The 285,846-nt window shown below is 45.6% G+C and overlaps 5 protein-coding genes, 1 long non-coding RNA gene and 1 pseudogene across 17 annotated transcripts; 4 read left to right on the top strand and 3 right to left on the bottom strand.

Annotated features, from left to right (window-relative positions):
• Window positions 1-4,806: 4,806 nt before the first annotated feature.
• Window positions 4,807-36,427, top strand: DCTN1 (dynactin subunit 1). Of its 7 annotated transcripts, XM_010379232.2 has the most exons (31): window positions 5,023-5,094; window positions 13,614-13,690; window positions 19,317-19,562; window positions 19,836-19,914; window positions 20,097-20,131; window positions 23,215-23,232; window positions 24,632-24,652; window positions 25,854-26,045; window positions 26,406-26,603; window positions 26,761-26,965; window positions 27,042-27,120; window positions 27,241-27,400; window positions 27,517-27,621; window positions 28,108-28,299; window positions 28,385-28,501; window positions 28,719-28,871; window positions 29,464-29,624; window positions 29,732-29,900; window positions 30,181-30,249; window positions 30,493-30,555; window positions 30,668-30,817; window positions 30,979-31,140; window positions 31,224-31,355; window positions 31,580-31,705; window positions 31,942-32,084; window positions 32,358-32,524; window positions 34,159-34,292; window positions 34,409-34,592; window positions 34,857-34,936; window positions 35,439-35,528; window positions 35,944-36,427. In XM_010379232.2, the coding sequence occupies exons 2-31, from the start codon at window positions 13,664-13,666 to the stop codon at window positions 36,079-36,081; spliced, it is 3,795 nt and encodes a 1,264-aa protein (XP_010377534.1). In that variant the 5' UTR covers window positions 5,023-5,094; window positions 13,614-13,663; the 3' UTR covers window positions 36,082-36,427. The 7 variants fall into 7 exon arrangements, with proteins under 7 accessions (XP_010377538.1, XP_010377539.1, XP_010377540.1 ...); XM_010379236.2 differs by lacking the exon at window positions 13,614-13,690 and having other exon boundaries at window positions 4,807-5,094; XM_010379233.2 differs by lacking the exon at window positions 23,215-23,232.
• A 7,810-nt stretch (window positions 36,428-44,237) lies between these two features.
• Window positions 44,238-183,656, top strand: SLC4A5 (solute carrier family 4 member 5). 3 transcript variants are annotated; one of them, XM_030921053.1, is made up of 31 exons: window positions 44,238-44,448; window positions 55,381-55,457; window positions 59,310-59,358; window positions 64,385-64,535; window positions 70,847-70,913; window positions 84,905-84,982; window positions 95,133-95,324; window positions 114,149-114,278; window positions 134,849-135,009; window positions 135,833-135,976; window positions 137,911-138,006; window positions 140,497-140,552; window positions 144,215-144,372; window positions 145,441-145,528; window positions 147,004-147,158; window positions 147,743-147,955; window positions 149,594-149,768; window positions 151,627-151,760; window positions 153,102-153,373; window positions 158,994-159,052; window positions 161,707-161,907; window positions 166,024-166,137; window positions 167,727-167,888; window positions 168,643-168,821; window positions 169,955-170,027; window positions 173,382-173,450; window positions 174,128-174,301; window positions 176,376-176,531; window positions 178,719-178,803; window positions 180,176-180,243; window positions 182,861-182,995. In XM_030921053.1, the coding sequence occupies exons 6-30, from the start codon at window positions 84,907-84,909 to the stop codon at window positions 180,208-180,210; spliced, it is 3,357 nt and encodes a 1,118-aa protein (XP_030776913.1). In that variant the 5' UTR covers window positions 44,238-44,448; window positions 55,381-55,457; window positions 59,310-59,358; window positions 64,385-64,535; window positions 70,847-70,913; window positions 84,905-84,906; the 3' UTR covers window positions 180,211-180,243; window positions 182,861-182,995. The 3 variants fall into 3 exon arrangements, with proteins under 3 accessions (XP_030776913.1, XP_030776912.1, XP_030776911.1); XM_030921052.1 differs by lacking the exons at window positions 44,238-44,448; window positions 55,381-55,457; window positions 59,310-59,358; ... (2 more) ...; window positions 84,905-84,982; window positions 95,133-95,324 and adding an exon at window positions 109,160-109,400 and having other exon boundaries at window positions 135,823-135,976; XM_030921051.1 differs by lacking the exons at window positions 44,238-44,448; window positions 55,381-55,457; window positions 59,310-59,358; ... (3 more) ...; window positions 95,133-95,324; window positions 178,719-178,803 and adding an exon at window positions 109,160-109,400 and having other exon boundaries at window positions 135,823-135,976; window positions 182,861-183,656.
• A 3,008-nt stretch (window positions 183,657-186,664) lies between these two features.
• On the bottom strand, window positions 186,665-204,238 carry MTHFD2 (methylenetetrahydrofolate dehydrogenase (NADP+ dependent) 2, methenyltetrahydrofolate cyclohydrolase). The gene is made up of 8 exons (XM_010379230.2): window positions 204,065-204,238; window positions 195,823-196,007; window positions 193,917-194,039; window positions 193,001-193,153; window positions 191,985-192,092; window positions 190,759-190,851; window positions 190,183-190,308; window positions 186,665-187,884 (listed from the first exon to the last, which is right to left on the bottom strand). Exons 1-8 carry the CDS (start codon window positions 204,163-204,165, stop codon window positions 187,721-187,723), a joined length of 1,053 nt encoding a protein of 350 aa, XP_010377532.1. The 5' UTR covers window positions 204,166-204,238; the 3' UTR covers window positions 186,665-187,720.
• An 11,286-nt stretch (window positions 204,239-215,524) lies between these two features.
• LOC104674839 lies at window positions 215,525-216,817 on the bottom strand (annotated as a pseudogene). Its single transcript, XR_004054314.1, has one exon. The product of XR_004054314.1 is annotated as a keratin, type I cytoskeletal 18 pseudogene (transcript).
• A 10,242-nt stretch (window positions 216,818-227,059) lies between these two features.
• Window positions 227,060-254,699, top strand: MOB1A (MOB kinase activator 1A). Of its 2 annotated transcripts, none has more exons than XM_010379228.2 (6): window positions 227,060-227,374; window positions 233,132-233,298; window positions 239,335-239,428; window positions 241,660-241,793; window positions 248,655-248,818; window positions 251,604-254,699. In XM_010379228.2, exons 1-6 carry the CDS (start codon window positions 227,361-227,363, stop codon window positions 251,679-251,681), a joined length of 651 nt encoding a protein of 216 aa, XP_010377530.1. In that variant the 5' UTR covers window positions 227,060-227,360; the 3' UTR covers window positions 251,682-254,699. The 2 variants fall into 2 exon arrangements, with proteins under 2 accessions (XP_010377530.1, XP_010377531.1); XM_010379229.2 differs by having other exon boundaries at window positions 227,148-227,374; window positions 233,135-233,298.
• A 5,412-nt stretch (window positions 254,700-260,111) lies between these two features.
• On the bottom strand, window positions 260,112-261,291 carry LOC104674803. Its single transcript, XR_004054405.1, has 2 exons — window positions 260,846-261,291; window positions 260,112-260,626 (listed from the first exon to the last, which is right to left on the bottom strand). It is a non-coding gene; the product is annotated as an uncharacterized LOC104674803 (long non-coding RNA).
• Window positions 261,292-261,372: 81 nt separating this feature from the next.
• On the top strand, window positions 261,373-274,122 carry BOLA3 (bolA family member 3). 2 transcript variants are annotated; one of them, XM_010379225.1, is made up of 4 exons: window positions 261,373-261,546; window positions 264,049-264,163; window positions 267,193-267,281; window positions 273,879-274,122. In XM_010379225.1, the coding sequence occupies exons 1-4, from the start codon at window positions 261,493-261,495 to the stop codon at window positions 273,942-273,944; spliced, it is 324 nt and encodes a 107-aa protein (XP_010377527.1). In that variant the 5' UTR covers window positions 261,373-261,492; the 3' UTR covers window positions 273,945-274,122. The 2 variants fall into 2 exon arrangements, with proteins under 2 accessions (XP_010377527.1, XP_010377528.1); XM_010379226.2 differs by lacking the exon at window positions 267,193-267,281 and having other exon boundaries at window positions 261,436-261,546.
• The last annotated feature ends 11,724 nt before the right edge of the window (window positions 274,123-285,846 follow it).

Below are 285,846 nucleotides of genomic sequence, written 5' to 3'. Positions count from 1 at the left end.
GCTTCAGAGGGTGGAAGCCCCAAGCCTCCGCAGCTTCCATGTGGTATTGAGCCTGCAGGTACACAGAGATCAAGAATTGAGGTTTGGGAACCTCTACCTAGATTTCAGAGGATATGTGGAAATACCTGAATGTTCAGGCAGAAGTTTGCAGCAGGAGTGGGACCCTCATGGAGAACCTCTACTAGGGCAGTGCAGAAGGAAAATATGGAATTGGAGCTCCCACACAGACTCCCCACTGAGGCACTGCCTAGTGGAGGTATGAGAAGAGGGCCACCATCCTCCAGACCCCAGAATCATAGATCCACCAACAGCTTGCATCATGTGTCTGGCAAAGCCACAGACACTCAACACCAGCCTGTGAAAACAGCCGGGAGGGGGCAGTACCCTGCAAAGTCACAGGTGAAGAGCTATCCAAGGTAATGGGTGCCCATCTCTTGCATCAGCATGTCCTGGATGTGAGACATGAAATCAAAGGAGATCATTTCACAGCTTTAAAATTTGACTTCTCCACTGGATTTTGTACTTGCATGGGGCCTGTAGTCCCTTCGTTTTGTCCAATTTCTCCCATTTGGAATGGATGTATTTGTCCAATGCCTGTACCCGCATTGTATCTGGGAAGTAACTAACTTGCTTTTGATTTTACAGGTTCATAGGTGGAAGGAACTTGCCTTGTCTCAGATGAGACTTTGGACTGTGGACTTTTTGAGTTAATGCTGAAATGAGTTAAGACTTTGGGGGGCTGTTGGGAAGGCATGATTGGTTTTGAAATGTGAGAACATGAGATGTGGGAAGGGCCAAGAGTGGAATGGTATGGTTTGGCTGTGTCCCCACCCAAATCTCATCTTGAATTGTAGCTCCCATAATTCCCATGTGTCATGGGAGGGACCCAGTGTGAGGTAATTGAATCATGGGGGCAGGTCTTTTTCATGCTCTTCTCATGATAGTGAATAAGTCTTATGAGATCTGATATTTGTTTTTTGTTTTTTTGAGATGGAGTCTCTCTCTGTTGCCAGGCTGGAGTGCAGTGGCACGATCTTGGCTCACTGCAACCTCCACTTCCCAGGTTCAAGCGATTCTCCTGTCTCAGCCTCCCAAGTAGCTAGGACTACAGGTGCGCACCACCACGCCCAGCTAATTTTTTTTTTTTTTTTTTAAGTAGAGACAGGGTTTTACCATGTTAGCTAGGATGGTATCAATTTCTTGACCTTGTGTCCGCCCGCCTTGGCCTCCCAAAGTGCTGGGATTGCAGGTGTGAGCCACCAGGTACAGCCTGATCTGATGGTTTTATAAAGGGAAGTTCTCCTACACACCCTGTCTTGCCTGCTGCCATCTAAGACATGACTTTGATCTTCCTTCACCTTCCACCACGATCGTGAGGCCTCCCCAGCCATGAGGAAGTGTGAGTCCATTAAACCTCTTTCCTTTATAAATTACCCAGTCTTGGGTATGTCTTTATTAGCAGTGTGAGAACAGACTAATATAATGGGTAATTTATAAAGAAGAGAGGTTTAATTGATTCACAGTTTCACATTGTGGGGGAGGCCTCAGGAAACTTACAATCATGGCAGAAGGCAAAAGAGAAGCAGGTACCTTCTTCACAGGGTGGCAGGATGGAGTGAGTGCAAGCAGGAGAAATGCCAGACACTTATAAAACCATGAGATCTTGTGAAAACTCACTCACTATCACGAGAACAGCATGGGGAAAACTGCTTCCTTGATCCAATTTCTTCCACCTTGTCCCACCCTTCACACGTGGGGGTTATGGGGATTACAATTCAAGGTGAGATTTGGGTGGTGACACAGAGCCAAGCCATATCATTGTCCAATGGGGATAAAAGCAAAATTCAGAACAATGTGTATAGGAAGCTGCAATTTGCATTTAAAATGCTTGTGTTCAGAGCCTAATTCTGAAACAGCACATAAAAAACTGGCATCAAGAGTTGATTTGGGTAGGAATCTTGGGTATGGAATAAGTGAGAAATGTACTTGTTTCTAAAAAATATGTGCACACATATTTGCAATGGCTAAAAGGTGTGTTAAGTAAAATTGATGGGACTCCATTGATTTGGACTGAGCTCCTGCACTAGACTCCAACAGACCAAATGGAAATGGAGTTACTCAACTAAAGTTCCATGTCACCAAACCAAAGTTAAATTGTTTATCTGATTTTCTGAGAAATCACAAGAGAGATGATAGCCAAATCCCCAAATAGGCCAGTTTTCAACCAGGATGATAAGGAAATCCCTTCTGCTTTAACCCTTATAAGGAAAATAACCTGAAGTAGCCTGGTGTTAACCAATCCGATTTTTAAAAAGTTATGCTGGCCAGGTGTGGTGGCTTATGCCTGCAATCCCAGTACTTTGACAGGCTGAGATGGGAAGATCACTTGAGCCCAGGAGTTTGAGAGTAGCCTGAGCAACATGGCAAAACCTTGTCTCTACAAAAAATACAAAATTAGCCAGGCATGGTGTTATGTGCCTATAGTCCTAGCTACTCAGGAGGTTGAGGTGGGAGGACTTATTGAGCCCAGAGGTTGAGACTGCAGTGAGTGGTGATTGCACCACTGTACTCCAGCCTGGGTGACAGAGCGAGACCCTATCTCAATATAAATAAATAAATACAGATAAAAATTAGGCTGTTTCCTTATTTCTACTCAAGTTACTTTATGAAATTCAACTGTCCTGCCATGCCTAATGGTGTTCCTGTCTAAATCTTTAGTTGGGATGCTGCTAAATTCTTGAATTACTAGTGAAAGCCAATGAGATCTTTAAATCCAATTTGTTGAAGTTTTATCTTTTGACTGGCAGAAATAACCCAAATGTCCATTGATGAAAGAATAGATAAAAGAAAATATAGCATATCCATATAATGGAAATATTTTGGCCATGCTACAACATGGATGAACCTTGAAGACATTATGCTAAGTGAAATAAGCCAGACACAAAAGGACACATATTACATGGTTCCACTTGTATGAGGTATCTAGAATAATCAAATTCATGAGACAGAAAGTAGGATAGTGATTACCAGGGGCTGGGGAAAGTGGAGAATGGTGAGCTAGTGTTTAATGGGCACAGAGGGTTTTGTTTGCTTACTTGTTTGTTTTGGGTACGGAAAACTGAAAAAGTTCTGGAGATGGATAGTGGTGATGATTGCACAACAATGTGAATGTTCTGAGTGCCACTGAACTTAAACATGGTTAAAATGGTAAATTTCATGTTATGTATGCTTTACCACAATTAAAATATGTATATGCAGTATCTTTTAAAGTCTTTATATTTACTTTTATATTCATTTTTCTTTAATTGAAGGAAATGGAAGACATTTCTACTAAAATTATAGATGCATTTATTATTTGACCAAGATGTATCCTACAGATATGCCTGCTCACATATGGAATGTCATTATGTTCAAAGTGATTCACTGCAACATTGTAATACTAAAAGACTGGAAATAAGGTATGTAACTAGAAGAAACTGGTTAATAAATTATGTGTATCCATGCAATAGAGTACTAAGCAACTGAAAAACAAATGAGGAAGATCTCTAATTTATTGATTTAGAAAGATTTTCAGGATAGATTAAGTGAAGAGAACTTATGCCAAGTGTATCTAGCATGCTACATTTGGCATAAGAAATGGGAGGAGTAAGACTATATATTCATATGAGCTTATGTTTGCACAAAACACTGAAAAGATAAACAAGAAGACACTAATAACAAGCGTTACCTGTAGCAGGCAAGGGGGATGGAGTCGATGGGAACCAGGGTTGAAGGGAGGTTTCTCTGTTTATATTCTAAAATAGTGTTCTGATTTTTGAACCATGTAAACATAGTATCTAATCAAAATAACAGTTATAAATATTTAGAAGGTGAAATAGGGAAAAGGGGGGAGTAATAAAGGGGATACTCAATTCATCCCTTCTACTGCTTACTGCCCCCCACATCAGCTTTATGAATGTTTTAGTTGGTTTCAAATCTGAGATTAACTGAAATAAATATAACATTACAATAGTTGTATTTCCGGCTCTTCACATGGATTAACTTAATCCTTCTAACAACATAATGAGATAGGTACCACATTAACATTCTCACTTTAACAAATAAGAAAACAGAGGCACAGAGAGGGTAAATAACTAACTCTAGCTCTCACACAGCTAGTAAATTGCTGTTAGAATTTGAGCCCAGGTGGGTGTGGTGGCTCATGTCTGTAATTCCAGCACTTCGGGAGGCTGAAGCGGTTGGATCGCTTGAGCCCAGGGGTTGGAGACCAGCCTGGGCAACATTGTGAAACTCCGTCTTTACAAAAAAAAAAAAAAGAAAAGAAAAGAAAAAAAGAAAGCTAAAAGGGCATGGTGGCGGGCGCCTGTAGACCCAGCTACTAGGGAGGCTGAGGGGGGAGGATCGCCTGAGCCTGAGAAGTCAAGGCTGCAATGAGCCATGATTGTGCGTGCTACCGCACTCCTGTTTAGGCAACAGAGCGAGACCTGTCTTAGAAAAAAAAGAATTTGAACCTATGTCTAAAATTTTAAAATGTCATTATGTAAATTTGTATTTTACATTCCCATCATAAGCGCATGAGAATGCCTGTATCCCCATATGACAGGTGACACTGAGGAGCAGCAAAACTTAATTTTCTCCCACAGGCTAATGGAGGAGATACGGTTTATCGCTATTGTTTCAATTAGCAGTTTAACACTTGGAATTAAGTCCTCCAGACCCTCTGCGCTTTCTCCCCTCCGCCGAGAGGGGGCGCTCGCTACGACACGCCGATTTCTTATGGTCTTAATCGGCTTCCCAGGCACAGTGCGCGTGCGCTTAGCCTGTCCCAGGTGTCCAGCTTTGTGCCTGATTGATGTAATCCCGGCTGTGGTCGGCGCGCAGTTTTCAGTCAGGGCGGGACTGCGGGAAAAGAGCGTTCACTGGATCCAGAACGCCTCTGGGCCTCCAGGCCGAAGGGTTCTGGGCGGTCCTGGAAGGGTCTGGCGGCGAGTCGGGCAGCCCACGAGGGCGGGGAGGGCGGGGCCGGCCCCGCAGGGTCTTGGGCGTCGGTCGTCTGTGGGGCCGGAGCTGGGCGCGGAGCCCCTGACAGTGCAGGTACGGAGGCGCGACCCTGCTAACCGTCTGCTCCGCCGGCCTACTACGTATTCGTGAGGTTGCCGGCGGTGGGCTGGGGATTCGGTGCTGGTCTAGGGCAAGACACCGAGCCCTGTGTGCAGGGCGGGGACTGGCAGGGATGGGCTGAATCAGGGGTGGGCGCTTGCCGGGGTCTGGGGGCTCCGCCTGAGCGTTTGCCCCGAGGCCCGTCTGACCCACCTCAGCTCTTCAGCCTAGCAGTGTTCTCTTGGGATCAGAGTGACTGCGCCTTAGAGTTCCTCCAGAACTGCAAGGGTCTCCCTTCCGTTCCTGCGAGCGTCCGAGGCGCCCCTGAATCCATACTGAGCTACAGGTTTCCTGTGGGCACATGGTTGAGAAATTCGTGTCAAACGGGGAGAAAAATCTTAAAGGACTCACAGCATGGGAGTCTGGATATGTATGGCTTGTGTGTGTGATCCTACTGCTGGGGTCCGCCTTAGCTGGCAAGATGATCCTTGAAGTCATCTTGCGCATCCCTTATCTTTAGACAGAACCACAGCTAAATCACACAGATAAGGATCTCTGCTGTTTTTAGAGGCAGGGGTTTGAAAAGTTACCCTCATTTATTGCAGTGAGGACAGCAGCAAACCCATGTTGATCACTGGCTACTCGGGTATACTTAAGGTACTGAGAGGCGAAAAGCTGGGAGGTAGAGATTGACATCCTTTACTTAATGTACTGCCAAAGCCTAAGTTATGAGATGTTAAAAGAGATAATGATAACTTTATTTTAAAAAGGCATTTTTGTTCTCAAAAGCTGTTGGAAAATTCGTGGTTAAACTTTACTACAGAATATTGCAGAGCCTTTAATATGCTAATAATATTTACCATGAATCTCCAACTGGGGGTATGGTATGCAGAATTTCCCAAATTTTACTAGGATATACTGTTATTCTTGGGTGATGCCCCTGGTTAACATGTGGAACCGTTTGGGAATTGGAGTTCCAGAATTAGAAATTCAGGGTTTAGAAGGGGCAGTAGGGGTCAGTGCGTTTTGAGTTTTAATGGTGTGCACGTGTAATGGGATCTCGTTACAGTACAGGTTATGATTGGTTCTACATTTCTAACAAGTTCCCAGGTGATGCTAATGCTACTGGCCCATGGAACACAATCTGAGTAGCAAAAGTGTAGATCACTGGATTGAAAGTTAGAGACCATGTTTTCCAGAACAGAGTATGCTGCCTTGAGAGATTAACTTTGTCCAGGCCTGTAAGATAGGAGTTTGGACTACAAGATCTCAAATATTTCTTTCAGATTTAAAATTCTGTGAGTCTAGTCTAGTTATCCCCGTAGTGTTGAATTCTATCTAAAATATTCTTGCCAATTTGGTAAATTTTGCAGTTTGGCTTGAACATTTAAAATAATGGGGAATTGTCTACAAATAAGGCATCCCATTTTATTCTTGGAATAGCTCAAGAAGGAAGTTCTTCATGTTCCTGAAATACATCTCTGCAACTTCCATGCTGTTGGTCCTAGATTATCTCTCTCTTTTTTTTTTTTTTTTTTGAGGCGGAGTCTCGCTCTGTCGCCCGGACTGGAGTGCAGTGGCCGGATCTCAGCTCACTGCAAGCTCCGCCTCCCGGGTTCACGCCATTCTCCTGCCTCAGCCTCCTGAGTAGCTGGGACTACAGGCGCCCGCCACCTCGCCCGGCTAGTTTTTGTATTTTTAGTAGAGACGGGGTTTCACCGTGTTAGCCAGGATGGTCTCGATCTCCTGACCTCGTGATCCACCCGTCTCGGCCTCCCAAAGTGCTGGGATTACAGGCTTGAGCCACCGCGCCCGGCCCCTAGATTATCTCTTAATCAAACAGAAAAAAAGTGTCACCCGTCTTCCTAAAAAGTTGACTCCAAGTATTAGATGACAGCTGTGCCTACTATGATTTTTGTAAGTGGAATTGTGTTTAATTCTTCCGTTATGTTTAAGAAATCCCTTTCTTTTTTTTTTGAGACTGAGTCTGGCTCTGTCACCCAGGCTGGAGCTCAGTGGCTGGATCTCAGCTCATTGCAAACTCCGCCTCCCAGGTTCACACCATTCTCCTGCCTCAGCCTCCCGAGTAGCTGGGATTACAGGCGCCCGCCACCTCGCCCGGCTAGTTTTTTGTATTTTTTAGTAGAGATGGGGTTTCACCGTGTTAGCCAGGACGGTCTCGATCTCCTGACCTCATGATCCACCCGTCTCGGCCTCCCAAAGTGCTGGGATTACAGGCTTGAGCCACCGCGCCCGGCCTAGAAATCCCTTTCTTAAATTTGTCTTTGTTATGTGTGGAGTGTAGTGGGGCTTTGGCTGGACTTTGAAGGATGAGTGTGGCTTGCAAGACTAGAAAAGTATCTTAAGCAGCTGACAGTGGTGCAGAGATGGGATTGCATCTGTTGAATCCAGGATTGTTTGATTATAGCAAGAAATGAGATTATCAATGAGAGATGTCGAGCAGATGGATGTAGGGACAAAGCAGTGTTTTAGCAGATGTATTTGCTTTACTGTGACGTATAAGATGGTTGGAACTAGGGAAGGAGGGGGAGAGGGGGAGCTGGATAGGCTTCGCGTAGCAATGTTAGAGAAGTTAGGTTGATGATAATAATAATGCCTTGTATTTATGTATGACACTTTACAGAACTTTTCACAGGCATGATCTCATTTGATCTAATATTCCTATGAGGTAGGCAGAGCAGCTGTTATGCTGTTTTGTAGATGATGCACCAAAGAGGGTAAATGATTTGCCTTGATTTTCAAAGCTATTACATGGCAGCCTGAAGTAATGATAGTGATAGTGGAGGAGAAAGGAAAGATGCAGGAGGGAGTACTAAGGACGAATTGATAAGTGGGGCCTGACTGTGAGGATACAAAGGAGAAGAAATTGTTAGGGAAGAGTCAAAGTAGTTGGGTGAATCATAATGCCATTGACAACTGCCACTCTAGGTTTTACTCTGCAAGCTCTATCATTGCTAGCAGCTGCTTGGAGTTACAGGTTGAGAGGGATTCTAGATGATTCCCAGGTTGCTTGGCCTGTCTACAGCTACTAGGTGATACTGGGTGCGCTTGGACTATCCGTCTCATACCAAGTAAAATAGGAACTTGGTTCTCAGTGTCCCCTGAAGAGGTAAGAGCTGAAATATTGCTGGATTCATGTCTATATTAAGGTCCTTGCCATACTGGAGACTCTTGACTTTGGCTTTGTATCATTTTGCTTTTGAGATTCAGGCTGATATTAGTTGAATGTGGTCAAGGGACAGGTTAGCTGTTTAGTCTGGCCTCCCCAAGGGCTTCACTACAGCAGAGCATGGGCCCTTGCTGCCCCCAAATCCTCCCTAATGCTGTTTCCCAGGAGATCTGCACCTCACCTAGAGCCGTCTCTGTTATTCTTTTACCCTGGAAGTATATGAGATTGAGATTTAGTGTCACTACCAAATTCCATAGAACCTAGGGCTGTTCCTGCACTTTTAGTTTCTTAGGCTCCTATCTGGAATGGAAAGAGCCATGTTTACTGAGGGTTGGGGGAGAGATGTGTGTGTGCATGTGTGTGTGCACTTGAGTATTGATTTCCCCAATGGTGGTGGTCTTCAGGGGTTGATCTACTCTCTGGGAAAACTGTCAGACAATTTATATCCTGAGTGTGATGTTGGTACAGGCATCTATTCAACATTGAATGCCTTCTCTGTGCAAAGCCCTATGTTGAGTGCTTAGATACTGAGATGGATACAATCCTCTGTCCTGGAGGAATTCATAGTAGAGTAAGAGACGATATTTTAAATAGAATGTGGTATTGAAATAGAGATATGTCCCAAGTGCTCTGTGAGGGCAGAGGAGGGAATGATTAGCTTTACATGGAGAAGCCAGAAGAGTCTTTAGGAAAGAGGTGAGAATTGGGCTGAGCCTTGAAGGATGAGGAGGAAGAATGGTCCTGGTGATACTTGTAACATTTGCAGATGCATAAAGGGAAAGGCAGATAGATGCAAGTGGCTGGAATAAAAGAGAACTTTGGTGATTGATGCGACCGGATTCATAATGAAGCCACGTTGTTGTATTTTGTTTTGTTGTTTAGAGATGGGGTATCGATATGCTGCCCAGGCTGGAGTGCAGTGGCTATTCACAAGCAAGATCATCAGGCACTACAGCCTGGAATTCCTGGCCTCAAGTGATCCCCTTCAGCCTCCTGAGTATAGGTGGGTCTGCAGGCTGCTGTGCCAGTTTGAGAATTTGAGGCCAGTGTTTTTTTTTTTTTTTTTTTTTTTGAGATAGAGTCTCACTCTGTCACCCGGACTGGAGTGTGGTGTGGTGGTGCAATTTTGGCTCACTGCAACCTCCTGAGTATTTGGGACTATAGCTACTACAACTAGGACTACTCAGCGTCCTTAGTAACTGGAACTATAGGCATGCATCACCATGCCCAGCTAATTTTTGTATTTTTAGTAGAGACAGGGCTTCACCGTGTTGGCCAGGCTGGTCTCAAACTCCTGGCCTCAAGTGATCTTCCCGCCTTGGCCTCTGAAAGTGCTAGGATTACAGGTGTAGCCACTGTGCTTGGTCAAGACCAGGTTGTTAATGGCCTGTAGTGCAGTGCTAAAAATATTTCATTTTGTGGGCAGAGAAACCACCGGAGGCTTTTAGGCAGGAAGATGATGTGATTGTATTTTGGGAAGCTAAATGTGGAAATAGACTGAAGGGGAAGAACCTGGTTCAGGGACATCGGGAGACTCTTGTAATATCATGGACATGGTTTAGGGCTGATCTAAGGATTAGGTCAGTGGGGACGGAGAGGGCAGGGTGAATCTGAGAGAGACTGGAGAAACAGAATTAACCAGACATAATGACTAAATTGGTTGTTGAGAACAAGAGAGGGAGTTGTTGCAAATGACTCAGTTTTCTATTTTGAGTGGATGGTAGTGCCAATAGCAAAGAGGGAATATAGAAGAGGAGCCTTTTTTTTTCTTTTTTTTTTTTTTTAAAGTGAGGGAGATATCAAGTGTATTTTGGGTCATATTGAACTTGAGGGCTCTGTGGCGGTTAGCAGACAGGGTGAGATATGAGTCTGAAGTTCAGAAGAATTTCTGTCTAGGGGCAGTAAGTATGAGTGGTAGTTGAAGTTGTAGGAATGGATGAGCTCTCCCAGCCATGCTTATAGAAGGCTGAAAATAATGACAGAGGAGATGAGTATGATTGACATGCTAGGGTAACAGAGAGTGTTGTCCAGGAAGCTAGGAACAGAGAAAATTCCTGAAAAGGATTGACAATCTCAGTTGCTACAGGGAGGTCAAGTTAGGATGAGCTTGGGAAACGCACCTTGATGTTGTGTAGAACATTGTGGTCACCAGGGCTCATTTAAATTGTGAGCAGCTTCAGTGAGTGGTAGGGATGGAGCCAGATAGCAGTGGATTGAGAAGTAGATGGGAAGTGGGGATAGAGAACGTGTACTCACTTTGAGTAGTTCAGCAGAGAAAGGAAGAATACAGAATGGTGGCAGCTTGTGGAGGAGGTAGCAGGGACTAGTATTTCCTAGAATGGAAGAGTCTTGTTTATGGCTTTTCTGATGCCATGTAAGATCCAGTAGAGAGGGTGCAATGAAGACACAAGAGAAAGGACGATTGCTAAATCAGGTCCTCAGAGGAGAGGGGAAAGGGTGGGCCTTGAAAAGAAGGGGATACCATTTTCTTTAAAGAGGAATGTGGGAAGAAAGGAAGGAATTTAGGAAGAAAGAGATAATGACATATGCATGTAGATATATCTAAATTTGCAAAGAACTTCTTAACTAATAGGGCCAGTTTTCTTTTTCAGCAAGGTTATCTGCTGAGAGGTGGGGATACTGGTGTTGGCTTGGGTGGGAGTAAGGACTCGAAAATGGTAAAAATGGTGAAGGAAGCTTGAAACAACTGTTAAGAGGAAAGAGGAAGACAGTGGAATTGAAATAAGCTCTAAGAGTATTGAGTACCCTCTGAACGGAAATCCTACGCTATAAGCCCCCACTTCATCTTTCTCATAATAATAATGGCTGACATTTATTGAGTGCTTTATATGAGGCACTGTTCTAAGTGATGTTCAGGCATTCTCATGTGATTTTTACAACAATCCTGTTAGAAAGTTACTGTTATTATCCCTTTCTTCCAGAAGAGGAAATTGAGGCATGGAGGATTAGTAGCACTTGTATTTGATGAATCTCTTACCTCTGCAGAAATGAATTCTTTCTCCTGAGGCATCAGAGAAGGCAGAAATTTAATCCCAACTCCCAGTTTCTGGACCTTGAGAGCCTAGAGTCTAGGGTTGCTAAGGAGGGAATCTTACCATGCCAGTTTGTGGGCATGATGGTGGCATGGAGGGGGCAGGACAGTGGCATGGAGGGGGCAGGACAGTGGAATCAGTGTTACTGTCAGCTTTTGACAACTACATAGGGAAACTTGGATATTCTTGAGTGATTTTCCAGCATCCTGACTAGAAAGACAAGTGACCAATAGTGATTTGTCAGGAATTGTGGGCTGAGATTGTGTCACCTGAGAGGTGAATAAGAAGAGAGACCTTGTCCCTGTTCCTATCGCCTAGAAAAGGATAATTTTTTCTTGGCAGAGAGACTAGGCAGATCTAAAACCTTATATAATAACATAATGATTATTAACTCACCTTATGTGTTTTCTCAGTTTGTGTGACAGATACAGTTTGTAGATAAGCTGTATACCTGACTTGAGTGAAAGGAGAGAGTGATGGGATGGCGTGGATGGAAGAGAAACAGACTTACCTTTTCCTGCTGCAGCCACTGAAGCATCATCTCTGTGTCCTTCCTTTTGAGGTTGCCATGGATACGCCTTTGCATGGTGGTTTGAGGAGATTGATTTCCATTATGATCAGATGATGACGTGGGTTTAAAAAGAGAAAGGATGGAATGCTCTGCTTTTGGGGAGTGGCCGGCGAGCTGCCCAAAAGGCAGAGCCCAGTACAGCCGATGGGGCTGTGGCTTTGTTGGCTGCTTTGGCTTTTGCTGAAGTTGTGAAATGGTGCATCTCTCTCTTTAGAGCGCAGGCTCAGGGTTCCCTGTCTACAGGGTCCTAGTGCCAGGAACTTGCTGGTTGATTCAGGGGGAGGAATCAGCAGGAACTTCAAACAGGCTAAGTCAGACTTCTCATACCACTGAGAGCATTGCAGTTCTTGAGTACAGGACTGAGTGCCTCTTACCTTCCTGCAGAAGTTTCTATATTGAAGATAAGTGAAGCATATAGCATAGCTTTTCTTCTTGACTCTTAGAGGTCTGGGCACTTGGAGGTGGGCCTGGAAGTCACTGGATATTTCTGGGGGAAGGGGACATTTTGAGATGGAGTAGAGCTGCATTCAGAGTGGGAGTGGGTCTGTAGACATTTTTTAGGGTAATGAGGAGCTGGAGAAGGGAAGGAAGTCCATTGAGTGTGTAGGCCCTATCTATGAAATCTGTAAGGCAGATACTGAGTAGGACCTCGGAACAAAAAGCTCTGTACACATTGTCTTCTGGGGTCCTGTGAATATCTGGAATCCAGCTTTCCAAGCTTCCAGTCTCCCAGCCTCCATTTACCACTCAATAAGCAGACCTTTTCCTTTCTGACTCCTGAAGGACTTAGGTCCACACTTATCTCTTCCTTATTAGTGCTTTCAGAGATGTATAGTTTTGCCTTGCTGTCAGACTGCCTGGGTTTCAGACAAGCTCCTCTAGGAGTGGGAAAGCAGGGAAAGCAGACAGTTGGGTTAGCCCAGGATCAAGGTTTGATAAGGTGAGACAAGAGGAGATCAAGGTATCAAAGAATGCTGGGGTGCCAGTAAAAACAAGGTAGAAATGGTTCAGACAGGGGAGAAATGGTAGAGATGGAAAAGAGTCTTTTTCCTCCTCACTTTCTCCTTTTTAATTCTCCAAAATCTTATTTTCCTATAATTTCCTGAAATTTCTCTAAGACTATTGGCAGTTTATTTACTAGACACAGATATTTTTCCCTCCTCTCTTCCCATTTTTCTAGCTATTTTAGTGGTATTTAATATCATTAGGAGAGGAAAATGGACTAGAAATCCAAGAGGTTGTCTGTCTCCTCCCTGGCTGGGGTAACATTAACCCAGGATTGTCCCATGGGATATGGGCCTGGGCCCGGTAATGCTGTGGAAGGAGCACCTACCTGTAGAGATATTCAGATGTGCCCCTCTGCCATTTTTTGGCTATGAGACTTAGGCAAGTCATTTGACTTCTGAGACACAGTTCTATCATCTGTGGAATGGAGAGAATGGAATCTGTTTTGGCTACCATCACAGGTTCATTTTTGAAGGAGATAGTGAAGTACATGTATTCGTGTATACAATTAAGTTTTCCCCAGAGAAGGCCCTAAGAACGGGACGCATTTTCTCTCTCCTAACATGTTGTTTCCCCTCCCATTTCTTCAATTCTGTTAATGTTTCAATTATTACATTTCTCATGCTTGAAAACTTCCTGAGTTTATTCATTTACTTATTCATGCATTCATTGACCCATCCATTTATCCTTGCAGCATTTGAGTTCCTACTGTGTGCAAGTCATCATGGATATTCCCTTAAAATAATGAATGAAGATGTTATCTGCCATTTGGTGAGCATACAGACATTGTGCTAAATGCTTTATTTAAATCTTATTTAATCTTCAGAATGTCCCTGTGAGGTAACATTATTTCTTCCTTTTTGCGGTTGAGGTAACCAGGGCTCAGGAAGTTAAATATCTTGCTCAGAGGAGAACCAAAGGTGTATTCAGGTCTGTCTCCAGAGCCCGTGTAGGCCTGCTGCCTCTTTCCTCATGTTTGATCTATTACAGGGCCTTCTTAGGGCTTTTTTGGTACTGTCTCTGAATTGGCCTCTTTCTTCTCACTCTCCTGATCCTGGTTCAGGCCTTCCTTACCCTATGTTCACTATTGCAGCAGCCTCCTTGCTGTTATTCCTGTCTTTGCCAGGTTGCTCCTGCCTGCACTCCATCCTGCAGGTGTCATCAGTTTGATCTTCCTAAAATAATTTTCACTATGCTGTCTCCTGCTCAGGAACAGGACTGCCTTCCTGTGATTATTGGATCAAGACCATCTGTGTCTGCCTGATGTTAAACTTCTTGCCTACCCACAGTAACCTCCCAGTACATTGCAATGTTAAGATGTTTATTTATTCAATAAATATTTGACCATGAGCTATGTACTGGCTACTGGATCATAAAGAGGAAAAGGTGTGGGCTATGCTTCAAAAACCTTGTAGTTTGATAGAATAACTCATCTAGAATTCATTACTTCAGCTAAGCCAGTATTCTTTACTATTCCCTGGTCAAGCCAAGTTATTTCTGCCTCTATTCATACTGTGTTCACAACTTACAGGGCTTTCTGGGCCTTTCCACATATTTTCTAAAATCCCCATAATTCAAGGCATGCTTAGGTACCCCCTTTCTTTCTAATTTACCTCTCTCTATAATTTCTTATAATATTTATTGTGTAGCTGTATATACCATTATCATGTCAGGTAATTCTTTGCACTTCTATAATTTCTGTACTTTTTACAAGGTACTTTTTTTTTTTTTTTTTTTTTTTTTTTTTTTTTGAGTCTCAGTCTGTCACCCTGGCTGGAGTGCAGTGGTGTGATCTTGGCTCATTGCAACCTTCACCTCCCGGCTTCAAGCCTAAAGTCTCTCAAGTAGCTGAGATTATAGGCATGCGCCACCACACCCAGCCCATTTTTGTATTTTTAGTAGAGATGGGGTTTTTCCATGTCACCCAGGCTGGTCTTGAACTCCTGGTCTCAAGTGAGCCACCTGCCTCAGCCTCCCAAAGTTTTGGGATTACAGGCATGAGCCACCACGCCTGGCCTACAAGGTACTTGTATATGCTTTAGCTTTTTTGAACCTCATAATACTGACATAGATATGGCAGATATTATTTCCATTTCATAGGAAAATAAACAGATTCCAAGAAGTTGGGGGACTGTTGATACCTATGTGGTTAGTGAGTTGTGAGGCTATTTTTAGATCTGAGCTCTTTTGAATTTTTGAAGGCAGTGTGGCCTACAGGAAGAGCAGTGCGTTGGAAGCCTAGAGATGTTTGTGGTAATGGTGAGGGGTAGTAGAAAGCACAGAGGGCTCTGGGTCAGGTCGTTTCCAGTTTTGGCTCTACTACTCACAGCCTGTGTAACTTCAGGGAAGTTGCTCAGTTCTCAAAGCCTCAGTTGTCTTGTCAGCATCATCCCTGGCCAAACTCTCATTGGGGTTATTGTAATGTCCATATATGATGACATTGTTCTTAGCTAACTTTTATTTAGTACTTACAAATACCAGGCAGTGTTCTGGATGCTTTGTATGGATTATCTCAGCTAATCCTCACTGATACCTCTCTGAAATATGTTCTTTGTTACTTCCCCATGGCAGATGAGGGAATTGAGGCATAGAGATGTTAAGTAACTAGACCAAGTTTATGTAGCTACCAAGTGGTAAAGCCAGGAAAGTAGCCTGAGTCTAGAACCAGTACTCAACCATGGTTCTATAAAATGTCTTTTTTTTTTTTTTTTTGAGACGGAGTCTTGCTCTGCCACCCAGGCTGGAGTGCAGTGGCCAGATCTCAGCTCACTGCAAGCTCCGCCTCCCGGGTTTACGCCATTCTCCTGCCTCAGCCTCCCGAGTAGCTGGGACTACAGGCGCCCGCCACCTCGCCCAGCTAGTTTTTTGTATTTTTTTTAAGTAGAGACGGGGTTTCACCGTATTAGCCAGGATGGTCTCGATCTCCTGACCTCGTGATCCGCCCGTCTTGGCCTCCCAAAGTGCTGGGATTACAGGCTTGAGCCACTGCGCCCGGCCCCTAAAATGTCTTTTTTTTAAGGTAGACTGTGAAGTGCGCCGAACATGTGAGGTCCAGGCTGCAAGGACGTGCCTGGCCTTGCCCACCTATGTAATGGTGAATAGGGAAAGGAGGGGGAAACATGGAGATTTTGCAAGGAGGAGAGAGATGATTTCCTAGGGGGTCTGGCCAGGACTGAAGATATGGAATTGTGTTTTGGGGCTATATTTCTGAATGTTGGCTATCATTCTACTGTTGGGCTACCTGGCCTATCTTAGGAGGGTAGAGTTGGGTGAAGTCACTGTTCTGCCAGTGAAGTAAGCCCAGTACAGAAAAGACAGGCATCCCTAGGCCCAAGGGAACTAGATCCATACCATACTCAGTGGAGCCATAGGTCAGACCCCAGGCCAACCTTGTTGGCTGTGTAGGAGCAGGGACCCCGGTCTTTTGGTACCTAGCCCATGATAGATGGGCCAGTGAATGAAAGCAGTATGGTTACATAGTCCCTTGGAGACCTCTTATTAGAATGCATAATCTCATTAAATTAAACAGTTTTAATTATAAAAGTAATACATGGTTATTGAAGAATTTTTGTGAAATACAGAATCGTAGAAAATAAACCATTTCATCGGGTCTGAGATGCTAGGAGGCAAGCCCAAGAGTACAAGGGGCAGATGGCTGAGGTGGACTGGGCATTGTGCTACAAGAAGAAAGAAGGGCTCTCTGCTTTTGACTACTGCCTTTAGTAATGCGGTTGAGTCTGATACTCTTGGGTTTTACAACCTGGCCGCTTATAACAACCATAAAGGGTGAAGAGTGACTATGGCAACCTTTGCCAGCCTTGTGGGAGGGGGCTGGGGTACTTGGCTTGCTTTGCTATGTGTGTGAAGTTGCCTCCATTACTGCCCTTCCCTTGCTGTCTATTGGGCAGGTCCTGCCTCCTGGCTCAGTTTGAGATTGAAATCCAGGCCCTAATTGCATGAATTTGGACCTTGAATCCAGAGTTTAGAGAGGGGAGGGAGAGAGAAGAGCACCAGAAAGGTGAATGAGAGACCCTTATTTTGGCTGTGTGGAGGCCCTAGGCAGCTGATCACTTTGAAGTGTCACTTGATGCTTATGGGCCTGCTAAGGCCTTACATCATGGGGGACAGGGGAACAGTGATGGTGAGTGGGTACAGACTAGGAGGACCTGTCAAGACTGTTCCCAGCCCTAGGACAGTATACTCAAGAGGTGAGTGCTGAGGGTCTGTGGCGCAGGCCCAGCCCTTAGTCCCTGGCCCAGGTGAAGCAGGGGGGCACTAGGACCCAGAGGCTAGCACGGTTCCTGACAAGTCTAGAGCAGCACTAGCGCAGAGTGAGACTCATCAGCTGGCAAGCAGGATTCTGTGTCTCTGGGTTCAGGAATCCTCAGGCAGCAGAGGGGACTTGCTCCTCAGCCCCCATCACTGCCCCCACCCCTACCCGTGTAGGCCACCGAGTGAGGCCCATGGACTGGGGAGGGACTGTGCCTGACGACTCCTGTGTCCCTCTATGAGGGCCCAGCGCCCTGACCCTCCTGCCTAGGTTTCTACCTTTTTCTCTGTCTTTGGCCAGCTGGGGGAGGGGGTAGAGGCCGGGTGAGCAACATGGCACAGAGCAAGAGGCATGTGTACAGCCGGGTAAGTGGCCCTAATCTGGGATGGCCCTGGAGGGCTGCTGGGGAAGGCCTGGGTGCCTGTGGACATCATTGCTGTGGGGGCTGGGGAGATAGGCTGGAGCTCAGCTGGGGGCACTCAGACTGTGTTTTCTAAGGAGCCCTCGAAGCCCTGGTGGTGTAAGGCTGGACAGGCTTCCCTTTACAGAGTTGATCCCTAAATGGGGACTAGCAAGGCCTGACCTCTGACTCTAATTGGCCCTTATACCAGGGGCTCCTGAGGGGGTCCAGACTATCCTGGGGACTCAGAATGGGGATGATGTGTCAGAGAGGTCTTATAGTAAAGCCTTTCTTTAGAGCTGCTTTGTTATTTGTTACTTGCTTTCTTTCTCTTCTGAGATTGAATCTGTAGCTACTGTCGTGGCCCCCTGGTTCTGAGAGGCTTATTGGGGTTGGAAAGTGGGGGAATCTCTGACTTTGGGTTCAGCCTTTTATATCACTGGCAATTCCTTTTATTATCAGGTCCATGAGAGCCATCCTGCTGTTCCAGGTGTGATTTGAGATCCTGGAGCCTCTGGGAACTATATCCTCACCTTCCTGGATGAGCTCTTTGGGGAAGGGAATTAGGCAATGACAGGTTGGGAGGTGTCCTGGCTCTTCCATGGCTCTGCTAGGGCTCCCTTCTGAAGCTATTATGAATGAAAGTATCAGAAGGGACTCCCATAGAGTCTTTAGGATGATGGTATCACTTCATCATGCCTCATTCATCTGTTTGCTGCAAGACCCCTGGTTCATGGAGTTGCTATTGCTAAAAATGACAAGTGTGATTTTCTTCTAAACCATGGGCCTATTTGGGACCTAATTTTCTATTGTGTTCAGTCATCATGGGTGTGCCAGAAGCTGAGAGCTGCCCAAGGACAGTGTCTTCGTCTGTTCTTTTGCCTTGCCCATCTGTGGAGTGATAAACCATTCATTTGGACCACTGAGCAGAGTCTTGGGAACAGAGTGAGGGGTAGATCCACCCAATTTACTTGGCCTGTGTTTTCCTTTTTATAACAAAATAGCATGGAGAAGAATCTCCAGAACTTGGGGATAGAGAGTTGACCAAACAAGACTCAGGCCAGGTAGAAGGGAGTTAAATGGTTGAATGGGCTGTGGTGAAGCATCTGGGGTTTCATGGTGGGTTGTGGATGGGGATGGGAGGAGTCAGATCGGGAAGGAGAGGTGGTGACTTAAGGATCTGGAAGGAGGCACAATTGTGTGCCTCTGAAAGGATGAGGCCTAAGAAAACCATTTGAAACACAGAGGAGACAAGTGACAGTGGAAGGGGAAACAGGATTCTGTAGGTTCACCCACTGAATTGCCTGTCTTCTCAGCTCAGACTCCTGAGTCAGGGCATTGGGTTGTGGGGAGCCTGGTCTAAACTGAGTTATTTGCTTAATTCCCTTCCTGAGAGGAGAATTAAGGAGGCAGTGCTCCTGAGAAAGCAGCCATGTGGTGACATTCACAGACTGATCAATGAATTCCGATTTGTTATAAAAAAATATAAACCCTTAAAAATTGTAGCAGATTCCAGAGGAATTTGGAGAAATCTTAGAAGAGAATATCACTGACATTTTTTCAGAGGGGAATTTGGGGTTCCATCCAATTCTGCAAATGGGGTTTAAGAAAATGATTCTGGTTGTTTTTCAGTCCAGCGTGTTGGCTGAGGCATTTCTTATACATGAGAATGCCACCTTTGATCTGAGGCCTCTAACTGTCTGTGTTTACCTATGTCTTTCTTTCAGACGCCCAGCGGCAGCAGGATGAGTGCAGAGGCAAGCGCCCGGCCTCTGCGGGTGGGCTCCCGTGTAGAAGTGATTGGAAAAGGCCACCGAGGCACTGTGGCCTATGTTGGAGCCACACTCTTTGCCACTGGCAAATGGGTAGGCGTGATTCTGGATGAAGCAAAGGGCAAAAATGATGGAACTGTTCAAGGAAGGAAGTACTTCACATGTGATGAAGGGCATGGCATCTTTGTGCGCCAGTCCCAGGTATTCACGCCCTTCTTCTATGTGTGTGCATGTGTGCACATGTCTGTTGCATGTGCAGCTGATGTGTTGGTACTTCCTTTTCCTGAGCATGGGCATAAGCCTCTGGTTGGGAGAGTGGAAGGTAGTGGGGGAGGGAAGATTGGAGATCCATCCTTAGGGAAGCTGCCCTGTACTCTTGATTTGCTTGGAGCCTGGGGAGGGGCCCATATTACAGCCGTCCTTGATCTGGCTATATTGAATCTATTGATCTGGCTATATTGAATCTGGCCTCAGATCCAGGTATTTGAAGATGGAGCAGATACTACTTCCCCAGAGACACCCGATTCTTCTGCTTCAAAAGTCCTCAAAAGAGGTAACAACCACCCACTTAAAGTTGTCTCCTCATAGTCAGGAGGAGTCCCCAGGGCTTCTCCTCGTAACATGGGGCCACAGTAGATCCTAAGATTTTTTTTCCATCACCACTATATTCCTTTATTATATCTCCCCCTACCTCTCTATACAAGTACACACTTTGTTTCTGTTTGCTTTCTACAGAGGGAACTGATACAACTGCAAAGACTAGCAAACTGGTGAGTGGTTTGGGGGTGGAAATGGGGAGTAATAAAGGGAGGGGAAGGAGAAATATGGGGGATACCCAGTGCTAGGCAGGTAGAAGTAGTAGGTGAGTCTGAGTTGCCTTCAAGTCTCTCCAGCTTCCCTAAGAAGGAGGATTTCTGGGGATTAATTTCTGCATTAGAGTTATAGTAAAGGTGGTAGCAGGGAAAAACTCGTAGGCTCCATAAGTTCAGGGTCAAATGAGATTGAGCTGAGGGTGATAGGAAGGACAGGTCTAACCCTAGTAGTGTAGCCAACTTCCTACCTTTTGGAACCCAAAGATGCCAACATCTAAAGGGTCTGAGGGTAAGGTTAAGGTAGAAGATAGAGGAAGAAGCAATCTCCTATTCTCAAGTGAATGGCAAGGAGTCGGACCCTCTACCTCCTGTTTTAAGCTGGATGCAGAGGGTGCTTCCTAGTTCCTCTCTGCTACTCCGTGCAGGGTGTGTGAGGTGGGGCTGTAGACTCTGCAGCTTCTCTGGGCCAAGGGGTGAACATCATGGAAGCTGATCTTTGAGGGACTACTCATTTCACCCTGACAACCCCTTACCCCAACCTAACCTGTGTATGCATGAGTTGGTCTTAACACCTATGCCCAGGACATCTGTTCTCTAACTCTGCCCTTTCCTACTCCTCATGCAGCGGGGACTGAAGCCTAAGAAGGTGGTGTGTTTACTATTTGTACCTGGGTGGATGGGGACCATGAGCCCCTTCCCCAGCTGTCCTGCATGTCCTTGGGTTGCTGCATGCCTGTGTGTGTATGACCTTGGGCTGGGATGGCCAGAGGAAATGGTGGCCTTGGCTTTCAGAGTTCCTTTGAAGGGTGCAAGAACTTCAGGCTCAGTGTCCACATCCAGGTAGCACTCATTAGGGATGATTCTCTCTGCCCCAGGACTCCAAGTCAAAGATTCCCTAGTCAAAAACTATAAGCATTTGACTGTAAATAGCAGCAGTGTGAAATAGATCATTTACTGGGTTACAGTGGGTTCTCAGCCCGAGCTCGGACAACCGTAGAAGGATAGACTGGGGGAATGGGACTGAGGAAGATACCAAGTGATGGGGTTTTTTGCAAGGAGATGGGAGGTCAGGGAACAGAGCATAGGGTAAGAACAGTCCCAAGCTGGAAAACCTAAGAGCCTTCATGTGCCTGCCTCTGGATGGGCACTGCCATAAATATCCCCACACCCCGCAACTCTGCCCCATCAGTCTGTACCTGCCTCCTTCCTCCTCTGATGGTGTGCCTGAGGCCTACCTCCTACCCCTTGCAGCCTTTCATCAACCATCATTGGAGTGGGGCTCAATCATGTCACCTTCCCTCCCCTCCCCACCACAGACTCTTTAAACTCTTAGATTGCTGCCATGACCACTTCCTCATACCAGCCCTTGCCTTGGGCCTCTGCCCAAGCTCTTTTTGACCTGCATGTGCCTGTCTGGCCTGTATGTACTGTGTTGTATGTACAATTCTATGATTTCCTTATTGTCAGCCTATCTCAGGCCTTTCTGACATTGCATGGAGAGCTGCTGAATTGGGGCTATGGGAGGGGAGAGGAAAACATCGCCTTTTCCAGGAGGAAACCAGCTCCTGGTTGGTGATGGGTCCTCACTTTGAAGTCTTGCCACGGTAGAGACCACATGCCAGTACTTGCTTTGGTTGGAAATGGGGATATAAAGAAAATAGTGCTGTGAAGGATCCTGGGCCCATTTCAGAGTCATAGAAACTTGGCTTTGTCCTTTGATTATTGTCTCCTGGTTGGGGTTTCCATTTCACCTCAGGCCTTGAATAGAGAAGAGCACGAAACTATGGTCTGATATTTATGGAGTTCTTTCCACAGCCTGGTCTGACCAGGGGCTTTGGCAGCTGCCTGGGGAAATGTGGGAAAGCCCAGGCTAGGCCACCCATGCTGCCCTTCTGCACTCATGTTGGAAAGTGTCAATCAGACAGTTGAGTGCCCCCACCTCTGGGCACCCCAGTCTTCTGCTCCAGTAGTTTTTTCAAAGCGGATCACTTAGCCTAGGGCCCCTGCTCTCACCCATGTGGATCAGGGAGCTGGTTCCAGAGCAAAAGAATGTGCTTTGAAGGGGAAGGCAGAAGAAAACTCAGATGTCTCTGCAAAGTGCTTAGTTCTTTTTGGAAACCCTTTAGAGACAAGCTTTAACCTGTCTACAACCAGGGAATGGTTGGAGAGGAGCCCAACAGTCATTAGAGTGCTACTACCCAGATGCATGTTCCCCAGGGTTTCTTAGTCACTGTGTGTGCTCCTCAGAGCTGAGTCCTATTGCTGGAGGGGCATTCTAGATGTGTGTGTGTGCCAGATGAGAGACTGTAAGGATGTTGCCAGGTTGTATAAGAGACAGAAGTGGAGTTAATGGGGCTATGGGTGGGTGGTGGGGGGGAGCAGAGTGTGAGTATGATGAAAGAGACTGCTAGAGCAGAGAGGCCCTGTGTCCCTGCCCAGTGATGCCCTGGCCCCATAGAATGCCATTTCTGGGATAGCCTCTGGCCCAGTTTTTGGGAACACGCTCTTGGGGGTGGACAAGGGAGGGAAGAGAGGAGCCAGAACCTGTTCTTTGGAGAAAGAAGCAGGACAAGCTCTGCGCATGACCATCATGAGGAGGAGGAGGAGCCAGCAAAGCCCTAGACGGTTGCTAGGTGACTGAGGAGCAGTGGCTCCACCCCCATGGAGCAGAGGAGGGTGGGTGCATGACGTCAGGTGGAGCTGGTGCTGCGGCCACTGAGGCTGCCATCAGCCTAAGCTGGTGAACTGGGCCAGGCAGCGCTCCGGTGCCTGCCAGAGCCTGGCGATCTAGCTGCACATCTGCGGGGGCCTCTGTGTCAGAGCGGCGGCCGTTTGCAGGCTGGGAAGCTGCGGCACCGGGAAGCTGAGGCTGCATTGTTGGGATTTGATGCACTAATCTCCTGTCTCCGCCGCCTTTCCCTCTGTTCGGTCTCTTGCCCTCCCTCCCTTCCTCTGTCCTTCCTCTGTGTGTTTGTCTATCCTCCTCTGTCCCTTCTCTTTCCTCTCCTTGCTTTCTTTGGTTTTCTGCAATGATGAGACAGGCACCGACAGCCCGAAAGGTACTCTTGCTTGCTCTGGTCCTGCTGCTGGGTTGCCAGGGCAATGGTGGCAGCAGGCTGCTGGGGTGGGGGTGGGGGCTGATTGACTTCATCTGTCTACCTGGTCAGGGGAGGCGGGTGAGGACGAAGGTGGGTTAGGGAGAGGCGTGTGTCACCACTATGCCCCACACCCTGGGCATTTGCTTACGGCCTTGCCTGCTTTTGGCTCTGCCTGTGTTCCAGGCCTTATACCCAGTGGCCTCACAGGCTTGGGCTTCAGGCAGCCTCTACTGCATACTGGATCTGGGAGGATTTCCTGTGGTAGAACCTAGGGAAGCAGGCCCAGGTATCTCAGTGCCTCTAGCAGGCCTGCCTGCCTCACCCAGCCTTTGCTAGAATACCTCTTAGTTCTCCCCGCATCCCCCAACCCCCAGGGTTTGTATCAGGGCACTTTACCAGGGTGGGATGGGAACCCCAGAATAGTTTTTGACCCACAGCTATGGAAGCTTAACCCAGGGTAGGAGGGGTGGGAATTGGTTTTCTTGGCCTCAGTGTATCCTGGAAATAAGGCCCAAGCCATATCTTACCTTGACTAGAGCAGTGAGATACTGGGTAGCAAGAACACTATTTGGAAATTGGAGTTAATTGTCTGCTTACCATTTTGCAGTAACCTGAAGGGTTTCCAGATTTGATTTAGGGCTGTAGTTTTTCTGTGCTGCTGCCCACCCCCACCTCCTTTCCTACCGCTGGGTGGGGTTACGTTGCTGAGCTCTGGGCTTCTGCTAATGCAATATTCATGGTCCTGACACCTGAGCCCTCTTCCCTAGCGATCAGGACTGCTGCAGGATCTGATTCTGGGGAAGGGGGTTAGGGGGAGGGAGGACAGCAGCATTGCTCTGCCCTAGGGACCTGATTTCCCATTTCTGGGCTTAGATTACTTTTGTCACATGGGGTTTCTAGGGAGTTCTGTATAGAGTCTAGCACTTGAAGGAAGAGGCTGACCTGGGAAAGTCCTTGGGAGTGGTGGCTGGGCGGGGCCTCTGGCTCTGGACTGGAGTGGGAGAGATCCTTTGCAGGAGGACTGATCTCTTGGGACCTTCTCACTAGCTGCTTCCTTGTTCTATGGCTCAGCCTAGAGATGGACTTCTGGGATTTCTGGGGTGTCTGAAGGGGTGAGGCCTGCAAGGATTGGACAAAAGTGGGAGCAGGAACCAAGGGGAATAGGAATTCTGGGTTCCTGAAGTAGGAACACAGTGATTCACTGAAGGGAGAAGGGGATGGGATTGGGGGAGGGTGGCTAACTGTAGCTCCATTCCTGTTACTTCTTCTGCTCTCATTGCTGTCCCTTTTGCTCTCTGTCTTTCTGCCATTGCCCTTTCTTTCCTGACTACTTCTCTTCTGGCTCCTGTTGCCTGTCCAGACCACAACTCGGCGGCCCAAGGTGAGAAAACAGGCCCCTGTGTGAGCCACTGCTGAGTAAACACACACGTTTCAGGCATGTGCATGTATGAGGGCACGTGTATGAGCAAGTGAAAGTTGGTCGTAGTGCATCCTGGGTTCTCTTCAGAGGAAAGGGGGGGATCGCAGTGCTGGCAGGCACCTCTTGGGAAAATGGCTTTTGGCTTTTAGGAGGTTGTCTAAGCCAGTAGCTTCAATGCAAAAGAGAAATGAATGGGGTTGTAGTTAATCAAAGCAGGCTTTCTTGAACAAGGGAATTTTGACCTGTTTTGAGGGGAGGGATTGGAAGAAAGATGAAGAACTTGGCCATGTAAAATGTCAGCGGATAAGGAGGTGAGTGTGTCTGTGACAGGCTTTGGGTGGGGATTTCTGAGGATTGCACATGGTCTCTGAGTGTCAGCCCACTGGGAGACCTTGGGGCTCAGCACTTTGAGTATCTTGGCAGGCCTGTCTGCTCCAGGACTTGAATTTCAGGTCAGCTTCTCTGCCCACCTCCTCCCCTGCTCCACAGGGACCTGGATAGTGTTGCCAGATCAGGGGAGATGACAGAAGGGTTGTTTCAAGGGGGAGTCTAGGGGTACAACTTTCACCTTGGCCCTTTTACCTGCAGGGTCCCCTGAAATAGACTGAGAGAGGGAGATTCAGCTTGACTCCCATAGAGGGTTTAGCAGGGGTAGAGAGCCTGGCGCCCCCACTTTTGGCCCTGCCTTCTCTGGAAATTACATTGTACTTTTTCCCTCTAGGGGTGGAGGGCATAGACCTGGAGCAAGGATGGGACTGAGAGTATTATGAAGTTGCTAGAATGATCACAAGTGGGTCATAGACAGGGGTTCTAGGGAATAGTGGATTCTGCTCTTACAGGTAGTGCCAGAGCTAGGAGGAATGTGGAGTCAGTGTCAAGCAAGGAGCCTTATAATCTTATGATGGCTTTCTCTTATCTTTTCCTCCCTCTCTCTTCTGCCTCCCTCCTCCCCCTGTCCTTTGTCACTATCTCTCTCTGCCTCTCTGTATCGTTTTCCTTGTCCCCTTCATTCTTCTCTGTTCTCACTGTGCTTTGATATTCTCTTTCTGCTTTTTTCCTTCTCTGTCTCCTTCCCTTGCCATATTCTCATATTCTGTTTCTGTTCCTCTTACTACCCCATCCTCTGCTCTCTTTCTGGTCTGCCTCTACCCTCTCTGAATAGCCCACCCGCCCAGCCAGTACTGGGGTGGCTGGGGCCAGTAGCTCCCTGGGCCCCTCTGGCTCAGCATCAGCAGGTGAGCTGAGCAGCAGTGAGCCCAGCACCCCGGCTCAGACTCCGCTGGCAGCACCCATCATCCCCACGCCGGCCCTCACCTCTCCTGGAGCAGTACCCCCGCTTCCTTCCCCCTCCAAGGTAAGGACTGGGGTAGGGATAAAGGAGAATCAAGATACCCAGAGGCTTGTGGCTACCTGCTGTGTCTTGAAAATTTCCTGGGGTTGGCAAAGACCCAGAACTTGGATCAGAAAGGGAGAGGACGTAGCCTATGGATATCTTGCCACTGACTGAGTCACCCTTTCTTTTCTTGCCATTATGCCATACTTTCCCCGTATATACTGTGCCACGGTTTCCTCTCAGATGTTCTTATGCCACTGACTTTTGGCCACCCTGGGGCTGGGTGATGTTTGCACACTTTATTGTGTTCTTTGCACCAGCTCAGTGTTGGTGGAGAGGTGGGGTGGGCTGTGCACAGACCATGAGGCCTCTCCTTTGCAGGAGGAGGAGGTACTAAGGGCTCAGGTGCGGGACCTGGAGGAAAAACTAGAGACCCTGAGACTGAAACGGGCAGAAGACAAAGCAAAGCTAAAAGAGCTGGAGAAACACAAAATCCAACTGGAGCAGGTGCAGGAATGGAAGAGCAAAATGCAGGAGCAGCAGGCCGACCTACAACGGCGCCTCAAGGAGGCGAGAAAGGTTTGACTCTGGATGAAGGTGGTGGCTGGGGTGGCCTGAGACCCAAGGAAACATGCTGGAAACTAGACTGGAACTGGAGCCTGGAACACCCCGTGAGAAAGGGAGGCACGGGGCATCTCTGTGCTTGTACCCCCTCCCACCTCCACCTCTTCCTCAGGAAGCCAAGGAGGCCCTGGAGGCAAAGGAACGTTATATGGAGGAGATGGCTGATACTGCTGATGCCATTGAGATGGCCACTTTGGACAAGGAGATGGCTGAAGAGCGGGCTGAGTCCCTGCAGCAGGAGGTGGAGGCACTGAAGGAGCGAGTGGACGAGCTCACCACTGACTTAGAGATCCTCAAGGCTGAGATTGAAGAGAAGGGTAAGGGGCCCAGAGCTGCTGGGGTCCAAACGGTCGGGTGAGAACCATGTCTGAAAGTGTTAATGGTCTTCTCCAGGCTCAGATGGCGCTGCATCCAGTTATCAGCTCAAGCAGCTTGAGGAGCAGAACGCCCGCCTGAAGGATGCCCTGGTGAGGTAGGGTCTTCAGTGCTTGGCTCTGATGCTCACTCTTCTGTCTCCAAATGCATTAGAGCACCCATCGCCAGAGACTCTGACATGTGCTTTCCTCTTTCTATCTTCCTAATGTCCCTGCAGGATGCGAGATCTTTCTTCCTCAGAGAAGCAGGAGCATGTGAAGCTCCAGAAGCTCATGGAAAAGAAGAACCAAGAACTGGAAGTTGTGAGGCAGCAGCGGGAGCGTCTGCAGGAGGAGCTAAGCCAGGCAGAGAGCACCATTGATGAGCTCAAGGAGCAGGTCTGGGGAGCTTAGCCCCTCACCCAGAATCCCCCACCTGACTCTCCTATCAGTTGGTGCCTCTTCTTTCTAGGTGCCTTCCAGCAGCCCTTCTCCCCATCCTCCCCGTAACACAGGTGGATGCTGCTCTGGGTGCTGAGGAGATGGTGGAGATGCTGACAGATCGGAACCTGAATCTGGAAGAGAAAGTGCGCGAGTTGAGGGAGACTGTGGGAGACTTGGTAAGAGAAGAGCAGACCCCTGACATCTGACCCCAATGGTGGGTATTTGGAAGGGACCTGCTGAGAAAAAGATTGACATGTGACCGCTGGCCTTTTTTGAGCAGGGTGTGCGGTGAGGGACCCAGCCTGGGCTTGCTGCACTGACCCTGCCTTTTTTTTTTCCAAGATGGCATCTCACTCTGTTGCCAGGCTGGAGGGCAGTGGCACAATAATCTTGGCTCACTGCAACCTCCGCCTCCCAGGTTCAAGTGATTTTCCTGCCTCAGCCTCCCGAGTAGCTGGTACTACAGTCACGCACCACCACACCCAGCTAATTTTTGTATTTTTAGTAGAGATGGGGTTTCACCATGTTGGCCAGCATAGTCTTGATCTCGACCTCATGATCAGCCCACTTCGGCCTCCCAAAGTGCTGGGATTACAGGTGTGAGCCACTGCGCCCAGCCAACCCTGTCTTTCTTTTGCCGCAACTGTGGTGTGGTGTCCTAGGAAGCGATGAATGAGATGAACGATGAGCTGCAGGAGAATGCACGTGAGACAGAACTGGAGCTGCGGGAGCAGCTGGACATGGCGGGCGCGCGGGTTCGTGAGGCCCAGAAGCGTGTGGAGGCAGCCCAGGAGACGGTTGCAGACTACCAGCAGACCATTAAGAAGTACCGCCAGCTGACCGCCCATCTTCAGGTGCATGCCTACTGCTTGCTGTCTGCCCACCATCACCCCAGGACTTCCTTATGACCCAGGTATGCTTCATTGTCTCTCCTTCTAGGATGTGAATCGGGAACTGACAAACCAGCAGGAAGCATCTGTAGAGAGGCAACAGCAGCCACCTCCAGAGACCTTTGACTTCAAAATCAAGTTTGCTGAGACTAAGGCCCATGCCAAGGTCAGGAAAGTGGGTGGGTCTGAGGGAGCCCTGCCTGGGTTGAACTGGTATGGGGTTCTAGGCTTCAGATTCCTGGGGGAAGAGGTGCTTTGTGTAGTGGTTTGGAAGACTCTGGCCTGAGCTTGCCCAGAAGCAAGGCATCTCCTGGAGCAAGGCATGGGAATTCTGGGGCTCTTTCAACTCTGGCTAAGAGTCTTCCTCCCTGTTCACCTCACAGGCAATTGAGATGGAATTGAGGCAGATGGAGGTGGCCCAGGCCAACCGACACATGTCCCTGCTGACAGCCTTCATGCCTGACAGCTTCCTTCGGCCAGGTGGGGACCATGACTGCGTTCTGGTGCTGCTACTCATGCCTCGTCTCATTTGCAAGGTACAGCCAATCAATCACATGTTCCACAGAAATCTAATGAACTTGCCATGAACCAGGCATTGAAGATGCTGAGTGAAGACAACAGAGTCTCTGCCCACAGAGAGTTTATGGTGTAGTGGAGGAACACAGCAAAGTCACTGATGAATATATATTACAAATGGTGTGCTTTCAAGAAGAGAGAGGTTCTGCGAGAGAGCACAATTGGAGATTTAGAGGCGAATAGGGTGTGACTGAGGGAATAACATTGTCTGAGGGCCACGAGCTTCCTGGGGGTTAACGTTGGGGGTGATTGGCAGGATAGCATTCTAGGTGGAGAGATAGCAGGAGTGGCAGCTTTAAGTCAGGAAGGATCCTTGGTTCCACCGGTCCCACTACCCTTTCATTTTCATATCCTGACTCCTCACAACCTCCAGTAATCACATCACTACCCTTTCCCCATGCGAGATTCCCCACCCAGGTAAGAGCTATTTCTGCTTTCTCTCCCGTGTGTGTCCATGCTCCCCACATAGTTAAGTTCTGAGTACTGTATTCCTGAGTCTGTGTTCTCCGTCCTCTGCTCTGAGGCCCAGGTTCCTGTTGTTTTTTCCCACAGGCAGAGCTAATCCGGAAGCAGGCCCAGGAGAAGTTTGAACTAAGTGAGAACTGTTCAGAGCGGCCTGGGCTGCGAGGAGCTGCTGGGGAACAACTCAGCTTTGCTGCTGGACTGGTGTACTCGCTCAGCCTGCTGCAGGCCACGCTACACCGCTATGAACAGTAAGTGACTCCTCACTCCCTCACCCCAGGGTCAGGGGTCCAGAATTGGCCGGAACTAAGATTGCCTGTCAGACTCAAGCCTCACAGCGCTCTTCTCTGGTCTCTAGTGCCCTCTCTCAGTGCAGTGTGGATGTGTATAAGAAAGTGGGCAGCCTCTACCCTGAGATGAGTGCCCATGAGCGTTCATTGGATTTCCTCATTGAACTGCTGCACAAGGATCAGCTGGATGAGACTGTCAATGTGGAGCCTCTCACCAAGGCCATCAAGTACTATCAGGTGTGGGGCGAGAATTTGGGCTTGGGGCAGGAGGCAGGGAAGCTTTCACTTGATGAGGGCTCTTACTAATATTATCAAGGTTGTATGTCCCATGCTCGCTGCTTGAGGCCTGGTTTGCTCTTAGATGATCTCTCCATATGATGCAGCTGCTTGAGGGCTTTGGATTCTCTTGTACCTCCAGAGACCCATGATGACCAGGGCTCAAACTACAGTTTGGGAAGAACTCCCCACCCCCTCCAGGGCCTAAAAGTTGTCTGTTTCTTTTGTTATCTCTCTTCAGCATCTGTACAGCATCCACCTTGCCGAACAGCCTGAGGACTGTACTATGCAGCTGGCTGACCACATTAAGGTGAAGTGTCTGGGCCAGTGATTGAACCCCCGTGGAGATCAGCAATGGAGGGCGTCAGGTCAAGAGATCAGGCACCCAAGAAGTATCACATAAGACTAGGGCAGAGTTACCAAAGCCATATCAGGGAAACTAGAGGACTACTTATGTATGGGGGTCAGCAGAGGATGAGGACTTCTTAGAGATGTCGATAAGGCAGAAGGGCTCCTGCTGGGGGCTGATGATTGCATGCATCTGTCCTTACAGTTCACGCAAAGTGCTCTGGACTGCATGAGTGTGGAGGTAGGACGGCTGCGTGCCTTCTTGCAGGTGAGTACACATCTAGATCTCTGTGAGCTCCTCTTCTTTCTTAGTCCTCACTTCCTTACTCCCAGCCTTAATGCTAACTTGGTTCTCCATCCATTTTCTTTTTCCTGAGTAGGGTGGGCAGGAGGCTACAGATATTGCCCTTCTGCTCCGGGATCTGGAAACTTCGTGCAGTGACATCCGCCAGTTCTGCAAGAAGATCCGAAGGCGAATGCCAGGGACAGATGCTCCTGGGATCCCAGCTGCACTGGCCTTTGGACCACAGGTTTAGGGCTGCAAATGGGGAAGGAAGGAAACTGAGTAGAAACAGGAGGGGCATAACACTTGAAGATCTGGATCTGGTTAGGGGACAAAAATGGTTTTGGGGTAGCTGGAAACTGTGGTGCTGAACCCAGGGTTGACTCCTGACTCTGGCCCGTCACACAGGTATCTGACACGCTCCTAGACTGCAGGAAACACTTGACGTGGGTTGTGGCTGTGCTGCAGGAGGTGGCAGCTGCTGCTGCCCAGCTCATTGCCCCACTGGCGGAGAATGAGGGGCTACCTGTGGCTGCCCTGGAGGAACTGGCTTTCAAAGCAAGCGAGCAGGTGGGCCTGAATGGCTGGGCAGAAGGTGTGGGGAGAATCAGTGACCAGTGTGGGGCTTTCACTTCTGCCCTTGGCTCCTGCAGATCTATGGGACCCCTTCCAGCAGCCCCTATGAGTGTCTGCGCCAGTCATGCAACATCCTCATCAGTACCATGAACAAGCTGGCCACAGCCATGCAGGAGGGGGAGTATGATGCAGAGCGGCCCCCCAGCAAGGTGGGTGGAGATTTCCTTGGAGAAGTTGCAGAGGCCTGTAGGAGTAAGACTTGCAGAGCTACTGCTAGTTGTGGGAGGACAGGGAGACAGGAGGAAGGCATCTGGAGAGCACCATCCTGCCTAGAAGGCAGGGTTTCCCTGTAACTGGATCTGTCTGAAAGGAGCACGTTGATGATCTCTTCTCTCCACCCTCACTTTCTCACCCGCCACCGACCATTCCTTAGCCTCCACCAGTTGAGTTGCGGGCTGCCGCCCTTCGTGCAGAGATCACAGATGCTGAAGGCCTGGGTTTGAAGCTCGAAGATCGAGAGACAGTTATTAAGGAGTTGAAGAAGTCACTCAAGATTAAGGTGAGGGTAGTGTAGGCTCAGGATCTGGGGGCCAGGAAGTTGGTAGGACCCTGGCAAGCAGTGAATGTTGGGGATCCGGGACTAAGACGGCTTGGGAGTTAAGGGGAGAAGTGGGGCCTGCAGTCAATGGGAGCTCTAATGAACCCTCAGGGAGCCTCCTATCTCATGGTCTAGCCCCCAGTTTCCAGGGACTGTGGGGAGGATGTCAGGGATCTAGAAGTTCTGTCCTTGTCCAGGGAGAGGAGCTAAGTGAGGCCAATGTGCGGCTGAGCCTCCTGGAGAAGAAGTTGGACAGTGCTGCCAAGGATGCAGATGAGCGTATCGAGAAAGTCCAGACTCGGCTGGAGGAGACCCAGGCACTGCTGCGGAAGAAGGAGAAGTCAGGCACTTTCCCTGGGGCCTTGCTTCCTCTAATCTTCCCCACTGCTGGAGCTCTCTGCCTCCTAACCCATACCCCTACTCAGGTTCTCTTATAGTGAGACTCCCATTTTCTTTACCCACTGCCAACCCCATTGCATCACTCCAGCCTCAGCCTGTGCTGCTCTGCCCTGGCTGCGCACTAGCATGGCTATTCCAAGGACCTCTCAGGACTGAATAGTCAAGGGGTGCTCTGGAGAAGGGACACTGCCAAAGCCCAGATTCTCTTTCACAGAGATTTTGAGGAGACAATGGATGCACTCCAGGCTGACATCGACCAGCTGGAGGCAGAGAAGACAGAACTAAAGCAGCGGCTGAACAGCCAGTCTAAGCGCACGATTGAGGGGCTCCGGAGCCCTCCTCCTTCAGGCATTGCTACTCTGGTCTCTGGCATTGCTGGTGGTGAGTACAGTGGAATAGGCAGCAGTAGCACAGAGGAGATTGTCCTCTCTCCTGTCCTTGGCCTCAGTTTGACCTCTGCCCCCCCCTTTACCCCCAGGATATTCAGCCAGGAATATGCTTGCACAGTTTCACTCCGTGCCAGTTTTCACCAAGTTTTCCCTTTCCCTGAAGATATGTACTGAGTTCCTTTGGGCGAAGGAGGGCTTTACTAAATTGTTAATGAGGCTCAGAATAATGATGACAGTTGGTCTCTAGTAGATGTCCTTTCTGGCTCTGTAATCTGACCTTTCTGCTCAGCCCTGTGTCCCAGAGGGTTGTCAGCCATCAGCAGGCTGGGCTGACTCTCCTAGGGCATCCGGCCCTGCCCGATACCTGCTCTTGATTGCTTCTCTGCGTGGGCACTGTGTTTTCTCACTGAGTTCCTGGGGCTTCATTCTATGATGTGGCCATATCTTCCGCTGCTGAATTCTCCCAGTTTCACTTGGGGCTTGTGTTTTGACCTTTGCCTAGTCACTCAGTATAATCAGGGCTCCTCACCTAGGGTTTTTCTGGTTACCAGTTTCAGCCTCCCCAGTTTCCTGACTCAGGAGGTGGCTGCTGCTGTCTTTGTTCTCCTCTGCCCTATAGTTTTTGTTTGCTCTCCAGTTTCTCACTTACCCTCCAGAAGACAGGCTCTTTGCCCTGGAATTAAACCCTTAGGGCCTCCAGACTTTCCCAGCTCCTCCCATGTCTTGTCAGCTGACCTTACCTACATAGAGTCTTCAACAAAGTCTCTGTCACTGACACCCCTTGATCTTGCGAGGTGACCAAGTACCTTCTTGACTTTAGGCTGTTGTGGTACAGACAGCTCTGTGTTCTTTGGAGAGAGTTTCCAGAATTACTACTTTGTGTTGTTTTTAGTACTCTTGAAACAAACATTAGCACTCTTTAAACAAACTTGGTTCTGAATTTATGAAACTTCCCACTAAAAAAGAAGGTATTTTGCCTCAGAGCAGTGGAGAATCCTGAGAAGCAAGGGAGTGTGTTTGCTTCCCCAACTTAAGCTTTGCTGCTGGTGAGCGCTAAGGGTGCAGACATACTGGGGTCTCTGGAGCATTCTCCATGCCCTTCTTGGAGATGGCGTCTGAGGCAGGGAGGCAGGAACAGCCTCGTGTTCCGAGTGCTTTGTGCAGTGCACACTCCCTTTGCCACTGTTCTTCAGACGTACCCTGTCTTACGGCCTCACTCCTGTTTGGTGTCTTTCTTTCACACAAATCTGCTCGTCCACAAAGATAGGTGGCAGAGGGTCTTGTTAGAGAAAGTATGATGATTAGGAAAAGGGTTTTCCTGCAGGTTGTGTCCAGGATCCTCTGGTGTGTCCCCCTAACCCGCAAATCACCTAACTCCTCTCTCCTCTTTTCCTGCTCCCCCATGGGCTATCCCGAGCACAGAAGAACAACAGCGAGGTAGAGACCCACTCAGGCTGGGGGTTACCAGGGCTGGTGGGAAATGGAGCTAAGGGAGCAGGGTGAGGGGAGAGTCCAGGACTGGAGGTGGGTAATGGGGGGATGCAGAAAGCGGGAAAGAGCAGGAATGGAGCCCAGTATTCAACCCTCTCCACTTGGGGCTGATGACATTTGTTGTGGTCCCCACAGGAGCCGTCCCTGGGCAGGCTCCAGGGTCTGTGCCAGGCCCAGGGCTGGTGAAGGACTCACCACTGCTGCTTCAGCAGATCTCTGCCATGAGGCTGCACATCTCCCAGCTCCAGCATGAGAATAACATTCTCAAGGTGAGGGACCCACAGGGAGGACTGGGATGGGGGATGGAGCATATTCGCCCCATTGATGATAGATAGCAGGGGCCTCCTAGCACCTCTTACCACTACCCTTCTTTTTTCATCCACAGGGAGCCCAGATGAAGGCATCCTTGGCATCCCTGCCCCCTCTGCATGTTGCAAAGCTATCCCATGAGGGCCCTGGCAGTGAGTTACCAGCTGGAGCGCTGTATCGTAAGACCAGCCAGCTGCTGGAGACATTGAATCAGTTGAGCACACACACACACGTAGTAGACATCACTCGCACCAGCCCTGGTATGTACCTGCCAACCCCCAAGATGAATAAAACCACCCCCTCTACTTGGCCCAGGGATTTAGGCCCTGCTCAGGTGGTGCCCCTACCACAGAAGCTCTTCCCAGCAGTGTTCTTTGGCTTCACTGTTCAGTTTTCTTGATTCGCCCACTCTGTCTCAAGTACTTGTTCTGTTAGAGAATCTCATGCCTGTACCCCTAACCCTTAATCCAGTACAACTGCCTGCCTGCGCCTTGGTGGGCCTCACCAGCTTTCTCTCCCCACAGCTACCAAGAGTCCGTCAGCCCAACTTATGGAGCAAGTGGCTCAGCTTAAGTCCCTGAGTGACACCATTGAGAAGCTCAAGGTCAGCTCAGACTTTGCCCTGCAGAGCTCACGTCACAGTGGAGCCAGGCACTTCTGGAGTTCCTTTGAGCCTGGCCCTATGCTAGACAGCAATTGGGGAGGAGGTGGAAGGGAAGGCAGGGTTCTTGCCTTGGAAGCTCACTGTCTCAGTGCAAACAGAAGATAGATTCTCATAACAAAATGGATTAGCTAGGATAATCTTTAGCATGACTGGTTCAGGCTTTAGATTCCATCAGGGCTGAGATCATTGTGGGGTAGAATGGTTGGGCGTGGCTTCCCAAGGGCGGTAGAATGTGAGTTGGACCTTACAGGATGAGGACTTGTAAAGTAAGGAGGAGTGTTGGGGAGGGGGGATGGGGTTGGAGATGAGAGCAAAAGTATGGTGATATAGAGGACTAAGTTCCTGCCCCCTTGGTATTAGTGTCTCTGTGAAACCAGGCGGTCTTGTGCTAGCCTGTGGGGGTCCCCTAAATGAACCCTTGTCTTTCTCACCCCTTCCCTAGGATGAGGTCCTCAAGGAGACAGTATCTCAGCGCCCTGGAGCCACAGTACCCACTGACTTTGCCACCTTCCCTTCATCAGCCTTCCTCAGGGTGAGGGGGAGATGGGGTGGAGGACGGGACAATGTGGAGAAGCTCAGGTGGGCCCCCCTCTCCTCCAGAATTGGAAGAGGCCTTTGGAGTCTCAGGTCTAACAACTGCATACCTTGGGTTATCTGGCCAAATCTTACTTACAAGTAACTCAGAAGTGCTTAGGATGCTTTGAAATTCCAATATTTTAGCACCTAAACACTTTCTGTGACTTTTGACACCAGGAGAGGCTCAAAACTCCCTTGTCAGATTATGTATCCCCATTCTGATTTGAAAAATGTGGTCACCAAAGCCCAGGATCTCAGAAGCCCCAGCCACCTAGGAGCTGCCTTGGTCTCAGTGCTCAGGGACCCCTTCAGTGGCCTACAGCTCAAGTGAGCCACTGACCTGGAGTCTTTTTCTTCTCATCAACCACCAGGCCAAGGAGGAGCAGCAGGATGACACAGTCTACATGGGCAAAGTGACCTTCTCCTGTGCGGCTGGTCTTGGACAGCGACACCGGCTGGTGCTGACCCAAGAGCAATTGCACCAGCTTCACAGTCGCCTCATCTCCTAAGCACTCCTTTCCCCTGCTGTCCCCTTCGACCCTCAGCCCTCTGGTGCCGCTCTGCCAGATGCACAGCCACCTCAGCCAGCCCCCAGGTAGAAACATGTGGGTTAAGCTCTTCCTGCCCCATTCAGCTTCACTCCCACCCTTTCAGCATCCTGCCCCTTCACCTTGACCTGGGTTCCCCCACTCCCATTCCCTGGCCTCTGCCATAATTTGCTGTTCAATTGCTCCCTCCTTCCTGAGGGGCCTCAGGGCATGTGGGGGGTAGGCTGAGACCCCACCACCAAAGGTTGAGTGAGGTCCTCTTGATTGAGGACTTCACCCCTTGATTAAAGCAACTTCTGCTTCAGTGGTTCCTGTGTGGTGTTGAGAATGGGACTTGGGCCATTCAGCTCAGAGCAGGAAGGGAGGAGAAGCGATGCTGAGGAAGCTTTGGCTGTATCAAATTTGAGGGCTCCTCTCGTAGTGACCAGCAGAATGCTGTTTCTTTTTTTTTTTGAGATGGAGTCTCGCTCTGTCGCCCAGGCTGGAGTGCAGTGGCCGGATCTCAGCTCACTGCAAGCTCCGCCTCCCGGGTTTACGCCATTCTCTCGCCTCAGCCTCCCGAGTAGCTGGGACTACAGGCGCCCGCCATCTCGCCCGGCTAATTTTTTGTATTTTTTTAGTAGAGACGGGGTTTCACCGTGTTAGCCAGGATGGTCTCGATCTCCTGACCTCGTGATCCGCCTGTCTCGGCCTCCCAAAGTGCTGGGATTACAGGCTTGAGCCACCGCGCCCAGCCCAGAATGCTGTTTCTAAAATTCATGTGCAGTAAGTTACTCTAAGCAAGGAGGAAAGGGCTAGACTTAGGACTAGGTACCTAAGTTCATTTATGGAGTTAGGAGGGCTGGGAGGGTGTAGCCTCTGCCAACCCTGCCTCTGCTTCGTGTAGCTTCCACTGCTCTTTATTCCAGTTTTTGGAGCCAGAGTAATGATATGATCACCACCCCAGCCAATTTTCTGATGCACTGGCCAGAGTCTTCCCATAAGACCTGGGGCCTCTCAGAGGGAATATTTACTAAATAAGGGGAAACTAAAGTGGCATACTAGTAAAAGATAGAAGGTACAAAAGCTACTCCCAAACCCACTACAAATTAGAATCACCTGCGGAGTTTCTTTTAAAATGTAACAGATTTCTGGTTCTTGACCCAGACCTGCTGAAAACACTTCCAGAGTTGGGATTCATTAGGCTGGTAAACAGCACCCCAGCATTGTAGATATTAGCCCCAGTTTAGATTAGTTGGCTAGCTCCTTTATACTCTCTTTTTTCCCCACTTGGGGAGAGAAGTCCAGTGCAGACTCCTAAAAGGCTCTGATCTAGATGCAGAAAGAGACCCTTGGCCCTGCAGAGTGCCAGGCCTGAATTAGGCCAAGCAGACCCTTTGCTTGTGTGCTTTCTGTCTCGAAGGGAAGGGCAAACAGGAGGGCGGTTACTCCAAGGTGGGCGTCCAGGGGCCGTGTTCTCAACGAATATACTGTCTGGGAGGTCAGCAGGTTATGGTATTTGAATGCCTGCTTTGTACCTTGGCTCTTCTCACCTGGGATTCTGAGAGAAAATGATTTGATCACCTTTCCTCAATACTCTCAATGATGGTACACAACCAGTATCATTCTAGATGCATAGGATATGTTGCATTACATAATGAGGGATTAATTCTCACAGAAGTGGTTGAGAAGGGTTATTGTGTCTTGAACCAGAGAGTCTTTACCTCACGTCTCCAAATTGGGCTCTGCTAGAGCTAAGGAAATCACAGACCACACTGTCCTTTCCTTGGGATTGGATTCTACCCAAGCTGCTGACCTACCTTCTGATTGGTGTGGTTAAGACACTGAGGCCAAGCAACTTCTGGTGGCACTTTGAAAGGAGAACAGGGCTTTTTGTTCCATCCTTTTCCCTTGGTGGTGGTTTCTCACTACTTAAACTACTGCTCTCTTGAATGCCGAATTCATTCACCCAATTATTTGTTGGCTGTCTCCCCGTGAGTGCCCCACAGGTATCTAAGAGTCAGCGTGTCCAAAACTGAAATCATCTCTTCTGGTCCTACATGTGACAAGCCACAAACCTGGATATCCTTGACTCCTTCTTTGATCTCCTTAGCTAATTTAGTTATCCAGTCCTGTTCAGTTTGTCCTTCATTACTATCTCTCAAATTTGTCCACTTTTTTACATCCACGAGCTTTGTCTATAAATAACTTCTTGCCCTGGGCACTTCAGCCGTTTTTAAACTGGTTACCCTACCGCCATTGCCTCTCTTCAACCAGTTCTACACATTGATATGAGGGGACCTTTCCAAAATGCATACTGGGCCAGTTTAAATGTCATTACCCAGTTTAAATCCTGAAATGATTTCTTCAACTAGATTTAAAATTTACATAAGATCTGAAATGTTTCCTCTATGTGTCTAGATTTTAAAATTTAAATTCACTAGAATGGCCCAAGAGACCATCAATGATTTGGGTCCTGTCCACCTCTCCAGCCTCTCCAGCCTCTCCCCACATGCCAGGTGGTTCAGCTTTAGTGAACTCCTGCAGTTTCCTTGCCACCCTGTGCTCTCTCAGGCCTTTTCCCACCACCCAGAATGCCATCTATCTCCTTCCCTCCACTGCACCTTTCTGCCCCCGCCCCATCCCCATTCCTCAGCTGACATCCTGTCAGTTTATTAAGATAGCTCTGGCATTGCCACCTCAGTAAATCTCCAATCCCTGTGACCTGTTAGGTGCTGCTCTTCAGGAGGCAGCAAAAGATAATAGACCTTTTTTTCAGATGTGCTTGGATTTAGTTGCTTTGTGACTTTGGCAAGGTTTCTAATCTCTGATCTGTTTTCTTACCTGCAGAATGGAAAAATTATATCTTACAGAGTTGTTATGAAGGTGAAATGAGATAGTGCATGCAAGCATCAAGCACTGTGCTGGCACACAGTAGGCTTGCTTCTCTTCTCTAGTACGTGCTCCTACTACGCTACTTTATGCCAGTAAGCGTCTGTTTCTATTTTGAGTGTAGTTAACTCCTCTCCCGATTTAGACATGAGTTCCTTTAGGGTGTCTTCCATCTCTGTATCCCACCAAATACAAGTAAAGGGCACGTATTTGAGGAGGAGGAAGATGAGGTGTTTTCTTTTTGTTTTTGTTTTGTTTTGTTTTTGGGACAGAGTCTTACTCTGTTGCCCAGGCTGGAGTGCAGTGGCACGATCTTGGCTCACTGCAATCTCCACCTCCCGGGTTCAAGGGATTCTCCTGCCTCAGTCTCCTGAGTAGTTGGGATTACAGACATCTGCCACCATGCCCAGCTAATGTTTGTATTTTTAGTAGAGAGAGGGTTTCACCATGTTGGCCAGGCTGGTCTCGAACTCCTGACCTCAAGGGATCCACCCACCTCGGCCTCCCAAAGTGCTGTGATTATAGGCATGAGCCACTGTGCCCGGCCAGAAGATGAGTTTTATTTTGGACATGAGTTTGAGGTGCCTGTGAGAATGTACAAGCAGAGATGTCCATTTGGCAGTTGGAACCTGCTGGGTCTGGAGCTCAGCAGAAATGTCCAGATTGAAGATAAAGTCTGGGGAGTGAGTTGGGAGCGTGTCAATGGTGGTCAAAGGCATGGTTTGTGTGAGGTTACTGTCTGTATTCAAGTTACTAAGAAAACCGAATCTTAGGCAAAGCTAGTGGTTAGCACTTCATTGGAGGGTGAAGTCTCAGAGCAGTGAGAGTGAGGGAAAGGAGGAAAAGAAAATCAAAGGTTAGTGTTAGTGAGTTGGTTCCTGCCTCACAAAGACGGCTGGTCACTTTCCCATGTTGGATGTCTCTGGATAGGCTACACAGAAACACCATGACTGGCTGGAACATTGTACTTGGATTGATGGAGGGATGGAGGGGAAATTTACCTGCTCTGCTTCCTGCCCATGCTTTACTGCCCAAAGTTTGCCATGGAGCCAGTGTTAGCTCCCCACTGTCTTGCTGGGATGATATTTCTTGGCCACAGGGAAAGCCAGATCCCATGCCTTGTGGCATGGCATTTAATCTAAGTCCTGCAATGGCAAGGGGAACAGAATGTGGTCACCGGCCTGTGGGAGTTGGTCAGCACACAGCAAGCAGCTGGAGACCTGGGAGTCAGGTGAGGCTGAGAGAATCTGAAGCAGCAAGTTACCTCAAGAGAGTATACAGAGGGAAGGGAAGATAGAGCCCTGGGAAGCCCTGAGAGTTAAAGAGCCTGCAGCCTGAAGGGGCATCCACTGCAAGCAGAGGGCCCCCGTAGAAAGCATTGTCACAGAGCTAAGAGAGGAGAGAGATTGAGCAACTCAGAGGGCAATCAAGTTCTGGGAAGTGGCCATTGTGATTCAGAGATACCTGATGAGCTGGCCAGAGCAGTCTCCATGGAATAGAGGAAACAAACTGGGTTGTGGTGGCTAGAAAGAGGAGACAGCAGCTCATGCTCACTGTGTGCCCTGGGTGGCATCCATTCATGGGGATTGTGGAGAATGGATAGCCAGGCAGATGACCAGGGAATGATTTCTGGAAACTCGGATGTGATGGTAGCGGAGAGGCCTGGCGAGGTGCTCTGTGTACCAAGGATGGAGCATAGCATAGTAACAGCCACCTTTGATTCATCCAAAGCCAGAAATGCCAGTGTGACAGAACCAAGCAGACTGGCTGGCAGTTGGCAGGGACAGGATATGAACATTCTCAACTCTGTTCCCTGGGAGCTTCTCTCTTTTGGTGGGTTTTGGGAAGTTTCCTAGGGTTAATGTTACCTGCCCTAGCATGGAGGCACCTTTGTGAAATAAGAATAGGGCTTACATCCCATCTCTTCCACTATTGAGCTGTCTGAATGTGGGGAAGGTGCTTCACCTTTCAACTTCAGTTTCTCTATTTGTAATAGGCCAATAGCACCTTCCTCAGGTGATATTCTTAGGTAATCTTCAGGGAGACAATTAAATGACATAGCATGCTTGATACAGATGCTTAAAAAAGGATACCTGGGAGAGGCTGATACTAAACAAATGAAAAGGAAACAAAATAGAAGCAGTCACATTCCCAAGACGTACACTTGTGACACACATAACCATCTTTTGAGCCCCAAAGGATAGGTAGCCGTGGCCGAGTGCGGTGGCTCACGCCTGTAATCCCAGCACTTTGGGAGGCCAAGGTGGGCGGATCACGAGGTCAAGAGATCAAGACCATCCTGGCCAACATGGTGAAACTGCGTCTCTACTAAAAATAAAAAAATTAGCTGGGCGTGGTGGCACATGCCTGTAGTCCCAGCTACTTGGGAGGCTGAGGCAGGAGAATCACTTGAACCCCAGGAGGCGGAGGTTGCAGTGAGCCGAGATCGCACCACTGCACTCCAGTCTGGCAACTGAGTGAGACTCTGCCTCAAAAAAAAAAAAAAAAAAAAAAAAAAAAAAAAAAGGAAAAGAAGTATAGGTAGCCCTTTGTGCCCCAGCTTTCAGCTTGTTTCTGTGGGTGGCTACTGTCTTATTTTCTACCATCCAGGCACTGTTTCCTCCTCGTTTTAGCAGGCCAAGGCTGAGAAGGAGAGTCTAAACATGGTGGCACCTCTCTCACTCCACTCCCACAATTTGAATTCACCTGCTTGGTTCACATTTTCAGTGCTCTACCTCAGTGGGGAGCAGGGGTGGGGCAATGCAAAGACCCAAATCTGCTGCTGGGTAATCCTAGGGAATGTACAAGGCCCCAGAGCTGAGTCTACCCTACACAGCCATGAGGCAAAAAGTGAATTAGGAACAGGTATGCTCTATAGCCTCCGTACTGTGGAAGTTTTACAGCACAGGTGACCTTGGACCCTGTCAAGTAGTCCCAGGGCACCTGGAAAACACTTAAGTCTGAGGGTGAGTGGTCCCTCCTGCTTCTCTGTGGTTATTGTTTCATGTAGCCAGGTCTTCTATGTGTATGGGTAGCATGACCATTCACCTAGCCTCCCTCCATCTCTATTATCTGTGCCACCCGAAACAGGTATCGCTACTCCCAGGGACAGAGGTCCTCAGAGGGGCGGCCTGGGGCGTTTGGCCTACATTCCTTTTCCAAAGACTGGGGAGTTTGGATGTGGGAATTGGATTCTTCTTGCTCAAATAACGGGTGCCAGAGTAAATAGATGTCTCTCACCCTGTGTTTTGTTACTTTTTATTATGGAAAATTTTAACATACAAATGAGAGGAGAGTGTCATGACTTACATGTACAATATATGTTCATTTCATGGTTCATCTTGTTTTGTCTATATCCCCTTTCCCATCTACTCCTAGAATGTTTTGAAGCAGATCTCAGACATTACCTTATTATTTCATCCAAAAGTCTTTTCGTATACCTAAAAGACACAGCTCTTCAAAAAAGAAAACTACAATACCGTTATCACACCTGAAAAGTTAATTCATCAGCTATCCAGCATTCAAGTTATCTTGGTTGTCTTATAAACATTTCGTTTTGTTTTACAGTATGTTTATTTGGATGAGATTTAAGACAAAGACAATACACTACACATAGATGTCTTTTGAGTCTGCTTCCCCTTATTTTCTCATTATTGTACTAATACAGTGTTTGCTTTGTATGCATTCTTCTTAAGCTTCATTTTCAATGTGTCAGCAATTCAAATACATAACATTATCACCTTGATAATACAAATAACACAATATGGAGGAAGATTGAGAACATAGGCTCCTAGTACTTAGTCACTGGGATTATAGAGATTTTCCTTTTAGTATTTTCTGTTTAAATTTAAAGGTGTCCTGCCATGGCTGTGCAAGAATAGAGCTGTCTAGAATTGGGAGTGCAATGGAAAAAAAAAATGGACTCAAAATTAGGAAAACATGAAAAGACATAAGTCAAGGAGAGAGAATATATTTTGAAACTAAATAGAATTTCCTGGCTGGGTGTGGTGGCTCATGCCTGTAATCCCAACCCTTTGGAAGGCCGAGGTGGGTGGATCACGAGGTCAGGAGTTCAAGACCAGCCTGACCAACATGGTGAAACCCCATCTCTACTAAAAATACAAAAATTAGCTAGGCACGGTGGTGCACACCTGTAGTCCCAGCTACTCAGGAGGCTGAGGCAGGAGAATCGCTTGAACCCAGAAGGTGGAGGTTGCAGTGAGCCGAGATCGTACCACTGCATTCCAGCCTGGGTGACAGAGCAGACTCCATCTCAAAAACAACAACAACAACAACAACAACAACAACAAACTATTTCCTTTATTCAGAGTGTAAGCATCCAAACAGGTGCTAAGGAGAGAAGTTGTATCTTATTTCTTCCTCAAATTGCCCTTATCAAACCAAATAGGTAATGCCCATTGACCTAGAAAAGGGAGCTCTCTTCAAGCAGTGTATAAGAAAAAGCAGGGCGGAGGGAAAGTAGTGAGAGGGTCACTTGCTTTGAGGTACTCCAGGTCAGGGGTCTCCAGTCCCTGGGCTGTGGACTGATACTGGGTCCATGGCCTGTTAGGAACCTGGCCGCACAGCAGGAGCTGAACAACGGGCAAGGGAGCATTACCGCCTGAGCTCTGCCTCCTGTCAGATCAGCAGCAGCATTAGATTATCATAGGAGTGTGAACCCTATTGTGAACTGCATATGCAGTTCACATCCTGCATAAGGATCCTGCATAAGGATCTTGTGGGCTCCTTATGAGGATCTAACTAATACCTGGTGGTCTGAGGTAGAACAGTTTCATCTCAAAACCATCCTCCCCCTCCTCCCCATTCCATGGAAAAATTGTCTTCCATGATCGGTTCCTGGTGCCAAAAAGGTTGGGGACCACTGCTCTAGGTGATGGATATCAAAGCCTTCACCTTGAGAAACCTGTCAAATGGCTGAAGCTGTGACTCTCCATCATTACAAATGATGAAAGATGTAGCAGATTTTTACTGAGGTGCTAATGGATTGAAAAAAACTGTCTATGAAAGGGGGCCAGATAGATACCCAGGCAGCAAGGCAACATGGGTACTGAGTGAGAGTTAAGTGCTTGGAACCTCTCTGCTCCACAAATCAGGTTAAATTCTAAACTTTTTAATTTTAGATTAAATAATGGGGCAAATACAAAGCAAAGCCTTCCATCAGTTGCAGCAGCTGGATGGAGAAAATAAACACTTCTAGAATATAACTTAGAACATCCCCTTGAACTCCCATCATCTAAACCACACCCACTGGCTGAAGATGTTGCACTTTTTGACCAAAAAATGGAGGTGCTACCAACACAACCTTTGTATCATAGGAAGAGACATGTAAACACACGAGGGCGATGGAGCTGCACTCAGCACTGGATGTGGTGAAGAAGGGTATATAAGAGATCTTTCTCCATACCCATCAAAATTTGGGATCTATAAACACTGGAGGTAAGTCTATCAATTTTCAGAGAATTGGCTTAGTGGAGTGGGAAGTAGCAAGGGTTTTTTTGTTTTGTTTTGTTTTTTTGTATCCTGAAATTGCTAAATAGGACTTCACAAAGGGTACATGAGAACCATGAGATGACTGAAATAAGTTATAGAATTTAAAAGGTGGAGAAAAATTTTACAATATTAGGGGTCTTTTCCCCATAGTCAGCCGCAGGTATGGTAAGACCCATTAGTTCCTGGCTTGTTACTGAGTAGGAGATGGCAGACACTCTTGGCTGCGCAGCAAGTGACTGCAAAGGGGAATGACATAAAACAACTTGAATATAATGGGGAAGCTAAGAAAAAGGTTGTTTAGTAATTGTAGTTCTGGGAAGGGAACGGGTTTCTAGCCTCCTAAAGATTCCTGCTCCCAAGGTCATTTTATTTCTGTTTAATTTTTCATACATTATTCCTGGTATCAATAGGTTAAGAAAGTAGAATTTTCCCAAGTATTGATTTATTGATAATGTTTATAAGTGGCACACAAAACTTTCCATTTCACAAACTGTAACATTCATTGATCCCTTTAAATGCAAGTTCAATCCTTATAAGCTAAGTGCAGGGATGATTTCATGTAACATAGCTAAATGCACACAATCTGTATATTCTGAACTACAAAAGTGGTTTCCATAGCCACATATGGTTTTAGACAAGGATGCATTTTCATAATGAATAGTACTAACAAATATGTTAATCAAACAATACTTGTTTAATACCAAATGCTTGTTCTGTCACCAACTTTTAAAGCAACACCATTCCAACTACTACTAAAATCATTTATTTTTAGAAGCTTTAATCTGATCTGTGAAAATAAATTCTCCAAAAACTTCACAAATAGTATGGATAAACCTCAAAGCTTTTAAATTTAAAAAGCCTACCAAAGGCTGGGCACAATGGCTCACGCCTGTAATCCCAGCACTTTGGGAAACCAAGGCAGGCAGCTCACTTGAGTCAAGGAGTTTGAGACAAGACCAACCTGGGCAACATGATGAAACCCCATCTCTACAAAAAAAATACAAAAATTACCTGGGTGTGCTGGGATGCGCCTGTAGTCCCAGCTACTTGAGAGGCTGAGGCGGGAGAATTGCTTGAGCCCAGGCAGTGGAGGTTGCAGTGAGCTGAGATCCCACCACTGCACTCCAGCTTGGGTGACAGAATGAGACTCTGTTTCAAAAAATAAAAAGCCTTCCAACATTGAAACTTTCACGTGAAACTTAGTTTCTACAAAAAATCACTTGCTATTGGAAGAAAAGAATATTAAATTACCTTTTAATACAAACATTATTAAAATAGACTTTTCCTGTATCTACTTAAGAGAAACATAAAACAGCTCACAATCTTTAATAATTTGTCTGATATTGTCTAGAAACTAAAGACTACATGATACAGCTGTGTCTTAGCTATGGTGAGTCAGAGGTACCATTTGGACTGCATATATTAAAACAGCTGTAGTGTAGCTTACAGTGGCACAAAGACTCGACACAAATATTGTGTTGTTTCATCATTTAGGTAGTCAAAAGTCAGAAGGAACTGCACAGTTTGCAAGGTCCTTTACACATGGTCATTAAAACTGAACAAGTATGGTAATATAAATGCAGGCGTTAAAGTCTCAACATTCTAAAGTTGAAAATATGAAAACTTTGTTTCTTCATCTTTCATTTACATGGTTAGATATCGGGACCTTACTATAGAAATATTTAGTTACTATGTATGGTTGTCCCAGAAAATAATGGAGCTTCAGAAAGTACAAAAGGTGTCAAAATCTGTAGTTGGCTTTGTCAGATGCTTTTCTAGCTTATTTCAATTCTTCATCCATAGTAACCAAGTCTTTTAACCCTAGCAAACTTTCTTGGGTCCTTTCAAATTAAGAAGACAATATCATCAACTTGTACTTGATCTGATCGTCCAATTGGTGTTGGAAGTTCATAATTGCATTGATGAACTCTATAACAAGATTTTCAGGAATATCCATCGGCTCAGTGTAAGGATTCTGATAATACCCAAGCCCATACATCAAACATCATAATTCTTTAGGAAACAGTCTTTCTTTTACAAGATCCACCTTCTGCTCCTTCTTCATTTTCTTCCTCAGAGAAGTGATTTTCTGCCCCATTTTCTCAAGGTCATTTTTGTTCTTCAAGTCTGTCCTTGATGTCTTGCCAGTACTATTCAGATCAGGAGTCAGTTGGCTCTGATGCCAGGTTTGGGACAGAATGGTTATAAAGTCTCTCCAAGTCATTGCTCACAGAGACTGCAGCTGGTGCTGGTGTCACGACAGGAGCGGAAGAATCACAGCCTAAAAGGATATCTGCATCACTCCCTCCGTGGTTAGAATTGGAACAGCTGGTGAGGCAACATCCTTGGAGGATGGAGGGGAAGAGTAACTTGCCTCTAGATGGGGTTGGGAGTAAATTGAGACCTCCAGTTCTGTCTCTTGCAGTCCTGAGCTTAGAAACCTCTCCTCCTCCTCCTCCTCCTCCTCCTCCTCCTCCTCCTCATCATCATCATCTCCATCATCTCTTTCTCTGTTTTAGAGAAGAGCTTCGCTATGTTGCCAAGGCTGGAGTACAGTGGCCATTCACAGGCATGGTCATGACACACTACAGTCCCCAACTCCTGGACTCAAGTGGTCCTCCTGCCTCAGCCCGCAGCTGGGACTACAGGTGCATGCCGCTGCACCTGGCTGAAGCACATCATTCTTTGGTTGCAATGTTCCCATTACTCAGCTTAATGGTCTGTCTTTCCTTAAAGCCCAGATCCAACTTGGGATGAGTGTTCATTTCAAGAGATCCTTTGGCCATCTCAGATACCTGTTTTATCCATTTAAGGTGCTTTTTCAGGAAGAAATTAAAGTCAAAGGCATCACCCTCATCTGTGAAGCCAATGCCAATGAAAGCACTATACCTGCTTAGTGTCATCCTAGAACCACATTACAAAGTAGAAGCTGTAATCTTTCACTGTCTCAGCAGTGTCAGCATATTGTTCTACTGGTGCCTGAGCAAAGAGCTCTCCTGATATTTTACACTTGAGTTGACATAGGCAGTCTTCTCTTTTGAAGACTGAGCAGGCTGGTCCACATTCCAGCCTGTAGCCATTGTTGGAGGCCTGGGGCAGAATCTAGCTGACATTGACACCAGCTAGGATAGGCTCATACTGTGCCTTGGCCGCCATCTTGGCTCTGCCCTTTGTGCCCTCCAGATGACATTGGGCATAAATTGAGGCCTCCAGTCCAGTCTCTTGCAGTCCTGAGCTTAGAAACATCTCCACCTCCTCTTCCTTATCATCATCTCTTTCTGTCTTTCAGAGAAGGGCTTTGCGATGTTGCCAAGGCTGGAATGCAGTGGCCATTCACAGGCAGTCTAGGTTCTTTCTTGCTTGATTTTTCCTTATAATTTATTTGTGGAAAGAACTATTTCTCAGAATCTGAATTTTCTTAAAATGCATCCTTATGGTGTTAATACATTCCTCTGTCTTCTCCATTTTCTGTAAATTGTTAGTTGGATTTAGAGCAGTGATTTCCTGACTAAAACATCAGCATCACCTGGGAATTGTGGGAAATGCTAATTCCTACTCATCCCAGAGAGGCTGGCCATAAAAATCACCATCTTGGTGAGGCCTAGCATCTCAATTCTATGAAGTCACCCATTGAAAGAGATCAAAACAATTGGGGTAGACAGGGGTGAAATATTGGATGAGGTAGTGGTTGGTCTCTTGATGGCATGGCATGCCTGTTATTTCTACATTTTTATTTCGTATCAATGAAAATTTGGGGTTTTTGCGTAACAGATGGAATGCAAAAAAGAAAAAAAGATGGTGAACTTGTGGTTTAACAGTTAACTTAGCTGATTTAATGTACTTTAAAAACTACATAATTACTAATGGTTTAGTGATCCCTGCCCTTGACAGAGACACGAGGAGAAAAGTGTTCACTCTCCCCCAGTGCTTAGACTACTATTTGACCCTTTCTAAAAGACAAGGGAGTTCAGATAGGGCAGACTGTCCTCCCTCAGATATTGGAGTTTTAGTTACCTACACATTTGACAGGCAAAGGCACTTGGTTTGGAAAGATCCTTGGCTGGGTCCTCTAGCTGCAGCCATGGCTAGTCAAGTTTCCATAGAGAGTACAAGCCAGGCTTGCCTTGCCAGAAAAGACCCTTCTGATCTTAGTAGAAAAGATCAGCCCAGGACTAGCCATCTGGCAGGTAATCAGGACCTACTCAAACAATTGAGCAAGGAACAATAGGTGGAACTGAACCCTTATGAACTCATGGGGTAAACTCTAAGCCTCAGTGAACAAAATCTGAGATAAATCACTTTTAACTCATCTTGGTACTCCTTTGTAAAAAGCAAAAAGCAAAGGATAGACTGTATGCATTTGACAACGTAGAACTGAAAACCTAGATATAATATATATTTAAATTTTAAAAAATACCACACCATTTAACAAAATTTTTATACTTTTTTTTTTTTTTTTTTTTTTTTGAGATAGTCTCGCACTGTCGCCTGGGCGAGAGTGCAATGGTGCGATCTCGGCTCACTGCAACCTCCGCCTCCCAGGTTCACGTGATTCTCCTGCCTCAGCCTCCCGAGTAGCTGGATTACAGGCGCACACTACCACACACGGCTAATTTTTTGTATTTTTTAGTAGAGACGGGGTTTCACTATGTTGACCTGACTGGTCTCAAACTCCTGACCTTGTGATCCACCTGCCATGGACTCCCAAAGTGCTGGGATTACAGGCATGAGCCACTGCACCTGGCCAGTTTTTATACATATTAACATAGTGATATTGGAAATTTATTTTTCAGTGGAAAAAAATGCTATTTTGGAAAGTAGGTAGTTGGGCTCCTGTTTTAAATGAAGACATATTTGAAAAATTGCTGTGTAAGTTCAGTGAGGAGGCAAGGGCAGTGAAGGAGGGTGAAGAGACCAGAATGTACCCATTCCACTACCAGTGGACATTTGGGTTGCTTCCGAGTTCAGGTACCTCCAAACCATGCTATATAAATATTCTCCCTTGTTCATGTGCTTTGGCACACATATGCAAAAGTTTCTCTAAGGAGTTAAATTGCTTGGTCATTCCTCATGAGTATTTTCATCTTTATTAAATATTGCCACATTGTTTTTGCAGAGTGGCTGTACTGGTTTACAGCCTCATCAGCAGGATGGGTCCCCTTGGCAGGATTCCAGTCTACCCCTTTGGGGAGGAGGGTGTAGCCGGGAGAGAAATAAGGCTGGCAAGGAACAAGGAAGCCAGGCAGGAGAACTCTGTTAGTGCCAATCCAAAGAGTTCAGACTGTATTTGACTGCATTGGGAAGCTACTGACAATTCTGGAACAGGGAACAAAATGCAAAAACAGGGTTTGGGAAGGTGAGTCTTTAAAGATCTCTCTTGGTTTGTGTTGGGGGTTGGTAGTGATAGTGGTGGGGTTGGCTTAGGCCAGCAGCAGGACTCAAGCTCACAGGAGAGAGGAGATCTGTGGGGTGACAGTACAAAGGGGACACTGAGCACATGCCTGGGGGCAGAAAACCAGAGCGTCCCAAGTCTCCCAACTCTTATCCTTAAATAAGCCAATTAGACACACACTGCTGGTAGGGGTGTGAAGTGCTACAGCCACTCTGGAAAACACTGTGGCCTTATTTAACAAAGATAAATATGCACATACTGAATGGGCCACAAGTCGTAAAATATACCAAGCAAAACAAACAGGAAGAAAAAAAAAAAAGAGGAAAGAATCGTCGATAACATCAGATGTAATAGAGAGGTCTATCAAGCAAAGATCTGAAAAGTGTCCACTGTCTAATTGTCCACTTGGCAATTAGAACTTTGATGATGAGCTTTGCCACAGAAATGTTTGTAGACCAGTAAAGAGCAGAAATCAGAACACGATGGTTTGAGGGATGAGTGAGTGGTAAGAAAGGGAAACTAGGTGCGGGGCCTACTGTCAGGATGGTTGGTTGAGAACAGACTCAAGCACACAGAAACATTAGTATGTGATCAAGCACCATGGGTCCCCTCAGCTGGATTTCAGTCTGCCCCTTTGGGAAGGAGGGTGTAGAATGGTGGGTACAGGGTACATAATTTTACAAATGGTGATTTAACACTTGGGAAAAACAAGTTAAATCCTCATATTACACCATATAACAAAGTCCAGTTGGATTGAATATTTAAATATACAAAGCAATACCAGAAAATAACTAGTAGAAAATTAGAACATACAGATTTTCTATATAAAGAAAATTTATTTTGTATATAAAGTTGGGGATGGCTAAAACTTTTCTAAGATTGACAACAAAACTAGAAACCTTAAAGGATGATACAGATAAATTTGACTTTATTAAAATACACACACACACACACACACCATATTAAACCTTTCTGTAAGAAAAAGAAAAAAAAGACTAAACAAAATTGGATGACAAATGACAAAGAGAAAAATATTTATAATTGGGAGGCTGAGGTGGGAGGATTGCTTGAGCCCAGGAGTTTGAGATTTTAGTGAGCTGTGATCACGCCACTGCATTCCAGCCTGGGTGACAGAGCAAGAACCTTTCTCTAAAAACAAAAAAAGAAAAAGAAAAATATTTATAACATATGATAAGTAGCGTTTACAAATAAATAGGAAAAAGAAGCTGGGCGTGGTGGCTCATGCCTATAATTCCAGCACTTTGGGAGCCTGAGGCAGGTGGATCACCTGAGGCCAGAAATTTGAGACCAGCCTGGCCAACACGGCAAAACCCTGTCTCTATTAAAAATACAAAAATTAGCCTGATGTGGTGGCGCATGCCTGTAATCTCAGTTACTTGGGAGGCTGAGGCACAAGAATCACTTGAACCCGAGAGGCAGAGGTGAGCTAAGATGGTGGCCAGTGCACTCCAGCCTGGGTGATAGAGTGAGACTCTGTCTCAAAAATAAATAAATAAATAGGAAAAAGAAACACATCAATAGAAACATATACATGACTAGGAAATTCACAAAAAATATAATTACCATGTTAAATCAACCTTAAGTAAAAACTCGTTTAAGATGGCAAAGTGAACTGTTTCATTTACTTCTCTTTCCTCCCTAAGTCCAACTGGAATTACGTTTTTTAAATGAAAAAAAGTAAAGTATGCAACCTCATGAGAGAACTGGAAAAAAAAGGAAAAAGGAAAAATATCCAAAGCCAAAAAAAAAAAAACAACATTCCAAAACAGTGCTGGAATACAAGGAAGGGTTTACAGTACACTTATTTGGACCTGATGCCTAGAACTTTCCCTTCTGGGAGAAAATCCGCCATCCCCACTTCAGTCGCCTGGTTCATGTGGGACACTGAGGCTCAGAGACAGCAGAACTGGGGAGTGGCAGCAGGATATTGTAGCAGGTGGTGGCAATCAGGGGACTTCAGGCTGTGGTCTCACACCACCACCCTGCCTTTTCCTTTGCTCACAGAGAACATTCAAATGACTGTCTTTCTCTAGCAAGGTAGAAAGGCTCTCAAAGAAGTAAGGAACATACTTTGGTTAACGGCTAACCAGGCATTAGGGCTGGACAGGAAGACAGGCAGTGCAACAGCCAACTCCCAGTAGACACTAGACACAAGGAAGAAAGCACAGTGCTGCCAGGGCAGATCCTCTTCCCTATTCCTGAGCCTGCAAACCTGTTCCCTTTGTGCATCCTGGGGGGACAGCCCCTGCCCCATACCTTCCTATATCCTCACCAAACCAGATGAAGCTCACCCTCAAATTCCTGTGTGAAATTAGAAACAAAAAAACCCCAAACCTAAAGTATCTGAAATAAATGTCCAAATGATTTGAACAAAACCTTGGTAGGTAGAAACCAAAAGGTTTCACTTGAATGCTTGGCAGTAACATCTCAACTGGTCTTTCTACCTGTGCTACAATCCACTGTGAAGCCAATTATTCCATTCTTGTACCAAGTCCCATTCCACATTCCTTTCACTTCAGACATGTTTGCTGATGTTTACACCTCTCCATAGAATACCCAGCCTATCTTCGCAGGCCCAAACCTTCATTTCCCCACACCTGCCCTGTGCCAGGGAAACAGCTCTCTAGTTCTCAGGATACTTATGCTATGTTCTCCCACCTCTTACATCTTTATTTTTTGTGGCTTCTTCCATCTGCCTCAGATACCCCTTGGCAGTTCTGGTGTTCTAAATCCTACCTCTATCCTACCCCTTCACTGCATCTCCAAGGCCATTTTCTCCACGAAGCTTTTCCTTAACACACAGGGCCGGTAGGTAAGCCATGAACATTTGTGGAACAAAGTAATCCTCCAAACAAGGGTGATTTTTCTTTCACTGAACCCTTCCCTCACTTTATGCTTCTTTTTGGAGCCTCACACTCTTCTGAATTTGTTGAATTCCCAACCAGCTGGAAATTCCCTAAGGCCCGCAACTGTTTCTGGCCTAGGCTATGTTGCTCTTCCTGGGACTAAGGGGTTTCCTGGGTCACAGATCTTCTGTGCTAAAACCAGGAATACCTCTGGTGACCCAGCATGTGTTGATCTCCCTAGTCTTGCCTGTCTTTGATTCCTTGGATTATTAACAGAAACTGTAATGTTGGGCTACTGTGTTGTTTTGGGCATGGCCTCCGAAACATGTTCTTTCACATGTCTGCCACCAGCAGGCCCTAGATCCAGGAATGAGGCTTTTCCACTAAGGGAAAACTCCACGTGATCTAGGAAGAAAGTGAGGACATCCAACCAGAAGATAAATTTCTTATCTGAAACAGAAGGTCAACCCTGAAATAAGGAGGCTGAAGACCCTTAGAGAAGCCACAGAAGAGACTGTGGAAGAAGAGGGGCAGAGTTGCTTTTTAAATGGGGCTTCTAGCTCCTGCTTTTCTTCCTGTCTGTAAGTCTCTGAGCTTCTGTTCCAGCCCTATAAGGTTGGGGATGAGAGTGTTCTCCCTGCTGGACTGTTGAGAGTTCAATGAGGGGAAATGTGTGCAAACACCAGGCCCCATGCTAGGTGTCCAGAGACGCTGCGCCTTCCTGGCATGCTCCTCTTCCATGTCCCTCACTCCCTCCGCTCCCAATTCTCACTTACTACTCACTGACTCTCTTCTTCCTTCCCATCTTCCTCCAAACTTCCCATTTTCCACTATGTCTCTCTCAACCATATCGTTCTCACTTAAACAAAAATGGAATTCATAAAAAAAGAGGCCAAAAGTCAGGATAAACCTAGAAAAATCACTGAGTATGCAAAGTTTTTCTTGCAGGGTTTGGTTTGTTCAAATGCCTTCTTTTTGTCCTTGCCCATATCCTTCTCCAGAGAGTCAGGATTTGGGGTTTGCAGAGCTGCGTGGCAGTGGAATGTGGAACATTCTCCTGAATCTCAGGCCCATGGAGAAAAGAGGCAAAAGTGCTGACTTTCCTGAGGATTGTCTGATTTAAAAGAGCTGATTCTCCCCAGACAAATGCCTTAGCTTTATTGTGCTGGGACAAGCTGAGCAGGCAAGGAATAAACCTCCCTAGAACACACTGATTAGATTAGCCAGTGAGAACCACTGAAGACGCAGACATTAGTTTAAAAAACAGAAAAATGAATGTTACTTTTACAGTGGCTATGAATAGACAAAGACTTTTTGGTTTGAAAATAGTTGGTGAGGCAATAGAGGAGGGGCTATGTTAATAGCAGAGGTAGAAAAAACGAGAGGTGGATGGTTCCAACTGCAAGGTCCACCCTAAAGGAATTGGAGTCAGGGCCCAGGAGCCACAGGCCACTGCACTGGGGTGAGTAGAGTGGATTTTACATAAATAAAAGTTACAGAATGGTTGTAGGTTCTGGTTTGGGGATGTGAGTGAACCAACTGAATAGTATAGGCAGGTTCCCCAGCCCACCGAGAGTCAGGTGAGAATTTTATTGTTTTGCTAAAGGCCTGTACAAGACTTACAGGAAAGATAAGGAGTGATCTGATTGTTGAAATTAATCTGTAACTATTCCAACATAGCAAAGGACAAGTAACGGAATGACGAGGTTGTTCTGTAGTAGTGTTGCGATTTTGTTCTGCTCTGTCCCCCTACTCCAGTTTCCTCTGTGAGGGGAGCGTGTAGTGTGTGCACATCTGTGAAATGTCAGACTTCTAAAGTCAGGGACTGAGACCTATATCTAGTTGACCCCTGTGCAGAGGTCTAACTACCTAAATGCCATGTTCTTGAGCCATAGAAGTCACAGTGGTTGATAGTACTTCACACTTCTTCCAATTCAATAAGGTTTACTTATGGTGTTTCCTCTGAGTCTTCTAGGAGTCCAGAAAACATTCGACTTGTATAAGAATCCACACTTCAACTAAGCTTTCTGGTTCCAAGAAGGCATCATTACCAAGGATTTGTTTCCTGAGGTCTTTAGGGAGTGAGAGGGAAGGAATGCATGAGAAACCAGAGCTAGTCCCCATCTCTCTCCCTAGAAGTGACAGACTGCAGGCCGGGCGCGGTGGCTCAAGCCTGTAATCCCAGCACTTTGGGAGGCCGAGACGGGCAGATCACGAGGTCAGGAGATCGAGACCATCCTGGCTAACACAGTGAAACCCCGTCTCTACTAAAAAAAATACAAAAAACTAGCTGGACGAGGTGGCGGGCACCTGTAGTCCCAGCTACTGGGGAGGCTGAGGCAGGAGAATGGCGTGAACCCGGGAGGCGGAGTTCGCAGTGTGCCGAGATCCGGCCACTGCACTCCAGCCTGGGCGACAGAGCGAGACTCTGCCTCAAAAAAAAAAAAAAAAAAAAAACAGACTGCATAGTTCTTATGTATCAGGAGTCCCGGAGATCAGCTGACTTTCTGAAAAAAGGGTCCTCCAGCCCGTGATGAAATCCTGACTTAGAAACCCAGTGCCCCTAGCTTTGTGGGCGTCTGTCCCTGAGAAATGGTGTTTTACTCTCCCTCCAAGCAGGCATCCCAGGATTTCGAATTCAGCTGTGAGCTCATGAGCTGAGGGATGTTTCCAGGAGTACCCTGAAGACCACCCAGGTACGCTCTCCCCACTTCCTTTATTTTGGATGGACCAGTCTAAGGAGAGTCATCTTTTCCCACCCCATTGATGGCACTCAGTGAGTGGCTTGTTGCTTGACTGAATGCCTGCCCACACCTACTCCAGTCAAGTTTATCTCCCAGGAGGGAGTAACCAAACACTTAGCAATGGAGACACTCATACATCTCTTTTACCTCCAGTGCACTAGAAGTAGGGATGGTGGCCATATCAACAAAGGAGATAACTTTAGCACAAAGGATGTCACAAGAAACAGATAGTAGAGTGTGTTCTCCAATGTTATCATTTCCCAAACCAGAATCAACTGGTCTTGGGTTTCCTTCCTTCATCCTTCATCTGTAGAAAACTTTGTTTCTTGAGCTACTTGAGATCTACTTCCCTATTTCTTTCTTTTTTTTTTTGAGACGGAGTCTCACTCTGTCGCCCAGGCTGGAGTGCAGTGGCGCAATCTCGGCTCACTGCAAGCACTGCCTCCCAGGTTCACGCCATTCTCCTGCCTCAGCCTCCCTAGTAGCTGGGGCTACAGGCTCCCGCCAACACGCCTGGCTAATTTTTTATATTTTTAGTAGAGATGAGGTTTCACCGTGTTAACCAGGATGGTCTCGATTTCCTGACCTCGTGATCCACTCGCCTCGGCCTCCCAAAGTGCTGGGATTACAGGCATGAGCCCCTGCACCCGGCCTACTTCCCTATCTTAAGAGGTGGGCTGTGTGCTGCTTCTGCTAATTTATTATCTCAGAAGTACATAATTTGGACAATTTTATATAGTTTTGAGGACAGGAGCCCTGTAAGAGTCTCTTACTCAAAAATGGATTCCGCTTGGTTTGAGGTTTAATAGGTCATTGCAATGCTCCCTTCTGGTATCATAGGACATAAGCTGGGTTGGGCTGAGTCCCACTTTTGTGTCTTAACCTTCCTGTCCTTACTCCAGAGTGAGAGCAGCCCTGATGGAAAAACAAAATTACCATCCATGCCTACTTCCTTTCTGCCCCTCTTACTCTAAGTCTAGGCAATCTGCAACATCATTTTATATTGGACTTCCTAGATCACAGACTCTTTTTCAGGAAGAGTCAATTCAAGCCACCCAGGACTTATGATTCCTTGCTCTGTGTTGGGCACCGTGTGAGCACAGAAATGGCATGGGCTGCCTGATGTGGGACAGTCCCTCTTAGTCAGCAATTCAGTCAGCAGCCATCTCAGTGACCCCTGTGTACATTTGAGGCAGCCTGCCAGGCTGTGGGAACAGTGTGGGGTTAAACAGCACATGGTCCTTGACCTCAGAAAGCTTAAAATCCAAAGTCAGATAGAAGGTTATTTAACAGATGCATATTAATTTACAACTAAAGCTAATATTGTGCACTGTTCCATTGAATAAACATAATTTATGGGGTAAAATCAGAAAGCAGCTTGATTTTTGCTCTTAATGCTCTTTTACATTTATTATTATTATTTATTTAAGATGGAGTCTTAATTGTGCAGTGGCACAATATTTGGCTTGCTGCAACCTCCACCTCCTGGGTTCAAGCGATTCTGCCTCCTGAGTAGCTGCGGTTATAGGCACACACCACCATCCCTGGCTAATTTTTGTGTTTTTAGTAGAGATGGGGTTTCACCATATTGACCAGGCTGGTCTTGAACTCCTGACCTCAGGTGATCCACCCACTTCAGCCTCCCAAAATGCTGAGATTACAGGCATGAGTCACTGCACCCAGCCTCTTTTACATTTATTCTGTGGGAGTAGCTCTTGCTTTGCCCCTGAATGAAATTTAGGCAAGTCACAAGATTGTTCCAGCCACCGTTGGTCTCAGTCTCATTTTAATGATTATAATTTCCAGCCCTATCTAATGATACCACTTCAATCCTGACTTGGAGTGGAGCCTCTTCTGGTGCTGCTAAAGAACAGAGGCCCATGGTGGATGGTGGTCTGGATGGGGAGTCCCTGGTTTCCATTCTTCCTCACTCATTTAGCTAACCAGGGTCCTCAACCCCTTCAGGGTTGTTGCCTGGAAGAGAAGAGGCGAGAGGAATAGGAAAACTACATGTTTGTGATCTCCAGCTCACCAGTGGAACATGGTGATTGTTTTACAGGTTCCTGCTGTAACTCCTCTTTTATTCCCCTCAAAGGCCAACTTTCTCCACCCCGTCAGAATCCCTTTCGTACACCCGCCCCATTTATCTCATCCTCATGGCCCCATGGGAATTTCTCTGCTTCTGCCCCCACCCATCATCTCTTTCCTGCCCACTTCTCCTCCATCTTGGATGAAGCTACCCTCTTCCCCTGGTCCTGGTTCAGCCTTTCATCCCTGCTCAGAAACATGAACTCCCAAAAAGCCAGCCAGCAAAGCAGAGCAGGTCTAAATGCCAGAATTTGGAGAACAAAAGCCCTTTTTTGGATAGGACTGTTCTTTGTTGTTGCTCATACAACACAGCTCTTTGTGATTAATCTACGTTTAACATAGCTCCAATCAAAGTGATAAAGGAATATTTTTATTTCTTTATCTGATTTTCTTTACATGATTTCCTTTTATGGCAAAATAAGCATAAGATTGACCATTTTAACTATTTTTGAATGTACAATTCAGTGGCATTAATTATATTCACATTGTTGTATAATACAACCATCACCACCATCCATTTCCAGAACTTTTTCATCATTCCTGACTGAAACTTGGTACCCATTAAACATTAACTCCCCATTTCCCACTGCCCCAGGCCCTGGTAGCCATTAATCTACTTTCTGTACCTATAAATCTGACAATTCTAGGTACTTCTAGAAGTGGACTCATACGGTATTTGTCCTTTTGTGTCTGGCTTATTTCACTTAGCATGATGTCCTTAAGTTCATTCATGTTGTAGCATGTGTCTGAATTTCATTCCTTTTTAAGGCTGAATCGCGATTGTATGTATATACCACATTTTATTTATCCATCTGTCGATGAATACTTAGGTTGTTTCCACCTTTTAGCTATTGTGAAGAATGCTGATATGCACATTGGCATATAATTCAAACTATCTGTTTGAATCCTGGCTTTCAGTTTTCTTGGGTATATGCCCAGAAGTGGAATTTATTTAATTGTTCTTGAATAGGGAATACCTCTGCATGGTGGACAGTATAAAAGGTACAAGAAGTCAGAGTTCCCTGAGCCCCGACCTCCAAGTTCCCCTTCCAGGAAGCATCACTGTAACCAGTTTCTGACCAGTTTCTGTGACCTCTTCGCTGGAGAGACCATACCGTACCCATAGGCACCCTCTACACGGGCATGATGACAGCCATAAGCACTCTTCTACACTTTCCCTTTTTCCTACTTAACAATATTTCTTTTTAAAAAATTTAAAAACCTTTTTTTTTTTTTTATTTAACTTTTATTTTAAGTTCAGGGGTACATATGCCAGATATGCAGGTTTGTTACATAGGTAAATGTGTGCCATGGTGGTTTGCTGTCACCTAGATATTAAGCCCAGCAGATATTAGCTGTTCTTCCTGATGCTCTCCCTCCCCTAACAATATTTCTAAAAAAATCATTCAATAGCACCATTTAAAGAATATCCCATTCTATTTAAAAGTTTCATGGCTTTCCAAAGTAGAGACAAAACTTGTTTTTCTTTCTTTTTTTAAAATCAGTCCTTTATTCATGGACATTCAGGTTGTTTCCAATGTTTTGCCACCATGAACAATGCTCTGATGATAACAGCCAGCATTTCCTGAATGCTTACCATGTGCCGGGCCCTTGTTCAAATCCTTCCCATGTATCATTTAATTCTCACTATAACTGTGACATAAGCACAGGGAGGTGAGTAACTGTCCCAAACCACATCTCTGTTTTTGTCCACAGGTGGGAGTGTAAGATAACTTTCCAGATAAAGAGTTGCTGTTGCCAAAAGGTATGTCCATTTCATTTATTTATTTATTTATTTTTATTTATTTTTGAGATAGAGTCTTGCTCTGTCACCAGGCTGGAGCGTGCAGTGGTGCAATCTGGGCTTACCACAACCTCTGCCTAACGGGTTCAAGCAGTTCTCATGGCTCAGCTTCCCAAGTAGCTGGGACTATAGCCACCACGCCTGGCTAACTTTTGTATTTTTTTAGTAGAGATGGGGTTTCACCATGTTGGCCAGGCTGATCTTGAACTCCTGGCCTCAAGTGATCCACCTGCCTCAGCCTTCCAGAGTGCTGGGATTACAGGCGTGAGCCACTGCACCTGGCCAGGTATGTCCATTTTAAAGTTATATAAATACAGCCAAACCGGCCCCATCAAGGCTGTGCTTATCTGCATCTCACTTGCAAGTAGATGTATGAGGGCCCGTTGCCCTCTTCTCTCACTGTTGGAAAATTTCTTGATATCTGCCAATCTGAAAGGTATTTCATTGTGGCTCAGATTTGCATTCTTTTTCTTTAAATGAATGAAGTTGAGCATGTTTTCAAATGTTTAAAGGCCATTTGTTTTATAATGGGGTTTTAAAAACTTGATAAAATGCTTCAACTGTTGACCTAGAATAATCAATGGACAAGGTAGCCTGGAATCCTTTACATTTTAATTTTACTTGTAGATTTTTAAAATAGTTAATACAGTTACAAGATTCAACATTTGAAAAGAATACAAGAGTAGAGACAAACCCCATCCTGTGTGTCTCCCCAGTGTCCAATTCCTGTCCCCAAACACAATCAGGCCTCCATTTGCCTCCATTTCTCCCTCTTGTGCCTATGGTCAAAACCTGGGCCGCACCATTATCCTTAGCTGCTCCATCTCTGAAATATTAAATTCAAACATTCCACTCTGATCTCGCCACTGTCCTCTTAACTACCTAGCACCTGACCCTCTCTTGACACCCCACCTGCCCTTTACCTTGCCTTCCTTTCCCATCCACCTGAGGTTCTCTGCCCTCCAGACGCTCCACGTCGGGTCCCACTGGCCTCCAGCCACACCTGCCTGGAAAGCCTTACTTTCTGTTTCACGATACCTAGTTCAGAGTCAGCCCACCCATGGGATCACTCTCATTTAAAGATCTTAAGCAGAGTAACCACTTAATTTACTGCTCAAACTGGGACTCTCTTGAGAATGAAAGGAGCATGACCAATTATGAAAACAAGACAATAGGGACAGATGATTACTGTCCAAGGCAGATCGGGTGCAAATTCAGCTCAATCCTAAGGAACAAATTACCTTTAATTTCAGAGCAGAGATCAATAATATGTGCTGAGCCCCACAAATGATTTTAAGTTGCTGCCTTTGTTCACTGCCCAATCTTCTCTTCTAAATGGATTTTTTAAACAGTGCATTTCCCCAACACTATTTTCTTAAATATCTATCCTTTACGAGTTTCAGCCCCTAAACGCAAGTGTGTAACAAAAATTAGTTTGTTTGTAAAATTCTCCTTCTGCCGGGCGCGGTGGCTCAAGCCTGTAATCCCAGCACTTTGGGAGGCCAAGACGGGTGGATCACGAGGTCAGGAGATCGAGACCATCCTGGCTAATACAGTGAAACCCCGTCTCTACTAAAAAATAGAAAAAACTAGCCGGGCGAGGTGGCGGGCGCCTGTAGTCCCAGCTACTCGGGAGGCTGAGGTAGGAGAATGGCGTAAACCCGGGAGGCGGAGCTTGCAGTGAGCTGAGATCCGGCCACTGCACTCTAGCCTGGGCGACAGAGCGAGACTCCGTCTCAAAAATAAATAAATAAATAAATAAATAAATAAATAAATAAATAATAAAATAAAATTCTCCTTCATCTATACTTGAGCCCCACTCTTTAAAAAGGTGCTGACCCTTAATCTCAGTCAGTTCTGAGTTTTCTTTGCAGTTTCCATTTTGGATTTGGGGTGGGGTGGAGTGCAGGGTTCTAGACTCTCAGTGACCTACAAAGGGTCCTGCCCTTGATGTCATCTCTCCTTGTCCCATCCGGTCCTGGTGCCTGCAGGTTATTGTGGAGGTCTAAGTCTCTCTCCACCTCTTCAAGCAGCCTCAGGGAGGTTGCCTAGGGTCCCCTTGGCCTAGATATACCCAGTAGCCATTCTATTCTCTGCTCTCAGATCCACAGATTGTGAAGGATGCTGCTTTCTCAGTGGGGCTCAGCCCAGGGAGCAGGGATTGGGACTTCAACCTCCAGGACCCAGCAAAGTCAATGTTTCTCAACTTCCCTCCAGCCCTTGTCCTTGCCCTGGGGAATTCTTCTTGGATATAGGGGCAGGAAACGCCTTGATCTTTCTCATGACCATTTTCTCCCACACTTTGGTCTAGGTCTAGGCCAGAAGTCTTTTCTATTCCCCTAAGGAAAGAGGCTCCTTACCTCTTCCTTCTGTTTTCACACATGTTCCCTGCAGCACTGAGCAGAGAATGGCCTGGTTATTTGAGGCAGGGAAGGGAGAGAGGTAAAGGGAGTATCAGGCTGGAGAAGGCATTGACTAATATTTCAGAACATGATCTTGCAAGGCATATAAAAATATCTTATACAAGATGTGCTTCCTGTTTTAACTATTATGATTTTATAATTTTTCAGATCTTGTAGGCAAGACTCCCTACTCCCATCCCCCAGGCCAGGGCAGCCAGTTATCAGCTGTGTGAACTTGGACAAATTATGTTATCCTCTCTAAGCTTTAGTTTCTTCGTCTGTAAATGAAGATAATAGTAGTTCATATCAGTGCTTCTACTTGCCAAGCACTGTTCTCAATGTTTCATGTATGTTACCTCATTTAATACTGACCATAAACCTGTGGGATAGCTGCTATCATTCCAGATGAGGAAGCCATTTCCCACAGTCGTAAGTAACTTGTTCAAAGTCATGTGATCTCCTGCTCTTAATCACTTTCCCAACCTGTCTTTCATAAATATTAATAATGACCTCAGTCAGGCGTGGTGGCTTATGCCTGTAATCCCAGCACTTTGGGAGGCCGAGGTGGGAGGATTGCTTGAGCCCAGGCTCGAGACCAGCCTGGGCAACATATTGAGACCTCATCTCTACAAAAAAATTAAAAAGTAGCCTGGTGTGGTGTGGCATCTGCCTGTAGTCCCAGATATTTGGGAGGCTGAGGCGGGAGAATTGCTTGAGCCTGAGAGGTCAAAGCTGTAGGGAGCTGTGAGAGTGCCACTGCACTCTAGCCTGGGTGACAGAGTGAGATCCTGTCTCCACAGTAAAGAAAGAAAGAAAGAAAATGACCTCTTGAGGTTGCTGTGAGGATTAATTGAGGTAAAGTATGTAAAGCTCTCAGCCCTGAGCCTAGCACATAGTAAAAACTCAATAAATTCTAAGCTCATACTTTAGCCATGATTTTTTTGGTCATTTTCATTCAAAATGCCCTTGGAATTGTATTTAAAATATATATAAATGTCTGAACTTAAGCATATTTGCCCTATTCAGTTTTCCCATCCAGAAATATGATGTCTTATTATATGTTTCTTAGCAAAGTGTTGCCATGTGTCCTCATATAAAACATGCATGTCTAGGTGAGTTTATTTCTAGATGTTTTAGGGTTTTTGTTTTTATTGAAAATGAAATCTTTCCGTCCATTGTATCTTTTGATCACACAGTGCTGGTGTCTCCAGGTTCTTGTTAATCAGCTCCCAGATGTCTCTAGAGGGATGTCTTTCCATAGCCCTCTCATTTTAGGTTGACATGAAGATCACTTGGCCCAGCCAGTGACATACGCTCTGACCAAGAGGCACAGGGGCACAGGGTGAGAAGTATTTTTCCAGGTAGCTTAGGTTGGCTGAGGTGATCAGAGAACTGTCCCTTGGCTAAGGAAGTACAGCCTGGGGAGAGGGGAAGGAAGGGGCAGCCCTTGCTTGGCTGCATGCTGGTTCTGATTCCGTTTGGGGATCTGTCTGAAGAATGAGTTCCTAGGTACCCACATTTCCTCTGTGGCCTCAATGATTCTCAATTGTGTTTGCCAAATGATGACTCTAGTGGCAGCTCTGCCAAGGCCCAAGATGCTTCCCTGGGCTCTGGGTCGCTTAAGTAGAGGGACTGTCATCCAGCAATGCCTCATTCTTCTCCGTGGGAGATACGTAATCTGTGGCGTCCCTGAATCAGCTCCCTGCCTGACTCCACTGCAGGCCTCCAGAGGGCAGCAGAGAGCAGGCGAGAGGGGAGAACAGGACTTGGTTCCTGGAGAAGCAACAAAGACGGTTCCGCTCCTGCAAGCTGCTAGGAGTACTGCTCATCGCCCTCCCCTCCTCCTCAGGATAGACATGTGAGCTTCTCCCTGAGGATGTAATAATTATAATAATATTATTAGTTAATACTAACTATTCCCTGTGGGCCAGACATTGACCTAAGGTTTCACATTGATTCAGATAACCAGTGAGGTAGATATAATTATTATTTGAATTTTTTTCAGTTGAGGAAATTGCAGTGAAAAAAAAGGAGAAATTGCCCAAGATCCCACAGTTAGTTGAGTCAGGATTTAGACCCAATTATTTATGAGCCAGGCTCGATTCTAGGTATCAGAGATACATCAGTGAATCAGATAAACTTTCTGCCATATTAGAAGGACAGAAAAAGTGAACAAATGAATGAACACGTGATGTGGTTTTGAATAGAAATGCCACTTAGACAAATAAAGCAGAGTTAAGGACCAGAGAGGGGCATTTTAGATGGGCTAGTCAGGGAAGGTGTTCTTGGGTAGATAGCATTTGACCAAAGAGTTGAATACATGAGGTAACAAGTCAGGCTGAAGATTGGGGAAACAGTAAGTGCAAAGGTCCTGAGGTGGAAGTGAGCCTGGGGTGTTAGAAGAACAGCAAGACTTGCATCGTGGCTGCTGTAGAGTGAGCTGAGTCCATAGGCCACAGCAGCAATTGGAAAGTAGATAGGGATGGTGAAGAAAGAGAACTCCACAAGCATCACCTGGGTTTGGCCTCTTACAGTGTCTCAGCTTCTCTTTAACATATCCCTCACCTTTTTTCACCTTCCTGCAGAGTGCTGACACCATCACAGTATGTTCCCTTCTCAATCGTGGACACGGTTCAAAAGCAGCTAAAGCAGACAAGAATCTGGGGCAGCCAATATTGTACCACCTGCCAAAACTTGGCACAAACAGTCTGGAAGCCAAAAATTGCACATACTGTGGTGAGTCTTGCCCAGCCTGTGGGGAACTTCTTGTGGGTAAAGGTTCTAGATAAGCCTGCCAGGGCTCCCAAATTAATCCTCAGTCCCACTAACAAGGGCCTAAGCCACGCAGGTCTCTCCAGGGTAGGAAGCTGCTATTTTCTTCACAGAATTTTGCCCCCATGCATGGTCCTAGGTCAGACCTACCTAAATCCTTCCAGATGTCAAACCCAGGTGGGGTTCAGATGGCATTTAGCCAGGAGATGGAAGGGAATCCATCCCAGTGAGCAGTCATCACCTTCTACCAGGTATCTGAAGAAAATGGAGGCACAGAGGTCAAACAGTCATCCCTCAGCATCTGCAAGGGATTGGTGCCAGGACCACCTGCAGATACCATAATCTGAGGATGCTCAAGTCCTTCACATAAAATGTGACCTACACAATCCTCTGTTTATCTTTTTTTTTTTTAAGACGGAGTCTTGCTCTGTCGCCCAGACTGGAGTGCAGTGGCACGATCTTGGCTCATTGCAAGCTCCGCCTCCTGGGTTCACACCATTCTCCTGCCTCAGCCTTCCGAGTAGCTGGGTCTACAGGCGTGTGCCACCATGCCCGGCTAATTTTTTTTTGTATTTTTAGTAGAGACGGGGTTTCACCATGTTAGTTAGGATAGTCTCGATCTCCTGACCTCGTGATCCTCCCGCCTCGGCCTCCCAAAATGCTGAGATTACAGGCGTGAGCCACCACGCCTGGCCTCCTCTGTTTATCTTAAATCATCTCTAGGTTACTTCTAATACCAAATACAATGTAAATGCTATGTAAATAGTTTTTTATGCTGTATTTTGGGAGTATTTGTATTATTTTTATTGTTGTATTGTTATTTTTAGTTTTTCAAATATTTTTGATCTGCTGTTGGTTGACTCCTTGGGTTAGGAACCTGTGGATATAGAGGGCCAACTGTACTAAGAATCTTCAGCTCCCTCTCCTGGCAGATCCCTGGCGAGTGAGGTGGGCCTATGTTGAGTGCTCCTTTTGCCTGAGTGAGAGCCTAGAACCAGAGACTGCATGCCCTAATCCAGGATTTCTTGACCATGGCACCATTGATAGTTGGGGTCAGATAATGTTTTTGTTGTGGGGGCCATCCTTGTAGGATGTTAGCAGCATTTCTGGCCACTACCCACTAGAGGCCAGAAGTACCCTCCCTCCAGTAGTGACCTTCCCTCCAGTGTAACCAAAGTAGATCCAGACATTGCCAGATGTTCCCAGAGGAAGGCACCCATGACTGAGGACCACTGGGGCCAGTTCTTTCCCCTTCCCCAAGACCAGTGCATGAGCCTCAGCTGTTACCACTTTGGTAGTGAGGAAGAATTGACAGTATCCCCCAAGCATTTACTCCAGTGCCACAGCTGAGTGGCTGGCTTGGCATGTCCTTGGCTGTAACACGGAAGGAGGCCAGAGGACAGGGAGCAGAGAGAAAAGGGGTAGCCATATCTTCTCTCAACATTTTTTGGCTCACAAAACGAAACCACAGGGAAGGGCAGGGATGAAGTTGGCTATACACATCACAGGACTAGGTCTTTCTCTCCCTCCTCATCTCTCTCTCTCTTTCATGCACATACATGCACACACACACAAATGGACACCCCTCTGCCATTCTGTGTATTGGCTTTGTTCTCTCCCACTGAAGACAGGCTTTCTCCAGAGACAAAAGAGAACTTAGTGCAGGAGGAAGAAGTTAATGAATGGGCTGATTTTGCCCAAGAGATTGGCAGGGCAGGAATAAGAGGTTATGGGTATCAATGAGAGAAGAGAGGAAAGGATTCATTATGATGTCCAGACCGGAAGGGGAAGTAAATGAAGCCATGAGGAGCTGGTATATGGGGAGAAGAGGAAGATGCTTGAAGATCAGAGGCCTTCATCCAGTTGAAAAGCAGGAAAGAAGGGAGTCAGAGCTTGGGAAGTTATCCTTTAAGAATCCCAACATCTGACCCAGAACTATCAATATATATTTATTTTGCTTCAGCGATAAGTTCACTTAGACACATAGAATCATAGGGCAGTAGAGCTTAAAAGAAACTTAAGAGATCCTTGAGTCCAACCCAGTCTAAGTGGGCTCTTTTATTAATTCTTCAGTGCTGGACTTTGAGAATGATACTTGTTCACAACTCCTCTGTCCTTGGAATCAAATGAGAAATAAGATATAGAAGTCAAGCAGCTGGGACTTAACATAAATTTATGACAGCTAAAGCTGATTGGAGAATGTAGTTTTGAATGTACAATTGGGCTTCCTAATTCTTTCCCTCAAAATGAAACTTATCTACCCAGAACTGGAAGACTCCTCTATCCCACAAGGCAAGAACCTGCCCTAGAAAGCTTGCCATGAAAAGAGGAGGAGAGGAGGGAAGCACAGGCCTTCTCTGGGGGGGCTGTTCCCAAAAGGAGAAAATCCAGAAGAACCTGAGTCGTGACATATGCCCATTTTATGTGCTCCAGTTCTCCAAGTGCATGAACCACTTATCCTCTGCTAGAAACCATGAGTTAGGAGGTAGAGCAGTAAGTGGAGAGTACTTTTCTCAAGGCTGCAGCAAGGACAGAAGTTCCCACTTTATAAGATGAGGCAAAAGTGCTTGGAGCGGGAGAGGTAGGTTTCCCCCTAACAAATGCCATTTAATAGAGCAACCTCTGCTCCAAGAACACTGAGGCCCAGAGAGGTGAAGTGATTTCCAAAAGGTACCATGGCTCTGAAAGAATAAGGTTCTCCATACTCCTAATGGTGAAGTTTCACCATTTCACATGTGTAATCAAAGGAGGACAGGCTCTTCCAAATTTATCAGCATAATAGCAACAAGAATCTTCTATTCCATCATGCACAAGGACTTCTAACTCCTTCCTTCATCACTATCACTGCCTCCACATCCCCAATCTACACCTTGCCACCTCTATCTACACATCACACCCTCATCCACACCTCACCACTACCATCTACACCTCACCACCCTCACCTATACCTCACCACCTACACCTAAACCACACACCTCCATCTAGACCTCACCACCTCCATCTAGACATTACCACCTCCATCTAGATCTCACCACCACCATCTAGACCTCACCACCACCATCTAGACCTCACCACCCTCACCTACACCTCACCACCTACACCTAAACCACACACCTCCATCTAGACCTCAGCACCATCTAGACCTCACCACCTCCATCTAGACCTCACCACCTCCATCTAGACCTCACCACCACCATCTAGACTTCGTCACCTCCATCTAGACATCACCACCTCCATCTACACTTCACCACCCTCACCTGTATCTCACTACCTACACCTAAACCGCACACCTCCATCTAGACCTCACCACCTCCATCTAGACCTCACCGCCACCACCATCTAGACCTCACCACCCTCACCTATACCTCACCACCTACACCTAAACCACACACCTCCATCTAGGCTTCACTACCTCCATCTGGACATCACCACTTTCATCTAGACCTCACCACCACCATCTATACCTCACCAATCTCACCTATACCTCACAACCTACACCTACACCATACACCTCCATTTAGACCTCACCACCACCGTCTAGACCTCACTACCCTCACCTATACCTTACCAACTACACCTAAACCACACACCTCCATCTAGACCTCACCACCTCCAATATAGACCTCACCACCACTATCTAGACCTCACCACCGTCATCTATACCCCACCACCCTCACCTATACCTCACCACCTACACCTAAACAACACACCTCCATCTAGACCTCACCACCACCATCTACACCTACACCATACACCTCCATCTAGACATCACCACCCCCATCTAGACCTCATCACCTCTATCTAGACATCACCATCACCATCTACACCTCATCACCCTCACCTATACCTCATCACCTACATCTATACCACAAACCTCCATCTAGACCTCACCACCTCCATCTAGACATCAGCACCTCCATCTACACCTCACGACCACCATCTATACCTCACCACTACCATCTACACCTCACCACCCTCACCTATATTTCACTACCTACACCTACACCACACACCTCCATCTAGACCTCACCACCTCCATCTAGACTTTACCATCACCATCTACACCTCACCACCCTTGTTCACACCTCACCACCCCCATGTATACCTCATACCTCCATCTATACCTCACACCTTCATCTATACCTCATACCACTATATACTACCTCACCATCTCCATCTCCACCTCACACCTCTGTTTACAACTTACCACCTCCATCTACATCTCATCACTTCCATGTACACCTCACCACCTCCATTCACATATCACGTTTCCAGCTACACTTCACACCCCATCTACACCTCATACCTCCATCTACATCTGATCCTTTCCATATACACCTCACCACTTCCATCTACACCTTACACCACCATCTATACCTCAGAACCTCCATTTATACCTCAAACCACCATATACACCTCACCACCTCTCTCTACATACACTTCATCATCTCTGTCTACACCTCACACCTCATCATCTCCGTCTACACCTTAAACCTCTATTTACACCTCACACCACCTCCATCTACACCTTACCATCTTTTTTTTTTTTTTTTTTTTTTTTGATGGAGTCTTGCCCTGTTGCCTGGGCTGGAGTGCAGTGGCACGATCTTGGCTCACTGCAACCTCTGCCTCCTGGGTTCAAGCAATTCTCCTGCCTCAGCCTCCCGAGTAGCTGGGATTATGGGCACGTGCCACCACGCCAGCTAATTTTTTTTTATACCTCACCATCTCTATCTACACCTTACACTAACATCTATACCTCAACACCTCCATCTGCACCTCACACTTCCATCTACACCTCACCATCTATCTATCTGTCTACATCTCCTCACCTCCATCTACTACTTACCTTTTTTTTTTTTTTTTTTTTTTGAGATGGAGTTTCACTCTTGTTGCCCAGGCTGGAGTGCAGTGGCATGATCTCGGCTCACTGCAACCTCCGCCTGCCAGGTTCAAGCGATTCTCCTGCCTTAGCCTCCTGAGTAGCTGGGATTACAGGCATGTACCATCACACCTGGCTAATTTTGTATTTTTAGTAGAGATGGGATTTCTCCATGTTGGTTTCAGGCTGGTCTCAAACTCCTGACCTCAGGTGATCTGCCTGCCTCAGCCTCCCAAGTGCTGGGATTACAGGTGTGAGCCACTATGCCCAGCCAATTTATCATCTTTATTTACATCTCATTACCTCCATCTATACCTCACACCTCCATCTATACCCCACATCTCCATTTATACCCCATCACCTGCACCTGTACTTCACAACTTCATCTACACTTCACACCTTCATCTACATTGCCACCATTTTACTGCTACTTCTACAACCAACACCTCTGCCTCTATCATTTTCTCCATCATTCCTGCCACCTCTTCTTTTGTCAGCAGAGAGCCAGCAGCCATCCTTTTGGCTGGAGAGACAGGTGTGAACTAGGAGGCTACCTGCATGGCTGTAGTCTAGAGAGGTCTTCAAGGTCTTTGAGGTTAAAGAAAAATGTCTCTAGCTTTTGGTGTCACCTGATCCCTCTAAAAAGATCACCTTGGAGCATTTTACAAAGATTGAGTTAGAGATACCTAAAAATAAGTACACATGTTTATATAAACTCATGGACCACAAGTGCAAACTGCCACTATTTCCAAGTCATGCCCTAATCTGACAGCTGAATATTTAGGTACTTGCAATGTCGGAAGATCCTTTATTGACATCTCAGCAGTCCTCAAAGCTCTAACAATGTAAAAGTTTGAGACATTCAAGTGAGCTGTAATTTTGAGCCAAGTGGGGTCATCCCAGTACCTAACAACAGGCCCACATCTCTATAGGTTCCTGGAAATGCCAGTGCCCCTCTCTGGGCCCCAATTTTTCATTGTATAAAATGGGCAACCTTGAGATAGGACTGGATTCTCCAAGTTCTCTTCCAGCTCTAACATCCCTCCAAGACAGAATCCAAAAAGAATCTGGGTTAAAAACTACTCAGGGAGATAAAATAGCATTTCAGAACCAAGGCTGGAATATACCACTGCCATAAAAAGATCACCAAGTTAAAATTCAAGAAGAAATTTAGAGCAAAGGCATCTGCCTATGATCATGGCCAGCTCTATTCAGACCCTGCTATACCTTGGTCTGTCAGTCAACCAGGCATCCATCCCTGACCCTGCAGGAGCGTCCCTCCCCCAACCTTGGTCACATGGCTGGCCGCCACTGAGCCTCAGAAGTCAATCTCCAATGCCCCAAATACTGTTCAGCCTGGAAACCACAGAAAGCCCTTTTTGCCACCCAACAGGAACAGAGCAAGTGGTTCTGGCCTCCGTGGGATTTGGATCCTGGTTTCCAGAGCTGAGAACACAAAGGTAAGTTTGCAGCTGGAAGCTTCAGAGAAAGTAGACAGAGCTATGCAGATAAGGGAAAATGTGCTTTATAGCATGAACACAGAGTATTTAAGAGTAAGCTTCACACACACTGAAGAGGAGAACACCGGAAAAGCTGGGCAAATCTTCCAAATGAGTATAGAATATTTGATTTTCTGTTTTTGTCACCCTGGTGCCTTGAGGTTTTTGGGTGCAAAACCACTCCAAATTAACAGAAATGACAGGAGACTTGTTCTGTCTGACACCGTGGTGAGTGAGTTCTGTCTTGTTCTCATCTAATAGAACTGAATCTTTCTCTTCTAGGCACGTAAATTTATGTTGTCTTTGTCAAATGTGTTAGACTGGCTGAAATATTTATGAAGTAGCAAAAACCCTGAGACTTACAGAAAACCATGGGAAAATAAATTATGTCTGCTAATGTAACATCTCAGGATAGAAACAGAATAATGACTAGTTTCCTTTCATTACACATTTTTGTTTTTAGGTTTTGGATACGGTACCTGGTTTTGCTACTGCTAGTTTTCTTAGGGATATTTGTTTGTTTTGTCCTTTCTCTCCTAGAGCATGCATGGGTGTTTCAGTCTGCAGGGCCCCGAGGCAATGGACAAGCTACGGGTTGAGAGGGTAGCCTTTCCCTGGCTTCTAGCTTAGCTTTCTAAAGCCCAGCATGACCCCGTGTCATTCTTGTCGATTCAGTTCACAAAATAATCCCAGATAAGCCCTTGGGGAAGTCCTTTTCTGAAATACTTTGGGCTCTCAGAGGGGTGCACCAGACACCATGTTGGCTGGTCTAGAGTTCTTAGATATCAAGGTCAAGTGGCTTAAAATATGGGGTGGAAAGAAAAGCTCCCCAAAATCTGACCAGTGAAAATGTGGCACAACCTTTTTACTAGTTATCGTTTTTCCCAGAGACATGGATGTCTAATCTTAAGGATTCATTACTATGCTTTACCCTTCTTCCCTAGTAATTCAACTATTTTGTTCTGTTCCCAGTGTCTAGTGCAAATATCTGGAACAAAGTGGATACTCAATAAGGATTTGTTGGATTGAATTTATGTGCCCTTGTGGATAGGGAAGGGGTGGGCACCTAAACACCAGATGATTCTATCAAAAGGGTTCTGATGGCTAAAATGTGTCATATATCTTCAAAGCTAGCTGTGTCACCACCTCCTTGCTGCTTTGGACATGCAGGCTGCTTGGGCAGGGACCCCTGTGTGTCTGTTTGCTAGGGTAGCACTCTGATCCTTGGCCTTACAGGCTTAAAGTGTTGTTTTGTTTGTTTGTTTGTTGTTTTTGTTTTTGAGTACAATGGTGCCATGTCGGCTCACTGCAACCTCTGCCTCCTGGGTTCAAGCAATTGCCCTGCCTCAGCCTCCCGAGTAGCTAGGATTACAGGCATGCACCACCACACCCAGCTAATTTTTGTATTTTTAGTAGAGACGGGGTTTCACCATGTTGGCCAGGATGGTCTCGAACTCCTGACCTTGTTATCTTCCCGCCTCGGCCTCCCAAAGTGCTGGGATTACAGGCGTGAGCCACTGCGCCCGACCCAGGTGTTGATTTGGTCAGTAGGGTTTTGGATTCTCAGGGATCCCAGATGTGATTCCAGGCTAGTGGTAGGGGCAATGAAATGGAAAGTGACTTTTGACTCAGGACAGAAGAGAATTTTGTGTGTTCCCTCACTGTAAAGGCATGCTGAATGCCAAGGCGATCTATGATCTAAAGATGGATGGGGGAATAACAGCTAGTTGGGCAGGGTAGGGACTAGTGTTACAAGTCCTTTCATTTGCTGCATGCCAGAGGTTGATGTGTTGCTAGCACAATTCCTTTGGCAAGATATTGTAGTGAATGATGGTACTGGTTAGTACTTTTTGGATGCAAGTAAATCAAATCAGCTGAAGCTAGTTGAAGAGAAAAGAGGGTTTTTAAAAAATGTTTATTTTTTTAAACATCAAATTCCTTTTTGCCAAGGAGGGATTTATTATAATACCAGGGAAGTCTTGTGGACAGGAGTTCAGTCAGGCCTCAGGAAGGGCCTGGAACCCAGAAGTGGAAGACTGTCAGTAACCCATACCAGGCCCCCTCTGTTTCGCACATCTTTACTTCTCTTTCATCTCTCTCTCTCCTTCTTTCTCCCTTCCTCCTCCTTCCTTCCTCCTCCCCTTCCCTTCCCTTCCCTTCTTCTCTCCTTCCCTTTCCCTTTCTCCTTCCCCTTCCCCTTTCCCCTCCCCTCCCCTCCCTCCCTCCCTCCCTTTCTTCTTCCTTCTTTCCTTAGGTTTGGGAATCAAAAAGAATCCACTTTGAACCCTGGCTCCACCATGGCTGGTTCTTTGATCCAGGACAAATCACTTAACTCTTAGTCTTCATTTACTCATCTATAAAATGGGGGTGAAAATTATATATCTCACTGAATTATAGTGAGAATTAAATAAGATGATGAAAGCAAAATACCCCACATTCAACTAATACACATTATATGAAATACTGGAGGTAGAAATTCTGTTTCATAAATTAGGTTGGGACTTTTATAGTGGGCAGTGTAGTTGCCAATCAGAGCAGAGCTAATCCAAACACTTCCCCAGGGCCAACACTCAGCTTCAGATGGATGGACTCCTTTGAAGATCATGTCAGGGAGTTTGGGTTTCTCTCCTACTTCTGCATATCCCTGGGAGGAAGCTTCTCTCAAGTTGTGAGAAGTTGGGACCTGGCACAGAGGAGATGAGGCAGGAATGCTCTCAGCTAGTCCAGAACTGGAAGGTATGCATCTACCGGAATATTATAGCTACATTATAGCTCCATACTTCTGTAGTTTGTAGAGTTCTCATCTATGTTTGCATATGTATTGTCATTTGTCAGTGACAATCAGACATTTCATTATTTTTCCAACAAACTTTCATTTGTTTTCCAATCTAAGAATCCATAGTACTTCAAATAGGAAATAACACATTTTAAAAACATATTGGAAAGCTCTATTTCATTTTCATTAGTCAGGCACTTGTGATTGCAAACATGAGAAACCCAACTCAAACACGAGAAAAAATAAAGTGAATTTAACAGCTCAACACAACTGAGAAGGACTGTTCAAAATTAACTGATTCAGGGAGTCACAGTGTTATCTGGACTCTCTTTCTCTACTTTTCTTGAATGCTTCCCTCCATGTGACAGGCAAAATAGTAACTTCCAAACTTATCAGCTTAGCAGTGCCAGAATGAGCAGAGTTTTTGGATGAATCAAGCAGAAATGTCCAGGGAAGAATTCTGATTGGCCCAGTTAAGGACATGGGATCATTCCTGAACCGATCTCTGTGGCTGGAATGGGGTGTGTTTGACCAGGCTGGGTCACATGATCTTTCCTGTGGAGGCTTGGGGAGACATGGAGTCACCCACTAAGACATTTGAAGATGGTTTTCTATGGGAAAAGAAATCTGTTACTCACCTTCTCTGTACTCTTCACACCATACTGGAGTAGGAAGATATCAGCTTTTTAAAAATCACCAACTGACCCAATTGAATAAAAAATATAAATTGGGAGTTACTTTCTTAAAATAGAGGTTTTAAATGTGGTCCTTGGATCAGCAGCAGCAGCAGCAGCAACTGGGAACTTGTTGGAAATGTACATTTCCAGGCCCCAACCTAGAGCTATGGAATCAGGCACTCTGGTGATGAGACCCAGCAATCTATTTTAACAAGCTTTCTGGAGCTGCTCACGTGTGTAATCCCAGCTACTTTGGAGATTGAGATGGAAGGATTGCTTGAGCCTAGAGGTTGGTGGCTGCAGTAAGCTGTGATTGCGCCATTGAACTCCAGGCTGGGTGACAAAGCGAGACCCCAGCTCCAAGAAAACAAACAGAAAGCAGCCTTCTAGGTATTATGATGCACGCTCAAGTTTGAGAACCACTGCCTTAAAGGGTTCTTTGTTGTGTAATTCTGCTAAGTATTTTAAACATGATTTGCTTTGAATAAATAGATTTAACCGTTAATTTTCAAGTATACGATTATCACATAAAGTAGGAACATATGGCATATTAAATTATTTACTTTAAAATGTTTAAAATAAAAAAGCTATAATTTAAAAATAAATTAACACATGTAAGAGCTTTCCATAAAAAGCAATGGAACTCCATTCCAGCTTCCTCCATATGCCACAGTTCCACTTCCCAAAGATAACCACTAGGAATTCTTTTAGCTTTTTTTGTTGGCTACCTTTTAATAATAATGATAGTAATAATTATTCCTGCTATTTATTGAAGTTAGACATTAGCCACTTACAGGTGAATATTTAACTTACAACCACAGACATCTATTTTTTATCCTCCCAGTGTAGAATATCATCACTGTTTTTAATTCATTCAAAAAGCAGTGTTTATACTCATGTTTACATGCCATGATCACATTTTATTCCTTGCAGAGTTTTAATTTTTCCCTAGTATTTCTAATTGCTATCTTTTTTCTTTGCATTTTCTGTCACTTTCTTGAGTTGTTCCAAAATCTCCAAGAGTGTATCAAATCTTTCACATTTCATTTCTTCCCCTGGGCGGCTTCTTCCGAAGCCTCATTTTCTAGTTCTTTTGAGGACTGATTGATTTTTGAGGTCACGGCTGTCATCTGGGAACTGCTCTTCATTATTCTGATTCCATCCACTCTCTCCTGCATATCATTGTCTTCCCCTTCTTGATTAATGATGGGTAACTTTTTAAAAGAACTTCCTAGGAAGTTATGAAAGAGAAGTAAAATAATTTTTTACATGTCTGAAAATGTCTTTTACCCCTACTCTGAACTGGTAGTTTGACTGGGTGGAGAATGTTAGGTTGGAAATCATTCTCCCTTGGATTTTGGGTGGTTCTGCTCTATCATTATCTTCTCTCTCTCTCTCTCTTTTTTTTTTTTTTTTTTGAGACAGAGTCTCACTCTGTCACCCAGGTGGAGTGCAGTGGCACAATCTCAGCTCACTGCAACCTCCACCTCCTGGGTTCAAACGATTCTCGTGTCTCAGCCTCCTAATTAGCTGGGATTACAGGCATGTGCCACCACACCCGGCTAAGTTTTGTATTTTTAATAGAGACGGGGTTTCACCATGTTGGCCAGGCTGGTCTTGAACTCCTGACCTCAGGTGATACACCCGCCTCAGCCTCCCAAAGTGCTGGGATTACAGGCGTGAGACACCGCACCCTGCCCATTATCTTCTCTTATTCAACTTGCTGAGGAGGAGTCTTCTGCTTTTCTGTTCATTGACAGGTGACCTGTTTCTGATTGTTTCACTCTACAAGTTTTTAGGATCTTTCTTTTCTTCATAGTCACTGTTCTAAAATTTCATAATGATCTAGCAAAGTGTGGGGAGGTTTTTTCCCAGTCATTTTTTGTGCAGAGTGCTCAGTTGACCCATTTGGTGTGAGACTATTATCTCATAATGTTGGGGAGACCTCTTAGTTATTTTAAAAAGTACTTTAAAAAATTTAATAATAAAATACCTCAAATATGTACAATATGACAGATATTGATATATTACTGTCCAGAATTAACAGATGTTAACATTTTATCATATTTGTTTTATACCTACATGTATATGTATAATCTATCCAAAATACCAAAGATCATCAAGCATCATTAACTTTATCCCTCCCCAGAAGTAACCTGAAGTTGGTGTGTATCATTCCTCTGCATAATTTTATGATTTTATTACTTATAAATGTAACTATAATCAGTATTGGTAGTGTTTTGTTTGTTTGAAAGTTTTATGTAAATAATATCATTTTGTTTTACAACTTTTTTTTTCTTATTATGTTTTTGAGATTTAGACATGTTAATACATAAAAATCTAGTTCATTCGTTTGAACTGTCCACAGTCATCCATTATGTGTCAGTTAGGAAGGCCTCAGCTAAAAGTAACATAAAACTTAGCTAGCAGTTTAAATATAGAGATTTTTTTTTTCAGGTAACAGGAAATCCAGGGATAAGCATTCCAGAGCTCAGTGATATTCTCAGGAACCCAGATTTGTCTTTATCCTTCTGCTTTGTCCTTAGCCTGTGCCTTTGATCTTCATACTTGTCACCTCATTGTTGCAAGATGGCTGCTTTATCTCAAAGTCTCAAGGTCCATGCAAGAAAGGAGGAGGGTAAAGGACAAACTATGCATTCCAACTGTGTCACTTTCAATCAGGAAAATAAAAGCTTTCCTGGAAGCCTTACCCAAGGTACTTCTACCTAAATCTCATCGGCTAGAATAGTGTCACATGACTACTCCTAAAATCAGTGACTGGCTAAGGGCAACCAGATTACCATGAATGGTTTATATAGATCCCAACTCATGCCTGAGCCTAGGGAAGGTGACTGCTGGCAATCAAGGGCCCTGTGTCTCTACCCGAACAAAATGGAGTTTTGTAAATAGGCAAGAAGAAGAGGGAATGGATGTTGGGCAGTGTAGCAGACATGCTAGATGACCACCCAATGCCCATTCTCTCTTTTTCCCTTACTGACAGACTCAATATTATTTTCCCAGTAAAAACTTACTTTCCTAGAGTCCTTTGTCATATGACCCAGGTATGGTTTTCAGTAACCACATTTGGGGCACCTTTGTCAACAAGTAATTGTTAGTAGAAGTATATCCCAAATATTGTACCAAACATATACTCAAAGTTATTTGTTGTTATCTGAAATTCAAATGTAACTGGGCAAACTAGTTTTATTTGCTAAACCTGGCAACTCTATCCAGGAAGGAAGAAGGAAAAGTGAAGGGGCTTTCTTCTGAAAATGCTTTATCTAGGAAGGGACTCCTTCCTCAGATTCTTTCTCCTGCAGCTCTTCAGCCAGAGAGAGCTGAAGAGCATCTGAGGGAAGTGATTCTTTTTAGTTGGCCATAGTGCTACTGTGGCTGGAGCAGAAGTTAGAAAGTCAGAGCAGAAAGGGGAATGGGCATCAGGGAAGTAGCTAGCAGCATTCTCCACAGGTGTTTTATACTCTCCAAATAGTTACATCCAGTGGTGATGTTCAAAATATTTAACAATCAACATGGCACTGATGTTGACCAACCAAAATGAATACCTGATCACTAAAAATGGACACCAACCATAAACAGCAGCCATACCAATGCATATCGGTGGAATATCAACCCTGTTTCTATTGCTATTTTCAGGGAAATTAACACTCACTTGATTTATTATGACTGTGTAAATATTGCCCACAGTTGAGTATAGTGTACCATGATTACTTTTCCTTTCTATGACTGTTCTTGACAAGCTTTTTGTATCCTCTCGCAACAGTCAAACACATAAAGACCATTTTTCAGAACCAGGTTTTTTCCTGAAGACATCCTGTCCAGTGCCTGCTCTAAAATGTGCCTGTTGCTCTCTGGACTGTTACAGGGTTCTTCTCCAGCAACTTTCCTTTGCCCATCTTTTGTGGTGAATCCCGTTTTCCAGACTTAATTTCTTTCTTAGTGCAAGTCCTTCATCTTGCTAGAGTTCCTCCTTCAATCACTTCCTGAAATAAAGGTGCATCGAAGGTAAATTTTTGAGATAGTTTATGTCTGAAAATGCCCCTATTCTACTCTCCCACATGATTGATAGTTTGATTGGGACTGGAATTCTAGGTTGGAAATAATTTTGTCTCACTTTTGGAAGCACGATTTCATTGTCTTGTAGCTTCCACTGTAGCGATTGAGAAATCTGATGTAATTCTTGTTTTGGATTCTTGGTAGGTGACTTATTTTTTTCTGGAAGCTTTTAAGATCTCTTTATCCGTGATGTCCTAATGCTTCATAATCATGTGACTTGGAGTGGATTTTTGAAAAATTATTTTTTCTGAGCTGATTGAAAGTTCTTTCTTTCTTTTTTTTTTTTTTTTTTTGGAGACGGAGTCTTGCTCTGTCACCCAGGCTGGAGTACAGTGGCCGGATCTCAGCTCACTGCAAGCTCCGCCTCCCGGGTTTACGCCATTCTCCTGCCTCAGCCTCCCGAGTAGCTGGGACTACAGGCGCCCGCCACCTCGCCCGGCTAGTTTTTTGTATTTTTTTAGTAGAGACAGGGTTTCACCATGTTAGCCAGGATGGTCTCGATCTCCTGACCTCGTGATCCGCCCATCTCGGCCTCCCAAAGTGCTGGGATTACAGGCTTGAGCCACTGCGCCCGGCGAAAGTTCTTTCAATCAGAAAATTCAAATCCTTCAGTTCTGGAAAATATTCTCATGTTATTTCATTGATAATTTTCTCTCCACTATTTTTTTTATCTCTGTTTTGGAAATTCCTATTACTTTGATATTTGGGCCTCCTGGATTGATTCTCTGGTTTTCTTGTTTTATCATAGTATTTGTTTAATCTCATTTTATTTGTGTTCTATTATCTGATATACTCCTTCAAATTTATGTTCCAAGTCTTTTATTGAAAATTTTCTTCTAAGATATTTTTAATTCTGCTTTTCTTGTTGTCATGAATACAGTGTCTTTTCTTGTCTCTGTTGTGATTTCCTCTAATTTGGTCTTGAGAGCTGTTTCTGCAGAGTAGCCAGAAACCAAGATAGCCACTTTCTAGGAGAGCTCTAACCAGGAGGAAAATAAGGTTTAGGTGGTCAGGTGAGACACAATGAAACCAAAATGCATAAAACAGAAAAAAGTTATTACTTATAGATCTTGGAGAGGTTAGGGGTGGATGGTGGGAAGTCAAGAGGCAGTAGGATGTTCAATCAGTGAATGGGGGGGGAGAGAGAGAGAGAGAGAGAGAGAGAGAGAGAGAGAGAGAGAGAGAGAGAGAGAATGCGCTATTTTACAAACAATCACATGGGGAGGGGAAGTTTTAACTAGGCCAAGGAGTACAACTAATTGGGTTTCAAACAACTTATGTCAGGCCAAAAACTGGATGCCAAGGAAGGAACTATATTAAACAAACCTATGACAATCTCCTTGAAGATATTAACTATCTTTGTTTTTGTCTTTGTTTTGTAATCTTTGCACGGGGTCATGCTAATCTTTTATTATCCCATTTTTAGTATATGTGCTACTAAAGTGAGCACCAGTTACATAGTTTTTAAAATAACTTAAACATTTTAAAATATATATTTAGGGAGCAAAAGTGCAAGTTTCTTACATGCATGTATTTCATTGTGGTGAAGTTTGAGTTTAGGGTACTCATCACCCGAACAGTGAACAGTGTACCCAATAGGTCACTTTTCAACCCTCACCCCCTCCTACCATCCTACCTTTTGGAGTCTCCAGTGTCTGTTATTTCACTCTACATGTCCGTGTGTACCAATTGTTAGCTCCCACTTATAAGTGAGAATACACAGGATTTGTCTTTCTGTTTCTGAGTTATTTCACTGAGGATGATGGCCTCCAGTTTCATCCATGTTGCTGCAAAAGACATGATTTCATTTGCTATGGCTGAGTAGCATTCCATTATATGTATACATATATATATATATATATTTATTTATTATATATATTACATTTTCTTTATCCAATCCTACATTGATTACACTTAAGTTGATCCCATATCTTTGCTATTGTGAATAGTGCTGCAATAAACATTCAAGTGCTGGTATCTTTTTTCATATAATGATTCTTTTCCTTTGGGCATATACCAGTAGTGGGATTGCTGGATCAAACGGTAGTTTTATTTTTAGTTCTTTGAGAATCCTCCATACTGTTTTTCATAAAGGTTGTACTAATTTACATTCCCACCAACAGTGCATGTTTTCTCTGCAGCCTGGCCAACATGTGTCATTTTTAGACTTTGTGTGTGTGTGTGTGTGTGTGTGTGTAAGACAGAGTCTCACTCTGTTGCCCAGGCTGGAGTGCAGTGGCACAATCTCAGTCTGCAACCTCTGCCTCCTGGGTTCAAGCGATTTCGTGCCTCAGCCTCCTATCTGGGATTACAGGTATGCACCATCACACCTGGCTAATTTTTGTATTTTTAGTAGAGATGGGGTTTCACCATGTTAGCCAGGCTGGTCTTGAACTCTTGACCTCAGGCCATCCCCCCACCTCAGCCTCCCAAAGTGCTGGGATTACAGGCATGAGCCACCTTGCCAGGCCTAGACTTTTTAATAATAGCCATTCTGGCTGGTGTAAGATGGTATCTCATTGTGGTTTTAATTTGCATTTCTCTGATGATTAGTGATATTGAACATTTTTTATGCTTGTTGGCCATTTATATGTCTTCTTTTGCCAAATATCTGTTCATGTCCTTTGCCCACTTTTTAATGGGGTTATTTGTTTTTTCTTTTTGAGTTGTTTGAGTTCCTCACAGATTCTAGATATTAGCTCTTTGTCACATGCACAGTGTGTAATATTTTTTCATTCTGTAGGTTGTCTGTTTACTTTGTTCATTGTTTATTTTGCTGTGTAGAAGCTTTTTAGTTTAATTAAGTACCATTTGTCTATTTTTGCTTTTGTGGCATTTGCTACTACATAGTTTTAATGGTTTCTTTGGCTGCCTTCATTGCTTCTGTTTCCTTGGACTTTTTCTTTTCCTGTTTGTTTTGGTATCTGTCATTCTGGTGATTCTTGGCTGGCTGTTCATGTTTTGAAGTGGAACTGCTAAACAGCTGCCAAGTGGCCAGGCTGGACTTGTTGAATGATAGACTTACAGTGGGCAATTGGATGTAGCCCTTGCCATTTTGCCAGAGGTCCCCAAAATGTTGGAATCTGAAAGTTCTCCAGTGTCCTGCCTGGAGGGCCTAAACTTCATTAGGGTTCTAGGAGTCCAACAGGCAAAGGGCTGAGGGACTAACTGCATTTACTTAACTCCTTTTTGTTTCCCCAGTGAAATTACTCCTTTTTGCCCTCAGCTATCCAGGGATCTTCTGTGCTAGGCTTTAGTCTCCTACAGGGCCCCTCCATGTTCTGAGTAGAAGGGGCATTATAGGAGACTAGAGCCTAGAAGAGAGACCTGAGGATTTAACCTCAGAACTCCTTATGAAGATTTTCCACCATCTCCCCTGTGTTCAGCCCACTCTGCATCATGGTCTTCAGATGTCCCTATTGCCTCTGATGTCCTATTTCTATCTTTGAGAAACATTTTGTATATGTAGAGGCTATCTAATCCTTGAAGGTTCAGATAAAACATTTTAAAAAACTATCTGTTCCTGGTGTTTATTTTTCTTTGCATTATAGAAAAATTTTCAAACACAACAAAAGTAAAATAAATGATGATGACCCTATTAACTTAAAAATCACATAATCTATGCATTTAGAGAGAAGTATTTCTTGTAAAGGGTTACAGCCTGCAAGGTGGCCATGTTACAGGCTGGGAACCACAGCCTCAGGGTTAGATCAGAGACGGGCACTTCGAAGGAAGAGGGGTAATGACTGGGTTGGCCAAACGTGCATATTCAGTAGGTTACAGGAGGATCTATGAATATTCATGAAGGTGGTCCTGATGCATGTGTATTGAACAAACATGCATATTACACATGCCCATGTTCACCTTGGGATGGAGCCATTACATTTAAATGTATTACATTAGGCATTATACGTTAGAATATCTTTGGAGTTCAAGTGCACAGCCTCTGTAAACTGACCAGAACCAGTCCATGGTCCGTGATCTTATCAGGAGAAAGTTACTGAAGTCAGTCTTTTGTCCAATCAAAGCTATAGTTATGGCTTATGGAGCAGGGGGTTGGTTAGTCAGCGTCTGCTGGTAGATGTGCTGTGAATTGTTCTAATGTTGCTTGTCTCAAGGCCAGCACTTGTTTAACTGCTAGAGGAAAAGAAAAACCTTGGGGCAGTTAGGACACAGCTTATTCTTCAAGTGTAGGTGTGCATGACTTAACCCTTGCCTGGCCTGGCTTTAGGTCTTGTTTATAGTTTGGTACCTTATTGCCACAAAGGATCTGTTCTGTTAGTCTTATTCTCAATTTTAACATAAATGCTGGTCAGTTCTGTCTACACTGCAAAAAGGAGAGAATATAACAAGGTGTGTCTGACCTCCTATCCTGTCTTGGCCAGGATTTCGGTTTTTAATGTATGCCTGGGATCCCCTTGGCCAAGAGAGAGTCCATTCAGTTGATGGGGAGGCTTAGGATTTTATTTTTAGTTTACAACTCTTTTTTTTTTTCAAATCTTTTGTAGCATAACTTCAATAATTATCAATATATGACTGATTGTGGTGCCTTTCCTACAATAATTTTAATTGTTATTGGTTAATTTAGGTTTTCTAATTTTTTTAAAGTCAATTTTGATACTTCTGTTATTTTTGTAGTGAAGTATCCATTTATGAGCCTTGTGGCTAAGGGTTATAGTTCCAGAAACAGATTGTCTGGTTTTGTTTTTCCATGAGGGTAGTCATTTAAGCTCTCTGCGTCTGGGTTTCCTCATTTGTAAAATGGGAATAATAATGTTATTTATTTCATAGGATTGTTGAGAAGATTCAATTAAATCATACACTCAAAGCACTTAAAATAGTATCTGGCACATAGCAATGTAATTGTTATTGTTTAAGTTTTATTGTTATTATTTAAGTTTTAAAATTAATTGGTATGAATTTTTTAATGGAATTATAATTTTTAAATTCTCAACTATATTTTAAGTTATGTCCCTTTTTCATTCCTAGTGTTGTTTACTTAAAATTCTTCTTCTGATTGATCTTACATAGAATGCCTTTGTTTTTTTCTTTTTTTTCTTTTTCATAGAGACAGAGTCTCACTCTGTCACCCAGGCTGTAATGCAGTGGCACAATCATATATGGCTCACTGCAGCCTCAAACTTCTGGGCTCATGTGATCCTCCCGCCTCAGCCTCCCAAGTAGCTTAGGACTACAGCACACCATCACACGTGGTGCATATTTATATATACACACACATATATATATTTATAAAATAGATATCTAATATATATCTATAAAATAGATATCTAATATATATCTATAAAATAGATATCTAATATATATCTATAAAATAGATACCTAATATATATCTATAAAATAGATACCTAATATATATCTATAAAATAGATATCTAATATATATCTATAAAATAGATATCTAATATATATCTATAAAATAGATATCTAATAAGATATATATATGTGTATGTGTATTATAGAGATGAAGTCTCATTATGTTGCTCAGGCTGGTCGTGAACTCCTGGCCTCAAGCAATCTTCCTGCCTTGGCCTCCCAAAGTGGAGGGATTACAGGTGTGAGCCACCACACCTGGCTCGACTGCCTATCTTAATAATCTTTTAAAGTAATTGCCTTCTTTCCTTGTTCCCTCTAAGTATGCTGCATCCCACAAGTTTCAATATATTGTATTTATAAGTGTTGAGTTTAAATATTTAATAATTTATATTGTGGTTTCCCATTAAACCCATGATTAGAAATTATTATATATACAAGTATATTTATATAAAATAATTTTGAATGATGGTTTTAATAGGAAACCACAATATAAATTTGGCTTATTATATATAAACTATAGAAGCATAATAAATTTACTTTTCTGAGGCTTTCCGTGACCTAGTATATGCGCTTTCTTTGTAAATGGTGTCATTTGTACTTGAAAAGGAAGTGTGTTCTCTATTTGTTAGAAATTATTCTTCAATTTGTTTATATGTCCTTTTTTTTTTTTTTTTTTAAAGACAGAGTCTTGCTCTGTTGCCCAGGCTGGTGTGCAGTGGTACAGTCTCAGCCCATTGCAAAGTCCACCTCCCGGGTTCAAGAGATTCTCTTGCCTCAGCCTCCCTAGCAACTGGGATTATAGGCGCATGCCACCACACCTGGCTAATTTTTGTATTTTTAGTAGAGATGGAGTTTCAGTATGTTGGCCAGGCTGGTCTCGAACTCCTGACCTCAGGTGATCCACCCACCTCAGCCTCTCAAAGTGCTAGGATTACAGGTGTGAGCCACCACACCCAGCTATATGTCCTTTTGTCTTAGTTTTTTTATCTGTATTAAAATCTCCCATTGTGACTATGGATTTGGCCATTTATCCTTGAAATCCTACCCTTTTTAATGTATACATTTTGAGGCTGTGTTCCTTTTACTTTATAGTCATGAAGGTGAAGGAGAAGGCTGGGGTAGGAAAGCTGGACCACACTAACCACAGGAGGAGATTTCCGGATCAGAAAGGTGAGGTCACTTTGAGGACTTTACGCAAATCTCAGGAGGCACTGAGAATTCTCTGGATGTCTTTATAACAACTCTTTCAGCTGGAGAGTCTAGGGAGCAGGTCCCTTTTCCTGACTCATCCACAGTGTCTCCTTGAGGCTGGTGGGACCAGCCTTCATGGTATCCCCAGGGGACTGCATGGTCAGGCCGGAGATAGGAAACTGCCACTTTGGCTGTGTGGATTAGAGTATAGCTTCCCCAACACAAAATGTAACTCACCTAATTTTACAAGATCTGCAAACCATAATAAATGCCAAATGTCAACATTTTATATTAATAGATTCCCAAACTGCCAGCTCAATTAAAACTAGTGCAAGAGGATGTTGGGGTGGCAGGTATTTCTGTTGCTCCAGAATTGCTGACTTTAGAGGCCCAAAGCCTCCTACACACTACAGAGAAGAAGCCACAGGGCTTATGAAAAGGCAGTGAGATGGGTGGCTAGTGCCATCATTACCCCAGCCCCAAGTGAAGGAAAATACCAACCTCGCTGTCCACCTAGAGGCTCTGTGAGCTGCAGAATGTGTAGAGCCACTTTGGAGCTGTCAAGCAAGAAAAATGTCCTAAAGAGTTGCTAGGAGAACTTGGCACATGTCCTGAGCCAAACTGCAAGATACTTACGGTGAGAGGAGAGGTCCTGCAGAGCCACGAAGGAGAATGTAGACTTGGGTGAGGACAAGCCACTCTCTACAGTTCACCAGCTAAATCACCATGCTCTTTTGATTATGATAGAAGCCAAGAAAAGATGGGAAAATTTAGATTCAGAACAGAAAGTAAAATATTTTTTTGACAGCCATCTCCTCTGATTTTTTAAATAAGTATACTCTTCCTGTGTATGGCCCCTTACAATTTGCATAATCATGTTCTCATACATGATCCCATTCTATCTTTTCAGACGCCAGTTTGGTAGAGAAAGGATTTTCATTCCCACATTACAGATGAGTTCACTGAGTCCCACAGAGGCAAGATGGCCACAGATCAAGTAAAGGACAAGCCAGGGAGCACCCAGGGCAGCTGCCTCTTGGGATGGGGTCTTTCTGATATACCTGCTTCTTTTCATTTCCATTCCTGGCCTCAAGGGTGGAGAATAGGAACTTGTCATTGGAAGACCCAAATATACTAAGCCCTTAGAGTGGAACTACTTACCTCTAAGTGCTAGTGTCTACTTCTTATCTCAAATTGCAGCTTGCTTAAACAATGCAGTGTAGGGAAGGGAAGTTCCACCATGATGTGGGGAGATGAGAGGAGGAAGAAAGGAAACTAGTCATTCTGACACCCGTCCCCTAGGAAGCGAGGCCACACTTCATAATAATCTCCACTTCATTTTCTTCATCCCTGTTACACCCAGGAGAGAATGGGATCCAGAAGAGCATGCAGTGGGGTGAGCTGGGACTATATACAGATTTGGACACTGACATCCAAGTAACCTGACCTCCAGTACCTAGGAATGCACCAACCAGAGTGGACTCATACAACATCTCTCTAAAGCATATTCAGCATCTCTCTAAAAGGCTTAGACATGCTTCTCCATAGTTCAGTTGAGAAACACTATAGTGTTATTTGAAAGTAGACATCGATTAATTCTAACTGTATATTGCAAAGTCTAGGGCAACCACTATAATTTTTTGAGGGGTATAATGATACACTCAGAGATGAGAGAAAACAGAATCATATAAAGTGCTCAATTAAAACCACAGGAGGAGCTGGGCATAGTGGCATGTGCCTGTAGTCCTAGCTACCCAGGAGACAGAGGCAGGAGAATTGCTTGAGGCTAAGAGTTTGAGGCCAGCCTGGGCAACATAGCAAGACCCTATTTCTTAAAAAAAAAAAAAAAAGGACAAGTGCCACAAACACAAAATAGTTGTAAACATAGTAGATATTAATTAACTGATATCAATAATCACTTTATTTATTTAGAGACGAAGTCTTGCTCTGTCGCTCAAGCTGGAGTGCAATGGTGCATCTCAGCTCACTGTAATCTCTGCCTTTCGGGTTCAAGCAATTCTCGTGCCTCAGCCTCCCAAGTAGCTGGGACTGCAGGTTCACACCACTACGCTGGTTTATTTTTTATATTTTTAGTAGAGATGGGGTTTCGCCATGTTGGCCAAGCTGATCTTGAACTCCTGACCTCAGGTGATCCACTCACCTCAGCCTCCCAAAGTGCTGAGATTACAGGCGTGAGCCACTGCACCTGGTCAATAATTACTTTAAATATGAATCGTCTAAACATATCAATTAAAAGACAGAGGATGTTAGAAAGGCTCAAAAAACAAGACGCAACTATGTGACAAGAAACCTACATTGAATATAAAGACACAGGCTAGGTGCGATGGCTCACACCTATAATCCCAGTACTTTGCGAGGCTGAGGTGGGGAGACCACTTGAGGTTAGGAGTTCGAGACCAGCCTGGCCAACATGGTAAAACCCTGTCTCTACTAAAAATACATAAATTAGCCGGGCATGGTGGCACACACCTGTAATCCCAGCTACTCGGAAGGCTGAGGCAGGAAATCACTTGAATCCTGCAGGTGGAAGCTGCACAGAGCAAGACTCCATGTCAAAAAAAATGCAAATACACACACACACATATATATATGCACACACACACACATAGATAGATAGATAGATACAGATGAATTAGAAGTAAAGGGAGGGAGAAAGATATACCATGATAATACTAATCAAAAGAAGGCAAGAATAGGTATTTTAATTTCAGACAAAGAAGAATTCAGAGCAAAGAACATCTCTTTAACAGGGATAAGGGAGGGCATTGCATCATGATAAAAGGGTCAGTTCTTCAGGAAAACGTGATTAGTCCTTAACATGTATACACCTAAGAGCAGAGCATCAAAATACATGAGGCAAAAAAATGACAAAACTGAAGAAGAACAGACAAATCAGCTATTATAGTTGTAGACTTCAACACCCATCTACCAGTAATTAACAGATCCTGCAGGCGGAAAATCAGTAATGATACAGTTGAGAGGAACAGCATATTAATCACCTGGATTTAATTGACATTTGTATAATGCTTCGGCCAACAACAGCAGAATACACATTCTTCTCAAGCTCATGTGGAATATCCACCAAGACAGACCACATTCTGGGACATAAAACACACCTGAACAAATTTAAAGAAACAGAAGTCATGCCGAGTATGCTGTAATACCACATTGGAATTAAACTAAAAATCAATAACAGAAAAATTACTGGAAAATCCCAACAGATTTAGAGATTAAACAATATACTTTTAAATAATATATGAGTAGTCAAAGAAGAAGTCTTAAGAAAATTTTGAAAATATTTTTGACTAAATGAAAATGAAAATTTAACTTATCAAAATTTGTGGGATACAGCAAAAGCAGTGCTTAGAGGAAGATGAATAACATTAAATTCATATATTAGAAAAGAAGAAAGATCTAAAAGCAACAACCTAAGCTCCCATTTTAGGAAACAAGAGAAGGAATTGCAAAATAATCCTAAAGCAAGAAGAAAAAAGGGATAATACCAAATAGAGCAGAAATCAGTGAAATTAGAAATAGGAAACAATAGAGAAAAATCAATGAAACTGAGGCTATCTCTTAAAAAGATTAATAAAATTGATGAATCTCTAGCCAGGCTAACCAAGGAAAAAAGGGAGAAGACATACATTGATATCAGAAATGAAAGGTGATCATTATTGATTCCATGAACATTAAAAGGATAATAAAGGAATATTATGAACAACTCTGTGCCTACAAATTTGATGACTTAGGTGAAATGGACTAATTTATTGAAAGACACAAACTACTAAAACTCACACAGGAGAAATAAATAATTTGAACAGGTCTATTACTATTAGAGAGGTAATAGATAATAATTAACAACTTTACAAAAAAAAAAAAAAGCAACAGACCTTGATGATTTCACTAGCGAATTCTACCAAACATTTAAGGAAGAAAGGATATCAATTGTCTACAATCTCTTCCAGAAAATAGAAGCAGAAGGAATACTTTCTCACTAATCCCATGAGGTCAGCATTATCCCAGTACAAAACCAGATAAAGACATGACAAGAAAGAAAAACTACAGATCAATATCCTTTATGAATATATATGCAAAAATCCTCCACAAAATGCTGGCAGATCAAATTCAACAATGTATAAAAATAATTATACCCATGACCCAAAAGGATTTATCCCATTTATTTAAGGCTGGTTCAGTATTCAAAAGTCAATTAAGATAATTCATCGTATCAATAGGCCAAAGAAGAAAAATCACACAATAATGTCAATCGATGCAGAAAAAGCATTTGACAAAATCCAACACCTATTCATAGTAAAAACTTGCAGTAAACTAGGAATAGAGGGAAATTTCCTCAACTTGATTTTTTAAAAATCTACAAAAAAACTATAGCTAACATCATACTTAATGATGAGGAACTCAAAACTTTCCTACTGAGATCAGGAACAAAGCAAAGAGATCCCCTTTCACCAGCCCTTTTCAATATCATACTGGAAATTCTAGCTAATGCAATAAGACAAGAAAAGGAAATAAATGTATATAGTTTGGGAAGGAAGAAATAAAATTATCTTTGTTCACAGATGATATAACTGTCTATGCAGAAAATTCCAAAGAATTTACCAAACAACTCCTGTAACCTTTAATAAGTAACTATAACAAGGTCTCAGGTTGTAGTCTTAGGGTATAGTTGCTTTTCTATGTACCAGCCATTGAAATTTGAAATTTAAGACATGATACACTAGCACCAAAAATTTTAGACATAAATCTAACAAAATGTATACAGGATCTACATGAGAAAAACTATAAAGGTAATGAAGGAAATCAAAGATCTAAGAAAATGAAAAAATATTTCATGTTCATGCATAGGAAAATTCAACATTGTTGTCAGTCCTCCCCAACTTGATCTATAATAATCCCAGTAAAAATCTTAGCAAGTAATTTTTTTTGGATGCCGACATATTGATTCTAAAGTGTATATGGTAAGGCAAAAGACCCAGAATATCCAACATAACACTGAAGAAGTACAAAGTTGAATGACTGACACTACTCAACTTCAAGACTTACTGTAAAGCTACTACAATCAAGTGTGATATTGTCAAAAGAGCAGACAAATTGATCAGTGGAACAGAATAAATAGCCCAAAAATGGACCCACACAAATATAATCAGCTGATCTTTGACAAAGACACAAAGGCAATTTAATGGAAGAAGAATAACATTTTTAGCAAATGGTGATGGAATGACTGGACATTCATATGCTTAAAAAAAAAAAAAGAATCCAGGCTGGGTGCAATGGCTCATGCCTGTAATCCCAGCACTTTGGGAGGCCAAGGCGAGAGGATTGTTTGAGCCCAGGAGTTCAAGACCAGCCTGGGCAATGTAGAGATTTTGAGACTACTAAAAATTTTTTTTTAAATATCTGGGTGTGGTGATGCATGCTTGTGATCTCAGCTATTCTGGAGGCTGAGGTGGGAGGATTACTTGAGCACAGGAGGTCAAAGCTGCAGTAAGCCATGATCATGCCACTACACTCCAGTCTGGATGACAGAGTAAGACTCTGTCTCAAAAAAAAAAAAAAAATCAGACATAGTCCTTACACCTTTCAAAAAATGATCTTAAAGTGGATCTTAAACCTAAATATATAATGCAAAACTATAAAACTTCTAGAAGATAACATATGAGAAAATCTAGGTGACCTTAGGTCTGGTGATGAGTTTTTAGATACAACCCTAAAAGCACAATTGATGAAAGAAAAAAATGATAAGCTGGACTCTTAAAATTAAAAACTTCTGCTCTATGAAAGACATTTAAGAGAATGGAAAGAAAACCCACAGACTAGGAGAAAATATTTGCAAAATGTGTATATCTGATAAAAGACTTGCATCTGAAAATACCAAAAGAACTTTTAAAACTCAACAATAAGGAAACAAACAACCCAATTTTTTTTTTTTTTTTTTTTTTGAGAAGGAGTCTTGCTCTGTCCAGGCTGGAGTGCAGTGACCAGATCTCAGCTCACTGCCGACTCCGCCTCCCAGGTTTACGCCATTCTCCTGCCTCAGCCTCCCGAGTAGCTGGGACTACAGGCACCGCCACCTCGCCTGGCTAGTTTTTCTTCGTATTTTTAGTAGAGACAGGGTTTCACCGTGTTAGCCAGGATGGTCTCGATCTCCTGACCTCGTGATCCGCCCGTCTCAGCCTCCCAAAGTGCTGGGATTACAGGCTTGAGCCACCGCGCCCGGCCAACAACCCAATTTTAAAATGGACAAATGATATAAGCAAACACCTCATCAAAGAAGATATACAGATGGCAAATAAGCATATAAAAAGATTCTAAATGTCATATGTCATTCGGGAATTGAAAATTAAAACAATGAGATCCACTAACACCTATTAGAATGGCTATTTTTTAAAAAACTGACAATACCAAATGCTGGTGAGGATGCAAAGCAATAGGAAATGCTCTTCCATTGCAGGTGGGAATGCAAATAGTATAACCACTTTGGAAGACGGTATGGCAGTTTCTTACAAAACTGAACATAGTCTTGTCATCTGAACCAGTAATCATGTTCCCAGGTATTTACCCAATTAAGTTGAAAATTATGTTCACATAGAAGCCACATATGAATGTTTATAGCTACTCTATTCATTATCACCAAAACTGGAGGCCACCAAGATGTCCTTCAATAGGAGAATGAATGAACAAACTACAGTACATTCATCAGTGAAGTGTTGTTCAGAGATAAAAAGAAATGAGGTCATTGGCAAAGCCTGAGTCCTTTCCTCTCACTTTCCTCCCTGGCCAGCATGAGGTTCACCACTTGTTCCACCTTCTCCAACTACCAGTCCCTGGGCTCTGTCCAGCCGCCAAGCTATGGCGCCTGGCTGGTCAGCAGTGCGGCCAGCATCTATGTAGGTGCTGGGGGCTCTGGTTCCCGGATCTCTGTGTCCTGCTGCACCAACTTCCAGGGCGATACAGGGTCTGGGGGCCTGGCCACGGGGATGGCTGGGAGTCTGGCAGGAATGGGAGGCATCCTGAATGAGAAGGAGATCATGCAAAGCCTGAATGACTGCCTGGCCTCCTACCTGGACAGAGTGAGGAGCCTGAAGACTGAGAACAGGAAGCTGGAGAGCAAAATCCGGGAGCACCTGAAGAAGGGACCCCAGGTCAGAGACTGGAGCTATTACTTCAAGACCACTGAGGACATGAGGGCTCAGATCTTCACAAATACTTTGGACAACGCCCACATAGTTGCGCAGATCGACAGTGCCCGTCTTGCTGCTGATGACTTTAGAGTCAAGTATGAGACAGAGCTTGCCATGCACCAGTCTGTGGAGAGTGACATCAGTGGGCTCCACAAGGTCATTGATGACACCAATGTCACTTGGCTGCAGCTGGAGACAGAGATCAAGGCTCTCAAGGAGGAGCTGCTCTTCATGAAGAAGAACCATGAGGAGGAAGTAAAAGGCCTACAAGCCCAGATTGCCAGCTCTGGGTTGTCCATGGAGGTAGATGCCCCCCAATCTCAGGACTTTGCCAAGATCATGGCAGACATATGGGCCCAATATAATGAGCTGGCTCGGAAGAGGTGAGAGGAGCTAGACAAGTACTGGTCTCAGCAGATTGAGGAGAGCAGCACAGTGGTCACCATACAGTCTGCCAAGGTTGGAGCTGCTGAGATGATGCTCATGAAGCTGAGATGTACAGTCCAGTCCTTGGAGATTGACTTGGACTCCATGAGAAATCTGAAGGCCAGCTTGGAGAACACCCTGAGGGAGGTGGAGGCCCAGATGGAGCAGCTCAATGGGATCCTGCTGCACCTGGAGTCAGAGCTGGCACAGACCTGGGCAGAGGGACAGCCCCAGGCCCAGGAGTACAAGGCCCTGCTGAATATCAAGCTCAAGCTGGAGGCTGAGATCACCACCTACCACTGCCTGCTGGAAGATGGTGAGGACTTCAGTCTTGGTGATGCCCTGGACAGCAGCAACTCCGTGCAAATCATCCAAAAGACCACTACCCACCAGATAGTGGATGGCAAAGTGGTGTCTGAGAACAATGACACCAAAGTTCTGAGACATTAAGCTAGCAGAAGCAGGGTACCCTTTGGGGAGCAAGAGGCCAATAAAAAGTTCAGAGGTTAAAAAAAAAAAAAAGAAATGAGCTATCAAACCTTGAAAACACATGGAGGAAGCTTAAATGTATATTGCTAATTGAAAGAGCCAATATGAAAAGGCTTCATAATATATGATTCCTGTAAGAGTTAAAGAAAGGAAAGAAACATGGAAAGTGGCTCAACAGTCAAAGACAGGTTTATTTTGGAGAATAAACCTGAGAGGGGCTTCTGGCTGATTTGGGTCAGAAGCGCTCTCTCTTACAGACTAAGACTGTTTATTTTAGAGTGAGAGAACTTACCACAAGCTTGGAATGTTTCTCTGTGGGGGAGAAGTTTATGGTGGGGTTGGAATGTCTCTGGTGGGAGAGGCAGTTATCCTGGGGCTGACATCTCTCCAGCTGGAGGGGAGCTTATCTCAGGGCTGGCATGTCTCTGGTCAGGGAGGGGTTTGGAATGTTTCTAGTTGGAGATGTTATTTGTGGTTTATGGTCATGCTCACCTTAGCCATTAGGCTGATGCCCTTTGGATTTATATGGTTTTTGATCAAGGTGAACTTTAGAATGGCAGTGCTTATCCAACAAGATGGTGATGCTCCTGCTCTGTCAATTCCAACTCTATGATATTTTGGAAAAGGCAAAATTGTGGAGATAGTAAGTAAAAAGGGGGTTGGAGCCAGGCATGGTGGCTCATGCCTATAATCCTAGCACTTTGGGAGGCCAAGGTGGGTGGATCATGAGGTCAGGAGTTCAAGACCAGCCTAGCTAACATGGCGAAACCCTGTTTCTACTAAAGATACAAAAAATTAGCCAGGCATGGTGGTGCATGCCTGTAATCCCAGCTACTTGGGAGGCTGAGGCAGGAGAATCACTTGAACCTGGGAGGGGGAGGTTGCAGTGAGCCGAGATCACACCATTGCATTCCAGCCTGGGCGACAGGGCAAGACTCCATCTCAAAAAAAAAATTTGAGGGGGCGGGTTGGAGAGAGGAAGGGGTGGGATGAAGAGGCGAAACAAAGGATATTTAGATTAGTGAAGCTATTCTATATGATATATAATTGTAGATGGTTGTCCTTATGCATTTGTCAAAACCCATAGAAGTATCTAGACAATAGAAGAGTAAACTTTAATGTAAACTATATAGTTAATAATAATGTATTGGTATTGGCTCATTAATTATAACAAATGCACCACACTAATGCAAGATGTTAATAACAGGGAAAACTATAGGGGTGGAGGTGGGGTTAGGGTGGAGGTAGGTACATTGAACTCTGTGTACTGTCTGCTCAATAATTCTGTAAATCTAAAACTGTTCTAAAAATCTATTAATTATTTTAAAAATTGTTGACTTAAGACAACTCTGATGTTAAACTGGTAGCAATATCCTATCTGAGAGGTGAGGGAATTCCAGCTGCCTCTGTGTGCTTTGCCCATTACCCTGGTTTTCAATAATAATCAGGCTTATTAGTGGGATTCTGAATTAGGGCTCTTGGTAACTTTAGTTCTTAGAAATTTTAGTTTACAAAGCCAGCTTTGTGAAACGCTCAATAACTCACTTTTCTGATAAGTAGTCTATGTAGTCCTTGATTGTTAGTAAAAATGGCTCTCAGTAGAAATGCATATGACTTTCCCCTAACAATCAAAGAGAGCACTTGGCATTTTGAACTACATCTGTGACCCACTAAGGGACTTTCCCCTGAACCACGTGTCATAAGTCATATCCAATAATCACTGTTCCGGACAAGCAAGAACGGGGAATTGGGAGTTCTGCTCATTCTAACAGAATTCTAATTATAGCACTGAGGGTATTCCCTCCAGCAACTGTTGTTTTGGTTCATTACTGGAGCTCTGTCAAACCCAAGCCTCAGGGCAATGACCCCATCCTGGCATTCCGTGTCTTCCATTTTGCTTCTGCAGCCCAATCTCTTCATAACTAATGGATATTATGGGAAAATGCCAATTTTCAGTAACCTTGCCTCCCCTGTCTTTTGTGCTGTGCCCACAGAATGCCCTTCTATCCACATTGGGCTTCCAGTACCCACGTACCCTCAAAGAAAAACTGACCAGAAGGGACATCTTTCGGGCCTGCAAAAAGTCCACTGGGGCCTGCGGCCAGACCAGCCACAGCAGGAAGTGACTGGCCCGGGGAGTGAGGCAAGCAGCCGGGACAGCAGCGTGGATCTTATCAGCAGGACTCGTGAGTTCCTTGAGTGGTGCATTCTGGGGAGCCATCCTGCTGGTGTGCCCAGATGGGACCCAGCAGGGCAGGGGGGATTTTCTGGAGAATGTGGGTAATGCTCCACATGGCTCAGCCTAGCCTCTCAGGCCCCCTCTGCTCTGCTTCCATTTTTGGCCAGCCTTCCTGCTCACTGACGCTTTTGGTCAGACTGAAGCCCTCTGTCTTTCTCTAGGGACTTTGAGACCTCCAGTCTGATCCATTCTGTGTTGATTTCATGGTTTCATTCTCAGAATTATTTCCCTCATTTCCAAATTCCAAGGACCATACGGTCGTTGCCCTAAGAACCAATAATGGACATGCTTGTTTTGTACAAGGCATTGTGTTCAGTAAACTGAAGTTCTTGTTACATTAGCTCCACCCTCTCTCCTCACTGGAGCTGAAAGGCCTGGTACAGAGTTGTCTAGTCACCCTGCATTGTAGCTTGCAAGACACCTAGGAAGCTTTCTCCCGGGACAACAAAGACCCCAGGACTGCCTCTACTCCTTCAGAAAACAGCACTGGGCTAATTAAAAATCAGTCTTTTGCTCTTTCCTGTGGAAAGAAAATTATCAATCTTAAGAGGAGTAAAAGGGACTAGAATCCTTAGAGCACAAATATGACGTTTTATTTTCTAGACTTTACTGATGTTTCTGGGGACGTGATTTCACTCTCAGCATATCCCAAACCTGCCTAATAAATAGTATTAGTTCGGTTTCTACTGTATATAGCTCACTGTCTTGAGCATGGAAAAGTTGGTTTATTTTACCTTCCAAGGAGTGTCAGAGGCAGTGACTGCATCTTAGTATCCTGGCAGGAGACCTGATGCACCTGCTCTCACAGGACACGGGAGCTACCCCCAACCCTGCAGAGCCCTCTACAACCCCGCTCATTGGCATTAGGTCGACCAGGGCCTGTGGCTTTTTCAGAGTAAACGTGCCTTTGTAGAAATGGTAAATCCTTTGGAGAAGTCCAGTGTAAGAGATGGGCTGTAGTTAAAATACAACACACACACACACACAAAACACACAAAACACGTGCACATGCACGCATGCACGCGCACATGCACACGCACACACACAGAGTCCTGCTGAGGAGTGGGAACATCAGAACCAAGAGGAAAGCAAGCCTGCTGGGAAGACCTCTTGCCCCCATGTTGGCTCTGGATGCCTCACACATATTGACATGGTCTCTGAGATATTCCCCTGTCACCCCACCACCTCTCCTGTATTCAGGATTGAGGTCGTCCTTGGAAAGTAGAGTCTGCTGGGTCCCTCCTGAGCCAGAGAAGAAGAAAGGAGTTTAGATTTGGTGCCCTCTGCTCAAAGACTGTAGAAGAGGTGACATGGAACATCACAGAAGTAGTTGTAGATGGTGGATTTGACATTGTTTTGGTGGTTTTCCGTTCAGTTAAGTGGACACTGATTTTAACTGCAAACCAAAGAAAAAAGAATGTAGAACCTTTTGGCATATGTATATTTTTTGAGACACAGTCTCATTCTGTTGCCCAGGCTGGAGTTCAGCGGCGCGGTCTTGGCTCACTGCAACCTCTGCCCCCTGGGTTCAAGTGATTCTCGTGCCTCAGCCTCATGAGTAGCTGGGATTACAGGCACACACCACCACACCCAGCTAATTTTTGTATTTTTAGTAGAGACAGGGTTTCACCATGTTGGCCAGGCTGGTCTCGAACTCCTGACCTCAAGTGATCTACCTGCTTCAACCTCCCAAAGTGCTGGGATTACAGGCATGAGCCACCATGTCCAACCCCTTTTTCATATTTGTACCAAATATATTGATGCATTTCCTTCACTGCCTGCTCTTCCTATACTATGTGTGTGTGTTACTGGCTTGTTCCCAATAGGGCTGTGGAGTAGGAAAGGGAGAATGGGAGAGCCTGGGAGGACGGGGAATTTTAGGCCATGTCTCATAAGCTGGAGTAAAGTGAAGACCCCTTTTAAAGGGAAAATAAAGTCCTGTGGACCCACGAAAATGCATTTTTATATTTGTAGGGCCCCAGGAAGCCACATATTCCAATTTGAGAAATAATCTAAGTAATTAGGGTTTTATTCCATAAAAATATCTTCCAATTATGAATTATAACCCAAGTTTTGCTATTCCATCTAATAAAAGGAATTTTTAAAGATTATCATCAAAATGGAAACAAAATTTAAAAGTTCAAGTGAAACATTTCTACCCCTGAGAATACATTCCAGACCCCAGTTCCAGACACTCCGGTTTGAGGAAGCCACAAAGCCTGATAACAAGGTCACCAACCACAGTGATATTTCTGCAGCGCATGAGCATTGAGTTGGTTTCTGCCATTCTTCATGGAGTGGAAGTCTCAACCTGCAGTGTTTCACTTCTAAGCAAAATGGGCACTGTATGTGTGATACAGATATAAACCTTGCTCTTGCCACATCTCAGGGATAGTGTCAATGCCCTGTGGAAGGGAAAATGAAACGGCGCTAGAATCGTTTTACCTGCCTCATCTGGATAATTGTCTGAATCTCCCACTTCTCTTTGCTGTAGGACACCTGACCACATATGTTTTTCCTCTCTGAGTGTCCTGTCTGTTCTATAAATCCATCCAGACACCTAGGCAGGGGGCCCAGCTGGTCTGGCTGCATAGCCCAGCAGGAACTCCCACTTCAGAGGACAGGGGCATCCTGCAGAGTATGAGGGGCCTGGGCCAGGCAGGGTGGCTAGATGTGTCTGGGCCTGAGGGTCAGGCACACTATGCAGATGGAGGATTGAGCAGAGACCCCCTCAGTTCCTGCCTTACAGAATAATGGCAAAGATCCAATAAGACAGTGTATGTGAAGGGGCTTGGTACCTGTGAAAGCCCCCTGAGAATGATAGTTCAATATCATTTTTTAAATGTATAATATTAATAATCATAACTATAAAGTTGAAACAAAGGCCAGGTAGCTCACTTTTATTCCTTTCTCAGAGACCCATGAGGGTGCCTTTAATATATGCTGCAAGGTTCCTAACCTCCAGGACAGTTTTGAAATACACAATCCAGCTGCCTGACATGTTAGATGTGAATGGGGCTTGGGTGTCTGTACTTTTCTATTAAGTTCCAGAGTACCTGGTTAAAAGATACACTGTCCTAAAGAAATTTGATGGTTCCTTGAACCACATTTAACTTACAGAACCCTGTGAAGTCCCTGCTCTCACTCCAGTTGAGGCCCAAGTAACTGCTGGTCCTCATTCCCACAGCAGGTCAGGGGCAGGAAAGAGGCCAGCCCAGGCATCCTTGTCCTTCTTGTACTGGCTCCATACCCTACATGGAAAGCAGCCCCTTGCTTCAAAGTTGCCCTCTGGATCATGTCAGAGCCCCTTGGAGAAGACATCTTGCACCTGGAGATGATAGACCCACAAACAGATAAGCATAAATTGGTGGGAGGTATGCTGATGGAGGTCTGCACAGGAAACTATAGGAGGAGAAACAGGAGCACATAGGCCCAGGTGGTGAGTGGTGGCAGAGGGGGCAGCACGGGCTTCCTGGAGCAGGTGACAACTGTCATGAGTCTTAAATGATAAGTAAAAATTAGCTAGAAAAGGCAGCTGGGAGGATTAAAGAAAAGGAAATTCATACATTTCTCTTTTCTAGCTTTATTGAGGTATAATTGACAAAATTATGTATGTTTAAGGTATAAAACATGATTTGATAAACATATCACATTGTGATATGTGATATGTGATATGTGAATTGTGATATGTTTATCACATTGTGATATGATTGCCACAATCAAATTGGTTAACACCTTCATCACCACTCATAGTTACCTTTGTGCGTGTGTATGGTAAGAACACTTAAGATCTCTCTAAGCAAATTTCAAGTATGCAATACAGTATTATTAATGATAGTCACCATGCAGTACATTAGATCCCTGGAAAATTTTCATCTTTGACCAACATCTCCCCATCTTCCACATCCAACCCCTGGTAAACACTGTTCTGCCCTCTGTTTCTATGAGTTCAGCTTTTTCAGATTCCACATATAAATGAGAACATGCAATAGTTCTGGCTTATTTCACTTAGCATCATGCCCTCCAGGTTCTTCCATGTTGAAACAAATGACAGAATTTCCTACTTTTTTATAGCTGAATAATGTTCCATTGTATATATTTATATATGCCACATTTTGTTTATCCCTTCTTCTGTCAATGGACATGCAGGTTATTTCTGTTTTGGCTATTGTGAATAATGCTGCAGTGAACATGGGCATGTGGATATCTTTTTAAGATATTGATTTGGCTTCCTTTGGATGTATACCCAGAGATGGGATTGTTGGATCATATACTAGTTCTACTTTTTATGTTTTGAGGAGCTTCCAGATTATTTTCCATAATGACTGTACCAATTTACATTCCCACCAACAGTGCACAAGTGTTCCCTTTTCTCCACATCCTCGCCAATACTAGTTACCTTTTGTCTTTTTGTAGCCATTCTAACAGTTATGAGGTGTTATCTCACTATGGTTTTGGTTTTAATTTGCATTTCCCTGATAATTGTGATGGTAAGCACTTTTTCATGTACCTATTGGCCATTTCTATGTTATATTAGTCCGTTCTCATGCTGCTAACAAAGACATACCCGAGACTGAGTAGTTTATAAAGAAAAAGAGGCTTACTGGACTCACAGTTCCACGTGGTTGGGGAAGGTTCACAATCATGGCAGAAGGTGAAGGAGGAGCAAAGACATGTTTTACATGGTGGCAGACAAGAGAGCATGTGCAGGGGAACTGCCCTTTATAAAACTGTCAGGTCTCATGAAATTTATTTATTTATTTATTTATTGAGATGGAGTTTTGCTCTTATTGCCCAGGATGGAGTGCAATGGCACAATCTCGGCTCCCTGCAACCTCTGCCTCCCAGGTTCAAGCAATTCTCCTGCCTCAGCCTCCCAAATAGCTGGGATTACATGCGGGTGCCACCACGTCCAGCTAATTTTTGTATTTTTAGTAGACATGGAGTTTCTCCATGTTGGTCAGGCTGGTCTCGAACTCCCGACCTCAGGTGATCTGCCTGCCTCAGCCTCCCAAAGTGCTGGATTACAGGCACGAGCCTCCCATGACACATGGATATTATGGGAGCTACAATTCAAGGTGAGATTTGGGTGGTGACACAGCCAAACCAAATCATATGTCTTCTTTAGAAAAACATCTATTCAGATCCTTGGCCTTTTTTTAAGGGTCTCACTGTGTTGTCCAGGCTGGACTTGAACTCCTGGGATCAAGCTATCCTCTTGCCTCAGCCTCCTGAGGCACTGGGACAATAGGCACATGCCCCTGTACCTGGCTTCCTTTGCCCATTTAAAAATAGGATTATTTGGTTTTTTTGCTATTGAGTTGTATGAGTTCCTTATATATTTTGTGTATTAAGCCCTTATCAGATATATGGCTTGCAAATCTTTTCTCCCATTCTATGGGTTGCCTTTTCATTTTGTTGATTGTTTCCTTTGCCATGCAGAAGCCTTTTCATATGGTGTTGTTACCTTAGTTTATTTTTGCTTTTGTTACCTATGCTTTTGGTGCCATATCAAAAAAAAAAATCACTGCCAAGACCAGTGTAAAATAACTTTTCTCCTGTTTTCCTTTAGCACTTTTATGTTTTGAGGTCTTACATTTAAGCCTTTAATCCATTTCAAGTTAGTTTTTTGTCGGTAGTATAAGATGGAGTCCAATTTTATTCTTCTGCATGTGGATATCCAGTCTTTTCAACACCATTTATTGAAGAGACTAATCTTTTCACTTTGGTTATCCTTACCACCCTTGTCAGATATTAGTTGACCATGTATGTGCGCATTTGTTTCTATGCTTTCTATTATATTCCCTTGGTCCATGTGCCTGTCTTTATGCCAGTACCATATTGTTTAGATTACTATAGCTTTGTAATATAATTTGAAATCAGGAATTACATCTTCTCAATCCTCACACCACCAGTAAAAGGGAGATATTATTATCCCCATCTTCATATGGGGAAACTAAGGTTCAAAGAGATGTAGCATAATGTAGATGTTAATCAGTGAAGGTGTGAAATAAAAACAGATCTATTGACTCCAAAGACTGTGCTTGCCCTTTCACTACATTACTTTCCTTTGTAAGATGTCATTGGTCAGTCACCATGTTGGACCCAGGCTGATAATGATGTCCTTTCAAGTACCCAAATTGCCTTATGTTGAAAGGAATAGATAGGTAGGAAATAATAGGCCATAGCAGTTGGTTTATTTATTTTCTCTCTTCCTCCTTACCACACCTTCCCCCAGTGTGAATATATTAATAATTTAGGAAGTCAGTACTTAGTAGCCAATCAATTTTGACTTAAGCAGAACTCATATGATGAATAGAATCATCAAACTGTGGTGAAAGTCAGTAGGAGCCAGGATTTCTACCCTGGGGGAAAAAAATATGTTTTCTGGCTGTGAAAACCTCTTGAGAGGCCTTTAGGAGAAAGAGGATTAGAATCAGCTTTAGAAATGTGGTTGCACTTCCACTTTTCTAGGCTGCTAATAAGAACTGGAGCCAAGATTTAAGAGAAACAAGGTTGGTCAAGCCCAGCTGGGGTGTGTAGACCCTGGAGTCTCAGTATTCTCATCTGGAGAGTGAAAGATTGTTGCAGGGTGGCCAGTTGTCTCAATCTGCCCAGGACTGAGACATGTCCCAGGATGAGGGAGGCAGGACTTTCAGTGCTGAAACCAGGTCGGTCCTAGCCAAACTGCAAGGTTGTTCATGCCAAATTGCTATGAGTTGTTAAATGATAGATAAATAGATATTAGATACCTCACATGGTGCATGGTGCCTGGTAGGCACTTAACATATAGTTGGTTCACTTTATACACATTAACCCAATTTAAGAGCACCATGCCCAAATCTTTTTCCTCTACAAGTGGGCATTTGTTTGGTTTGGCTGCCCTCATTGGTACTGAGAAGCTTATAAGATCCTTCTGATGGAAGGAGTGTGAAAAATATTCAAGCCTTCATCTATTTGCCAGGTATTGAGCAACGCTGGGGTCACCAGAAGATCAAAATTATGCCAAGATGAGAAGTAAAGGAGAGAAAGGCTTTCTGTTAAGACACTGGAACCTCACAAAGTTCCAGAGCCTTAGGACCAAAGACATGTTTCATGCTGTCTTTCTTTTCTGTTAAAGAAGGAGCAAGGGTTAGGATAGAAAATAAGTTTATCTCTAAAACATCTCCTGCACTAAGGAGTTCCTGAGGCAGGCTATGTTTCAAACATAGGAACAAAGACAATTGGCTTTCTTTTTTTTTTTTCTTTTTTTCTTTTTTTTTTGAGACAAAGTCTTGCTCTGTCACCCAAACTGGTGTGCAGTGGCACAATCTCGGCTCACTGCAACCTCCACTCTGGGTTCAAGCAATTCTCCTGCCTCAGCCTCCCAAGTAACTGGGATTACAGACGTGTGCCACCACACCTGGCTAATTTTTTTTTTTTTTTTTTTTTAGTAGAGAGGGGTTTCCACATGTTGGCCAGGCTGGTTTCAAACTCCTAACCTCAAGTGACTCAAGTGATCCGCCCGCCTCGGCCTCCCAAAGTGCTAGGATTATAGACGTGAGCCGTGGTGCCTGGCCGACAATTGGCTTTCTTTTAGGGTTTGAAACTTTAGAATGGGGGTGGCTTCCTCACCTTTGTCTACTTAATTTGGATCTTGAAGGGAGTGGTGAAGTGGGGAGAAGTGAGAAAAGAGGAAAGGAGGAAGAAAAAGGAGAAAGGATAAAGATCATTCTAGACCTTTTATGCTCCCCTCCAACCCCAGGGCTGGGGAAGGAAGGCACATTAAAATTACCTCAAGGAAGCCTGTATCTATCCCTCTCTTTTCTTGCCCTTTGAAACCTTAAAACCAAGATCTCCCTGAATTTTCAGTGTATACTACATTCCCTCCCTAGCCATGAGGGCTGTTCTCCTAAAAAACAAAAACAAAACACAAGCAAAAAACGCTATCAGGAGAGAATCTTGAGTTAGTGACCTTAAGACCTTAAGGGGAAATGGGTTGAGAGCCTGAATTTGCAAGTGAACCAATGAAAGTCCTAATATAAAGTTTGTATAACTTTATTCCATATGGTTAACTAAAATAGACTCTAGCCTCCTCACCACATTCTAGAGTAGGCCCACACCTTTGCTTAAATGTCTGTGAATTTCCAAGGCTTCTAGTCTCAGTGTTGCCCTGGCTCCAAGTCCCTGCTTGGTGGATTCAGTCTCACTGTGCTTCACCTTTGGTATCTGTTCTCTGCTTTAACCTCCAGGAAAGCCCAGGTATGGAGTTCTGCCCTGCTGTGGTTTCCTCAGAATTGGTCATTTAAAGCATATAGGTGAGCAGCAGGCTTTGTTGAAGGTTCAGAACCATGGAGGGGGTTTACTTTGCAGAGATACTCAATTTTTTCTTTTTCTTTTTTTTTTTTTTGAGAAGGAGTCTCCCTCTATTGTACAGGCTGGAGTGCAGTGGTGTGATCTCTGCTCACTGCAACCTCTGCCTCCCAGATTCAAGCAATTCTCTTGCCTCTGCCTCCCGAGTAGCTGGGACTACAGGCACCCGCCACCATGCCTGGCTAATTTTTGTATTTTTAGTAGAGGCAGGGTTTCACCATGTTGGCCAGGCTGGTCTTGATCTCCTGACCTCAAATGATCCACCCACTTCGGCCTCCCAAAGTGCTGGAATGATAGGCATGAGCCACCGCACCCGGCCGAGATACTCAATTTTTAAAATGAGATATTAGATATCCCTGTTCTTAAAAATCCTCTGGCTGCTGAAGATTTCCCTTTGGCCACCTGCCTCTGTAGTTTCACCTTCCTACCATATTTTTGGCAACTCCCACTCCCCCATCACTGTGCTCCTGAGTCTCCTCATATCTCCTTGCTTCTCGGTTTCTGAGTCCCCTCTCCTCAGCGCCCCTCTCCAACACACACTCACACACTCACTCCACTCACTTTACCTGTCATATGATTTACCTCTGTCTCTCTCACCTTAGCTCAGGGCAACTGGACACATAATTGTTGAACTAAACACAAAGACCGTCTCTCAGTCTAGCCCTTATGCAGCATAAAAGAACTGAAAGAAGGCCAGGCATGGTGACTCATGCCTGTAATCCCAGCACTTCGGGAGGCTGAGGCAGGCGGATCCCTTGAGGCCAGGAGTTTGAGACTAGCCTGGCCAACATAGCGAACCCAGTTTCTACTAAAAATATAAAAATTAGCTGGGCGTGGTGGCAGACGTCTGTAATCCCAGGTACTCGGGAGGCTGAGGCATGAGAATCTCTTGAACCCTGGAGGTGGAGGTTGCAGTTAGCTGAGATTGCACCACTGCACCCCAGACTGTGTGACAGAGTGAGATTGTGTCTCAAAAAAAAAAATCTGAAAGAGGCTTTAAATTTTCTTCTTTCTCCCTCCCCACTGGCCTCTGTCAGATGAAAGAAGCCGGATCAAGATTCAACTTCCTACTGATGTAATTAGGCTCCATAACCCTCTTGGCTTGGAAGGAAAAAGCAGAGCAACTTTTTAGTTTGGTTTTAAATGACAACTTCTTCATTATACTGCATTTGTATCTACCAAAATAGAGCAATAAGGACAACATGCAAATTGAAGACTGTTGGTGATATTTTAAAATCTTTTTTTTTTTTTTTTTTTTTTTTTTGAGACAGAGTCTCACTCTGTTGCCCAGGCTGGGGTGCAGTGGCCAGATCTCAGCTCACTGCAAGCTCCGCCTCCCGGGTTTAGGCCATTCTCCTGCCTCAGCCTCCAGAGTAGCTGGGACTACAGGCGCCCGCCACCTCGCCCGGCTAGTTTTTTCGATTTTTTAGTAGAGACGGGGTTTCACCGTGTTAGCCAGGATGCTCTCGATCTCCTGACTTTGTGATCCGCCCGTCTTGGCCTCCCAAAGTGCTGGGATTACAGGCTTGAGCCACCGCACCCGGCCAGATATTTTAAAATCTTAAATCATGAGTAATAATTGCCTTTTACCCTTTTGGCTCTCCAGAAACGTCTGCCTCTCCTTCTCTGGTGCTCCAATGAGATGGATGTCATTGTTCTCTTTTTGCTGTTGGGTCTTGTAAATGCTCGAGGCCTTTCTGATTTCACACTGAGGTTGTTGCCCTTCCCAGGCCCGGAGGTCCAGAGTGGCGTAGGGGACTCAGATGGGAAAGACAGAGGGATCTCTTATCTGAATTTCTCAGCTAGCCTTGACTGAGTCTCCCCTGACCCCCAATATACTTAGACCTTCTCCAGCTTTGGCTCCATCCACAAGCGCTTTTGGGGGGCCGGTCATGCGTGTGCCAGGCTCTGCCAGCCCCTCTGACCCAGTTGAGTTTCCTCCCTTATCCAGGGTCATGGCATGTTTTCTTGACCCCTCTTTCTTTCTTTAGGCCTGCCCTGCCTTTGTTTACTCCCCGCTCTTTTACTTTTCACATCACTAGACTTAATCTAACTATTCTTATGACAGTAGCTCAATATTATTTTATAACCTTTACACTTATGGTTTTCAAGAATGTACTCAGAAAAAAATCTTCACACTCTAGAATTTCATACAAAGGGGACTCATGATTAAGAAGGTAATTTTATCACAGTGCCAGAAACCTATTTGAACTGGCTTGGGGAAGGAGAGAGAGAATGGGTGTGGGGAGAGATTGTTTATATTATAAGAGCAAAGGAGTTTCTCACAGTCCCAAAGCAAAACGAAGAGCCAGGCTCAAGTGGGTGAGCGCAGTGCCCTCTCAGCCCCCGCTCTGGGTGTACACAGCCCTTTCCCACAGCTTCGCCTCTAGGCTGCTTCCTCTCTTTGCAGCCCAACCCTTTCTGCCTCTTCCATTTACCAGCTCTATCTCCCAGAAACCATCAGGAAAGGCCCAGCTAACTCAGAGACCCAATTCAAAATTCACAGGCTTGGGTCAGGTGTCCAGTGAACCATTCTTGCTCCAACTCACTGTGGCCAGGAGCACGGGTCACATGTCACACAAACATGGCTGCCCAGGGTGATCCTTATGGGAAGGGAGACATGGGCTAGGCAGACATCTCAAAGCTACCCACCCCAGGAAGGATTCCCGTGAACACAGCAAGACAGCAGATTCTCTCCTCTTCCTCTCTCAGAGGGCACACTTGGAGTTTGTATACAGCCTTCTAGAAAAAGAATTTTATTGCCCATGAAAGTAGGACTCAGGGCCTCCAACACTCACTTCACACAGTTGGCAAGAATGGCTTTGGCTTCTTTGGGTTCTCTCTCCCACTCCCCAATAGTCAGTGGCCTTGAGTCACCGGAATCACACTATCCCTGCCCCCTCTGCTTCACCTTCAGCTCCATTTCCTTGTTCTTGGCTCCTCTCTTGCTGAGGCCAGCCTCATCACATACTCCCCTGAGTGTCAGGCAGTCAAATCCATTCACCCAGCAAATATGCATTGAGCACACATGCTGCGTGAACCCATGTCAGGGGCCAGCAGTGCGATGTGAACAAGATAGGCCCTGACTTTACGAAGCTGACCGTGCAGCCACCCATCAGGGAGCCGATGAGAGAGGGAATGTCTGAAAGGACTTGCCCAGAGCTGAGGACCCCAGGATCGTGTCCTGATGTTGACTTCCAGATGGCCATCATGGCTCCCAGACCTTCCCTAAGAGTTGAAGTCCACACTGCTTGCTAGTTTGCAGGCCACTAGATCATTTTGTGCTAAGTCAGTCCCAACCCAGTTAAAGTATGATTCTATGTGTGGCTTTAGTGTGCCTCCTGAAGCGGTCCCCACCGCGGTTGTGTTTCTCCCAGCAACTGCTGTTAGAATCCATTCCTATAGTTGGGTTGGCGCTATGTGAGTCTTGCTGTTAGCTATAGAACAGAGGGGCTGTTACCTGTGGCATTTCTCATTATGTGGATTAACTTCTGATGTGCTGCACACATGTGGGACCCGCAGGGCATTAGAGAAACCCTGACCCAGTCGCCCAGCATGTGGTGAGCTAAACCTTTTGTGGGCAGAAGGGAGGGGTAGAGACAGCGTAGGGGCCTGAGATGGAGGGGCAGAGGTAGCATGGGAGGAGCATGGAGTCTAGAAGCTCAGAAAGATTGGGCCCTCGGAATGTTTAGAGGGAACAGGCTGGTCACTGGTAGTAATGGAGGAAGCGTCTCACCTGCTGGCATCAACAATAATAGCAATATCAACTATTGAGCGACTGGTGTACACAAGTGCTGTGCCAGCCAGTCACATTACATATATTATCTCATTGAATCCCCACCACAGTCCAGTGATGGGGGCGTGATTATTACCACTTCATAGATGAGGAAACTAAGGCTCAGGAGGAGCTTGATGCCTTGCCAGGATCCTCTTGCTGGTAATAGCAGAGTCCGGAGTTGAGCCCAGGTCTGGGCTCTTAAAGCACATGAATAAAGAGGATCTTTTTGGGATCCTTGGCCATCTTTTTTTTGGTATTGAGGCCACCCACAGGGCCTGACTTGGTGTGGCCTGCTGTGGCCACTTGGAGCTGGGTCAACCTCAGCCACAGTGCAGTGCAAGCTGAAGAGCCTGGGACCCTCAGGTAGGGCCTGGTGTCCTCTGCTTCTGTTTTCTCAGCTTTAAAACGGGCATACTTGTGGCCAGGTATGATGGCTCACTCCTTAATCCCAACACTATGGGAGGCTGAGGCAGGAGGATTGTTTGAGCACAGGAGTTCGAAACCAACCTTGCAAAATGTAGTGAGACCCTGTCTCTAAAAATAAAAAAATGGGCATACTTGATCCCCGAGCCTCAGGTCTGAAAATGTCACTGGTGGAGCCAGCTGCAATGGAGCAGTGTAGTGGGAAGATGTCTGATGTCTGCTCTCCCCCAGGCTCTGCTAACCTGTGTTGGGGCCTAGGGGGCCTATGGGATAACCTGGGTCTTGGTTTTCTCATCCGTGAAATGAAGGGTTTGGACTTGACCATCACTAAGCTCCTTCCCAGCTCTAAGACTTAGTGAATTCAGGGTTTGTAACTTCCTGGAGCAGCTGCCACTCAGTGACCTCTAATCAACCTTGCACATTCTAAGTACTCAGTAAGCACTTGTTAAACCAAACGCAAGAGATTAGGAGTTTCTCAGAAGAGCAAAATAATTCCCCAGTGGAGTTCACCCCACACTCTGAAGTGACCAGCTTCCACTGTCCGTGGGCTCTCAGAAAACACCTGCCGAGTGGTGACACTTGTTACTTTGCCTGAGAGGTGGAGGAACAGGAAGAGGATCAGGAGTTTGGGTTTAAAGTTGGGGAGGAAAGAAACCAGCTACATAGCACATTATCGAAGCACTGCTCGGTCAGTGTGAGACCCCACAGCAAACACTCCCCTCCAGCAACCCCACTCCACCCTTGGGGCTGTGTGGTGGAGAGGAAGGGACCTGCCAGATTTCTCTCCAGCCAGCTCACCTGCTGCCAAGGCTCCTAAGGAGGCCCTGGGGAGTCTCACAGCAACTCCTACCCCTGCCTTTATAAAGGGGCCTCTGGAGAGGAGCCTGGGCTCTCCCAGAGACCCCAGGCACATGGGAAGCGCTCATGGGGAAGGGGGTAAAGGGGCAGTTTTGCCAGTCCTCTCACAGGTCCTTAGCTGCCACCACCCCTGCTGCTGTGGAGACCCAGCTTCCTGCTTGAGGCTCTGCTGCAGCCACTGAGCCTTTCTCTCTCCAGTGCACCTGAAATTTCTCTCTCACTCTCTCACTTCTCTCTCTCTCTTGCTCACTTCTCTCTCTCTCTCTCTCTGATCTTTAATTAACTCTCAGTGTAGTTTTTCTCTCTCAAACAGTTTTGCATAATCTTTCTCACACTTACACTTACCACATCTGTATTCTCTCGACATATAGCCTCTCTCTCCACCTCCCCAGTCCTTCACATATTCCTTTTCTCTCTCTCTTTTTCTCCCCGGAAACCCCCCGTCTCTCCCCACGCCTCCCCTGGTGCTTAACCGGAAACAGAAGTGAGTTTGTTGTGTGAAGAAGAGGACCTGTGGAAGTAGCAGCCAGGGAGGCAGCAGCGGAAGCAGGCTGGGGCCAGAGGCAGCATCGACAGCCAGGGACCCCAGCGTTCAGCTGTTCCAGGGAGCAGGTAATGCCCCAGGCAGGACTGGTTTGCATCCTGCTCTCTGCCTGTCTCCTCTCTCCAGGACCCGTCCATTTATTTGCCTTCTTGTCTGGCCTTGGATTCCTGACTTACGGAGTGGCAGGCACAGGGGCCCAAGGAGTGGCATGCCCTACTCTTCAGAGAACTGTGTGTGGTCTGCTGTGGCTGGGGTTGGGGTGGCTGGGTGAGGGACATGCTAGAACCTAGAAAGGCAGGTTAGGGCTAGATTACGAGGGATGGTTTGAGCCATGTCACTGACCCCTAGGCTTTAGGCAATAGAGAGACATTGAAAGTTTTTCAACTGGTGAATAACATAATCAAATCTACGTTTTATTTTATTTTATTTTTTATTTTCTTTTTCATGCCATCCTCCAAGGTACATCAAATTTAAAAGAGTAGTTACTGATTTCTAATCCCAGGGAGAATTGGTGTGGCCCCCTCAGAATCAAGCAGTCACAGTTTTCTCAATTTGAAGAAAAAATAAGGTTATTTTCTCAATTGTTGGTTTTTTTGTCTATAAAATTTCTTTAAACATTTGATGTCTGCTAGCAAGTGCCAGCAATCAATAAGACAGTGGAAAGGATGTAAGTTAAAGGAATAGGCTGGGCCCAGTGGCTCATACCTTTAATCCTGGCACTTTAGGAGGCTGAAGCAGGTGGATTTCTTAAGCTCAGGAGTTCGAGACTAGCCTGGGCAACATGGTGAAACCTTGTCTCTACAGAAAATACAAAAATTAGCCAGGTGTGGTGACATGAGCTAGTACTCCCAGTTTCTCTGGAGGCTGAAGTGGGAGGATCACTTGAACCCAGGTGGTGGAGGTTGCAGTGAGCCAAGATTATGCCACTGCACTCCAGCCTAAGCAAAAGAGCGAGCCTCTGTCTCAAAAAAAAAAAGAAAAGAAAAGAAAAAGTAATAGAAAAATTCAGAAATTTAAAATTCGTTTAAATACATGAGTCTGTTGAGCTCTGTACAGATAATAGTGTGTTCTGCTAGTAAAATGATTTCTAACTCATATGTATAGTATTTTTATGGTGCTATTCAAAGAGAACCATGACTCCCAGGAGCCCATTGTGTGAACATGTTTGAAATGGTTTTTTTTTTTGTTTTTTGTTTTTGTTTTTGTTTTTGTTTTTGAGACAGAGTCTCGCTCTGTCGCCCAGGCTGGAGTGTGGTGGCGCGATCTCGGCTCACTGCAAGCTCCGCCTCCCGGGTTCACGCCATTCTCCTGCCTCAGCCTCCCGAGTAGCTGGGACTACAGGCGCCCACCACCACACCCAGTTAATTGTTTGTATTTTTGGTAGAGATGGGGTTTCACTGTGTTAGCCAGGATGGTCTTAATCTCCTGACCTTGTGATCCACCCGTCTCGGCCTCCCAAAGTGCTGGGATTACAGGCGTGAGCCACCGCACCCAGCCTGAAATGTTTCAAAAGCACACTCTACTGCTACATAGGGAATGGGGTTAAATGGGACAACCAAAGGCAATGGCAGCAGTAAGTGGCTATTGCAGTGATAGGAGCAGATGATGAGAGCCAGAACCAAGATGGTGGCAATGGGTTGGAAAAAAAGGAAAGAACCAAATAATGTTTATGAAGCAAATGAAAGACCTTAGTGTCCATTTGGACATGAATGGTAAAAAAAAAAAAAAAAAAAAGGAGCTTCAAGAATGAGTCCAGCATTGTCTAGATGGGTAGATGGCTAGAGGTGCTATTAATCAAAACAGAGGAGAGCAGGGCTGGGGTGATGGAATAATGGAGGCAGAACTGTTTTGAATATGTTCAGGGTGACTTGAGAAGGCCGCCAAGCTCCCAGAAGGAGCAGTCCAGTTGTTGGCTGGAATGTTCAATACACATGGGTGTATTGCCTGGACACAAGGGTGACCTCATTTATAAAATGACACCACAAATAACATGAGCTAGCCCAGAAAGAGTGTGAAGAGAGAAAAGAGAACAAGATGAAGCAGAATCCTGGGGAAGATCAAGATTTAAGTGTTAGCCGGGCAAGAGGAACTAGGGGAAGATATTGAGAGAGAATCTTCAAAGAGAGGGAAAATATCAAGAAACTGCCCTGTTATAAGAGCCATAACTCACATTTCAGTTCAGAGGGGGCGATCATCACCTCTGAAGTTCCAGAGAGATAAGCCAGACCATAGCTTCTCAGTGCTGTTGGTTTGATTGATTTTATTAGCTTATTGGTTTGACAATTAAAATAACAAGAGGGATCTGAGGGCAAGGGTTGTGAATATGGGTGCATGGCAATAAATGAGATTAATGGGACACTAGTAAGAAGTAGTGGGGACTGTGGCAAACTAAAAAGTATATGCTTACCTAAGAAGGCACCATCATCAACTCTCATGGATTGTTGCCCAGCAGGAACGTGGGCACAGTGATCAGAACATCTGACTTTTCAAGAAAAGTCAGAGATCTGGATTTCTGTATGAAATCTTACAATTCTTTATCTTAGCAATACTTTCAAAAACTTTCATACTCTGCGAGGCCTGAATTAAACACACCTTTGAACTGTCAGTTTGAAACCTCTGCCTTTGTCAACGTCCTTAGCGCAGTGGGGGCTGCGCCAGTGACAGCAGGCTGGGTAGTGGTTGGGCAAGGAGGAGATGGAGACCATGAGCACAGACCACTACTTTAGGAAGTGTGGGTAAAAGAAAGGAGAAGGCAAGCAGGAGAGCTAAGGAGACAGGCAGGGTCAGGGAGGCTGTCTTGGGTAGGAAGAGCTGTTTCTAGGCTAAGAGAAAGAGGGTGGAGAGAGGGAAGTTGAAGATCCAGGTTGAAGAAAGACTAGCTGATGAAATAAGGATCTGAAAGAGTCGAGGGGATGGAAGAAAGGATGTTGATGGATTTCGTGCCTGGAGGCCTTTATTTTCTTGGTGAAGTGGGGTGAAAGATGAATCAAAAGCTTGAAGAGAGGAGCAAAGGTTAGGGACAGCCTCGAGGGACACAGGAAGGGTACTGGCAAGGATGCATGGAAGGTTGCTGCACTTGAGACCTGCTGAGGGAAAACCCTTACAGTGGGTCTTATGGGCCTGGGTGTGGGTGTTGGTGGTGAGGGGCTAAGCACCTGTTACCGTCCAAGCCCTGTGTCAGGCATTTCATTCTCTTACCTGATGTATTCCTCCCAGCAGTCCTGCTCACTCAACTGAGTTCACTCGTGAATAAGTGGCAGCCGCGAGAATCACACCCTTGTCTGGCTGGATTGGAAGTCCATTTGGTTCCACCACACTACCACTCCATGCTGCCATCCCCACCCCACCTACCCCCCCGCCCAAGCCCTCAGACACATCTGCAGAGAAGACCTGGGCCAGTGAATTCTTGTCTGGGCATTGCCTGGCTAGTTTTATTGGGAAGTCAAAGGGGGAAGAATGGAGGATGTGATGAAGAAAAGAGTAGAGGTCCATGAAGAAATAAGTGAGAACAGAAGGGAATGATGAACTGAGGAAAGAAGCTGGAGGAAGGCAAGACCTGATGAGGCCTAGGAGACAGTGAATGAGAGATTGCATCGGGACAGGGCAGTGGGGTTGGTGAGGAGGGACTGCGTTCCTAAAAATTTCAATATGAGGGTGAAGATGAGGGGAAAGGAGGTGAGTTAAGGATGACTCCAAGGTGTCTAGCCTGTGCAGTGGGGTGGACAGGGATGCCTTTAGTCACAGCATTGGTCACCACTTTGACGTCATGCTATCTCTCTGTCCCTTGCTCACGTGCTAAACCACACTCACCAGCACTTTTCCACCACAGGGTGCCTGGAACATGCAGAGCACTCTTCCTCCAGATCTGCAGAGTAGCTCATTCCCATTTTTCAAGTCACAGCTTCAGTGTCCCCTCCTCAGAGAGACCTTTTGAGACTATGATATCTACTGTAGGTCCCCTGGTCATTTTGTTTATTTTAGACAACTTATTGAAATGGTCATTTATGGATTTGTTGACTTGTTTATTATCTGTCTCTGTCACTAGAGCACGTGCTTAAGAGAGCAAGGACACATAGGTCTTCTTCATAGCTTTATTTTCCAATACCTAGAATCATGATTGGCACATAGTAGGCATTCACGAGAGAGAGAGAGAGAGAGAGAGAGAGAAATGAAGAGAAGGAAGGAAGGAAAAGAAAGAAAAAGAGAGAAAGAACACAGATGAAATGTGTTTGGGAAAGGGATGTTGAGTTTTGAGGTACCTGGGAGACACCCAGGAAGTGACTTCCAATGGGCAGTTGGAAAGCAGGCTGGAGGCTCAGGAAATGGACTGCCACCTTGCCCAGGAAGAAAGTGGGCCCACATGGTACAAGGGTGTGCAAGCTATCCTTTTGCATGGCTGACTGCCTTTTCAAGACCAGTGTTGGGAGTTGGCTGGTTTGGGGCCCGGTGGGAAGAAGAACCCCTCTGGTGGTAAGCTGAAGTTGGATCAGAGTGCTTCTCACTTCTCTCTTTAGTTCTGTTCCTGGTTCTTGCTGCTGCCCTGGCTTCGACCATTTTCCATCATTCTTCACTGCCAGCTACAAGACCCAGGATCTGAATGCAGACTAAATATTTTCATCCTTTTATCTTAAAGAGTATCTCACCCACCTCTGATTCATGGTGACAGGAGTCCAGCTTCACCCAGCAGCTGGACTTAGTTTTACAGAATTAGAAAATGCTTTTCCCTTGTGCTTGCCTCCTACTCCATTTCTGCTGGCCTTGTGGTCCTCCTTCCTTCCATGGGACACTCAGCAGACCTGTTGCCCCTCTTTTGCAGGGTCCCCAGCTGCTGAGCAGCTCCAGGACATCCTGGGGGAGGAAGATGAGGCTCCCAACCCCACCCTCTTCACAGAGATGGACACTCTGCAGCATGACGGAGATCAGATGGAGTGGAAGGAGTCAGCCAGGTAAGGTGGGGCCCCATGAGGCAGGTGGGCACTTCAGTCTTGCACAGCCTGGGCTTGCCTGACCCTCCTAGTGGGAAGGGGCGCCTTGTACCTTGAGAGCTTCCTGGTCCACAAAGACCTTCCCACCTGCCTTCCTTGGTGTCCAGAAGTAAGGAGCAAACAGAACCGTATGACTTTCTCTTCATCCTCAAAGAAACTGAAGTTCAAGTGGGAAGACAGAACAGTCATCCATGAAACTCTGAGAGTAATACAAGGGCATATACCATTGTCCCTCCGTATCCATAGGGCACTGATTCCAGGACCCCCTGCTGATGCCAAAATCCACATATATTCAAGTCTCCCAGTTGGCCCTGTGGAACTGCCTATATGAAACATTGGCCCATATATGGAGGTATTGCATCCCATGAATACTGTATTTTTGACCCCATTTGGTTGAAGAAAACCTGTGTATAAGTGGGCCCATGCAGTTCAAAACCCATGTTGTTCAGGGGTCAGCTGCATTCTTGTCGTCATCATTGTAGTTTTTCCAGAGATGGGGTCTCATGCTGTCACCCAGGCTTCAGTGCAGTAGGGTAATCATAGCTTACTGCACACAGGCTCAAACTCCTGGGCTCAAGCAATCCTCCTGCTTCAACCTCCCAAGTAGCTGGTACTTCGGGCACATGCCACTGCATCCAGCTAATTATTTTTATTTTTTGTAGCAATGAGTTCTCACTTTTTTTACCTAGGATGTTCTTTAATATAAAATGGTTCAAGCTGAATGCTATAAAAGGGAAAGTACCAAGTAGGCTGGGGTAGACAGTGAGGGCTTCCTGGAGGAAGGAGAAGGTGTGCCAGGCACATCGAGTCTGAATGGTGGGAAAAATCCAAATGGAGAGGGCTAGTGGGCCACCGAAGAAAAGGGAACTGGCAGAGTTTGGGGCTGCAGAGTTGCAGCCATGGAGCAAAGCATGGGGAACAGAGAGCTCTCCATATATAGGGAGAGCAGAAGCTGGAGGGGAGCTGCACGGAGAAGTCACAGGAGGCAAGGGAGGGGCAGGGTAAGAGTGGTTGGCACTGCTCACATCCCCAGTGCGTGGGACAAAGGGGCCTTGGGACTTAACTGAACTGTTCAGCAGTACCCAGTGCTCCCAAGAGCCCAAGGGGAAGGAAAGCTATGGGAAGAGGCAGCAGGAAGGACCTTCGGACAGGAAGACAGACTGTGCCGATGTTTCTTCACCTTCTTTACATGATACCACTCTGTCCCCAGGAGAAGAATTTAATTGACTTAAATCAACTTTATCAAATTAAAATTTAATTTCTTTCATTAGAAATAAGGAATAAGAGCTAGGCACAGTGGCTCATGCCTATAATCCCAACACTTTGAGAGGCCAAGACAGGGAGATTGCTTGAGCCCACGAGTTCAAGACCAGCCTGGGCAACATAGGAAGACCTCGTCTCTACAAAAAAAAAAATCAAAATAGAAAATTAGGTAGGCATGGTGGCACACACCTGTAGTCTCAGCTACTCGAAAAGATGAGGTGGGAGATCACTTGAGCCAGGGGAAGTTGAGGCTGCAGTGAGCCATGATTGTGCCATTGCACTCCAACCTGGACAACAGAGTGAGACTGTCTCAAAAAAAAAAAAAAAAAAAAAAAAAAAAGAATAAGATTTGTCAGGCCGAGTGTAGCTGTAGAGTAACACAAGCCATTGTAATATCTAAAATATTTTCACTCCTCCAACAACCAGTTTTTGCCTCCTTGGGGGCAATTATGCCCAAGTTGAGAGTGCATGGACTCAACTATGCCCAGGTCTGTCTCTGCATGGGGCCCACCGTGACACCCAGAGCCTGAGCTGTCCACAACCACGACCTGGGCTCTTCCCTCGCTTATCTCCATCACTAGCCTGGGTAGTTGCTGTGTAGAGCCAGAAGGCACAGGTTTGGACACCCCAGGTTTTCCCTACTCCAGGTACCCTGCAGGGGTATCTGGAAAAAAGGCCACTAGGTGGACTAGCAAATAAATCCCTGCAGGCCTCAGAGAGGAACAAATCCCCAGCTCCACAGCTGGGCCTGGTCCCTGTGTAGAAGCCTTTGAATTTCTTCCTATGATCCCATTCTTTGAACACTTACTGTGCTGATCGATTCACAGGCTTGTCTCTTGCAAGTTGCACAGTGACCCTGAGTGGGCAGAACTTTCATTATCCCTGTTTTATAGATAGGAAACTGAGGTGAAGGGGAGCAAGTAGCTCACCAGGGTTCAGAGCATGTAGGTAGCTGAATATGGATTCCAGTCCAGGTCTCTCTGACTCCCCACTTGAGGGATAATGGACTTTGTCTTCCCTTCATCATTTTCTCAGCCCTTTCTCTTTCTGTCTCTAACTTCCAGTGACTGTTTTGACTTCTAGGGGAGGACATAGGTCTGGAAGCAATTCTGTTGGGGTCAGAGATACATGGGGAGAGCTGCAGAGCCCAGGATGCCTATCCAAGATTGACAGGGAAGGGGGACGTTTCAAATGACCGAGACCTACCCTGGGCTATTATGTCTTAACCCCTCTGAGGGGCCAAGGCCTGAAGCCACTGCCTGCCCTGAACGAGGGCCTCTCCTGCCCAGGGTGGGCAAATAGAGAGGAGGAAAGCTGGGCAGGGTCTTCTCAGAGGCCCGGGAAGGAGAGGTTGCCTTCTCCACACCTTGGACAGAGTCTGCATCCAGAACTCCTAGCCATGGTTGCCAGGACCAGACCCTCCACGAGGGCCTATCACACACACCCATGGAGCCCTTGCCAAGAAGGCCTTATGGCCCCCAGAGACCTGACTATTGCCAAAGGCAAAACACATTGTCTCTATTCTCTCAGAGTGTGGATTCACAAAGCCCTCTGCACTCCAGACCCAGTGATGGAACTGAGAAACTGTACATGAGGCTGTTTCTAGAAGGGGTCTTCCCTTAAAACATAAAGGGGTCTGGCAGTTGCCATCTGCAAAGTAGTGGGTTTCCCTGCAAAGCAGGCTTTCTGAAGATGGCATCTGAGGAGGTCCTGGAAAAAGGGCCATCAGGACCTCAGGATAGCCTGGCTCCAACCAGCAGTAAAAGAAAGTGATGACTAGAAGTTAAAGTGGCTGAACCCAATTCTAGGCAGATCCCAAAGAGGAGTAGCTTGAAGGCCAGCTTGGGGACAGGAAAATGTGAGAGAAGAGTAGCTTTCTTGACTTCTGCTCCACCCTCTTCTACTCTCTACAGCTAACCCCATCTGGTTTCCAGATAACTGTCCAAGGTATGACCAGCAAGCCCCTAGTGAAGTCGGAAGAAGGTTTTGACCATTGGCCAAGAAGCCCACCAGGCCTGATCAGTTTTGCTGGGTCCTCCTCCAGGCAAACTACAAGGTTAGAGTTGCCTGGGTCAGGGCTATTTGAGGCCTGTCACCCCCACAAAAAAACGGAAAGCAGTTTCCTCAGTTGACAGGCCAGTGGAGCCACTCAGGGAAGCTAGAGATGTCAGATGTTTCGAGAATCTAAGAATCAGCAAATCATAATGGGTTCTGGCCTTCTTAGAGTAACAGGAGAAAATGATGGGGAGTAGGGGACAGCCCCTCACATAGACACTCAGGCTCCAAGAGGGTTATGGGTCCACAATACCCATGTCAAAGAGAATCGGGGAGGGGACCCTTTAATAAAAGTATTTAATTTGCTGCAGGGAGTGTTTGCTTTATTGAGTTAGGAGATTAACAGAGTGAAAATCTCAAATCCGCAAGGAATTTTCCCTGGCAGTGCTTTGTCAGGAGTTATTAGTTTGGGGGATGTTTCAGGCCCTTGGAGGAGTCACTCCTGGAGGGATTTAAATGGCTTTTTGAGCTCTGCTGAGCCTTGCGCCATGCACATAATGGGGACTGTGTGTGCAGCGTCATTTCTAATGTGATCAATGCTGGTAGGTCAGGCTGTTAATAAGATAGATTTTTATTAACTCTGTCTCTAGCATTCACATGAGGGAAATGCAGCTGGCTGTTTGCTGATAATGACCTTGCCTGCAGGAAGGGCTGGATCAGATTGGGTGGGGGCGACCATCTGACTGTGAGCAAACTATTTACCCAGAATTCCATCCTCTCTCCTGCCCACCTCTGCCGGACTGCAAGTGGAGGGCTGGGAAGGAGGATGACCTGGATTGGAGCCCACCCAAGTGTGGAGGGCCCTTTGGGGTTACTCAGAAATAACCAGAGCTTAGCGCCTCCCAAGAGCCATGAAAGCAAATTCCAAATCCAAGCTGCCTCTGGTCTCAACTCAGAGCAGACCACAAACACAAACTTGCCACAAGATTCTTGTGAGACACATGCTCTGAGAACGTTACTGCAATGACCGGGAAGGGGCAGGAGAAGTGGGTCAGTTGTTGGGTCAGACCAGATCAGTATGTTTTCAAAAGCCCTGAATGGTTCTATGCACATAGGCAGGGATGCTTTCTCACTCCATACAGGATGGAGAAAGCCAAGCTTTCTGTGTCAACCCTGAAATCACCCTCATTAAGATCCTCTGTAGTCCAGGCATGGTGGCTTATGCCTGTAATCCCAGCACTTTGGGAGGCTGAAGCGGGTGGATCACCTGAGGTCAGGAGTTCAAGACCAGCCTGGCCAATATAATGAAACCCCATCTTTACTAAAATTACAAAAAAATTAGCCAGGCATGCTGGTGGGTGCTTGTAATCCCAGCTACTCAGGAGGCTGAGGCAGGAGAATTGCTTGAACCTGGGAGGCAGAGGTTGCAGGGAGCCAAGATCATGCCATTGCACTCCAGCCTGGGCAACAAGAGTGAAACTCTGTCTCAAAAAAAAAAAAAAATCCTATATAATGCCCTCTTAACATCATTTCCCATCTTAGTGTGGGGCAGTAGGCATCCCCAGACTTCTGGTTTCACCATCCATCTGTAATCAACCTTATTGGAATAACCTCCAATAAATTTATTGGAATAACCTCCAATAAATTGAGTGGAGCTGCCCACTCAATTTAAAGGAGAGTAGGAAGCTGAGAGCTCCAAATGCAGAAATCAACACACTTGGTTCATTCATTCAATTAATATTTATTATCTGCAAGCCCTGAGCCTGCTAGAGATATAAAAATGGAACATGGCAGATCCTGCCCCTGCTCTCTTGGGCTCTCAGTCCAATTGGACATAGAGGCAAATAAGGGGGCATTTGGTAATGGGGACACTGTGAAAGCAGAGCATAGGAGCATCTAATCCAGGCAGGAGGGGTCCAGGAAGGCTTCTAGGAGGAAGAGATGTTCACATTGAGACCTGAAGGATGGCCAGGAGAGGGTAGGGAAGGCGGGAGAGGGCCCTGGAACCAGAAAAACAGACACATAGAGGAACAGGCACAGGTTCCCTGTGGCTGGACTGTAGAGCAAGAGGCTGGGAATGGCAGGGCTGATGATGCAGATTCTATGCCGGCCATGTTATAGTGTTTGAACTTGGTGCTGAGAGCTTCAGAGGACCACTGAAAGGTTCTAGGTGGGAAAAGGACAGAATCATGCATATCCTTAAGAGAGATCGTCTGGCTTTAGTGTGGAGAATGGATAAAAGGGGACAAGACTTGGCCAGTTAGGAGGCTGGTCCAAGGGAGAGATGCTGGCAGTGGGGATAGAGAGAAGGGGTAGATTGAGACAAAATTTAAAAGGTAGAATTGACAGGACTTGATAACAGATGGCACATGGGGGCAGATAGTCAGGGAGACACCCAAAATTCCCACCTAAGCTAGTGGGTACCTCATGGTAGCAGCTTAGGAAACATAAATGTAGTAGTAAAGTTTTATTACATTGGGTATTTTTTGTTTTGTTTTGGGGGCAGTTGATAATGGTTCCATTTTGGATAGGTTCTATTTGAGGAAACTCCAAGTGGAGATGTCCAGAGATCATCATGTGGCCACTGTGTCTGGAGTTTAGTAAAGAAGCATAAATGTATGAGGCATCAGCATCTAGGTGGAAATCAAGCCCACAGAAAAGGATAAGGTTGCCCCTGAGGTGAACCTTATCCTTTGAAGTGAGAAGAGAGCCCAGAACAGAGTCCCCAGGAACTTCAGTATTTGCAGGATGGGCAGATGAAGAGGAACCCACAAAAGAGACTGAGAAGGGGCAACCAGGAGGTTAGGAGGGGAATGGGAGGAGGGCTTCATCCTGGAAACCAAGGGCAGAGAGACATTCAAGACGGAGGGAGGGGATAACAAGTACCACAAGAACTGAAGCGCATCTGCAGAATGGACCCGCTCCCGCAGTCTGAGAAGGGGTAGGGCAGAAGCCAGAGGGCAGTAAGTTGAGAAGAGTTAAAAGTAAAAAACTGACTTGACAGTTCTTCCAAGATGCTTGTCCATGAAGGGCAGGAGTGAAAGAAGCGTCTTAAGGGGAACATGGGCCAAGGGAGATCCTTTTGGTTTTGAGGGTCAGTGAAATATGAGCATATCGTAGGCTTACAAGAAGGGTCCAGGGGAAAGAGAGTGATTTAAAGGGAAAAGAAGCGGAGGGAGACTGCTGGATGGAGCAAGGCAGCCCTGGGCACAGGTGGAGGGGCTTCTAGCAGGGAGATGAGGGAATTCCAGGCCTGTCTCTGGTTTGAGGAGACAGGTGGGGTGGAAAAGCGATTATAGGAGCTGCAGATGGCTGGTATACACGAGCCAGACAAACAGCTCCAGGCTAGCAGTCAACGCTCTCTTGTTTTATTGCAGTGGAGTCACGCATGGAGATTTGTGGTCAGATGAAGGTTTTAAGGTTGTTTGACTTCCACCTTCTGCTGATCTACTGTTCTGAATAATTATACTCTTTGTCATTATCAAGCTGCTTTTATGTCCAGTATCTAACTTGGTCCTTCCCTCTCTCTATGCTAGTCCAAACTGAAACTTGAGGCTTATGTTGGTGAAGTAGGAAAAAGGGATTTTTATATGAATCAGAACCTGGATCAAGCTGCAGGTAAAATGTTCCCTGAAGTCTCAGAAGCCCTGGGTTCCATCCGGTGCTCTTACAACTGGCAGTGTAAACACAGAATGAGGGTTATGCTAGGGGCTTTCATCCCTCAGGGACTTAGGATAACTTACAGTTAGCACAGCCCAGGGCAGAGCTGCATGAGAGACCTTCAAAGTCCTGCAATTGGACAGGGGAAGCACAAGTCCACATCCATGGGGACAGCCAGGCAGTGACACAAGGCCATCACACGGTTGACCCAGGATAGTACGATCAGATTAGTTGGCCAGTGAGTGAGATTGGAAGGCTAATTAAGTAAGGAGAGATGGGAGGGACTAGAACACTCAGGGAGCTCTTCCCAGACAGGGCAGAACTGGCTGGCAGCTCCTCAGAACCCTCGGAGGTGGTCTGTAGGAGCAAACACCTCCCCCAACCAAAGTCATCCCTGGATAGCTCTCTCAGTTGCAGCTGTCAGGAGGGGAATAACCCCACCATCAGACCACCTTCATGTCAAAACCCCTACTTGGTTTACCTATTCATATATATGTTTTATATATCCAAATATATAATTAAACTTTTTATTATGAAAAATTTCAAACACAAAAAGTAGAGAATGGTTCCCATCACCCAGCTTCATCAAAGATTCATATTTATCTGTATCCACCACTTTTTTTGTTTGCTTTTAGGGATGTTTTGTTGTTGTTTGCTTTTGCTGGGATATTTTAAAGGCAATCCCAAATGTTGTAAACATTTCAGTACACATCTTTATGAATTAGACTTCATTGTAAACACAACAATGCCGTTATATCTCCTAATAAAATTGAGAAAAATTCCTTATTATGATTGGTTATCTAGTCTAGATTCAGTTTCTCTTACTGTCTCAAAAATATCTTATTTCTGTTGGTTTATACAACTTAGAATCAAAATAAGGTCTACACGTTGATTTTGGTAGTTTTGTCTCCTGTCTTGTTAGGATCACAGCCATCAGACTCCAGAGGTGCCAAAGGAAGAGTCCTGCCTAAAAACCTTTTGGCAACAGTACTTTATTTATTTATTTATTTATTTATTTATTTATTTATTTTATTTTTCAATTTTTGAGACAGAGTCTCGCTCTGTCACCCACGCTGGAGTGCAGTGGCACAATCTCAGCTCACTGCAACCTCTGCCTCCTGGGTTCAAGCAATTCTCCTGCCTCAGCCTCCCAAGTAGCTGGGATTACAGGTGCCTGCCACCACACCCGACTAATTTTTGCAATTTTAGTAGAGATAGGGTCTCACTATGTTTCCAGGCTGGTCTCAAACTCCTGGCTTCAGGTGATCCACCCGCCTCAGCCTCCCAAAGTGCTGGGATTACAGGCGTGAGCCACTGCTCCTGGCCGGCAGCAGTACTTTATACTAGAGTCAAGAGCCACCACCCAGCATCTCCATCTCTGGCTCCCACAGCCTAATCTTAAGTGAACTGTCAGGGACTGTGTGTGATGCCCAAGGGGAGAGAAATGCCACTGTCATCATCAGGAGGTTTGGGGCTACAGGTAACAGAAACCCACTCAGGCTAACTCATACAAATGGAGGGAGCATCACTGGGACACTGGGGTGACTTCATAGTCTCCTGGGGCATGATCTCTCAAGGGCTGGGCCTGGGAAGCTGGCCTGTCCTCTTTCTCTCTGCTTCTCGTCTCTGCTTCTCTCAGGGCATCTCCTTTACTCTTTTGCAACCAGCTTCTTCTGCTTGTCCCTGCCTCTGGCCAATCCTCAGCTTCCATGTTCACATCCACCCTACTCAAGGGACCATCCCACAGCAATTCCACATTCTTCATGGAGAATCTGATCTTTCCAACTTTGGTTGCCCTATCACTGGGACCCAGATCAGAGGTATGAGGAGGTATGGGAGGCCTTGCTATATCCTAGAGAGCACATCCCCATTGAAGACAGGCAGAGCAGACACCCCAAATATGTCTTTCATACATCTGTAGTAATGAAGATATGCACTTAATGTAAGCAATCCTTTGGCCACAGTTCTGCCTCTAATACCAACCAGAACTTCAGAATTCTTCAATTCTTCAAGTTGCCTATGAGAGTATAGGTGGTGCGATTTTACAAACTCATCCTCCTCTTGAAGGAGAGCGAGACCACACCCTATCTCTGTCCGTGGAGATCTGCGGATGTCACTGCAGCACTACATCAATCCCTAGAGCAGTGGAAAGGTGGAAGCTCTAACCTCTGAGTCTAGGAGAACTTTGGAGAGGCTGTTTTATCCGTACCTCTCTTCTTTCATTCCAAAAATAGTTGAGGGGATGTTGTGTTAGGTCCTGTGGAAGAATTACAATGAATAAAATATGAATCTGTTCTTAAAGTGCCTATGATCTAGTACAGGTATCAGCAAACATGTTCTGTTAATGGCTAGACAGAAAATATTTTCAGCTTTTGTGCACAAATGATCTCTTCTCCCACCCTTTTATTTCCTCTCCTGTCCCCCCTCCTCTTCTTCTCTTTTTCTCTCCTTCTCTTCTCCTTTCTCTCCTCTGCCTCCTCTTTCTCCTTCTTTACAGTGCTTTAAATATATAAAAACCATGCTTAGCTAGCTGGCCATACAAAAACAGGCTGCTTGAAGTGGGGTGCTTGGAGCCCATGAGGCATGATATTTCAACCCCAATCTGGTATAAAAAGCATGCATGTGCTCATACACACAGATAACTAAAACTCAGGGTGGTATGTGCAAAGTGGTGAGAACAGGCTCTAGAATCTAAAAACATGCCTCCAAATCCTGTCTCTTATAAGCTGCATGACCTTGGGCAGGCTCCTCATCCTCTAAGGGTCTCAGTCTCCTCACCTGTACAATGAAATAGTCACAGACCTACCTCGTGAGATAGATTTAAGGATTAAATGAGATAATACATGTTAAGTGCTTAGCATAGTGCCTGGCACGTAGAAAGTGTTCAGTAAGCTTTAGCTGTTGTCGTGATTAGGAAGTGTTATTTGATAAATGATAAAAAGTGTGATGGGAGTCAGAGGAAGGAGAGGTCTCCTCAACCTGGGCCCTTGGGAAGGCATTGTTATGGGAGAGGTGGCGTTTGAACTTGGCCTAGAATAGTAGAGGTGGAAGAGGCAGTGAAAGGAGGTACCAACAGACTCTGAGGGAGGCAGACAACTGTGTAGATGACAGTCCCTTAGGGCAATTACAGGGACTTCCCAGATACACATACAAGTGGTCCTCACACAGCTTTTGGCTCCACAAGCCTCTCCCTGAAGAAGCTTGTTCAGAATTTGCCAGTAACTTTGTCTGATAACATTCACTTAGCTGTGGGCTCCCCTTTAACCCTGAATGAGGACATGGTGTGCAGGAGGATGGACCCTTCACCAAATGCATGAGCTTGGGAGCAGAGGCCACCCCCATTTCATTCACCACAGCTCCCTGGGATGCCACACCTCTGCTCCATCACCACCAGCTATGCCAGTGCAGTTCATCACTGTCTGGGAAGGAGTGGTTCTCCTGTAATGCCCAACTGCACTGCATCACCAAAGGCCCTCAGCAGAGGTTCCTAGGCCACCAAAAGGAAAGACTTTCATTCAGAGTGAATCAGTCAGCCATGGGAGGAAGTGGGGTTCATTACAGAACAATCTAAGACAGAAGGCCCTATCTATCTGATCCCAGTTCCAGACATAACTCATGTGTAGAGATGAAAGATCATCCTGAGTCTATTAAACACTGGACTCACTTAACTAATGATTAACTCATTCTGATTCTATATTCAGCAACTTCTTGGTGATAATTTGGCTTACCCTGTATATCTGCCCATAAGAGAATGCAAAGGCTAGAGGATGAGTGTAACAAACCCCTGTAACGATTGTAAATCTCACTGTAAATTAAATAAATTGGCCTTCAGGTTTATGCATCAGCCTTTGTGATCTTAGTTAGCATTAGACAGTGTCACTGGACATAGTCATCTTTGGGACTCTAAAAAGATACAATTTCTGAGCCTGGACTGGGGTGGGTGCCCCAAGAGGCCTGTGAAGCCTTTCTGGTGCTCATCAGCCCTTTCTGGTACCTTCTGAACTTCTCCGTATGTGTGCTGACCCTTGACCCATGCCTGCCCACTCAGTCTTTTATACTTTATAATCTTTCAGATTTACTGCCAAGTTTGGTTTATTAACATATACATGGTATGCGAAGTCATAATCAGTTGTGGAAACAACTTGTTATACTATCTCACATACATATTTTCATGCACGTGATTTTATGTAGCGTGAATTGGCCAAATAAATTGTAAGAATGGGCCAGAATTTGCTTCAGTGTTCCTCCCATTTTTTTGAGATGGAGTCTTGCTCTGTCACCCAGGCTAGAGTGCAGTGGCGCCGTCTCAGTTCACTGCAACCTCCGCCTCCTGGGCTCAAGTGATTCTTCTGCCTCAGCAACTTTGGGCAGGCTCCTCATCCTCTAAGGGTCTCAGTCTCCTCACCTGTACAATGAGAATAGTCACAGACCTACCTCGTGAGATAGATTTAAGGATTAGATGAGATAATACATGTTAAGTGCTTAGCATAGTGCTTGGCTGGGAGTAGCTAGGATTACAGGCGTGCACAACCACGCCCAGCTAATCTTTTTTTTTTTTAGTAGAGACAGGATTTTACCATGTTAGCCAGGCTGTTCTCAAAACTCCTGACCTCAAGGGATCTTCCTGCCTCGGCCTCCCAAAGTGCTGGGATTATAGGTGTGAGCCACCAGGCCTGGCCTCAGGTGTTCCCCTTTTGAAAAATCTTCCTTCCACAGATCGTTTCTTAGTGCCTCTGTCAAAGACTGAACCAGGGGAGTATCTGATGATTCCTCAGACATCTCTAGGAAAATTCTTAATGGGTTTGTAAGTGAATTAATACTGGTCTTCAGTTTCTGTTGGGAAATTCAGTATCTTGATATGATTCATATGAAGTTAAAAAGCTTTGCTGGATAATGAAGAAAAACTTACATTTCTTACTTTTAAGAAATGAATTTGTTGGAGTCACAAAATGTATTACACACAGGCCTTAGGCAGAAAGCACAAACATGTCTTGATGCTTTGTAACTAATACACAGAAGTCAAGCTTTTGGGTAATCGGGCAGGGTGGGAGAGTTACAGAATAAAGTTGGTGAGGCCGTGTAGATAGAGTGATCACAGTGTGGATATATAGTTTACAAATTTTAGTTGAGTAGACTTCTTGTAAGAAACAAATTCACACCAATATAATTATTAAAACAAATGTTTAGAGGCAACATAGCCTTAGCATTAAAGGTTACATGCATTGGGAGATTACATTTTTTAAATTAGAGTGTCCTAAGGGGGATTTTGCAAACAAACTAACCAGGACACAATTTAATTATAATGATATTCAAAATAAATATAGATAGAAGCTTCTCTTCAATCACAATGTTTATGTATATCCTCCAGATTTTAGTCTTATCTAACCACACATAATGGGCAGCCTATTGTTTTATCATCTCAAGGATCTGTGTCTTCCTTTTAAAAAATATTGATGTCTGATTCTCAGTCCCCTGAGGTTGACGTAATTAGTCTGAGATTCAGCCTGTGTTTTAGAATTTGTAAAAAGCTCCCAGATCAGCGGCCGAATCCCAGCACTTTGGGAGGCCAAGACGGGCGGATCACGAGATCAGGAGATCGAGACCATCCTGGCCAACACGGTGAAACCCCGTCTCTACTAAAAAAAAAATACAAAAACTAGCCGGGCGAGGTGGCGGGCGCCTGTAGTCCCAGCTCCTTGGGAGGCTGAGGCAGGAGAATGGCATAAACCCAGGAGGCGGAGCTTGCAGTGAGCTGAGATCCGGCCAAGTGCACTCCAGTCTGGGCGACAGAGCGAGACTCCGCCTCAAAAAAAAAAAAAAAAAAAAAGCTCCCAGATGATCCTAACGCAGCCATTGAAAACTGCTGATATTTACTCTAGCCCAGCAGGGTCAGTAGGAGTTATGAAGTTTCCATCTGAGGAGAGAACTAGAATTCAGGTCTCTTGGTTTTCAACCCTTTCCAGATCCTTCTTGAAGGAGAGCCTCCTCTTCTCCCATCCTGTGATTTGAGCATTGGAAACCTTGGCTGTACCTGGTAGCTAGCCTCATGATGCTTTCTCCTGCTCTTGTTATTAATAGAACAGCAATGTCCTCTAATCGTATCTCTGACCGAGTTACTAGTCACAGAAAAAGCCTCAGTTCTGGCCCTGCTTTGTGTGACAGAGAGCTGCTTTCTGTGACAAGTGACATTTCAAGGTTCCTTGTAGCTCCATTCCAGTCAGGAGGGGGGCACCTGGTGCCCACCCCGGCATGCAGAGTTGGGAGTCTACACCCAGGCTTGGGCAAAATCCTTGAAAGTTAAAGCTTTGCTGGATAATGAAGGAGAACATGGAGATTTTCTTTCCACTTGACCTGCTTCCCCAACTCTAATTCCCCACTTTTTGAAGCCAACCATGGTATAAAGTTCACTTTGCAATGAGTTGTTTGGGATTACACATGAACCTTATTATCCGTCTTCCACAAGTTTTTAAACTTGGCTTTGACCAGAGGCTTTTTACAGAGGCCATTCCTTTATTCATTCTGGAGAATGTTTAAGGATTTTATTATGGAAAATTCAAATTTATACAAAAGTAGTATATAGCAGAATGAACCCCCACCTGCCCACCACCCAGCTTCAACAGTTAACAGCTAACTCACAGCAAATCTTGTTTCTCTGTCCCTAACCTACTACCCCAGACACACACGCTAGATCAGGTTGACACAAATCCCAGACACCACATCATTCCGTCTGTAAATATTTCACTATGTCTCTAAAAGATAAGGGCCTCTTTCTTTCTTTTTAGATACAGAGTCTTTCTCTGTCGCTTTCCCTTAAGCTTCATTGCAGTGGTGCAATCACAGTTCACTGCAGCCTCAAACTCCTGGACTTAATCCTCCTACCTTAGCCTCCTGAGTAGCTGGGACTACAGGCATATGCCACACACCTGGCTAATTATTTTATTTTTTGTATAATGGAGTCTTGCTTTGTTTCCCAGGCAGGTCTCAAGCAATCCTCCCACCTCAGCCTCCCAAAGCACTGGGATTACAAGTGTGAGCCACCATGCGCAGCTTCTGAGTATTTTTAAATATACTTAAACAAAATGAGTTTTGAGCTTTTTTTTCCTAGTCATTTCCTCATAGCAAGATCTCACCCACAGTGGTCAGTGAGGTCTTGTTACCCTCAGGCAGGAGGGAGCAAGCATTTAATACGGTTGATCTGGGCAGGAGACCATAAGGGGACACCAGAGAGGAAGCAATGGCACCTGTCTTCAAAAAGCTTAATGTATATTTGGCATTTGTTATATACCAAAGCAATCGTAAAACATGATTGGCTACAATTAATTATTAATTTAGGCACTGAGCCTGAATTAATTCATTAATTATTTTAGGCTCTGAGCCTAAGAAGTTATAAACTTTACCTAGAATAGTCTGGAGCACATAGTTGCCTGGATTCCATCTGTTTTTATTCTGATGTCAACTGGTCTAGGATATGACTGAGACATGAAGATTTTAAAGGCATCTAGGGTATTCCTATATGCAATCAAGCTTAAGTATCACTGTCCTAGAACAGTGGTTCCCTAAAGTGCTTCATGTTGAGAACCGTGCTAGGGTGTTATAGGAGAAATAAGCAGAATACCTGGCAGAGGCTTTGTGGAGGAAGGGGCATGCTCGCTGGGCAGTGGAAAACAGAGAGGAAATAGGACATTCTGCATGATCTCAGAGGTGATCTGCAGACCAGCAGCATGACCACACCTGGGAGCTTATTAGAAATGTAGAATCTTTGACCTTATTCCAGACCTGCTGAATGAGAATCTGCATTTTGACAAGATACCCATGCACATCAGTTTGAGACACACTGGTGTAGTAGAGTATGTACTGTAAATGAACTTCCGTTATAAAATCGGAGAAACTAAAGCATGGCATGACCATGCTAGAAAAGAGACCCTTTCAGCTGGTGTTCTTGGAGCCATTCTAAGGGAAAGAGGCCATGTCCTGCTGTATAATTAGAATCAGACCTATGTGAGCTACATTTGCTGCGTTGGGACCCCATATAAGTTGAACTATCCCTAAGTCACACCATCCTATGTGCCTACAGAGCAGGGGCTCCTGAACCCACAGGGTGCAGTCAGATAACCTGGGAGTTTCCATGGCAGGGTCACCCTCCTGGCAGGGTGACCATCCAGGCGTTGGTATTTTTATAAATCTCTCCAAGTTATTCTAATGGATAGCCAAGGTTGAAAACCACTGCTATGGATCTTTGGTCCTCCATGTTTCCTTTTCCATTCAAGGTGAAAGTGAGCTAAATTTCTAGCTGTAGCCATTGAAAACACAAAATTAAGTTCCAGGTGGAAGGCTTAATGGTGCAACATCTGGATTCCCAAAATAGTTATAGAGGGGACTAGAGAGGTATCCCTAGTTAAGTGATCTCATATTCTGGAGTTTCTTAAATTAAATTTTCTGGATTCTGGTAGCAGAGTCTAATTCTGGCATTGGCTTAAAACTGGAGACAAGTAATTTAGTGTTTCTGCACACTGTTCTCATGTGGGTTACCGCCCTTGTCTGTGTGTGTATGGGGTTAATGTTTGGTGTATGTACAGTACAAATAGTTGAAGTCCTGAGAGGTGGAGAGGACTGCATGTCTTTGCTATCTGCTATCTGGAGTTAGTAGAGGATGTTTCAAAGAGGAAGCATTGCTCTTATCACTCCTTCAGGTGGAGTTGCATTTGTATGGGCAGAAGACTGAAGAATGGGATGTCAGGGGAGAGAGCTGCCTGAGACTATCTGGCCTAGGATGTTTGTGAGACAGTGAAGAGAGCAACCCACCGAAGTGGCCCTGTGCACTGGGCCACATCACACCTTTAGGTGGATGGGTAAGGCCATGGAGTAGCAAAAGAGTCTTTGGGAGGAGGGTGACAGTTCAGTTTATCTTTTGTATCATTTTTGAGCAAAAAAAAAAAAAAAAAAAAAGGGCAATCTGAATAGGAGGTTCGTCCTCAGGAAGAAAAGTTGAGCATCCTCTCAACTAAAACATTTGGACTGGCTGGGCACGGTGGCTCGTACCTGTAATCCCAGCATTTTGAGAGGCCAAGGTGGGTGGATCACCTGAGGTCAGGAATTTGAGACCAGCCTGACCAATGTGGTGAAACCCTGTCTCTACAAAAAAAAAAAAAAAAAATAGCCGGGCCTGGTGGCAGGCACCTGTAATCCCAGCTGCTCAGGAGGCTGAGACAGGAGAATCACTTGAACCATGGAGGCAGAGGTTGCAGTGAGCTGAGATCGCACCACTGCACTCCAGTCTGGGTGACGAGAGTGAAACTCCGTCTCAAAAAAAAAAAAAAAATTTGGACTTATCCTTTGGTCTATTCCTTGTAAACTCTTATGTTAATATACCTTTTAGAAACATCTTACTTTCAATATCACATAGTCTTGGATCTGCCATAATTTAAATGATACTTCCCAAACAGATTTCTCCACGAAAGGTCAGCTACAACTTGTCTGCTTGGTCTCTGGCTCCAGTTCCCATGTTTCAGGTCTTCACCTCCCAGTCCTTCTCTAATCAGATCTCCCCATCCTGTGTCCATTTGATTCCCGAGGATCTCACCAGGTGCCTGGTTAACTTGTCTCAAATAAATGTATGGAACAAAGGTGTTCAACATTGATAATGCAAAATATACAGTTACATGAAGAGGAAATCTGATGAAGGAAAAGTTGTTCAATCTCACTAGTAATCAGAAGAGTGCAAATGGGAGATAATTTTTCAATTACCAAATGAACAAAGGTGAAAAAGAATGAAAATACCGAAGTCTGGGAGACTTCAGGGAAATGTAAGATCTCACTGGTGGCACTGGGCACTGACACAAGCTTTCTGGAAAACAGTTTGATAATGTTTGTTATAAATGTAAAAATGTGCAGACACAGCAATTCCACTTCTGAGAGTTTATCCTAAAGAAATTATTGAGCAGGGACTAAGGATGTTCTGACCAGCCTTAATTAATAATAAAAAATAATTAGAAATAATCTGAATGTCCACCAGTTGAGAACTGTTCCTATCAATTATGGTACGTTCAGACAGTGGAATACTAGAAAGACTTCAGAATTATGTTTTTTCTTTTTTTTTTTTTTTGAGACGGAGTCTTACTCTGTCGCCCAGGCTGAAGTGCACTGGTGTCATCTCGGCTCACTGCAAGCTCCGCCTCCTGGGTTCACACCATTCTCTTGCCTCAGTCTCCCAAGTAGCTGGGACTACAGGCGCACACCACCACGCCCAGCTAATGTTTTGTGTTTTTAGTAGAGATGGGGTTTCACCGTGTTAGCCAGAGTGGTCTTGATCTCCTGACCTCATGATCTGCCCTCCTCGGCCTCCCAAAGTGCTGGGATTACAGGCGTGAGTCACCACGCCCGGCTCAGAATGATGTTAATACTAATAGACACGAAAGGATGTCCATTAGATACTATGCCCTTAAAGTCCTTGTGGTGCCATTAATGTAAAGTTAATGCAAACATGGGCATATGTCCACGTATGCACAGGCATATGTGGATGCATGCACAGGGAGAACTAGAATGGCAGTTACCAAAATATCAACCATCAAGACATCAATATGATGTCTCCTGGTTGGAGAAGCTTTGAATGACTTTGCTTTCTTCTTATTTTTATTGTTCCTAAAATTACAAAAGTAATATTCTTTATTTTTAACTTAATAGCTAACATTAACAGAGTGTATCTTGTGTGCTAGGCACTGCTCTAATTGCTGTACACTATTATTATTACTGAAGAAATCAAAGGTGATGAGAGATTAAGTAACTTACCTGAGATTCTCAGCTAGTAAATGATGGAGGTGGTTTTCAAAATCTGATAGTGTTGCTTCATAGACTGCGCTCTTTTTTAAAAAAAAAAATGTAGACGGAGTCTCACTCTGTCACCCAGGCTGGAGTGCAGTGGTGCCATCTCGGCTTACTGCAACCTCTGCCTTCCAGGCTCAAGTGATCCTCCCACCTCAGTCTCCCAAGAAGCTGGGACCACAGCTGCGTGCCACCATGCCCGGCTAATTTTTTGTATTTTTTGATAGAGTCAGGGTTTCACCATGTTGCCCAGGCTGGTCTCAAACTCCTGAGCACAGGCGATCCACCCACCTGGGCCTCCCAAGGTGCTGGAATCACAGTCGTGAGCCACCTCACCCAGCCTAACCACTACACTAACTAACCCCAATAGAGTGAAAGTCTTAAATCCCGCCCTAACAACAATCCTATTCCTCTGCTCAAAGTAATCATTGTTAACCATTTGACATGGATCCCTCCAAAACTTTTGCTTTCTCCAGACACATGTGTGTGCACACGTGTACTAAGTGTGTTTTTCTTTTTTATAAAATGGGATGGTAGTGTCCGTCCTGTCAGCATGTGAGTTCACCCTCATATTTTTTATTTATTTCTGGGGGATCCACAGCATGGACATACAGAATTGATGTAATCATGCTTCTACTGAAAACCTGGTGGTTTCCAGTTCTTCAGCCTAACAGATAAGGCTTCATTGAGCGTCCTTGTATACATATTACAGGGTGTGGCAGTGTAATTATATTCCTGTGATCGTTTCCTAGAAATGGAACTGCTGGGTCAAAAGGCATGCACACTGAGTGTTGAAAGAGGCTGCCCACACCAGGAAGGCTGTGTCATTACACCTGCAGCAGATAAGAGGCCACCTCCCCATGTTTTCACTGACATAGGAAGTTGTCAATCTTTTTAACTTTTGCCCATGTAAGAAATGAAGAATGTTATTTCATTTGTTGTAATTTAAAAGTCTGTGATTACTGGTAAAGTTGAGCATCTTTTCATATGTTTATTGGCCATCTTCATTTCTTCTCAGGATTGTTTACTTTCTATTGGATAATTTGAGTTAATTGGTTAATTTAATCAATTCAAAGGAGCATTGTTGTATTATAAATATTAGTCTTTTGATGCTTTCCTTGTTGCAGATATTTTTCTCAGTACATTTCTTCAAACTTGATTTATATGTTATTTTACTATATAGAAGTTTTCATTTATTTTAGTTTTGTGTAATCAAATCTGTCCATTTTTTTTTTTCCTTTATGGTTTTATACATATGGTTTTGTTTAGGAAGTCTTTCTCCACAATATTCTCCAAGAATATAAGAATGCTCTCCTATATTCTCTTCTAGTACATTTGCATTTTTGCTTATATATTTATTTTTATGTTTAGACTTTAATCCATGAAGAATTTAGTATTGTGTTTGGTGAAAAGTAGGGATTTAACTTTCTGTTTTTAGGTTGGTTGTCTTTTAAACAGCTCCTTCATCAAAACCCAAATTCCGTGACTAGGCGTGGTGGCTCACAGCTGTAATTCTAGCACTTTGGGAGGCCAAGGTGGGCCAATCACTTAAGCCCAGGAGTTCAAGACCAGCCTGGGCAACATGATGAAACCCCATCTCTACAAAAAATACAAAAATTAGCCAAGCAAATTGGTGCATGCATGTAGTCCCAGCTACTTGGGAGGCTGAGTTGGGAAGATCACCTGAGCCCAGGTGGTTGGGGCTGCAGTGAGCTGAAATCATGCTACTGCACTCCAGCCTGGGTGAGACTCTGTCTAAAACAACAACAACAACAACAACAAACCTGAATTCCCATGGATATACAGATCTGTTTCTGGACCGTTGTGCCATTGATCCCTTGTCTATATCTGGCCTGGAATCACACTGCTTTAATTACTGAAGCTTCTCTGCAAGTTTTTATATGTGCTAAGGCATGCCCCATCCCCATTTCTCCTCGTTTTTCAACTTTCCCCAACCATTCTCGTACGTTTACTTTTTTTAGAGGAACTTTAGAATTAGATAGTCATGGTCCAAAAGTCCTCCCTTGGGATTTAAGTTGTAATAGATTGGCGCTACCCATGCATTTGTGGTTGACATCTTACAAAGGGGAGCTAGGTGTCTCCAGCCAGGACTCCTTGCTCCCCTGGCTCTGTCTGAGGCCTTTCTACTTGAACACCCAGCCCATGATTCCAAGGCTTCTAGAAAGGACAGATCCCTACACATCCTTGGTTTATTTTCTTTCCTTTCCCGGATGGCATGTGGATTTTTACCTGAACTTTCAGAGGCAAAAAGAGTGTAAAGCATGGAAACCTCAGACCTTGCAGGGGAACTCAGGGAGAAATACTTTTCGTCAGGGAACATTTTTCCTGCTCCCAGCAAACCACACTGAACACTCATGTGTGAACAGCCTGAGATAATCAGGTTCCAGTTGAGGCTTTTTTAAAAAACAGCCTTATTGTTCTAGAGTAACTTAAAATTCTCTAATTATAAGTGTACTGGTAAATGATTTTTAGAAAATGTATGGAATTGTGCAACCATCACCATAATCCAATTTTAGAACATTTCCATCACTCCCAGAAAATCCCCCATGCCCCTGTATAGTTCTCTGGATGCCGCTTTCCTTAACATGACAGTATCAGGAGGAGTGGGGGACAAATTAGGGCATTCCCAAGAGATCCTCTGCCTATGAGTCTAGGACCAACACCACAACCACATACATAGCATGACCCCACAGGACACCCATCTCTTGGGGAGACCCAGGTGGGCCTCGTCCTGAGGGCCCTGGCCACACTGAGCCCCATCCTTACCATTCCAGGTGGATAAAGTTTGAAGAAAAGGTAGAGGAAGGCGGTGAACGCTGGAGCAAGCCCCACGTGTCCACACTGTCCCTGCACAGCCTCTTCGAGCTCCGTACCTGCCTGCAGACGGGGACGGTGCTGCTGGATTTGGACAGCAGCTCCTTACCACAGATCATAGGTGAGGCAGGGGCCACTGTGTGCATCTCTCCTGTGGTCCCTGCAAACCAGGCAGCTCCCCTGACCTCATGCCTGCCCTCAAGTCTGTGTGACTGGCCCATCTCTGACACCTGATTCTGCAGAGACCAGAATTGCAGACCTCTGTTGCTCCCAGGGCAGGATCATAGTCACTCCAAGTTTCAGTTTCATGTAGACCTCCAGTAGAGACGAAAAGACCATCCTCCAAAATGCCAACCAGAAATGTAGCAAAGGGGACAGGGCCTCTTGCATAGTCAGAGACACTTCTTGCCATGGCAACCTGTTCCTTTTCAGGGTAAAATGGGTCATCATTCATCTTTAGGAAATTAGCTGTCATTTAGTGGTGTGTCAAAGGGAGGAGGTGGCTTGCTTTAACACCCCTAAAATTTTTTGTGATTTTTGTTCTAGCACATTGGATTTTGCCAGAAGTATTTTGCCCAAAATACTTTTCTAAAAAGAGTTCATTTTAGGATTAAAACCATTGAACACAGGATTTTTGTGCCTCCTGGGGCAGTTTCGTATGTACTGTTTCTTTCCCTTTTCATAAGAACATTGACAGAAAGAGCAGAGTCACACATACACACACACACACACACAGACATGCACATGCCCTTGAACAGGAGGAGGCCAAGAGTTGATGATGTGCCCAGTTTTCCACAGCTAGTGGCAAATCCAGGAGTATTTCCACACACCCCCTGCCACATTTAATCCCACTAATAACAGGTGAAACTGAAGACCCGTATACCCTGGGGCGGTTCTGTCCCACAGGGACGAGGTGTGTATGTTTTCCACACAGATGATGTCAGTTGAGAAGCAGATTGAGGATGGTCTCCTGCGACCAGAGCTCCGGGAGAGGGTCAGTTACGTCCTCCTGAGGAGGCACCGTCACCAAACCAAGAAGCCCATCCACCGCTCTTTAGTCGACATTGGGAAGTCAGTCTCCACTACAAGTGAGTCAGGCCTTACGCTAGTAGGCATGGGACATGCAGGGCCAGTATCAGGCCCTGGTACCTGGGTGAGCCCACCTTAGGGGCTGGGAGTTTCTGGAGAAATTCTGATGTTCTGGGGATCCCTCAGCCTCTGTCTCTGGCAGGCCTGTGGGGACCCCAACCACACTCGCATGTTGTTCCCACCACCAGAGCAGAACAATTTCTAGGGAGAGAGTTGGTTCTCAGCTAGGGCTGCACATGGCAAATCACTTTGGAGACTGAGACGTGTCCTAATGCCTGGGCCCACCCTGGAGAGTTGGAGTCAGTTGGTCTGGGGTATGGCCTAGAAAAAGAGAGAGAGGTTAGAATGCACCCCAAGAGATTCTCATGTCACACAGCATTGGGAAATGCTGGTAGAGATGGCTTGCTATGGAAAGGACCCAAAAGTTTCACATCAAACCCCCTGGAGAGGTCAAGAGCCTCAGCAGAAAATGGAACACATCAGGGTGGTAGAAGGGGCTGGGCTTATCTCAAGAGTGCCAGGGCTTGTAGATCTGGTGGTTGATATCACTCTGATTAGCAGGACCTGGGGCCATTCAGAGAGAGTGAATTGTTCCATGCACACATCTCAAATCTCCAACACTCCACTATCAATATCCGAGCCTAGATGCCCAGAGACACTAGCCCTGCTGAGCCTGTAAGGCAAACACAGTAACCAGAGCAAAGTTGCTACGTTAAAAACATTGAGGAGCCTCTAAATGAATTACTTAAAAATGGGAAGTGGGCTGGGCATGGTGACCCACACCTGTAATCCCAGTACTTTGAGAGTCCAAGTGGGCAGATTGCTTGAGCTCAGGAGTTTGTGACCAGCCTGAGTGACATGGCATCAACCCCATCTCTACAAGAAATACATAAACCTCATGGTTTAAACCCCATGGCATAAACCCCGCCTTACAAAAAATTAGCCAAGCATGGTGGCACACACCTGTAGTCCCAGCTAATCAGGAGGCTGAGGTGGGAGGGTTGCTTGAACCCAGGATATGGAGCTTTCAGTGAGCAGAGATTGTGCCATTGCACTGCATCCTGGGCGACAGAGCAAGACCTTGTCTCAAAAAATCCCTCCCAAAACAACAGGAAGTGTTTAACATACCATAATAGCAACAGATACATACTCAGCACTTAACTACCTTCTGGGCACTATTCTGAGTGCTCTTTCTGTTTTAACTCACTTCATCCTAACAAAAACGCTGTGGTGTGTAGGTATGGTTCTTGTCTCCATTTTACAGATGAGACGTCTGAGGCACAGACTTTAAGTAACTTGCCTAAGGTCACAAAGCCAGTACGTGTGGAATCAGGGATGAACCCAAGCAGTCTACTACATCTTGTGCCCATTGAATGAATTGTGTATCTATCTCACTTTCAACAGTACAGATATTCTGTCTGTAATCTTGTTCTTTTTTTTTATTTTTTTTATTTTTTATTTTTATTTTTATTTTTGAAACGGGGTCTCACTCTTTTCCCCGGGCTGGAGTGCAATGGCGTGATTTCAGCTCCCTGCAAACTCTGCTTCCTGGATTCAAGTGATTCTCCTGCCTCATCCTCCCAAGTAGCTGGGATTACAGGTGCCCACTACCATGCCGGGCTATTTTTTGTATTTTAGTAGAGACGGGGTTTCACCATGTTGACCAGGCTAGTCCCAAACTCCCAACTTCAGGTGATCCACCCGCCTCGGCCTTCCAAAGTGCTGGGATTACAGGTGTGAGCCACCGCGCCCAACCTGTAATCTTGTTCAGACTATTGACTTGCTTAAATTTAAAAAAAAAAGAGTTTCTTCCTAGAAGGGGAAGAGACATGTCTTGCTGCCCAGTTTTATTTATCTAAAGTGAGCTAACCCAAGAGGCTTCACTACGCCAGCAAGGCTGTCGAAGCCAAGTCTAATCTGATTCTCCTCCCAGATCGCAGTCCTGCCCGGAGCCCTGGTGCTGGCCCGAGTCTACACCACTCCACAGAGGACCTGCGGATGCGGCAGAGTGCAAATTACGGACGTCTGTGTGAGTGTGTGCTCCACCACTCTGTGGCAACTTTATTCAGGCTGTGGCAGCTGTGACATGGCCACATTGCCGTAGGTAGGGGAGACAAAGCCCAGGATCTGCCGGGAATTCTCAGGGCATGAATCAGGAGGAGCCTAACTTTCACTCTAAACCCAGGCTACTCTCAGGGCCTCATTTACTACCATAATATTCAAGTCATTCCTCTGAAAAATGAGGCTGTCAGTCACATCCTGGTGTAATCAACACCCACTCCCATGTTCTAGGTATTTTTATCTTAGTCTGTATCTTCATCTTCATCAAACTGACATTAACCCTGTTTTTTGGTGAAAAGCTTTCCTGGAAATGGAATCAAAAACAGGCAAGGTCCTTTCCTTCTGTTCAGTCAGGCAGCATTCCCATCACTGGGTGTCAGTCTCGTGCCACCATGAAAAAGAAATGTGGGCAGAGTCATGGCCCTTTTTTTCTGGGAATGGCTGGTCGGGGGCGGGGTGTGGGTTTGAGGTGAGAGGTGACAGACAGGCTTTTCACACACCTCACCTCATCAGGGATACACAGACAGGCAAACTGCAGGAAAGAAAGGAGCGAACTTAGAAAATGAAGTGAAAAAAAGAAAAAGTAGTGAAGGACTATTTTCCTTCAGGTACTTTTACTAAAATGCCAAGATGTTAACAAGTGCAGCCCAGTGCTGTGCCCCTGTCCAGGCCGAGGAGTGACTTGGGGGCAATGCAGGCCCCTGCCCATGGCCTTGGGCACAGCAGGTGTTTGCTGCAGTCTTCTCTCTCTGTCCTGATGACCCAAGTCCACTGAGTCTCCCCGGCCTTGTTATTCCACATGGGGATGCCCAGTGGCAGTGTTCAGTGGGTAGAGAGTGGCTTCGGGGGAAGACCTTCCATTCAGTTGTCATTGTATATGAGGTCACCTCCCTACCAACACTGCTTGGGGGTGGGAACCACTGGGACAAGAGGCATGAATGGATGATGACAGCTTTGTGTGAACCAGGTCATATTCAAGGTGGGCACCCGCCCTGAGGTGGCCCAGCATGCAGAACACAGCGCACAGGGGAAGGATCAGAGAGGAGGAGATGCTGACTGAGTCTTGGAGCATAAATAGAAGTTTTCCAGGAGCAAGGAGGAGGAAGAGGGAGTTGTAAACAAAGGAAACAAATAGCAGGTTGAGGGATGGAAGAGAAAGATCTGGAGCTATGAAAGCAAAACATAGGTTCAGTTCACAGGAAGTGTAGGAGTTAAGGGGAAGAGAGGGTCAAATCAAGAGGGCCTTGTGCACCCAGCAAAAGAACCTGGGTTTTATTCTGAAGATAATGGGAACCCCTGGGAAGCTTGAAGCAGGAGCATGCTGTGATCAGATTTCTGTCTGAGTAGGAATAATCTAGAAGGGGCAACATTGGAAGGCAGAGACTGAGCCTGCATTCCAGAATGGAGAGGAAGGGACAGAGGTGGAATTGAAGGACTGGTGGGAAGTAGGAGGTGATGAAGAGGGAGGGCCCAAGGCTGCTCCTAGATTTCTGTCTGAAGGGCTGGTGGATGGGAGGGAGGGGCATTGAGTGGAATGTGTCCATAAGGAAAGTGATTTGGTGGAGGGTAAAGAGTTGCATTTGAGGTGCCAGAGGGGACTGCTTCAAGGAGTCTGGAGCTCAGAAGAGGGGTCAGAGTAAAGATGCATCCTGGGCATCCTCAGCCCAAATGGGTGTTGGAAACAACAGGAATGGGGGCGACTGACCAGCGGAGAGGCTGAGGGGATGAGAGCAAAGACAAGGCCCTGGGAGGCCCAAGCAGGAGAGGATCCTCGGACAGAAATGAGAGGAGGAGGGCGAAGAGGAGCAGCATTCCGGACACCACGAGTGGCACAGTCCAATAGCCAAGATACGATAGGTCTGAGGGTGTCCGCCAGATTGGGCTAGTGGGAGAGGAGAGCTGGCTTTCTTCCTCTTAACAGAGGAAGGAAATACTGGGCAGTTCAAATAATTGACTATCACTGTTCTCATGGGGAGCCCACCTTCCTTCCCTCTGCCAGCCTAAATCCCCAGCCCACGTTTAAAGACTGTCACCAGTCATGGAGGACAGAGGTGAAACTGCTCCCCTCTCCAGCAAATTCCAAGCTAAGTGACACATGGAACCTCATCTAATAATACATCTGTGTCCCTCCTCCTATCCGGACCTGGTCCAGAGCCGCACCCAGAGTAGACAGCCTGGTGACATCCAAGAAGGCAGGGTGGAGGGGTAGAGACTAGAGTGTGGTAGATTGAGGAGGGAGAAGGAAACAATGGAACCTGGAGTCTGACACCTCTTTCAGGAAAGCGGCCATTGAACAGAAGAAAAGTGAGAGGGTCCTAACTTAAAGGGACTCCAGGATTAAGGGGAAGGGGGTTTGCTTTGTTATGAACATGGGAGAGGTACATGAGTAGAGTCCATAGGAAAGGGTCCTATGAGAGCCTGGCTTCCCCTGATGGATCTTGTTTTCCTTCTCTCCTAGGTCATGCCCAGAGCAGAAGCATGAATGACATTTCTCTCACCCCAAACACAGACCAGGTAGTAAAACCCCTGCACTTAGCTGCAATGAAGGGCCAGGGCAGGAAGAAGTCTTTGGTTTCAGGAGCAGAGATCCCCTATGGGCAGAATTCCACTCCTACAAAGGAGTGGGAGTTCCAGGAAGGTCCCCAGTGAGGACTCTGGGCTGCCTGGGGGACTCTGCCAAGGCCAGCAGTCAGGGACTAGCAGAATCCCAGGTGCTGGCTCTGTGTCAGGCCCTGGGGGTGTGGGACAGAGAACATGATCAAATGAGGCACCAGCTGTCCTTGAGCTTAGGATTTGTGGGAGAGAGAAGACCAGCACACATGGCTTCATCTATCCGGTGACCCACAAGCACCTTTAAAGATGGGATAGAGATTGGGGCTGGCAGAGAGACAGAAAAGAATCTCCCTGTGGGGACAGCAGTGATAGTTAATTAATTAGACTGTTCAATAGTGCATCTTCTTCCTGTGGTCTCCCATGAGCTGGGCTGAAACCCTCTTGATGAGATCAGAATTCTGCAAACAAATTGGGTCCAGTTGAGAATCCTGTGACTGTGCCTCTTGGGGAAGCCCAGAGGAGGCCCCCTTAATTCCAACTCCTGCACACCTCAAGGACAGGAGGTCCCATGGTCCTCTTGTGTATCTTCCCAGGAGTAGGAAGAAAGATGACAAAGGAAACCTGAGACTTGACGAGGAGCCTTCAGGAGCTTGGGTGACCTCCAGGCCTTCCAGCCACCCCTAAGTTTGGTGGAAGGCAAAAACAAAATCAGCTCCTCGTGTCAGTGTCCGGGCCCAAATAAATTAATAACAACAGTAACAAAATCAATCAATATTTAAGGTCCACACCACATGCACTACACTGTGCTGGGCATTTTCTGTGAATCACAAAAGTACTATTTTCATTCCCATTTTACTCATGAGAAAACACTGTGCCTTACAGTAGTTAAATAACACACCCAAGTCTATACAGCTGAAAGACAGAACTTTGATTTGACCTAAGCAGTCTAACTGCAGAGCCCTTAATTTGGAAGTAATTTAGGAACTAGTCAGTATTCTGGAACATTATTTGGAGAGGAAAACCACTTTTACTCATGTACACAGATAGCAGAACTGTGATAAGAAAGCATTACCTAGTAAAAGTTTTTTATAACCTGTTTTAATGAATATGTGAGTGGTAATAATAACACTAGCTGTCACTTTCACCAGGCAGTGCTTCTTTGATTTAGGGATTGGAACCCATCACCTAGCGCCAGCATCTAGTTCTCCTTGCTGATACCTGATGCTGCTTCTCAGTATTTGTAGCATCAGTAGTCTATGCTAGTGGGTGCTCTTTAGGTGCAAGCCCAGAGGCATTTGCTCTGCAGGCTTTTTCTTCATCATTGGTTTGTGCAAAGCTAAACTCCATGCCTGCCCTCAGTTAGCAGTTCCCAGTGAACAGAGAGTAAATTCAGACAGCATCATTGTGCTGCAGTGACTCTGCAGTGCAGAGCCAGACTGGAGTCCCCAAGGGTTCAGGAAGTGGAGTCAGCAGGGCCCTGGTTATACAAGCCCACGTCCAGGCTGTGGGCCAGCCAGGGTTGGTTGGAACACTAGCATGCTCCCATTTCTGGGATGCCACAACTCTGGCCTTCTTACCAAACATGTCACAATGTGTAAGGAAGGACCAAGTCCCTGGTTCAATTTCTCTTCTCTCCTGTATTACAGGTGGGTTGGTTGGATGGCCAGGTGTGGTGGTGCACACCTGTAATTCCAGCAGTTTGGGAGGCTGAGGCTGATGGATCACTCGAGGCCAGGAGTTTGAGACCAGCCTGGCCAACATGGAGAAACCCTGTCTTGATGAAAATTACAAAAATTAGCCGGGCGTGTTGGCACATGCCTGTAGTCCCAGCTACTCAGGAGACTGAGGCACAAGAAGTGCTTGAACCCAGGAGGAGGAGGTTGCAGTGAGCCGAGATGGTGCCACTGCACTCCAGCCTGGATGACAGAGTGAGACTCTTGTCTCAAAGCAAAACAAAACAAAACAACAACAAAAACAAGTGGGTTTGTTGGGACACCCTGAAGCATTGCTGTTTTTGAAGCCTCATTCTGCAGGGTGCTTCTGCCCAGCCTGCATCTCCTCCCCTTCCCTGGACACCCCCGCCCCAACCCTGCCTGATGCTTGGAGATGGTGACTGCCCTGGTACTCCCAGCCCTCCCCCCTGAAGAATGCTGCTTAGTAATCAACTGACCATGCCTGAGACAAAGGGACTTTTTGAGTCTCGGGGACTCTGGTGTTCCTGTCAATTCCTGCTTTTTCTCACTATGTTAAGATCCTTGGGACTACTGATGGTTGCCCAGGTGATTGTGGAGGGTTATTTTTGTTTCCCCAATTGGATTTAAAAGATTATAAGGGTACAGCTGTTGCTCACGAGCCCCTCCTTGTGCTGATAGGCCACCCAGCACCGTGTGTATGATGCCCCCACATAAGTCGAATCAGGAAACAGCTGTGGGGACAAAAGGGCAGGACCTGTTGACCGAATCCATGCCCACAACTGACCCCTCCACAGGGACAGGAAAAGACACAAGGAAACTGTGTCTTCACTGAGGCTGTGAGAAACAGTCCTGTGCCCACGGGAAAGACTCCAGCAGAAGGGGGATTGGTGGGAAAATTGTGATGTTCACAGGCGCTCTCTTCAGAGCTGTCCTCTACCCCCAGGCTCTTTCCCACTGTGTCAGCCACTATGGACTGCACCCAGCCCTGCCGCCACCCCAACTGCTCCCCTCCATCTTCCAACAAAATTATCTCTGTCTCTTGTCTGTCCATGCCCTTGCTGCCCAGAGAGAAAGCAATCTGAAAAAGGAATTCATTCTAAGATGTTGAGGGCTAAGAAGAGCTTGAAAGTAGCCACTCGTGGAGGATCTTCAGTGTAAAAGAGGACTCAGGAAGAATGAAGTTATAAATGCAGACAGTGGGAACATGTTTGGGTGGAGGGTTTGTCTCCAATACCTCTCACATCAGACCCCACTGGCTCTGCCTATGTGACCTTCTTCCCTTGAAGAGACACTAGCCAGAGGGACTGAAGAGAGGCTACCTTGATAGTCTCTGCTGGAAAATTCCAGAAGTTATGAATTTCCTGGGAGGTCCCCTGGGGGTAACTTGGGGGCATGGAAGTCTCCCACAGACTTGGAGACTGGTCCAGGAATTCCTGTGAGCCAGGAAGCTGGTGACAAAGGGAAAACAAGGCCTGTCTACTCAGACCATCAGAACAGGCCGCCTCCTCCCCACAGCCACCAAAAGTGAAGGTGGAGAGGGGAGGTCTGGGTGGCTAGAGTAGAAGCACTGAGACTTCCCATCTGCTCAGCCTGAAGAAGGCAATCCAGGCCTGATGTCTGGCAACCCCAGGGCTCTTCTCTGACCCCTCAGCCCACAGCTCAGTGGAGCCGTTTTCATCCATCAAGGAATGTCTTAGTCAAGGAGGGTTATTGCCAGTACCTTCCCATCTACAAGGCTTAATGGTGCCTGGGGTTAACCTACATTCAGTCTTCCCATCTGCAGAATCAAAGGAGTACTTGTTTATTCTTTCAGTGTCTTGGCAACATTGAGAGAATTGTTTTCAAGTTAGGCCTCAAAGCAGTCTGAAGGGAAGTGAAGGAGAGCAGGTGGGAATCTCCTTGGCAATCTCATTTCCCTTCCCTGTCCAGCGGAAAAACAAATTCATGAAGAAGATCCCCAAGGACTCAGAAGCCTCCAACGTGCTCGTGGGCGAGGTGGACTTCCTAGACCAGCCATTCATCGCGTTCGTGCGCCTCATCCAGTCGGCCATGCTGGGAGGAGTGACCGAGGTGCCTGTCCCCACCAGGTGAGAGCCACTGAAACCTGTCCCCATGCCACCCTCAGGGAGCCAGTCAGCAGTGCAGTCAGCAAGCAGTGCTGTTGACTGTTAGTGCTCTCAGAGACACCTCTAAACTTGGAGGCTGCTGGGAAGGGAAATCTTCTGACTAGGGAAGAGTTTTAGAGTTTATTAAAAATAATCATAAAAGAGGCCGGGTGCGGTGGTTCATGCCTTTAATCCCAACACTTTGGGAGGCCAAGGCGGGCCGCTCATGAGGTCAGGAATTCGAGCCCAGCCTGGCCAACATGGTGAAACCCCGTCTCTACTAAAAATACAAAAAAATTAGCCAGGTGTGGTGGTGCGCACCTGTAATCCCAACTGCTCGGGAGGCTGAGGCAGGAGAATCACTTGAACCCAGGAGGCAGAGGTTGCAGTGAGCCGAGATCGTGCCATTGCACCCCAGCCTTGGTGACAGAGCAAGACTCCATCTTGGAAAAAAAATTAAAATAACAATAATAATAATAATAAAGAAGGAGGCAACAACTGGGAGAGAAGTTGTCAGGTGGGCTGGGGCAGCAAGACAAAGGTGAGGATGCTTGAGGGGGAGCCTCATGGGAGGGGAAGAGGAAATGTTCCTCCAAAGCAAACATAGGGTTCCATGGAGGGAAGTAAAAAAGTTAAGAATGGGCCCAGCGCAGTGGCTCATGCCTCTAATCCCAGCACTTTGAGAGGCCAAGGTAGGTGAATCGCTCGAGCCCAGGAGTTGGAGACCAGCCTGGGCAGCATGGTGAAACCCTGTATCTACTGAAAATACAAAAAATTAGCTGGACATGGTGGTGCATGCCTGTAGTCCCAGCTACTCAATAGGCTGAGGTGGAAGGATTGCTTGAGCCCAGGAAGTGGAGGCTGCAGTGAGCCAAGATTGTGCCATTGCACTCCATCCAGCCTGGGTGACAAAGCAAGACCCTGTCTCAAAAAAAAAAAAAAAAAAAAGAATGCATACTGTTCAAGGTCAAAGAGTTCTCTTCACTTACTTCTATTTTTCCTTCTCGCTTTCATGCTCCTCTTCCTTAATCTTCTCCATCTTCTTTGCAGATTTCTGTTTATACTGCTGGGACCTTCTGGGAGAGCAAAATCCTACAATGAAATTGGCCGTGCCATTGCAACCCTCATGGTAGATGATGTAAGTGGTAACCAGAAGCTTGTACTCCTGAATTTTACGGCTCCTGCAACAAGCATTGCACCTTCATTCGTTAACTTATCCAGCCAGCACATTTGAGCACCTACTGAGTAACAGGCACTACATAGGATGCTAAAGATGATGAGAATCAGGGAATAGTCATTGTTCTTTAGGAGAACCAATCAAGTGTGAGGGACAGATCCATAATTGTAAAACTAACCATGTGCTAGCTTCCCAGGGGGTCAAGGAGGGCTTCACAGATGAGGGGGCTTTAAAGCTAAGGAGGAGCAGGAGGAAGGCAGACCCAGCACCAGGCTATGAGGCAAGCATTCCAAACAAAGGAAATGGATCAGGCTCAGAGAAGCTGGATGGAGGTGGTTTGATGTAGGCTCAGTGTAAGAGCTTCAAGGGCAGGAGGTAACACTGGAGAGGTGAGCAAGAGACTACACAGAGCCTGTAAGCAGAGCTGAGTAACACTCTGTCCCCAGAGTGATGGGGAGCCTAGAGGACTTTAACTCTTTCCCGTTTGTGCCAAGAATACTCACTGGCAGTGCTTGCAGCTGCAGGCTTTACCCCGAGGTAACTTTTCCCCAGGAAATGTCTCACTTTTATTATTTTTGCATTGCTCTTGTATATTGACTCTGGAAACAAAAGACATCATTCTACTTATAGCATTCTGTTTTTAGTTGTGGTATTTCCATTTACAAAATATACTAACTCTCAATCATTGAAAATATCAAATGCTAGAAAACTAGCATTCCTACGAGTGATGCTAACATCATTCTCAGTTTTTGGCCTAAGATTCATTCAATGAATCCAGTTTTTCCAAATTAGATGACCGATCATTCCAGTGATTCTGATGTTAGTTGTTTTTAGAAATAACTCTAAGAATAATTTTTATATTTCGTTTTCACATTGAAAATCAGTCAGATTTGCTTTGGCCTTAAAGAGTGTTTATGTAAAATTAAATGAGTGCTGGCAATGAGCTGCACTTTTTTTTTTCCTAAATGGGAAAAGGTTAAACATGAGCATATCCCATCGAATCCATAAGTCAGAAAGCACACTCTGGAGACAGTGTGAACAACACAACATGAGCCTCCAAGGCCGAAGGGCTGGAAGTAAAAAATGGATGTGAAATATCTGAGCTCCTTGGACTGGGCTCTACAAAGGTTTTCTAATGTGCGTGCTGTGGGGAAAACTGAAAACGGAAAGGTTAAGTAACTCAACCAAAGTCCTACAAGCAAGAATATGGAGACCTGGCCTTCAGATCCAAGACAGGCTGTCTTCCCCCAGCGCCTGCTATGTCCTGTTGTGGTTTATTTTACCAATGTGCTGTGGTCTCATTCCAAAAACTGAGAGTGAGTTGTCAGTGGGAGATGTGGTTCAAAATGATTTCTTTAAAAACTAGATGTGGTATGCTCCCGGGCATGTCAGAAACAGATGCGATCTTTCTTTTCTCCCTCCTCTCTCCTCACCAGCTCTTCAGCGATGTGGCCTACAAAGCCCGCAATCGGGAAGATCTGATTGCAGGAATTGATGAATTTCTGGATGAGGTCATTGTCCTTCCCCCTGGAGAATGGGACCCAAATATCCGAATTGAGCCCCCCAAGAAGGTACCCTCTGCTGACAAGAGGTGTGTATGAGAATGGGCAGTAGGGGGAGAAAAAGGAGGCTTCAACTCTGTTGGTATCATTTTATTGCTCTTTAAAATACATCTGAGGCTCAGCATAGTGGCTCATGCCTGTAATCTCAACACTTTGGGACGCTGAGGTGGGTGGATCACTTGAGTCCAGGGGTTTGAAACCAGCCTGGGCAACATAGTGAGATCTTGTCTCTGCAAAAAAAAATCAAATTAGCTGGGCATGGTGGCATGCACCTGTAGTCCCTGCTACTCTGGAGGCTGAGGCAGGAGGATTGATTGAGTCCAGGAGGCCAAGGCTGCAGTGAGCTGTGATCATGCCACTGTACTCCAGCCTGGGCAACAGAGTTTGACCCTGTCTCAAAATAACTTTTAAAATAAGTTTTAAAATAATAAGATATATCAGAAGCAAATATGGCTAAATGTGAACATTTGTAAAGTCTAGGTGACTTGCGTGTGGATATCGTTAGATCATTTTCTGCATTTTTGTCTGTCTTTTAAGATATTTCATAATTTTGGTTGGAGAGTTGAGGAGTGCTCTGGGGGACCCACTCTCCCTCATCCCCCTTCTCTTCCAGGAAATCTGTGTTCTCCCTAGCAGAGCTGGGCCAGATGAATGGCTCTGTGGGAGGAGGCGGCGGAGCTGCTGGAGGAGGCAATGGAGGTGGTGGTGGTGGTGGTGGCAGTGGCGGCGGGGCTGGCGGTGGCGGGGCCGGTGGAACGAGCAGCGGGGATGATGGAGAGATGCCAGCCATGCACGAAATCGGGGAGGAACTTATCTGGACGGGAAGGTGCCCACCCCAGGCCTCCCAGTGACCCTGCTGTCCTTTAGACTTCTCTCCTCAGCCGCCCTCTGGGACCTTTCCCACACGGCCTGTAGTGCCCATTCGAGGTCACCCCTGCCTTCTTTCCCTCCCAGAGCCCTTGAACCCCATCATGGATCCCCAAAAAGGGTTGCCTTAGGAGAGGGGAATTTGAGACCCATACAAGAGGAGAGGAACCCAAACTTTTCTCTTAGACATCCTTTGGTGCCTGTTTCCTGAGTCTGCTGTAACAAAGTACCACAAACTAGATGGCTTAAAACAACAGAAGGTTACTCTCCTGCAGTTCTGGAGGTGAGGAGTTCCACAGCAGTTGTTGGCAGGGCCACCATGCTCCCTGAGGCTCTGGGTGGAATCCTTCTTGGCCTCCTCCTGGCCTCTGGTGGTGGCCAGCAGTTCTTGGTGTTCCTGGCTGGCAGCTGCATCACCCCTGGCTCTGCCTCTCCACCACATGGCCTCCTGTGTGTCTGTCTTCACAGAGCACTTTCCTCTTTGTATAAGGACCCCAGTCATAATGGATTAGGGTCCACCACAATACTTAATCTAAACTGGATTACATCTTCATAGATGTGAGGACCTTAATCTATATTTTGGGGCGACACAATTCAATAACAGCACCTTTTTTAAAAACTTAATTTACCTATTCAAAAAAAAAATTTTTAAAGAAAATAAGAAAAAGTTCTCCTGGTCTGGGTTTCTTTTCCAGCTCTTGGAGTCATTCAGGTTGACCTAGATTTAGGAAAGGATGTGGCCTTGCAAATCTACATATAAATCATGACTTTGAGAATGAAGTCATGTTTTATATGCCCTCGGCTTTATACCAGTGGTTCTCATTGTATGCAACTGTGGCCCTCCTTAGTCCCCCTACCCTCGAGCCCAGGGGATTTGGCAACATCCAGAGACATTTTTGTCACAACTTGAGAGGGGCGATGCTACTCGCATGTAGTAGGTAGCTGCTAAATATCCTGCAGTGCACGGGACAGCCCCTACAGCAAAGGAGTATCCAGTCCAAAATATCAGCAGAAATGAGGTTGAGAAACTCTGCTCCATGCTAAGGACTGCATTAGGGGCTATGGGAATAGCAATCCCAGTAAACAATGTCTCCAAACCTAAAATCTCCCACTCAACTGTTCCAGATAGCAAAATCAAAAAATAAGCAAATACCAACCAGTTATAATGTTTAGGATCTGTTCTTAATGAATCTGTTATAATCTGGGATGCCTCTGTCACTGAAAGTTAGACACACCTGTGTTCACCAAGAGCGGGCACCCTGCAGATGGTCAGGGATGTGAGGAGGACCATAATCTGTGGACCCCAGGACTTCCATTCTCCATGGAATGTTGGGTCTACCCCGGGACATATTCCCATCAGACTTCCCCTCTCCAAAACCCCTATGTCCACCCTTCCCAATGTGGGTGGTGCCAACCACAAACTCAGTCCTACAGGAATTCATCCCTGGCCCTAAATGTTCTGGTGGAAAGATCTTTGCCCCATCCACCCCGGTCAAGTTCCTTTCCTTGCCCCAGGCTCTGCAGGTTCTTGTAAATAGCCCTGCCCCTGCACTGGTGTTAGTGGTGAGAAAGCAGCCCCTGGGCCTGTCTTGAGCAGGTTCTTCGGTGGACTGTGTCTGGATATCAAGAGGAAGTTGCCCTGGTTCCCAAGTGACTTCTATGATGGCTTCCACATTCAGTCCATCTCTGCCATCCTATTCATCTACCTCGGCTGTATCACCAACGCGATCACCTTTGGTGGGCTTCTGGGGGATGCCACCGACAATTATCAGGTGTGTGTGAGCTGGGGCCCTGAGTATAAAAGTAAGATCTGCCACCACCTGGTGGCAGCAGGAAGTTTCATCTTATAATCCCAAAACCAAGGTTTCATCTACCAGCCAGGTTGAGGCCATCAGTATTTGTAATCTTTTACCCTTCAACTAATAATGATAATAATAAGACAATATTAAAGATCTGAAGCTAAATCTCATTACTAAAGACCACATTTAATGATTATTTGAATAGGCCAAACCGTTAAGGGGAATTGTCTGCTGTGTTATTTGGTACTTTTTCCACTGATACTAGAGTGAATTTAATCAGCGCAATTAATGGAGTGCTAATTGTGGCCTTCTCCCCCACTTTTTAAAAACTAACGTTGAGTTCTTAGTTTGGAGTTAAGACATTTTTAGAAGGATGGTAAGCTGTGACCATGACAATAACTCAGGCGTCCCTGGGGAAAACAGCTCAGCAGAGACACCTGCCAATTTCCTAGGCAAGGGTCTTCTCCGGTGGAGGCCTTCAAAGTAGAGCCATTGGAAAGCTCAGTGCACCAAGGAGAAGACCCATTTGTCCAGCTGCCTTCTGGGCATGTCCACATGGCTGCTCCTTGGGATTCCCCGTGACTGCCCCTCAGGGTCCCTCAATTCACAGAGCTGACATTGCATCCCTTGTCTTCCCTCCTGACCTGCTGCTCCCTGCCCTTCCCCAACACAGCAGGTGATACCATGATTCACTCAGCTGTCTACACCAGAAACTAAGCATTATCATTGACTCATAAATCCCAGTTGCTCCATGTGGCCCTCACCACATGGCCCTACCTGGCTCTCACACCTCACCTCCCAGCATTCTCTTTCTCAGCATTCCTACCCTCCCTACCCATTCTACATTCTGTTTTCCATCAATCCTGATCATCTTTTGGTTCTTCAAGTACATGCTGTTTTTCAGCTCCAGACCTTTTAGACACTACTCCCTCTGCCTGGGACACTTTCTTGTCACTCCACTTAACCCCATTCCCCTGGCCAATTCTCTGCTCATTTTTTGAATCTCAGCTTCCACTTATCTACTTCTAGGGAGGCCTTCCTGACCACCCCTTTACCCCTACTGTGTGCTCCTGGGGCACCCTAAACCTATCCCAGCTTAGCACACCTCTTGGCAGTGGCTCTCAACCAGGGACAGTTTTCACCCCAGGAGACATTTAACAATATCTAGAGACAGTTTTCATTGTCATAACTGGGAGGAGGGTTGCTACTGGTATCTAATGTATAGAGGCTGTGGATGCTACTAAACACACTACAATACACAGGACAGACCCCTCACAACAAAGAATCATCTAGCCCAAAATGTCCGTTGTGCAGAGGTTGAGAAACTCTGCTATATGGAAATTGCCTGGTTACTTACCTGTGTCTCCCACTAGAATGAAGAGGTGTTATCTTGTTCAGTGATGGGTCCTCAGTCCTTTCACAATGCCTGGTACATAGCAGACAGTTAGTGGATTTTGAATGAATGAATGATCTGACCTCTAAAAGCACCAAACAGATGTTTGAATGAATGAATAATCAAATGGATAAATGGACTGTCCTCTGGGAGTAGAATGGACACAGAGAAAAGCACATCCACTGTTTTATGGGCCCTGGGTGCCAAAAGGAAGTCACATGGTACCTTTATCTAGATGGAATTAAACAGAGTGACACTGGTCATGGTGGCAAGATGTAGAGGGTGTAGGAGATGGAGAACAGGATTTAGGCAGGAAAGGGCTCAGAACAAAGGATAAACACTGTGGCCTGGGCCCGTGGAGAGATTGCTGGGCTGCAGCCTGTGTGGAAAGACCCCTTCTCCTTCCTATGCTGAGTCACACATTCCTTGTGCCCCCAGGGAGTGATGGAGAGCTTCCTGGGCACTGCCATGGCTGGCTCCTTGTTCTGCCTCTTCTCGGGACAGCCTCTCATCATTCTCAGCAGCACAGGGCCCATCCTCATCTTTGAGAAGCTCCTCTTCGACTTCAGCAAGTAGGTGTCCCTTGGTGGCCCCCAGTGCCTGCTCTCGCACTTGGGGCAGTATGCTGGGGCCAGAGCAGGAATAGGCCCAAAGGGGAGGTGGTGGTGCAGAGGTGCCAAAGCCATCTTTAACCATGGGAAGGGCTACCAGGTGGCTCCTCCTGACTCCTGCCAGCTACCTGCCTTTAAGACATCTTAGTGCATATTGGCACAGCCCATAGGGACCAGCCACGACAAGAGGAGAAAATTCACACCACTCAGTTTGTGAGCAATGGTGACTTGATAGGCAGTATAGTGTATGAAGTCTTGGGCTGAAGGTCAGAAGGTTACACCCAGACCCAGGCAGCTCCCATCGCTACTCCAGGCTCAGTTGCCTCCTCTACAACATGAGGGTTTGGACTAGACCATTTCCAAGGGCTGCTCCAGCCCTGTTCTTCCGAAATTCCCATTTTTCACTCACTCTGGTGTCTATTACCAACTGTGGGCACTGAGATGTCTTAGCACCTTCCTGCCTCCCCCATAAGATCTTTAAAAAAATTTTTTTGGCCGGGCGTGGTGGTTCACACCTGCAATCCCAGCACTTTGGAAGGCCAAGGTGGGCAGATCACCTGAGGTCAGGAGTTTGAGACCAGCCTGGCCAACATGGCAAAACCCCATCTCTACTAAAAATACAGAAATCAGCTGGGTGTGGTGGCGGGCGCCTGTAATCCCAGCTACTTAGGAGGCTGAGGCAGGAGAATCACTTGAACCCGGGAGGCAGAGGTTGCAGTGAGCCAAGATTGAGCCATTGCACTCCAGACTGGTCAAAAGAGTGAGACTATCTAAAAAAAAAAATTTTTTTTTCTTTTTTTTTTTTTTTTTTTGAGACGGAGTCTCACTCTGTCGCCCGGGCTGGAGTGCAGTGGCCGGATCTCAGCTCACTGCAAGCTCCGCCTCCCGGGTTTATGCCATTCTCCTGCCTCAGCCTCCCGAGTAACTGGGACTACAGGCGCCCACCACCTCGCCCGGCTAGTTTTTTTGTATTTTTTTTAGTAGAGACGGGGTTTCACCGTGTTAGCCAGGATGGTCTCGATCTCCTGACCTCGTGATCCGCCCGTCTCGGCCTCCCAAAGTGCTGGGATTACAGGCTTGAGCCACCACGCCCGGCGGATAAAAATGAACACTAGACCCCCATGAGATCTCAAATATCAGACAACCGCACCCAAGAATTGTCCCTGTCCTCAGTCTTTCACAGTCCCTGGGAGGGCATCTGTGCCACAGGAGGACAGATAAGCCACTCAGGGTGGGTCTGAGGAGTCAAGCACAGCCAGGAGCCCCTGACTGTAGGCCCCTCACCTCCCCTCTGCCTTCCAGAGGCAATGGCCTGGACTACATGGAGTTCCGCCTCTGGATTGGCCTACACTCAGCTGTCCAGTGCCTTATCCTAGTGGCCACAGATGCCAGCTTCATCATCAAATATATCACCCGCTTCACCGAGGAGGGCTTCTCAACCCTCATCAGCTTCATCTTCATCTATGATGCCATCAAGAAGATGATCGGTGCCTTCAAGTATTACCCTATCAATATGGACTTCAAGCCGAACTTCATCACCACCTACAAGTGCGAGTGCGTCGCCCCTGACACAGGTGACCGGTAACCCCAGACATGCCATGGGCCCTCACCTACCCCACTGGCCCCCTGATCCTTCACCACAGCTCTCTACTCCTACTGCTGGGGAGGGGCCATTCAGCCAAGGGCTTACTGTTCCAAGGGAGCAAATACAGGATCTTGAACCCAGTGTTTGGAAGGAAACCAAGGGGACAGTAGCTCTAATAAGAGTCATAGGATTATCATCAGGAGGGCACAGGGATACCCCAGGAAGGAGTAAGGCATGCTTTGCTTCAGTATAGGGTAATGTGGAGGCCACACCTATCAGGAGTGCCACTCAGGGGTTACTCCTGCAGGCCAGAGATAGACCTGATGGTGCCTGAAGTCTCTCCCAGCTCCATCAAGTCATGATACGATGAGCTCTCCCCAAGACAGTGCTGCCCATGTAGCCACATACCGTGTAAGGTGAGACCACACCTGAGGGATGGACATCCGCACAGATGGAAAGATGTCCAGAGTGGAGGCTCTGCCGACCATGCCATCTAAGAACAGTTGGAAAACCGGGGCTTATTCAGCCTCTTAGGGAGATGAGTTATGAGAGGACTGTCATGTCACAAAGGAACCATGTTCACCCTCTGAAGCCACAGGATGTAAAGCGGAATGAGGAACAGGGAGCAGATACTCCAGGGAGCCAGATGCTGGCTGAATTTAGGGAAGAACCTATAATGGTGGGAGTTAACCACCGTGGGAGTTCTCGGCCTGCTTGGTTGGTAGCAAGTTACTTGGACACTCTCTGGATGTCCATCTGCCAAGGGTGTTGTAAAAAGGATCCCTGTACAGATGGGGTCAACCTGATAACACCCAGTGCCACTCCTGTAGAGTTACTTTCTGGCCAAAACACTTGTCATCTATAAGTTAGGGCTTCCCATAGAGTCTGAGCCTCCTTCGTAGTCATGATCATGCCCCTAAGAGCCTTCAGTGGGATGTGCCCAGAGTGCCCAGGGTGCTGCAGAGCAGGAGCAGGAAGTCTATGTACACATCTCCAAGCACCAAGGCTGGACTCACAGAGAGCAAACTGAGGTCCAGAGACCACCCAAGGTCATGCCAAGCCTCAGTTTCCCTGGCTGTAAAAGAGGGCTCTCAATGCAGGCCCTGCTGGTCTCCTGGGACTCCTGTGGGGTTTCCAAATCTATACCCCGATTGAGTTGAAGGAATTAAGTGGATAGTAGGTTGTTCAGCCCCTTAATACATTCCTACAGGTAAAAAAAATCAATCATAAGTCAATCAAAAATATTTGCTGCACAATTATTGTGTGCCCTACTTTAGGCCTTGTGGAAGATAAAGATGTCTTGCCTTCAAGGAGTTCAGTTTTGATTATAACCCCTTCCCTCTGTGACTGCACTGATTTTGTAAACAAGTCCAGATTTATTTTTTTCTTTCTTTTTTTCTGCCATTAATTTTGAATTATTCCACTAAAATCTAATGACAGGTGATGCTACCCTTTGTCCTGAGCCAAGGCATGTTGCTTGCCCAGAGGGGATCCTACCTGCAGGCAGGCCCTTTTCATTCTGCCCTGGAGCAAATCCTGCCTCTGTGGGGAAGCCCCATCAGGGCCCTCTTACGTGCTTGTATCTTCTAGACTGTAGATTCAGTGTTGCATTGACATAAACTTTACACAAACATAGCTTCTAGAAGCACACATCCTTGATCTCTTTTAGAAAAGAATTCAAATTCTGTGTTTTGTTTTGTTTTGTTTTGTTTTGTTTTGTTTTGTTTTGTTTTGAGACAGAGTCTGGCTCTGTCGCCCAGGCTGGAGTGCAGTGGCGCTATCTCGGCTCACTGCAACCTCTGCCTCCTGGGTTCAGGCGATTCTCCTACCTCAGCCTCCCAAATAGCTGGGACTACAAGTGTGTGCCACCACACCCAGCTAATTTTTGTATTTTTAGTCGAGGCAGGGTTTCACCATTTTGGCCGGGATGGATTTGATCTCTTGACCTCATGATCTGCCCGCCGCGGCCTCCCAAAGTTCTGGGATTACTGGCGTGAGCCACCACACCTGGCTGCTTTGGCCATACTGAGAATCATCTATCCACAGGAAAAAACAAACCCTGGGATGCTCTAGGAACAAGCGCCGTAGGAGCATATAAGGTGCATTATGAGGGATATAATGAAGCCACCTATTCCCAAATAGCTTCCCCTCTGGCTTTGCCCAGGTGCCTGATGTCACCTCATTCTTTGGGGTCATGCTGTTGTCATGGTTCTCAAAATGTGTTCCCTGGATCAGCAGCATCAGGGAACTTGTTAGAAATACAAATTCTTAGCCTCCTACCCCAGACCTGCTGAATCAGAAACTCTGGCTGGGCACAGTGGTGCACACCTGTAGTCCCAGCTAGTCAGAAGGTTGAGGTAGGAGGATCACTTGAGCCCAGGAGTTTGAGACCAGCCTGAACAACATAGCCAGACCCTGTCTCTATTTCTAAGAAAGAAAGGAGAGAGAGAGAGAGAGACAGAGAGAGAGAGAAGAAGCAGAAGCAGAAGAGGAAGAAAAGAGAAGATAAGAGGTGAGGAGAGGAGGAAAGAAAGAAAAAGGAAAGGGAAGGAAGGAAGGAGAGAGAGAAAGAAAAAGAAAGAGAAAGAGAAAAAGAAAGAAAAAAGAAAAAAGAAAGAAAAAGGAAGGAAGGAAGGGAGGGAGGGAGGGAAGAAGGAAAGGAGGGAAGGAAGGAAGGAAGGAAGGAAGGAAGGAATAAATGAAAGAACTCTGGAGTAGGGTCCACCCTGACGTATATTAAGTCTTCCAATTGATTCTGATGCACTCTCAAGTTTGAGAACCATCGCTCTGTTGAACTATTAGTAATAATGGGCCATTATTGACCATTAAACCCCAGTAAGATTAAATTTTCAGTTTCTTCACAGAAAGTAAAGGAACTAGAACTAGGACAAGTTAGTTTTGATTAAGACAACATGGAGGCCGGGCGCGGTGGCTCAAGCCTGTAATCCCAGCACTTTGGGAGGCTGAGACAGGCGGATCACGAGGTCAGGAGATCGAGACCATCCTGGCTAACACGGTGAAACCCCGTCTCTACTAAAAAAATACAAAAAAACTAGCCGAGCGAGGTGGCGGGTGCCTGTAGTCCCAGCTACTCAGGAGGCTGAGGCAGGAGAATGGCCTGAACCCGGGAGGCGGAGCTTGCAGTGAGCTGAGATCCAGCCACTGCACTCCAGCCTGGGCGACAAAGCGAGACTCCGTCTCAAAAAAAAAAAAAAAAAGATAACATGGAAAGGAAAATTCTACACATTTAGGAGACTGGGATGAGGGGGACAAACTGTGGAAGGTTTCTTTCCCAGTCCATGGGCCACCTACTTAGTAATGGGCCCATAATCCTAGTTTTACTGCAAGGCCCAGTCTTACTATAGTATACTCTGTCTCTTTGTCACTCTTCATCATAAAAGCTTGTTTGGGGGCACTCTCTTTCTATTTGCTTTTGCTTCCATTGTAACTGATTTGTATTCTATTTATGAATGCTGCACACACTGATTTGGCTGCTTTCAATCCCAAGTGAGTACCACTTTGTAAACACTGGAATTTTAAAATGTTTGATACTTGGACCCTTTCTGAAATTTTCCAGGTTATATTTCTTTCATCTTCATCTCAAATGGCTTTCAGATAAACCCTACAGAGTTCTTGATATAAAAGAATTGATAAGCATAAGCAGAAGACATCAAAGGTGGTCTGAAGACATTGGGTAGTGAAAAAGACATCTGAACTCCCCAGGCTAAAGCATCAGCCAGGAGTTCTCTAGCATTTGAGTGAGGACCCCTGAGGCAGCCTTCCTGCCTGGCTTCTCTGTCTCCATCATTAATTGCACATCATGTTCTTTTGGTCACTGATGTGAGGAAAGGCAATAGAACCCCAATATCTAATAAATGAAGCCTTCCTCAGAACAATCCTAACAAACCTCTGGGTTTGTAGAGCTTCTAGGAATATTCTGCCCTGGGTCAAGATGAAATTCCTTAGCCCCCCAGCAGGCATGGGAGTGAGCAACATAGCAGGGCCCTGTGGTCACATCAGCCCTGTGGACAGCTTGTTGGAGATTGAGAGAAGCCGGAAGATAGACTTCTTCTTTCTGGGTTTCTAACTGCCGGTGTCAGCCAGCAGGAGCCACATCGGGCTTACACTGCATTTCAGACATATTGCTGGCAAGCTGGCTGGCAGGCCCGCTCCCTGTCTCCCCAGACCTGCTGCAGAGGGACTGCTTGCCTCTGCCTTCACTAGAGGAGGATGGTGAGGCGGGCCTGGCCTTTGCCTCTACCCTTGCAGTTCAGGAAGAAGAGAGAAGGCAGCAGGCCTCCAAAGCCTGACTTCCTATGGGTGGCCACATCCGGGGGGAGCCAGGCCCTGCGAATGAGGAGCAAAGGAAGCAGGACAGACTGCAGAACAGGGGAACAGAAGGGTCCACGTGGAAAGGAGAGACAGATAACTGTGGTTCCTTGAAACTCTCCCTGTAGACCCTCATGTGATCCACATACAGTTAGGGACACTGAAGCCAGGGTAGGGAAGTATCTATCAAGGAATGCAGAGAGAGCCGCTGAGAGCAGCACCTTTGGGTTCCCGATTCTGCTTCAAAACCTGGACCTTGGTTTAACTTTTCTCAACTTGCATTTGGCAGATTAGAAATGATAATATCAAAGCAACAAGTTCTTTCAGGCCTAGCTGACCTTTAATAAAAAGCACATATGGGGTGGGTGCAGTGACTCATCCCTGTAATCCCAGCACTTTGGAAGGCTGAGATGGGCAGATCACTTGAGGTCAAGAGTTCAAGACCAGCCTGGCCAACATGGTGAAACCCCGTCTCTACTAAAAATACAAAAAATTAACCAGGCGTGGTGGCATGCGTCTGTAGTCCCAGCTATTCGGGAGGCTGAGGCACAAGAATCGCTTGAACCTGGGAGGTGGAGGTTGCAGTGAGCTAATATCATGCCACTACACTCCAGCCTGGGCAAAAAAAAAGAGGGCTGGAAGGGAAGGAACATATCTGTGGAGGTGAACAGGGCAGGGAAGTTCACAGTGTAGAGCTGGGAAGTTTATAGGCTCTGGGCCAGCCTTCCTGGGATGGGGTCATGTCTCCAAGTATGAACTGGAGAGAACATGAACAAGTGTGACCTTGGGTGAATTATATAACCTCTCTGGGCCTCAGTTACCTCATCTGTAAAGTGGGCATACTTGGTGAAGATTTGGGATTTAAACAAATGAATATATATTAAGGCTTGGCATAGTGCATGGCATAGAGTAAGTTCTTTGAACATTTTTAAGTCTAAAAGCCCAGTGGCCAGTGGGGATTCACAAGGCACGTTATCCTCCAGTTTTTCTTAGCACTTTGTCTTGGCCCCAGATTCCTTATTTCAGTTTTTAAAACCAGCTGTTTATCATCAGGCGGGTGTTCTCCTGGCCCAGCTGGTCTGTCAGAGCTGTGGCCCAGGCTTGGTCCCACCAGCCCTTCCCTAACTGGGGCAAAGTGAGGACGGTGGAGAGAGAGCTGCCCTCACAATAGAAGCCAGGCCTTGGCTCTAAGGAACTGGAAGGAGATGCGAAGGGATTGGGAATGCAGCTCTCAGCCCCACAGCTGCTGACCCTGCCCCGTGTCATGTGCTCATCCACAGTGAATACAACCGTGTTCAATGCTTCAGCCCCACTGGCACCAGACACCAACGCTTCTCTGGTAAGTCCTTTCCTCTTGTGTCAGACATTTGAGTGCTTTAGTTTGTAGGAGGAGGGAGAAAAGATTTTGGAAATGAGACCAACTTATAGCCACCCAGACTTGCAGAGGTCCACTCCAACCTCACGTCAGGGTCACCTGCAGAGCTTTGTAGATGTAAACTTTTTTCTTAGGTATATACTGTAAACATCCCACTTAAAAACATGCCTCATTCTGTTAAATCCATGTTTTTTGTGTGTTTTTGTTTTTTGTTTTTTGAGACAGGGTCTCACTCTGTCGCCCAGGCTGGATTGCAGTGGTGCAATCTTGGCTCACCACAACCTCCACCTCCCTGCGTTCAAGTAATTCTCCTGCCACAGCCTCCTGAGTAGCTGGGATTACAGGCACGCACCACCACACCCAGCTAATTTTTTGTATTTTTAGTATAGACAGGGTTTCACCATGTTGGCCAGGCTGGTTTCGAACTCCTGACCTCAACTGATCTGCCTGCCTCGGCCTCCCAAAGTGCTGGGATTACAGAAGTGAGCCACCGCACCCAGCCCCATGTGTACTAATAATATGATACAAGCCAGGTGTAGTGGTACACGCCTGTAATCCCAGCTACTCGAGAGGCTGAGGCACAAGAATTGTTTGAACCCAGGAGGCAGAGGTGTGGTGAGCAAAGATCGCACCACTACATTCCAGCCTGGGTGACAGAGCGAGACCCTGTCTCAAAAATAATAATAATAATAATAATAATAATAATAATATGACACGCACACAGGGGAAGGGGAGGTAGAGTTGAGGGATGGTAAATAGGGCCACACAAAGCTGTAAGCAAAGCCTCCCATTCATCTTTTTGCCTTTTTCCTTCTCTTTCTGCCTAGGACCCCCAATTTCCAACAGTGCCACTCTCCAGCCCCAGAGAGTTTATTAGTGTTTCTTCCTCAGTGAACCTAATGTGTTCTTTGCACACCTTAGTCTCTGGGGCCTAAGGTATGGTCTGCCTTTCCCAGTAATGACGATGGTCTTTAGGAACCAGCATCCCAGCCTAAGTGGCTTAACGATAGAAGTTCAATTCCGGATGAATGTAGCACCTGGTAGGACTTGGGGGACGTTTGTGAGCTTTTACTGTCTCCAAGGTTGCTTCTTAAGTTATTCCTGCCTAGGCAATTGACTGCTCTGCCTACGCACATCCCAGTTGGCAATTTAATTTAATATTTTTCAAAGATCGGGGTTTTGTTTTTGTTTTTGAGATGGGGTCTTGCTCTGTTGCCCAGGCTGGAATGTAGTGGTGTGATCATATCATCACTGCAGCTTCAAATTCCTGAGCTCAAGTGATCTTCCTGCTTCAGCCTCCTGAGTAGCTGGGACTACAGGCATCAGCCACCATGCCTGGCTAATTTTTAAATTTTTTGTAGAGACAGGGTCTCACTATGTTGCCCAGGCTGGCTAACTATCAAATTTTGAGAGAGAAAGAACAGAATCAGTCAGTGCCTATTTCTGAATCCCTATTATATGCAAGGGGCCATGTGCACTGAAGGCTAAAAAAGACATCTAAGAAACCAACGCGGTCCCTGTCCTCAAATTTGTTTTTAATATATTTGTGGAGAAGAACTTGAAAAGTTGTGGGACAGCATAAGCAGAATACACCATGCATTAAATATAGGCCAAATGTGTACTTCAGTCTTGAAGGCAGGAAAGGAGGCTGCTGGAGAGGCCAAGGAAAGCCTCAAAGAGGAAGTAGAATGCGATCTGGTCTTCAAGGTTGGGAAAAAGTTGACTCAGCAGAGAAAAGCACATTCCAGACAGAAGGAACAGCATAAACAGAAGGGCAAGAGAGGAAAAGCACAAAACCCGTGCAGAAGCTAGTGGGTGGGCTAGGCCAGCTAAGACGGGGTGAAGGTGGGGCTCGAACAGGGAACCACAAGAGACAAGCTGGGAAAGAGATGTGGGGCCAGACCAGTGAGGGCAGCAGAGGAATGCCACCCTAGAGGGGACATTTTAAGTTGCTTTGGTGATTTACTTTTATATATATAATATAATTTATATTATATATAACATATATAATTTATATAAAAATTATATAGTTACTATATATAATATATAATTGTTATATATAATTATATATGATATAATTTATATATAAAAATAATTTATATATAAAAATTCACTGTTGTGTATGGCCTGGATTTTAGGCATCTGAGACACCAAGGTGGGGAATGGCTGAAATGACTCAAGAGGGGACTGACAAGGGATATGATCCCCCCATGTGAAAGGATGTGACAGAGGGAATGGAGGGGAGAGAATAAAGATGAGACACTCCAGGAAGGAGGCGTCCATAGGACCTGTGGTTGGTTGATGGGAGCCAGGCCTGCTGAGGGAGAAGGCATCCTCTCTCTGCACTTTTCCTCCTTACTAGCACAGCAGTGCATCCTAGAACACAATGAAGAAACACATGTGAGCTCCTAATCTTCCCAGGGAGCTTGTCATTCCATGAACCAGCCAATCCCCAGGAACATCACTGTGTTGCTGAGGGCACCATCATGGACAGGAGGGCTGGGGTCCCTCAGAGGGTATGGGAAGGTATGCTGGCTGCCTGGGGACTGCAGTGGGAAGGACACAGCTGACTCATCAGGAAGATGCTGACCCATTGTCTCCTGTGCTTGGTCTCCAAGTACAACCCCCTTAACCTCACAGTGTTGGACTGGTCCCTGCTGAGCAAGAAGGAGTGTCTGAGCTACGGTGGGCGCCTGCTTGGGAATTCCTGCAAGTTTATCCCAGACCTGGCGCTCATGTCCTTCATCCTTTTCTTTGGGACATATTCCATGACCCTGACCCTGAAGAAGTTCAAATTCAGCCGCTATTTTCCTACCAAGGTAAGCTCACCCTGCAGTTAGGAGGGGACTTGCAGTCAGACTGCTGCTGAGTCCCCCAGAGAGGGTTCTGGTCCACCCATGGATGGACTCCACATGAGCACTGGACCACTGGGGTTTTTCAAGTTAAGTCAGAGAGAACTGTGTTCGCTTGTTGGCCGGTCCCCTTGACAACACTTCGTATCATCAGGCTTTTATCTTTAGTCTTTGTCTATTATAGTATCTCATTGTGTTTTTAAAATGTTTCGTTTCCCTGATGACTAATGAAGTTGAAAGCACAGCTATTCCTGTGTTTATTGGCCATGTAGCCAGTTGACTTTCTGTTTGGAAGTGTTTGTTGAAATCTCTTGCACATTTTGGGTTATCTGCCTTTCTGATTTGCAAGAGTTTTTTATATATTCTGGGTAGAAATGTTTTTGTGATGATATGTGTTGCGAAATCTTCTCCCACTCTGTGACCGTTGTTTTCTTTTTACATCGTTAATGGTATCTTTTGATTAACAGAAATTATTAGTTTTATTGTAATTGAATATTCAAACTTTCCTCAAGGCAAATATTGGACAGCAGATATTCTTGTATGTTACCTTCTAAAAGCTTTATTGTTTTTCCTTTCATGTTAGATCTACAGTCCATCAGAATTGATTTTGATGTGTACTGTGAGATAGTGTTTCTTCGTGATTTTATACAGTCAATTGTTCCAGTATTTTTTAAAGACTGTTCCTTCTCCATTGCTTTGCAACACTTCCTTTGCCATATATCAAATGTTCCTATATGACAGGGTCTGTTTCTGGGTTCCTTATTTTGTTTCACTAGTTTATTTATATATCAGTATGACAGTCTTAATTTCTGTAACTTATAAGTCTTTATATCTTTGTCTCCCAAACTCTCTCTCTCTTTGTCCTTTTTATATAACATTTTCTTGGCCCTTTGCATTTCCACATGAATTTTAGAATCATCTTAACTTTCACCAAAATGAAAACTTGTTGGAATTTTGATAGGATTATCTTTGACTCTGTTTGGGAAGAATTGATGTCTTTCAAACTTTGAGTTTTCTGATTTATGAATACAGTATACTTCATTTATTTTGGTCTTCTTTCTCTCCATAATGTTTTATACATTTTGATCTTGAAGTCTTGAACCTTTTTTGTTAGATTTATTCCTAGATACTTGATTTTTTTATACTGTCATAAATGCTAACTGCTATTTTATTTTTTATTTTATTATAAAAATAATAATTATAATCATAATTATTATTATTTTGAGACAGAGTCTCACTCTGTCACCCAGGCTGGAGTGAAGTGGCATGATCTTGGCTCACTGCAACCTTCACCTCCCAGGTTCAAGTGATTTTCCTGCCTCAGGCTCCCAAATAGCTGGGACTGTAGGAGCCTGCCATCATGCCTGGCTAATTTTTGTAATTTTAGTTGAGACGGGGTTTCACCATGTTGGCCAGGCTGGTCTTGAACTCCTTACCTCAGGTGATCCCCTGACCTCAGCCTCCCAAAGTGCTGGGATTACAGGTGTGAGCCACTGCGCCTGGCCCTAACTGCTGTTTTAAATTTTATTTTCTACCTGTTTGTGGCTGAATTAAAACAGCACTTGAGGCCGGGCGCGGTGGCTCAAGCCTGTAATCCCAGCACTTTGGGAGGCCGAGACGGGCGGATCACGAGGTCAGGAGATCGAGACCATCCTGGCTAACACGGTGAAACCCCGTCTCTACTAAAAATACAAAAAAAACTAGCCGGGCAAGGTGGCGGGCGCCTGTAGTCCCAGCTACTCGGGAGGCTGAGGCAGGAGAATGGCATAAACCCGGGAGGCGGAGCTTGCAGTGAGCTGAGATCCGGCCACTGCACTCCAGCCCGGGCGACAGAGCGAGACTCCGCCTCAAAAAAAAAAAAAAAAAACAGCACTTGAATATGTAAGCAGTGACTGTGCCGTGGGGTGGGGGGTACTCAGAAGAATTTTAGCAACTCTTTCCCACCATAAACTCCATTAGCACTCTCCTAAAGCCATCTTAACTAAGTATTACAAGTGCTACTGCTACTGCTACTAATCATAATGATAAAATCTTTGATATAAATAGTTGAATTTTTCCCAAATTTTCTAAAGACTGAATAAAAGGTGCTTTAGGAAGCTTCGCAGTATATAAACTGAGTAAAAAAGAGTTTGCTTACAACACGAGTGCATCCTTAAGACAAGTTCACTTCCTTCCTGCCCACTTCCAGCCCAGAGCATATCCCTATCTCCTCTTATGTAAAAATTCTCAAGCAGTCACTGTATCTGAGAATATCTATCTGTTGCCTGCAGGATGAAAAGTAATTCATGTGGCATGGAGTTCTTGCGCCACCAACATTTTTTCCCTCACATTACTTAAAAATTGCTCAATTGCCTCCTGGAATTTAGGGTTGCAGAGAGGAATGAGGCCACACCATTTCATACTCATCAGATTGGTAGACAGATGAAGGTGTTGGGACACCAGATGTTGGAGATGGAAAGGAGTAGGTGGGAGTATAAACAGATACATCCAATTTGGAGAGCAACTGACACTCTCTGATTAGGTTGGACCATGTGAAGTTGCCCATAGTTGACTGTTTCGACCTACAAATAAAGGCAAATTCATGTGGTTTAACTTAATAACCATTCATATGGTTTTGACGTCTATGCTAGGAATATTATAGAAAAGGAAGTATATACCTAGCGCACTACTTGGTTCTACTGTGACTAATATTTATATGATCATGATAATATAAAGCTGTTACTAATTTTCAACTTTTGGAATTGACTTACAGATAAAACACACAAGCCATGTGTTTACAGAACAAGATCTCAGCTTTGACAATGGAAAGATCAAAGTGGAGGTGTCACAGGAAGGAAGGGGAGGAGGAAGAGAGAGGTGGTAGGAGGACAGAGGCAGTGGTCCTCACCTTGCAAGATGGAGAATGAGAGATATTAGCCAAAGCTAATGTAAAGAGAGGTTTGATTATATAACTTGAAAGTATAAAGGAATCCCATAGGAGCTTAAAATTATCAAAGATTAGGAATAAGGAAAGGACAGGAGGCATAGTGTAAGTAAAGGGAAATTCTTATCAATAGATAATACCTTAAGTTAGTAAATGAAAATATTAAAGTATATGCATATTAGTTAATGACATGGAGGGAACCTCCAGAACAAGTAAAATCAAGCAGACATAGTAGATGGATCTGGAAGGTGGGGCTGAATTGAGAAAAGGGGAGGTGGGAGACTTTGCTTTTCCCTGTAAGTCTTCTCCACTATGTGAGTTTTTAACCAATTATATATATTATGCTAATAAGAAATTTAAAGAGAAAAGGGGGATGCAGGGAATGAAGTCAATGTACTGTCACCTGCCCCTGCCCTTCAAATTGACTTCTCTGAAAAGATATAAAAAAGGCCACAGGGTAGACATGGGGGACCTTCTGTCCTGAGACTTCTGGACATAGAGTTGGTTTGGAGGGGAGGTCAGAGGACATTGATTCAGAATGGGCAGGAAGGTCAGGTTCAGAACTTGATCTAGGAAGGGCCTCCAAGTTAAGAACCTGGCCTAGGAAGGGCCTCCTGAGAAACAGAGGAACAAGAGGCTCTTGGTGGACAAAAGGTCTGAGAGTAGTCAATAGTCCCCAGTGGAAGTGAGGAGCCTCCCTCCCAGCCCAGGTGGGGTACAACAACCTGTCACAGATTTGTAGGAACTAAGGTTTGCTTCAGAGTTCAGCCCTTGCCCTCATCATACCTACTGGGTGCCCCAATTCAGACTGTCATACCAGAACACATCTTCAGCAGTGGCTGCCATGGCCACATGGATCATAACAGCTCCCACATTGATCACCATATGCCAAGCACTCGAAATGTGTTCAGTTACACCTTTGAGGGAGATACTACCATCATCTCCATCTTACAGAGAAGGAAATTGAGGCTTGGAGAGATGACACGCTTCCTCAAGCTCACACAGTTAGCGAGGAGCAGAGCCCAAATTTGAGCCTAGTTCTGCTGCCTTCAGAGCCCAGACTGTAACAGTTCACCTCTTTGCTGCCTGGGGACTGGGGCTGCCTGGAGCTGGGTGGGTGCTTTACTCACTTCTTTCACTTGCTCATCTCCTGTCTGCAGGTCCGGGCCCTGGTGGCTGACTTTTCCATTGTTTTCTCCATCCTGATGTTCTGTGGAATCGATGCCTGTTTTGGCCTGGAAACCCCCAAGCTGCATGTGCCCAGTGTCATCAAGGTTTGCCCCTTGCCACCACTCTGGGCATCCAGTCTGCCTGCCTACCAGCTGTAGATTCTTTCCCCTCTGTGCTGATCAAACTCTCTTCTCCTCTCAGTCAAGAGACCATTTTAGTTCTCTGTGTGCCACCTTTCCTGAACACTGGCTCCCAGGAGCTGGTCCTTTGAGGTAGGGCGGGGAGGGGTAACATATTCACCAGGAAATCCTGATCTGTAGTCATGAGGTGAGGAAGGCACGTGCTACACCACCTGGTTTGCAGTTTATTTATTTATTTAGAAGCAGGGTGAAATTCTAAATTTGAAATTCACCCTCCAACCCAGCAGAAGCCTCTTGATTCCTGTTTGAGGGTCTCCAGTTCCCTGACCTCTGGCAATCTATAAGCTGGGCCAAATAGGATCTATTGAAACTGGTCCCTTAGAACAGTGATTCTCAAAGTGTGGTCCTCAGACCAATATCACAGCATCACAGTCACGGGGAACTCGTTAGAAATGCAATTTCTCAGCTCCACCTGTGGAATCAGAAAAGCTGGGGGGTGGGACCAGCAATCTGCATTTTAACAAGCCCTTCAGGTGACTTGGAGTATGCTCAAGTTTGAGAACCACTGCTTAGAAATTACCCACTAGTCTAGAATTGGTGACATATGCTTGTAGCTAAACTCAGCCCTACTCCCTCATAAGAGCACCAACCAGCCAGGTGCAGTGGCTCACACCTGTAATCCCAGCACTTTGGGAGGCTGAGGTGGGCAGATCACGAGATCAGGAGATCAAGACCATCCTGGCCAACACAGTGAAAACCCATCTCTACTAAAGATACAAAAAAATTAGCCGGGTGTGGTGGCGGGCGCCTGTAGTCCCAGCTACTGGGGAGGCTGAGGCAGGAGAATGGCGTGAATCTGGGAGGTGGAGCTTGCAGTGAGCCGAGATCGCGCCACTGCACTGCAGCCTGGTTGACAGAGCAAGACTCCCTCTCAAAAACGAAAAGAAGAAAGAAAGAAAAAAAAAAGAGCACCAAGCATCTCACCAGAGTAGGGAGTCCAGATTCTAGAACTTACCCTCCCTCTCTTTAAGGTTTTTGTTGTTGTTGTTGTTTGTTTTTTGAGACAAAGTCTTTTTATATATTCTCCTCATTCTTAACATGCAGGACTAACTGATGTTCAGCGTTTTACAGACAATTCTATAATGCTCCCAGACAGGCAACTCAGGAGAGGCAGAAGCAGCTGGCCCTGGGCCCACCCATTTCTTTATTCTTTTCTGTTGGGCCTCATTCCTGCTATTTGTTATTTGCAGTGGGTGACTGTGCTCTCTCTCCTGGCTGCCCTTTGACCTTCACCTTCATGTTTCCTGACCAACCCCAGGGCTGTTGCAGCAAATTACCTCCTTAGTTTTACAGATGCTGTCTGAGTGCATGCTCCTTCCCATGTCTGAATTTAGTCTAAAGTTGCAGGTACCTAAGGTGTTTAAGGGAAAAGATTGCACTTGAAAAGTACCCAAAGTCAGGGAAAGTCGAGGAGGTGGGACAGCAGGCCAGGCAGCAAGTGCCCTGGGACAAGAGAGAGAGGAAAGGGCCCCTCTCTGTTTGCTCCCATTCAGCCCACACGGCCTGACCGAGGCTGGTTCGTGGCCCCCTTTGGGAAGAACCCGTGGTGGGTGTACCCAGCAAGCATCCTGCCCGCCCTGCTGGTGACCATCCTGATCTTCATGGACCAGCAGATCACTGCCGTCATTGTCAACCGGAAGGAGAACAAACTGAAGGTAAGGCCGGTACTAGGAGCAGAGGCATAACCTCTTTCTTCCCACAAAGTCAGAAGGAGCGAAGGAAGGACATGATGCTTCTTTCAGTACTTTGGGCCAGGAAAATATGAGGACAGAAGACTGAAGTTCCCACTTGGTGTGTTGAGGGGGAAATGTGACCTCCAGATGTGGGTAAGGCCACCAGGGCTAGAGTGACTTTCTGAGGACCAGGGCCAAACTAGGCTGGGCCACTGGGCACAGGCTGTCTTTCCCAAAGTGGCATAGAGTTCTTATGAGAATCAGCAGACCCTGATGGGGGCTCAGCCTAGAACACTGAGGCAGAGGAACTTCCTTAGCCTTCCTGGTCTCTGCAACTCCCCATCCAGCCTGTGAGCCTGAGAAGACTCGGGTCACCCCCTCCCCCATCCCGGTCTGGACCACTCTAGGTGTGGCCTGTCCCAGCTGGGGCCCCTCAGGAACTGCAGAGACCCTGTGGCCACCTTCTGGGCCCTTCTCCCCAGAGACCCAAACCCAGGGCCTCTCCAAGCTTGAACATCCCTCTCTTCTATGACCCATGTCCCTTAGGCAGTTCACCCTTTCAGATGGGGTGGTAGGACCCGCCCACCTCTGCAATCCTTGCAAGGAGCACCTCAGGCCCCTTCAGTATCTTCTGGAAGGCAGGGGGGCCTTGAACCATGTTCCACAGAGTGGCTGCTTCCAGGAGGAACTGGCTCCCCAGAAACTTCTCCCTCCCCACCCCACCCTGCTCCTGCAGAAGGCTGCTGGCTACCATCTGGACCTGTTCTGGGTGGGCATCCTCATGGCCTTGTGCTCCTTTATGGGGCTTCCCTGGTACGTGGCTGCCACAGTCATCTCCATCGCCCACATCGACAGCCTCAAGATGGAGACAGAGACCAGCGCACCTGGGGAGCAGCCCCAGTTCCTAGGAGTCAGGTAGGAGGGTCAGGACCTAGGAATCACCCAACGGGGAGGGGCCCACTCAGGGAGGGGAAGCTGGCTTTGCCTGCCACAAAAGAATTTGGGCTCTGATGGCCCAAGAACCACAGGGACATGAGTGCTATCCCTGGAGGGAGAGAAGGAGAGAGACAGAAGTCCAACTCTAAGTGGGGATTTTTACCTACTGGGCTCCAAGCAGTATGCATATCCCATCCATAAACATGCGCACGTGCCAGACACTCATCTGCATCGGCCACCCAAGGTCCCCACAAGGCCTCGTGCTGTCCTGCTCTTTTTCTCTTCCTCAGGACACTCCAGACCCCTACTGCCCTGATGGCCCTCTTGTGGGTTCAGGTCCTGCTCAGTCTCCATTCCTCCAGAAGGCTATCCCAGGATCACCCCCACTCCCCGGTCCATGGCCTTGCCTGTCACTCCTGTTCCTTCACTTGCCCCTTCTCTTACACCCCGTGGTAGGCAGAGAAGTGCATCTTCAGCCCCTTAGGACCTCCAGGGTAAGACCACACCAAACCCTGGCATTCACCTACGTGGCTGCCCTAAGAACTTCTCCCACTATCTTGGGATACTTGAGCCACCCAGCCTGCCCGAATGACGCTTCTCTGCCCGACTGCAGGGCTCACCTGCCTCCCAACCCTGACACCTGCTCTGCTGGTGTCCCCTTCCCCAGATCCTCATTCATTGTGCCCCACAAAAGTGAAATCTTAAAATCAAAGGGCAGAGTAATAGCATTTTATCTTGCATGTATCCTCGCAACAATAGGTGCCATTATCTGCATATACTGAAGCTGAAGATGGGCAGGCTCCTGCCCAATGCCACATAACTAGCAAGTGGCGGAGCCAGGATCCAGCCCACATCAGTTCTGCTCAAGCACCCCAGCTACGAGCCACTACACTAAGCGGCCTCCCTCAATGCCCCTGCAAGATGCCTTGGGGGCTGCCTGTCTTCCCACATATGGTTCAGCTGGGCCTCAGGCAACCAGGCAGAGCTCCATACAGAAGCCCTCGAGGCCATGGCCTTGGACACAAACTTCAGGTGCCCACAGTGAGCAGGAGGGCCGGAGTGGTCACCAGGCATTTCCTGGTACACCCTGACCATGTATTCTTCTCTGCCAGGGAACAGAGAGTGACCGGCATCATCGTCTTCATCCTGACGGGAATCTCGGTCTTCCTGGCTCCCATCCTAAAGGTGAGGTCCTGCACTCTCACCTAGGGCCTCGTCGCCTGAGAAAGCAGAGTGGATGCCTCAGGGAGGGAGGGGATCCCCACATGGCTAGGGATCACGGGCCTATCAGCCCCCTAAAAAAGGCAGTCTTGGCCAGGCACAGTGACTCACACCTGTAATCCCAGCACTTTGGGAGGCCGAGGCAGGTGGATCACCTGAGGGCAGGAGTTCAAGACCAGCCTGACCAACATGGTGAAACCCTGTCTCTACTAAAAATACAAAAGTTAATCGGGCGTGGTGGCTAAGGCCTGTAATCACAGCTACTCGGGAGGCTGAGATACGAGAATCACTTGAACCTGGGAGGTGGAGGTTGCAGTGAGCCAAGATCATACCACTGCACTCCAGCCTGGGCAACAAGAGCGAAACTGTCTCACAAAAAAAAAAAAAAAAAAAGAAAGAAAGAAAGAAGGAAAAGAAAAAGAAAGAAAGGCACAGTCTTACTAGGCCAAAGCAATGTTTCCACACTGTCACCGTCGTTTTCTGTGATACTGCAGTTTTTTATCATCACTAATCCTCTCTCCCACCCCTCTCAGGGCCACTCTCACCTTCTGGAGGATACTCTTCCCTCTGAAAGTTCTGCCAAGTTCTAGCCCTGCTTAGATCAGGAACTTCCTGAATGGGGTGTGTGCCCACATTGCTGGAGTTTGGGGCTCATGAAGTTTAAAACTTGCAGCACAAGGCCAAACATGGTGGTACATCCCTGTAGTCCAGCTACTCAGGAGGCTGAGGCGGGAGGATCACCTGAACTCAGGAAGTCTTGGGACCTGGGTGACTTTTTCCCACACAGCTTGAAGCTCCTCTTGCTCATGTCCCACCACAACAGCCAAGAGATTAAGTCAAGTAGGGGTACAATGGAGGCAGGTGTCCCCCACAAGGGTCTCTTTCTGGAGACTCCAGAAAGCAAGGTGTTCCCACCAGGCTTCCCTGCTCTCCACTCCAGCCAATCGCCCATCAATCTCCCTTTCCCTTGATCAGTGCTCACGTAAGACTTTCCTTTCTTGAATTAAGTTTACCTGTAATTGCCTCAACCTTTTGCCAATATTATTTTTCCTCTTTGAATATCTCAAAACAGCTCATGACCAGGCATGGTGGCTCATGCCTATAATCCCAGGACTTTGGGAGGCCGAGGTGGGAGGATCACTTGAGACCAGGAGTTCAAGACCATCTTGGGCAACATAGCGAGACCCCCATCTCTACAAAAAATACAAAAGTTAGCCAGGCATGATGGTACGTGTGAGGCATGATCACTTGAGCCCAGGAGGTCGAGGCTGCAGTGAGCCGTGATCATGCTGCTGCACTCCAGTCTGGGCGACGGAGTAAGACCTCTTCTCAAAAAAAAAAAAAAACACCTCATTCAGAGGTGACCTTGTAAGAAACAAAGGCTAAAGAATCATGATTCTGGCTGATGTATTTACAATGGAAAATATTTCTGGCTTGAGAATTGGTACTGGGCATACCTGAGCAGTAGGTAGGAGGCTAGCATTTTTAAAGGGATATTTCCCTTCTTGGGGAAACAAATTGCACACAGGAGGACAAACATTTTGTTTATTTAAAAATATATTTTAAATGGCCAAGGACTATTTACTTTTGTAGAGAGGGTTCCAAGGTGCCATTGTGAATGTCAATTTTGACACTGTTTAACATACAAGTATTTGCATTAAAAAGCTCAAATCAGGCTGGGTGTGGTGACTCAAGCCTGTAATCCCAACATTTTGGGAGGCCGAGGCAGTTGGATCACCTAAGGTCAGGAGTTCAAGACCAGCCTGGCCAACATGGTGAAACCCTGTGTCTACTAAAAATACAAAAATAGCCGGGTGTGGTGGCACACGCCTGTAGTCCCAGCTACTCAGGAGGCTGAGACAGGAGAATTGGTTGAGCTCAGGAGGGGAGGCTGCAGTGAGCTGAGATTGCACCACTGCACTCCAGCCTGGGCAAGACAGAGTGAGACTCCGTCTCAAAAATAAAAAACAAAACAAAACAACCTTCGAATCAGCCAGGCATGATGGCTCACATCTGTAATCCTAACACCCTGGGAGGCCGAGGCAGGAGAATCGCTTGAGGACAATAGTTTGAGATCAGAATGACCAACATATCGAAAATCTGTCTTAAAAAAAAAAAAAAAAAAAAAAAAAAAAAAAAAAAAAAAAACCAAATCCAAGAACAGCCTTCTTTAGGGGCCAAAAATTCCTCTAAAGCCCTTCTAGTGTTGGCATAGTGCTCTGTGCTCTCCAGAGTGCTCTAACATGACCACAAGGAGAAGCAGCTTCTGCTCACCATAGGGAGCCACAGCTGCAGGTGGAGAGAAGGCAAGGGGCAGAAACAGCTGAGATAGACAGCGGAAAAATGCTTTGAAAGGCTGTGAAAGATTTGGAATCATTCTTGTAGAGTGGGATGAATTCTATGATCCCATTTTTGAAAACGCAAACAAACTGCCTGTGTGCAAGTTTGGAGGGATGGGTACCCACCAAACTATTCGTGGTTAGTTGGTGATGAGTGCTGATTAGTTTACACACTTTTGTTCTGCTTCTGTTTTATGTGATTGTGTATGAGGCATGATTTCTGTGTTTTTTGTTTTTTGTTTAAGACGGAGTCTCTGTCGCCCAGGCTGGAGTGCAGTGGCACGATCTCAGCTCACTGCAACCTCTGTCTCCCAGGTTCAAGCGATTCTTCTGCCTCAGCCTCCTGAGTTGCTGGGATTACAGGCATGCACCACCATGCCTGGCTAATTGTTTTGTATTTTTAGTAGAGACAGGGTTTCACTGTGTTGGCCAGGCTGGTCTCGAACTCCTGAGCTCAGGTCATCCACCTGCCTTGGCCTCCCAAAGTGCTAGGACTACAGGCGTGAGCCACCATGCCCTGCCTGATGCGTGATTTCTGTTAAGTGTCCTGGGTACTCCCTGCCGATGTAGGTCAGCTCATTAAAGTTCCCCATGCCGCTGCAGGCTGAGCAGTTTTAGGGGCCCTCACCTGAGGCTGGAGGTAGGAAGGAGCTGGCAGGAATGAGGAGGGGGCAGTCTGTGGAGTCTTCCAACTTTCCAGAAGGTATTTCTTCAGCCAGACCACATGGCTTCCGCACAGTGCAGTGAGGGACCAGGCCAGGAGAGCAGTTGCATGCTAGGCCAGTCTGAGAAGGGGCAGTACAGCCCCAGTGACCCTCATCTCCATCCCCACCCACACCCCAGTTCTGCTGACTCTCGGTTCCCCCAAACATCCAGCTCCCCAGCTGCCTCTGTGGTCAGGAGACACTGTCATCCAGAACAGGGTGGCCAAGGGCCCGACCCAGGCAGAGGCCAATCCAAAGCTCTGCTCTCTTTTTAGTGCATCCCCCTGCCGGTGCTGTATGGAGTCTTCCTCTACATGGGCGTGGCCTCCCTGAATGGCATCCAGGTAAGGCTTTCACTCCCCAGGCTGCATGATCTGGAGTCAACATTCCATGTCTGGTTCCATGTCACCAAGACCCCCAATTCAGTTGTCCCAATTGTCCCCAATTGTCTTAATTCAATGAAAGAACAATAGTAATAATGGTACTACCACTGACTGATACTACCAGGCAAAATAAATATGCTAGGCACTTCATAGGCCTCACATAATTGAATCTATGTAATTAAGTCCTCTGATCGCCATTTTACAGATGAGGACTGGAGGGTCAGAATTCAAAATCCAGAAGGAACTGACTCCAGTGAGCATTTCATTATACCTCTTTCTCTTCCCTAAGGCAACTACGCAGAAGAAAACATTTTTGTTTTGTTCTGTATTTACTGTGAAATCCCAGAATTCTTAAACAGTTTGTGTTACAATTAACTTGCACTTTCCTTGAATATGGACAATGTCCATTTTGTGGCCAGCTCCAGGGCTGTTCCCCTCAACCAGGGCTCAGGACCCCTTCTCTAAGACCCCATTATGCATCCACCTAGACACCTCCAGGCCCCGTCCCATGCACCCTTAAAGCCTGAGCAGGGGGCTTCCCCTCTCTGAGACCCCACCCAGGTACCCCTTCCGCTAGTCGCAGGGCCCAGCAGGCCCTCCAGGCCCAGCTGCCTGGCTGAGCCACGCTGTCCCCCTAGTTCTGGGAACGCTGCAAGCTCTTCCTGATGCCAGCCAAGCACCAGCCGGACCACGCCTTCCTGAGGCACGTGCCGCTGCGCCGGATCCACCTCTTCACCCTGGTGCAGATCCTCTGCCTGGCGGTGCTCTGGATCCTCAAATCCACGGTGGCTGCCATCATCTTCCCGGTCATGGTAAAGTGGGCGTGGGCTTCCCCCTCCTGCCGGGCAGGTTGGCCTGGGCAACCCAGAGGTGCAGCGCAACCTCCCCTCCCGCCACCTTCTACCTTCCTGTCAGCTGTGGCCTGGGTCCCTCGGGTCGCAGAGGCTGGCACAGAATGACCTGATTCGAGTTGTGGCCATCCAGGCCAGATGGTATGGGGTGGGGCAGAGAGGAGGCGGAAAAAGGAATGTCAGAGCAGCTCAGCGAGAATGCAGGAGCCACCCAGCTCCGGGGAGGGACAGAGAAAGCAAATCAGTTCAACCTGGACACCAAGTTCCCACTGCCAAAATTCCAACCAGTCTCAGAAGTCGAGTACTAAATATAGATGTTTCCACCCTTCAAGATAGCTAAATTTGAAAAGCTAAATAGTGAAGTAGTGGGGCGGGGGAAGAACAAGGGTCAGAGATCAAGAACAACAAAACCCAATGACAGTATATATAAAGCTTGAGCAAGGGAAAGGCTACAGTTCTTTCACTATTCTTGCAAATATTATATAAATTTGCAATTACTCCAAATATTATATAAATTTGCAATTACTCCAAATATTATATAAATTTGCAATTACTCCAAATATTATATAAATTTGCAATTACTCCAAATATTATATAAATTTGCAATTACTCCAAAATAAGAAGTGAAAAGAATGCAAAGCCAACAACATAATTGCCTCTGGCCACCTAGATAACTCACTGAGGGCAGTGACCCAGGCCCCCCTTGCCAGGAGCCTGGAGTGTGTCAGCAAATGCCTGGGGAAAGCTTGAGGGTTCTGGGGTAGGGGCCAAAGTAAGGACACTGAGGAGAACTTGAAGTGCACACTCCTGGGAGGGGTCTAGTCCATGGTTCTTGACCCTGGCTGCCCATGACAACCCAGATCAATCAAATCAGAATCTCTGGGGAAACCCAGACTTTGATATTTTTATGAGGTCCACAGATGAGCATAGACATGCAGCCAGGGTTGAGAACCCCCACTGCAGGGAAAGGGAGATAGAGCCTCACCCTGAGTGCTCTCAGGGGCCTCAGAGCTGTTGAAGGGAAAGGCAGTAGTAGTCATGATTAGCATTTACTGAGTGCTGTTCCACTGAGTCCACACCAGCCCCTGAAGCACTAGTAACCCAGCTTTACAGATGAGAACATGAGGCTCAGAGAGCATGAGCAGAGTGACCCTGGGCACATAGCCAGACAGGGCAGGGCAAGGCAAGACCCACACCCTCCACCTATTAATTTTTTTTGTTTAATTTGCATACAGTAAAATTCAGTGGATGGGTCTATGAGTTTTGGCAAATGTACAGAGTAGAGACAGACATAAATTCTTGGGCCTTACCTGACCTGCTAAATCAGAAACTGGGGGAATCCAGTGATTTGTGTATTAACAAGCCCTCCAGGTCCTGGTGCATGCTCAAGTTTGAGAACCACTAATTTATGTATTTATTTAATTTGTTTGAGATGGAGTCTTGCTCTGTCGCCCAGGCTGGAATGCAGTGGCACAATCTTGGCTCGTTGCAACCTCCGCCTCCCGGATTCTAGCGATTCTTCTGCCTCAGTCTCCTGAGTAGCTGGGACTACAGGCACTCACCAACATGCCTGGCTAATTTTTGTATTTTTAGTAGGGACAGGGTTTCACCATGTTGGCCAGGCTGGTCTCAAACTCCTGACCTCAGGTGATCCGCCCACCTCGGCCTCCCAAAGTGCTGGGATTACAGGCGTGAGCCACCATGCCTGGCTGAGAACCACTAATTTAAAGAATAACTGTAGTTCTCCAGCCCATGGCCCTTCTGAGGCTCCCCACTTCGGCTGTCACAGGCTGTCCCTCTTGGTCACTGGTAGGAATGGTCACTCACCTGAGGGGCCAGACGAGAGGAACCACAGTGGAGGGAAGGTGAGTAATGGCTTATGGGAGCTTCGAGATGGCTCCAAAGACACTACAAAAAGTCCCTGAACTCAGCAGACTGAGGGAGGAAAAAATCTATGCCTGAGTTTGGGCATTAAGACCACAGTTTTCTCTAAACTCTCACAAAACTTTAGTCTCTCTCCTGTTTCCCACCACAGATCCTGGGCCTCATCATCGTTCGAAGGCTTCTGGATTTCATCTTTTCCCAGCACGACCTGGCCTGGATTGACAACATCCTCCCAGAGAAGGAAAAAAAGGAGACAGACAAGAAGAGGAAGAGAAAGAAAGGGGCCCACGAGGACTGTGATGAGGAGGTGGGGAAGATGTGAGGCTGGGGCACAGAGGAGAAATCGAGAGTCCTTCTCTCCACTTTTGCCAGGGCTAGGGAGAGGGTGGCTTCTTGGGTGGCCTGCGGCAGTGCCTAGGCCCAATCCAGGATGGGCTGGGGCATCTGCTTGTCTTGATCTGGGGTGCTGAGGGCTCTTCTGTTTATGTGAATGTCCTCAGAGTGGGCCAGAGTGAATGAGACTCCGTGTCCAGGGAAAAGGTGACTGGCCATGCCCACTCTTTCCATCACTGTGGGCTTTATGGTTGTGATCACAGCAAGCGGGTTCCTGCGGGAAGGGCTGGGAGGCAGCTCCAGCATGGAAGGAGGTTATGAAGACTGACTTCCAGAGAGTGGAGCAGACTTGAGGAGAGGTGTCTAATGGGGACTTAAAAGTAGACTGGACTCCAGACAGGCAGAAGGGGCTGGGAACAAGTTTTGCTTGCACCTTTCCCTAGGGTACGGGGGACAAAGATGGGGAAAGAGGCAGGTATCCTGACCGAAAGGAGACACTACATTTCCCAGACGCCTGGGACAACATGGTTGCCCCATCTGCCCCTCTTCTCCCATGCTCCCTTCCCATTTCACCCCCAAAACACTCAGGGAATCAACAGACAAGGGGCCAGTCCAGAAATTATAGTGAATCACTAAACATGAGGCAGGAAGATTCTTAATTCACGTGTTCATTACATATGATGAAACTGTCCCCACAAAAGGAAGTGACCTACCCAAAATGGACATGTAGCTACATTTCTAAGAAGGAATTAAAATAATTCCTGACTTTGCTGGTTTCTGATATGCTAAGCTGCCTATGCCATCTCCTAGTGCTCTGCTTGCCTCCCAATCTCCCAATTTGACCCAAACTCACGTCCCTGCATCCACCCTGTCCTGTTCTCATGATTTGGCCTCGTGCAGATGAAACATGCTCAAAGCAAATCCCTTCTGACTGGCTGGTGATGATTAAACCATCTTCTGATCAGTCAGAACTCCCCTGGTCCTTAATCACTGTGCTTTTCCAGGAAGAGTCCCATAATGCATGTGTTTGTAGATGATTTGTAAAGGTGGGTTCTGAAAACAAAGAAATAGAGACTACATGCCTTTTAAAGACACTTAGTTGTCATACTTTCAATAAATATTTGAGTGGCTACCACATGCCAAGAACTATTACAGGGTTGGGAAAAAGAATCTCTGAATTAGGCTGGGCGCGGTGGCTCAAGCCTGTAATCCCAGCACTTTGGGAGGCCGAGACGGGTGGATCACAAGGTCAGGAGATCGAGACCATCCTGGCTAACACGGTGAAACCCCGTCTCTATTTAAAAATACAAAAAACTAGCCGGGCGAGGTGGCGGGCGCCTGTAGTCCCAGCTATTCCGGAGGCTGAGGCAGGAGAATGGCGGGAACCCGGGAGGCGGAGCTTGCAGTGAGCTGAGATCCAGCCACTGCACTCCAGCCCCGGCGACGGACCGAGACTCCGTCTCAAAAAAAAAAAAAAAAAGAATCTCTGAATTATGATATATCAATGGAAAAACAGGATTCAATTTACACAAATTCATTTTACTTGTCTTTATAGTAACACAGTTATTGTGTGAGGTTCATTCCCAAGTGACTGGTTGCTGTGACAGATAAAACCGTTTTGATGACATTCCTGGAAGAGTTGCACTCTGTTCAATGGTGTGTATAGGACAGCAGGCTAACTGTGCCCATTCCCCCTCAGTGGGCCCCAGAGTGTTTGCAGCACCCCTGTTTTGTCTAGAGGTGAAGAGAATGGTGGTTTGCACTGCACATGCATGCATTTTCCATCTTGGCAAGAAAGCCAAGTTGTTGGCCAGGCGTGGTGGCTTACGTCTGTAATCCCAGCACTTTGGGAGGCTGAGGCGGGGAGATCACGAGGTCAGGAGTTCGAGACCAGCCTGGCCAACACGGTGAAACCCCATCTTTACTGAAAATACAAAAAGTTAGCTACGCATGGTGGTGCACACCTGTAATCCCAGCTACTCAGGAGACTGAGGCAGGAGAATCACTTGAACCCAGGAGGCAGAGGTTGCAGTGGGCTGAGATCACGCCACTGCACTCCAGCCTGGGCAATAAAGCGAGACTGTCTCAAAAAAAAAAAAAAAGAAAGAAAGCCAAGTTGTTGTGTTGGTGTTTATCCTCTTTTCCCACTGTTTTTCTTCAGCCCCCGTTCCCTCCTCCCTCAGTTATAAAGATTCCCATGGAAAGTGTCCAATCAGATCCCCAAAACGGTATCCACTGCATTGCCAGTAAGTAAAACACATGGTGTCTCTCCCTTCCTACTTACTACTAATCCTCCATGTCTTTCCCCTAGGAACTTTCATCTGTAACTCAGGGGGATCTAATCATTTTGGATGCTACAGCAGCAGTCTTCAACTTTTTTGGCATAAGGGAAAAGTTTTGTGGAAGATAATTTTTCCACAGACCAGTAGGGGAGTGGGAAATGGTTTGGGGATGAGACTGTTCTACCTCAGATTCTCTTAAGGAGTATGCAACCTAGACCCCACGTATGGACAGTTCACAATAGGGTTCTCACCCTTATGAGAATCTGTTGCTGCCACTGATCCCACCGGAGGTAGAGCACAGAGGTTAATGCTTGCTTGCCCACACTCACCTCCTGCTGTGCGGCCTGGTTCCGCTACTGTTCCATGGCCTGGGGGTTTAGGACCTGCACTAGAAGACCTTTGTCCTAGGCAGAGATCAAAGAGAACTGGGCCACCAGGACTGGTACTCCAACCAGATGGGAAACCCCAGAGCAAAGCCTGCAGACTTGAATGACTAATCCTCACTTTAGTTAAGGCAAAATCCCTCATTCCCTCCTTTCCCCACGTGTCCCCAGATCCCTGTGGCATCTCCTGGCCCTCTTCTGTGTTGTTTCAGACCACATCAGTCCAAACATGGCCCATCAGGCCTCCCATGTTTTCCAGTGGCTGTTGAAATGATTGAGGGCTCAGAACCAAGCTTTCCCCTTTAGAGAAATAGGTAGCATAGCACTTGGGTTATAAGTCAGGCATAATTGGAGATCCCCGTGGTGGTTGTGCTGTGCCTCTGTGTGAATCCTCAGCACCTTCTCAGCAGACAGCTGAGAGGGAGACTGCCTGGGAGGGACTGGGCATTGCTTACGGAAATCCTGGGAGATTCTATTGCTGCCTTTAACCCCTCCCAGCCTCAGCTCCCCATAGGTGGCCAGTCCTGTCATCCAGGCAACATAGCCTGTCCCGAGTCTTCTGAAAGATCCCTACCTTAGTCCCAAGCCCGGTGCTTCTAATACAGGGCTTGCCACCCTCAAAGACAGATTAGGGGTGGGTGGCCAGGGCGTCCTTCCCATCAGCAGTATCCCTCATAAGCACCTCAAGATCTTGAGTTTCTCAGGCTCTTCCCTGACTCCCATATCTCTCTTCCCTGGCCCTCCCATGCCTCACACCCCCTAGCCCTGGCTGAGAGCCTTCTGGGTGAAGGAGTAACTAAGCCCAAAGCCACACATCTCTGAGGCCCTGTATTCCTCTTGCATAGTGTTGGCTATAGGATTAGAGAAGGAAAAGAGAGGAAATGGTGGGGGAAGCCCAGAGAAATATGGTGCTCAAAACTGCTCCACATCTGACATTTTCATTTTCCTACCAGGAAAAAGATCTTCCAGTTGGAGTTACTCACTCTGATTCTTCCTTCAGTGACACAGAACTTGATCGAAGGTAAACACTATTAGGTAGACTCCTTGCATATTAGGTAAGAGACTGGGAAATGGTCGGGAAGGTGGAGGGTCTAGGATTGCCCAGGCTAGCTGTCCTCTGAGTAGAAGGCCCTTGCTGGTCCCCAACTGGGAGTCAAAGGCTGACAAACCTGACTCATCATTCAGGGCCAAGAAACAAATATGTCTTCTTACTGACATAACAATATGGTTACAACACACAAAGGTATTCAACTTTAGTAAAGGAAATTCTTACAAAAGACTAGGTAGAACAAAAATTGAAAGTAAATGTTGTGGCTGGGCACGGTGGCTCATGCCTGTAACCCCAGCACTTTGGGAGGCCAAGGCGGGCAGATCATGAGGTCAGGAGATCAAGACCATCCTGGCTAACACGGTGAAACTCCGTCTCTACTAAAAAAAAGTACAAAAAAATTAGATGGGCGTGGTGGTGGGTGCCTGTAGTCCCAGCTACTGGGGAGGCTGAGGCAGGAGAATGGCGTGAACCCGGGAGGCGTAGCTTGCAATGAGCCAAGATCCCGCCACTGCACTCCAGCCTGGACAACAGAGCAAGACTCTGTCTCAAAAAAAAAAAAAAAAATTAAATATTGATAAAAAGAAAACAGAAGCCAGGCGCGGTGGCTCACGCCTGTAGTCCCTGCACTTTGGGAGGCTGAGGCGGGCAGATCACAAGGTCAGGAGACTGAGACCATCCTGGCTAACACGGTGAAACTCGTCTCTACTAAAAATACAAAAACTTAGCCGGGCATGGTGGCGGGCGCCTGTGGTCCCAGCTACTTGGGAGGCTGAGGCAGGAGAATGGTGCGAACCCGGGAGGTGGAGCGTGCAGTGAGCTGAGACTGCGCCACTGCACTCCAGCCTGGGCGACAGAGAGAGATTCCATCTCCAAAAAAAAAAAAGCAGAAAAACTAGGCATGGCTTAAGTGTAATATCACTGAAAGCCAGGATAAATGAACGCTAAGGATAAAAACCCCAGGGTACTCTGTAGAATGAATTAACAGCAGGGTTAATTAGCAAAGGTCAGAAAGGGTATGGAGGAAAGCCAACATCAGAGATCAACATCAAAGCTAACATCAGAGATCAACTCGAGATGGGAACTGTTAAGTTCCAGGCCAGTTGCCAGGAGCCCCCATGCCAACAATGTGATTCTGTTCTTCATGAGAAGCCACCCGTGAAAAAGGTGAGACTCCCTGATGATGACACAGTGGGCTCACACACAGAAAAGAGGAATTCAGAGGCAAGAAAGGCTTTACTTCATTGTTACTTGGGAAGATGCCAGGGGCAGTCCCACTCCTACCTTGTGCCCTAGAATGGACAGGGATCAAACAGTAATTACAGCACAGGCTATCCCAAGTCTAGACCAGTCTCCAGGCACAGAGGGCACTCATCCAAGAGATTTTTGGGGAAACAGGGGACAGGGGATCTTCTGAATTATAAGGCAAAGCTGCTACCCCAATGCCAGGGTGAAACAACAGACTTTTCCCCAGTTCAACCCTCCCTAAGCAGCAGTCCCAAGGATGATCTAGCCCAAAGTGTCACCTGTCCCAGTTACATCTCCGCCTTCCTTCTCATCCCACATCCCCAGGCAGGCTCCTATACCTGGGATATATGCCAGGCTCCAATGATGCCATTCATCATTATACAGTAGTACACCAGTAATACCAGTATTAGGAGAAAGCAGTCTATCTTATTTTCATTTATAAAATAATCTACATGAAATTGACTAACTGCTCCCAATTTCAGGCAGTAGAGAGAAAATTTGGACCAGGTTAAAGGTTTCCAAAACCCTGTTAAATTACACAAAGCCCTAAGACAAGGTCAGAAATGAAGAAAATTTGGTAACTGGAGATGGCATCTCCCAACCTCATTGATGTTTTACTGAATTTATGAAAACAGATGGAGGCAAAAAACACTAAATAGCAAGATTCTATTTCAGTGAAAGGCTCTGCAACATGGTCTGGTTTAACAAAGACTAAGCATCAATGATCTACCAGGTGCGATGCTTAATCCCTGGGGATATAAAAAAAAGAATGGCATGGAAAGAGCACCCTGTGCAAGAATAACAGAGCACACAGGGAGGGACTAGCCTCGTTTTGAGAATCTAGGAAAGAGAAACTGGAATCTGCCAGACATAGAGCGGGGCAGAATAAAGAAAAGGAAAGGCATTGCAGGCACTGGACACAGGCGCGAAGTACCATTTGAAAACACACACACACACACACACACAAAAAGCAAAGAACACTGCAATGGATAGGGCAAACTAAGCAGGGAGGACTACAAACACAGAAGGCTGTGTTTGTGTTTGTGAGAAGACAGATACTCCTGTCTTCTCACACTAAAGAGCTTAGATTTTTTGAACAATGAGGAATCACCAAATCTGTGATTTCAAAAGTTCACCTTGGCAGCAACGTGAAGATAGGTTTACAGGGCGAGACCAGGTGCGTAACTATGGCTGAAGGCCAAGCCAATAGGAAACTGCTCATTCTGGCATGTGCTGAGAGTTCAGAAGCGAAGACAGAATTATTTGCATTAAAGCCCTGCTCTAGGGGATGGGTTCAAAACACCAAGAACTACATAATCCTTCTTTCCTACTTCTTGTTCAGCATCACCTTGCACTTCAAAATCTCCTGTCCAGCTTCACCTGCTTTCAACTACTCACGGAACCCAGTGTTCATGGTGCCACAGGTGAAGATAGAGATGGAGTCAGACTATGACTTCACAGACATGGACAAATACCGAAGAGAAACTGACAGCGAGACCACCCTCTAGGATGAAGCAGCTTCTCCCAGATGGGAGAGCCTGGCTTAGTCTTCATTGGGAGGGTCTTAACTTCTCTGTGCCTGTTTCCTTCTTTATCAAACAGAGGGAGTCCTTCTGCCTAATAGAAAACTGGAGATCTGTTGATGAAAAGTACTGCTTAGATGCAAAGCTCTCCCCTTCCTTTCGTAGTAATTAAAATACCTAAAGCTAAATATTATATTTTATTTTAAAATGCAGTCCAGCATAGAAATTCTAACATTTCTTTGGAAATAAAAAAAATGCTTGCTTCCCCAAATCATAGGTAAGATAAAAGGGCAATAGTCAATTCATATTTAAAACAAATACCAATTTAAAATTGTTTAAAGGTTAGATTTAAATACAGACGTTCTCAAATGAACTCGTAATATACTCTTATGTCACTAGACCATCTTTGGAGTATTTGGCAATTCTGCATATTAAGAAATGCTGAAAAGGTCCTATCTTTTCTCCCTGTCACATCCAATTTCCCAAGGGTTATATGAAAAGTTTGAACCAGGCCGGGCGCGGTGGCTCAAGCCTGTAATCCCAGCACTTTGGGAGGCCGAGACGGGCGGATCACGAGGTCAGGAGATCGAGATCATCCTGGCGAACACGGTGAAACCCCGTCTCTACTAAAAAATACAAAAAAACTAGCCGGGCGAGGTGGCGGGCGCCTGTAGTCCCAGCCACTCGGGAGGCTGAGGCAGGAGAATGGCGTGAACCTGGGAGGCAGAGCTTGCAGTGAGCTGAGATCCGGCCACCGCACTCCCGCCTGGGCGACAGAGCGAGACTCCGTCTCAAAAAAAAAAAAAGAAAGAAAAGTTTGAACCAGCCGGGCACAGTGGCACACACCTATAATCCTAGTACTGTGGGAGGCCGAGGCAGGCGAACTGCCCGAGCTCAGGAGTTCGAGACCAGCCTAGGCAACACGGTGAAACCCCATCTCTACTAAAATACAAAAAATTAGCTGGGCGTGGCGGCATATGCTTGTAGTCCCAGCTATTAGGGAGGCTGAGGCAAGATAATCGCTTGAACCTGGGAGGCAGAAGTTGCAGTGAGCCGAGATGGTGCCACTGCACTCCAGCTTGGGCAACAGAGAGAGACTCCGTCTCTAAACAAACAAAAAGTTTGAACCATCTGCAGTATGGGCCTTGCTCCAGAAGTGTGACTGGGGCTTTCCCAGATTGAAAAGCCAGTTCCAAAACTCTGTTAATGAAAGAACCAATCCATCTGAGTGGATAAATATTTCTAAAATAAAATAGTTCTTGTTAAAGTGAAATTTGAAACCACACGTTAAATCAACAAAATGATCATTTAAATTAGTATCACTGGTTTTTCATACCTGGAATCACATTTCATTATACATTTGGGTGGGTCTTTCCTGCAAATTTTCAACATTTATTCCCAAAGTCAAACTCCCATTTATGTGAACAATACAGGTTAGACAGAGGTAATGTCACATTTTACATTATAACTTCGCAATATTAATCAACCTAGTACTTTAAAGGAATGATTGAAAACTATTTGGGAAGATAAAAACCAGTTTCAATGAAGCAAACCTATTCCTCATGAAACTTAAGATCAGTCATTTTACCTTCAGTCCACATTTAATGAACACCAACCATGTTTATTTAATGCCTACTATGACCCCGACAGCCACAGTGCATCTGACACTTACCTTCTCCAAAACAACTATGATTCGAAGCTTGAGTAAATCACTTTGGTTATTATATTTGCTCAAGATGACAAATGGAGGTGCTTTCTTTTTTAAAGAAAAATGACACTAGATCATTAACAGATCAGGACTGGTAACTGGCCTCTGTAATCCTGAGTCTAGTGGAGTGCCTGGTCCACAGAAAGCTCTCAGTAAGTGTTTGATTACATTTAATCTCAGAGCTCCCTTCCAAGAGATACTGCCAAGAGGTAAAGCTCTAAACCTCTACTCCTACTGAGAGCAGAATTTCTTAGCTAATCCAGAACCATCTTCTTTGCTTAAGTATAAATTCTTGCCAGCACAGTGGCTCACACCTGTAATCCCACTACTTGGGAGGCTGAGGTTCGGGGATCAGTAGAGGTCAAGAGGTCAAGACCAGCCTGGGCAACATAGTGAGACCCATCTCTAAACAAATGTTTAAAAATTAGCCAGGCATGCTGGCACACACCTGTAGTCCCAGCCATTTTGGAGGCTGAGGCAGGACAATCCTTTAAGCCCAGGAGTTCAAGGCTGCAGTGAACTATGATCATGCCACTGCACTCCAGCCAGGGAGACAGCTGGAACCCATGTCTTATAAACAATAATAATTAATGTTTCTAAAAAGTATTTATTATCATCCGCTCCAATCCTGGGGAAGCTAACAATCCACCCTTAACATTTCAGTTTTAAAACCTGGCTGATTTGGAATAGAACTTTGTCCAAATTAAATTGTAGAAATGCTGTGGATTCAAGAGTAAACCTGCTTGATTAATCAGACAAGCTGGAAAACTACTGTTAATTTCTTTGTTGTAAATTGATCACTGTAATTTTACCTTACATGTCATTTATATTTTGTATATACATGAACATTTTAATCTCCATAGTTTTTAACAGGTTGACATAATACTTCTCCATGCAGTCAGTCAGTCATTTGTTCCACTTGTAACTCTAATTCAATAAAATTTAATCCTGTCTGGTCATCTAGCTCCATGTTTAATAATCTAGGTAAGTAAGTAGGCATGGCTTATAGCCATGAGCTATACCTCACTTAGAAAAACATCTCCAACAAACTATCGAAACTTCTTTCAACTCCAGAGAACTATGAAAAGAATAACGCTAGCTGGCAGAAGAACAAGGATGGAGGTAGGTGAACTCAACTGTTCTTTCTCTTTCTGCCTCAAGCTGCCTGGAGCAGGAGCTACTTCTGCTTGCCTGAAAGCCAAAAGCCAAAATAGACAAGAAACCTACCCCTGCCTCAAGTATTTAACAGATTAAGCTCCTAGCTTGGCACAATCTGTTGGGATATAAGACTGTAGGACAGGCCCGGTGCGGTGGCTCATGCCTGTAATCCTAGCATTTTGGGAGGCCAAGGCAGGTGGATCACTTGAGGTCAGGAGTTTGAGATCAGCCTGGTCAACGTGATGAAACCCCGTCTCTATTAAAAACACAAAAATTAGCAGGGCATGGTGGCATGCACCTGTAATCCCAGCTACTCAGGAGGCTGAGGCACAAGAATTGTTTGAACCCAAAAGGCAGAGGTTGCAGTGACCCGAGATCATGCCACTACACTCCAGCCTGGGCAACAGAGCGAGACTCAGTCTCAAAAAAAAAAAAAAAAAAGGCTGGAGGACGAGGCTGGTTTCTCCAAAGCTCTTTAAACCTCTGTTTGGGCGTGGGTGGCCCAGGCCTGTAATCCCAGCCCTCTGGGAGGCTGAGGCAAGAGGATTGATTTCTTGAGGCCAGGAGTTCAATACCAGCCCAGGCAACATAGCAAGACCTCATCTCTACAAAAAAAAAAAAAAAAAAGAAGAAGAAAAAAAAATTATCTATTTAAGGCTATAGAAGTAAGTGTTACTGAATATAGGAATATCTACATTGATTAAATGAGAAAAAAAACTCTGGTTAGGTCGTAACTAAGAGTCATAGGAAGACAGAATTTCAGAAATTCATACCACACCAGACAGATGTGTTTTATTAAAAAAGAAAAAAAAAAACATTTAATCAGAAAGTCTAATTAAATTCAATATTAACTCAAACTCTTAAAAAATTTATGGAAAAGTCAACAGGGTACATACATCACAGAAAAACAGGCAGTTGCTGACAGTTCTTTGGTGGAAAAGTAAGTTGCATACTTACCCAAGCTGCCCAAATGATTATCAAGCTAAGTTTGTTTTTCAAAAATAGGTTTTAAGATACACCAAAGAAACTATACAATACAAAAATTTAACAATGAAGTTAAAATATATAGCAAAAGCCAAATATGACAACACACATGAATAAGGTATAAAAGAAGCCTTTCAATCCTAGAAAACTAAAATGGGGAGAACTTACTGAAGGCTAACATACATAAAATGAGTACTAATAGCAAGGAATAATCCTAAACATTTTCCCAATGACTAAGCCTCAAAAAGACAGCCTAGGAAAACGATTAACATGTAGTTTTTCTTTTTTCCTAGCCAATTCAGTTCTACTTAGATAAATCTGGTTACCAATCAATACACATATAAATTAGAGTAATTTTTTTTCTGCTCAATTACTACTATTTTTTCTTTTTCACCTTTTCCCTAATTTTCTCTAGCAACACTTTTCCTTTGGTTTGGTCAGTTGAACTCAAAAGGTTTGGTACCTAAAATGAGTATTCAACTGTTATTAGAATAGCACTTGGGAAATGCAATCCTAGAAAAGGCAAATGTGTAACCGAGTTTGACAAAGTGAGCATCCATTCTCCATATGGTAATGTCTCCCACGTTAATCACTAGGTTAATGGCTGCTCCTGGCTAGATCACAGGACCCTGCATGATACTGGAATGCTCCCTGGTGAGGTACTGCAGAGGTATGTGCAGAAACACCCACCCATTTAAGCTTTCAATAAATACAAGGCATCATTTTAAACCATTTCAGTAGAATAAATTAAAAATATTGCATTTCTATTGGCCTGCTTTGCTTCTTCAGCTGGCCTGGAGTGCTGTTTGTGACGTAGAAGACACAATAGTTAATTAGTGGCTACTCCAAGCTCTTTAGACTTCAGCACTTCTCGCTCTTCAAGCCTCAGCACCTTTTTTGCAGCAATAATGGTATTCTTCATTAGCATTGCCACTGTCATGGGGCCAACACCTCCAGGAACTGGAGTGATATACCCGGCTTTTTGTCTGACTCCTACACAGAAACAAGACAGGCAGGCTGCTTTAGTTATGGCAAAGGACGTGTGTACTTTAATATATTATGAAACAAGCATGCAAGGAAAAAGTGACATACATACGCATAAAACTCAAAAATCACATCTACATCATTCAAGGTTTTGTGAACACACTAGTAAAAAAACATGCACACACAGAATTGTTAAAGGAATATTTATACATGTAAGTAACCTATAAAGAAATCTATTAAAGAAACATCTAGTAGGTTAACTGTGTGGGAGTTATAAGTATAATAATAATAAGCATTACCTCAATAGCTGCCTACAGCATTTTATTAATTTAAGTATAATTTGTCCAAAGCAGAAAGCACAGTAATTTTTTAAAAGTGAGAAGTAAAAAAAAAAAAAAAATACCTAATGTTAAAAAGAAAATCCTTACATACCTATGCATGGGTTTGACTGCTTTAATAAAAACAGAAAGCTAGGAATAGGATTATCAGCATAGGCCTGGGTGCAGTGGTTCATGCCTGTAATCCCAGCACTTTGGGGGACTGAGGCAGAGTGTGAGGTGGGGGAGATTGTTTGAGGCCAGGAGTTTGAAACCAGCCTGGGCAACATGGTGAAACCCCATCTCTACAAAAAATACAAAAATTAGCCAAGCGAGGTGACATGTGCCTATAGTACCAGCTACTCAGGAGGCTGAGGCAAGAGAACTGCTTAAGCCCAGGAGGCAGAAGCTGCAGTGAGCTAAGATCATGCCACTGTACTCCAGCCTGGGCAACAGAGAGGGACCCTGTCTCAAAAAAGGAAAGAAAAAAAAGGATTATCAGCATAATTCAGATAAACATTCTAAAGAAATGAAAGGAGAGGCCAGGTGCAGCGGCTCACACCTGTAATCCTAGCACTTTGAGAGGCTGAGGCAGGCAGATCACTTAAGGCCAGGAGTTCAAGACCAACTTGGTCAACAGAGCCAAACTCATCTCTACTGAAAATACAAAAAATTAGCCGGCATGGTGGCACATGCCTGTAATCCTAGCTGCTCGGGTGGCTAAGGCAGGAGAATCACTTGAACCTGGGAGGTGGAGGTTGCAGTGAGCAGAAATCACACCACTGTACTACAGCCTGGACAACAGAGTGAGACTGCCTCTTAAAAAAAAAAAAATAACTGAAAAGAGACATCTACTAGTATATTCTAGTATTTCAGGGGTATGGTTTTTTCCTGGACCATTTTAACTTTCTAGGCCTGTGATCTCTCAGTGTGAAAATGAGAACTCTCTTAACACTTTTTGGGAAACTCCATGATTTACAAAAATCACTTCATCAAATTTTCAAACTTGTTAAAAGTCAAGAAATTGCTTGAATTATGAAGTAAGTTCTAAGGAAAAAAACAATTCCCTGAAAAGTTTATAACTGGTCTCCATCACTACGATGAAACAACTAAAATAATTCTAGAATGGCTGTAATTTTAAAAAGGTTTCTCTAATTCTTATGAAAAGCATACTAAGGCCAGGTGCAGTGGCTCACACCTGTAATCCCAGCACTTTGGAAGGCCAAGGTGGGAGGATCAGTTGAGGAGTGATCAGACCAGCGTGGCCAACATGGTGAAACCCCGTCTCTACCAAAAATACAAAAAATTAGGTGGGCGTGGTGGCACATGCTTGTAATCCTGGCTACTGGGGAGGCTTGAAAGCACAAGAACTGCTTGAAGCTGTGAGGTGGAGGTTGCACTGAGCTGAGATGGTGCCACTGCACTCCAGCCTGGGTGACAGAATGAGACTGTTTTAAAAAAAAGAAGAAAGAGAAAGAGAGACAGAAAGAAGAAAAAATAAAGAAAGGAAAGAAAGGAAAGGAAAAAGGAAAGGAAAGGAAAGGAAAGGAAAGGAAAGGAAAGGAAAGGAAAGGAAAGGAAAGGAAAGGAAAGGAAAAGAAAGAGAAAAAAAGGAAAAGGAAAGAAAGAGAGAAAGAAGGGAGGGAGGGAGGAGGAAAGAGAAAGAAAGAAAGAAAGAGGAAGATGGATGGAGGGAGGGAGGGAAGGAAAGAAGGGAGGGAGGGAAAAGCATACGGACTGGGTGCAGTGACTCACACCTATAATCCCAACACTTTGGAAGTCCCAGCTACTTAGGAGGCTGAGGCAGAAGAATCGCCTGAACCTGGGAGGTAGAGGCTGCAGTGAGCCAAGATCGCGCCACTGCACTCCAGCCTGGGCAACAGAGTGAGACTCCCGTCTCGAAAAAAAAAAAGTAAATAATCTATCCTAAATGTCCATGAAAGGTAGTACTTATTGATTTCATTTTTAAAAATAAAATTTTACCATTTACCTTCAAAATCCACATCTCCAACCAACTTGGGTTTGGCAGTTACAGGATCATGAACTCTATTTATTCCCACATCAATGACTGCTGCTCCTTCCTTGATCATATCTGCTGTGATCAGATTTGGAATACCTGGAAATGGAGAAAGGAAAAATCAGCTTAGTACTGAAAACAATCTACCTGTCAGATTGTTGTCTAATTTCAATTTCAAGAGACCTAGAAGAACTAATTAACATGTTTTATTAAAACCTGTTAAAAAATATTAACTAAGGAACCATTTACTTTTATTATTTATTTATTTTGGTTCCTGACAGGAAACAAAAGGAACTGTTTAAACTTTATACAGTAAATATTAATATAAATATTTTGAAGCTTTAGGAATAACTTTCACCCATCCAGACTATAATGGAATGCCAGAAACCAGTATTCCAATCACAACTCTATCCTCATCTTTGTAGGCAGCTCAAAGAATCATCTTGAGGGGAAGGATGAATAGTAGCTAGGCAGGCGAATTCTAAGATGAGGGGTACAACCTCCTCTTCTGGGGTGAAGCCCTTCCCTCCATTCCCCTTGTGTTCTTACCTGCAGCAGATATTACAATATCTGCAAGAATTGTATGTTTCTTCAACTGCTCTTTGGGAGTATATCGATGAGATATTGTAACAGTGGCATCACCTAGAAAGAAAACAATAGATGTCTTGATTTCTGACACAAAGCTGGGACTGCATTAGGTCTCAACTAGTCAAGTCACTGTAGAAACTCAACAATGGTGCGGTGGCTCACGCCTGTAATCCCAGCACTTTGGGAGGCCAAGGTGGGCAGATCATGAGGTCAGGAGTTCAAGGCCAACCTGGCCAACATAGTGAAACCCCATCTCTACTAACAATACAAAAATTAGCTGGGCATGGTGGCGCATGGCTGTAATCACAGCTTTCTTGGGAGGCTGAGGCACAAGAATCTCTTGAACCTGGGAGGTGGAGGCTGCAGTGAGCCAAGATTGTGCCACTGCACTCCAGCCTGGGCAAGAGAGCAAGACTCCCTCTCCAAAAACAAAACAAAACAAACAAACAAAAAAACTGACTTAATGGCATGTATCATATTTTCTGGACAGCTAATTGTCATTTACTTTTTTAAAATTAATACCTAATTTCATATAGCTTTAAACCATTGGTCCCAGCTCGACTGTTCTGAGTCATATAATTAAATTTATTCATCGTATTTTTAAAGCCTTTCAAGAATTTTACCTTTTCTAAGCAAAATATCACTAAAATTACTCAAGGTTGTTTTAAGTATGTTGAAAGATTGCTGAAAGTATAGTTTTGCCATTATTTCTGATATAATCATGTAAGGTCATTATTACAATAATTATGTGATAACAGATTGACGAGGCTTTACCTTAGAACCAATTAAAAGAACCTGACAGGACACATTACAGTCATATCAATTCAATCCTTTGCAACGGCTTAAGATTTTTTCCACTAAATGACACAGTATCTTTGAATAAGAACTGCTCCTTAGCTCCAGCTATCAAAGCTATAGCTGAAATTTTCTAATTGCCTACAATCATGCTTATACTCAAAACTTAAGTTTATTTCTGAAGCTAGTTACATGATAAATGAATAATAAAGAAACTCAAGTGACACTGGGTGCAGCTTCTCTACAAAGGTTACTCCCTGAATTATCTGTTAACAAAATTTCAACAAATACAAAGTATAACACAGTTAATACTTCCAAACATGCACAGGATGGCTTCTGAGAGTTCTTACATGGGGAAAAAGGACAGTGTTCCCTGAAAACAATTTCCTTACCTCCAGGACGTTCATGCGCCCCATCTGTGTGCAGTAACATTGCAATGGGCATTCCAACATTTTTTGACCTTCCAGCCACAACCACATTCTTCCCTAAGGTTGGAATACCTATAAAAATATATGTATTTACATTAAAAGTAGTGCCAGTCCAAAGCAAAACAAAGTCAGATGGCCTAGAACATGAAGCCAATTTTGATAGAGAAGTCACTGAGCTTACTGCCTCATCAGTCAACTGGAGCTGTAACTTGCTACACATAAGGGCTAAAAGAAAACCGGAGAGAGCATACTATAGGCTACAAAATGTTACAGGAATGTGCACTGTCACCACTATTAAATCTTAAATTTCCTTCACTGAGGGCTGGGGTGGTGGCTCACACCTGTAATCCCAGCAGGAGGGAGGATTGCTTGAGGCCAGGGAGGCTAAGGTAGGAGAATTGCTTGAGGCCAGGAGTTTGAGACCAGCCTGGGCAGCATGGTGAAACCTTTGACTCTTAAAGAAAAAATTAAAAAGAAAAATAGAAAGTTTCCCTCACCAAGGCTTCCAGATTAAAAGCAAAAACTGTCATAGGCAACTGTTAAGGGCAGGCACGATGGATCATGCCTCTAATCCTAGTACTTTGGGAGGCGAGGGGGCGGATCACTTGAGGTTAGTTCGAGACCAGCTTGGCCAATGTGGTGAAACCTGTCTCTACTAGAAATAAAAAAATTAGCTGGGCATGGTGGCGTGTGCCTGTAGTCCCAGCTACTCAGGAGGCTGAGGCACAAGAATCGCTTGAACCCGGGAGGCGGAGGCTGCAGTGAGCCAAGATCGCGCCTCTGCACTCCAGCCTGGGTCACAGAGCAAGACCCTGTCTCAAAAAAAAAAAAAAAACTGTTTAGAGAGGTAAACTCTGGGGAGTAAGACTAGAGGATATGGGGTGGGGTTTCCACTCTTTGGGACTGTATTATGAGTTTTTACCATTTGCAGGTACTACTTTTATAATATTAACAGACATACAGTTCTGGGATATACCTACCAGTTCGCTTAATTATTTCCCAAACACCCCATGGGGTAGCCGGTAACATGGAATACTGGTCCAAACACATTCGCCCTACATTAATTACATGAAAGCCATCAACATCCTTGTCTGGAGAAACAGCATTGCAGATCCTTCTCTCATCAATATGCTCTGAAAAAGAAATCGGCAGTTGCCTTAAATCACCACCGCACAGTCAGCACTGCCTGACTCCAGCTTATCTGCTTCGTCAAGGAAATCCATTCTTCTACAGCTTGCCTCCGAGATGTACTTCATCTGCATGGAAGGAACTCGCATAAGCAAAGCCAAACACCAATAGCAAAGCCAGTATCATCTATCAGTTGCTTCCCTCCACTGTCCTTTGTATCAAGACCACAATACTAAATCAAGGGGTAATGGGTATTCTGAGTTGGTCTGTCCCATTCTAATAAAATATTCACTCTTTTGCGTTTACTTTGCCTTTAAGCCAAATCCACATGAAGAGCCAGGTGTATAAAATAACAAGGCCTTTTTACTCCTCAGAAATCATTTTAGGTAAGGCATGGTAGTTCATGCCTGTAATTCCAGCACTTGGGAAGCACAGAGCCCAAGACCAGCCCAGGCAACACAGAAAGACTTCCATTTTTAGGAAAAATATAAAAAGTAGCTGGGCATGGTGGCACATATCTATAGTCCTAGCTATGTGGGAGTCTGAGGCAGGAGGATCCCTTGAACCCAGGAGCTTGAGCATGCAATAAGCTATGATTGTACCATTGCATTCCAGCCTGGGTGACAGAGTGAGACAAGGAAAGGAGAGGGAGAGGGAGGGGGAAAGGGAGGGAGAGGCAGAAAGGGAGGGAGAAGAGAGGGAGGGAGAGGGGGAAGGGGAGGAGCAGAAGCAGCAGCAATCATTTAAATGGTAGAGTCCAAAACTCACCTGGAAGAGGCAGCTGAACAAGGAGGCCATCTACATTATCATCATTATTCAGTTTATTGATTAAAGTCAACAATTCTTCCTCTGAAATTGAAGCTGGTTTCACAATTGTCTCACTGTTGATTCCTATTATAAGAAATTTTGAGGTTAAAAAAATTTTTGAGGCATTTAATGAGCACTGCTATGTTGCCTACCATACTTGGCTACCATACAGGTTTTGTATCATCACACCCTCCCTAGAAGCTGAAGTAGCTCAAGGAACCTAAAAAAGTAACTTCACAAATATATACACTAGAGAATACTAGCTTAACACATCCTGTATACCTCATTCTATGCAATCCTCATTAACCTTATTTTACAGATAGACTGAGGCTCAGAGAGATTTAAAAATAAGCGAGCTAGGCCAGGCGCGTGGCTCATGCCTGTAATCCCAGCACTTTGGGGGGGCCAAGACCGGCAGATCACGAGGTCAGGAGACGGAGACCATCCTGGCTAACACAGTGAAAACCCGTCTCTACTAAAAATACAAAACATTTGCCGGGCATGGTGGCGGGTGCCTGTAGTCCCAGCTACTCAGTAGGCTGAGGCAGAAGAATCGCTTGAACCTGGGAGGTGGGAGTTGCAGTGAGCTGAGATCGCACCACTGCATTCCAGCCGGCTCAACAGAGCGAGACTCATGTCTAAATAAATAAATAAATAAGCAAGCTAATAATACAGCCAGTCTTTCTCGTTCCAAAATCCATGTTCTTTTTTTCTGCACCACACTACCTCCCAATGTCTTAAAATGCCATGGCTTGGCCAGGTGCAGTAGCTCACGCCTGTAATCCCAGCACTTTGGGAGGCTGAGGCGGGCGGATCACCTGAGGTCAGAGAGTTTGACACCAGCCTGACCAACATGGAGAAACCCCATCTCAACTGAAAATACAAAATTAGCCAGGAATGGTGGCGCATGCCTGTAATCCCAGCTACTCGGGAGGCTGAGGCAGGAGGCAGAGGTTGTGGAGAGCCGAGATGGCGCCATTGTCCTCTGGCCTGGGCAACAAGAGCGAAACACCATCTCAAAAAAAAAAAAAAAAAAAAAAGCCATGGCTTGCCATTTTCTAGAGGTTTCTAAAGGCTTTCAATTAAAAGAGCAGGAGGCCTCAATCCTCAATGGTAAAGAATAGAGGAAACCACAGGCTCACAGGCCAGTAACCCCTCCCAGCCATGCCAGTGGTTTCACAGCCCTTCAGAAGGAAAGGCCACCTGCTGCTCATGCTCAGACCATGGGCCCACAGATGGGCAGGAAGAGGCATATCTGAGTCTGCCCACCCACCTCTTGTCCACAGACACATAGTAATCTGTGGTACCATGAGGCCTAGAACACAAACCCCATCATCCAGACCCGAACTGCTTCTAAACTGCATGTTTGGCTTTAGAACCAATCGGTAAAGAACTTGAAAGCTCTTTCCCAGAAGTCAAGAGTCATTTCCTTCAAATCTATGACTGTGTTCCTGACCTCATCACTGAGATCTCCTAATACTATATTGTTCAATCATGCCCCCTAAGCCTCTAAGGCTTTAAACTGCAAACACTCGAACACCTCCGCTGGAGACCCATTATTGCTCAAGGAAAGCAAACGTAAAATGTATTCAGGGTCACCTACCAAATGGAAAGACTAAGAACAGAACATGCCTTATATTCTTTCCAGAAGCCACAGAGAATACCAACCAGTATCTCCTGTCCTAGTCTATAAACCCCGAAAGATACAGTCTGATTTCCTATGACAAAGTTTTGGGATACAGTTCAATCACATTAGCCTCCTCTGCTTGGGTTTCCTAATCAGAAAAAAGAAATCATAAATGACAATGGACTTTGCCTCATATAAACCTCAACTGAACAGCATTCGAGGTCTCAAAAGGACACATACCCACATCTGCAGCTGCCCTGGTTTTGTTGAGGACGTAGGAGTGACTTGCAGGATTCTCGCCAACCAGGATCACGCTCAGGTGTGGCCGCTTGTTGCCTGAGGCCACCCACTCTTCTACCTCCTGCCGCACTTCCTGCTTGATCTCCTGGGCCAGTTTCCTTCCAGAAATGACAATAGCTTCATTTCTGCAGAAGGCAACAGAGTCACAAAACAAAATAACTTGAATTTTTATAAAAACTAAAATTCTGCCAGGTGTAGTGGCTTATGCCCGTAATCCCAGCACTTCGGGAGGCCAGGGCGGGAAGATGGCTTGAGCCCAGGAGTTTGAGACCAGGCTGGGCAACATGGCAAAACCCCTGTCTCTGCTAAATAAATAAATATATCCAGCTACATATGGAGGGGGATAAAGTTGATAGAAATCATTATTATCATTAATTTGAAGCTCGGAGTTTAAGTGACTGACAGCCAGTGCTTGGTCAAGCTGAGTCTCACATCAGTTTGGGCTCTTAACTGCTACACCACCCTGCGCCCTGATCATTACTAAGTTTTTTACAGTTTTAATTTGCAATTGTGTGACCCCTCACCATGAGGTTAAATAGTTCTTCTTATCTGCTTATATGCCATTTGTAGTTCGTGTTTTGCCCCTGTTGTTAGCAGCCAGGCATGTATTTCAAATCATTTCCCAGTCAATTGACTTCATTTTTATGGTGCTTTTAAATAGATAAATTATATTCTGTAGTTGAATAAACAAACAATATCAGGCCGGGTGTGGTGGCTCACGTTTGTAATCCCAGCACTTTGGGAGGCTGAGGAGGGCAGATCACGAGGTAAGGAGTTTGAGACCAGCCTGGCCAACACAGTGAAACCTCGTCTCTACTAAAAATACAAAAATTAGTTGGGTGTGGTGGTGGACGCCTGTAATCCCAGCTACTCAGGAGGCTGAGGCAGGAGAATCACTTGAACCCGGCAGGCAGAGGTTGCAGTGAGCTGAGATTATGCCACTGCACTCCAGCCTGGGTGACAGAGCTAGACTCTGTCTCAAAAACAAACGAACAAACAATATACTAGACAGGTCAAACATCAAAATGACTACCACTCCCCACAGTCCCTTCTGGGGAAGACTTTCCTGGTAAGAATAGGGGCAGGGCAGGGCAGGGGACTGGAGGAAGCTCCTTCTCACAGTTGGCAATGTGCTCTTCCCAGGGACCCCACCACATCATCCAAAGCTGACAGACCAGGACTGAGTATCTGACGCCAAGGGCAACCAACAATCTCTAGGCTGCCCAGTGGTCCAGTTGGTGCAAAAGCTTAGCTCAACAGAGCAGTGAGAGTTAGCTGAACCAGTAAGAGCTCGTCCCTGAGGCAGTTCAAACTAGAACCACAGAACAAAGACAGAAAGAAGAGACAGAATAGTCACACCAATGGGAGACAACAGGATAAGAAATCAGAAAACTGTTGCTGGGGTGGAGAGCAAGAAGAAAAATCAGATCTAGAAGAACCTCCAGTTCCCAAAACCATGTTCAGCTGCGCGAAAGGCTGTCTCTTCCCAAAGCGAACTGCTTATGCAGCTCTTCCTGGGTTCCATGAAGCCCAAATGTGGAACAGTCCCAGTTTTCCTATTTTCACACGTCCTTACAATAAAGTGCCCATTACTTAAAGATGAGCATCTGGCCCAGCGCGATGGCTCATGCCTGTAATCCCAGCACTTTAGGAGGCCGAGGCGGGTGGATTGCTTGAGGTCAGGAGTTCGAGACCAGCCTGGTCAACATGGCGAAACCCCCTCTCTGCTAAAAATGCAAATATTAGCCGGGCATGGTGGCGCATGCCTATAATCCCAGCTACTCAGGAGGCTAAGGCAGGAGAATCACATGAACCCAGGAGGCAGAGGTTACAGTGAGCTGATATCGCCCTACTGCACTCTAGCCTGGGCAACACAGCAAGACTCCATCTCAAAATAAAATAAAATAAAATAAAATAAAATAAAATAAAACGAACATCTCTTCCTTAAGTAAAATGATCCCATTTTAAAAAGCCTTTCCCGCCGGGCGCGGTGGCTCAAGCCTGTAATCCCAGCACTTTGGGAGGCCGAGACGGGCGGATCACGAGGTCAGGAGATAGAGACCATCCTGGCTAACATGGTGAAACCCCGTCTCTACTAAAAAATACAAAAAACTAGCCGGGCGAGGTGACGGGCGCCTGTAGTCCCAGCCACCCGGAAGGCTGAGGCAGGAGAATGGCGTAAACCCGGGAGGCGGAGCTTGCAGTGAGCTGAGATCCAGCCACTGCACTCCAGCCTGGGCGACAGAGCCAGACTCCGTCTCAAAAAAAAAAAGAAGCCTTTCCCTTCAGATCTCTGTCCTTGGTGTCATGAAGACTGCTCTAACCTCAAGACCAATGAAGCAATCTCCTCTTATATTCTAAAACCTAACATCAAGGTACTGAATAACCTATAGGGTCAGATAAAATTAATTCTCAAGATAACTGCGAATTTATTTATTTAGAGACAAGAGTCTTGCTCTGTTGCCCAGGCTGGAGTGCAGTGGCATGATCTCAGCTCACTGCAGCCTCCCAGGTTTATGCAATTCTGCAGCTTCTGCCTCCTGAGTAGTTGAGAATACAGGCACCCACAACTGCACCCAGGCAGTAACTGCTAATTTAAATGGGATTTTAAAGCATTCACAATCTTTAGGCCTTCAATAAGTGCTTTTTGTTGCATTATGATTAAATACCAACTTTAAACCAAATCTCAACATCTTAGATATAATGCAATAATCTTATATCTAAACTTAATCTTAATCTGTATTGCATCTTGTGAAGTATTCAGTTATTATAATCTGGCTGGGCACGGTGGCTCATGCCTGTAATCCCAGCATTTTGGGAGGCCAAGGTAGGCATATCACTTGAGGTCAGGAGTTCAAGACCAGCCTGGCCAACATGGCGAAACCCCACTTCTACTAAATATACAAAAATTTGCCAGGCATGGTGGCAGAAGCCTGTAATTGTAATCTCAGTTACTCGGGAGCTGAGGTAGGAGAGTATCTTGAACCCAGGAGGCATAGGTTGCAGTGAGCTGAGATCCCACCACTGCACTCCAGCCTGGGTGACAGAGCAAGACTCCATCTCAAAAAAAGAAAAAAGCTATCATAATCTTTTTTTTTTTTTTGAGAAGGAGTCTCGCTCTGTCACCCAGGCTGGAGTGCAGTGGCCAGATCTCAGCTCACTGCAAACTCCGCCTCCCGGGTTTACGCCATTCTCCTGCCTCAGCCTCCCGAGTAGCTGGGACTACAGGCGCCCGCCACCTCGCCCGGCTAGTTTTTTGTATTTTTTAGTAGAGACGGGGTTTCACCGTGTTAGCCAGGATGGTCTCTATCTCCTGACCTCGTGATCCGCCCGTCTCGGCCTCCCAAAGTGCTGGGATTACAGGCTTGAGCCACCGCGCCCGGCCGCTATCATAATCTTAGAGCAAATCAAATACTTTTACCCAGATTTTACATAATGATACTAGCATGGCACAACACATAATAGCATTTAATTACACCCACGGTATATGAAAAAATTGAAAACATATTAATATTCACAATTCCATTTCAGAATTAGAGTCAAAGAGGACTTCATTAAAAGGGTTTTGCGCCGGGCGCGGTGGCTGAAGCCTGTAATCCCAGCACTTTGGGAGGCCGAGACGGGCGGATCACGAGGTCAGGAGATCGAGACCATCCTGGCTAACACGGTGAAACCCCGTCTCTACTAAAAAATAAAAAAAATAAAAAAAAGTAGCCGGGCGAGGTGGCGGGCGCCTGTAGTCCCAGCTACTCGGGAGGCTGAGGCAGGAGAATAGCGTGAACCCGGGAGGCGGAGCTTGCAGTGAGCTGAGATCCGGCCACAGCACTCCAGCCTGGGCGACAGAGCGAGACTCCGTCTCAAAAAAAAATAAAAATAATAAAAAATAAAAAATAAAAGGGTTTTGCAGGCTGGGTGCAGTGGCTCACATCTGTAATCCCAACACTTTGGGAGGCCAAGGCGGGCAGATCACAAGGTCAGGAGATTGAGACCATCCTGGCTCACATGGTGAAACCCTCTCTACTAAAAACACAAAAAATTAGCCAGGCATGGTGGCGCACACCTGTAGTCCCAGCTACTTGGGAGGCTGAGGCAGGAGAATCGATTGAACCTGGGAGAGAGAGATTGCAGTGAGCAGAGATTGCCGTGAGCAGAGATCGTGCCACTGCACTCCAGGCTGGGCAACAGATAGAGACTCTGTCTCAAAAAAAAAAAAAAAGAAAAGAAAAAGACAGTGGGGGGTTTGCTGATACAAATATACCTGGCAACATTCCTGATTTATATTAGTACCTGGAATGCCCACCGCAGGCCAAAAATACATTCCTAATCCTGGAACACTACAGAGTGAAAGACTACTTTAAAAGGGCTTAGAACAGTCATTTATATTGAATGAAATAACAAACATATATAATGTGCCAGGCATATATGTTCAATAAAACTAATTTACTCTTTTCTCTTGGTTTTGTATATATGTACATATACACACACATACACACATATCCTTAAAATATACTTACACATACTCATAAGGAGATATATATAAGTATGTATACTATATGTATATATAAATACTCAGTGAGAATGACTTAGCTTGCACCTCATAAAAATTTCTTTTGAAAGCAGTAAACTTACAGAAAATGGTATGAGCACATTCAGATAATAGCATATACTAAAGTTAAGGACACAGGGTTCTGGGAAAAGCCAGTGTTCCAAGTCCCCAACTTTGCTTCCAAAAGCAGGTTCTTGATGTTATGCCAATTTGCTTAAAAAAAAAAAAAAAAGAAAGAATGAAAAACAAAGAGTAACAAGAATCAAAAACAAAGTCACTTGCAATGAATATCTTTCATAGTATAACTGTCAGCCCTCCTCTGCTTCCCACAACTCTGCAAAATGTGAAATACAGCCTTGGGAGTGAGTCATTAACTAATTTAGCATCATCTCTTTTGCCAAGGGGCAGATTAACTGCTATCCCAAAATAAACAGGGAAATGGAAAGTCAGCTAAGTCCCACGGGGAATCCAGAATTGTAACTATATTAGCTAGCAGTTATCCCAGAATTAAATGCGTTCACAGATGTGTTTAGAAAAAATTCCCAGGGCTGGTCATGGTGGCACAAGACTTGTAATCCCAGCATTTTGGGAGGCCAAGTTCAAGCCTAGCATGGGCAACATGGCGAGACCCCATCTCTACTAAAAGTTAAAAAAAAAAAAATTAGCCAGGCATGGTGGTATGCTCCTGGGGTCCCAGTTACTCAGGAAGCTGAGGTGGGAGGATCACTTGAGCCCAGGAGGTCAAGGCTGCAGTAAGCCATGATTGCACCACTGCACTCCAACCTGACCAAAAGAGAGATTCCCCTGCCAAAAAAAAAAAAATACATAAGAAAGAAAAATTCCCATTAAAATACATAATCAACAGAATAGGAAGAAGAGGACTGTTCAAATAAAATCCAAAACAGTGTTTCACGCCTGTAATCCCAACATTTCGGGAGGCCAAGGCGGGTGGATCACTTGAGGTCAGGAGGTCGAGACCAGCCTGGCCATCATGGTGAAACCCCATCTCTACTAAAAATACAAAAATTAGCAGGGCATGATAGTGTGCGCCTATAGTCCCAGCTGTTTGGGAGGCTGAGATAGGAGAACAGCTTGAACCCAGGACGGAGGCAAGAGGTTCAGTGAGCCAAGATTGCACCATTGCACTCCAGCCTGGGCAACAAAGTGAGACTCCGTCTCAAAACATAAAATAAAATTCAAAACTAAAATCCAAGTGAGTAGCATCTTCACTTTCCTTTTAATTCAACAGCTTACAGTACTGTAATTTTCCATGAGAAATCAGTATCAGGGCATTTTACAATTCATCATCAAGTGATTTAGGGAATGGGGAGGGGGGAGGAGGGAGGAGGGAGGGATTGCATTGGGTAGTTATACATGATATAAATGATGAATTGATGGGTGCTGACGAGTTGATGGGTGCAGCACACCAACATGGCATAAGTATACATATGTAACAAACCTGCACGTTATGCACATGTACCCTAGAACTTAAAGTATAATTAAAAAAAAAAAAAAAAATTCTATGATAGAGCTGTCAGCCAAAAAAAAAAAAAAGTGATTTAGGGAAGAGTTGTTATCAATTATTAATGGGAAAAGTAATGAGTGAAGGAAGACACAAGGGAGAATGGAACAAACATCTATTAAACACTAGGTGTTTTGCTTATACTTTAACATATATTACTCTGTCACCTTGGGACTATTATAATAACACTGTTATACAGAAGATGAAACTGAGGATAGTACAAACAAGATTCAAAGGCAAATTCTGCCTCTAAAGTCCACTGACTTCATAACCCCACTGTCTCCTAGGCTACAATTTCTCCAACCACAGGTTTATGTTCCTGAAACTCTCATACCAACCAACAAAGAAAAAAAAAAAAGGAATGCAGACTCATATTTTCAAAAAGACACATTTTAAAAATAAGCAGTATTTAAAAATAAGCAGCAGTAAGAAGGCAGTATGTAGGAACTGTAAATAGCAAATGTGCAGTACAGATAATATGGATTGCCTTCAGAGATGTGGATGAAGCTTACTTGTTCTTTCTGAAAGGTAGCGAAAAGAGCATTTGTAATTGGAGAGTGTAGGCAAACTGGCCCAGTTCTTTAGTGAGTGAGAGCATCTTTATAAATCTCTTTTGGATCATGGAAGCCTAGGAAAGGTCTGGTCCACAGTCACATGAGGCCGGCACTCAGGAAGAGGGAGAGGGGGAGAGAACACACGGTAACGAAAGATGGGGGAGGTCAGAGTCAGACCAGGGAAAACCCTGAAAGTCCCCTCCCACGTCTTCCTTCAAGAACTCATTGCTCCAACAAGCAGCGCCTTTGAAATATTTCTAACAGCATTTCTGCACTGACTGGAAATTACACACGTGTTCCGCCTCTTGTCAGGAACATGAGCTCCATTAAAAACAGTTTTTATCTCTGAATTCGCAAAGCTTGGCATAGCGTCTGGCACACAGTGAACGTGAGATGAAAAAAAGAAGGGGCTGATGTCATAAGGTGCATGGCTCTAACAATGCCAACAATGCCAACGCTCTAATGACCGACCAAATCACCTTCCCAAGGAAATCCAAAAATGCAAACAGAGCTTTTCCTTTCCTCCTCCCGGGTATATTTTTCCCAATTTGTTACTGTGGTAAAATTCACATAACCTAAATCTTACCAACTTTTTTTTTTTTTGAGACAAGGTCTCGCTTTGTCGCCCAGATTGGAGTGCAGTGGCGTAATCATGGCTCACTGCAGCCTCGAACTCCCGGGCTCAAGCGATTCTCGTGCCTCAGCCTCGGCGCGTGTCACCATGCCCGGCCCATCTTAACCATTTTTAAGTGCAGTTCTGTGGTATTAAATACGTTCGTATGTTGTGCAATCATCAGCACCATCCATCTCCAGAACTCTTCATCTTGTAAAACTGAAATTCTGCAAGTACCGCTGAAACGTGGGTACTTGTCACCCTCGATTCCCCCTTTCCCTAAGGCCCTGGGAACCTCCTGGGTGTCTGCCACCTTTCTGTACGCAGCCCGGTACTGACCGGCTCGGGTGGGCTGCAGCCAAAGCCAGGGTGTCCAGAGTACGTTCACGTTCCGGGCGGAGCGGCGGCAGCGAGGGCCACTCCCACCGCCGGAGGGAGGAGGGCGGCGCGGGGACCCAAAGCAAGTCGGCTCCGCGATTTCATCAGCTGCAGCAGCGCCCTCCGCCGCTAGGGTCACTGCAAGGGACAGCTCGCCGAGGGCTGCTGTTTTGGAACCCTTGCCTGCTCTCCCCCAGACGACTCTCAGCCAGGGGCGGCCGGCAGCTGCCTAAAGGCCCCGCGTAAACCGGCGCCTTCGCTCCGCACGCCACCCCCGTCACTCCCGCCTACTGTCCAACGGCCCCGGCGACGCCCCGAGTGGCGTAAGAGCAGCTCCCTCCGAAAGGCAGGCTTCGGGTCCCAGCCCTTCGCGCCGAGCAAGCGCCCCAGTCGAGGGCTGCGGCGGCACTCGGTGCCACGTCGCCTCGCCACACCCCTCGGCGGCCCCCACCGCCGGGGCGGAGATGTTCGGGAAGGACTTCCCTCGGTGTCCCTCGGGGGCCCGGCGTGCCCCTCGCCCTCCGTTCCCCTCACCTTTCCGCGCTGACCGAGCTCCCTGACCCTCTTACCGAACTGCCGCGAGGTGGAAGGGGCGAGGGCGAAGGGAGCAGCTGTGCGCGGGCTGCAGTAGCCGGGCAGCCAACGCGGACATGAGGAAAGTTGCAGCCATAGCCCGCGCCGGTGACCTCGCCGGGAAGGAAGCGCGCGCGCGGGCCACGCGGTTATACTGCGGCCTCGTGGCAGGCCCCGCCTCCCTCCGCTACCCATTGGTCCCCGCCACACGCCACTGGCTGTCTGTTGAGCCAGCTGGAGCCGAAGGGGCCAACCGATTTTCTTTATTAAACGTAAGCGAAGTCCGAAAGAGCCCTGTTTTTGATTGGAGCAAGAGCTTGGAGCGAGGTCCTGTAAGGCTTTTAAGTCTCGGCAACATGCCGTGAATGGCTGAGGAAGTCAAGCTCCTGCCTGTCGCCGCTAGTGTCACGGAAGCCCGGACAACACAAAAGAAAAGTTCATTCATTCATTCGTTGAACAATTATATGAGCGCCTACTGTGTGCCAAGCTCTGTAAAGGGTGGATGAAAAGACAACCTGATAGAATACCAATGAATAGAAGTAAAAGGAATTATGGAGTTAGAAAATCACCATTTAGCAAAATCATAATAAAAACTGATTCAGAAGCAGCAATAGATAACAAAACAACTGGGTGAAAGTTGGATGAGGAGCAAGATATTTACATATAGGGTTGCCAGATCTAGCAAATAAAGACACAGGATGCCCAATCAAATTAGAATTTTAGATAAACACTTTGGGGGGTCATATTTATACTTTATTTATGGCTTATCTGGAATTCAGATTCAACTGGGCTTCCTGTATTTTCCCGCAAACTTTTTGCATCGTCTCAAAGTATCTCTCCTGCAAAGAAACTTAAGGAGGGCAGGGCGCGGTGGCTCACGCCTGTAATCCCCAGCACTTTAGGAGGCCAAGGCGCACGGATCACCGGAGGTCAGGAGTTCGAGACCAGCCTGGACAACGTGTTGAAACCCCCATCTCGGCCGGGCGCGGTGGCTCAAGCCTATAATCCCAGCACTTTGGGAGGCCGAGATGGGCGGATCACGAGGTCAGGAGATCGAGACCATCCTGGCTAACACTGTGAAACCCCGTCTCTACTAAAAAATACAAAAAACTAGCCGGGCGAGGTGGCGGGCGCCTGTAGTCCCAGCTACTCGGGAGGTCCCAGCTACTCGGGAGGCTGAGGCAGGAGAATGGCGTAAACCCGGGAGCCGGAGCTTGCAGTGAGCTGAGGTCCGGCCACTGCACTCCAGCCCGAGCGACAGAGCGAGACTCCGTCTCAAAAAAAAAAAAAAAAAAAAAAAAAGAAACCCCCATCTCTACTAAAAACACAAAAAATTAGCTGAGCGTTGTGGCGGACGCTGTAATCCCAGCTACTGGGAGACTGAGGCACGAGAATTGCTTGAATCCCGGAGGCAGAGGTTGCAGTGAGCCGAGATTGCGCCACTGCACTTCAGCCCCTCGGACAGAGAGAGACTCTGTCTCAAAAAAAAAAAAAGAAAAGAAAAGAAAAGAAAAAGAACAGGAGAAACCAATCCTGTCAACACCTTGACCTTTACTTCTAGCCTCCAGGAAGGAAAGGAACATGGTAAATTTACAGTGAAGAAACCTGACAGTTAACTGCCTCAACCACGTGATAAAAGTTAGCACTACCCAGTAATGGAACACACATATGTGCCTTCTGACAGGATCCATTGAGGAAACACATCACTTCGTAGCTCTTAACAAGCCTGTAAATTTAATAAAGTGATTTTCCTAAACCAATGAGTCTCCTAAAAACAGTTGGGCCGGGCGCGGTGGCTCAAGCCTGTAATCCCAGCACTTTGGGAGGCCGAGACGGGCGGATCACGAGGTCAGGAGATAGAGACCATCCTGGCTAACACGGTGAAACCCCGTCTCTACTAAAAAATATAAAAAAAAACTAGCCGGGCGAGGTGGCTGGCGCCTGTAGTCCCAGCTACTCGGGAGGCTGAGGCAGGAGAATGGCGTGAACCCGGGAGGCGGAGCTTGCAGTGAGCTGAGATCCGGCCACTGCACTCCAGCCTGGGTGACAGAGCAAGACTCCGTCTCAAAAAAAAAAAAAAAAAAAAAAAAAAAAAAAAAACAGTTACAGATTCCTAATTTCACATTGAGGAGAAAGATCACAGATCTAGAATGTTAAAACTGTCCAGGAAAAAAAAAAAAAACAAACAGTTCTAAAGCTTTGGAACACACTAAGAGATCTTAATCTATTCACAAGGAAATATCAGACAAGCCCAAAGTGAGAGATATTCTACAAGATAAATTGCTTGTACTCTTGACAGCTCCAAGGCCGTGAAAGACAAAGAATGAGAAACCGTTCTCCATTAAAGGAGCCTAGACATGACAGCTAAATGCTGTTTGATTCTGGATTGGATTCTGGACCCAAAACTTTTTGTCTTTCTTTTTTTCTCTTTCTTTCTTCTTTTTTTTTCTCTTTTGCTATAGATGACATTATAGGACAATTGGAAAAATATGAATAAAGTCTGCAACTAGCTAATAGCATTGTATCAGTGTTAGCTAATCGCATGAGGTAATGTAAGAGAATATATTGCACTTGCTTCTAGAACTAAATGACCATGTCTGCAACTTACTTTTGAATAGTTCAGAAAAAAAATAATGTCTTGTATGTATGAGTTGGCTAGGGCTGCCATAACAAAATAACACAGACTGAGTCGTTTAAACAACAGAAATGGGCTGAGTGCATTGGCTCACACCTGTAATCCCAGCACTTTGGGAGGCTGAGGCAGGCAGATCACCTGAGATCAGGATTCCGAGACCAGCCTGGCCAACATGGTGAAACCCTGTCTCTACTAAAAATACAAAAATTAGTCCAGGCATGGTGGTGCATGTAATCACAGCAACTTGAGAGACTGAGACAGGAGAATTACTAGAATCCAGGAGGCGGACGTAGCAGTGAGCCAAGATCGCACGCACCACTTCACTTTAACCTGGGCAACAGTAAGACTTGATCTAAAAAAAAAAAAAAAAAAGAAATGTATTTTCTAACAGTTCTGGAGGCTAGAAGCAAAGGTCAAGGTGTTGGCAGGATTAGTTTCTCTTGAGGCTTGCAGTCTTTTTTTTTTTTTTTTTTTGAGACGGAGTCTCGCTCTGTCGCCCAGGAGTGCAGTGGCCGGATCTCAGCTCACTGCAAGCTCCGCCTCCCGGGTTTACGCCATTCTCCTGCCTCAGCCTCCCGAGTAGCTGGGACTACAGGCGCCCGCCACCTTGCCCGGCTGGTTTTTTGTATTTTTTAGTAGAGACGGGGTTCCACCATGTTAGCCAGGATGGTCTCAATCTCCTGACCTCGTGATCCGCCCGTCTCGGCCTCCCAAAGTGCTGGGATTACAGGCTTGAGCCACCGCCCCCGGCCGAGGCGTGCAGTCTTTGTCTTGCAGAGGGTCTGCATGCTTGCTGTGTTACGGCCTTTTCTGTGTGCACATGCAACCCTGACATCTCTCTCTGAATATCTTTTATTATTTTACTTTTTGTTGTTGTTTTGATATATGGTCTCACTCTCTTTTTTTTTCTTTTTTCTTTTTTTGAGACGGAGTCTTGCTCTGTCGCCCGGGCTGGAGTGCAGTGGCCGGATCTCAGCTCACTGCAAGCTCCGCCTTCCGGGTTTACGTCATTGTCCTGCCTCAGCCTCCGGAGTAGCTGGGACTACAGGCGCCCGCCACCTCGCCCGGCTAGTTTTTTGTATTTTTAGTAGAGATGGGGTTTCACCATGTCAGCCAGGATGGTCTCGATCTCCTGACCTCATGATCCACCCGTCTCGGCCTCCCAAAGTGCTGGGATTACAGGCTTGAGCCACCGCGCCCGGCCTTATATGGTCTCACTCTCGTTTCCCAGGCTGGAGTGCAATGGTGTGCCTTCAGCTCACTGCAGCCTCAACCTTCTGTACTCAGCTGATCCTCCCACCTCAGCCTCCCCAGTAGCTGGTACTGTAGTCACGCGCCACCACATCAGACTACTTTTTTGTATTTTTAGTAGAGACGGCTTCGCCATGTTGCCCAGGTTGGCCTTGAACTCTTGGACTCAAGGAATTCACCCGTCTTGGCCTCCCAAAGTGCTGGGATTATAGGCATGAGCCACCATGCCTGGCCTCTCTGAATGTCTTAATCTCCTCTCATAAAGAAACCAGTAAGATTAATTTAGAGCCCACCCTAACAGCCCCATTTTAACCTACTCATTGTTTTAAATGCCGTATTTCCAAATACAGTCACATTCCAAGGTCAGAGTGTCAGCGCTGAATTTTGGAGAACATACAATTCAGTCCATAACAATGTATATACATAAAATTTAAAAAAAAAACATAAAACAAGTGGCAAATGTAAAATATTAACAACTGGAGAAGAGTATGCAAGTATTCTTTGAACTTTTCCTGTAACCTTTCTGTATGTCTGAAATGATGTCAACATTTTTTTTAAAGACCAGTAATTTCTATCTTTCTTTCTCTCCCTTCCTTCCTTCCTTCCTTCCTTCCTTCCTTCCTTCCTTCCTTCCTTCCTTCCTTCCTTCCTTCCTTTCTTTTCTTTCCTTCCTTCTTTCTTTTATTTTTTTTTTTCTGAGATGGAGTTTCGCTGTGTCACCCAGGCCTGGAATGCAATGGCACAATCTTGGCTCACTGCAACCTCAGCCTTCTGGGTTCAAGTGATTCTCGTGCCTCAGCCTACCAAGTAGCTGGGATTACAGGCGTGTGCCACTATGCCTGGCTAATTTTTGTGTTTTTAGTAAAGATGGGGTTTCCCCATGTTGGTCAGGCTAAAAAGATCAGTAATATTTATGTCTTTATGGGGCGTGGAGTGAGGCAGGCATACAATGAATAAGAGACTAAGAAAAAGAATGTGATACTGAGAGCCCGTGAAACAATGGATATGGAAAGTTTAGAGGTCAGAGAATGGCCTACAGGTCATATGACTGGCGATAAGACTGGGTGTGATAATTTGCAGATCCTGTCCCCAGCACACTGTGGGAAGGAGACACCTTAGAGTTACTGGAACCTAGCAACAGTGATTTAAGAGGGAAAGGAAATACACATGCCCATCTTTTAAGGAACCTAACCCTCCATCCTTCTGCAAAATTTTGGAAATTTTCTTTTCCCAAAATGTGAACTTTCAGGAATGAATTGAAACTGCCTTTGCAAACATTGTCAACAGCAATCTAACGATTAGTTAGATCACTTTATTAATGATCTGATCTAACCAACTTCATCTTGGCTTTTAACTTCCAAACTGCCCTTGGTCATTCCTGGGCATGGGCCAAACTATCCTTGAAAGACCCAAACTTTCTGGGAGGCTGATTTGAGTAATAATAAAACTCCAGCCAGGTGCAGTGGCTCACACCTGTAATCCCAGCACTTTGGGAGCCCAAGGCGGATAGATCACGAGGTCAGGAGTTCGATACCAGCCTAGCCAACATGGTGAAACCCCCATCTCTACTAAAAACACAAAAACAAACAAAAAAAATTAGGCATCGTGGCATGCACCTGTAATCCCAACTACTCAGGAGGCTGAGACAGGAGAATTGCTTGAACCCGGGAGGCGGGAGGTCACAGTGAGCCACTGCACTTCAGCCTGGGCGTCACAGCAAGACTCTGTCTCAAAAAAAAAAAAACAATTTCCAGTCTTCCGTTTAGCCAGCTCTCTGTGTATTAAACGCTCTCTGTATTGTACTTCTCCTGTGTCTTGATAAATGGGCTGTATCTAGGCAGCAGGCAAAATGAGCCCACTGGGCAGTTATAAAACCAATGTGTGAACGTTATTATATATTTTTAATATGCTTCACAAAAGGACCTGCTTCTATGCTCCCACTCTCTTAAAATATCATTTATTTAGACTAGGTAGGATGGCTCATGCCTGTAATTCCAGTACTTTGAGAGGCTGAGGTGGGAGAATTGCTTGAGCCCAGGAGTTCAAGACCAGCCTGGGCAACACAGTGAGACCCCATCTCTACAAAAAATAAAAAACTTAGCCAGGCATTGTGGTGCACACCTGTGGTCCCAGCTATTCGGGAGGCTGAGATGGAAGGATCACTTGACCCTGGGAGGTTGAGGCTGTAGTGAGCTATTATTGGATTACTGCACTCCATTGTGGGTGACAGAGATTCTGTCTCGGCTGGGCGTGGTGGCTCACGCCTGTAATCCCAGCACTTCGGGAGGCCGAGGCTGGTGGATCACAAGGTCAAGAGATCGAGACCATCTTGGCCAACATGGTGAAACCCTGTCTCTACTAAAAATACAAAAATTAGCTGGGCATGGTGGTACATGCCTGTAGTCCCAGCTACTTGGGAGGCTGAGGCAGGAGAATCGCTTGAACCTGGGAGGCAAAGGTTGCAGTGAACCGAGATAGCGCCACTGCACTCCAGCCTGGCACCAGAACGAGATTCTGTCTCAAAAATAAAAATAAAATGATAATAATAATAATAATAATAATAATGAAATAGGCTGGGCACGATGGTTCACACCTCTAATGCCAGCACTTTGGGAGGCCAAAGTGGGAGGATCACTTCAGCCCAGGAGTTTGAGACCAGCCTGGGCAACATAGTGACACCCCGTGAAAGGAAAATGAATCTCAGCCCCTAAAATCACTAAGCGAGGGGAAAGTCAAGCTGGGAACTATGTCAGGCAAACCTGCCTTCCAATTTATTTCCCAGTAAGATAGCTACAAAGATTTTAAAAAGCTGCATATCCTCCTCACAATTTGCCCACAGGGAAATTCCTTGTGAGTCTCAAGATCTTTACCCGAAAACAGTTCTATTGAATTTCACCCTGGCAATGTAAATTGATAGATGATCTTCACACATGCAGGACAGAAAGTCATCTCTCTGCTTACCTGAGACAAATGCATATCTGATTGCTTCCTCTGCTCTATTGTTTTTGTTTTGTTTTGTATTGTTTGTTTTTGTTTTTTTGAGAGAGAGTTTCGCTCTCGTTGCCCAGACTGGAGTGCAATGGCGTGATCTCAGCTCACTGCAACCTCCGCCCCCTGGGTTCAAGTGATTCTCATGCCTCAGCCTCCTGAGTAGCTGGGATTACAGGTACCCGCCACTATGCCCAGCTTATTTTTATATTTTACTAGACATGAAGTATCACCATGTTGGCCAGGCTGGTCTCGAACTCCTGACCTCAGGTGATCTGCTCGCCTCAGCCTCCAAAGTGCTGGGATTTCAGGCATGAACCACTGTGCCTGGCCTCCCCTATTGTTTATGTAAAAATGCAGATTCACTGAGCCAGACTAAATTGCGTATTCAGTGAAATGCTGATCAAGGACTCAAAAGAATGCAGCCTTTTGTATTTTATCTACCTATGACCTAAAAGCCTCCCCACACCACTCCCCACTTTGAATTGTTCCATCTTTTGGGACTGAATCAGTGTACATATTACACATATTGATTGATGTCTCATGTCTCCCTAAAATGAATAAAAGTAAGCTGTACCCTGACCACCTTGGGTACATGTAATCAGGACCTTCTGATGTGGCTGTGTCATGGGTACGTGCTTAAGCTTGGCAAACCAAACTTTCTAAATTGATTGAGACCTATCTCAAATATTTTAGGTTCACATTCTGTCTCTAAAAAATATTTAAAAATTAGCTGACTGTGGTGGCATGCATCTGTATTGAAGTAGCCTCATTGTCTGGGGTAAAACCCCAGGTTCATTGCCTCACAGCCACAGAGATCAAGGACGTGGACACACAAAGAGTGAGGTTAAGAACTGGAAGTTTAATAGGCAAAAGAAAGAGAATAGCTCTCTGCTACAGAGAGGGGTCCCAGAAAAATGGGTTGTCGATCTGAGGTGAAATGCAGAAGGTTTTATAGATGAGCTGGTTGGGAAGTGGTGTCTGATCTACATAGGGCACAAAATACTGGTTAGGACCAGTTGTGCCATTTGTATGGGGCACAATTTTCTGGCAGCCCCCACCCTACTCTTTTATTATGCAGGCGGGTTTTCAGCCTAAGCTGTGCCGTGTTGCCCACTTCTTTCCTACTATACATGTGCTAACAAAAAGAAAGATAAAGCTTCCATGATGGATATGCCTGGCCCCCAGATAGCCCTTTTCTATTGGCACAGCTGCCAGCATTCCCCTGTGTAATGTTCCAGCTTGCTTACCTATGTTTGCAGCTAAATTTTTCAGGGTGTTTTTTGTTAAGAGAAAAATAATTTCTTGGATTGCTTTTTGTTAGAAGGGAAGCTCTGCCGAGGACTCATTTGCCCTCACTATCTGCCTAAATAATTTCTTTCTACTCCCTGTATCAGTCTCAGCTACTAGGGAGGCTGAGGCAGGAGAATGGCTTGAGCCCCAGATGCACCTTGTGCCACTGCACTCCACCCTGGGTGACACAGCAAGAACCTGTTTCAAAATAATGATAAAAATAAAATAAAATCTCCTTTGTTTAACAAAAATATTTTATGCCCCAATTTTAGTCCAAATTCTGTGAGGTGGAGGTGGTTAAGCCTGTCTATATCCCACCCTGGCTAGTCTTTCTGCCTCATCTTTCTTTGCTCTGCCCTCTATACTCTAATCATACTCTGCATTTCTGCATAGTGTTCGATTGCACTCCTTTCTCTGCTCCCTGTACCCCTACCCTGCCTGACTTAAAAGCCTGGCCTCTAGACCTCCACTTTAAGTGAACCCGAATGCTTCATATACAAATAACCAGGAATCAGGACTGTATACCGGCAAAATAAACTCTTTGCTCCAACACAAAACAGACAGACAGAATTAATTGCATTTTCCTCTGGGCTATTGTAGCATGTAGGAATACTCCTATTTCAACCCTCAGAACATCTTGATGTTGTTTGTGCACCTGTCTATCTTCAACAATAGTGGATGTACGCTTATTTAACCAAGGCGATTTATATCTCATGATTCATCTCATTCATCTTTAGCGTGAAAGCAGACAGCACATTAATGACCAAACATCCTTTTTTTTTTTTTTTTTTTTTTTGAGGTAGAGTATTGCTCTGTCACTCAGGATAGAGTGCAGTAGCACGATCTCAGCTCACGGCAACCTCCGCCTCCCAGGTTCAAGCGGTTCTCCTGCCTCAGCCTCCTGAGTAGCTGGGATTACAGGCGCACACCACCACACCCAGCTAATTTTTATATTTTTAGTAGAGACGGGGTTTCACCATATTGGTCAGGATGGTCTCGAACTCCTGACCTCGTGATCTGCCCACCTCAGCCCCAAAGTGCTGGGATTACAGGCCTGAGCCACCACGCCGGCCTTTTTTTTTTAAGACAGAGATTGAGGTCTCGCTCTGTCACCCAGGCTGGAGTGCAGTGGCGCGATCTCAGCTCACTGCAACCTCCGTCTCCTGGGTTCAAGCAATTCTCCTCCCAGTGACAGGGCCCCTCTGTACATCTTCATGAACCAAGGGGCATGAAAGGCAGCTGCTTAAGGATCCCGTGTTTGGAGAACTCTGACCTGAGAATTTGGGCTTAGGTGCCTCTTCAACTCGTGTTTGTTGCCTTGAACCAAGGATCCCTTCAGTTTGAGGGGCACCTCTGGATTTAGGAAGAGTCAGTGTGGCACCTAAGTAGATGCAAATAGATTTTCTTCTAGTTTCAAGGAAAAGTAAGGAAATCTTACTTATTTAACACCATAGAAAAGGGGACAGGGAGTCAAAGGGTGAGGAAGAAGGGCACTACGTTTATGGACTATTGATCGTGCATCAGGCACTGTGCTAGATTCTTCCCCTACATTTACTCATAATGTTAACATTCCTGTGAGGTCAATACTGTATCATATTATCTCTATATTAAAAAAGAAGAGACAGATTAACAAAGTTAAAGTAATTTGCCCATGGTCACGCTAGTAATGGCAGTGCTAGGATTAAATACAAGCCTGTCTTCATCCAAAATCCATGTTCATCCACAAAACCTGACTAGTACTGTTATTAGTTCTGGTTGAAGACAAGGCATTTGGCAGAACACATTGGCCAGAATGCAGGAGAAGGAACCTCTGACAAGGTCACAGAAGACTTAAGGAAATGATTCGCACTGAAGGTTACACTCTAACAAACCTTTTTCTTTTTCTTTTTTTTTTTTTTTTGAGACGGAGTCTCGCTCTGTCGCCCGGCCTGGAGTGCAGTGGCCGGATCTCAGCTCACTGCAAGCTCCGCCTCCCGGGTTTACGCCATTCTCCTGCCTCAGCCTCCCGAGTAGCTGGGACTACAGGCGCCAGCCACCTCGCCCGGCTAGCTTTTTGTATTTTTTAGTAGAGACGGGGTTTCACCATGTTAGCCAGGATGGTCTCGAACTCCTGACCTCGTGATCCGCCCGTCTCGGCCTCCCAAAGTGCTGGGATTACAGGCTTGAGCCACCGCGCCCGGCCACAAACCTTTTTCTTTTCCTCTCCCTCTCCTTCTCCTTTCCCCTCTCTTCCCCTTCCCTCCTCCTCCTTTTCCTTCTTTTCCATCTTCTTTGTTTTCTTCCTCCTTTTTCTTTTTTGCCTGCTAAAACAACTCTTGGCTGGGCCCAATGGCTCACGCCTGTAATCCCAGCACTTTGGGAGGCTGAGGCCAGCAGATTGCTTGAGCCTAGGAGATCGAGACCAGCCTGGGCAACATGACAAAAACCTGTCTCTACTAAAAATAGAAATATGTGCTGAGTGTGGTGGTGTGCACCTGTAGTCCCAGCTACTCAGGAGGCCAAGGTGGGAGGATCACCTGAGCTCGGGAGGTGGAGGTGGCAGTGAGCTGAGATCATGCCACTGCATTCCAGCCTGGGTGACAGAGTGAGACCCTGTCTCAAAAATTTAATTTATTAGTTAATTTTTAAAAGCCAAACAACTCTTATTAAATTTTACCATCTATGAAAATGTTGGGCTGGGTGTGGTGGCTTATGCCTGTAATCCTAGCACTTTGGGAGGTCAAGGCGAGAGGATTCCTTGAGTCCAAGAGTTCATGACCAGCCTGGGCAACATAGTGGGACCTTCAAAAAATACAAAACTTAGCCAGGTGTGGTAGTGTGTGCCTATAATCCCAGCTACTCGACCAAGCAGGAAGATGGCTCAAGTGTGGGAGGTTGAGGCTGCAATGAGCCATGATCGCATCACTGCACTCCAGTCTGGGTGACAGAGTGAGACCCTGCCTCAAAACAAATATATAAAAATAAAAATTTTGTATGATTGTTTTATGAAACAGAGATGATGTTTACCAATGTGCTTAAAAATAAATTATTCTGACAGTAGCACCAAAAGTTGTTTCGGAGATTATTGTCCAACTTCCTTCAGTACTTAGATGCCAATTGATCATGCTTTTGTTTATCATCTTACAATTAATTACAAGTGAATTGTAGCCTATAATTTATCATGAAAAAAGTTCTACAAAGTTATTAGTCCTGATTTTATTAAACTGAACTTTTTTTTTTTTGACATCCAATGAACTCTGAACTTTTTATTGGCCTCCTGCTCCCCAAAGGGTACCCTGCTTCTGCTGGCTTAATGCCTCAGAACTTTGGTGTCGCTGTTCTCAGACACCACTTTGCCATCCACTATCCGGCGGGTGGTGGTCTTTTGGATGGTTTGCATGGAGTTGCTGCTGTCCAGGGCATCACCAAGATTGAATTCCTCGCCATCTTCCAGCAGGCGGCGGTAGGTGGCAATCTCAGCTTCCAGCTCGACCTTGATGTTCAGCAGGGCCTCATACTCCTGGGCCTGTCGCTGTCCCTCTGCCCGGGTCTGTGCCAGCTCTGACTCCAGGTGCAGCAGTATCCCATTGAGCTGCTCCATCTGTAGGGCGTAGCGGGCCTCCACCTCCCTCAGGCTGTTCTTCAAGCTGGCCTTCAGATTTCTCATGGAGTCCAGGTCGATCTCCAAGGACTGGACTGTACGTCTCAGCTCTGTGAGCGTCGTCTCAGCAGCTCCAACCTCGGCGGACTGTGTGGTGACCACTGTGGTGCTCTCCTCAATCTGCTGAGACCAGTACTTGTCTAACTCCTCTCGGTTCTTCCGAGCCAGCTCGTCATATTGGGCCCGGATGTCTGCCATGATCTTGGCGAGGTCCTGAGATTTGGGGGCGTCTAACTCCACGGTCAACCCAGAGCTGGCAATCTGGGCTTGTAGGCCTTTTACTTCCTCTTAGTGGTTCTTCTTCATGAAGAGCAGCTCCTCCTTGAGAGCCTCGATCTCTGTCTCCAGCTGCAGTCGAGTGACACTGGTGTCATCAATGACCTTGCGGAGCCCATGGATGTCACTCTCCACAGACTGGCGCATGGCCAGCTCTGTCTCATACTTGACTCTAAAGTCATCAGCAGCAAGAAGGGCATTGTCAATCTGCAGAACGATGCGGGCATTGTCCACAGTATTTGCGAAGATCTGAGCCCTCAGGTCCTCGATTATCTTGAAGTAATGGCTCCAGTCTCTGACCTGGGGTCCCTTCTTCTCCAAGGGCTCCCGGATTTTGCTCTCCAGCCTCCGGTTCTCGGTCTCCAGGCTCCTCACTCTGTCCAGGTAAGAGGCCAGGCGGTCGTTCAGGCTTTGCATGGTCTCCTTCTCGTTCTGGATGCCTCCCTTTCCTGCCAGACCCCCAGCCATCCCTGAGGCCAGGCCCCCGGACCCCATGCTGCCCCGGAAGCTGGTGGAGCGGGACACGGAGATCCGGGAACCAGAGCCCCCGGCGCCTGCATAGACACTGGCCGCGCTGCTGACCGGCCGGGTGCCGTAGCTGGGCGCCTGGACAGAGCCCAGGGACCGGTAGTTGGTAGAGAAGGTAGAGCGAGTGGTGAAGCTCATGCTGTATGGGAGGAAGGCGAGACGACAGGACTCAGGCTTTGCCGACCAAACTGAACTTTAAAATTTTTTTTTTTTTTTGAGACAGGGTCTTGCTCTGTTGCCCAAGCTAGAATGTAGTGGTCCCAACATGGCACAGTGCAGTCTCGACCTCTTGGGCTCAAGTCATCCTCCCACTTTGGCCTCTCAAAGTGCTGAGATGATAGTGATGCAGGATTTTTCTTGGTCACTTTGCCAGCCAGGGACCTCCGTGGCCAGTGTCATCCCTGCCTGGGCCTCAGTTGGCCCCAGGCCTGCCACAGGAGTCACCTGTCCACTTGGCCAGCTGGGCCGCACCTGGCTTGCACACTGGCCCAGATCCTGTGCTGGCTGCAGGATCCATGCTCATCCCACAACTGTGCTGGGCATGCCCCAGCCCGCCTGTGTTATAGCTCATATCCACATTTGGCAATTCCTGAGTTCTTGTCCTGCATCCAGGAAGAATGAGGTTACGCTGACAGTGGAAGGGTGAGGAGGGTGGAGAAGAATTTTATTGAGTGACAGAACAGCCCTTAGTGGAGAGGAGATGAGAGGGTGATCCCCACCCAAAGTCAGATGGTCTCCCTCCCAGTATGGCTGGTTGCAGGGCTTTTATGGGCTCCGAATGGGGAGTGTGTGCTGATTGGTTTGTGAGTATGCAAAAAGATTAAAACAAAGGCACCACTCAAAGGTGGGCATGACAGTGTAAAACACCAATTAGGAAAAGGTATGTCTATGTAAAATAGGTGAAGGGTGGGAATCAATCAGAGGAAACCTTACCAAACAGGAAGAGAGGCTCTCAATCCAGTCCATGGATTTACCTGGGACTCGTAGCTTGATTTTCAGGCTTTAAAACTGTCTTTGGTTTGAAGGTTGGGTTTCACCAAGGACCTGCCCCTGTCTGCCTAGGCATTTGTCTGCCTCCTGCCACTATCAACGATCCACATTCAGCATTTTAAAGTTAGTAACAATATTGGGAGAAATGATTTGCTGCAGAGAACAACATAACTAACAGGTAGCCCTTATATGTACTAGTCACTGTACCAACTGCTTTATGCTTAGTAACTCACTTCATCCTCACAGTGACCCTATAAAGCAGTATACTACTACTATTCCCATTCTACAGAAGAGGAAATTGAGGCACAAAGAGGTAGTAACCTCACATAGATAGTAAATGGCCAATCTAATTTTCAAATCCATTTTCTTTCTTTTTTAAGATACAAGAGAAATGATCATTTTTGAACTTTAAGAGAAAAGGAAAGAAGTTAACAACACAAACTTTAGTTTCTGATAAATAATAATAGCCAGTATGACGGAAAACAGATAAAAAGTACAACATTAACAAAATCATAATAATAACCAACATATACCAGTTACTGTTCTGAGCATTTTACATGCATTATTTAATCTTCACATCAGTCCTACTCTTATTCCTTTTTTGCAGATGAGGAAACTGAGGCACAAAGAGGTTAAATAACTTACATTAGTTACACAACTAGTGAGTTACAGTTAAGACAACAAAGGAAAATGACAAAAACATAAAAGTAGAGGCATTTTGTATGGTCGCAGTGGCTCTTGCCTGTAAGCCCAGCACTTTGGGAGGCCAAGGCAGGTGGATTACCTGAGGTCAGGAGTTCAAGACAAACCTGGCCAATGTGGTGAAACCCTGTCTCCACTAAAAAATACAAATATTAGCTGGGCACGGTGGCATACACCTGTAGTCTCAGCTACTTGGGAGGCTGAGGTGGGAGAATTGCTTGAACCTGCGAGGCTGCAGTTGCAGTGAGCCAAGATTGCGCCATTGCACTCCAGCCTGGATGACAGAGCAAGACTTCATCTCAAGGAAAAAAAAAAAAGAGTAGAGGCATTTTAAAACTGCAGAGTGGGCCAGACGCAATGGCTCATGCCTATAATCCCAGCACTTTAGGAGGCCAAGGTAGGCAGATCACCTGAGGTCAGGAGTTCAAGACCAGCCTGGCCAACATGGTGAAACCCCATTTCTACTAAAAATTAGCCAGGCATGGTGGTGCATGCCTGTAATTCCAGCTACTCAGGAGGCTGAGGTGGGAGAGTTGCTTGAATCCAGGAGGCAGAGGGTGCAGTGAGCTGAGATCATGCCATTGCACTCCAGCCTGGGCGATGAGAGCAAGACTCCGTCTCAAAAAAATAAAAAACTTCAGGGTGATTGGGGTCTCCCCATGGTTGAAAACAATATTAGCCAAATTTTTGTCACCAATATGAGCCAAAATTTTGGCATCACATCTCACTCAAAAGTACACCTTCAGGCCAGGCACGGTGGCTCACGCCTGTAATCCCAGCACTTTGGGAGGCCAAGGCGAGTGGATCACCTGAGGTCAAGAGTTTGAGACCAGACTGATCAACATGGTGAAACTCCGTCTCTACTAAAAATGCAAAAATTAGCTGGGTGTGGTGGCATACGCCTGTAATCCCAGCTACTAGGGAGGCTGAGACAGAAGAATCGCTTGAATTCGGGAGGCAGAGGTTGCAATGAGCTAATATCACATCACTGCACTTCAGCCTGGGCGACAGAGCGAGACTCTATCACAAAAAAAAAAAAAAAAAAAAAAAAATGCACCTTCAGAGAAAGCTACTTTGTAGTCAGAGAACTACAGGCCGTGCCTGGTAATACAGATTGCCATCTGTGCCCTTGATTCCTGCCTGAATCCCTCCCCCTACACCAACGTCTTTTGTGGGTATTCACTTCTGCACCACTGCAGTGGAGTGTGACGATGAGAATGCTGTCAGAGGACTTTCCCAACATCACCACATTTATCAACTTCCCCCTTCTGTCCTCCTCTTACAGGAACTTTCAAGATCATTGAATAGATCATTCTTAAACACTCTTCTCTTGCTTTTGTAATACTCCCTCTTAGTTTCCCTTCCGTTTCTCTGACTGCATCTTCTCAACCTCCTTTGTCTGTTTCTTCCCTTGTGGTCTTTAAATGTCAGAAGTCTGGGCCAGGCGCGGTGGCTCACGCCTGTAATCCCAGCAGTTTGTGAGGCCAAAGCGGGCAGATCACGAGGTCAGGAGTTGGAGACCAGCCTGACCAACATGGTGAAACCCTGTCTTTACTAAAAATACGAACATTAGCCGGGTGTGATGGTGTGTGTCTGTAATCCGGCTACTCAGGAGGCTGAGGCAGGAGAATTGCTTGAAACTGGGAGGCTGAGGTTGCAGTGAGCCGAGATGGCGCCACTGCACTCCAGCCTGGGTGACAAAGCGAGACTCTATCTCAAAAAAAAAAAAAGAAAAACAAAAAGGTTGGAGACAACCAGCCTGGCCAACGTGGTGAAACCCGTCTCTACTAAGAATACAAAAATTAGCTGGGTGTGGTGGCATGTACCTATAATCCCAGCTACTCGGGAGGCTGAGGCACGAGAATTGTTTGAACCCAGGAAGCAGAGGTTGCAGTGAGCCAAGATTGCGCCACTGCACTCCAGCCTGGATGACAGGCTGTCTTGAAAAAAAAAAATATATATATATGTATATATATTATATATAGTAAATATATGTATATATAATATATAGTAAATATATATATATATATCAGAAGTCCTCAAGGCTCCATTTTGGCACCTCTTCCTTTTTACCCTCCCCTCAGCTATTTTACGCACTTCCATGGCTGTAAATATCTATATGCTGATAACTCCCAAATTTATATCCATCCATCCAGGCCTCTTCTTTGAGTTCCAAATCTTCATATACCTGTACAGTCTAACATTTCAGAGTTAATGCATCCCAAACAGACTACTGATGTGCCCCTAAAGCTGCTTTCTTCCAGTCTTTTCCATCTCAGTAAATGGGAACAACCAGCTACCAGTTGCTTGTGCCAAAGACACAGGAATCAACCTTGCCTCCACATCCAGCTCTTCATTGAGACTTGTGTATTTTTTTCTCTAAAATAAATCTCAGGCCGGGCGCGGTGGCTCAAGCCTGTAATCCCAGCACTTTGGGAGGCCGAGACGGGTGGATCACAAGGTCAGGAGATCGAGACCATCCTGGCTAACACGGTGAAACCCCGTCTCTACTAAAAAGTACAAAAAACTAGCCGGGCGAGGTGGTGGGCGCCTGTAGTCCCAGCTACTCAGGAGGCTGAGGCAGGAGAATGGCGTGAACCCAGGAGGCGGAGCTTGCAGTGAGCTGAGATCCGGCCACTGCACTCCAGCTTGGGCGACAGAGCGAGACTCCGTCTCAAAATCAATCAATCAATCAATCAATCAATCTCAATTCCACCTACCTCTCTCCATTGCTCTAAGCCAGGTCAACTCTATCTCCTACTCAGACAAATACAACAACCTCTTATCTGCTTCACTTTTTTTTTTTTGAGACGGAGTCTCGCTCTGTCGCCCAGGCTGGAGTGCAGTGGCCGGACCTCAGCTCACTGCAAGCTCCGCCTCCCGGGTTCAGGCCATTCTCCTGCCTCAGCCGCCCGAGCAGCTGGGACTACAGGCGCCCACCACCACGCCTGGCTAGTTTTTTGTATTTTTTAGTAGAGACGGGGTTTCACCGTGTTAGCCAGGATGGTCTCGATTTCCTGACCTCGTGATCCGCCCGTCTCGGCCTCCCAAAGTGCTGGGATTACAGCCTTGAGCCACCGCGCCCGGCCTTTTTTTTTTTTTTTTTTTTTTAAGACGGGGCTTACTGTATCACCGTGGCTAGAGTGCGGTGGATTGGTACAGCTCATAGCATCCTCAACCTCTCAGGCTCAAGCAATCCTCCCACCTTAGCTTCCTGAGTAGCTAGGACTATAGGCACATGCCAGCACACCTGGCTAATTTTTGTATTTTTTGTAGAGATGGAGTCTCCCTACGTTTCCCAGGCTGATCTTGAACTCCTGAGCTCAAGTATCCTCCCCGCTTAGCCTCCCAAAATGCTGGGATCACAGGCCAGGATCACCTGGCCACTGTCTCGGTTTTTTGAAGAGTAAATGGTGTCATGTTTGTCCTGAAACCCTTTCAATGGATGGCCACCTTGCTTCGAATAAGATCCAAGATTCTTGGTGCTGGTTTCATCTCCCTTCACTTTCCCCTTTGTCTATCACATTCTCATCACACTGACTTTTTTCAGTTCCTTGAACACAACATCCTCTTTCTTGCTTCAAAACCTTCACACATGCTGTGGACTCTGAGCAGATCTCTTCTTTCTCTCTCTCCATTCAGCTAACTCACCTTCTGGAGACTAGGCTTAAATGACATCTCCTAAGTCTCCTCAGTCTCTCTCAGGTCTCTCCTGCAACATGCTTTAAAAAAAATGTTGCCAGGCACAGTGGCTCACTCATGCCTGTAATCCCAGAAATTTGGGAGACTAAGGAGGGAGGATCCTTGAGCCTAGGAGTTCAAAACCAGCTTGGGCAACCTAGTGAGACCCCATCTCTGAAAAAAAAAAAAAAAAATTAGCCATATGTGGTGGAGTGAGCCTGTAGTCCCAGCTACTTGGGAGGCTGAGGTGGGAGGATCACTTGACCCTAGGAGGTTGAGGTTGCAATGAACTACGATCACACTGCTACTGCATTCCAGCTTGGGTGACAGAGTCAGATCCTGTCTCAAAACAAATTCTTTTAAAATTATTGTTAAAAAAATTTTAGAGCCAGTGAAATTTACCAGTACGGGATTGTATATCAACTTTAGGGACACTAATGTTTGTTTGTTGAGACAGGGTCTTACTCTGTTGCCCAGGCTGCAGTGCAGTAGCACGATCTTGGCTCACTGCAACCTCTGCCTCCCAGGTTCAAGCAATTCTCCCACCTCAGCCTCCCAAGTAGCTGGGATTACAGGTGTGTACCACCACACCTGGCTAATTTTTGTACTTATTTTATTTTATTTTTGAGTCAGAGTCTTGCTCAGTCACCCAGGCTGGAGTGCAGTGGCATGATCTCAGCTCACTGCAGCCTCTGCCTCCTGGGTTCAAGTGATTCTTGTGCCTCAGCCTCCCAGCCTCAGCTGGGACTACAGGCACATGCTACTATGCCTGGCTAATTTTTGTATTTTTTTTTCTTTTTCTTTTTCTTTCTTTTTTTTTTTTGAGACAGAGTCTGGCTCTGTCGCCCAGGCTGGAGTGCAGTGGTGTGATTTCGGCTCACTGCAACCTTCGCCTCTCAGGTTCAAGTGATTCTCCTGCCTCAGCCTCCCTAGTAGCTGGGACTACAGGCACACGCCACCACACCTGGTTAATTTTTGTATTTTTAGTAGAGACAGAGTTTCACCATGTTGGTCAGTCTTGACCTTGTGATCTGCCCGCCTCAGCCTCCCAAAGTGCTAGGATTACAGACGCGAGCTACCATGCCCAGCCGCTGAGTGAGTTTTTGATTTCTGATAAATTCAGATTTTTCCTTCACAGTTAGAAAGCCTGCAATCTGAGTACTGAGATAATGGACAGGGACAGCTTACCAACTTATTTTATTTTATTCTAATTTTTTTGAGGCAGGGTCTCTCTCTGATGCCCAGGCTGGCGTGCAGTGGTGCAGTCTCCATTCACTGTAGCCTGGACTTCCTGGGCTCAAGGCATCCTCCCACTTCAGCCTCCAGAGTAGCTGGGACTACAGGCTCAAGTCACCACGCCCAGCTAATTTTTGTATTTTTTGTAGAAAAGGGGTTTCGCCATGTTGCCCAGGCTGGTTAGCAACTTTACTGTTTGTTTCTTTTCACCTATTTGTGACAAAGATTAAAATTCCTTAATCTGTCACAGGAGTAGAGTTTTTTGTTTGTTTTTGTTTTTTTTTTTAAAAAAAAACCACTTGAGCTCCCAACACCACCAACTGGCTGGGAGGGGCAGGAACCTTACTGTGATCAAAGTGGGAAGATGCCCTGTGAGGGTGAAGTTGTTAGGGTAAAAGTGGAGTTTTGCAAATGATAGGATGGGCACTTACACAGAACGAAAATGCAGAGTTGCAAATCTTGCCTCAGGGAGCTGGAAAGGGGAACTGTGTGATGAAAGGGGGGCGGGGAGAGGTTCAGAAGAGCCAGTCCTGGAGACTTCATAATTTGCTGCTTAGCTTCTGCTTTCAGCATCTGCTGTGACCAGATGGTGTGCAGTGATCTCTGGTCGGCTAAGCCAAGAAGTGAATAAAACTTCTTTAGTCTTTGTACAGACCTTGTCTGATGGGGAACAAATTGTCCCGTAGCAATTAGCAATGAACAATTTCTTTTTCTCTCTTTTACTGGAAAATCTTATCTTTGATCTCTAAGTGAACTATGTTGATATCCTGCTTAAATATTGATTGAGGATTTTTCCCTAGCCCTGAAATCCTCCCTCCCTGCTACCCCAACCAAATTTAGCCATCCTGAAAGGTTTTTCTTATAAATAGCTGGTCGTCTATCCTCAGTGATTTTTCAACTGGAAGAAAAATACCATTGAAAGAGGAAAAACTTCCATGAATTTCTTTTTTCCCATGTTATTTGGAAGTCATTTTTATGATGTTATTTAAGTAATATAAATTACCACAGAAGTGTAAATAGATTTTTTTTTTTTTTTTTTTTGAGACAGGGCCTCACTTTTGTCAACCAAGCTGAAGTACAGTGGTGCGATCTCGGCTCATTGCAGCCTCTATCTACCTCCAGGGCTCAACCCATCCTCCCGCCTCAGCTTCCCAAGTAGCTGGGACTATAGGTGTGCACCCCCACACCTGGCTATTTTTTTTTTTTTTTTGTAGAAATGGGGAGATAGGGGTTTGCCATGTTGCCTAGGCTGGTCCCAAATCCCTGAGCTGAAGTGATCTGCCCACTTCAGCCTCACAAAGTGCTGGGATTACGGGCGTGAGCCACCTCGCCTGGCCTAAATCTGTGTTCCTATATTTGTAACTTCCATATAGCTATGTCAAATCACTTATATTTATCAATCAAATTCCAAAAAACTACAAAAGTTTAAAAAATTCAAATTAAAATTACTAATTTATTTTTTTCAGGGGAGGAAAAAGAGTACGTAAATTTGCTTTACATAACTGACTGAAAAATATATTCAAGAAATAGTAAATGTAATTTAATACAGTCTCATGTGCCCTAACATCATTAACTTGATGTGACAAGTGATACATGAACGAAATAAAATTGCCGGAAACATGAATAGTGTGTAGTCAGGTACAGGGCAAACTCTTTTACACTGAGCACCCTGCACCACCATTGGCTGAGCCATGACTCAAGTCTCCCACTATTTTCCTTTTGTTTTCTTCATTCCACCATGGTGGAATGAAGGCGTTGCTTGGCTGTCACTTGGCATTAATACCACACAAAAGCCTGTACATGAATGTTCATGACAGCATTATTAATAATAGACAAAAAGTGGAAACAACCCAAATGTTCCTCAACAGATGAATGGATGAACAGAATGTGGTATATTTCACATAATGGAATATTACTCATCCATAGAAATAAATAAAGTTGCTGGGCGTGGTGGCTCACGCCTGTAATCCCAGCACTTTGGGAGGCCGAGGCGGGCAGATCACGAGGTCAGGAGATCAAAACCATCCTGGCGAACACGGTGAAACCCCGTCTCTACTAAAAATACAAAAAAATTAGCTGGGCGTGGTGGTGGGCGCCTGTAGTCCCAGCTTCTTGGGAGGCTGAGGCAGGAGAATGGCGTGAACCCGGGAGGCGACTGAGCTTGCAGTGAGCGGAGATCGCGCCACTGCACTCCAGGCTGGGAGACAGAGCGAGACTCCGTCTCAAAAAAAAAAAGAAAAGAAAAAAAAAAAAAGAAAGAAAGTTTTTTTCTTTTTTCTTTTTTTTGTTTTAGAGACAGGTTTGGCTCTGTCACCCAGGCTGGAGTGCAGCAGCGCCATCTTGGCTCACTGCAGCCTCCACTTCCTGGACTCAAGGGATCCTCCCGCCTCAGCCTCCCAAATAGCTGTGACCACTGGCACACCCCATTATGCCTGACTAATTTTTCTATTTTTGTAGAGACAGGGTTTCACCATGTTGCCCAAGCTGGTCTTGAACTCCTGAGCTCAAGTGATCCACCAGCCTCAGACTCCCAAAGTGCTGGGATTACAGGCGTTAGGCACAACTGTGCCTGGCCAGGAATGAAGCTTTGATACATGCTACAATATGGGTGAGTTTTAAAACATGCCAAGTGAGAGAAGTCAGTCACAAAAGATCACATAATGTATATTTCCATTCACAGTGTATATGAAATGTCCAGATTAAGTAAATCCATGGAAATAGAAAATAGAGTAGTGGTTGCCAGGGGTTGGGAGGAGGGAGGTAGGTGATAGTGACTGCTAATAGGTATGCGCTTTCTTTTCCAGGTGGTGAAAATGGCCTAGAATTATGGTTAGGCTGGGCGCCGTGGCTCACGCTTGTAATCCCAGCACTTTAGGAGGCCAAGGTGAGTGGATCACTTGAGGTCAGGAGTTCAAGACCGAGACCAGCCTGGTCAACATGGTGAAATCCCGTCTTTACTGAAAACAAAAACAAAAACAAAAACATTAGCCGGGTGTGGTGGTGCACGACTGTGATCCCAGCTACTCGGGAGGCTGAGGCATGAGAATCACTTGGAATTTGGAAGGCAGAGGTTGCAACGAGCCTAGATTGCACCACTGCACTTCAGCCTGGGTTACAAAGTGAGATTCTGTCTGAAAAACAAACAAACAAACAAAATTAGTGGTGATGGTTGGCACACTTTGAAAACATAAACAAAGCTGGAGGCAGTGGCTCACACCTGTGATCCCAGCATTTTGGGAGGCCAAACCAGGAGGATCCCTTGAGCTCAGGAGTCCAAGACCAGCTTGGGCAACACAGTGAGACCCCCATCTCTGCAAAAACTTTGAGAAAATAAGCCGGGCGTGGTGGCACGCACCTGTGGTCTCAGCTACTCGGGAGGCTGAGGCGAGAGGATCACTTAAGCCCAGGAAGTCCAGGCTGCAGTGAACTGTGAACTCCAGTCTGGGCGACAGAGTGAGATACCTCAAAAAAAAGAAAAAAAGAAAAAGAAAAAACATAAACGAAAAGGACCACTAGAGGGTACATGTTTAAAGGATAGATTTTATGCTATGTGAATATATCTCAAGTAAAACTTAAATTAAAAATTTTTTAAATTGCAGGGGTATGTAGCGCTTATAGAGAACCCTGTGCAACCTGGGGAGCTGGGTCGAAACCCAGCAGCACCAAGATACACCAAGAGCAGGACTAGCCACTGCCCCTTCCGCAGGACCGCCGTCCTCGCCACGCCTCCGGGGGAGGGAGGGCCTGGCTTGGAGAGCGATGATTGGCCAAGTTCTAGGACGAGGCGGGGCGAAAGGGGGTGCGTCAAGTCCCTCCCGGCGCCGCGAAACCTTAACTCGCGAGATTTTGTTGGTTCCGCATTTCGGGTCTGCAAGGCGGGGTAGGCGGGTAGGCGGGCAAGGCGGTCGCCGAGGTTTGCAAGGGCTCGCAGCGGCCAGAAACCCGGCTCCGAGCGGCGGCGGCGCGGCTTCCGCTGCCCGTGAGCAAAGGACGGTCCTCTCCCTCTCGCCGGCTCCGAATCCTGATCCGGGCGGGGGCCAGAGGCCCCTCGCCTCCCATCTGAGGACCGAAGATGAGCTTCCTCTTGTGAGTGGGGCCAGGCCGCGGGCGCTGGGGCTGCGGGCCGAGGTCGTGGGGGAGGCCTCCCCGGACCTGAGGCAAGGGCTGGGCCTAGGGGCCGGGGCAGGGGCGGGGTAGCTGGCGTTTGTTTTGCCTCTGTTTGGGTCAGCGGGGGAGGCTGAGATGTTGGGAGAGGCCAACAGAGATGAAGGTGAGGTAAAGGAAATGGAGCGTGAAGGTTGGGGAGTAGAAAGGCCCCCGGGCCGTAGCGCCTCCAAACTTTTCCGCCCGAGCGCCCCCGAGGGCGGGGAGACGATCTGGGGGCGGAGCCGCGAGCCCCCAGTTTCTCTCCTCTCGAGGTTCTAGAAACCGTCCATGCCGACTTAACTCGCTGCTAGGTTATAGGTCCAGTTTCAGTATTGTCGGTGTTGAATGCCGCTCCGGGAGAATGTGCGTTGCCGCAGTTTGAGAAGCTTGAAGTTAAGATGCGGGCCTTGGAGTCGGATCGTTCTGTCCAATTCTGATTCTGCCCACTTACTAGTTTTGATTTTAAGCAACTTCTCTTGTCCTCGGTAGAATCGTGTGTTTTTAATCATTATGTAATATACCATACAACATTATTACATAGTACATTGCAGTATTATTATAAATAATTTGGAAAGTTAAAATTAAAACAAATTCATAGTCCCATTACAGAAACAATATTGCTATTTTAGTGCACTACAGCAATTAACTTGATACACATACCTTAGAATCTCATTTTAGAGATAATGCCTGAGCCCAGTCAAACAAGGCTAAAATGAAAAAGCTTGTAAATTCCTTCATGATTCTTATGCACATTAAGGTTTGAGAAGCATTGCTCTGGCAAAGTATTTTTATTCTCAGGTGGCTCTCTCTACCTTGTATATTGCTTAAATGTGTGTTTCGTGATTGAGTAATTATCCATTTTTAGTTATGGATGTAATCCACATGCTTGACATGTTTGTTAAATACAATATGAAAACACTACATAATTTTGTTTTTTTTTTATAACCAGAGTTCACCCACTTTATTGTGAGAGACTGGGATTCCTTCCAGTATTTGCTTTTATAAAATAGGATTACTAAGAATATGTTTATCTGGCCGGGCGCGGTGGCTCAAGCCTGTAATCCCAGCACTTTGGGAGGCCGAGACGGGCGGATCACGAGGTCAGGAGATCGAGACCATCCTGGCTAACATGGTGAAACCCCGTCTCTACTAAAAAAATACAAAAATCTAGCCGGGCGAGGTGGTGGGCGCCTGTAGTCCCAGCTACTCGGGAGGCTGAGGCAGGAGAATGGCGTAAACCCGGGAGGCGGAGCTTGCAGTGAGCTGAGATCCGGCCACTGCACTCCAGCCCGGGCGACAGAGCGAGACTCCGTCTCAAAAAAAAAAAAAAAAAAAAAAAAAAAAAAAAAGAATATGTTTATCTGCGTCTCATTTTCCCTCCTTTGGGTTATTCTCGTAAAGGAATGGACTCGAAAATACGATCACCTTGTCAAAAATCCTGTATGATTTAGATTTAATTTCTATATTAATAGAAGTATTCCTCCCTCTACTTTTTTCTTACGAGTTGATATTTAGTTAGTGAATGCACATTTGCTTTGTGGACCTTAATGTGAGACTTTTTTTTTTTTTTTGAGACCGAGTTTCGTTCTGTCACCCAGGCTGGAGTGCAATGGCATGGTCTCGGCTCACTGCAACCTCTGCCTCCCGGGTTCAAGCGACTCTCCTGCCTCAGCCTCCCGAGTAGCTGGGATTACAGGCGCCGGCCACCACACCCGGCTCATTTTTGTATTTTTAGTGGCGACTGGGTTTCATCATGTTGGCCAGGCTGATCTTGAACTCCTGACCTCAGATGATCCACTCCCGCACCCGGCTGAGACTTTCTTTTTTAAAAACTTGACCTTCTTGATGGGCGCTTGAGTTGTTGCTGCTTTTTTGCCATTATGAATAATGCTGCTGTGAACATATGTGACAGGTTTTTGCGTGGATGTATGTGTTCATATCTCTTGGGTATATACTTAGGAGTGGAATTGCTGGCTTACATGGTAACTATGTTTAACCTTTTGAGGAACTGCCAAACTTTCAAAGTGCTGCACCATTTTACATTCCCATAAGCACTCTATGAGGGGTCCAATTTCCCCACACCTCTCATAGCACTTGTTAATTTTCTTTTTTTAATAGTCATCCTAAGTGGATGTGGAGTGGTATCTCCTGATTTTTTTTTTTTTTTTTTCTTTTTTTAGACGGAGTCTCCCTCTGTCGCCCAGGCTGGAGTGCAGTGGCCGGATCTCAGCTCACTGCAAGCTCCACCTCCCGGGTTCACGCCATTCTCCTGCCTTAGCCTCCCGAGTAGCTGGGACTACAGGCGCCGCCACCACGCCTGGCTAATTTTTTGTATTTTTAGTAGAGACGGGGTTTCACTGTGTTAGCCAGGATGGTCTCGATCTCCTGACCTCGTGATCCACCCGCCTCAGCCTCTCAAAGTGCTGGGATTACAGGCTTGAGCCACCGCGCCTGGCCTCTTTTTTACTTCTTAATCAGTCTTATTTAAAGTCCAAATTATTCAGGTAAAGTAAAAGCCTGTAGTTCTATTCCATTCCTCTTCCTAGAAGTAATCACCAGTTTTGATGAATTTAGTTTTTGATATTTTCTTTTTTTTTTTTTTTTTTTTTTTTTTTTTTGAGACGGAGTCTTGCTCTGTCGCCCAGGCTGGAGTGCAGTGGCCGGATCTCAGCTCACTGCAAGCTCCGCCTCCCGGGTTCACGCTATTCTCCTGCCTCAGCCTCCGGAGTAGCTGGGACTACAGGCGCCCGCCACCTCGCCCGGCTAGTTTTTTTGTATTTTTTAGTAGAGACGGGGTTTCACCGTGTTAGCCAGGATGGTCTCGATCTCCTGACCTCGTGATCCGCCCGTCTCGGCCTCCCAAAGTGCTGGGATTACAGGCTTGAGCCACCGCGCCCGGCCAGTTTTTGATATTTTCTATGCATTTACAAAATGGGCTCCTGCTGTACATTTGGTTGTGTATTATGTTTAACCGTGTATTAGATCTTTCCCTGTGAATACGTGTACTCTGTCTGGTTTTCTTAACTTCTATACAATATTCCATGATATGGATGTACCATACTTTAATTCAGTCCTCTACTGATAAAATTGAGGATTGCTTGTAGGTTTCTCCCTATTAAAAACAATCTTGGAAAACAAATCCTTATCCATATCTAGAGGAGCTATTTAGAAGTAGAATGGATGGCTTGAGGAGCTTTTCAGTGTTAATAGATACTACCATATTGCCCTCCCAAAATGTTACACTTTATACTTTCACCAGTAGTGTATTAAAGTAATAGTTGCTCTGTACCCTAGTCTAGTGGTCCTCAGCCTTTTTGGCACCAGGGACCAGTTTTGTGGAAGACCATTTTTCCACAGATGTGGTTGGGGAGATGGTTTCTGGATGATTCAAATGCATTACATTGATTGTGCACTTTATTTCTATTATGACATTGGAATATATAATGAAATAATTTTACTACTCATCATAAGGTATGATCAGTGGTAGCTCTGAGCAACTAGACAGTCCCATATGGGAGTAATGGGAGAGAGAGACAGATCATCAGGCATTAGATTCTCATAAGGCACATGCAATTTAGATCCCTTGCATGCACAGTTCACAATAGGGTTCACGTTCCTGTGAGAACCTAATGCCTCTGCTGATCTGACAGGAGGTGGGGCTCGGGCGGTAATGCCAGCAATGGGGAGCGGCTGTAAATACAGATGAAGCTTTGCTACTTGCTCACTGCTCACCTCCTTCTGTGGGGCCCAGTCTGTGACCTTGGGGTTGGGGGCCCCTACCCTAGTCCACATTTAATGTAATCATTTAAACTTTTGACATTCAGATTAGGGAAAAAATAAATCTTACTTTAATTGAACAGTTTTTCACATGCTCATTGATTGTCATGCTTCTGAATTGCCTATTCATCTTCTTAGCCTATTTTTCTAAAGGATTCCTCATATTCTTAATGAGTATAGAAGCCCTCTATTATCCAGTTCATCCTTAGTAATATATGTTACAAGTACTTTTATTTGGTTACTTGTCTGTTTGCTCTGTTATGGAAGTTCTAATTGATACTATTTGAAATCTGTCCATTTTTTTCTTTGAGATTTCTGAGTTTTGTGTAGGAAGACTTTATGGATGGTGTGAGATAGGAATAAAAACATTTTTTCCTCAATAATGAGTTGTGCCTGTCTCATTTATTTTCCCTGTTATAAACTTAAAGATGTTAGTGTTTCTTTTACTGTGGTTTGCTTTCAAGGCATCCCAAATATTTTGATATAGAAAATTGGATTTTTGAACTAAACCTCCCTGCACCATTTTGTTTTTTATCTTCCCCACCCCCCATGTGGCCTTACTATGTTGTCCTGGCTGGTCGCAAACTCCTGGGCTCAAGAAATCCTCCCGCCTTCGTCTCTCAAATGGCTGGGATTACAGGTGTGAGCCACTGCACTTAGCCCCACCATTCTCTTTTCTTTTTTTTTTTGAGACGGAGTCTTATGCTGTCACCAGGCGGGAGTGCAGTGGTGTGATCTAGGCTCACTGCAACCTCTGCCTCCTGGGTTCAAGCCATTCTCCTGCCCCAGCTTCCCGAGCAGCTGGGACTACAGGCATGTGCCACCATGCCCAGCTAATTTTTGTGTGTTTTTTTTAGTAGAGACAGGGTTTCACCATGTTGGGCAGGATAGTCTCGATCTCTTGACCTCATGATCCACCAGCCTCGGCCTCCCAAAGTGCTGGGATTACAGGCGTGAGTCACCGCACCCAGTCATGGCCCCATCATTTTCTATAGCACTTTGCGGGGCTGAGGTGGGGGGATCACTTGAGGTCAGGAGTTCGAGACCAGCCTGGCCAACATGGCAAAATCCCATCTCTACTAAAAAAAAAAAAAAAAAAAAAAATTAGCTGGGTGTGGTGGCACATGCCTGTAATCCCAGCCACTCGGGAGGCTGAGGCAGGAAAATCACTTGAACCCAGGAGGTGGAGATTGCAGTGAGCCGAGATCTTGCCACTACATGCCAGCCTGGGTGACAGAGTCAGACTACATCTCAAAAAAAAAAAAAAAAAAAAAAAAAAAAGGAAAAGGAAATTGAGGCCAAAAGAAGGTTCAGTTTCTCAAGAAGACACAGTTAGTGTTAGATCAAGAACTAAAATCCAGGATCTTTCTCTGTACCAGACTTCTTCAGAGGGCATACTAAATTGCCTTATTGTGGAATTGTGCTGCTAATCTTGCTTTTACATGCAGGGGGAAAAAAAAGCATTCTTGTGTTGTGATCATCATTTTCCTATCTTGGCATTTTTCAGAGATTTTCTTTTTCTTTTTTTTTTTTTTTTTTTGAGACAGAGTCTTGCTCTGTCGCCTGGACTGGAGTGCAGTGATGCAATTTCAGCTTACTGCAACCTCTGCCCCCCAGGTTCAAACCATTCTCCTGCCTCAGCCTCCCGAGTAGCTGGGACTACAGGTGTGCGCCACCATACTCGGCTAATGTTTGTATTTTTAGTAGAGGTGTGGTTTCACCATGTTGGTCAGGCTGGTCTCGAACTCCTGACCTCAAGTGATTCCAAAGTTCTGGGATTACAGGCATGAGCCACTGTGCACGGCCCAGAGAGTAATTTTTATTTTGTTTTTACAGACTACTTTATATACCTAAAATTATGTTCTACCTGTTCTACTTCCAGTCTTAAAAATTCATATACTTGCACTTTTAATCTTACAGCAGCAGCCGCTCTTCTAAAACATTCAAACCAAAGAAGAATATACCTGAAGGATCTCATCAGTATGAACTCTTAAAACATGCAGAAGCGACTCTAGGAAGTGGGAATCTGAGACAAGCTGTTATGTTGCCTGAGGGAGAGGATCTCAATGAATGGATTGCTGTAAACAGTAAGTTTTAAAATGCAACGTTGCTGTTTTATAGAAAGGTTTTGCTAAAATCTCATTGTTAATGAATTTTCTTTTACAGATAGAACTGTTTTAATATAACAAATTATCTATAAAGAAACATTAAGTACAAATACATCCAAACCTATGTTGCTCTTTTCAGAGTACTCGGTGGTAGTTTGTGAGGTTGAGTAGAGGGACCTGAGGAGAAATTATGAGTGCTTTTGGGCAATTTCTGAGGAGAATAGTATGAAAAGCTGAGTAAGGTCAAATAAAAGATTGATAAATGAAAACATAATGCCTGTCGTGGTCTGTGACTTTGTAGCGAATCCATCTACACAGTTTTACTTCCACTCCCAGCAGTACTCATCAGCCTGCATATCCAGAAAAGTCAATTGCAGTTCACATGGACAGTCAGCTGATTGTTGTGACTTAGAGTGTCAGAGGGAATTGAGAGATTGGGAGAAAATGGAGGGATCTGAGCTGAAAGTCACTTGAAGTTCAAGAGAACAAGGGCATGACATGGGACAATATGCTAAGGCTAGAGATTTGAATGTGAGAGTCATTTCTGAGATGAGATAATTTCTGGGTAATAAAGTTTAAATTAGAAATTTCAGATGTTCCAGGAATAAAAAGTTTAAATAAAAAGTTTAAAACTTTTTATTTATGTATTTATTTGTTTATTTATTTATTTTTGAGACAGTCTTGCTCTGTCACCCTGGCTGGAGTGCAATGGCTTGATCTTGGCTCACTGCAACCTCTGCCTCCCGGGTTCAAGCCATTCTCCAGTCTCAGTCTTTTGAGTAGCTGGGATTACAGGCGCATGCTGCCACACCCAGCTAATTTTTTATATTTTAGTAGAGACGAGGTTTCGCCATGTTGGCCAGGCTGGTCTGAGTTCAGGCAATCTGCCTGCCTTGGCCTCCCAAAGTGCTAGGATTACAGGCGTGAGCCACCATGCCTGGCCTAAAACTTTTTAATGGAAAATTTCAAACATACAAAAGTAGAGAGACTAAGTCCAGTGAATTCCAGGTATTCATTCCATTACCCAGGTCCAACAAATACCAGTTTGTGACCAATTATTATTATTCTGTATGCCACCCTGATTATTTTAAGCAAATCCCAGACATGATATTTTATCTATAAATATTTCAATAAGGTATGTCTAAAAGACAAGAACTTGTAAAGATGACAGTGCCATCATCCTTTAACTTATCAAATATCTGGTCAATGTTCACATTTTTCATGACTGTCCTATAAATGTTTCTTTTTTTTTTTTTTTTTTTTTTTGGTTTTGAGATGGAGTCTTGCTCTGTCGCCCAAGTTGGCGTGCAGTGGCGAGATCTCAGCTCACTGCAGCCTCCACCTCCACCTCCCAGGTTCAAGCGATTCTCCTGCCTCTGCCTCCGCCTCCCGAGTAGCTGGGTGGGATTACAGGTGCCCGCCACCACGCCTGGCTAAGTTTTGTATTTTTAGTAGAGATGAAGTTTTGCCATGTTGGCCAGGCTCAAGTGATCTGCCCGCCGCAGCCTCCCAAAGTGCTGGGATTGCAGGTGTGAGCCACCGCACCTGGCCAAATGTTTTCTTTTAAAAATTTTTTTTTGCCCTAAAACTTTATGCTTCGTTTAAATCAGGATCTGAAGAGGCCTGTATGTATGCTTCTTGAATCCCTCTTTTTTTTTCTTTAGAGATGGGTCTGGCTTTGTTGCCCAGGCTGGAGTGCAGTAACATGATCGTAGCTCATTGCAGCCTCAACTTCTGGGCTCAAGTGATCCACCTCACCCTTCTGAGTAGCTGGGACTACAGGCTCACACCACCATGCCCTGCTAATTTTTTTTTTTTTTTTTTGAGACGGAGTCTTGCCCTGTCGCACAGGCTGGTGCGATCTCGCTCACTGCAGCGTCCACCTCCCGTGTTCAAGTGATTCTTCTGCCTCAACCTCCCGAGTAACTGGGATTACAGGTGCTCGCCACCATGCCTGGCTAATTTTTCTATTTTTAGTAGAGACGAGGTTTTGCCATGTTAGCCAGGCTGGTCTCAAACTCCTGACTTCGGGTAATCCACCCACCTCAGCCTCGCAAAGTGCTGGAAAAAAACCCCTTTTTAAAAAACTTTATTCAGGGCCAGGCATGGTGGCTCATGCCTGTAATCCCAGCACTTTGGGAGGCCGAGGCAGGCAGATCACGAGGTCAGGAGGCCGAGACCATCCTGGCCAACATGGTGAAACCCCGTCTCTACTAAAAATACAAAAATAGCTGGGTGTGGTGGTGTGCACCTATAGTCCCAGCTACTTGGAGGCTGAGGCAGGAGAATCGCTTGAATCCGGGAGGTGGATGTTGCAGTGAGCTGAGGTTGTGCCACTGCACTATAGCCTGGGCAACAGAGCGAGACGCTATCTTAACAACAACAAAAAAAACTTTATTCAGATTATCATCTGTTATTCTGAAGGCATTTATTGACCTTCAGCCTTAGATTTTTCTTTGAGACTTGACTGCTGTAGATTAGTTCTCAAATTTTTTGGTCTCAGATCCACTTATCCTCTTAAAAAATTACTGATTCCCATAAATATGTACCATTCTGTGTTAATTAGAAAAGTGAAATACAAGCCGGGTGCAGTGGCTCATGTCTGTAATCCCAGCACTTTGGGAGGCTGATATTGGCAGATCCCTTGAGGTCAGGAGTTCAAGACCAGCCTAGGCAACATGGCAAAACACCATCTCTACTAAAAATACAAAAATTAGCTGGGCATGATGGCGCACATCTGTAAAATCCCAGCTACTCAGGAGGCTGAGGCAGGAGAATTGCTTGAACCCGGGAGACGGGGGTTGCAGTGAGTGGAGATCGCGCCACTGCACTCCAGCCTGGCCGACAGAGTGAGACCCAGTCTGGGAGGAAAAAAGGTAAAATACAAAAATACAAACAAACTATTGAGAACCCCAAAGAGCTTTTAATTATATCAAGTATATCTAGTGATACTCTGTTAGAAATTAAAACTGAGAAGATGTAAATACTTATTTTTTATTTTCTCTTGAGACAGTATTGCTCTGTCGCCCAGGCTGGAGTGCAGTTCATGATCTTGGCTCACTGCAGCCACCTCCTGGGTTAAAGCAATTCTCCCACCTCAGTCTCCAGAGTAGCTGGGATTACAGGCATGTGCTACCGTGCCCGGCTAATTTTTGTATTTTCAGTAGAAACGGCGTTTTGGCATGTTGACCAGGCTGGTCTTGAACTCCTGGCCTTAAGTGATCTGCCTGCCTCATCCTCCCAAAGTGCTGGGATTACAGGTGTGAGCCGCTGCACCTGGCCCAAATTCATTTTAAAATAACAATAATAAACCCATTATATTTTAACATAAATATGTTTTTATGAAAAATGACTATTTTCCATAACAAATTTTAGTGAAAAATGTGGCATTGTTTTATATTTTTGTAAATCTTATTTAATGTCTGGCTTAATAGACAGCTGGATTCTTATATCCATTTCTATATTCAGTCTGTTGTGATATCACACATTATGGAGCCTCTGGAAAACACCATTGTGCCCTTTTGAGAGAGTAAGAGTGAAAAGAACAATTAAAATGGTTTGACCTTACAGATCCTTCCTCAGATAGGGGATTCCTGGACCACATTTTGAGAATAGCTCCTCTAGACCAAACCAACTACCACCTGGGCATATTTTCTGTTTTGTGTGAATATTGAATACCTGTGTTTCTTAGAAACATGACTAAGAGGAAGATTTATAAGTGAGGGAGTTTTGTATAAAATTCCTTTTACAAGATAGCATTTAAAAAAATCTATTTGTTTTTTAAGAAACTTGGAAAATCCCTAGTTGTTTTTAGGTACTTCTTTAGACAGGAGACTAAAACTTTTTATTTATTTTTTTTTTGAGACAGGTTGTTCGGGCTGGAGTGCAGTGGTACCCTCACAGCTCACTGCAACCTCAAACTCCTGGGCTCAAGGGATCCTTCCACTTCAGCCTCCTGAGTAGCTGGGACTACAGGCGTGTGCTACCATGCCTAACTAATTTAAAAAAATTTTCGGTCGGGCACGGTGGCTCAAGCCTGTAATCCCAGCACTTTGGGAGGCCGAGGCGGGCGGATCACGAGGTCAGGAGATCGAGACCATCCTGGCTAACACTGTGAAACCCCGTCTCTACTAAAAAATACAAAAAACTAGCCGGGCGAGGTGGCGGGCGCCTGTAGTCCCAGCTACTCGGGAGGCTGAGGCAGGAGAATGGCGTAAACCCGGGAGGCGGAGCTTGCAGTGAGCTGAGATCCGGCCACTGCACTCCAGCCCGGGCGACAGAGCGAGACTCCGTCTCAAAAAAAAAAAAAAAAAAAAATTTTTTTCAGCAGAGACCGGGGTCTAGCTGTGTTGCCCAGACTGGTCTCAAATCCTGGCCTCTAAAGTGCTATGATTATAGGCGTGAGCCACTGCACCTAGCCTGAAACATTTTTTAAAACTTTCCAAGGCTTATGTCGTTCTCTTTGCATAGAGTACACTTCACTCGGTAAAGTTTGTTTACTCACTCCCTTCCTCTTCCATTTTGTTCTGGATCTAGTTGAAGCTTCTTCAGGAAGTACCCCCTGACTACTTCCAGCTCTTCATTACTTTGCCTTTTCTCTGTAACATTTATCATTGGCCTTTGGATCCTGTCTTCTTATATCTTGTACTATTATTGCTATTTTTATTTTGATACCGTGTCTCTGTCACCCAGGCTGGAGTGCAGTAGCGCCATCACAGCTCACGGCAACCTCAGCCTCCTGGGCTCAAGCAGTCCTCTCGCCTCAGCCTCCTACATAACTGGGACTGTAGGTGTGCACCACCACGCCTGGCTAATTTTTTTTTTTTTTTGAGACAGAGTTTCGCTCTGTCGCCCAGGCTGGAGTGCGGTGGCCAGATCTCTGTTCACTGCAAGCTCCGCCTGCTGGGTTTACGCCATTCTCCTGCCGCAGCCTCCCGAGTAGCTGGGACTACAGGCGCCCACCACCTCGCCCGGCTAGTTTTTTTTTTTTGTATTTTTTAGTAGAGACTGGGTTTCACCGTGTTAGCCAGGATGGTCTCGATCTCCTGACCTCGTGATCCGCCCGCCTCGACCTCCCAAAGTGCTGGGATTACAGGCTTGAGCCACCGCGCCCGGCCCGCCTGGCTAATTTTTAAAAAATTTTTGTAGAGATGGAGTCTCACGCTGTTACCCAGGCTGGTCTTGAATTCCTGGGCTCAACCAGTCCTCCCACCTCAGCCTCCCAAGTGTTGGGATTACAGGCATGAGCCACCATGCCTGGCCATATCTTATATTATTCATCTCTTTTAATTTTGTCTTTTCTGTTGACTAGAGACTCCACGGCAAGGGACTTTATCTGAAGTATTTTGTCCTCAATATGCTATAGACCTCAAAAACAAATGTTTATGATTAATTAGATCTTTTAAATGCCTCAGGATACAGCTGCTGCACCTTCTCCCTCACGATATATTCCACAACATATTTTGTCTCTTTCTAAACACAAATTGTATTATCTGGTCCAAACTGGCAAACTGATTTTTCATTTCCTTGGATGTAATTATATTGTATATTCAAATGATGTAATAGTCATCATTAAGTTAGAGTTATCTCCAGTATCTTATTTTCCTGCTGTTATATGCAGGTGGATCATGAAGTCAGGAGTTTTGAGACCAGCTTGGCCAACATGGTGAAACCCTGTCTCTACTAAAAATACGAAAACAAAATTAGCCGGGCGTGGTGGCATGAGCCTGTAATCCCAGCTACTTGGGAGGCTGAGGCAGAATTGCTTGAACCTGGGAGGCGGAGGTTGCAGTGAGCCAAGATGGCGCCACTGCACTCCAGCCTGGGCATCGAGAACAAGACTGTCTCAGAGAAAAAAAAAATGTAGTGTACTAAAACTTAGAGTATCATTGGATTATTGAATGTCTCAAGGGTTCAGCTAAGAACCTAAATGTGTTGTCAGTTTTTCCTTCAACTGAGAGGTCTCATGTTTTGTGTTTACACAGACATTTTAACACAATTCTATTATCTCTGCAGCTGTGGATTTCTTTAACCAGATCAACATGTTATATGGAACTATTACAGAATTCTGCACTGAAGCAAGCTGTCCAGTCATGTCTGCAGGTCCGAGGTACATATACTGCCTATTATATAGGTGTTTGGATTAGTTTTACTTTATCATCAGTTGGTATAAATTAAACAATTAAGATTTGTTATTTATTTGGAGGTGATTCAGTTTTATTGGTTCTTGACTACTCACCCGTAAGCTTTTAGTTATTGTGTAATTTTTAAATTTTATTTATTTTGAGACAGAGTCTCGCTGTGTTGCCAGGCTGGATTGCAGTGGTGTGATCTTGGCTCACTACAACCTCTGCCTTCCAAGTTCAAGCGGTTCTCATGCCTCAGCCTCCCAAGTGGCTGGGATTACAGGCATGCGCCACCACTCCCATCTAATTTGTGCATTTTTAGTAGAGGTAGGGTTTCGCCATGTTCCCCGGGGGTGTTCTCAAACTCCTGGCATCAAGTGATATGCCCACCTCGGCCTCACAAACTGCTGGGATTAAAGGTGTGAGCCACTGCGCCTGGCCAGTTATTAGTTATTATTAAATACTTTGGTATGTGGGTACTCCCTGTTTTCATTTTTGTGTTGCATCATAGTAAGTCTGAATGTTTTGTTATAGAAGTAAACAGAAATTTGAGTTATGTTTGTCTTGAATTAAACATTTTATTTTTTCAATTTTATTAATAACATGTTTCCTGTTTCTAGTTTTTTTTTTTTTTTTTTTTTGATTATTAACCCAGGGATTTATTTTATTTTATTTTATTTTAAATTTTTTTTTCTTTTTTCCTTTTTTTTTTTCCTGTTTCTAGTTTTTTTTTTTTTTTTTTTTTTTTCGTTGAGACGGAGTCTCGCTCTGTCGCCCGGGCTGGAGTGCAGTGGCCGGATCTCAGCTCACTGCAAGCTCCGCCTCCCAGGTTTACGCCATTCTCCTGCCTCAGCCTCCCGAGTAGCTGGGACTACAGGCGCCCGCCACCTCGCCTGGCTATGTTTCTAGTTTTTTTTTTTTTTTTTTTTTTGAGGCGGAGTCTCGCTCTGTCGCCCAGGCTGGAGTGCAGTGGCGCGATCTCGGCTCACTGCAAGCTCCGCCTCCCGGGTTCACGCCATTCTCCTGCCTCAGCCTCCTGAGTAGCTGGGACTACAGGCGCCCGCCACCGCGCCCGGCTAATTTTTTTTGTATTTTTAGTAGAGACGGGGTTTCACCATGGTCTCGATCTCCTGACCTTGTGATCCGCCCGCCTCGGCCTCCCAAAGTGCTGGGATTACAGGCGTGAGACACCGCGCCCGGCCTGTTTCTAGTTTTTAAATGAATTTCTTGAAAGAGTTTTTAGTTGATCTTTTAATATTTGATTATTTTTTCTTGTGCTTATTTAGTATTTAAAGCAGCACAATTTTGAAGTAATTATCTGGCTTGAAGATGCTAGATTTAAAAATGTTTTGACTTTAATAAATTTCAAGAAATACTGAAAAGATGGAGCTCTATCAGTCATAATATTAAGTCCATCATGTGATGGGATTAATATTTGCTGTGTTTCCTTCCGGTTTTTTTTTTCTTATAATAAATGACTGATTTTATGGATGATGGATGTTATCAAGATGTTTGCCTTTTGGAAAAGATTGTCCTTTCTGACTTTGCTACAAGTGTAAAGGAAAAAAGATCCCTAATGAGTTTGTAGTCCTATTTTTATTATAATATTTTAGGAAGAATGTTTTTATTTTATATTGTGTTAAGTTATATTCCTCAAGCTTTAAAAGAAATTAAAATAAACAGGAAAATTAAACTTACCTATGGCTCAAATGCTTTACATAGTAATGTTTTGTATAACTCTTGTTAATCCTTCTAGCTCAGCAACGGTAAGGGGGAAGTATGCATGCCTAATGTATATCTCTAACACCTGGCCCACAAAACAGAGTTTTATAATATTGGCTCCATTGATGATAATAAATTGATGAACAAGAATCTCAGAAGAATGTAATGGATCCATCAGCTCCATACCCAGCCCTCAGCAACCTTCTGCCTTACAGGAATGCAGTTCCTTCCTGTTTCCCAGGGCTGTGTTGTTAATAAAACATCTATCCTGGCATTGCCTCCTGCCACATTATCTCCCTTTTTTCTTCCAGTTAAAACTGTCACTTTCAGGATAATTCTATATAGGACTTGTAGTAATCTTCAGTAGAACTTACGGTGATTTATTAAAGTTAGATATAACTTCTATTGACAAAACGTGAATGAACCTGTTTTAATTACAACTTGCACATTTGTTAATATTTTTGAAAAATCAGTAAAACATTTTTCTCTCCAGATATGAATATCATTGGGCAGATGGTACTAATATTAAAAAGCCAATCAAATGTTCTGCACCAAAATACATTGACTATTTGATGACTTGGGTTCAGGATCAGCTTGATGATGAAACTCTTTTTCCTTCTAAGATTGGTGAGTTAACATTGTGGAAATATTCTTTCTTTTTTTAAATTTTATTTTATTAATATAAATAGAGATGGGGGGGTTTTTGCTGTGTTGTCCAGGTTGGTCTCAAACTCCTGGCCTCAAGTGATCCTCCTGCCTTGGCCTCCCACAGTGCTGGGATTACAGGCTTGAGCCTCTGTATCCAGCCTGTTTCTCTTTTTGAATGATAAATCTGTTCTTTTTAACATTGTTATACTTGTAGAGACTGCCAAATTCTCCTCCAAAAAGTTTGTACCAACATATACTCCCCCCAGCCATGTTTGTGTTTGCTTGTATTTCTTCACCAACACTGGTTATTACTCATTTTTTAATCTTTTCTAATTTGGTTAAATTTCTGTTTTAATGTACATTTAAAAAGTGTTGATGAGATTGAGCATTTTAGGTTTTTTTTTGTTTGTTTCATTGATCATTGTGTATTTTCTGTTTATATCTTTCATCTATTTCTGTGTAAAGGATATCAGCGCTTTGTCATACATGTTGTATATGCTTTTCCCCAGGTTACCTTTTGTCTCATTTTGTTCATGGAACATTTTTGCTATACACAACCGTATTATTTTGTCCTATTATATCTTTTATGACTTGGTTTTAATATAACAATTAGAAAGCTTTTCCCTGCTTCAAGATTATAAAAATATTTGTTCATGTTCTCTTTTTTTTAAATTTTTTGATACAGAGTCTCTGTTGCCCAGACTGGAGTGCAGCGATGCAGTCTTGGCTCACTGCAGTCTCCACCTCCCAGGTTCAAGCAGTTCTCATGCCTCAGTCCCTGGGTAGCTGGGACTATGGGCACATGCCACCATGCCCGGCTAATTTTTGTATTTTTAGTAGAGACGGGGTTTCACCATGTTGGCCAGGCTGGTCTTGAACTCCTGACCTCAAGTGACCTACCTGCCTTGGCCTCCCAAAGTATTGGGATTACAGGCGTGAGCCACCATGCCTGGCCAGGCAGGTGTTTTTCCCTGAATGCTACATTAATTTGTTTCCAAATGGAAATACTAGTCAATTTGTCCCATTACCATTTATTAAACACATTTGCCTTTTCTCCCCTGATTATCTGAATGCGCACAACAAATTGCCATATATTTTTGCATGTTTTAGTCTCTTTATCTGCTTCTATAGAAATTCCACACATTAGTGACTGTGGCCCTGCATCTGTTAGCATCTTGTAAGGCTGGTCTCCCTTCCTTGCTCTTCTTTTTCAGAATATTCACAGCTATTCTGGGATATTTGTTTTTCCAAAGAACTTAGAAACATTTTGTCAAGGTAAAAAAAAAATTAGGTTTTAATTATGACTATATTTAATTTTTATAGATAGGGATTCTTTTTTTCTTTACTGAATCTTCCTAGCCAAGAACAAGATTTATTCATTTATTCATGTCTTTAGCTTTATTTTCTCTTGTAAAATTCTGTAGTTTATGTCAGTTGTTCAAGTTTTAATTTTATTCTAGGGATTTTATGTCTTTTATTGATAACATGGTTTCCAGCTGGTTATTTAGTATATAGGAAAGCTGTTGGTTTTTACTTTTTAATTTTTAAAAAATTTTTTTTGAGACAGGGTGTCACTCTGTTCCCCAGGCTGGAGTACAGGGGTGTGATCACAGCTCACTGCAGCCTTGACTTCCTGGGCTCCAGTGATCTCCCACCTTAGCTTCCCAAGTAGCTGGGACTGTAGGCATGCACCACTACACCTGGCTAATTTTGTTTATGTTTTGTAGAGATGAGGTCTCGTTACGTTTCCCAGACTGGTCTCGGACTCCTGGGCTTAAGCAGCCCTCCTTCCTCAGCCTTCCAAAAGTGTTGGAATTACAGGTGTCAGCCACCAGCACTGGCCCAGCTGTTGATTTTTATTTAAATTTTATAATTAACCATCAGACTCTTTTTCTGTTAGTTTTTGGTTGGTTCTCTTGAATTTTTAAAGTATACAACTGTGTCATGTTAAGATAGTGTTCATTTTGCCTCTTCCTTCCTGATAATATATTCTTGTTTTACACTTATATGATTGCACTGAGTGGTATTTCAAGTGCAAAGCCGAGTAGTGGTGATGATGGCAGACATCCGTTTCTTGCTTTCTTACTATTACACAAGTACCTCTAGTATTTCTGCAGTAAGCAGAAATCTTGGCTTTTGGTTAGAGGTGTGTGGATTTTTAAAAAATTATATTAATGAAAAATATCCACCATTTATATTACAAAAGTTTTTTTTAACGAGGAATGGCTATAGTGTTTATCAGATACTTTTCCAGTATCTGTTGCCTGTGACCACAAGGTTTTCTCCATTTTTTAATAAAAATGTTCTGCTGGAAGAGTCTTTCTTATTTGTTAATATTTTATGTGTTTGGCATCGGTGTTCATGGATGAAATCAATCCTTGTCATTTTTAACTTAAGATTATTTTATGAGCAACATATTTTTTTTTTTTTTTTTTTTTTTAGAGACGGAGTCTCACTTTGTCGCCCAAACTGGAGTGCAGTGGCCGGATCTCGGCTCACTGCAAGCTCTGCCTTTCGGGTTTACGCCATTCTCCTGCCTCAGCCTCCCGAGTAGGTGGGACTACAGGCGCCTGCCACCTCGCCCGGCTAGTTTTTTGTATTTTTTATTTTTTTTTATTTTTTTATTTTTTTATTTTTTTATTTTTTGAGACGGAGTCTTGCTCTGCCACCCAGGCTGGAGTGCAGTGGCCGGATCTCAGCTCACTGCAAGCCCCGCCTCCCGGGTTTACGCCATTCTCCTGCCTCAGCCTCCCGAGTAGCTGGGACTACAGGCGCCCGCCTCGTCGCCCGGCTAGTTTTTTTGTATTTTTAAGTAGAGACAGGGTTTCACCGTATTAGCCAGGATGGGCTCGATCTCCTGACCTCGTGAGCCGCCCGTCTCGGCCTCCCAAAGTGCTGGGATTACAGGCTTGAGCCACCGCGCCCGGCCTAGCAACATATTTTTGAATTCCTTTTTGCAGTCTTTCTTATAGAGGCTTTTCAGGATGAAAATTTTTTTCCAGGTTGTTACATTTGATCTGTTTGTTATAGGTCAGTTTTTCTATTCTGCTATTAAACCTTTTATTTCCTTTCTCACATATCTTTATTTTATATTGACTGTGCTTGAATATAATCTGCTAAATTCAGCTTGGAAAGTGTTTAGATTTAAACAAATTACTTATTTCTTTACTCATTAAAGATTAAAGTCTCTGCTTATGGAAGGTAAGTAATTCTTTTGATTTATCCTCTTTTTCTCTCTTTTTTTTTTTTGGAGACAGGGTCTCACTCTGTCACCCAGGCTGGAGGGCAATGGCACAGTCTTGGCTCACTGCAACCTCTGCTTCCTGGGTTCAAGCGATTCTCGTGCCTCAGCCTCTGAATAGCTGGTACTACAGGCGCCCACCACCACACCTGGCTAATTTTTGTAGTTTTTGGTAGAGACAGGGTTTCACCATGTTGGCCAGGCTGGTCTCGAACTCCCGACCTCAAGTTATTAACCCACCTTGGCCTCCCAAAATGTTGGAATTATAGGCATGAGCCACCACGCCTGGGTTTTTTCTCATTTTCCTATTCTTAAATAATTCATTCTGATCCACCACCTCTCCCACTGCCCTGCCATTAGGCTATTATCTGCATCTTACTTTTGCCAGTTATTTAGTCTCAGACAGAACTGTTTATAATTAATTTTTTACTAATATATGCAAATTATTAATATTCTTTTATTAGATGCCCGTTTATACATTCTGATAAAAAAGATGTTTGATTTTGAAATCTGTTTTTTTTTTTTTTTTTTGAGACAGAGTCTCCCTCCATTGCCCAGGCTAGAGTGCAGTGGTGCAATTACAGCTCACTGTAGCCTCGACCTCCCAGGCTCAAGTGGTCCTCCTGTATCAGCCACTTGAGTAGCTGAGACCACAGGCATGTGTGCAACCACTCCCAGCTAATTTTTTAATTTTTTGTAGACATGAGGCCTCACTATGTTGCCCAGGCTGGTCTCAAACTTCTAGGCCCAAGCAACCTTTCTGCTTCAGTCTTCCAAAGAGCTTGAGATTACAGGCATGAGCCACTGCACCTGGCCAGAAATCTGCTTCTTCTTTTCTTTAATTTTCTTTTCTTTTTTTTTTTTTTTGAGGCAGAGTCTTGCTCTATTGCCCAGGCTGGAGGGCAGTTGCGCGATCTCGGCTCACTGCAAGCTCTGCCTCATGGGTTCATGCCATTCTCCTGCCTCAGTCTCCCGAGTAGCTGGGACTACAGGTGCCCACCACCACGCCCAGCTAATTTTTTGTATTTTTAGTAGAGACAGGGTTTCACCATGTTAGCCAGGATGGTCTCGATCTCCTGATCTCGTGGTCCGCCCACCTCGGCCTCCCAAAGTGCTGGGATTACAGGTGTGAGCCACTGTGCCCGGCCAGAAATCTGCTTTTTCAATACATGAATACAAGATCCTGCCCAGGAAAACATGCCTATAAGCTCCAGGATAATGTCTGAAAAGTCAAGTTAGTGAGGACTGGGGTGGTGGTGGGGAATAACCACAAACAGCAAAATATACCAAGTTTCAGGTTATTGAGAACTGGGTGGGAAAAAATGCAAGGAAAGAGTGTTTTAAGCCTTCGTTTTCTGAAAGATTGAAAAAAGAACATGTTTCAAGAGTAGTCTTGTGGAACAGACCTTTAAGGCCAACTAATTTAGGTTTTTTTAAATTTTTATTTGTTGAGATGGAGTCTCACTGTGTTGCCCAGGCTGGAGTGCAGTGGTGGTGATCTTGGCTTGCTGCAACCTCCGCCTCCTGGGTTCAAGTGATTCTTCTGTCTCAGCCATCTGAGTAGCTGGGATTACAGGCCTTAGCCACCACGCCTGGCTAATTTTTGTATTTTTAGTAGGGTCAGGGTTTCACCATGTTGGTCAGGCTGGTCTTGCACTCCTGACCTACCCGTCCCTGTTTTCTGATGGACTTTGATGTTTTCACCCAGAATTCTCAGGAATGGAACCAGTTGGATCCCCATCTCCACTGCTTGGAAAGATACCAAACTCTACCCCATTTGTTTTCTAAAAAGGTGCTTATTTTCTTTTTCTTTTTTTTTTTTTTTTTTTTTTTTTTTTTGAGACAAAGTCTTGCTGTGTTGCCCAGGCTGGAGTGCAGTGGCATGTTCTCAGCTCACTACAACCTCTGCCTTCCGGGTTCAAGCAGTTCTCTGTCTCAGCCTACTGAGTAGCTGGGATTACAGTTGCCCGCCACCACTAACGGCTAATTTTTGTATTTTTAGTAGAGACGGGGTTTCACCGTGTTGGCCAGGCTGGTCTCTTTGGCCAGGCTGGTCTCAACCTCCTGACCTCGTGATCCACCCACCTCGACCTCCCAAAGTGCTGGGACTACAGGCGTGAGCCACTGTGCCCGGCTGCCTTTATTTTTCTTAGGAGAGTTTCCAGTCTTCATTGAGAGAGTGTGTATGTATGTAATTTCTTCTTCTTTTTTTTCCTAAGGGACGAGGTTTTACCATGTTGCTCAGGCTTATCTTGAACTCATGAACTCAGGCAATCTGCCCACTTCGGCTTCTCAACGTGCTAAGATTACAGGCATGAGCCACCATGCCAAGCCAGTGTAATTGCTTTAGAGTTACAAATTACAAAGTAAAAATATTTATAATCAAAATACTTAACTCTTGTTGCATTTAATTTCAAAAAGAAACTCTAATATTAAAGAACTAAATCTCAGTACTTGGGGAGGCCAAGACAGGCGGATCACTGGAGGCCCGGAATTCGAGATCAGGCTGGCCAACATGGCAAAAACCCATCTCTACTAAAAATACAAAAATCAGCCAGGTGTAGTAGTGCACACCTGTAGTCCCAGCTACTTGGGAGGCTGAGGTGGGAGGATTGCTTGAACCTGGGAGGTGGAGGTTGCAATGAACCATGATTGTGCTACTGAACTCCAGCCTGGATGACAGAGTGAGACTCAGTCTCAAAAATACAAAAACAAAACCAACTAAAACTGCAGGATTTTTGAACTTTGATTCAGCAGCATCTTATATAATTTGATACCTGTGCCTAAGGCAGTCAGAAAAAAGTGGGTACTTTGTGAGGATTTGGGTTTGGGTTTTCACTTCCTTGGCTTTAAAAAATATATACAGGCCGGGCGCGGTGGCTCAAGTCTGTAATCCCAGCACTTTGGGAGGCCGAGACGGGCGGATCACGAGGTCAGGAGATTGAGACCATCCTGGCTAACACGGTGAAACCCCATCTCTACTAAAAAAAAAAAAAAAAAAAAAATAGCCGGGCGTGGTGGCAGGTGCCTGTAGTCCCAGCTACTCAGGAGGCTGAGGCAGGAGAATGGCGTAAACCCGGGAGGCGGAGCTTGCAGTGAGCTGAGATCCGGCCACTGCACTCCAGCCTGGGCGACAAAACGAGACTCCATCTCAAAAAATAAAAATAAAAAATATATACAGAGGTAGGTTTGTGTGTATTTATGAATGTGTGTGTTTATGTGTTGCAGGTGCTCATGGCAGTGTGTAAACTTTCTGCCGTTAGGCTGGGCATGCCTGTAATCCTAGCACTTTAAGAGGCTGAGGCAGGCAGATTGCTTGAGCTCAGGAGTTCAAGACCAGCCTGGGCAACATGGCGAAACCCCATCTCTACAAAAAATACAAAAAATTAGCTGGGCGTGGTGGCGTGTACCTGTAGTTCAGGTTGCTTGGGGGGCCAAGGTGGGAGGATCACTTGAGCCCAGGAGGTCGAGGCTGCAGTGAGCTGAGATTGCACCACTGCACTCTAGCCTGAGTGACAAAGTGAGACCCTGTCGCAAACAACTTTCTACTGTTAAATTAGATAACAGACTAATTGTTTCATATGTGTGTTTAATTGCAGGTGTCCCATTTCCCAAAAACTTTATGTCTGTGGCAAAGACTATTCTAAAGCGTCTGTTCAGGGTTTATGCCCATATTTATCACCAGCACTTTGATTCTGTGATGCAGCTGCAAGAGGAGGCCCACCTCAACACCTCCTTTAAGCACTTTATTTTCTTTGTTCAGGTAAGTTGATCCATGTCGATTTCTGTGTCCTGTGACTTGGACTTATTTGGATTGGGAACTTCAACAAAGAGCAGTGTGTCCTATTTATAGATGTAAAGCCAATTATAGGCAAGCTTCTCTTTTCTGTTTTGTTCTCTTTTCCACATTGTTTATTTTATTGATGTATGCAGCAGTTTAAAAAGGTATCACCCCCATTTGGGCCTTCTGCCTCTGGCCTCCCTAGGTCTGTGGTTAGGATTATCCATTCAGGGTTGTGGCCTGTTGCTTTGTGGACCCTTAGTCAGAATTGGAACCCTTTTTTTTTTTTTGAGACAGAGTCTCACTCTGTGGCCCAGGCTAGAATGCAGTGGCGTGATCTCGGCTTACTGCAACCTCCGCCTCTTGGGTTCAAGTGATTCTCCTGCCTCAGCCTCCCGAATAGCTGTGATTACAGGTGTCCACCACTACCCCCAACTAATTTTTGTATTTTTAGTAGAGACGGGATTTCCCATGTTGGCCAGGCTGGTCTCGAACTTCTGACCTCAGCTGATCCACCCTCCTCAGCCTCCCAAAGTGCTGGAATTACAGGCCTGAGCCACAGCACCCGGCCAGAATTTGAACTTTAAAAAATCAAAACAATTCACATTATTTGAAAAAGATACCAAAGAATTGATATGCCTTTAGCCTAACTTTAGAGATACTTACATTTTTGCATATTGAATTACATACACATGTCTGTCTAGATATTTTATGATAAAAAACCTGGTAGCTTTATAGTAGATATTGTGTATTATAGTTCTGTGTACTGTATCATGCTCTTCCTGATCTTCTTTCTCAGATTGTTGCATAAAAGGTCTACTGCCCCTTTATCAAAAATTCAGTTTGTAGTTTTCAGGTAGTTTTTTTTTTTTTTTTTTTTTTTTTTTTTTGAGACAGAGTCTCGCTCTCTTGCCCAGACTGGAGTGCAGTAGCACTATCTCGGCTAACTGCAACCTTTGCCTCCTGGGTTCAAGCAGTTCTCCTGCCTCAGCCTCCTCAGTAGGTTGGATTAGAGGCGCCTGCCACCACACCCGGCTAATTTTTCTATTTTTACTAGAGATGGGGTTTCACCATGTTGGCCGGGCTGGTCTCGAACTCCTGACCTCAAGTGATCTCACCCACCTCATCCTCCCAAAGTGCTGGGATTACAGGCGTGAGCCACCACGCCCAGTCTTTTTCAAGTAATTTTTATGTAAATTTAAATATGTATACAGTTTTGATTTCAATGTTTAACACAGTGAGGATCATACTGATACCTAGAGTTGCTTCTTTAATAAGCCTCCCATTGTAAGAACATAGGAAAAAACAAACTCGCTTTTTCCTACTATACTCTCACCAAACAGAATGCTTCTGTGACCAAACATGGGGACTGTCTCTCACACACCAAGCAAGTGATCATTTCTACAGTGGACACCAGATGAATGTCCTATAATACGATTCAATTCTGATAATGTCTATCTGGAGGTAGCATCAGATCCTACAAGTTTGAGAGCTCAGTCCCACAAGACTGCCTCCCAACTTGGGATATCAATCAAAAGTAATACATTGTCAACTATACCTCTGACTATAAACCAGGGTTCCCACAACCCCCTTCTTGGGTTTGATTAGTTTGCTAGAGCAGCTTATAGAACTCAGGGAAATACTTATCTCTACCCATTTATTATGAAAGATGCTAACAAAAGATACAGATGAACAGCTAGATGGAAGAGATGTGTAGGGCCAGAGGAGAAGGGGCTTCCATACTCTCTCCAGGCATGCCATGCTCCAGGAACCTCCACGTGTTCAGCTCTCCGGAAGCTCTCCTGAGCCCTGTTTTTTTGTGTTTTTATGGAGGCTTCATTACTTGCCCATGATTGATTAAATAATTGGCCATTGATGATCAACTCAACCTTCAGCCAACCTTTTCCCCTCCTCAGAGGCTGTGATCTGGGAAGGGCAGAGGGCTGGCTGAAGGTTGACCAGTTCCCATTCTGAAGCTTTATAGGAGCCTCCAGCCACCAGTCATCTCATTAGCACACAAGATAATCTTAGCACTCTGGTGATTCCGACAAGGGTTTTAGGAGCTGTGCGTCAAGGAACAGAGGAAGACCAATACTTATATCACAATATCATAACTATATTTTTATTTATTTATTTTTTTGAGATGGAGTCTCGGTCTGTCGCCCAGGCTGGAGTGCAGTGGCTGGATCTCAGCTCACTGCAAGCTCTGCTTCCCGGGTTTACACCATTCTGCCTCAGCCTCCTGAGTAGCTGGGACTACAGGCGCCCGCCACCACGCCCGGCTAGTTTTTTGTATTTTTTTTTTTTTTTTTTTTTAGTAGAGACAGGGTTTCACCGTGTTAGCCAGGATGGTCTCTATCTCCTGACCCCGTGATCCGCCCGTCTTGGCCTCCCAAAGTGCTGGGATTACAGGCTTGAGCCACCACGCCCAGCCCATAACTATATTTTTAAAAAGAGAGGGCTGGGCGTGGTGGCTCACCCCTGTAATCCTAGCACTTTGGGATTTGGGATGCCAAGGTGAGCGGATCATTTGAGGCCAAAGTTCAATACCAGCCTTGGCAACATAGACCACATCTGTACAAAAAAGAGAAAAAAAAAAAAGGAAAAGAAAAAGAGAATAAATGCCTATTTTAAAATGTTCACAGAGGTTATTTCATCATTCTTTTGGACTTCAGAAAACTAGAGTTGGGAATCCCTTCTCCAAAAGACATTTACAGAGTTTCAGTTTTAGATCCATTTTTAATTGTTATTTTTCTTCTCTTTTTAGGAGTTTAATCTGATTGATAGGCGTGAGCTGGCACCTCTTCAAGAATTAATAGAGAAACTTGGATCAAAAGACAGATAAATGTTTCTTGTAGAACACAGTTACCCTCTTGCTTCATCTATTGCTAGAACTATCTCATTGCTATCTGTTATAGACTAGTGATACAGACTTTAAGAAAACAGGATAAAAAGATACCCATTGTCTGTGTCTACTGATAAGATTATCCCAAAGGTAGGTTGGCGTGATAGTTTCCGAGTAAGACCTTAAGGACACAGCCAAATCTTAAGTACTGTGTGACCACTCCTGTTATTATCACATAGTCATACTTGGTTGTAATATGTGATGATTAACCTGTAGCTTATAAATTTACTTATTCTTTTACTCGTTTACTCAGTCATTTCTTTACAAGAAAATGACTGAATCTGTTTCAGGTGACAGCATAATGGACATGAAGAATTTCCGTCAATAATTTATGAATGAGTTTCCAGAACAAATTTCTTAATAACACAATCAGATTGGTTTTATTCTTTTATTTTACAAATAAAAAATGTATTTTTCAGTATCCTTGAGATTTAGAACATCTGTGTCACTTCAGATAACATTTTAGTTTCAAGTTTGTATGGTAGTGTTTTTATAGATAAGATACGTATATTTTTTCAAAATTCATGATTGCAGTTTAAATCATCATATGACATGTGTGGGTGGGAGCAACCCAAGTTATTTTTACAGGGACTTTATTTTTTGATCTTTATTTGAGATTGTTTTCATATCTATCTAAATTATTAGGAGTGTGTGTATCAGAAGTAATTTTTTAATATCTTCTAAGGATAGACCAGGCTTTTAGTCTAAAAAGCTTAATTCAGATAGTAGCTTTTGGCTGAGAAAAGGAATCCAAAATATTACAAGAAATTTAGGTCTCAAAACCACTATTTTTATTATTTCATTATTTTTCAGAGGCATTGAAATTCTGGATTAGAGAATGGAGGAAAATACTCAGAGTACTTGATTATTTTATTTCATTTTATTAAAAAATTACTTCTATGTTTTTATTGTCTTGAGCCTTAGTTAAGAGTAGTGTAGAAATGCATGAACTTCATCCTAATAAGGATAAAACTTAAGGAAAACCACAATAAACCATGAAGGTATATACATCTTATAACACACAAAGTTTTGGTGTGCTACCTATTCTTGAGAGAGTGAGTGAGTGTATGTGTTTAAAGGAAACAAAATGGGAGAAATAAGGTTTTAAAAAATCCTCATTCTGTTAATATTCAAAAGATGGACTGAGCTCCCAGTTGGGTTTTATCTTGTTTTAATTGTTTTTGTATCAAAACTTGAAATTCCTCTATTTCTATTGGGATATAAAAACCTTCCCCTTTAGTGAAGAAAACGTTTAGTTTTTATTTGGTTCCTAGAATTTAGTAAACTCTGTCTATTTAAAATGTACTGAGGCACAGCAAGTATTATACTGGAAGACTTGCCAAACTGGCAAAGCTTTAAGTTCATCAGCATTCTATGTGGTTCAGAGCTGTGATTTTTGCAAAGTATTTTATCAGCCTCCTTGATGGCTTTGATAAAGATTAGATTTGATGTTTTTTTAATTTATTTTTCTTAATCCACTAAACTATAAAGAAAATACTTACTTAGAAACTCCATTTTAAATAATCATTTTCTAGACATTCTTAAATGTATACAGAATTTTAAAGAAAACATTTAATCTAATTTAGGTAGCATCCATATATCATTGAGGAATTCAAGTGTGGGACAGTCATGAAAAAAAAAAAGAGAAAAGCCCTCTGTTAGACATTCCACAATCCATGTTTTAAGCTTATCCAAAGGTGCAAATGTCATCCATTCTGTATGTTCATGTTGATCATTTGTGAACAAGAGAGCAGGTTTCTAGATGTCACTTAGGATATGAACTGCCTCTCGACTTTAAACCCTGTTGGCTTTACTTTTTTAAGTCCACAAGTGATGAAATTAGTTTCTCAGGTAGGCTTGTACTTTCCTCATTATTTCTAGTATTTCAAATATTGTCAAAGAAAAGAGTTATCACTTTTCTCCATTTATTTTCAGTTATGGAAATGTTCCCTCTCTTCACCACTAAGCTCTAAAGCAAATGAAAGACGATCACATGTCAGGACAGTAGTAAAGGCAGCTTATAAATGGGACATAAATCAGAGATGTGTTGGTATTTTGAGACTCAGACTGTCCTTTTTAAAAATAAAAACAAAAACATTACCAGGTTCCCAAGCCAATCTGGCTTAACCAACAGTGCACCGAAATATTAGTGTTTACCTCCAAGGCTAGGGAGCCAAGGGGAGGAGGAGAATTGGAGGAAGGGGAGATAATGGGAAGAGGATGGTGCCTTCCAGAGTTGGCTAGAGGGCCAACCTTTGATAACAGTTTGATGAAATCAATTTTTTTGTTTGTTTTTTTGTTTTTTGAGACAGAGTCTCACTCTGTCGCCCAGGCTGGAGTGCAGTGCCGGGATCTCGGCTTCCTCCAAGCTCCGCCTCCCAGGTTCACACCATTCTCCTGCCCCAGCTTCCCTAGTAGCTGGAACTACAGGTGCCCGCCACCACGCCCAGCTAATTTTTTGTATTTTTAGTCATGCCCAGCTAATTTTTTGCATTTTTAGTAGAGATGGGGTTTCACCGTGTTAGCCAGGATGGTCTCCCATCTCCTGACCTTGTAATCCACCTGCCTCAGCCTCCCAAAGTTCTGGGATTACAGGCGTCAGCCACTGTGCCAGGCCTATAGAAATCAATCTTTTTGACTCTTCTTACTTTTATCTCCCCATGCCCAAGGTTTGCCTGTTCCGTAACACTCACTTCCTTCCCCCTTGCTAATCAGAATCCATCTCCTCTCAGTGTCTGATCTCTGCTCTTCATACATGATTACAGTTATGGGGTGGGGAGTGCTTGCTAAATTATGCAGTTAATCCTATGGTGCTTTAATTTTCAGGCCTTCAAAAAACACTTGGACAGTGATGTGCAGATTTTTAAACAGTTGAACTTCCTTGTACTACAGTTTTTGTATTAACAGCCAAATTTGTCTTTCATTCTTCAGATTGTGAATAAAGTGATTTTTACAGGGCTTCCAGCAAAGTATTTCCTTTCATCTAAGGCTTATAGAACCCTAGCTCATATAGCTGCTTACATGAGAAATGCGAAATCTGTATTCACCATGACTTTAGTAACAAAGGTAAAGTTTTTTAGTAGTGCCAAGGCAAGAGGAACCATCTTGGTGGTAATACTAAGTTTTGTCAATGTTGTGGTTTCCTGATTGTATTGTTGGCTTTCTCTCTTGAGCATTGAGGTTATACTAGAAGTAGAGCTTCTCAAACATAGTATCATTACCTCATAAGCATTAACAAATCAGGCCCAAAGAGTATAAGTCCTAGAAATTTGTTTTTAAGCGGCCCTAATCATGGTGCTGGTGCTACCGCCTTGTTTTAGGAGCCTGCCTCCTGTCAGTATGAAATCCTCACCTGAAAAATGACAGCCTGGACACCAAACACTGAGCACCTTCAACAGGCACATTATTTCCCCCGGGATCAGTAAGGGGATTTGGTTTCTACTATTGTAGAATTCTGAAAAGAGGTAAAGTAGTAGTCCTTTGGTCATCCTATTTTTGCTTTCAATTTTGATATTTCAGACTGTAAAAGGCCTTGGGGGATGATAGTACATGTGGTAGCAGTAATTTTTTTTTTTTTTTTTTTTTTTTTTTTGAGACGGAGTCTCGCTCTGTTGCCCAGGCTGGAGTGCAGTGGCCGGATCTCAGCTCACTGCAACCTCCGCCTCCCGGGTTCACGCCATTCTCCTGCCTCAGCCTCCCGAGTAGCTGGGACTACAGGCGCCCGCCATCTCGCCCGGCTAGTTTTTTTTTTGTATTTTTTAGTAGAGACGGGGTTTCACCGTGTAGACCAGGATGGTCTCGATCTCCTGACCTCGTGATCCGCCCGTCTCGGCCTCCCAAAGTGCTGGGATTACAGGCTTGAGCCACCGCGCCCGGCCAGCAGTAACTTTTTTGAAGCAACTGCACTGACATTCATTTGGGTTTTCTCTCATTATCAGATTCTATTCCAAACAAGTATTCTGTAGATCCAAATGGATTACCAGTGTGCTATAGACTTCTTATTATAGAACAGCATTCTATTCTACATCAAAAATAGTTTGTGTAAGTTAGTTTTGGTTACCACCTAAAATACTTTTAAATGTTCTTTACATAAAAATTTATGTTGTGTTTTAAAATCCTTAGGGGCTTTATCTATTTTTCTAAGTCAGTTAACTGTACTTTTAAAAAAAGTATTTTGTATCTACTTTTGTAACTTCGTCAGAATAAAATATATTGAAAGCAAGAAATGACTGATTAAAGTATGTATATCAACACACACTTCTATTTAAGTATAGAAACTTGAGAGTTTTGCAGGTTCTGTGGATTTTTGAGTACAGCTTAAATTTGGAAAGTTATCTTTGCATATTATTTAGTAGCTAACATGTTTTCTTAGCCCTTAAAAAAGGAAGTTCCTAAATGAACTAAGTATCATACTACTAGGACCCAACCCCTAAGAAACAAACTATTCCTCTAATAGTGGCTAAAACCCATCCCAAACAAAAATACTTGGTCTCCTTCCTGCCATGCGAATCAGGCTCCAGATCTCTTGTACATTCCTGGTTGTGAGATAGTAGAGTTGAAATTAAAAACTTAATGAATGTGGCTAAATAGTACAAGTTAACACTGATTTTATTTTTTTGAGATGGGGTCTCTGTTGCCCAGGTTGGAGTGCAGTGGCACAATCTTGGCTCACTGCAACCTCCGCCTCCCAGGCTCAAGTGATCCTCCTGTCTCAGCCTCCTGAGTAGCTGGGACAACAGGCACGCACCATCATGCCCGGCTAATTTTTTATAATCTTTCTGGTCTCGAACTCCTGAGTTCAAGCAAGCTGCCTGCCCTGACCCCAAAGTGCTGGGATTACAGGCGTGAGCCACCACATCTGGCCTAGTTAATACTAATTTTGTATAAGCTATGAGTAAACTAGCAGTATTGGATTTCTTTTGACATTTTCAGTAGGCTTAAAATCATCACAAAAATGATAAGTTTGTAAGGGTATCTAATGGTTGTTTCAAACTTTATAAAATAATAGAATAACTCAGATAATCTTTGGGAGAGCCAGACTCTGGGTTTGAACCTGCACAGTCAGAAACAATGTCCAAACTATGCCATGGAGCATCTCTGACAAATACCCCATTCATGTCCCCACTAGGTATGGACATCACAGCCTGCAGTGTCCCTACTTAGGTGCGGATATTAGCCTGCACCATTATCACTGGCCACTAGATGCCAGTCTCTGCCACAGCACCTCAAAAGCTAGCTACCTTTTTAGCTTTTTACTGGAGTCCTTTAGTACGTTATCTCATTTAATCCTTAAAGCAACCTGGAGAAAGTGATTGCAATTAAGAGGTATGCCAGAAATATTTCAGTATTCTTTAGACCATGCCACATAAGCTCAGACAAGTTCAAATAGCTAGTATATAGCAAGTCTTTCTCTGGATTGCATTTGCAAAAATTCTGCATGCTCAGCAGTGCTAGGAAGCTCTATAAAATAAAATGATGGTGCAATGAAAAATCATCCCAATGAGGTTAAAAAAGGAGATGCATCCAAAGAGTTCCTACCTAATGAATTTTCTGAGTTTCAGATGTATATATATGTATGAAAGCTATGAGTGATCATGGACCAATACAACTGAAGAGAACAAGAGAATCTCAAGGTCACAGCAAAAAAAGTAAGAGGCAGAAAGGATTGACATTTCGTGGGACTAAATGCATTTCACTTGTTTTAATCATAAAGTAAAACATTTGCTTCTGTCAAAAAAAAAAAAATATATATATATATATATATATATACTGGAACTGTTGGAACTAATTTGGAAGCCCAAGATTGGTCAGATCATCCAGCAAATCCTTTTCTAGAAGAGGTCAAACTTAAACCTGTGGAGCGCAAATTGCTGAGCCTCTCTCAGTTCTGTTCAGTAATCACAGTGCATGCACTTTTTGTCCCATACTGGGCTGTTGACAGATGACTCAAGCAAGGCTCTATCCTCATGGAGCTTATAAACCAGTGAGAACAGACACATACATAAATTCATAGTTGTAAAAGGCCATAAGTGCAACAAAAGTTATAGGTAAGTTGCAGGCTCTAAGCTTACTGTGAGGCAGTCAGAGGTGGCTCTTTGGAGAAGACAAGGCTTGAACCTTAAAAGATGGGCAACTGCATAACCAAACTTGTAGTATAGCTTATGCAGGGAGGTGCAAGTATAATATTACTAGAGGGTAGATTTCAGTTGGACAGGCAGATAGTGGTTAAATCATACAAAAGAATTTGGGAGTTTTGCCTGTAGGTAGGTGATGGGGAATCTGAAGGATTTCAAGTAGTAAATGTTTTCATTTTATTTTACTTATTTATTTGAGACAAAGTCTCACTCTATTGCCCAGGCTGGAGTGCAGTGGCTCAATCTTGGCTCACTGCAACCCCTGCCTCCCAGGTTCAAGCGATTCTCCTGCCTCAGCCTCCCGAGTAGCTGCGAGTAGAGGTATGCGCCACCCCCCTGGCTAGTTTTTGTATTTTCAGTAGAGATGGGGTTTCACCATGTTGGCCAGGGTGGTCTCGAACTCCTGACCTCAGGTGATCCACCCGCCTCAGCCTCCCAAAGCGCTGGGATTACAGACATGAACCACTATGCCCGGCCTAAATGTTTTCATTTCAGATGGCTCTGACAGCCTAGGGGAAACTGAGGATAAGAGGGGGAGAATGGGGCAGAGAGTAGCTCAGAGTAACAGTATGGACAATTGTTAAATTATGGGGAAGAGGAAGGTTAGAGATAAGCAAAAGTACCCTTTTTTTTTGGAGACAAAAAACTGGTAGAAAGGCCACCGCAGCCAGCTAATGGTTTGTATTTTTTTTTTTTTTTTTTTTTTTTTTTTTTTGAGACAGAGTCTTGCTCTGTCACCCAGGCTGGAGTGCAGTGGCCGGATCTCAGCTCACTGCAAGCTCCTCCTCTCGGGTTCATGCCATTCTCCTGCCTCAGCCTCCCGAGTAGCTGGGACTACAGGCGCCCGCCATCTCGCCCGGCTAGTTTTTTTGTATTTTTTTAGTAGAGACGGGGTTTCACAGTGTTAGCCAGGATGGTCTCGATCTCCTGATCTCGTGATCCACCCGTCTCGGCCTCCCAAAGTGCTGGGATTACAGGCTTGAGTCACCGCGCCCGGCCTGGTTTGTATTTTTAGTAGAGACGGGGTTTTGCCACGTTGGCCAGGCTGTTCTCGAACTTCTGACCTTGGGTGATCCGCACGCCTCGACCTCCCAAAGTGCTTGGATTACAGGTGTGAGCCACCTTGTCTGGCCAAAAGTACCATTTTAAATAAAAGGAGGAATTCTGGCAATACAAATCTGTGAGCTTGCCATGGGTCACTTGGTTACAAGTGACAAACCGATTAAACTGCCTGTAGTGCTTATTTCCAGCATTGCTGGTTTCCAGCTGTACAAGCAAAGTCAAACCTTTGTTTGTTTCTCTTTATCTGTTTTCTTCTTTGTCTTGCTTCATTTCCAAAGTAGCTCTCCCTGCATGGTTGCAAAGATGGTTGCCAGCAACTCCAGCCTTTCTACCAGCTTAGCAACAGCCGAAAAAGATCAATGTCTGGGAACAATAGACACTGGGGAATACAAGACGGGGGAAGGAGGAAGGGGGTAAGGGTTGAAACTACCTATTGGGTACTATGCTCATTACCTGAAGGACGGATTCATTCATACTCCCAACCTCAGCACCATGCAATATACCTCTGTAACAAGCCTGCACATATACCCCCTGATTCTAAACTAGAAGTTGCAAAAGCTATATACCTCTGTAACAAGCCTGCATATATACCCCGATTCTAAACTACAAGTTGCAAAAGCAATATACCTCCATAACAAGCCTGCATATATATCCCGATTCTAAAATAGAAGTTGCAAAATAAAAGGATCCATTTGTTTTTTTTTTTTTCTTTGAGAAGGAGATTCGCTCTGTCGCCAGGCTAGAGTGCAACCGCCACCTCCCGGGTTCAAGCGATTCTTCTGCCTCGGCCTCCTGAGTAGCTGGGATTAGAGACATGCGCCACCACGCCCAGCTAATTTTGTATTTTTAGTAGAGACGGGGGTTTCACCATGTTGGTCAGGCTGGTCTCGAACTTCTGACCTCAGATGATCCACCTGCCTCGGCCTCCCAAAGTGCTGGGATTACAGGCATGAGTCACCATGCCCCGCCAGGATCCATTTCTTTAGTTCCAGAAAAGTCCCTCTACCAACTCTCATTGGTCTGGCTCAGATCTTGGGGCCAACCCTAAGCCAATCTCTGATTAGCCAGACTTGGGTCCTGTTTCCATTCCTAGAGCTGGGGATGGGTATGCCTCATCTAAACCATGCTATCTGAAGAGCAAGGGAATGGTTTACCACTACTGCCCTGCTTGAGAAAAAAATTTTTTTGACAGTTTAAATTGCATCATTGACCACAATGAAGAAAACTTAGAAGTTAGCATATCATCTCTAAACATTTTAAAGGAATGAAGCAGAAAATGTAAGACAGGCTAGTAATTGATCCAAAGGAGAAATTCTGAAGGCCAGAACATAGGAGTCAGCTAATACTGTAATAAATAATTCAGATAATATCCATATAGAACAACTGTAGGTCCAATCCATCCAAGTGCAACGCTGAAGGGACGTATTGATTGCATAGGCCAGAATGTTGGCAAAAAGCTGATAAATCCTGCAGGGTGCCACCTGACCACGTGCTGCAAACAAGTAACAGCTATAGAGAGGAGAGGCTTGCGTTCAATTTCGGCTTTGACTGGTCTGAAGACTCCAGAGGCGGGATGAATTTGCGGACAGTTCTACCCCATCCCACATGGCGTCAGCTTCCCTTCCATTCTCATGACTCCATGGTCCATGGCTCCAACCTGGGCCTCTGTTAGGCTGTGTCCTGTGGCACCTTAAACTCAGGCAAATTAAAAACTGTTCGTGGACTCTACTCAGCTCCCACCTAACCTTCCATCCAAATCATTGTCCAAGCCAGAAACGGGAGTCATCTCAGATACCTTTCCCACCCTCACCCCACATGCAATCGCTGGATTCCATTCACCTCCCAAGTGTCTCAGTTCATTCTTCCATCCCTCCCGCCACTGGTTTAGTTAGGCCCCTCCATTCTCACCTGGACCATCGCTGTAGCCTCGGAGCTTCTGACTGTGTCTCTGGTTGCAGCCCCTACACGCCCTCCTTCTCACAGGAGCAGAGCGATCTTTCTAAACCGCGAATCAAATCCTTCCACGAGTCCCCGCACCTGGAGCGATGGCCAAGCTCCTCAGCTTAGAAGCTAGGCTGCCAGCGTGTGGAGTGGGAATGGAAAAGTACATCGGGGCACGAGGGGTATTCGGATGAGGGAAGGCCAGTATCGGGCGCTGAGACCTTGGAGTGTTTCCGAGCTGAGGAGGAAGATATTCACGCGGGCAAGGGGACCCTATCCGTGAAACAGGCCCTGGGGAGGCTGAAGGAGCGCGGCGCGAGCGAAGGCAGAGGGTAGGGCCTCGAGGCCGGCAGGCGCTGCAGTGTCTGGGGTGGCGAGTCAGCCAGGGCCAGGGGAGGCCTGGGTGGAGCCGGCAGGCGGCCGGGAGCCTCTGGGGGCGGAGCCAGCCCACAGGAGGCCTCCGGGGCGGGGCCTTGAGGACTGGGGCGGGGCCGGGAGGCTGATGGCCTCCGGGCGGCAGGGGGCGGCCTCTCCCAAGGCGGCGGCTCTCTGTTCCCTGCTCCGCGTCTTTCGGGCATACAGTGACCTCGGGCGGCGGGTCGCGTCGGCCGGGCATGGCGGCATGGAGCCCGGCCGCGGCAGTGCCTCTGCTTCGCGGGATCCGCGGGGTGAGCGCGGGCAGGGTCGGGGCTGCTCTCCCCGGGACGGGAGCTCCGGAGGGACCGCGGGTCCGGCAGCTGTCGGGGCTTGAGGACCGGCTCCCGGAGGGCGCGCGCAGCACCTGCAATGGGGTGCTCCTCTTCCTTTCTCTTTCATTCATTCTTTCATTCATTCATTCACTCAGCGATAACGGCATTCGAAATTTCAAGCTCCGGCGCGCTCTGGGGGAGCTCCCGAGTTGGGTGGAGGTTGAAGGTCAGGCGGACGAACACATGAACAGTCATAATACAGCGGGCAAAGGATTGATTTACGGAGCAGAAGAGAGGAGTCATAGCCCCAGAGTCAAGGCGTGGGTGCGGGGGACTGCAGCGGGGCCGGGGCCTTGGGAAGGTCGACTGGGCCTCTGACCTTGATCCTCCTCCAAATCCCACACTACCGGAGCAGAAAGCAAGCAGGGGGCACTTCCCACGCGCTCTCCTAATCTCTCCCCCTTTCTGATCCATCCTTTGCTTCAGCTCATACCCTTCTTTCTCTTTCCTTTCATTTTCCTTCTCCCCTGGTTCTGAACCTGCTTCCCCTGTGCATGAAAAGAAGTTCTTCCACTGCGGTGGCTTTCAGCGTGGACAGTGATCACCTGGGGATGTCAGTTGATTGTTCCACTAAAGGCCGCTGCCCACAGATCCACTAAGATAAAAGGCTTCTCCCAAGGATTCTGCAACGCTCACCACTCTCACCCCTTAGTAGCTGCTGATTCTGCCTGCCATCTGGCAACTCTCCGCCTTTACCCCCAAGATTGTGCCCCCAGAAGCAGCTCCATCCCACCCTCACTCCCAGCAATCCTGCCCAGCCTCTGAACATCAAGTTTCTGTCCCTCCATACAGACAATCACACTCTGGGCCTTTCTCCCGTCCTGCGTTTCTGTCCCTAATTGAATAGTTCTTCCCCTGCTCATTCATTCATCCAGCACCAAGTGCCTCTGAGGGCCTGCCCTGGGGTCAGCTCTGGGATGCTGCCGGACTCATTTCTGGCCTATAAGACCAGTGGTGAGAGAGCCAGTGCACAGCTCATTTTAAAGGAGTGGTGCTCTGAGATTCTGTGACACAGGACCCTGCTCTGAGCTATCAGGAAGGACTGAGGGGTAGAGGGGTGGGACCTTCAGCACCAGCACCCATGAACGGCCCTGGTGTCCTCCAACCTGTCATCCAAGTCTAGTCAGGGACCAGTGCCCGGTGCTTCCGTCATTGTAATGCCTCTTACTTGGGCATCTCTCCTGACTCGCTCCTGAAGGCACTGTTTCCTGCAGGTTACTTTGGTACCATGAGACTGGGTTCCATCACCTGGAGTCCCATCTCCTGTCTGATACAGTCCACAATCTTTAGCCTGGCATTCAAGGCCTGCCACACTCCATTCCCAGTCTGCCTTTTCAGCATGCACTCAGCCCAGCCAAGTGACTGCCGACCTGCTTTTCTGCTCCTTCACTACTAAATGTTGAGATGTGTTCCATCAGAAACACGGGCTCCCCTGGCCAGGCGCGGTGGCTCACGCCTGTAATCCTAGCATTTTGGGAGGTTGAAGTGGGTGGATCACCTGAGGTCAGGGGTTCGAGACCAGCCAGGCCAACATGGTGAAACCTTGTCTCTGTTAAAATTCAAAAATTTGCCTAGCGTGATGGTGGGTGCCTGGAATCCCAGCTACTCAGGAGGCTGGGGCAGGAAAATCACTTGAACCTGGGAGGTGGAGGTTTGCAGTGAGCTGAGATCGTGCCACTGCACTCCAGCCTGGGTAACAGAGCAAAACTCTGTCTCCAAAAAAAACACAACCACAGGTTCCCCATGGTAGCCATCGGGGAAGGGGTGTTGTTGCCAGTGGTAAACAACCTACAGATGTTCCTTCTTCAGGTTCTTTAATAGAATTCTGACTTTGCTCCCCAGTGAGGAGTGCGTGATGAAGAATAGATGGCTAATTGAGCGGTGGGCTGTGAGGTCACATCCCACTGGGGAGGGTGAGACATGTTAATCAGGCCTAAAGGTGATGGGAGTGTGGAATTTGGCCCCACCATCCAGGGCAGTAGATGCTGAATGACCTAGTGGTATGGATCTGAGGCAGGTTGTCCAGCTTTTCTGGCTCTATCTGTTTAACAAATTCTACCTTGGGCACATTACTGTGTGCCTCAGTTTCCTTACCTATAAAACTATCAGCATAATAGTGTTACACGACATTATCATGAGGAATCAAACATCTCTTGAATTAGGTTTGGGGCCTCTTGTCTCTGGAGTCAAATTGAGTTATTAACAATCATCCTCTCCCCACCAATAAAAGTTTATTCTGTGTTCCGGGGCACTTACATGGACTCCTGATACCACAGAGCCCCTCTGACATAACCCATGGCTATGCTGGTGAGGGCTCAGGGGCCTGCCTTGCAGGGGAATGTGAGACAGGCCTGCACAGTGGCCCAGCTCAGGGCAGCAGCATCTTCCTTTGCCCTGACCTTCCTCTCTGTTCTGTGGCAGCTTCCACTTCACCATCGGATGTTTGCCACCCAGACTGAGGGGGAGCTCAGAGTAACCCAAATTCTCAAAGAAAAGTTTCCACGAGCTACAGCTATAAAAGTCACTGACATTTCAGGTAAAGTTTCTCTCATTCTTCCCACGGCACTTTGATAAGATTTTGCCCTTTGGAAGGACAGAGGGTCAGGGGCTTGGAGGAGGGGGCTTGCTGCTGGTGAGTGGCTTCTCAAGATGTGTTGCTGCTAGACAGATGGAGCTCGGCTGCCCCCACCTCATGGGATGGCAGTCAGGATTCAGAAACATCAGAGGGAAACTGAGGACAAGGCGCAGTTGGGAGGACTCAAGGTTGCCAGCCTGGCTCAGCTCGGACAAGGTCCTTCTCTGTCACCCCAGAGCTCAGGTCCACAGTTTGTCATTTGACTTTGAATAGGTTTTGCTTTAATTTTCCCCCATTCTTCTGACACCCTAGGATATCAGAGCTGGAGTGGACCCCAGAAAGGTTTTCTTCAGCTGCCTTACTTTCCCCAAGAAGAAACGAGCCCAGAGAGGCTAAAGGAACTGCCCAGTTCCTCATAGGGAAGAGACAATGGAACTGGAACCAGAACCACGACTCAGGGGAGACTCTGTCCTAAGGCCAGTTACCAGCCCCAGCCAAGCTCTGTCCTTCTCAGGCGGCCACTGGCACCTAGAAGTTCAGGCTGGCAGTGTGTTAGGAGCAGGCTGGAGAAGCAACTTCTGCACCCACAGGATGGGAAGATAGGCCCTTTATCCACACATACACACAGAACGACCCGTGGCATGGGCCGCTGGATAGGCATCAGCCTGAATCTCTCCACACCGAGAAGCAGCCTTTGCCACTCAGCATTGCCACAAGGGCTCACTGACTTTACTGAGAACATAACATGTCCAAGGATTGGGGAGAAAGTTTAGAAAGTAGATTTTATTCTGGAAACTACAGGGAATAAAATGATCTAAAGATCTGCTGGGGTTTGGGCGCAGTGGCTCACGCCTATAATCCCAGCACTTTGGGAGGCTGAGGCAGGTGGATCACGAGGTCAGGAGTTCAAGACCAGCCTGGCCAACATGGTGAAACCCCATCTCTACTAAAAATACAAAAATTAGCCGGGCATGGTGGTGCACGCCTGTAGTCCCAGCTACTCAAGAGGCTGAGGCAGGAAACTTGCTTGAACCCGGGAGGCGGAGGTTGCAATGAGCCAAGATTGTGCCACTGCACTCAGCCTGGGTGACAGAGTGAGACTGTGTCTCCAGAAAAAAAAAAAAAAAATCTACTGGGGCTAGGCACAGTGGCTCATGTCTGTAATCCCAGCACTCTGGGAGGCTGAGGCAGGTGGATACCTGAGGTCAGGAGTTTGAGACCAGCCTGGCCAACATGGTGAAACCCCATCTCAACAGAAATACAAAAAAAAAAAAAAAAAAATTAGCCGGGCATGGTGGCGGACGCCTGTAATCCCAGCTACTTGGGAGGCTGAGGCAGGAGAATCGCTTGAACCCGGGAGGCAGAGGTTGCAGTGAGCTGAGATTGCACCACTGCACTCCAGCCTGAGTGACAAGAGCAAAACTCCGTCTCAAAAAAAAAAAAAAAAAAATCTGCTGGAATGGTACATCAGGTGAGGGCTTTGCAGGGGTCTTGCGACAATGCTGAGGCCTTGATGTTACCAGGTCCTGAACTTGCCCCAGGCCCAGGGCAGAGTTAAAGCTTGATCCAGCTCTGGCTCTGTGCAGTCCTGGACAGAGTGCAGAAGGGGAGTTGAGGCTGAGAACCTGGGTTTAACCAAAACTTGGACTCCTAGAGCACATTATAAGAGAAACAACAGGCCAGGCACGGTGGCTCACGCCTGTAATCCCAGTCCTTTGGGAGGCCGAGATAGGCAGATCACGAGGTCAGGAGATTGAGACCATCTTGGCTAACATGGTGAAGCCCCGTCTCTACTAAAAATACAAAAAAAAATTTAGCTGGGCATGGTGGCGGGCGCCTGTAATCCCAGCTACTTAGGAAGCTGAGGCAGGAGAATGGCGTGAAGCCAGGAGACACAGCTTGCAGTGAGCCCAGATCGTGCCACTGCACTCCAGCCTCAGTGACAGAGCAAGACTCCATCTCAAAAAAAAAAGAAGCAGAAAAAAAAATTAAAAATTAAAAAACAGAAAAAAAAAAAAAAAAAATTAGCCGGGCATGGTGGCGGACGCCTGTAATCCCAGCTACTTGGGAGGCTGAGGCAGGAGAATCGCTTGAACCCGGGAGGCAGAGGTTGCAGTGAGCTGAGATTGCACCACTGCACTCCAGTGACAGAGCCTCAGTGACAGAGCAAGACTCCATCTCAAAAAAAAAAGAAGCAGAACAAAGCCTGTTGAGTACATTGCACCTCTCGTACAATGGCCTGGCTGTGTTAATCATGCAGGGGACATTTTCTTGCCCGTGTTATTTCACGCTAGAGCTATGTGTTTATCATCAGTCATCAGCACCAGCTCTCCAACCAGGTGGAGGAAAGCTCAGGCAGGGGTGGATGGTCCACCAAGTCTGTCTCGAGGGCTTCACCAAAAAGTTCTCCCCCAAAACCCAGGATGAAACCCTGGATGCTGTGCTGTGGACCCAGCAGTGCTAGAGATAGCCACGAGCAGCTCCATGCATAGCATGTTTGCTGTGTCCCCGGCTCTCATGCTCCCCTGGTTCTTTCTTTCCTTTGGATAGTATTACACAGTTTTCAAACCAAATTGTGGTGTATTTTTGCCCTTCAAAAATACTGATCTTCCGTCCTTTGGAAGGTGGAACACTGAAATTCCATCCTTCTCATCCTCTTCGGTGGTGTTTGTTGGACTAGTAAAAGGAAACACTGTACACTCCCTAGGTTGTCCATGCTTTATGCCTTATCTTTCCTGCCCACAAGTGATAACCCCAGGTGGTGCAGCTGCCTCGCAAAAGGAAGAGCACATTTTGGATTGTGGCAACCTGTCAGGAGGAGCATGTGGTCAGATTGGAAGCCATGATCTTTTCCTAATGGTCTTAGCAACTTTCCTTTGTGCTGAATGATAATATTCAGACCTTTGGATTGTACAGTACTTTGAGGACATATGGGACCATGGCTGCCATGACTTAATAATTGAAATGCTTTTGAATCGTGTCTATTTTAGGAGGTTGTGGGGCGATGTATGAAATTAAAATTGAATCAGAAGAATTTAAGGAGAAGAGAACTGTCCAGCAGCACCAGATGGTTAATCAGGTCAGTAGAGGCAACAGTGCCCCTTGCCACTGGCCTTCAGCCTCCAAAAGGGCCTGCCAAGCAGGGATGGTGGTTTTTGCTATCAGTTGCAGGAAAGAATAATGCAGTACCACAGTCATGAAACAGGACTCAAGACCTGAGAAAAATCGAATCTGGGAGTATCTGCATTGTGGCAAATAGGAATTTTATTCATAATTGAAGCCAGGCCTCCCAATAGTGATTTCATATGTCCTTGTATAATGCTACTAATGTTTACTGTTATTGTCACATATTGATGAGGATATCTAAACACAGACAGTGCTAAAAGATGCATGTTTTTGTAGATCTGAAGAGGGGTTTTTGGACTCTCTTTGGGACCGCTTTACAGATGGGTCAGTTGGTGCATGGCGTGAGTGAGAATGGCTGCTGCTGCCCCAGACCCAGTGACAGAACATTTGGGTTCTGGAACATCATGGTCAACCAGCCTAAGGCTCAGTTTAAATATTATCCATATTTATTTTAATTGGAACTTATAACAACTTTGACCCTTGTTCCTGTACCTATGACTTTGCCCCCTCACTGGGTGTGTTTGGCATCATTCTGGAAGGCCTTGCCATTGTGAACTAGTGTTATTTTTGTAAAGCACAGCACTGGTAATGAGCGTCTGTTCAGTGGCCTCTCATGCATCAAGTTCAGGTGTCCTAGACTGCTGTTCATGCATTTCCCCCGCCCTTCTCTGTGTGCACCCTCCCAGCCGGCCTCTGCCTGCTGGTCTCTCTCTATCTGGGTATTTGCCCAGAATGGACCTCCTGCCTGGGTTGCCCTTCCTTCCGTCCTCCACTCAGCTCAAATGCTGCCTCTCCTCCCTCCCCAGCAGGGAATGAATGCCCTTCCCCGCCCTCCCTGGCTCCCTTTTTTGGCTGTTGGTGGTTTCCGTTTGTGTCCTGAAAACTGACATCCCTGCTGTCTGACCCTGCAACCTGTCAGCCCTTTGTGGACCAGTGCCCTTTGGGATCCATCTTTGTGTTTCTCATGGAACCTAGCCCTTTGCAGTGGATGTGACCCCTACAGCCCTAAGGCATGCTGGTGGTCTGCTGGGTGCTCCAGTCACTGAGCCCTCCTGGAAACTCTTCCAGCCCCATGTGATCTCTGGGGTCAGAATCAAGGTAGAAGACGAGACAGGGGAGACCTGGCTGACCCAGATGATCCCCAACCCGTGGCACTTTGGGTTTTATTCTCAGATCTCTGTACAAGCCACCTGGTGCGACTGGACCCACGGATGCTGGTAATTTGAGTGTGTCCCTTGGCCTGAAGCCACAGTTACAAGTGGTTAAGGAAGCAGGTTCTGCAGTTGGACTTGCCACTTTCAAATCTGGGCTTTGCTACTTTCTAGCCATGTGACCTTGAGCAAGTTTTTCAACCCTACCCTTTGCCTCAGTTTCCTAATTGAGAGTAACAGTGCTTGCTTCAAAGCGTTGCTGTGAGGATTCGTGATAAAGTACACACTGAGCACTGACAACAGTGCCCGACACAGAGTAAGCCTTTCATAAATGTGGCCGCCATCACCATCATTTCATCTCCAACACTGGAAGGAAGCTGCAGCAGTCTGGGGTGGGGAAAGGCTGTGATTCCTACAGTTTGGGGGAGTGTCAGCTCACGGTCTTGGGATTGAAGTGTCCTCTGGTCCCCTACAGCAACATGTGCCTCTCCTCACACTTCCTGAGTAGACAGCCCAGCCACTTGTCCTTCATTTCCCCTCGAAAGCAGGCTTAGTGCAGGGCGGGGCTGTGTCCCCCACACTTAACAAAGGACCTGGCACATGGAAGGAGCCCAGTCAGTATCTCTTGAGAGTTTGCAGACAGTGAGGAGAGTTGGCGTGTGTTTTCTTATTGGCTTACCCATAGAAATTAAATTTTAGTATCTCAAAGGTGCTCCGTTTTGGAGAACTCACATCCTGACATTGGGGCACTTGTAAAAATTTATACTTTTTTTTTTTTTTTTAATTCCCACGGAGTCTCACTTTGTCACCCAGGCTAGAGTGCAGTGGTGCTATCTTGTCTCACTGTAACCTCTGCCTCCTGGGTTCAAGCAATTCTCCTGCCTCAGCCTCCCAAGTAGCTGGGATTATAGGCACCCACCACCATGCCTGGCTAATTTTAGTATTTTTAGTAAAGACAGGGTTTCACCATGTTGACCAGGCTGGTCTCGAACTCCTGACTTCAGGTGATCTACCTGCCTCGGCCTCCCAAAGTGCTGGGATTACAGGCATGAGCCACCATGCCCGGCCTTAAGAATATACATTTTTATATTTATATAGAGATGAGGTTCCACTGTGCTGCTCAGGCTGGTCTTGAACTCTTTGGCGATCTTCCTGCCTCGGCCTCCCTAAGTGTTGGGATTACAGGTGTGAGCCACTGCGCCTGGAGCAGCTGCATCCTGAGTTACTCTAGAGGCCTCTCCTCCACTCCCAGTCAGAACAGCCCTTCTGGCTCAGGACTTGGGGTGTCATGCAGCTCCACACTGGGTGTCTGCAGGCAGCTGACATGAGGGGGTCCCCTGAGCCTGGCCACAGTACATTCTTAGGGGGCTGACACTTGTGTTAAAATATATGGACTTGGTCATAGGCAATTTTAGATGATTTAAGTTTGGGGGTGTTGGCTTTGACAGTCGCATGAGAATGATGAAAATGAAAATCTTCAGGAGCAAGTCTGTTGGCTGGCAGGGTCTGAGCCGGGACCTGGAGCTGCCCTGCCAGGACAGCTGTTGGGAATGGGATTCTGACAGGCACTGCCCTAAGAGAAGGCAGAGACCTGGAATCAAGGGGAAGGCAAGGCGGTAACTGGACTCCACTCCCAGGGCCAGCTGGTCTCTTCAGGAGTGAGGTGGGGGTGGGGTAGGTGCCCCATCCAGATGCTCTCATGCCCAGGCTGTTTGGGTAGGGGGGCTGGTGTCCTGCCGGAGTGAAGCTTGCCTCATCTATTTTGCCTACTCACCCTGTGCGTAGTAATGTTCATCCTGGTGCTATAGAATCAGAATTTTCTGTCCAAAAGGCCTGAAAATGTCGCCCAACCCATCCGATACTGGCATGCCTCCTGAGCTTCCCATCAGACGGTCCCTGCGGGATTCCCTGGAGGCCCCCCCCCCCCCCACCGGCACCCTCAGGAAGGACTTGTTCCTCTGGGACCCTGCTGCAGGGGGCTTGGCCTCTCCCAGGCCCCAGTGCATCTCTTGGGAAATACTCACTGGGCATTTGCTGTGGGCCAGCCCCAGGAGGCGTAGATATTGAGAATTCTGTACCAGGAGCACCTCCCTACCTGTCCTCCTGCCATCCTGGGGAGGTGGCAGCAAGGGCAGAGTAGGTAGTCGCGGTGAGCACTGAGTTGCCTTTTGAGGTGGACAGAGGTGAGATCTGAGCCTCATATTGGCAAATATTGCATGAGGCATTGACCACAGGTGCCCAGCGTCATGCCTGCCACGTGGAAGGCAGTTGCTAAACAGTTGTTGCCGTCTCCCCGCCTCCGGCCTCTTTCCAGCTTTGGGGATTGCCCTCCCCTAAGGCACCTCCACCAATGTCTTTCCCCTGCTCAGAGCCTTTGCATGGCTCTCCTGCTTGCCCAGAATCCAGTCCAGTCTTCCTAGCCTGGGATTGACCATGCTTCATGTGATCTGCCTCAGTCTCCCTGACATGTGCCTACCTCAGTGAATCACGGGAGCTTCTCAACCTCTCCTCACTTTCTGTCCTGGGCCAGATGCCCTGTCGCTCTTGCTTGCTCCATTTCTGGCTGGCCAACTCCAGGGCTGCCTCCTGTGTGTGGCCCTTGTGCGTCCACCCTAGTCACCAGTGCAGTAGCTTACCTCGAACACCAGAAGCGGGGCTGTGCTGGCTTGAGTCTGGCAGTCCACTGCTGCCCTCATTCAGTCCATTTGTGTTAGACTTGTGCTACTTTCTCTTACCTTTTTCATTACTTTCCCATGCCTTTTCCTCTGTGTCCCCAGCACCTGCTATAGTGCTGTGGGCATGGCAGGTGCTTAAGATTGTTTATCTAAGCTGCTTCTTATTACCTATGGGACTTCAGCCAAGTCACTTCCCCCAGCAGGGCCCCAGTTTCCTTAACTGTGGAGTGACTGAGGTGATCTCTAAGACCCTGTGCGGCTGTAAGGGACTGTAGTGTGTATTGGGAAGCCCTCAGGGGCTGCACAGAATGCAGGGAGAAGGCATCAGAGAGGGGGAGTGTGCAGGGCCTGAGGAGGTGAAGCCCAGAAGGTTCCTCTGTCCAGGGTCAGTCACATGAAGGTGTGACTGGGCCCTCACCCAGCCAAGTGGATGTAAGGAGGAGAGGCTGGTTGTGGCCCAGCCACAGACACAGTCTCTAGGGAGCATTCCACGCCTGCAGAGAGCAAGTGGCCCAGGGACCTTCGCCCAGTGATAGAAGGCTTTTTCCAGGGACATTTCTGCCTGTTTGTAGAGTTGAGGGCCTTGCACTTGATTGTGGAGTTGGAGGGTGTGCAGTGTAGGCCAAGTGGGGCAGCTCATTGTCCCCCAACACAACAGGAGCTCCTGGATCAGGGCAAGTCAGGAACATGATGGAAACCAGGTGTGGCCAGGACCTCAGGATACCTGGGTTCATATCCTGATTCCATTACTCACTTGTTTGCCGACTTTGGCAAGGAGTAGACTCTGTTTTTTGTTTGGTTTTGTTTTGTTTTTTAAATAAAATACGGGGATAGGACTAGATTGTATCTAAGGATCTATAAACCTGACCACATATATTAGGATTCTTTATATTGTAAGTGACAGAGACCAAGTTAAAATTAGCATAAGTAAACAAGGGGAATTATTTGGCCCATGTAACAAAATTATCTGGTTTCAGGTATATCTAGATTCCTCTCTCTCTCTCTTTCTTAGCCTCTCAGCTTTCAGCTTCTTTCCCTGTGTTGGTCTCCTTTTCTCATGCTAAAGATGGGCTTTCTCTCCTTGGTGGGAAACATGGTCCATGGCCACCTCCAATTGATATCATAGCATATTGGCCCAAGACACAAGGCTCCACTGTCATAAATCCTAAGGGAGATTCTGAGTGGCCCAATTTGGGTCATGTGCCACCCCGGTCCAGTCATAGGCTGGGCCAGTGGCACATCATGACCTCAATATCAGACCAATTGGTAGTTCCACCAGAAGTGTACAATAAAGTAGAAAAGGGATTATTCCCCAAGAGAAGGAGCTCATTAAACAGACTGGAAAAGAAAAATGTCCACCCTACTATGATCATCAGATTTTGGCCTAGTATAAAAGGATCTTACTTTTCCTCTGTACTGATTATAAACTTGAGAGGTCCAAGCCACTCTGATTCTGTAACCTCTCTTTCTCCCAGCACTACAGGGGCCAGATATCTATTTGACTCTGGTGGTTCCTTCAGATTTGGGCTCTGACACCATTTGTAGCCCGAAAACAAGTCCCATAATTCCTTTGAATCTTTATTTCTTGCTCTGACCATTGGGGAATTTGTGCTAATTGGTATGATTTTAAAGAACAGCTCATTTTAAAGAATGCCTGATGCTTGAAATAACAAAATACAGGAAGCAGCATAAAAGTTCACTAGGGAACAGGTTGAAAAGTTATAGTACATTCATATAATGGAATACTATGCTGATGCAAAAAAGAATCAGGATGCCCATCCATGCCTAACATAGAAAGATCTCCAAGGTAGATGTTTAGGGGAAGAGCAAAGTGCAGAGCAGGGGTGTCCAATCCTTTGGCTTCCTTGGGCCACACATAAAATATACTAACACTAATGATAGCTGATGAGCTTTAAAAAAAATTTTTTTTTTAATCTCAAAATGTTTTATAAAATTTTACGAATTTGTATTAGGCCACATTCAAAGCTGTCATGGGCTGGGCCGTGGGTTGGACAAGCTTGGTGTAATGTGTTTGAAATGTTAACCATTTGCGTTTTAAAAGATCATGCAGTGAAATATATTAGCCTGAATATGCCTGGTGAATATGCATTTTTAAATCCCTGTAAAGATACACAAGAAACCGGCGAGGCACAGTGGCTCATGCTTGTAATTCCAGCACTTTGGGAAGCCAAGACAGGCAGATTGCTCCAGTCCAGGAGTTCAGGACCATCCTTGGCAATATAGTGAGACCCTGTCTCTACAAAAAATAAAAAATCAGCCAGGCATGGTGGTATGTGCCTGTAGTCCCAGCTACTAGGGAGGCTGAAGCAGGAGGACTGTTTGAGCCCAGGAGGCGGAGGTTGCAGTAAGCCGATATTGTACCACTGCACTCCAATTTGGGTGCTAGGGTGAGACCCTGACTCAAAAAAAAAAAAAAAAAGATACACAAGAAACTAACAACAGTTCTTTTGGGAATGGGGGTGGAAACTGGGGAGATGGACAGGTGCAGGAGGGAGACTTCCCTGTATGCCTTTTTGTACTTTTGGATCTTTAAATCATGTTAGATACTACTGATTAAAACAATTGTTTTTCAAAAAAAGGAAAAATTGCTTAAACAAAGCACAAAGTCTCCTTCAGATGTAGAGCTGTATAAAAATACTCTCAGAGAATTACTGTAACCAATGTCAAATACACAAAAACTGATGATGCTGTTTTCTTACTTAGGCACTAAAAGAAGAAATCAAAGAGATGCATGGATTGCGGATATTTACCTCTGTCCCCAAACGCTGACCACGCCCTGGCTGCATAGATGCTGCTGCTTAAGACCTTGAATGAACTTGACTAACATCATTCTTCCCTAAGCATTCACCAAAAAATTTATATATTTTGCTCCTATACATTTCCATATTATAATTATAGAAGATGTATAATCTATTTAGATGTTAATTAAAGGAAACAAACAACTGAAGCTTTTGAAGGGTCATTAGTAATGTTTCAGGTTCCTTTACTTTGGCCAAAGGGGTCTTGTCTTTAGACAGTTCTGTCCTGCTGCTACAGAGAGAGAATGCAGTGCTAAGCTTTTTGTGTTGTGAAGAGGTTTTCCTGTTTCTTCCCCCCACGAAACTGCTGAGGCCTCTTCATCTTACTGAAACAAAGAAAAGATCCTTTCCTATTGCTGTTCTTTTCTTTTATCATTCTTTTCTTCCCCCTCTAAACTTCTTACGTGAATGATCTGGGACCCTCAATTTCTTATGCTCTGAAATGGACTCTGGGGATTTGGGGGTGCCAGGATCCCGGTTCTTTTCCTGTGTTCGAAGATCCTCCACCCCTTGATTCTTGGTAGGAGGCAGAGCCCACCTCCCACGACAGAAGCTGAAAAGGCTTGCTTTCCCTGCCTCCCTCACAGCTGAGGCACAGGCAGACGTTCCAGACTCAGCCAATCAGATGGACCTGCCCTGAACTTGGGAGCAAGTGACACTGAGGAGCAGGGACAGTGGGACATCCATTCCTGCTGCAGCCATGGCTACAACATCTGGTGTTCTGGATGGTGGTGGTGGTGGCAGCCGATGGAGTACTATAAGCTGCTATCTCTGGAGTCTGTGGTGGTGGTTGCGGTGTCTGGGTCTGCAGCGTGGTTTGGGCTCCAGCCATGGAGACTTCCTTGTCCCTGTTTTCAGCAGCTGGCCCGCCAGTGTTCCCAGACATCTTGTGACTGCCCCCACACCCTTTCATTAAAAATTATTTTCTGCTCCCATCAGCCAGCACCCCTGTTACCATGGCAGTGGGAGGTTGACCATCCACTCCTCTCTCACACTCCTTTTCAAGGAACCGACCACCAGAGAAGTTAGGGGTCACTATTGGTTCTGAAGGTACCTCCCTAAGAAATGAGGACATGAAGATATAACAACCTTGGGCCCCAGGTTTTTGGGGGCAGAAAAAAATTTCAAATATTCTGTTCATATACTGTGCCCCCGTTTTGTAATTTTAAAATATTCTCTGTCTGCACAGTGGGGTTGGGAGGGATTGGTACCTGCCAGGGGAGAACTGCCTTCCTTACAAGGAGTAGAGTCACTCAGTTGTATCAGAGCTGAGAAGGATGGGACAAAACAGAACTATGCCTGAAGGCCCGAGCCACCTCTGAAACAGCTAGACACCCCAGGGATGGCTTTCAGGTGATGTGGTGAGGAAACACCCAAGCTTGGAATCCCAGAGGCCAGCAGGACGGCAGTGGTCAGTGAGAATGGAGAAACCTCAAAATTAGACACACTGATTCCCTGCGTGGAACCTATTTGTCTTTCTCTTAAGAGTGGGCTCAACATAGTGATCTAAAGAACAGAATAGGCCAGGTGTGGTGGCTCACACCTGTAATCCCAGCACTTTGGGAGGCCAAGGAGGGTGGGGGCGCGGATCACAAGGTCAGGAGTTCGAGACCAGCTTGACCAACATGGTGAAACCCCATCTCTACTAAAAATACAAAAATTAGCCAGGCATGGCAGCACGCACCTGTAATCCCAGCTACTCAGGAGGCTGAGGCAGGAGAATCGCTTGAACCCAGGAGGCAGAAATTGCAGTGAGCCAAGATTGTGCCACTGCACTCCAGCCTAGGTGACAGAGTGAGACTGTCTAAAAAAAAAAAAAAAAAAAATAAGAAACCCAGAATAAAGTGAAAGTGACCTGCAGTTTCAGAGGATACATCATGTAATGCACAGTGGCTTTCTCCTTGCTCTCTCTCTTGGATTGTTTGCTCTGGGGGAAGGCAGCCATGTTGTGAGAACACTCAAGCAGCCTGCGGAGAGGTCCATATGGTGAGAAACTGAGGCCTTTTACCAACAGCCAGCCAAACGGGCCTGCCAACAGCCAGCACAGAATGAGGCCTTCTACCAGGACAAGAGTCATGTGGGTGAGCCACCTTGGAAGTGGATCCTTCAGCCACAGTCAAGCCATCAGAAGATTACAGCCCCAGCTGGCATCCTGACTGCAGGTTGAGCCAGAGCCACTCAGCTGAGCAACTCCCCAATTTCTGACCAAGAGAAACTGTGAAATACATATATGTGTTTGTTGTTTTAAGCCACTGTTTGGGGTTACATTTTTATGTAGCAATTGATAATTAATATATTTGTTTATTACTGAAGGAACACAGGGGCCTCTCATTTATTGACAGAAAGGTTGAAAAGTCAAACTTTAGGCTGGTCGCAGTGGCACACGTGTGTAATCCCAGCACTTTGGGAGGCTGAGGTGGGTGGATCACTTGAGGTCAGGGGTTCAAGACCAGCCTGGCCAACATGGTGAAAACTTGTCTCTACTAAAAAAACAAAACAAAACAAAACACAAAAATTAGCCAGGCATAGTGGCATGTGCCTGTAGTCCCAGCTACTCAGGAGGCTGAGGCAGGAGAATCGCTCGAACCTGGGAAGCAGAGGCTGCAGTGAGCCAAGATTGTGCTACCACACTCCAGCCTGGATGACAGAGCCAGACTCCATCTCAAAAAGAAAGAAGAGAAAAGAAAAGAAAAGAAAAGAAAGAAAAAGAGCCAAATTGCAGAAAGGACACAGGTCCAGCTAGGAATCAGGAACACCAGTGCCACTGGGTCTCCCCTTCATCTGCTGTCCATTCTTCTCTGCAGATCAGCTTTATTATCTCTCACTCTAGATTGGCATCTGCCATACAGTAGTGACTTGACTGCCTGTAGCTCTTAATTTATATATTTTAATGTCCAGGCCAGCCAGATGTGGTGGCTCACATCTGTAATCCCAACACTTTGGGAGGCAGAGATGGGAGAATTGCTTGAGCCCAGGAGTTTGAGACCAGCCTGGGCAACAAGTAAGACACTGTTTCTACAAAAAATAAAAATTAAAAAAATTAGCCAGTTGTGGTGACATGCACCTGTAGCCCTAGCAACTCTGGAGGCTGAGGCAGGAGGATCACTTGAGCCCAGGAGTTTGAGGCTGCAGTAAGCTGTGACTGTGTCACTGCACTCAGCCTGGATGGCACACAGTGAGATCCTGTTCAGGCCATGGGAAGAGCAGACTTTCTTTTCAAGTTCCCAGGAGGGCCTCTGATTGGCTCATCTTGAATCAGGAGCCACCTGGACTAAACCACTGCACGAGCAGACTTTCTTTTTAAGTTCCCAGGAGGGCCTCTGATGGGCTCCTCTTGAATCAGGAGCCATCTGTACTAACCTGTTGGAAGAGCAAACTTTCAAGTTCCCAGGAAGGCCTCTGATTGGCTCATCTTGAATTCGGAGCCACCTGGACTAACCAGGTGGAGTCCAGGGGTGGTATAAAATTGTAGTCTCTAGCTGAACTCCGGCTTGAAGTGGAGAGAGGAGGCGTTACCAAAAGAAAAGGGGGTTCTATTCTTCGAAGAAGGGCTAGGACAGAGCAGCAGATGTTCTTGACTGGAGGAAAAGGTAAGTGTGGCTTTGTGGGCCAAGCCGCCTACGAACCTCCGGACAGCAGAAGACGGGACTCTTCCTTCTGCTTCACCCCGCCCGCACCCAGGGAACTCTTCAGGCTTGTGAAATGTGTAATCCCCTAAATGCTTCTAAATCTGGAAACAAGTAACCACCCCCCACCCAGTTGTTCTTTCCCCCAAATTAAAAGGAAAGTTGGAAGAGGAATCACAGGTTTTCTTTTTAATTGATGGATTAGAAAAGAAGAAAGTGTTTAATCCCAGTGGCTAGAGTATAGCATTGCATCGGACGCAGCCACCTCCTAGCTTTTTAAGTGTTGCTTGTGGAAAGTGCTAGGTTCACCTGAGAGGTCTTCTGAGCTCAGTGTCCTTTTAAAAACAATGTGCAGTTTTCCAGTGGAAAACCCAAAGTGCCCTGAGGTGCCTGCTGACTGGGCAAGTCAGTGTAGGGGAAACGCCTGCTCCACAGCCCTCCCCTGGGCACATTTCATTCCTGGGTTCCTGTAGTGCCCCTCAGTCCTGGTTAGACCACCCAACTAGAAGAATAGGGGACAGGGTGGCCAGTAACCTGAGAGGGGACCTGAGGCTGCAAAGCCCCACCCAGACACAGACTGGTTAGGAGCCAATGGTTTCAATTCCCTTTCTTGGGAATCCAGAGTGGGAAAGGTGAGTGAATTACTCGCGGAGAGCCAGTCCACGACCAGACAATGGCTGCTGGAGCGCTCAGGACAAAAGGCCCTGGGAATCCAAACCGGGAAGTGCGGAGATAATGGACTAGAGAGGCCAAAGTTGAACAAATGGACTGAGAAGGTCATGAATGAAGGGTTGTGGCAAGAACGTGCTAAGAGAAAGCAGGCACTGAAATAAAGAAGATACAGTGATTCCCATTCTGGCTGTAAATTCGAACCACCTGGGATAATTACAAATATCCCTTCCTGGGTCCCTGCCAGGTTTAAGAGTCTCATTAGTGAGGGGAAGGGAGAGCGGAGGCACAGAGACCAGGTAAGTCACCGGACGGGTGGACTCTCTATCCCCTACCAGCCCCCGAGGCCTGCCCTGCCCGCAGCAGTTCCCCTCCGTCCAGCTCCTTTTCCCTCGATGGGGCTACTGCGCATCCATTAATTCACCTTCTCGCCTCCACCCCCTCACCCATTTGCGGGGAATTGCCCCCAACCCCTAATTCCGCGGAGTGAACAGCGGGAGCACTCCCAGGCAGCCAGAGCCCGGACAGGCCCGACGTGGCTTGCGCGCAGAAGATGCCTGTCCTGGAAAATGGTCGCAGCCGGCAGTGGTCTGTTAATCCTCTCAACAGAAAGCAGCCCCACGAGTCTGCGGTCCCACGGGCCGGCTCTATCCACAGGGTGCACCGAAGCGCAGAGAAGGTGGAGATGGAGTGACGGGAGGGGGTTCCGACGCCCTGAATGCCGGGGTCCAGATGTTGTTGGAGAGTGGCAAGCGCGCCCTAGTCCGTGCTTCTTCGCCACGACTCTGAAACGTCGTTTTAAATAAGACACTCACTCACAGCTCAAGTCCGCCGGCGGTGGCTTCTGAGCTCCAGCTGCCTTCTTCGGGCCACCTAAAGGAGCGCAACCCGCAGAGCGCGCACTCTTGCACGCCCCACCGCCTCTCCACTCCCTGCTCAATCAGCCAACATTTGTACCTGCACTGGTGCTAATGATGCTGGTCGGGCTATGCTAGGAGTCATCTCTACCCTTAGGCACCTCATTCCAGGAAGCTGACCTCATTTCTCAGCTCCTGGTAAGATACCCTGTGGCTGTGAATTTAAAAGAGCATTTGTGTAATTTATTTTTTTCTGTAAGGAAAAGGTGTTTAGAGGGGCAGATTAGAGTGTACCTAAAAGATGCCAGACAGGTTATTTTCTTTTACAATAAGACTACAAAGAAGCAATCATAGAAAGAAACAATCATAGTGACTATGGTCAAACAAAACTGCGAACCGAAGTGTCTATACTAAAGCCAACTTGGTTTTTTTTTTTTTTTTTTTGAGATGGAGTCTTGCTTTGTCTCCCAGGCTAGAATGCAGTGGCACGATCTCTGCTCACTGCAACCTCTGCCTCTGGGGTTCAAGTGATTCTCCTGTCTCAACCTCCCAAGTAGCTAGGATTACAGATGCCTGCCACCAAGTCCAGCTAATTTTTGTGTTTTTTAGTAGAGATGGGGTTTCACCATGTTGGCCAGACTGGTTTCGAACTCCTGACCTAAGGTAATCCACCCACCTCAGCCTCCCAAAGTGTTGGGATTATAGGCGTGAACCACTGTGCCTGGCCTAAAGCCAACTGTTAAAGCAGCCACCAGGGAATGCAGTGTGAGTGCAACAACAGACTTCCGCCTCTCTCTAGAAGATATAAAAACAAGTCATTGGGGGCACAAAAGATGAGCACATAAAAGAGTAAAACAACTGATGTTCAAGTAATGCCTTTAAGGTTTTTGCAATTTATTTTTTTGAGATAGGGTCTTGCTCTGTCTCCCAAGCTGGAGCACAGTGGTGCAATCTTGGCTTGCTGTACCCTCTGCCTGCTGGGTTCAAGCAAATCTCCCACCTCAGCCTCCCGAGTAGCTGGGATTACAGGTGCCTGCCATCACTCCCGGCTAATTTTTGCATTTTTAGTAGAGACGAGGGTTCACCATGTTGGCCAGGCTGGTCTCAAACGCCTGACCTCAGGTGATCTGCCTGCCTCAGGCTCCCAAAGTGCTGGGATTACAGGCGTGAGCCACTGTGCCTGGCCGGTTTTTGTTTGTTTTTTTTTTTGTTTTTGTTTTTGAGATGGAGTTTCATTCTTGTTGTCCAGGCTGGAGTGCAATGGTGTGATCTCAGCTCACTGCAACCTCTGCCTCCCAGGTTCAAGAGATTCTCCTGCTTCACCCTCCCGAGTAGCTGGGGTTACAGGTATGAGCCATGAGCCACCATGCCCAGCTAATTTTGTATTTTTAGTAGAGACGGGGTTTCTCCATGTTGGTCAGGCTGTTCTCAAAGTCATGACCTCAAGTGATCCACCTGCCTCGGCCTCCCAAAGTGCTGGGATTACAGGTGTGAGCCACTGTGCCCAGCCCTTTTTTTTTGAGACAGGATCTCTGTCACTCAGGCTTAAGTGCAGTGGCGCATTCACAACTCACTGCAACCTTGACTTCTGGGGCTCAGCTGATCCTCCCACCTCAGCCTCCCAAGTAGCTGGGAGTATAGGTGTGCACTACCATGTCTGGCTTTTTTTTTTTTTTTTGTAGAGTTGAGGTCTTACTATGTTGCCCAGGCTGGTCAAATTCCTGCCCTCAAGTGATCTTCCTGCCTTGGCCTCCCAAAGTCTTGGGATTACAAGCATGAGCCCAGCCTTTTTTTTTTTTTTTCTAATAGTCTTTATTATTTTTAAATAATCTTTATTGTTTTAGAACAGTTCTATATTTACAGAAAAATTCTGAAGACAGTGGAGTTCCCATATGTCCCACATCCAGTTTCCCTGATTATTCACATCCTACCTGAGTATGGGGCATTTTTTTACAATGAATTTGTTACACTATTATTAATGACAGCCCATACTTTATTCAGGTTTCTTTAGTCTTTCTTTAATGTCTTTTTTCTAGGTAGCCCCTCCATAAAACCAGATTACATTTAGTCATCATGTCCCCTTGGCTCCTCCTGGCGGTGGCAGTTTCTCCGATTTTCCTTATTTTTGGTAAGCCTTAGTCCATATAAATATATTCTGGGGGAATTATAGATGGGTTTGACAGAAAGCATTTTTAAAACCAAAAACTACAAAAGAAGAAAATCACAATCAGTTGATCAGTTGAAAGTTACTCTATTCCAAACATCTTGGCAAACATTAATCACATTTCAGAATCACACCAAGCCAACAACAACAACAACAACAACAACAAAACTGCCTTGAATTATGGACATCAGGAAGCAGTAGCTTTGCACAAAAAGGATAAGTTTAAGGAGAACGTTATTTGAGGTGAGGCTTGGTAGATTTATAAACAAGGTTAAAGAAGGTTTCTACACACATTAACCTGTGACATTAAATATATCTCTAAATAAAACTTTATAAACAAGCAGAGACTTTTCCTTTTATTTAACAGAACTGTTGGAAGAAAACAAATAATACTTTCAGTAGAAATGGAAATTCCTGATGCTTTGGGAATTGTTTCAGTACTTTTTCTAATACTTCAGGCATTGACTAGAGGAACTGAGACTAGAAAATATTTTTACCTGTTTAGTCAGTATCACATATCTTCATCTGTTTGTTCTCACTGCTGAAGCACACACTTAAAATAATCATTATGCATTTATGCACACAACCGCTTCTCCTGTGCTCTATACAAACCTATTAAGCTATTTTTCTGAATCAAATTTCCACAACTTTAAAGAAAAAAAAAAAAATCACAGAATAACATGTTTTTCAAGGCAGGCATTTTAAAAGCTAACCCCAACTTGCCCTGTTTTAGGCTTTGTATTACAGTGTTTAACTTGCTTTCTTGGGTAGTTAGTCTGGAAATCAGTTCATCACCTGATATAGGATGGCTGGATTTTAATATTTGCTGTCGCTAATTCACTTGGTTAAATGCCTAAAGCTAGTAGTCTACTAGTGCTGAAGGAAGAGGGGGAAGCATTTATGGCTCATTAGAACCAATCCACATGGTTTCCAGATCAGCTGATTTTCTCACTACAATACTTAACAGCAAGATGAGAGGCTTTAACAACGTCATGTCAGTAAAGCCATCACTAATTCAGAATAAATTTTAATTACAAACTTAAAATAATTACATAGTTGTAAATTAGTCTATCACTAAGTAAAGACCACTACATTTCACTTTGGGAGACCTTGTAAAATGTAAGCTAACTCACTGCTGGAACCTTGAAACAGAGGTCACCCAGATCAACAAGCATGAGTCAGTCCCTTCTGCTAGCTTCTCATCCCCTGATTTGAGTTTATGAGATGAGCCAATAATGTAGAGACCAGAAGCTCATTTTTTCTACCTAAAACTAAGTCTCAGCCTGCCACTTTCCTTCTGACCCAGTTACAGCTGCTTCTCTGGTAGGTCCTTCAATCCTCTTCACTGGGCACCATTAAACACTGGACTTGGTGGCTGTCCATGCATGTGACCAATTTCACTATCCATCCTCTGGCTTCAGTGCCAATTTTAAGAATGCAAATTCCTACGTGGCCAGATTTCTATAAAGAAGGCAAGTTATTTTATTCTGGCTAAAGTTAATCATATTATTAATATCTTCTAAAATTAGCCTTTACATTTACTGCTTTAAAAAAATTCCAGGCCGGGTGCAGTGGCTCACACCTGTAATCCCAGCACTTTGGGAGGCTGAGGCGGGCAGATCACGAGGTCAGGAGATTGAGACCATGCTGGTTAACACGGTGAAACCCCGTCTCTAACAAAAAAAATACAAAAAATTAGCTGGGCGTGGTGGGGGCGGGCGCCTATAGTCCCAAATAGGCAGGAGGCTGAGGCAGGAGAATGGTGTGAACCCAGGAGGCGGAGCTTGCAGTGAGCAGAGATGCTCCATTGCACTCCAGCCTGGGCAACAGCGCAAGACTCCGTCTCAAAAAAAAAATTCCAGCAAACATAAAATTTAGGTCTAAAAGATGCCAATGATTTAAAAATCTACAAAGATCTAAGATCAATGCCTGTGTATGAGTGTAGCTACTGCCACGAGGCATTCTAGTCATAGCCTAGGGAAGTGTGAGCTGAATACAGGTCCTGTGCCACAAAACCTCTAACTGAAACAGAACTATGAAAGTGAGAAGCATTAATAGATGTGCACTGTATTTATATAAGCTGCTCTCTTCAGCATTAAAACAGCTGATCTACTGTGTCAATCTGGTAGAGATCAGTTGGTGCCATATGTAAAAACCAACAGGTTAACTGACCACACTTCTCCAGATTTCAATTGGTTCTATGGGATCAAACAGACATGATATGTTAATCATGATGAAAACAATAATCTTAACCATGTTTAAGAAAAAATATATAAAATTTTAGTACAAGTACTTATTTTACTTCTGTACTCAAAAAGGGTGAGAATCCCAGCTACTCAGAGACTGAGGTGGTTGGATCACCTGAGCCACAAGTTCAAGACCAGCCTGGACAATATAGCAAGACCCCTGCCTCAAAGAAAATTGAGATTTAAATTTTGTTTGTGATTTCCTCTAAGTGAATAATGGTAAAATTTAACAAACTAGCATAGCTCAATTTACTGAGCTACAAAATATAACATTCAGCTGGGCATGGTGGCTCATGCCTGTAATCCCAACACTTTGGGAGGCTGAGGCAAGAGGACCGCTTGAGGCCAGGAGTTTGAGACCAGCCTGAGCAACACAGTGAGACCTCATCTCTATAAAGTTTTAAAAAAAGAGAAAATCTTAGTGTACTTTAATTTATGGCAGGTGCTATATATGAGAGTTGAAGTCTTCTGTACCTCCACAATGCCACACTTTCTTACTCACAAAGGATAGTTAGAAGCTAGAACACAACTTTTTTGTTATTTATAAATGCTGCCAAAAGAAGAAATGTTTATTGAATTTCAAATGACACAGTTGCAAATGGGCAGTTAGCAGCTTTCCATGTAAAGCTTCATCTCAGCATGAAAAACTTGATTAGAGTCAAAACTAGCCAAGGAAAATTCAAGTGTATGATGCCTAAAAGTCTACTGTGTGGCTGTCTGAAACGTGTATTGTACCATGGTGTTATTCATCCAGTCAGGCTTTTGAAGCTACCTGTAACAGTCACTGTTGTAGGGAGAAACAGCTCCACAATTAAAAAATAATCTAAGTGAGGCCAGGTGCAGTGGCTCATGCCTGTAATCCCAGCACTTTGGGAGGCTGAGGCGGGCGGATCACCTGAGGTCAGGAGTTCGAGACCAGCCTGGCCAAGATGGTGAAACCCTGTCTCTACTAAAAATACAAAAATTAGCCAGGTGTTGTGGCAGGCGCCTGTAATCCCAGCTACTCGGGAGGCTGAGGCAGGAGAATCACTTGAACCCGGGAGGCAGAGGATGCAGTGAGCTGAGATTGCACCATTGTACTCCAGCCTGGGTGACAGAGCAAGAATCCATCTAAAAAAAAAAAAAAAAAAAAAAAAAAAAAATCAGAGTGATTAAATTAAATACACATGTTAGCATCTTTGGCATTTTAGTCCAAATCAGTGTTGACAAAGTAGGGACTTAACTCTTTTCATCTTCATTTTTCCAAAAGCAGATTCACCCAGCATCTTCATTTTCCTCTATAATATACAATATTTTTGCTTCAGCTACTGAAATGATTCCTTCACTCTGAACTTCAAACATGTAGAGGGCTTTCCAAGTCCCTAAGGCAGGAAGCAGTTCCTTATCAAATTCATTATCAAGGCTGGGTGTGGTTTCTCATGCCTGTAATCTCAGCACTCTGGGAGGCCAAGGTGGGTGGATCGTTTGAGTCCAGGAGTTCAAGGCCAGCCTGGGCAAAATTGTGAAATCCCATCTCTATAAAAAAAAAGGAAAAATTAGGCTAAGCGCAGTGGCTCATGCCTGTAATCCCAGCATTTTGGGAGGCCAAAGTGGGCGGATCATGAGGTCAGGAGATCGAGACCATCCTGGCCAACAAGGTGAAACCCCGTCTCTACAAAAAAATACAAAAATTATCTGGGCGTGGCAGCACATGCCTGTAATCCCAGCTACTCGGGAGACTGAGGCAGGAGAATCCCTTGAACCTGGGAGGTGGAGGTTGCAGTGAGCCAAGATCACACCACTGGACTCCAGCCTGGAGACAGAGGGAGACTCTGTCTCAATTAAAAAAAAAAAAAAAATTAATTAGGTGTAGTGGCACATGCCTTTAGTCCCAGCTACTTGGGAGGCGGAGGTGGGAGAAGAGCTTCAGCCTGGGAGGTCGAGGCTACAGTAAGCCATGACCGAGCCACTGTACTCCAGCCTGGATAACAGAGTAAGGCTGTCTCAAAACAAAACAAACAAAATATATATATATATATGTATTTCACTATCAAAATCCACAACCAGAACTCCTCACCCCACTCTCTTGACTGGCTCCTCTATGTAACTGCCTTCTGAGCCCTTCCAGTCTTGCGCAAACCTCTCTGGGATTTTGGATTGGGTTTTTGTACATTCCACTCTGTTGTCAGGCCTGTTCACTTGATTGTGTGAGCCTGCCTTCAACCTCAGGCAGCTAGACTTCAAATTTCTAGGCCTCTTGTTTTTCTATATTTTTGTCTTTTGTTAATTTGTGACTCAGACTGGCTGTGTCTCCCATTTGAGGGTTCCTTTC

The sequence above is a fragment of the Rhinopithecus roxellana genome, chromosome 17, assembly GCF_007565055.1.
Source record: "Rhinopithecus roxellana isolate Shanxi Qingling chromosome 17, ASM756505v1, whole genome shotgun sequence".
NCBI classification, from domain to species: domain Eukaryota; kingdom Metazoa; phylum Chordata; class Mammalia; order Primates; family Cercopithecidae; genus Rhinopithecus; species Rhinopithecus roxellana.
The sequence above is the reverse complement of the archived record's forward strand: the minus strand, read 5'-3'. Positions and strand labels throughout refer to the sequence as shown.

What these genes read in the sequence shown, in the direction of transcription:
- DCTN1 (XM_010379232.2), top strand. Translation starts at nt 13,664, where the DNA reads ATGAATGAAGATGTTATCTGCCATTTG. An exon ending in AGCTGGCTGACCACATTAAG is followed by an intron (nt 30,250 to 30,492) that starts GTGAAGTGTCTG and finishes CTGTCCTTACAG; the next exon opens with TTCACGCAAAGTGCTCTGGA. An exon ending in CAGAGCGGCCCCCCAGCAAG is followed by an intron (nt 31,356 to 31,579) that starts GTGGGTGGAGAT and finishes ACCATTCCTTAG; the next exon opens with CCTCCACCAGTTGAGTTGCG.
- SLC4A5 (XM_030921053.1), top strand. Translation starts at nt 84,907, where the DNA reads ATGAAGGTGAAGGAGAAGGCTGGGGTAGGAAAGCTGGACCACACTAAC. An exon ending in GAAGTCAGTCTCCACTACAA is followed by an intron (nt 135,977 to 137,910) that starts GTGAGTCAGGCC and finishes TTCTCCTCCCAG; the next exon opens with ATCGCAGTCCTGCCCGGAGC. An exon ending in CTCCTCTTCGACTTCAGCAA is followed by an intron (nt 151,761 to 153,101) that starts GTAGGTGTCCCT and finishes TCTGCCTTCCAG; the next exon opens with AGGCAATGGCCTGGACTACA.
- MTHFD2 (XM_010379230.2), bottom strand. Translation starts at nt 204,165, where the DNA reads ATGGCTGCAACTTTCCTCATGTCCGCGTTGGCTGCCCGGCTACTGCAG. An exon ending in CAGGGCAGCTGCAGATGTGG is followed by an intron (nt 194,040 to 195,822) that starts GTATGTGTCCTT and finishes TTCTTATAATAG; the next exon opens with GAATCAACAGTGAGACAATT. An exon ending in GGCGCATGAACGTCCTGGAG is followed by an intron (nt 190,852 to 191,984) that starts GTAAGGAAATTG and finishes TTTTCTTTCTAG; the next exon opens with GTGATGCCACTGTTACAATA.
- MOB1A (XM_010379228.2), top strand. An exon ending in TGAATGGATTGCTGTAAACA is followed by an intron (nt 233,299 to 239,334) that starts GTAAGTTTTAAA and finishes TTATCTCTGCAG; the next exon opens with CTGTGGATTTCTTTAACCAG. An exon ending in ACTTTATTTTCTTTGTTCAG is followed by an intron (nt 248,819 to 251,603) that starts GTAAGTTGATCC and finishes TTCTCTTTTTAG; the next exon opens with GAGTTTAATCTGATTGATAG.
- BOLA3 (XM_010379225.1), top strand. Translation starts at nt 261,493, where the DNA reads ATGGCGGCATGGAGCCCGGCCGCGGCAGTGCCTCTGCTTCGCGGGATC. An exon ending in TGCTTCGCGGGATCCGCGGG is followed by an intron (nt 261,547 to 264,048) that starts GTGAGCGCGGGC and finishes GTTCTGTGGCAG; the next exon opens with CTTCCACTTCACCATCGGAT. An exon ending in AAAAGTCACTGACATTTCAG is followed by an intron (nt 264,164 to 267,192) that starts GTAAAGTTTCTC and finishes TGTCTATTTTAG; the next exon opens with GAGGTTGTGGGGCGATGTAT.